At 49.2% G+C, this 288,358-nt stretch overlaps 2 protein-coding genes across 4 annotated transcripts in view; both read right to left on the reverse strand.

Moving 5' to 3' along the window:
• Positions 1-8,125: 8,125 nt before the first annotated feature.
• LOC139250600 (uncharacterized) lies at positions 8,126-150,592 on the reverse strand. 3 transcript variants are annotated; one of them, XM_070872999.1, is made up of 8 exons: positions 150,538-150,592; positions 79,883-80,236; positions 53,533-53,877; positions 46,206-46,553; positions 44,261-44,405; positions 36,559-36,602; positions 16,088-16,131; positions 8,127-9,110 (listed from the first exon to the last, which is right to left on the reverse strand). In XM_070872999.1, the coding sequence occupies exons 1-8, from the start codon at positions 150,545-150,547 to the stop codon at positions 8,994-8,996; spliced, it is 1,407 nt and encodes a 468-aa protein (XP_070729100.1). In that variant the 5' UTR covers positions 150,548-150,592; the 3' UTR covers positions 8,127-8,993. The 3 variants fall into 3 exon arrangements, with proteins under 3 accessions (XP_070729101.1, XP_070729100.1, XP_070729099.1); XM_070872998.1 differs by lacking the exon at positions 150,538-150,592 and adding an exon at positions 92,151-92,322 and having other exon boundaries at positions 8,128-9,110; XM_070873000.1 differs by lacking the exons at positions 44,261-44,405; positions 150,538-150,592 and adding an exon at positions 92,151-92,322 and having other exon boundaries at positions 8,126-9,110.
• A 126,580-nt stretch (positions 150,593-277,172) lies between these two features.
• LOC139250599 (uncharacterized) overlaps positions 277,173-288,358 on the reverse strand; it is a 33,202-nt gene continuing 22,016 nt past the window's right edge. The window contains exons 4-5 of the mRNA XM_070872996.1: positions 285,077-285,120; positions 277,173-277,883 (exon numbers count right to left, since the gene is read on the reverse strand). Coding sequence (XP_070729097.1) covers positions 277,767-277,883; positions 285,077-285,120 — 161 coding nt within the window. The 3' untranslated portion in view covers positions 277,173-277,766. The remainder of the gene's footprint in view (positions 277,884-285,076; positions 285,121-288,358) is intronic.

The raw sequence follows: 288,358 nt of genomic DNA on the forward strand, positions 1-288,358 counted from the left end.
ACTCACCGGAATTCCCCCAGCTGAGCTGCTCATGAAAAGGGTGCTTAAAATAAGCCTCTCTCTTGTCCACCCTGATCATCCAAATGGCTCACTGGCACGGTCACAGCCAAAGAGGGGAGTAGGGTGTTTCAGGTCAAACTGACCAATGGACAAACACACAGAAAACACTTGGACCAAATCAAATTGCGGTTCACCAACAGCTACGTACAACCTGAAGAGGACACCACCAACTGTGACCCTCCAACATACACACACAAGTGGCAACTGACATCACAGTTGACCACAAAACCGAACTCATCATCCCCAGCCGCCCGGCAAGGCCGGCTGCCCAACAGCCCAGTGATGAACTGACCAACCCACCCACACCAGCATTGGTACCGAGACGATCGACAAGGGAGCGTAAAGCCCCAGATAATCTCACCTTGTAAATAAGTGTAGTGTTGACTTCATGGGGGAGTGATGTTATGTATTTAACCCTTTGTAATCTGCATCACACCTGACCACCAGAGGCCCACCTGTTGGAGTCCCAAGGGATCCCAGCATCCCTTGGGATCACAGTATATAAGCAGGCCTCCCACGAGGTACCTGTACTCTGGAATCTTAATAAAGGAGCGAAGGTCACACTTGCTCATTACACTCAGTACTCAGTCTGACCATTTATTATGAGTGTAACACTGGCCATTTTTCCACAGTGAGGATTTGGAAAAGTTACATTAAAATATTAGAATTTTACAAAAATGAAGTGTGTTGACAGACGGTTAACGATGGACTGAGATGGAAAGTGACTAACATGCTAATTGGGCTGGATGTTGAAATCGTTTCCCCAAAGCCTGATCAATAAGACATTGCTTGTCCTGTCTCAGTATCTACTCCCTGCTGCTGCTGGGCTTCACTGACAGCCCTTCCCTGCCACTTGTTTTTCTGAAGCTGTTCCTGGGGTTGCTGATGTCATTGGTCAGGCCACATCGATTTTATTACATTTACAGAAATCACTTACAGCATGTTCAGGTGTTTTGCTAAAATAATTCGACAGTGCTCTTTATGTGGTGCAGAGATTCACAGCCAATCAGTATTTTGCATTTTTAACACAAAATACAAACAATGAGGAAAGCAGAATACAAACAGCGACGAGCACAATTGTCAGGGTGCAGACTGTGGCACTGCTTCACAGTGAGTGATGTGAGGGGGTCTCACCCATTGTGGTGTGGACCACACTATCTACAACACTAAGGGGCTGAAATTGGCCCTTTCTATAAGGCTTCTGGCCATGTGAAAGTGTCGGCCACGGGTCGGTGCGGAATGGCACCGAGTCTCTGCAGAGGGGCCACCATTTTAAAAATTGTTCTTCCTCGAGTTTGGAGCGGTGTAGGGGACGGTTCCGCCTGTTTTCCTGCCGCGGCGTGCACCCGCTGACCCCTTACCGACCGGCAGTGACCCCTTCCCGGAATTACCCCTCGGGAGCAGCCCCACCGCCGATCGGTGCCCCAACAGCTTTTGCTGTCGGTACATTCTCTGTGACTTGGCCACACAGCTGCCCTTAAAGGGGAGGTGGCACTGCCCGCGATGCAATCTTATTTTTTTGTCGGCCCGACCCGGCAATTGGGTGTCAAGCCACTGGCCCGGCCAAAACCCTCCCTGGTGGCCCAGTGTTTGCACTAAAGTGGCTGCAGAGTTCGCGGGCCCTCCCCTTTAACTGATGGGGGAGGGACATTGTGACACGCCAGCGCGATGACATCATCAGCACGGCACTGAAGGCTTGCAGCATCGGTCACTCTGCCCCGCCCCCATTCCACCCCCTCCAGTGATGGTCACTTCGCTCCGCCCCCCCCAGTGATGGTCACTCCTCCTTGCTTCCACTCCGTCCCTCCAGTGATGGTCACTCCTCCCTGCCCCCACTCAGCCTCTCCAGTGATGGTCACTCCTCTCTGCCCCCACTCCACCCCTCCAATGACGGTCACTCCTCCCTGCCCCCACTCCATCCCTCTAGTGATGGTCACTCCTCCCTGCCCCCACTCCGCCCCGCTAGTGATGGTCACTCCTCCCTGCCCCCACTCCGCCCCTCCAGTGATGGTCACTCCTCCCTGCCCCCACTCCGCCCCTCCAGTGATGGTCACTCCTCCATGCCCCCACTCCATCCCTCGAGTGATGGTCACTCCTCCCTGCTCCCACTCCACCCCTCCAGTGATGGTCACTCCTCCCCGCCCCTCCAGTGATGGTCACTCCCCCCTGCCCCCACTCCGCCCCTCCAGTGATGGTCACTCTTCCCTGCCCCCACTCCGCCCCGCTAGTGACGGTCACTCCTCCCTGCCCCCAATCCGCCCCTCCAGTGATGGTCACTCTTCCCTGCCCCCACTCCGCCCCGCTAGTGATGGTCACTCCTCCCCGCCCCCACTCCCACCCTCCAGTGATGGTCACTCCTCCCCGCCCCTCCAGTGATGGTCACTCCTCCCTGCCCCCACTCCGCCCCTCCAGCGACGGTCACTCCTCCCTGCCCCCACTCCACCCCTCCAGTGATGGTCACTCCCCCCTGCCCCCACTCTGCCCCTCCAGTGATGGTCACTCCTCCCTGCCCCCACTCCGCCCCGCTAGTGATGGTCACTCCCCCCTGCCCCCACTCCACCCCTCCAGTGATGGTCACTCCTCCCTGCCCCCACTCTGCCCCTCCAGTGATGGTCACTCCACCCTGCCCCCACTCCGCCCCGCTAGTGATGCCCACTGTGCCCTGATGATGAGGCCACTTGAGCCCCACTCCAAAAGACGGCACCAAGTGCTGAATTTCTCCGGTTTACCCGCCCCGTCCATTGGGGCAGCCAGAACACATTGAAAACAGGACAAGAAAGAAAAGAAAGGCTTATTGGGTTTGGATGAAGACAACTCTTCAGCCCACTTGGACTCATCCCTCCGGAACACCAGCCCTCATGTCCCATCCAGCTGTTCCTTAAATGAATCCAGTGGCCTGGGAAAACATTCCAGCTGTTACATAAGAACATTAGAAATAGGAGCAGGAGTCGGCCATTCGGCCCCTCGAGCCTGCTCCGCCATTTAATGTCATGGCTGATCTGATCATGGGCTCAGCTCCATTTCCCCGCCCGCTCCCCATAACCCTTTATATTCCTTTATCGCTCAAAAATCTGTCTATCTCCACCTTAAATATATTCAATAACCCAGCCTCCACAGCTCTCTGGGGCAGAGAATTCCACAGATTTATAACCCTCTGAGAGAAGATCACCTTCTGTGTGAAGAAGCCGATCCCAATGTCTGTCCTAAGGTTACCCTCTTTTCCTGGTGTATCTGAAAGTGTTGTTCCGATGTTTATGCAGCTCCTCTAATGGCCTCAGGATGTTCCAAACTGCTTTACAGCCAATGAAGTAGTTTTGAAGTGTAGTCACTGTTGTAATGTAGGAAACATAGCAGCCAATTTACACACAGGAAGCTCCCACACACAATAATATGATAATGACCAGATAATCTTTTTAGTGATGTTGGTTGAGGGATAAATATTGGCCAGGATACCGTGGATAACTCTCCTGCTCTTCGAAATAGTGCCATGGGACTGTTTACATACAACGGCCTTATGGTGAGAGATTGTGTAGAATGGGCCGATACTCTCTGGAGTTTAGAAGAATGAGAAATGATCTCATTAAAACATAAAAGACTTTGAAGGGGATTAACAGGGCAGATGCTGAGAGGTTGTTTCCCGTGGCTGGAGAGTGTGGAAGTTGGGTCATTGAATATATTTAAGACAGAGATCGACAGTTTCTTCACCGATAAGGGAAGAAGGGGTTATGGGAAGCGGGCGGGGAAGTGGAGCCGAGTCCATGATCAGATCAGCCATGATCTTATTCAATGGCGGAGCAGGCTCGAGGGGCCGACTCCTGCTCCTATTTCTTATGTTCTTAAGAGGACAGACGGGGCCTCCGTTTAACATCTCATCCAAAAGACAGCACCTCTGACAGTGCAGCACTCCCACAGTACTGGGAGTGCCAGCCTCCATTATGTGCTCAAGTCTCTGGAGTGGGGCTTGAACCCACAACCTGCTGACACAGAGGCGAGAGAGCTGCCCATTGATCCACGGCTGACACTGGAAATGTGTCTGATTTGAGGTCGCTCTTTGGAAGCCGATGAGCTGAGCTATCCTTACACTCATTATTTTAACTTTTATTTGCCATTTGATAAATGCATCGCTTTAAGCTTTTTATTGTAAATTTAAATAACCTTTCTCCCAGATGCTTTAAACCAGTCTCTGATTGGCTCAAATCCTGCATCAATTTAATGTTTTATTTATTCCGGACACTAAACATCAGCCCATTGAAGTGACCAGATATCGCTATTTGGCAAAACTCAGGTCATTTCTCTCTCCGTTAACACAAGACCTGGGCGATGTGGATATAGCAATTCATTACCGTAAAGCCAATTGAATCACAACCAGACTCGTGCTCCCAGATTCTAGTCAAGAAGCATGTTATTGCTCACTGGCACAGTTAGAGAACATTCAATTTTATTTATTCAATTTTAGTAACAGTGAATCACCCCTGATGGTTTGGTGGGAAAGTGCACTGTGTGGTACTGAAGCAAACAGACCAGGGAGATCCCAGTGGTGTATGTGGGTCTCACTATCTATCCTGAGACAGGGTCCCAGTGGTGTGTGTGGGTCTCTCTATCCTGAGACAGGGTCCCAGTGGTGTATGTGGGTCTCACTATCTATCCTGAGACAGGGTCCCAGTGGTGTGTGTGGGTCTCACTATCTATCCTGAGACAGGGTCCCAGTGGTGTGTGTGGGTCTCACTATCTATCCTGAGACAGGGTCCCAGTGGTGTGTATGGGTCTCTCTATCTATCCTGAGACAGGGTCCCAGTGGTGTGTGTGGGTCTCACTATCTATCCTGAAACAGGGTCCCAGTGGTGTGTGTGGGTCTCTCTATCTATCCTGAGACAGGGTCCCAGTGGTGTGTGTGGGTCTCACTATCTATCCTGAGACAGGGTCCCAGTGGTGTGTGTGGGTCTCACTATCTATCCTGAGACAGGGTCCCAGTGGTGTGTGTGGGTCTCTCTATCTATCCTGAGACAGGGTCCCAGTGGTATGTGTGGGTCTCACTATCTATCCTGAGACAGGGTCCCAGTGGTGTGTGTGGGTCTCACTATCTATCCTGAGACAGGGTCCCAGTGGTGTGTGTGGGTCTCTCTATCCTGAGACAGGGTCCCAGTGGTGTGTGTGGGTCTCACTATCTATCCTGAGATAGGGTCCCCCAGTGGTGTGTGTGGGTCTCTCTATCCTGAAACAGGGTCCCAGTGGTGTGTGTGGGTCTCTCTATCTATCCTGAGACAGGGTCCCAGTGGTGTGTGTGGGTCTCACTATCTATCCTGAGACAGGGTCCCAGTGCTGTATGTGTGTCTCACTATCTATCCTGAGACAGGGTCCCAGTGGTGTGTGTGGGTCTCACTATCTATCCTGAGACAGGGTCCCAGTGGTGTGTGTGGGTCCCACTATCTATCCTGAGACAGGGTCCCAGTGGTGTGTGTGGGTCTCTCTATCTATCCTGAGACAGGGTCCCAGTGGTGTGTGTGGGTCTCACTATCTATCCTGAGACAGGGTCCCAGTGGTTTGTGTGGGTCTCACTATCTATCCTGAGACAGGGTCCCAGTGGTGTGTGTGGGTCCCACTATCTATCCTGAGACAGGGTCCCCCAGTGGTGTGTGTGGGTCTCTCTATCCTGAAACAGGGTCCCAGTGGTGTGTGTGGGTCTCTCTCTCTATCCTGAGACAGGGTCCCAGTGGTGTGTGTGGGTCTCACTATCTATCCTGAGACAGGGTCCCCCAGTGGTGTGTGTGGGTCTCTCTATCCTGAAACAGGGTCCCAGTGGTGTGTGTGGGTCTCTCTATCTATCCTGAGACAGGGTCCCAGTGGTGTGTGTGGGTCTCACTATCTATCCTGAGACAGGGTCCCAGTGCTGTATGTGTGTCTCACTATCTATCCTGAGACAGGGTCCCAGTGGTGTGTGTGGGTCTCACTATCTATCCTGAGACAGGGTCCCAGTGGTGTGTGTGGGTCCCACTATCTATCCTGAGACAGGGTCCCAGTGGTGTGTGTGGGTCTCTCTATCTATCCTGAGACAGGGTCCCAGTGGTATGTGTGGGTCTCACTATCTATCCTGAGACAGGGTCCCAGTGGTTTGTGTGGGTCTCACTATCTATCCTGAGACAGGGTCCCAGTGGTGTGTGTGGGTCCCACTATCTATCCTGAGACAGGGTCCCAGTGGTGTGTGTGGGTCTCACTATCTATCCTGAGACAGGGTCCCAGTGGCGTGTGTGGGTCTCTCTATCTATCCTGAGACAGGGTCCCAGTGGTGTGTGTGGGTCTCTCTATCTATCCTGAGACAGAGTCCCAGTGGTGTGTGTGGGTCTCTCTATCCTGAGACAGGGTCCCAGTGGTGTATGTGGGTCTCACTATCTATCCTGAGACAGGGTCCCAGTGGTGTATGTGGGTCTCACTATCTATCCTGAGACAGGGTCCCAGTGGTGTGTGTGGGTCTCACTATCCTGAGACAGGGTCCCAGTGGTGTGTGTGGGTCTCACTATCTATCCTGAGACAGGGTCCCAGTGGTGTGTGTGGGTCCCACTATCTATCCTGAGACAGGGTCCCAGTGGTGTGTGTGGGTCTCACTATCTATCCTGAGACAGGGTCCCAGTGGTGTGTGTGGGTCTCACTATCTATCCTGAGACAGGGTCCCAGTGGTGTATGTGGGTCCCTCTATCTATCCTGAGACAGGGTCCCAGTGGTGTGTGTGGGTCCCACTATCTATCCTGAGACAGGGTCCCAGTGGTGTGTGTGGGTCTCACTATCTATCCTGAGACAGGGTCCCAGTGGTGTGTGTGCATCTCACTATCTATCCTGAGACAGGGTCCCAGTGGTGTATGTGGGTCTCACTATCTATCCTGAGACAGGGTCCCAGTGGTGTATGTGGGTCTCACTATCTATCCTGAGACAGGGTCCCAGTGGTGTGTGTGGGTCTCACTATCCTGAGACAGGGTCCCAGTGGTGTGTGTGGGTCTCACTATCTATCCTGAGACAGGGTCCCAGTGGTGTGTGTGGGTCCCACTATCTATCCTGAGACAGGGTCCCAGTGGTGTGTGTGGGTCTCACTATCTATCCTGAGACAGGGTCCCAGTGGTGTGTGTGGGTCTCACTATCTATCCTGAGACAGGGTCCCAGTGGTGTGTGTGGGTCTCACTATCTATCCTGAGACAGGGTCCCAGTGGTGTGTGTGGGTCTCACTATCTATCCTGAGACAGGGTCCCAGTGGTGTATGTGGGTCCCACTATCTATCCTGAGACAGGGTCCCAGTGGTGTGTGTGGGTCCCACTATCTATCCTGAGACAGGGTCCCAGTGGTGTGTGTGGGTCTCACTATCTATCCTGAGACAGGGTCCCAGTGGTGTGTGTGGGTCTCACTATCTATCCTGAGACAGGGTCCCAGTGGTGTGTGTGGGTCTCACTATCTATCCTGAGACAGGGTCCCAGTGGTGTGTGTGGGTCCCACTATCTATCCTGAGACAGGGTCCCAGTGGTGTGTGTGGGTCTCACTATCTATCCTGAGACAGGGTCCCAGTGGTGTGTGTGGGTCTCACTATCTATCCTGAGACAGGGTCCCAGTGGTGTGTGTGGGTCTCACTATCTATCCTGAGACAGGGTCCCAGTGGTGTGTGTGGGTCTCACTATCTATCCTGAGACAGGGTCCCAGTGGTGTATGTGGGTCCCACTATCTATCCTGAGACAGGGTCCCAGTGGTGTGTGTGGGTCCCACTATCTATCCTGAGACAGGGTCCCAGTGGTGTGTGTGGGTCTCACTATCTATCCTGAGACAGGGTCCCAGTGGTGTGTGTGGGTCTCACTATCTATCCTGAGACAGGGTCCCAGTGGTGTATGTGGGTCTCACTATCTATCCTGAGACAGGGTCCCAGTGGTGTATGTGGGTCTCACTATCTATCCTGAGACAGGGTCCCAGTGGTGTGTGTGGGTCTCACTATCCTGAGACAGGGTCCCAGTGGTGTATGTGGGTCCCACTATCTATCCTGAGACAGGGTCCCAGTGGTGTGTGTGGGTCTCACTATCTATCCTGAGACAGGGTCCCAGTGGTGTGTGTGGGTCTCACTATCTATCCTGAGACAGGGTCCCAGTGGTGTGTGTGGGTCTCACTATCTATCCTGAGACAGGGTCCCAGTGGTGTGTGTGGGTCTCACTATCTATCCTGAGACAGGGTCCCAGTGGTGTGTGTGGGTCTCTCTATCTATCCTGAGACAGGGTCCCAGTGGTGTGTGTGGGTCTCACTATCTATCCTGAGACAGGGTCCCAGTGGTGTGTGTGGGTCTCACTATCTATCCTGAGATAGGGTCCCAGTGGTGTGTGTGGGTCTCTCTATCCTGAGACAGGGTCCCAGTGGAAACGCATACATTTACCTCAGTGTAGCTGAGTCAGGGAGCGGGTGAGGATTCCTGTTTCTAACCACAACCTATTTTCCCCTGACAGAAAGTGTGGGCAGTGAGTGAGGATAGAATGATGCCCCAAAGGCTCACGTGTGAAGAATGGTCACCTGGGGCGAGGGAGGGATGGGCCCCGGGACCTATGGGACTTCAGTCCGACAGGGCTCTGCACCTTTGGTGAGGAAATTCGACAATAATTATTGAGCAGAAATACCAATAAACCCCAGTGAACACCTCTCTACCACTCTTTCCTCCTTTAAGACGCTCCTTAAAACCTACCTCTTTAACCAAGCTTTTGGTCATCTGCCGCAATTTCTTCTAATGTGGCTCAGTGTCAAATTTATCTGTTTTGTCTTATCACGCGCTGGGAAGTGCCTGGGACGTTTTACTACGTTAAAGGTGCTATATAAATAAAAGCTGTTGTTGTTGTTGAGGTCCTGTGGGATCGGAGGTACCGGCCACAAACACTGTCCTTCACCAAACCACTTGTAGGTGCTAAAGAATGTATTCCCAGTCACTATGGGCGTTTGATGGCAGCATATTCGGTTGTCTCCTCACTGATTATTAATGTCGGGCCCACGGTTTTCTGTCGCAGGAACTGAGTATCGGCGTAATACAGCTCTCCTTCCTCCGACTGAAACACAGTGACATACATAAATACACAGATTACCACACGGAAACAGGCCTCTCCCCCAACCCACGCACTTACTTAAAGCACAAACCCATCAACCCACATCAGAGGCAGAGCCGGGATCCCCTCTCATTTATACATAAGCTGAGGTTCCGTCAGTGTCCTGCTAAAGGCACTGGCCCTCAGTAACGTTCCTGGGGCCTCTGGTACCTGGCCTCAGTGGCCTTTGCTCACGTCTGACCCTCGACATTAACTCGAGGCGGGAGTAGTGAGAACTGGGGGCTGGGACGTACGGCAGACCATCAGGCCCTTCACACCGTGAGGCCCGGGAGACTCTAACTCTCAGGCCTGCTCTGCACAGGCCCCGTCGCTGTCCTGCCCAAACATGGCGGGAGGGTGAGCTGGCAGGCGGGAGGGGGGGAGGGGATTACTGGCGGGAGGGAGGGGAGGGGGGGGGGGGGATTACTGGCGGGAGGGGGATTACTGGCGGGAGGGGGATTACTGGCGGAGGGTGGGGGGGGGGGAAAGGGGGGGAGGGGGATTACTGGCGGGAGGGAGGGAGGGAGGGGGATTATTGGCGGAGGGAGGGAGGGAGAAGGATTACTGGTGGAGGGATGGAGGAAGGGGGATTACTGGCGGAGGGAGGGAGGGGGGAGGGGGATTATTGGTGGAGGGAGGGAGGGGAATCACTGGCGGAGGGAGTGAGGGAGGGAGATTATTGGCGGAGGGAGGGAGGGAGGGAGATTACTGGCGGAAGGAGGGAGAGGGATTACTGGCGGAGGGAGGGGGAGGGGGATTACTGGTGGAGGGAGGTAGGCAGGGGGATTACTGGCGGAGGGAGGGGGAGGGGGATTATTGGTGGAGGGAGGGAGGGGAATCACTGGCGGAGGGAGGGAGGGAGGGAGATTACTGGCGGAGGGAGGGAGGGAGATTACTGGCGGAAGGAGGGAGAGGGATTACTGGCGGAGGGAGGGGGAGGGGGATTACTGGTGGAGGGAGGTAGGCAGGGGGATTACTGGCGGAGGGAGGGAGGGGGAGGGAGATTATTGGCGGAGGGAGGGGGAGGGGGATTACTGGCGGAGGGAGGGAGGGGGGAGGGGGATTACTGGCGGAGGGAGGGAGGGGGGAGCGGGATTACTGGCGGAGGGATGGAGGGAGGGTGATTACTGACAGGAGGGAGGGAGGGAGGGAGTGGGATTACTGGCGGAGGGAGGGAGGGAGTGAGATTACTGGCGGTGCAAGGGAGGGAGCGGGATTAGTGGCGGAGGGAGGGAGGGGGGGAGGGGGATTACTGGCAGAGGGAGGGAGGGGGAATACTGGCAGAGGGAGGGAGGGGGATTACTGGCGGAGGGAGAGAGGGAGGGAGCGGGATTACTGGTGGAGGGAGGGAGGGGGATTATTGGTGGAGGGAAGGAGAGGGATTATTGGCAGAGGGAGGGAGGGGGGGGATTATTGGCGGAGAGAGGGAGGGAGGGAGGGAGATTACTGGCGGAGGGAGGGGGAGGGGGATTATTGGCGGAGGGAGGGGGAGGGTGATTACTGGCGGAGGGAGGGAGGGGGAGGGGGATTACTGGCGGAGGGATGGAGGGAGGGTGATTACTGGCAGGAGGGAGTGAGGGAGGGAGCGGGATTACTGGCGGAGGGAGGAAGAGGGGAGGGGGATAACTGGCGGAGGGAGAGAGGGGGAATACTGACAGAGGGAGGGGAGGGAGGGGGATTACTGGAAGAGGGAGGGAGGGAGGGAGCGGGATTACTGGCGGAGGGAGGGAGGGAGGGGGATTACTGGCAGAGGGAGGGAGGGAGGGAGGGGGATTACTGGCAGGAGGGAGGAAGGGAGTGGGATTACTGGAAGAGGGAGGGAGGAGGGGAGGGGGATTGCTGCCGGAGCGGGGGAGGGGGATTACTGGCAGAGGGAGGGAGGGAGGGGGATTACTGGCGGAGGGAGGGAGATTACTGGCAGAGGGAGGGAGGGAGATTACTGGCGGAATGGGGGAGGGGGATTATTGGCGGTGCGGGGGGGAGGGAAATTACTGGCGGAGGGAGGGAGGGAGGGGGATTACTGGCGGAGGGAGGGAGATTACTGGCAGAGGGAGGGAGGGAGATTACTGGCGGAGGGATGGAGGGGAGGGGGATTACTGGCAGAGGGAGAGAGGGAGGGGGTTTACTGGCAGAGGGAGGGAGGGGGATTACTGCCGGAGGTAGGGGGGGAGGGGGATTACTGGCAGAGGGAGGGAGGGAGGGGGTTTATTGGCAGAGGGAGGGAGAATACTGGCAGGAGGAAGGGAGGGAGGGGGATTACTGGTGGAGAGAGGGAGGGAGGGGGTTTACGGAGGGAGGGAGGGAGGGGGTTTATGGAGGGAGGGAGGGAGGGGGTATACGGAGGGAGGGAGGGAGGGGGATTACTGGCGGAGGGAGGGAGGTAGGGAGATTACTGGCGGAGGGAGGGAGCGGGGAGGGAGATTACTGGTGGAGGGAGGGAGGGAGGGGGATTACTGGCGGAGGGAGGGAGGGAGGGGGATTACTGGCGGAGGGAGGGAGAGAGGGGGATTACTGGCAGAAGGAGGGGGAGGGGGATTACTGGCGGAGGGAGGGAGGGAGATTACTGGCGGAAGGAGGGGGATTATTGGCGGAGGGAGGGAGAGAGGGGGATTACTGGTGGAGGGAAGGAGGGAGGGAGGGGGATGACTCGCGGAGAGAGGGAGGGGGATTACTGGCGGAGGGACGAGGGGAGGGGGATTACTGGCGGAGAGAGGGTGGAGGGACCTTCCTGTTCCTCCAGCCCCACAAGTCAAATTTATAGCAAGTCCCTTTCTCACTTTAAACCCTTGATTAAATCATCCCTCAACCTTCGAAACCCCAGACAATACAAGCCAAGTTCATGCAACATATCCTCATAATTGCACTGTGACAAAGCACTCAGACCGGTTCCTGCTCTTTTAAAGCTTCCTGTCCGAGGCCTCACTGCAACACGCACAGACTCTGGCTGCTGTCTGTCACTGGCACTGAGCCACACACACACACACACTCCCCCCACACACACACACAAACACTCTCCACAAACACATACACATACACTCCCCACCCACCCACACACACACTCCCCACCCTCACACACACTCACCACCCTCACACACACTCACCACCCACACACACACTCACCACCCACACACACACTCACCACCCACACACACACTCCCCACACACACACACTCCCCACCCACACACACACACACTCCCCACCCACACACACACAAACACCCTCCCCACCCACACACACACACACACACCCCACCCACACACACACCCCACCCACACACACACACACAAACACCCTCCCCACCCACACACACACACACACACTCACACTCCCCACACACACACACACACACACACACACTCACCTTCCCCACCCACACACACACGCACACTCCCCCCCCCACACATACACACACACACTCCCCCCACACACACACATTCCCCACACACACGCACACACATAAGAACATAAGAACATAAGAATTAGGAACAGGAGTAGGCCATCTAGCCCCTCGAGCCTGCTCCGCCATTCAACAAGATCATGGCTGAGCCAGATCGAGCCAGTTCTATCTCCATGCTAATACATTTCCTCTGACTCCGCGTACCTTTATCTTCTGCAGTCACCTTTTGTGTGGCACCTTATCGAATGCCTTTTGGAAATCTAAATATACCACAACCATCGGTACACCTTTATCCACCATGCTCGTTATATCCTCAAAGAATTCCAGTAAATTAGTTAAACATGATTTCCCCTTCATGAATCCATGCTGTGTCTGCTTGATTGCACTATTCCTATCTAGATGTCCCGCTATTTCTTCCTTAATGATAGTTTCAAGCATTTTTCCCACTACAGATGTTAAACTAATCGGCCTATAGTTTCCTGCCTTTTGTCTGCCCCCTTTTTTAATAAGAGGCGTTACATTAGCTGTTTTCCAATCCGCTGGTACCTCCCCAGAGTCCAGAGAATTTTGGTAGATTATAACGAATGCATCTGCTATAACTTCCGACATCTCTTTTAATACCCTGGGATGCATTTCATCAGGACCAGGGGACTTGTCTACCTTGAGTCCCATTAGCCTGTCCAGCACTACCCCCCTAGTGTTAGTGATTGTCTCAAGGTCCTCCCTTCCCACATTCCCGTGACCAGCAATTTTTGGCATAGTTTTTGTGTCTTCCACTGTGAAGACCGAAACAAAATAATTGTTTAAGGTCTCAGCTATTTCCACATTTCCCATTATTAAATCCCCCTTTTCATCTTCTAAGGGACCAACATTTACTTTAGTCACTCTTTTCCGTTTTATATATCGGTAAAAGCTTTTACTATCTGTTTTTATGTTTTGCGCAAGTTTACCTTCGTAATCTATCTTTCCTTTCTTTATTGCTTTCTTCGTTATTCTTTGCTGTCGTTTAATATTTTCCCAATCTTCTAGTTTCCCACTAACCTTGGCCACCTTATACGCATTGGTGGCCAAGGTTAGTGGGAAACTAGTAGATTGGAAAACACACAAAGGGTTTCACAGAGACAATCCCTTTGAACAAAACCCAGCCTCGTGTCGGGTGCCCACACACACCGATAATCTGCGGCACCTGCTCCTGACCCTTCCAGCAGCTCACCGTCCCTCTGCCTGCACAATAAGGTGCGACTTAACAGGAGAGAGGAGGCCGGGACAGGAGGGCCCACAGACACAACCCCGAGAGCCTTTGGAGGGGAGCCGCTTGGAAATGATTGTGCCTGGGAGCAGAGGGATTGGGACAGGCTGAAGCCGGAGGCTTCGCCCTCACTCAGGGACAGGAGCACCTTACGTTATCCCTTCTCTCCCTGCTGACATCCTGACCCACCATCACCCAGGGTCCAGTCACACCCAGCGGGCTCAGAGTATTCCCACCGCAGTAATAGTCACAATGTCATTGGGACCCCGATTGCCATTTCGGGTGGGAGCGGGCAGGAGCCTGGGCTGTGCTCACACCGACCCGACCCGACCCACGGGCCATGGAACGACAGATTTAAATGAGGCCGGTGGCTCACAATCGCAGGGAGGAGGGGGAACTCGGCACCACTGGAACAGTCACCTGACCATCGCTCCCCCAGTCAGTCAGCTGACCATCACTCCCCCAGTCAGTCACCTGACCATCGCTCCCCCAGTCAGTCACCTGACCATCACTCCCCCAGTCAGTCACCTGACCATCACTCCCCCAGTCGGTCACCTGACCATCACTCCCCCAGTCAGTCAGCTGACCATCACTCCCCCAGTCAGTCACCTGACCATCGCTCCCCCAGTCAGTCACATGACCATCACTCCCCCAGTCAGTCACCTGACCATCACTCCCCCAGTCGGTCACCTGACCATCACTCCCCCAGTCAGTCACCTGACCATCACTCCCCCAGTCAGTCACCTGACCATCACTCCCTCAGTCAGTCACCTGACCATCACTCCCTCAGTCGGTCATCTGACCACTAGTCCCCGGCCCGGGAGTCAAACTAGACCCCAACCTGTGAAAGTCACGTGAGTTCAGGATCAGGCTGGGCCTATTATTAGGGAGGGTCGCTGAGCACTTGGACAATATGAGCTGGTCAGAGAGAGCCAGCATGGATTTGTAAAGCAGAACTCATGTCTAACAAACTTAGTTGAATTTTTTGAGGTGGTAGCTAAGGTGCTCGATAAGGGAGAGTCTGTAGATGTTGTTTATATGGACCCAGGCATTGAAAAAGCTTCCACTTTCGAACGGCTGGAGCTGGTCAGTGACATTATCAGAGTCGCCTAGTGACCCAGATGACAGGCTTTGCTACAGCAGGAAATTCAATATTAGTTTTTATAAATGACAACGAATTCAATGCTTGTTCAGAGTCACACGATCACACTGATGAATTTCTGTTTCCGTGAACAAGGTATGGCAATTCGACCTTATGGCTTTAAAGGGATGCACCACGTGTTACTCAGCTCCACCCGAGCTCCACCTGAGATAGATCAGAATATCTTTAAATGGCGAGAAGCTAGGAACTGTGGAGGAGCGAGAGATTTAAGGGTCCATGCACAGAAATCATAAAACCCAGGGGACTGGTACAAACAATAATTACAAAGGCTGATGGAATGTTGGCCTTTATCTCAGGGGAGCTGGAATACAAAGGGCGGAAGTTATTCTACACTTGGATAAAACTCTGGTTACAACACATCAGGGGCACTGCGTTCAGTTCTAGGCACCGCAGCCCAGGAAGGATATTGGCCTCGGAGGGGGTGCAGTGGAGATTCACCAGAATGATTCGGGGACTAAAAGGGTTAGATTATGAGGACAGGTTGCACTGACCAGGCTTGTATACCCGAGTATAGAAGATTAAGGGGTGATGGAATTCAGGTGTTTAAGATGATCCGAGGAATTGATAGGGAAGGTACTGTGGGAAACTATTTCCTCTGGATGGTGGAGTCCGGACATGACCTTAACATTAGAGCTCGGCCGTTCAGGGTGAAATCAGGAAACACTTCTTCACACAGAGGGCAGTGGGAATCTGGAACTTACCCAAAAAAGCTGAGGCTGGGGGGGTCAATTAAACATTTCAAAACTGAGATTGATAGATTTTCGTTGGGCAAGGGTATTAAGGGTTACGGAACCAAGGCGGGTAGCTGGAGTTGAGATACAGATCAGCCCTGGTCTAATTGAATGGCGGAACAGTTCGAGGGGCTGAATGGCCTGCTCCTGTTCCTATGTTCCCTCACTCACTGCCATGGTTACTGGTACTGTCCAAGCTACACATGATAAACAGTTGCTTGGTGTGATATCGGGAGGGGCTGTTGCCATTTGTAAACTGTTTCCCAGCAAGAGTCAGCTCCTTCAGAAGAACATTGGTCATAAGTAAAAGAAACACACTATAACGTCCAGGGCTGGAGAGGAAGTGATGAGGTGTATTTAACAGCAGGATATCGGTATAAAAGCTGTTGCTCAGTACTCACCACAGTCGAGGTTGCGGCTGCCTGTTTATTAGTCTGGGTTGCAGCTGAAATATAAGAACCTGTGTGAGTTTATTATAGCTGCCACATGTATGACTGATAATCACAGTGAAACCAGTGTGGTCAAATACTCTTCGACTGTATCCCACTCAGCAACCTGCAGCAAACCATGCAGCACACATGTGGTGATAAGCCACACACTCTGTCAGTGCTCTACACTGTACACCACGGGAGTCAGGTGTGGCTCAGTGGGTAGCACTCTCACCTCGGGGTCAGAAGATGGTGGGTTCAAGCCCCACTCCAGGGACTTGAGCCCATAATCCAGGCTGTCACTCCAGGCTGGACTGGTGCACATTCCCCTGAATGATCCTGTACTTGTGGTCTGACACACCCTGTACAATGATGGATAGAAGCCTTTGCTATAGATGCCCACCTTGGGATAGTCATTATGGGTCTTGTTGGCTGTGTATGTGCCATCGATGAGACTCTGCACTTTACAGAAGCTGCAACAGGTAAAAGTGCTGTGCCCACTCGAGCTGTTGCCTCCTTTCAATGGACAAAGTGACGAAGGTGTTTCCCCTGCAAACCTCGGCTCCCGGGGCCTGCTTGCGGCATCAGCGGACTGAAGTAATACTAATGTTACAAATGTCTCCAGTGGTGGCTTGAAAGGATCTGAACAAAAGCTCAATGTTGTGATGTTCACCCACAATGGCCATGTCTGTCCCTGTGCTCGGCCCACTCTGGATTCCTGGCTTCAGTACGTGGCATAACTCTGTCACAGACTGCTTCGTGAGTGGAGACAGAAAAGACGGGTCTCCTCAGGTATGGCCAAGTAGGTGTGAAAGTGTAGTAGCTGGGCAGAGTCAGAGTGGGTGCCAGACTCGAGATATAAGCACATCTGTGCTTTTTCTCTCTGTGACACCCTCCACCTCCTCGATCTCCAGGCCAGCCGCTGACAGACCCAATGCAACGTCCATGTTTATCACCAAAATGGCCCAAGCCAAAGTCATCACCAGCATTCTGTGTGACTGTGTCCATGCTGCATTCTCCCTCCTCGGCCTCTATGCAGCCTTTGACACAGTCGACCCACACAATCATCGTCCAACATCTCTCCTCCAGCTCAGTGCTTCCACTTATCTGCATCAATGGCTTCTCTTCTCAAACCTCCCCCAAAGCTGGATCCTTGGCCCCCTCCTTTCTCACATCTACATGTTACTCCTCGGCAACATTACCCAGACGTTGTACCTCACTACCACTTCGCTCGAGCCCTCCTTGGTCTCTAAATTGTCAGACTGCTTGTCCCACATCCAGCTCTGGATGAGCAGAAATTTTATCCAATTGAATATTGTTTTCGGTCCCCGCCACAAATTCCGTTCCCCCCTCTCCTCTCCCCCTCCTCTCCCTCCCTCCTCTCACCCCCTTCCTGACCCCTCTCCCCCTCCCTCCCCCTCTCCCTTCCCCCTCTCTCCCTCCCCTTCCCCATCCCTCTCCCCCCTCCCGCACTCCCCCTCCTCTTCCCCCCTCCATTCCTCTCCACAATTCCTGTCTGAGGCTGAACCAGACTGTCATGTATTCAACTATCATTGTAACCCATATATAAGCTGACCCAAGTTGTACACCTTGAGAACATTGACCACAAAGGAGTGAACTTGTGGGAGACACTCCTAACCTGGACTTTCAGGTATAAAAGGGGAAGCTCCACCCACCTTCATCACTTGAGGTCTTGGTAATAAAGGTAACTGGTCACAGAATGACCTTCTCTCAATTATGTGCATTTATACTGTAGAGTAAAGATATATCATTGGTGACGAGAAACTGGGATTTAAACCACGCGAGCATGGCCACTAGCAGCACAGAAGAGAGGTACTGTGTTGGTGATGATTGGGACGACTTTATTGAGAGACTACAGCAAAGTTTTGTCACTAAAGAATGGTTGGGACAGGATTCGGTCGACAAACGCAGGGCTCACCTCCTGACGGTTTGTGGATCCAGAACGTACTCCCTGATGAAGGACGTTCTAGCGCCAGAGAAGCCGGCGGACAAGACGTTCGAAGAGCTCAGTAACTTAATCGGGGAACACCTTAAACCGGCAAGCAGCATGCACATGGCGAGACACCGGTTTTACATGCACCGGCGGCGAGAATGGCAAAGCGTTCCAGACTTCATGGCAGACCTCCGGCGACTGGCGAGCCTATGTAAGTTCCCAGATGCATGCAGAGCGGAGATGCTGCGAGACTTTTTTATTGAGGGCATCGGGCACGCTGGGGTTTTCAGGAAACTGATTGAGACCAAAGACTTGACCTTGGAAGCGGCAGCTCTGATAGCCCAGACATTTATCTCAGGGGAGGAAAAGACAGGAATGATGTATGACAAAAATCTTGGCTCAAATGCGGCAAACGACCAGGGAATCAACATTGTTAACGCGGCACACAGTTCTCCAGGCAGACAGGAGCAATCGGACATGCCCGAGCATGTAGTCGAACCCAAAGGGGGCATTCAACAGAGACAATGGCTAGTTAACGGCAATTCATGCCATCGCAATGGACAATGCGGCCAGTAATGGGGCCATCAACACCTGTTAATGGTGCGCTTAAGGACAGTTGCAGAGACAGTCAGAGACGATCGACTGGTAATGGACCTTTTGTTTTCAACAACGGGGCCTCCAGCTCATGTTGGAGGTGTGGAGGCAAACACCCAGCCAGAGCTTGCAGGTATCAGCAATATACCTGCAGAAACTGCAACGTCAGCGGTCACTTGGCGCATATGTGCAGGAAGCCTGCAGCCAGGTTGATGTACGAGGAGGACGGGCCCAATGTAAGCCCTACGAGGCCAAATGAATACTGGGGTAAATCGCTGGAAGCTGAAGTTCAGCGAGTTCATGTGGAGCACATATACAGTTCATATACCAGGACGCCACCGATAATGATGAAAGTGCTCCTCAATGGCATCCCAGTATTAATGGAGCTAGACACGGGGTATCAAACAGTTCGAAAGGTTGTGGGTGTCCAAGGGCAGGAGGCCAAAATTATTGCCGATTGACGCACAGCTACGGACATATACAAAGGAGATCATTCCGGTGCTCGGCAGCGCCACGGTAGTCGTGACCCACAAAGATTTGGAGAACAGGTTGCCATTCTGGATTGTCCCGGGGGACGGTCCCGCACTACTGGGGAGGAGTTGGCTTGCTGTCATGAACTTGAAATGGGGCGATGTCAATGCAATATCTTCTGTGGAGCGAGTATCATGCTCACAGGTCCTGGACAAATTTGACTCATTATTTCAACCCGGAATCGACACTTTCATGGGGGCCAATGTCGTGATTCACATAAACCCGGACGCCAGGCCAGTACACCACAAGAGCGGTGCCGTACATGATGCGGGAAAAGATAGAACGCGAATTGGACCGCCTGCTGAGGGAAGGCATCATCTCACCAGTTGAATTCAGTGACTGGGCGAGCCCGATCGTGCCGGTGCTCAAGACGGATGGGTCGGTCAGGATATGTGGCGATTACAAGGCCACCATCAATCGGGTATCACTCCAAGACTAATACCCGCTACCGAGAGCGGAGGACCTCTTTGCGACGCTATCCGGTGGCAAACTTTTTTCAAAATTGGATCTGACCTCAGCTTACATGACCCAGGAGCTGGCGAGTAAGTTGAAGAAACTGACCACCATCACGACACACAAGGGGTTGTTTGAGTATAACAGATGTCCGTTCTGGATTCATTCGGCCGCCGCGATCTTTCAGCGAAATATGGAAAGCCTCCTCAAGTCGATTCCAGGGACGGTGGTTTTTCAGGACGACATCCTCATCACGGGTCGCAATACTGAAGAACACCTCCACAACCTGGAGGAGGTGCTACGCAGACTGGACCGGGTAGGGCTGTGACTGAAAAAGGCGAAGTGCGCCTTCTTAGCTCCAGAAGTAGAATTCCTGGGGAGGAGGGTAGCAGCTGACGGGGATCAGACCTACTGCGTCCAAAACAGAAGCAATCCAGAGAGCACCCAGACCCCGTAACACGACGGAGCTGCGTTCGTTCCTGGGGCTCCTGAACTATTTTGGTAACTTTCTTCTCAAATTGAGCACGCTGCTAGAGCCACTACATGTGCTCCTACGCAAAGGTCGCGATTGGGTCTGGGGGGACAGCCAGGAAAGGGCTTTTGATGGAGCACAACAAATTGCGTGCTCTAACAAACTGTTAACGTTATATGACCCGTGTAAGAAACTTGTTTTAACGTGCGATGCGTCGTCCTATGGAGTCGGGTGTGTGTTGCAGCATGTGAATGCCCAATGGGCAGTTACAGCCAGTAGCTTATGCCTCCAGAAGTCTGTCCCAGGCAGAAAGAGGCTACGGGATGGTAGAAAAGGAAGCGCTCGCATGTGTATATGCAGTAAAAAAAAATGCACCAGTACCTGTTTGGCAGCAAATTTGAGCTGAAGACAGATCACAAACCACCAATGTCCCTTTTGGTCGACAACAAGGCCATAAATGCGAATGCATCGGCCCGCATACAGAGGTGGGCACTCACGTTAGCCACCAATGACTACACAATTCGGCACAGACCGGGCACTGAAAACTGCGCCGATGCACTGAGCAGGCTCTCACTAGCCACCACTGAGGGGACAACTGAGCATGATGCTGAGATGGTCATGGCTGTTGAAGCTTTCGAAAGCGAAGGCTCACCTGTGACAGCCCGTCAGATCAAAGTCTGGACAAATAAAGACCCGCTATTGTCCTTAGTTAAGAAATGTGTCCTGAATGGGGACTGGGCAGCCACGTACAGGACATGCCCTGAGGAATTTAAACCGTTTGATAGGCGCAAGGATGAACTCTCGATTCAGGCTGATTGCCTACTGTGGGGAAACCAAGTAGTCATGCCCCAGAAGGGCAGAGAGGTGTTTATCAGAGAACTTCACAATGAGCACCCAGGCATTGTCATGATGAAGGCAATTGCCAGGTCACACGTTTGGTGGCCAGGAATCGATGCAGACCTGGAACTTTGTGTTCGCAAGTGCAACAGGTGTGCTCAGCTGGGCAATGCACCCAGGGAAGCCCCCCTTAGCCCCTGGTCCTGGCCCGCCAAGCCATGGTCATGCATCCATGTGGACTACGCAGGTCCTTTCATGGGAAAAATGTTTTTGGTTGTCGTAGACGCCTACTTCAAATGGATTGAGTGTGCCATTTTAAATTCAAGCACATCCTCTGCCACGGTAGAAAGTCTACGGGCAATGTTCGCCGCCCATGGTCTACCGGATGTCTTGGTCAGCAACAATGGCCCGTGCTTCACAAGCACTGAATTCCAGGACTTCATGGCAGGCAATGGAATTAACCATGTCAGAACGGCACTGTTCAAGCCGGCCTCAAACAGCCAGGCGGAACGAGCAGTGCAGATAATCAAACAGGGGATGCTCAGAATCCAAGGGGGTTCCCTACAAAGCCGCTTGTCATGCCTCCTGTTGGCCAATAGATCCCGACCACACTCGCTCCACCCGCAGAGCTGCTAATGAAAAGGACGCTCAAAACCAGGTTATCCCTTATACACCCCACCATGAAAGAAATTGTTGAGAGCAGGCGTCAGTTACAATGTGACTACCATGACAGGAATGTGAGGGCGCGATGTATTGATGTCAATGACCCTGTTTTTGTCCTTGATTACGGTGCAGGGCCCAAATGGCTCGCAGGCACTGTGATTGCCCAAGAGGGGATTAGGGTTTTGGTAGTTAAACTTACCAATGGACAAATCTGCCGCAAACACGTGCATCAAACTAAAAGGAGCTTCAGCAACCTCATAGAAGAAGCAGAGGAAGAACATGACGTAGAGTTTACTCCACCACAGGTGACCGAACACCGGAACCAAGTGGAGGAGAGCCCAGTCACTGTGGGCAGTCCGGACAGGCCTGAGGCACCGCAAACAGCAGACACTCAGGCCAGCGCCCAACAACCGGAGCCCCAACTCAGGTGCTCTACAGGGGAGCGTTAACCACCAGAGAGACTTAATCTGTGATCCCAACAAGACTGTGAGGGGGTGGTGATGTCATGTATTCAACTATCATTGTAACCCATGTATAAGCTGACCTAAGTTGTACACCTTGAGAACATTGACCACAAGGGGGTGAACTTACGGGAGACGCTCCTAACCTGGACTTTCAGGTATAAAAGGGGAAGATCCGCCCACCTTCATCACTTGAGGCTTGGTAATAAAGGTAACTGGTCACAGAGTGACCTTCTCTCAAGTATGGGCCTCGTGTGCAATTATACTGTATAGTAAGGACATATCACAGACTGTTCGCAACCTTGGTGTCATATTTGGCCCTGAAATGAGCTTTCGACCACATATCCACAGCATAACTAACACCGCCTATTTCCATCTCCGTAACATCACCCATCTCCACTCTTGCCTCAGCTTATCTGCTGCTGAAGCCCTCATCCATGCCTTTGTTACCTCTAGGCTTGACTATTCCAACGCACTCCTGGCTGGCCTCCCACATTATACTGTACGTAAACGAGAGGTGATCCAAAACTTGACTGCCCGTGTCCTAACTCGCAACAAGTACCCCCCTCACACACACACACTCTCCCTCATATACACACACTCTCTCTCTCACACACACTCTCCCTCTCACACACACACTCTCCCCCTCACACACACACACACTCTCCCCCTCACACACACACACTCTCCCCCTCACACACACACACACTCTCCCCCTCACACACACACACACACTCTCCCCCTCACACACACACACTCTCCCCCTCACACACACACACACACTCTCCCCCTCACACACACACACTCTCCCCCTCACACACACACACTCACTCTCCCCCTCACACACACACACACACACACACACACACTCTCCCCCTCACACACACACACACTCTCCCCCTCTCACACACACACACACACACACACACACACACTCTCCCCCTCACACACACACACACTCTCCCCCTCTCACACACACACACACACACTCTCCCCCTCACACACTCACTCTCCCCCTCACACACACACACACACACTCTCCCCCTCACACACACACACTCTCCCCCTCACACACTCACTCTCCCCCTCACACACACACACACACACACTCTCCCCCTCACACACACACACACACACTCTCCCCCTCACACACACACTCTCCCCCTCACACACACACACACACACACACTCTCCCCCTCACCCCTGTGCTCACTGACCTACATTGGCTTCCGGTTAATCATGGCCCCGATTTCAAAATTCTAATCCTTATTTTCAAATCCCTCCATAGCCTCATCTCTCCCTCTATCTGTCAAACGTCCCGTGGTTGCATGGATATGAAATTGGCTAAGTGACAGGAAAAAGAGCGCATCAGAGAGTCATAGGGGGACACAATGCCCCCCGCACGCACCCCGTTTTTTACCATCGGTATGTCACGTGTCACCACAACTGTCCCCTTCAACTTCAGTCCACAGGGGCACCAGGGAGGGTCTCGACCGGGCCAGCGGCCCCCATGCTGCCTGTTGGTGGCCCGGCCGAACCCGCGGTATAACTGTCGGGCTGACCTGGCAGTCGGCCGACAAGAAAAACATGGCGGCAGCGGCAGTGGGTCCTCCCCTTTAAGGGAAGCTGCACGGCCGCTGCAAAAGGCCACAGCCTCACCGGGCCACCGGGAAAAGGTTGTTTTGGCACCGCCGAGTGGGCCGAAGATTTTCCCAGGGGAATGTCGCTATCGGGGGGTTGGATCGGCAGTGTGCACGGTGATGATGTGTTTAACACCGATCGGCAGCAGAGGGGTGGTAAGGGTGGGATCGGGGCACCGCCGGGAAAACTCGGGAGAGCAATTGGGCTAGCAGCAGCCATTCCAGCAAAAGTCCCCGGCCACTCCACTCCGCAGTGGGGCCGCTGATTTACGGTGGTAACAGGCCTTCAGGAGAGGGGCGAATTTCAGCCCCATAGAATCATCAAAATTTACAGCACAGAAGGAGGCCATTCGGCCCATCGTGTTGGCGATGGCCGACAAAGAGCTATCAGCCTAATCCCACTTTCCAGCTCTAGGTCCGTAGCCCTGTAGGTTACAGCACTTCAAGTGTACATCCAAGTACTTTTTAAATGTGGTGAGGGTTTCTGCATCGCCCGCCCTTTCAGGCAGTGAGTTCCAGACCTGTTATGTATGCAATAAAGGTTCAAGCTGAGTATTGTTTTACTAAGCAAGGTCCAACCTTGGCTCTGCTTTATTTAGGCCCAAAGTGCCTGACTCGCAAAATGGCTGGCCTTTTATACCTGAGCAGCACCATGAGCGTGCTGCTCAGTGTCCTCCAATAGTGACAATAGAATGTACATACATGACAATACCCACCTCTGAGATCTTATCACAGACTTTCACAGGTTGAGACGGTCCGATGCTTTGTGCTTCCAGGTTGACCGTCTCAGTTCAATTCCAGCCTTGGGTGAGTGTGCGGGGTCTGTTGTGGCTGATGGCTGGATGACTGACTTGTTGGGGGTGGCAGTGGCCATGTCAGGAATTGCAAGTCCATTTTTATTGAACATGTCTGTGATGGAAATTCCAGGTTCACTGATGCCCCTTGAACCCACTGAAGACTGCTGGTAGGTTGGTTGGTCGTCGATGGTTTCTTCGTCCGACTGCTCTGGCTCATCTGTGTGCCTCAGCTTTGTCTGATCCATGTGGTTCCTGCAAGTTTGCCCATTCTTGAGCTTAATAACAAATACTCTGTTGCCCTCCTTGGCCATGAGCGTGCCAGCGATCCATTTGGGACCTTGACCATAGTTCAACACATATACAGGATCATTAACAGAAATCTCGCGTGACACAGTTGCGCGATCGTGGTAACCTTGTTGACTTTGTCTTCTGTATTCAACATGATTATTTAAATCCAGGTGTACCAGAGATAGCTTGGTCTTAAGACCTCTTTTCATCATGAGTTCAGCAGGCGAGACCCCTGTGAGTGTGTGGGGTCTTGTCCTGTAACCAGCAGTATGCAGGACAAGCGGGTCTGCAGTGACCCTTAGGTTACTCTCCTCATGCTTTGCTTGATAATTTGTACTCCATGTTCAGCTTGCCCGTTGGACACAAGCTTGAACGGTGCTGACTTTACATGTTTTATGCTGTTAAGTTTCACAAACTCCTGAAACTCATGACTGGTGAAACACGACCCATTGTTGCTCACCACTATGTCAGGCAGACCACGTGTCGCGAACATGACATTGAGATCCTCTATGGTTTCCGTGGACGTGCTGGATGACATGATTATGCATTCTATCCACTTCGAATAAGTGTCCAACACCACTAAAAACATCTTGCCCAAAGGGACCTACAAGATCTACATGGATCCTGGACCAAGGTTTGGATGGCCATGACCACAGACTCAGCGGCGATTCCGCTGGTGCTTTGCTGAGCAGCATGCAGATGTTGCACTGATGCATGCATGCTTCCAGCTCAGAATCAATTCCTGGCCACTATACGTGGGACCTGGCGATGGCCTTCATCATCACTATACCAGGATGTGTGCTGTGTAACTCACGCACGAACTTCTCTCTCCCTTTTTTGGGCATTACAACACGATTGCCTCACAATATGTAATCTGCTTGAATAGACAGTTCGTCCTTGCGATGAATGTATGGTTTGGCCTCCTCGCACATTTGCTTAGGTATGGCAGACCAATCCCCTTTGAGGATGCAACCCTTTACCACCAATAAAATTGGGAAATGGCTGTTCCAGGTCTTAACTTGTTGAGCCGTGACAGGGGTTCCTTCACTCTCAAAAGCATCCATGATTAACATTAGATCCGCCGGTTGTGGCGTTTCCACCTCCGGTGTGGGCAACGGCAACCGGCTCAAAGCATCGGCACAATTCTCTGTGCCAGGTCTGGGGTGAATGATATAATCATAGGCAGATAATGTCAGCGCCCACCTTTGGATGCAGGATGAAGCATTGGTATTGATATCTTTGCTCTCGGAAAACAACGAAATGGGCGGCTTGTGATCGATCTCTAATTCGAACCTCAGACCAAACAGGTATTGATGCATCTTTTTAACACTGTACAACACGCTAAAGCTTCTTTTTCCACCATGCCGTAGGCTCTTTTTGCTTTGGACAAACTTTTGGATGCATATGCGACAGGTTGAAGTATCCCCGACTCATTGGCTTGTTGGAGTACGCAACCAATTCCATATGACGATGCGTCACAGGCCAAAACTAAATGCTTACATGGGTCATAATGTACCAGCAGCTTGTTTGAGCAAAGCAGATTGGTGGCTTTCTCACAAGCTCTGTCTTGCGATGTGCCCCACACCCAGTTGTTGCCTTTTCTCAATAGCATGTGCAGTGGTTCTAGTACTGTGCTCAATTTAGGTGGGAAGTTACCAAAGTAGTTGAGTAGGCCCAGGAACAAATGCAGCTCCATCACATTCTGCGACTTGGGTACATTCTTGATGGCCTTGGTTTTCACGTCAGTAGGTCTGATGCCATCAACAGCGATTTTCCTCCCGAGGAATTCGACCTCCAGTGTCATGAAGACGCACTTCGAGCATTTCAGTCTGAGTACCACTCTATCCAAATGCAATAGAACCTCTTCCAGGTTGTTCAGATGTTCCTTGGAGTCACGACTGGTGATCAGGATGTCATCTTGGAACACGACGGTTCTGGGAACGGACTTCAGTAGACTTTCCATATTCCTCTAGAATGTTGCTGCAGCCGAGTGAATTCCAAACGGGCACCTGTGGTAAATAAACAGTCCTTTGTGCGTGTTAATGCACCTAAGTCTCTTCGGTGTCTCAACCAACTCCTGCATCATACCGGCCGACGTCAAGTCCAGTTTTGTGAACAACTTCCCTCCAGCTAGCATCGCAAACAAGTCATCAGCCTTTGGTAACGGGTACTGATCTTGTTTCAAAACCCTGTTGATCGCAGCCTTGTAGTCTCCACAGATTCTGACTGTGACATCACTTTTCAGCACAGGAACAATGGGGCTGGCCCATTCATTAAATTTGACCGGTGATATGATCCCTTCACGCCGGAGTCTGTCCAGTTCAATTTCGACCTTCTCCCTCATCAGATACGGCACTGCCCGAGCTTTATGATGGACAGGTATTGCATCTGAGTCCAGGTGGATCTGCACCTTGGCTCCTGTGAAGTTGCCGATACCCGGTTCAAACAGTGAGGGGAACTAGCTCAATACTTGATCACATGTATCTTCCTCCGATGACAACGCCTTTATGTCGTTCCAGTCGCATCTGATTTTCTCCAACCAGCTCCTGCCGAGCAGCGTTGGGCCATTGCCTGGAACAATCCACAGCGGTATCTCGTGAAGCGCACCATTATATGACACATTAATTTGTGCACTGCCAATCACCTTTATCAGTTCTTTGTACGTGTGCAGCTTGGTGTTAACAGGGCTCAGCTTGGGCCTCACAGTCTTAGTATCTCACAGCTTATTACATGCCCTCTCGTTCATGATCGTTTGACTCGCCCCCGTGTCCAGTTCCATCGATACCGGTATCCCATTAAACTTCACATTAATCAACATTGGTTTACTCTTGGTTATGAAAGAGTACAGTCCATACACTTCCTCCTCTGGCATCTCGGGTTGTGTATCCGGATCAGCGCTAGTCTGACTCTCATCCTCCACATGGTGTGTCGCAGCTCACTTGCTCATCTGCGGACACTTGCGCTGGAGATGCCCCACTCTCAGACAGCCTTTGCAACTATATTGCTTAAATCGGCACTGCTGGTGCCGATGATTTCCCCCACAACGCTAACACGGAGAAGTCGGATAAATTCCCGCTGGCGGACTTAGGGCAGCCACAGGTTTCGTGAACGCAGCCAGATAGGCCCTGCCATGTGCCGCTCTGCCGAACACCGAATCAATCGTATTTACAGTACTTGAGGAGGTTTCGTTCTTCACCGCTATTTGCTTCAGACTCCTGTCCATCATCGACTGCGTCGGCGGCACTCGGGAGCAGCGTCGGAGGTGCGTGGAGAGGCCTATAAAAGGCACAGCAGGGAGTCCGGGGCCCAGCGTCGAGGAGGTGCGTGGAGAGGCCTATAAAAGGCACAGCAGGGAGTCCGGGGCCCAGCGTCGGAGGTGCGTGGAGAGGCCTATAAAAGGCACAGCAGGGAGTCCGGGGCCCAGCGTCGAGGAGGTGCGTGGAGAGGCCTATAAAAGGCACAGCAGGGAGTCCGGGGCCCAGCGTCGAGGAGGTGCGTGGAGAGGCCTATAAAAGGCACAGCAGGGAGTCCGGGGCCAGCGTCGAGGAGGTGCGTGGAGAGGCCTATAAAAGGCACAGCAGGGAGTCCGGGGCCCAGCGTCGAGGAGGTGCGTGGAGAGGCCTATAAAAGGCACAGCAGGGAGTCCGGGGCCCAGCGTCGAGGAGGTGCGTGGAGAGGCCTATAAAAGGCACAGCAGGGAGTCCGGGGCCCAGCGTCGAGGAGGTGTGTGGTGAGGCCTATAAAAGGCACAGCAGGGAGTCCGGGGCCCAGCGTCGAGGAGGTGCGTGGAGAGGCCTATAAAAGGCACAGCAGGGGGTCCGGGGCCCAGCGTCGAGGAGGTGCGTGGAGAGGCCTATGAAAGGCACAGCAGGGAGTCCGGGGCCCAGCGTCGAGGAGGTGCGTGGAGAGGCCTATAAAAGGCACAGCAGGGAGTCCGGGGCCCAGCGTCGAGGAGGTGCGTGGAGAGGCCTATAAAAGGCACAGCAGGGAGTCCGGGGCCCAGCGTCGAGGAGGTGCGTGGAGAGGCCTATAAAAGGCATGACTTGTGCAGCTACAGGGAGAAGGCAAAAAAGAAGTAGAAAGAAATCAAAAGGTGACGTCACAGCCAAGAGGGTAAGTGAATGGCTGGTGATTGGTGAGTAGTTTTTCTTTTTTCTCTTCTATATCAGTGAGTAACTTTTAACATTGTTGTTGCCAATTTAAGTGTATCTAAGGGTTAAGTCATGGCAGGAGAGCTCGGTCGGGTGTTATGCTCCTCCTGTACCATGTGGGAACTCAGGGACGACACCAGTGTCCCTGACGACTATATTTGCAGGAAGTGTGTCCACCTCAAGCTCCTGACGGTCCGCGTTGCGGAGTTGGAGCTGAGGGTGGATTCACTCTGGAGCATCCACGATGCTGAGAATGACATGAGTATCACGTGTAGCGAGTTGGTCTTACCGCAGGGAAAGGGTCCACAGCCAGATAGGGAATGGAAGACCAACAGGAAGAGCAGTGCAAGGAAGGTAGTGCAGGAGTCCCCTGTGGTCATCCCCCTGCAAAACAGATACACTGCTTTGGGTACTGTTGAGGGGGATGACTCATCAGGGGAGGGCAGCAGCAGCCAAGTTCATGGCACCATGGCTGGCTCTGCTGCACAGGAGGGCAGGAAAAAGAGTGGGAGAGCGATAGTGATAGGGGATTCAATGGTGAGGGGAATAGATAGGCGTTTCTGCAGCCGCAACCGAGACTCCAGGATGGTATGTTGCCTCCCTGGTGCAAGGGTCAAGGATGTCTCGGAGCGGGTGCAGGACATTCTAAAAAGGGAGGGAGAACAGCCAGTTGTCGTGGTGCACATTGGTACCAACGACATAGGTAAAAAAAGGGATGAGGTCCTACGAAACGAATTTAAGGAGCTAGGAGCTAAATTAAAAAGTAGGACCTCAAAAGTAGTAATCTCGGGATTGCTACCAGTGCCACGTGATAGTCAGAGTAGGAATCGCAGGATAGCGCAGATGAATACGTGGCCTGAGCAGTGGTGCAACAGGGAGGGATTCAAATTCCTGGGGCATTGGAACCGGTTCTGGGGGAGGTGGGACCAGTACAAATCGGACGGTCTGCACCTGGGCAGGACCGGAACCAATGTCCTAGGGGGAGTGTTTGCTCGTGCTGTTGGGGAGGATTTAAACTGATATGGCAGGGGGATGGGAACCAATGCAGGGAGACAGAGGGAAACAAAAAGGAGGCAAAAGCAAAAGACAGAAAGGAGATGAGGAAAAGTGGAGGGCAGAGAAACCCAAGGCAAAGAACAAAAAGGGCCACTGTACAGCAAAATTCTAAAAGGACAAAGGGTGTTAAAAGAACAAGCCTGAAGGCTTTGTGTCTTAATGCAAGGAGTATCCGCAATAAAGTGGATGAATTAACTGTGCAAATAGATGTTAACAAATATGATGTGATTGGGATTACGGAGACGTGGCTCCAGGATGATCAGGGCTGGGAACTCAACATCCAGGGGTATTCAACATTCAGGAAAGATAGAATAAAAGGAAAAGGAGGTGGGGTAGCATTGCTGGTTAAGGAGCAAATTAAGGCAATAGTTCGGAAGGACATTAGCTTGGATGATGTGGAATCTATATGGGTAGAGCTGCAGAATACCAAAGGACAAAAAACGTTAGTGGGAGTTGTGTACAGACCTCCAAACAGTAGTAGTAATGTTCGGGAGGGCATTAAACATGAAATTAGGGGTGCGTGCAATAAAGGTGCAGCAGTTATAATGGGTGACATAAATATGCACATAGATTGGGTTAACCAAACTGGAAGCAATACGGTAGAGGAGGATTTCCTGGAGTGCATAAGGGATGGTTTCTTAGACCAATATGTCAAGGAACCAACTAGGGGGGAGGCCATCTTAGACTGGGTGTTGTGTAATAAGAGAGGATTAATTAGCAATCTCGTTGTGCGAGGCCCCTTGGGGAAGAGTGACCATAATATGGTGGAATTCTGCATTGGGATGGAGAATGAAACAGTTAATTCAGAGACCATGGTCCAGAACTTAAAGAAGGGTAACTTTGAAGGTATGAGGCGTGAATTGGCTAGGATAGATTGGCGAATGATACTGAAGGGGTTGACTGTGGATGGGCACTGGCAGACATTTAGAGACCGCATGGATGAACTACAACAATTGTACATTCCTGTCTGTCGTAAAAATAAAAAAAGGAAGGTGGCTCAACCGTGGCTATGAAGGGAAATCAGGGATAGCATTAAAGCCAAGGAAGTGGCATACAAATTGGCCAAAAATAGCAGCGAACCCGGGGACTGGGAGAGATTCCCGGGATGACGGGACTGACCTATCAAGAAAGACTGGATCAACTGGGCTTGTATTCACTGGAGTTCAGAAGAATGAGAGGGGACCTCATAGAAACATTTAAAATTCTGATGGGTTCAGACAGGTTAGATGCAGGAAGAATGTTCCCAATGTTGGGGAAGTCCAGAACCAGGGGACACAGTCTAAGGATAAGGGGTAAGCCATTTAGGACCGAGATGAGGAGAAACTTCTTCACCCAGAGAGTGGTGAACCTGTGGAATTATCTACCACAGAAAGTTGTTGAGGCCAATTCACTAAATATATTCAAAAAGGAGTTAGATGAGGTCCTTACTACTAGGGGGATCAAGGGGTATGGCGAGAAAGCAGGAATGGGGTACTGAAGTTGCATGTTCAGCCATGAACTCATTGAATGGCGGTGCAGGCTAGAAGGGCCGAATGGCCTACTCCTGCACCTATTTTCTATGTTTCTATGTTTCTATGTTTCTATGTTTCTAACTCAGCAGAGGAGGACAAAGGGTTTGATTAGGGCAGGGAAAATGGAGTACGAGAAGAAGCTTGCAGGGAACATTAAGACGGATTGCAAAAGTTTCTATAGATATGTAAAGAGAAAAAGGTTAGTAAAGACAAATGTAGGTCCCCTGCAGTCAGAATCAGGGGAAGTCATAACGGGGAACAAAGAAATGGCGGACCAATTGAACAAGTACTTTGGTTCGGTATTCACTGAGGAGGACACAAACAACCTTCCGGATATAAAAGGGGTCGGAGGGTCTAGTAAGGAGGAGGAACTGAGGGAAATCCTTATTAGTCGGGAAATTGTGTTGGGGAAATTGATGGGATTGAAGGCCGATAAATCCCCAGGGCCTGATGGACTGCATCCCAGAGTACTTAAGGAGGTGGCCTTGCAAATAGTGGATGCATTGACAGTCATTTTCCAACATTCCATTGACTCTGGATCAGTTCCTATGGAGTGGAGGGTAGCCAATGTAACCCCACTTTTTAAAAAAGGAGGGAGAGAGAAAACGGAATTACAGACCGGTCAGCCTGACATCGGTAGTGGGTAAAATGATGGAATCAATTATTAAGGATGTCATAGAAGTGCATTTGGAAAGAGGTAATATGATAGGTCCAAGTCAGCATGGATTTGTGAAAGGGAAATCATGCTTGACAAATCTTCTGGAATTTTTTGAGGATGTTTCCAGTAGAGTGGACAAGGGAGAACCAGTTGATGTGGTATATTTGGACTTTCAGAAGGCTTTCGACAAGGTCCCACACAAGAGATTAATGTGCAAAGTTAAAGCACATGGGATTGGGGGTAGTGTGCTGACATGGATTGAGAACTGGTTGTCAGACAGGAAGCAAAGAGTAGGAGTAAATGGGGACTTTTCAGAATGGCAGGCAGTGACTAGTGGGGTACCGCAAGGTTCTGTGCTGGGGCCCCAGCTGTTTACACTGTACATTAATGATTTAGACGAGGGGATTAAATGTAGTATCTCCAAATTTGCGGATGACACTAAGTTGGGTGGCAGTGTGAGCTGCAAGGAGGATTCTATGAGGCTGCAGAGCGACTTGGATAGGTTAGGTGAGTGGGCAAATGCATGGCAGATGAAGTATAATGTGGATAAATGTGAGGTTATCCACTTTGGTGGTAAAAACAGAGAGACAGACTATTATCTGAATGGTGACTAATTAGGAAAAGTGCAAAGACACCTGGGTGTCATGGTACATCAGTCATTGAAGGTTGGCATGCAGGTACAGCAGGCGGTTAAGAAAGCAAATGGCATGTTGGCCTTCATAGCGAGGGGATTTGAGTACAAGGGCAGGGAGGTGTTGCTACAATTGTACAGGGCCTTGGTGAGGCCACACCTGGAGTATTGTGTACAGTTTTGGTCTCCTAACCTGAGGAAGGACATTCTTGCTATTGAGGGAGTGCAGCGAAGGTTCACCAGACTGATTCCCGGGATGGCGGGACTGACCTATCAAGAAAGACTGGATCAACTGGGCTTGTATTCACTGGAGTTCAGAAGAATGAGAGGGGACCTCATAGAAACGTTTAAAATTCTGACGGGGTTAGACAGGTTAGATGCAGGAAGAATGTTCCCAATGTTGGGGAAGTCCAGAACCAGGGGACACAGTCTAAGGATAAGGGGGAAGCCATTTAGGACCGAGATGAGGAGGAATTTCTTCACCCAGAGAGTGGTGAACCTGTGGAATTCTCTACCACAGAAAGTTGTTGAGGCCAATTCACTAAATATATTCAAAAAGGAGTTAGATGAAGTCCTTACTACTAGGGGAATCAAGGGGTATGGTGAGAAAGCAGGAATGGGGTACTGAAGTTGCATGTTCAGCCATGAACTCATTGAATGGCGGTGCAGGCTAGAAGGGCCGAATGGCCTACTCCTGCACCTATTTTCTATGTTTCTATGATACATGATTGAGCGATCTGGATGGCCCTTTTTAAATCCAACTCCTCCACCGCCAGAAGTTTGTGCAGGATCACCTCGTGGTTGATACTGAGAACAAAGAAGTCCCGCAGCATGTCTGCCAACACCGTCCTGAACTTACACAGTCCCGCTAGACGTCTCAGGTCAGCAACGAATTCCGCCGTGCTCTGGCCCTCCGATCGAACGTGTGTATAAAACCTGTATCTCGAGATGATGATGCTGTCGTCTGGCTTGAGGTGCTCCCGTACCAATGTACGCAACTCCTCGTACGTTTTCTCTGTTGGATCACTAGGCATGAGTAGATTCTTTATCAGACCACAGATCTTCTAGGTGCCGATCTGCATCGTTGACCCACTTCATTTTGTTGGCCATGAAGTACTGGTTCAAATGGCTCACAAAGTCTGCCCAATCTTCTCCCTCCACGACTCGCTCTAAAAATCCAATCGTGTTCATTTTGCAAACAAAGGTTCTTGTATTCTCGTCGCCAAATGTAATGTATGGAATAAAGGTTCAAGCTGAGTACTGTTTAACTAAGCAAGGTACAACCTTGGCTCTGTCTTATTTAGGCTCAAAGTGCCTGACTCTCAAAATGGCTGGCCTTTTATACCTGAGCAGCACCATGAGCGTGCTGCTCAGTGGTCTCCAACAATGACGCCATCTGGTGGCTACAAACAGAATGACTTGGACGTGGGTGCACAGGGCACAATTTCAAAATGTACAGATGACACAATATCTGGAAGTACAGTGAACAGTGAGGAGGATAGTGACAGACCAGGAAGACATACACAGGCTGGTGAAATGGGCGGACAGGTCGCTGATTAAATTTAACACAGAAAAGTGTGAAGTGATACATTTTGATCGGAAGAATGAGGAGAGGAAATATAAACTAAAGGGTACAATCCTGAAGTGGGTGCATGAACAGAGAGACCTGGGGGTACATGAGCACAAATCGTTGAAGGTGGCAGGATGAGAAAGTGGTTAAAAAAGTATTTGGCATCCTGGGCTTCATAAATAGAGGCATAGAGTACAAAAGCAGGGAAGTTATTATGAACCTTTATAAAACACTGGTTCGGCCTCAACTGGAGTATTGTGTCCAATTCTGGGCACCGCACTTTAGGAAGGATGTGAAGGCCTTAGAGAGGGTGCAGAAAATATTTACAAGAATGGTTCCAGGGATGAGGGACTTCAGTTACATGGACAGACTGGAGAAACTGGGGTTGTTCTCCTTGGAGCAGAGAAGATTGAGAGGAGATCTGAGAGAGGTGATCAAAATCATGAGGGGTCCAGACAGAGTAGATAGAGAGAAACTGTTCCCATTGGTGGAAGGGTCGGGAACCAGAGGTCACAGATTTAAGGTGATTGTCAGAAGAACCAATGAGGTAAAACCTTTTGACGCAGCGAGTGGTTATGATCTGGAATGCAGTGCCTGAAAGCTTGGTGGAGGCAGATTCAATCGTAGCTTTCAGAAGGGAATAGGTCAGTACCCGAAGGGAACAGGTTTACAGAGCTACGGGGAGAGGGCGGGAGAGAGGGACTCACTGAAGTGCTCTTACAGAGAGCCAGTACGGGCTCGACGGGCCGAATGGCCTCCCTCTGTGCTGTAACCATTCTAGGATTCTATTCTATGGTTCTAATTAAATAAATCTGGAATAAAAATCTAGTATCAGTTATGGTGACCATGAAACTACCAGATTCTGGTTCCCCAATGTCCTTTGGGGAATGAAATCTGGCCGATATGTGACTCCAGACCACAGCAATGTGGTTGAGTTCTAACTGCCCTCTGACATGACCGAGCAAGACACACAGTTGTAACAAACTGCGACCAAGAAATATACTCACTGTGGGAGTAGCATCACCTCACGGGCTGCACCTTCCCAAGGGCAATAAATGCTCTTTGTGAACGATTAAAAAATCATCGGCCATCTCTGGCCACCTGCTGCAGACACTCTCACCCTGACTTTATCACTTTAAGACTCGACTATTGCAGTGCTTTCCTGGTTGGCCTCACATACTCCGCCGAACATAAACTTTAGCTCATCCATAACTCTGCTTGCCTATCCTACACTGCAGCACTTCCCACACACACACACTCCCCACACACATACACCCCATACACATACATACACTCCCCACACACACACACTCCCCACGCGCGTGCACACTCCCCAAACATACATTCCCCCCCAGGCACACACTCACACTCCCCGCACACACACACACACTCCCCGCACACACACACACTCCCCGCACACACACACACTCCCCGCACACACACACACTCACACCATACACACACACACACTCCCCACACGCGTGCACACTCCCCAAACATACACTCCCCCCCCGACACACACACACACACCCACACACACAGTGTCGCTCCCCACACACACTGCGTCGCTCCCCAAGTGTACTACATCATGAGTCCGGTTTGTGTGGTATAAATGCAGCATTAAATGTTTACATATGAAGTAGCTTGACCCTGTGTCCGTTGCTTCACCTGGGAGCAGTGAGCTGCAACACATCTACACAGCACCAACTCCAAGGTTAACGTTCCAATGGGGGTAACTGAACTCTGTCTGCTCACCAGTGGGAGTGGGTTTGAAATCGGCCGCGGCTGGAGGGATGGAGATTGTGTCTGTGTGTCCGTCTCCACGTGGCTCTTACAGACCTCAGTACAACACATCCCTCACTGGACACTAAACATCAACATTGCTGAGAGAGGCGGCAAGAATTGAAGTAGAAATTGTTCCAGTGGTGAGCTCTGTTCCAAGTCTGAGGGTGAGGCACATTAGTGATGCCCGACAGAGGGAGCTTTACTCCACAGCTGACTCTCCTATATCTTCACCAGCTTGATGCAGCTATTGAGTGCTTGAAATGGGAAAGTATTCCATTTTTCAGAGATAACAATAAGTAGAAGATTCATCCGATTGATTTTTAGAAACATCACAAAACAATAAACATTATTCGGACTAATCAGCGGAATGAGTAATGAATTGGGTTTCTTACCACTGACTGTTGCATACACCGTGTTAAACTCTCCAGCGGGGGGCCTAGGGAGATGGTGCAGAAACAGAAAGTCAATGATTCATTTACAGCATAAATATCAGTGAATGTTTCTGTACAACAACTTCACACTGGCACTGCTGTGAGCATAAATATCAGTGAATGTTTCTGTACAACTTCACACTGGCACTGCTGTGAGCATAAATATCAGTGAATGTCTCTGTACAACTTCACACTGGCACTGCTGTGAGCAGGAAAGAGCACAGAAGCTTCAAAGAACGTCTCTCTCTTAAAATGAAATTCTGCACAAGTCATGACCGTTTGGTTGATGTTCGATCGACTCCTGATTGAAGTGGGTTATGTTTGTCTCCTATACATAACAACAACAACTTGTATTTATATAGTGCCTTTAACGTAGTGAATGTCCCAAGGTGCTTCACAGGAGTATTATTTGAGATAAAGAATTTGACACTGAGCCACATAAGTAGAAATTGGTGCAGGTGATCAAAAGCTTGTTCAAAGAGTTAGGTTTTAAGGAGCGTCTTGAAGGAGGAAGGAGAGGTAGAGAGGCGGAGAGGTCTAGGCAGGGAGTTCCAGAGCTTGGGGCCCAGGCAACAGAAGGTCAGCGAGCACAGGGGTGATGAGTGAGCAGGACTTGGTGCGAGTTCGGACACGGGCTGCCGAGTTTTGGATCACCTCTAGTTTACGTCGGGTATAATATGGGAGGTCAGCCAGGAGTGCTTTGGAATAGTCAAGTCTAGAGGTAACAAAGGCATGGATGAGGGTTTCAGCAGCGGATGAGCTGAGGCAAGGGCGGAGATGGGTGATGTTACGGAGGTGGAAATAGGCGGTTGTAGTTATGCTGTGGCTATGTGGTCGAAAGCTCATTTAAGGGTCAAAAATGACACCAAGATTGTGAACAGTCTGGTTCAACCTCAGGCAGAAGTTGGAGAGAGGGATGGAGTCAGTGGCTAGGGAACGGAGTTTGTGGCAGGGACCGAAAACAATGAACATAAAAACATAAGAAATAGGAGCAGGAGTAGGCCATACAACCCCTCGAGCCTGCTCCGCCATTTAATATGATCATGGCTGATCCGATCATGGACTCAGGTCCACTTCCCTGTCCGTTCCCCATAACCCCTTATGCCCTTATCAGTTAAGAAACTGTCTATCTCTGTCTTAAATATATTCAATGCCCCAGCTTCCACAGCTCTCTGAGGCAGCGAATTCCACAGATTTAAAACCCTCTGAGGGAAGAAATTCCTCCTCATCTCAGTTTTAAATGGGCGGTCCCTTATACTAAGATTATGCCTCCTAGTTCTCGTCTCCTGTATCAGTGGAAACATCCTCTCTGCATCCACCTTGTCATAGAAAAACATAGAAACATAGAAAATAGGTACAAGAGTAGGCCATTCGGCCCTTCGAGCCTGCACCACCATTCAATGAGTTCATGGCTGAACATGCAACTCCAGCACCCCATTCCTGCTTTCTCGCCATACCCCTTGATCCCCCTAGTAGTAAGGACTACATCTAACTCCTTTTTGAATATATTTAGTGAATTGGCCTCAACAACTTTCTGTGGTAGAGAATTCCACAGGTTCACCACTCTCTGGGTGAAGAAGTTTCTCCTCATCTCGGTCCTAAATGGCTTACCCCTTATCCTTAGACTGTGGCTTACCCCTTATCCTTAGACTATGCCTAAGAAAGGCAGAGAGAAATTTGTACATGATCTACATAGCACTCATCCCGGTATTGTCATGATGAAAGCCATTGCCAGGTCTCATGTATGATGACCTGGAATTGACTCTGATCTGGAATCATGTGTGCATCAGTGCAACACTTGCATGCAGCTAATTAAAGCATCAGCGAAATTGCCGCTGAGTCTGTGGTTGTGGCCATCTAAACCACGGTCCAGGATCCACATTGACTTTGCAGGTCTCTTCCTGGGAAAGATGTTTTTAGTTGTGGTGGATGCATATTCCAAGTGGATATAGTGTATAATCATGTCATCCAGTACATCCACAGCTACCATTGAAACATAGCAACATAGAAAATAGGTGCAGGAGTAGGCCATTCGGCCCCTCGAGCCCGTACTGCCATTCAACGAGTTCATGGCCGAACATGCAACTCCAGCACCCCACTCCCGCTCCCCCGCCACACCCCCCAATCCTCCCAGTAGCGAGGACCACATCTAACTCCTTCCCGAACACATTTAGTAAATTGGCCTCAACAACTTTCCGTGGTAGAGAATTCCACAGGTCCACCACCCCCCGGGCGAAGAAGTTTCCCCCCCATCTCGGCCCCAAATGGCCCACCCCCATCCCTAGACCGTGACCCCCGGTCCCAGACCCCACTAACACCAGGAACATCCCTCCCGCATCCAACCTGTCCAAACCCGCCAGAACCCGAAACATTTCCATGAGATCCCCTCTCACTCCTCCGAACTCCAGCGAATACAAGCCCAGTCGATCCAGCTCCCCCCCCTCACCCAGACACGTCAGTCCCACCATCCCGGGAATCAATCCGGTGAACCCTCGCTGTACCCTCTCAACAGCAAGAGTGTCCCCCCTCAAGTCAGGAGACCAAAACTGCACACAACACTCCAGGCACAGCCTCACCAGGGCCCTGCACAACCGCAGCAACACCTCCCCACCCCTGCACTCAAATCCCCCCGCCATGAAGGCCAACACGCCACCCGCCCTCCCAACCGCCTGCCGTATCTGCATGCCAACCCCCAGTGACCGATGTCCCACGACACCCAGGTCTCGTTGCACCTCCCCTTTTCCTAATCTGTCACCATTCAGATAATAGTCTGTCTCTCTGTTTTTACCACCAAAGTGGATAACCTCACATTTATCCACATTATACTTCATCTGCCATGCATTTGCCCACTTACCTAACCTATCCAAGTTCGCAGCAGCCTACCAAACTGTGCTCCAGCAAATTGTTGGGGATGTTGAGGTGCTGCCCCGGGGGAGTGGCACTGGGTCAGTGGAGCAGGAACCTGCTGTCCTTTCTCAGAATGACAGCTATCCTGATCCCACCACTGCCACTCCGCCATTGCACTTGTCGCTGGCCGTCATCCAGCCAGCCCAGACTGCTGCTGCCCAGCCTGAGGTGGTGGAGTCTACAGCCGAGCCTTCCAGGCCCAGAGCTGGTCGAGGGTGTCCTGCAAGGCCTTCTGTAGTATCTGGCCCTGACACGCAGCAGTCTTCCACCAGCCGTGCCTCAGCGGAGGAACGCTAGACTAGTTAAAGCAAAAAGGGGATAGAAGGAAATGCACAAGGGTGATTAGTAAATATATTATGTTGTTCTGATATAAATTTGGATTGGAATTTTTAATCTTTGCTGTTGTCTCTCATTTCAGTTTTGGGGCTTTGGAATGGAAGGGAAAATGGATGTGGTCATGGGGACGTCCAAAGGAACCGGGAAGTGGGATGGAACTCTGATGAGACGGTCACGGATCTCAGAATCTTATACGTATTGAAACGATCACCTCTCATTCTTCTGAATGCCAATGAGTAGAGGCCCAACCTGTGATGCAGACAGTTTCCATCTGACAGTGCAGAATTAGGTATTAGCAGGCAATAGGCTGGGCCGCTGTGGTAGTTGAGTTAGTGCAGAGGTCTATGTTGGTAAGGGTGTATTGGGCCAGTGTATTTTGTAGATGGGGTCAGGACTAGAAAAGCATTGGTGCATCTTGGAGATGAATGATCCCGGTGACTGCGTGCATCATGTTGTGTCTTTGATCCCGCTTGTCACAATGATGTCAGGAACCAGAGCTCAGAGGATAGCCTTTGTCTTTCAGGAGCCATGATCCCAGTCTGCCTTCTCCTTGAAAGAGTTTAGGCACAGTGGATGGTCTTAAAATGGAGGGATCAGAACATTCACCGTATGATGAGCTGGTCACTGAACTGCACATTGAGGGGGTTAGAAACCCCCGGAGTTCAGGAAGACCGTGGTGTAATGTGTAGGGTCCAAGGTGGGCACGGATACCAACAACAATGTCTTGGACTTTGGCGAATCCTGTGATGTGGAATAATTCCAATGCAGTGCATCACAACAAATAAAACAAAACTGCACTTTAAAAAATACAATCACCAGCCGCAGCTCTCAAATCCCACGTCCATCATCAAAAACGCTGCTGTGGAAAAGCCAGAAGCCCTTTGCGTACCGACCTGCTGAAAGCACTGGCTCACTTTATGTGGGTGAGCAGAGCACAATGGACATTGCTCCTGGGAAAACTGGGGAATGCTGCTAGCCACCATTAGCATTCATTTCCACAGATTACAAGATGTAAAATGGGCTCCTGCACATTTTCTACACGTGCGTTAGAGCGGTCTAACAGGATTCCCCGCACTATTTCCTGGCCCAGGTGCCATTCCGTTATGACCCACTGACTGGGAAGTATGGCACCAGATATTCCCAGAGTTACCAGGGGAAGAGTGACCATAATATGGTGGAATTCTGCATTGGGATGGAGAATGAAACAGTTAATTCAGAGACCATGGTCCAGAACTTAAAGAAGGCTAACTTTGAAGGTATGAGGCGTGAATTGGCTGGGATGGATTGGCGAATGATACTTAAGGGGTTGACTGTGGATGGGCAATGGCAGACATTTAGAGACTTTTGGATGAACTACAACAATTGTACATTCCTGTCTGGCATAAAAATAAAAAAGGGAAGGTGGCTCAACCGTGGCTATCAAGGGAAATCAGGGATAGTATTAAAGCCAAGGAAGTGGCATACAAATTGGCCAGAAATAGCAGTGAACCTGGGGACTGGGAGAAATTTAGAACTCAGCAGAGGAGGACAAAGGGTTTGATTAGGGCAGGGAAAATGGAGTATGAGAAGAAGCTTGCAGGGAACATTAAGACGGATTGCAAAAGTTTCTATAGATATGTAAAGAGAAAAAGGTTAGTAAAGACAAACGTAGGTCCTCTGCAGTCAGAATCAGGGGAAGTCATAACGGGAAACAAAGAAATGGCGGACCAATTGAACAAGTACTTTGGTTCGGTATTCACGAAGGAGGACACGAACAACCTTCCGGTTATAAAAGGGGTCGGGGGGTCTAGTAAGGAGGAGGAACTGAGGGAAATCCTTATTAGCCGGGAAATTGTGTTGGGGAAATTGATGGGATTGAAGGCCGATAAATCCCCAGGGCCTGATGGACTGCATCCCAGAGTACTTAAGGAGGTGGCCTTGGAAATAGTGGATGCGTTGACAGTCATTTTCCAACATTCCATTGACTCTGGATCAGTTCCTATGGAGTGGAGGGTAGCCAATGTAACCCCACTTTTTAAAAAAGGAGGGAGAGAGAAAACAGGGAATTATACACCGGTCAGCCTGACATCGGTAGTGGGTAAAATGATGGAATCAATTATTAAGGATGTCATAGCAGTGCATTTGGAAAGAGGTGACATGATAGGTCCAAGTCAGCATGGATTTGTGAAAGAGAAATCATGCTTGACAAATCTTCTGGAATTTTTTGAGGATGTTTCCAGTAGAGTGGATAAGGGAGAACCAGTTGATGTGGTATATTTGGACTTTCAGAAGGCGTTCGACAAGGTCCCACACAAGAGATTGATGTGCAAAGTTAGAGCACATGGGATTGGGGGTAGTGTACTGACATGGATTGAGAACTGGTTGTCAGACAGGAAGCAAAGAGTAGGAGTAAATGGGTACTTTTCAGAATGGCAGGTAGTGACTAGTGGGGTACCGCAAGGTTCTGTGCTGGGGCCCCAGCTGTTTACACTGTACATTAATGATTTAGATGAGGGGATTAAATGTAGTATCTCCAAATTTGCGGATGACACTAAGTTGGGTGGCAGTGTGAGCTGTGAGGAGGATGCTGTGAGGCTGCAGAGCGACTTGGATAGGTTAGGTGAGTGGGCAAATGCATGGCAGATGAAGTATAATGTGGATAAATGTGAGGTTATCCACTTTGGTGGTAAAAACAGAGAGACAGACTATTATCTGAATGGTGACAGATTAGGAAAAGGGGAGGTGCAAAGAGACCTGGGTGTCATGGTACATCAGTCATTGAAGGTTGGCATGCAGGTGCAGCAGGCGGTTAAGAAAGCAAATGGCATGTTGGCCTTCATAGCAAGGGGATTTGAGTACAGGGGCAGGGAGGTGTTGCTACAGTTGTACAGGGCATTGGTGAGGCCACACCTGGAGTATTGTGTACAGTTTTGGTCTCCTAACCTGAGGAGGGGACCTCATAGAAACATATAAAATTCTTTGTTCCCCGTTATGACTTCCCCTGATTCTGACTGCAGAGGACCTACGTTTGTCTTTACTAACCTTTTTCTCTTTACATATCTATAGAAACTTTTGCAATCCGTCTTAATGTTCCCTGCAAGCTTCTTCTCATACTCCATTTTCCCTGCCCTAATCAAACCCTTTGTCCTCCTCTGCTGAGTTCTAAATTTCTCCCAGTCCCCAGGTTCACTGCTATTTCTGGCCAATTTGTATGCCACTTCCTTGGCTTTAATACTATTGAGGGAGTGCAGCGAAGGTTCACCAGACTGATTCCCGGGATGGCGGGACTGACCTATCAAGAAAGACTGGATCAACTGGGCTTGTATTCACTGGAGTTCAGAAGAATGAGAGAGGACCTCATAGAAACATATAAAATTCTGACGGGGTTAGACAGGTTAGATGCAGGAAGAATGTTCCCAATGTTGGGGAAGTCCAGAACCAGAGGTCACAGTCTAAGGATAAGGGGTAAGCCATTTAGGACCGAGATGCGGAGGAACTTCTTCACCCAGAGAGTGGTGAACCTGTGGAATTCTCTACCACAGAAAGTTGTTGAGGCCAATTCACTAAATATATTCAAAAAGGAGTTAGATGAGGTCCTTACTACTAGGGGGATCAAGGGGTATGGCGAGAAAGCAGGAATGGGGTACTGAAGTTGAATGTTCAGCCATGAACTCATTGAATGGCGGTGCAGGCTAGAAGGGCCGAATGGCCTACTCCTGCACCTATTTTCTATGTTTCTGTGAGGGGGTCTGTGTTACAAGGATAGGCTAGAGCGACTGGGATGGAATTTTCTTCAAACAGGAAGATTGAGGGAGGATTTGATCGAGATGTTCAAAGTGATAAAAGGAGTAGATGAGTTACAGACAGACAGAAGCTTTACATTGGCAGTTATATGGAAGACACAAGGCCGTGAGCACATGGACCCCCGGCTGAGCGCACAGCCTGAAGTAGCGCTCCCACCCTGGAAAATTCCAGCCGTAAAATTTCAAAGGTGCAGAAGGAGGGAAGGGCAGAGAGAGAAAACACAACAACAAGAGCACGGGACAGAGATACAGAAGGACAATAAGAGAAAGGGAGGCAAAGGTTGAGATACAGTCACATGGAGAAAACAGGTGGGACAATGAGAGTGTGTGGCAGCGAGAGAGAGAGAGAGAGAGAGAGAGAGAGCGGGCGATACAGATGGACAGAGAGAGGCAGAAGGAGAAGGAGAGAAACACTGAAAGAGAGGGTGTAAAACACAAAACTCCTTTAATCACCTGAGAAATTGCAGTGTATTTTATAACTGGGTGATTTAATGCTGTTTATGTTTGCATTTATTTATCCGTACAGCAAGAGAAAACCCTCAGTCCCCAGCTAGTCTGCCCCCATTCTTGGGCTGATTCCATCCCCTGCACCAATCAATATCAGACTGAAATGAGACAGGAAATGAAATTGTATTTACCCTTCCGCTTTTAATCTGCTTTGAAAACATGCCCATTTTTTCACGTAGAATACTGCGGCTATGAAGATGCAGAGTAAGGCGGCTAATACCAGGGCACAGACTGCAATGCTGATGATGATATTCAGAGACCACTTTTCAGATAACTCTGTAAAATATCAAAAGGTGACGTATAGTTCAATAGCAGTAAGGTGAATCGAGTAAAGACTCGGATTCCTGTCCTTCAGAAAACCAGGTTTAATATAAGCACAACCGAAACAGGCAACTCTCCCTCGGTATAACATTAAAACCAGGTTTAATATAAGCACAACCGAGACAGGCAACTCCCCCTCGGTATAACATTAAAACCAGGTTTAATATAAGCACAACCGAGACAGGCAGCTCTCCCTCGGTATAACATTAAAACCAGGTTTAATATAAGCACAACCGAGACAGGCAGCTCTCCCTCGGTATAACATTAAAACCAGGTTTAATAATAAGCACAACCGTTAAGTTCCCTCAGTAACCTTTTCCTGCTTTCTCTCCATACCCCTTGATCTCTTTAGCCGTAAAGGCCATATCTAACTCCCTCTTGAATATATCCAATGAACTGGCATCAACAACTCTCTTTGGCACGGAATTCCACAGGTTAACTACTCTCTGAGTGAAGAAGTTTCTCTTCATCTCAGTCCTAAATGGCCTACCCCTTATCCTAAGATTATGTCCCCTGGTTCTGGACTTCCCCAACATCGAGAACATTCTTCCCACATCTAACCTGTCCAGTCCCGTCAGAATCTTATACGTCTCTATGAGATCCCCTCTCATCCTTCTAAACTCCAGTGAATTAAGGCCCAGTTGATCCAGTTTCTCCTCATATGTCAGTCCAGCCATCCCTGGAATCAGTCTGGTGAACCTTCGCTGCACTCCCTCAATAGCAAGAATGTCCTTCCTCAGATTAGGAGACCAAAACTGAACACAATATTCCAGGTGATGCCTCACCAAGGCCCTGTACAACTGCAGTAAGACCTCCCTGCTCCTATACTCAAATCCTCTAGCTATGCACTTGGACTGGGGTAAGGTACTTTGGCTGGGGGAGGGATGTACTTGGTCTGGGGTAAGGTACTTTGACTGGGGGAGGGATATACCTGGACTGGGGTAAGGTACTTTGGCTGGGGGAGGGATATACCTGGACTGGGGTAAGGTACTTTGACTGGGGGAGGTATATACTTGGACTGGGGTAAGGTACTTTGGCTGGGGGAGGGATATACCTGGACTGGGGTAAGGTACTTTGGCTGGGGGAGGGATATACTTGGTCTGGGGTAAGGTACTTTGACTGGGGGAGGGATATACTTGGACTGGGGTAAGGTACTTTGGCTGGGGGAGGGATATACCTGGACTGGGGTCAGGCCCTTGCTGTCTTCTGGGGAGCTCTGTCCTCTGTCGCTTCAGGAAGTCAAAGTGGATCGAATTACAATTTGCAAAGTCAGTGAGACCTTGGGATGGGCGGTTCCAGTTACACATTCCAGTGAAACTTCAGGGTGTGGCTTATCCTCCACAAGGACCAATCATTGACAAAGAGTGGAGCATGGCGGCCATTTTTGCAGTACAAATAAGTGTGCCCATTTCTTTTCCCATGTCTGTTTTCCCCTCTCCCTTCTCTTTTGTTCTGAGTGGCCCACACCCAAAATGTCAACTCCTCCGTTTTCTCCACAAAAAACAGACTGGCCGAGACATTCCGTATGTTCTGTTGTTGTTCCAGAGTTTTGATCCATTCTTACATCGCCACTATTCAACTCTGGCATTTCGCACATCACTAACAACATTCCCACTCTCTGTTCCACAGCACGACAGTAACGACTGTGTCTGACGGTATATTTCCACTGGTCCACCCCACTGTGTGAAGGTTACACATGTTCCCAGTAAGGAGCTGTTACTGTGACCCTGCCAGTGTGAGCTAACATTGACTTACCGGTTACATTGAGCTGGGTCCCTGCTCCATAGATGTAGCTCCACACACTGCAGCTGTAGGCAGCAGTATCACTAAGGGACACATTCATGATGGTCAGAATGTAACTGTTACTGGTGATGTTCCTGGAAGGCAGAAAACGGTCGTGGAAACCCCAGGACTTGGTAATGGTGCCATTCACAAACTGGCTCATCACCCACTCGCTGTTGTTCCCGGGTCGCTGGCAGTGCCAGTGGACATCAGCGTCACTCACACTGGCATTGTACATGGCACATTGTAACTGCACGGTTTCACCCTCTGGGACCTTGCTGACTGTTGGATGCTGAACAAGGACCGGATCAGCCAATGGATCTGTACATGGGAAATATATGGAGCTTAACACAAAGAAATATATTTCTCCAGCTTTCAAAGTTTAACAATTTATAACATTTGGAGTTAGAAGGTTATGGGTTCATGTCCCACTCCAGAGACTTCAGCACATATCTAGACATTCCAGTGCAGTATGGAGTGCAGTAGGCTGACACTCCCAGTGCAGTGCTGAGGGAGCGCTGCACTGTCCGAGGAGCCAGCTTTTGAATGAGTTGTTAAACCGAGGCCCCGTCTGCTCTCTCAAGTGGATGTAAAAGATCCCACGGCACTATTTTGAAGAAGAGCAGGGAAGTTATCCCCAGTGCCCTGGCCATTATCACATTGCTGTTTGTGGGAGCTTGCTGTGTGCAAAGTGGCTGCCATGTTTCCTACATTACAACAGTGTCTACATTTCAACAAGTACTTCATTGGCTGTAAAGTGCTTTGGGACATCATGAGGTCATGAAAAGCACTGTAGAAATTCAAATCTTTCTTTCTCAGAGTCACAATGTCGTGGGTTCAAGTCCCACTCCAGAGATCCCAGCACATATCTAGACACTCCAGTGCAGTATGGAGGGTGTGCTGCACTGTTGGAGGTGCTGTTATTGAAATGAGATGTCAAACCAAGATTGGCATCTCAGTTGGATGTAAAAGATCTCACGGCATTATTCGAAGATTAGCAGGGGAGTTCTCCCAGTGTCCAGGCCAACATTTATACCTAAAACACATGATCTGGCTATTTATTTAATCGCTGTTTGTGGGACCTTGTGTGTTTCCTAAATTACAACAGAGACTACACTTCACATGTACTTCATTGGCTTATGTAAAGTGCTTTGGGACATCCCGAGACTGAAAGGCACTATAGAAGTGCAGGTTCTTTCTCTTAGTGTCTATCCCTGATGCCTCCAAAAGGCCAATGGAAGGCTGGGACCAGGCATATCCGGGTCCAGGAATAATTTGCAGCCCTCCCATGCACTCCAGGCAGAGTTATAGCAGCAGAGTGGCCGAGAGCTGTGGATAAGAACATAAGAAGTTACGGACATTGGAACAGGTTCTGGGGGAGGTGGGACCAGTACAAACCAGGCGGTCTGCACATAGGCAGGACCGGAACCAATGTCCTGGGGGGAGTGTTTGCTCGTGCTGTTGGGGAGGAGTTAAACTAATATGGCGGGGGATGGGAACCAATGCAGGGAGACAGAGGGAAACAAAAAGGAGACAAAAGCAAAAGACAGAAAGGAGATGAGTAAAAGTGGAGGGCAGAGAAATTCAAGGCAAAAAACAAAAAGGGCCACTGAATATAAAGGGGCTGGAGGAAGGGTCAAAACTAAAAATCATGCTTTAAAAACTAGTCTTAAAACAGTCTACCTAAAAGCACGCAGCATTCGAAATAAAGTAAATGAGTTGACGGCACAAATCATTACAAATGGGTATGATTTGGTGGCCAATACAGAAATGTGGTTGCAAGACCAAGACTGGGAATTAAACATACAGGGGTATCTGACGATTCGGAAAGATAGACAAGAAGGGAAAGGAGGTGGGGTAGCTCTGTTAATAAAGGATGATATCAGGGCAGTTGTGAGAGACGATATTGGCTCTGATGAACAAAATGTTGAATCATTGTGGGTGGAGATTAGAGATAGTAAGGGGAAAAAGTCACTTATAGGCCCCCAAATAATAACTTCACGGTGGGGCAGGCAATAATCAAGGGAATAATGGAGGCATGTGAAAAAGGAATGGCAGTAATCATGGGGGATTTTAACCTACTGATCGATTGGTTAAATCAAATCGCACGGGGTAGCCTGGAGGAGGAATTCATAGAATGCATATGGGATTGTTTCTGAGAACAGTATGATACAGAACCTACAAGGGAGCAAGCTATCTTAGATCTGGTCCTGTGTAATGAGACAGGAATAATAAATGATCTCCTCGTAAAAGATCCTCGCGGAACGAGTGATCACAGTATGATTGAATTTGTAATACAGATTGAGGGTGAGGAAGTAGTGTCTCAAACGAGCGTACTATGCTTAAACAAAGGGGACTACAGTGGGATGAGGGCAGAGTTGGCTAAAGTAGACTGGAAACACAGACTAAATGGTGGCACAATTGAGGAACAGTGGAGGACTTTTAAGGAGCTCTTTCATAGTGCTCAACAAAAATATGTTCCAGTGAAAAAGAAGGGCGGTAAGAGAAGGGATAACCAGCCGTGGATAACCAAGGAAATAAAGGAGAGTATCAAATTAAAAACCAATGCGTATAAGGTGGCCAAGGTTAGTGGGAAACTAGAAGATTGGGAAAATTTTAAACGACAGCAAAGAATGACTAAGAAAGCAATAAAGAAAGGAAAGATAGATTACGAAGGTAAACTTGCGCAAAACATAAAAACGGATAGTAAAAGCTTTTACAGATATATAAAACGGAAAAGAGTGACAAAAGTAAATGCTGGTCCCTTAGAAGATGAGAAGGGGGATTTAATAATGGGAAATGTGGAAATGGCTGAGACTTTAAATAATTATTTTGCTTCGGTCTTCACAGTGGAAGACACAAAAACCATGCCAAAAATTGCTGGTCACGGGAATGTGGGAAGGGAGGCCTTGAGACAATCACTATCACGAGGGGGGTAGTGCTGGACAGGCTAATGGGACTCAAGGTAGACAAGTCCCCTGGTCCTGATGAAATGCATCCCAGGGTATTAAAAGAGATGGCGGAAGTTATAGCAGATGCATTCGTTATAATCTACCAAAATTCTCTGGACTCTGGGGAGGTACCAGCGGATTGGAAAGCAGCTAATGTAACGCCTCTGTTTAAAAAAGGGGGCAGACAAAAGGCAGGTAACTATAGGCCGGTTAGTTTAACATCTGTAGTGGGGAAAATGCTTGAAACTATCATTAAGGAAGAAATAGCGGGACATCTAGATAGGAATAGTGCAATCAAGCAGACACAACATGGATTCATGAAGGGGAAATCATGTTTAACTAATTTACTGGAATTCTTTGAGGATATAACGAGCATGGTGGATAGAGGTGTACCGATGGATGTGGTGTATTTAGATTTTCAAAAGGCATTCGATAAGGTGCAACACAAAAGGTTACTGTAGAAGATAAAGGTACGCGGAGTGAGATGAAATGTATGAGCATGGATCGAGAATTGGCTGGCTAACAGAAAGCAGAGAGTCGAGATAAATGGGTCCTTTTCAGGTTGGAAATCGATGTTAGTGGTGTGCCACAGGGATCGGTGCTGGGACCACAACTGTTTACAATATACATAGATGACCTGGAAGAGAGGACAGAGTGTAGTGCAACAAAATTTGCAGATGACACAAAGATTAGTGGGAAAGCGGTTGTGTAGAGGACACAGAGAGGCTGCAAAGAGATTTAGATAGGTTAAGCGAATGGGCTAAGCTTTGGCAGATGGAATACAATGTCGGAAAGTGTGAGGTCATCCACCTTGGGAACAAAAACAGTAAAAGGGAATATTATTTGAATGGGGAGAAATTACAACATGCTGTTAGGCAGAGGGACCTGGGGGTCCTGTGCATGGATCCCAAAAAGTTAGTTTGCAGGTGCAGCAGGTAATCAGGAAGGCGAATGGAATGTTGGCCTTCATTGCGAGAGGGATGGAGTACAAAAGCAGGGAGGTCCTTCTGCAACTGTATAGGGTATTGGTGAGGCCGCACCTGGAGTACTGCGTGCAGTTTTGGTCACCTTACTAAAGGAAGGATTTACTAGCTTGAAGCGGGTGCAGAGACGATTCACTCGGCTGATTCCGGAGATGAGGGAGTTACCTTATGATGATAGATTGAGTAGACTGGGTCTTTACTCGTTGGAGTTCAGAAGGATGAGGGGTGATCTTATTAGAAACATTTAAAATAATGAAAGGGATAGACAAGATAGAGGCAGAGAGGTTCGGGGAGACTAGAACTAGGGGGCACAGCCTCAAAATACGGGGGAGCAAATTTAAAACCGAGTTGAGAAGGAATTTCTTCTCCCAAGGGTTGTGAATCTGTGGAATTCTCTGCCCAAGGAAGCAGTTGAGGCTAGCTCATTGAATGTATTCAAGTCACAGATGGATAGATTTTTAACCAATAAGGGAATTAAGGGTTATGGGGAGCGGGCAGGTAAGTGGAGCTGAGTCCACGGCCAGATCAGCCATGATCTTGTTGAATGGCGGAGCAGGCTCGAGGGGCTAGATGGCCTACTCCTGTTCCTAATTCTTATGTTCTTCTGTTCTTATGTAGGAGGAGGAGTAGGCCATTTGGCTCCTCGAGCCTGCTCCGCCATTCAATAAGATCATGGCTAATCCGATCATGGACTCAGCTCCACTTTCCTGCCCATCTCCGGAATCAACCTGGTGAACCTTCTCAGAACAGCCTCCAATGCAAGTCTATCCTTCCGTAAATACGGAGACTAAAACTGCACGCAGTACTCCAGGTGTGGCCTCACCATACCCTGTGTAGAAGTGTGATGATAGAATTAGATTAGTTCTCACTGGAGCAGGGATATTTCATTGAGAGAGGACATGAAGCAGGTTTTTTAAATGCTGAAAATAGACTGGGGTATAGAGGGCATAATTTCAAAGTTTGCAGATGAGGAGGAAAGCAGCAGCCTCCAGGAGGACTGGTGAAATGAGCAGATACATGGCAGATGCAATTTAATGCAGAGAAGTGTGAAGTGATGCATTTTGGAAGGAAAAATGAGGAACGGTAATATGAACTAAATGGTGCAATTATAAAGTGGGTGCAGGAACAGGGAGCCCTGGAGGTTCACATACAAATCTTCATAGTGGCAGGACAAGTTGATGAGGCTTTAAAAGAGCTAAAAAACCCTGGGTTTATAAATCGAGGTGTAGAGTACAAAAGCAAGGAAGTGATGCTAAACCTCCATACATCACTGGTTAGACCTCAGCTGGACTATTGTGTCCAATTCTGGGCACCACACTTTAGGAACAATGTCAAGGCCTTGGTGAGGGTGCAGAGGAGATTTACTAGAATGAGACCAGAGATGAGGGACTTCAGTTATGTGGAGAGACTGAAGAAGTTAGGATTGTTCTCCTTAGAGCAGTGAAGTCACAGGGGGATTTAATCGAGGCGTTCAAAATTCTGAGGGGTTTTGCTGGAGTAAATGAGGATGAAATGTTTCCAGTGTGGGGAGGATCAGTAACCAGAGCACACAGATTGACGATAATTAACAAAAGTACCAGGGGGGAGGGGGGAAAGAGATGAGAATTCCTTTTTACGCAGCGAGTTGCTGTGATCTGGAATGCGCTGCCTGAAAGGGCGGTGGAAGATTCAATAGTAACTTTCAAAATGGAATTGGATAAATATTTGAAAAGGAATAAAATTGCAGGGCTGTGGGGAAAGAGCAGGGGCAGTGGGAACAATTGGATCGTTCTTTCAAAGAGCCAGCACGGGCACGATGGGCCGAATGGCCTCTTTCTGTGCTGTAAGATTTATATAAAAGCTTGGATAATACAAGTGTAAACTTTATCAAAGTTTGATTCAAACAGAAGGAAGTCGGAGCATAAAACTGGTCAATGGGACTGTGGAGCGAGAACAGCTTGTATTGTGAGACAGCAAGTACCTAAAATATACAGCGCATGGTGTTTGTCTCAATGTTATACCAGTGATGGTCATCCCTGCCCTACTTCAATAACTGCACTTGGTGCGAGGGGGAACACATCCTCTGCCCAGAACATCGCAAATCCAGCCAAACAATTTTTATAGAATTAACCACAAATCATTATTTCAGGTGAATTTACAAAGAATGAACAAATCCTGTCGGGAGCGGAAAGGAGCAGCATAAAAATCAACTTAGGAATTAAATCGAGGGTAAGGGAGGGATATGTGGGTGGGGGAGGGGAGGGGATGTGCGGAGACATGGGGATGTGGGTGGGGGAGGGGGGATGTGGGTGGGGGAGGAGACGTGGGGGAGGGGGGATGTGGGTGGGGGAGGGGGGAAGTGGGTTGGGGAGGGGACGTGGGGGAGCAGGATGTGGGTGGGGGAGAGGGGGCGTTGGTGGGGGAGGGGACGTGAGGGAGGGGGAGGGGACGTGGGGGAGGGGGAGGGGACGTGGGGGAGGGGACGTGGGGGAGGGGGAAGGGACGTGGGGAGGGGGAGGGGTGATGTGGTTGGGGGGGGACGTGGGGGAGGGGTGATGTGGGTGGGGGACGACGTGGGGGAGGGGTGATGTGGGTGGGGGAGAGGACGTGGGGGAGGGGGAGGGGTGATGTGTGTGGGGGAGGGGACGTGGGGGAGGGGGGTGATTGGATGGGGGAGGGGACGTGGGGGAGGGGGAGGGGTGATGTGGGTGGGGGGGACGTGGGGGAGGGGGAGGGGTGATGTGGTGGGGGGGATGTGGGGGAGGGGGAGATCAGCACAGCCCGGGTTCAGCTTTCCCGATGTGAAACTTTGAATGGGCCGCGCCGCCCGTTAAAGGGACCACGCATCAAAAAGCAAATGCAGGGTAACACTGATGGGGATATGTGTGGGTGTGAATGGTAACTTGGGCAAGGAGTCAGGGCCTGTGGACTGGACCATCACGAGGAGAAAATAGGTGCAGATAAATGTGAGAAATTATTGCAAAACTATCTGCTGCTGAGTTGCACTGTGACGGATTACTGGCACTTCAACGTTTAGTAATGTTGAATTTTAAAAGAATCAAATCGCCTTAGAATTCCTAATCCCTGTCAGTGTAAGTGAAATCACACTTTAGGCGAAACAATATATTTCCATCAAGTTTGGGAAGCTCCTGTGTTCTATTGAGAAGTGAAGTGTGTATAAGAGGGATCCCACAATGCCGTGCTCCCAGTGAGAAGCTACAGTCCCATGGAATGTGGGTCAGATATAGGGCCACAACATCACAGCCCCAATTCTCCAGTCCATGCTCCCAGTGTGTGTGTGCCTCTCGACTGGGAGTGTATTGTTGTAAAATTACCCTCTCTGTAGTAATGCTATTATGAATAAAACCAAATGTAACTTATACTTACTGGTTACATTGAGCTGGGTTCCGTTCCCGCTGATATCGCCCCACACTTTACAGTAATAGGCGGCAGTGTCACTGGGCTGCACGTCTGTGACTGTCAGAATGAAGCTGTTATTGGAGGTGTCTCTGGAAGGCTGGAGACGGTCAGTGGAACCTGGGCTCCCTCGTGTGCTGCCACTTGCCTCATGTGTTAAAACCCACTCCATATCTTGCCCCGGTAGTTGCCGGTACCAGTGGACATCGGTGTCACTCACTCTGGCGTTCCGCATGGTGCACTGTAACCTCGCCGTGTGACCCTCTGTGACACGTTCCAGGCTCGGAGACTGGGTCAGGACAGGGACAACTGCACCTTTAATGGGAAAATATCAATCACTTAAAAACCGGTCTGAAGGTTGATAAATGTCTGAAATGTTTCAATGAAAACTGCAGGCAGCTCACCTGAGCTTCAGTAAATTCTAAACAACTGATCATTATATGGCCTGATATGAAAAGCTCCAGGATTTCTTTGCTTCATGCATACAGCTGCCTCTGCCACTTCCTCCACAACCTCCCCGAGTCTTCCTCCCTGATCCCCATCACTGCAGATTCTCCCCAATCTCCCTCCCATGCCTTCTCTTCACTTATTTCCCAAATGATGCTCACACCCTGGCCAAGTGATTTCTTCTCCATACACCTCCTGACTCCTCTTTATCCCTTACTGTCATGTGTCTGACATGTTACTGCTTACACTATTACAAGGTGTGCCACCAGAGGTCACCGCAATGGGAGACTTGCAGGTTCCCTGTACAGGTGTGCCTGACCTTGTATAAAAGGCAGATCACCAGGTGTGATCCTCACTCTGGAGTTACCAATAAAGGACTAAGGTCACTACAGTTCAAGTACAACACATTGCCTCATGCAATCATTGTCAGCGTATCTAAAGACAACAATTGGCGACGAGATTAGGAACCTTCACGTGAAAATGGCTACCCTTGGTACATTGCAGCAGTTTGCCGATGCTGATGATTGGGATGTCTTTGTGGAGAGGCTCGATCATTTCTTCACAGCAAAGACCTGGCAGGAGAAACCCGGCCACACTGGCTGATAAGTGCAGAGCTATCCTGCTAACCAGTTGTGGGCCCATCATCTATGACCTCGTCAGGGACTTGCTGGCACCAGCGAAGACAACGACCAAGACGTACAAGGAGCTTGTAACGCTGATCCAAGAGCAACTGAAGCCCAAGGAGAGCATCCTCACAGCCAGACACTGGTTCAGCACCCACCGACGGCCAAGAAATTGCAAAATATGCTGCAGACCTCAGGAGGCTGGTGGCACCGTGTGATTTTGGCGACCACATCACTGAAGCGCTGCGAGACATTTTTGTCATTGGAATCGGCCATGAGAGCCTTCTTCATTAGCTACTGTCTGCGGATACCACAGTCACACTGCAGAAGGCCATCTCTGTGAGCCAGACATTCATGACCTCGACCTGCGTTTCTAGGCAGATGGCCCATCCTCAGGACTCAAACCCTGCAAGTACTATGCACAGAGTGGCGTCTTTTAGAGGCTGGACTGTAGAACGTGAACCTTCTCAGGGAAGAGAGAACAGACCCCTGAGGCCCTTAACTCAGAGTTCGCCGAGGGGCACTAACCGAGTAGCTCCATTCTGGCGTTGTGGAGGGAATCACAGGGCTCACCAGTGCCGTTTTAAAGACTGTGTGTAAAGGCTGCAGCACAAAGGGCCACCTCAAGCGAATGTGTAAGAGAAATATGACTCACTGTGTCGATGAAGAGTCTGCAGATGGCCATGAATCCAGCGTAGATTATGAAACGATAGGCAGAGAGGCAGCTCAGCCCCATGATGAGGTATATAGCACGTTTACCTACACCACCGAAGGTTCCCCATTGAGGATGGAAGTCGAGATAGATGGTGTTCCAGTCTTCATGGAAGTGGACACAGGGGCGAGCCAGTCAGTAATGAATCAAGAAACCTTTGAGAGGTTATGGGACAATCAGGCTGAATGAACCAAGTTGGTCCTGGTTCAGGCAAAGCTGCGCACCTGCACCGATGAACTTATCCCAGTTGTTGGTACTGCGAATGTAAAGGTACTCCATGATGGCGTGGTGCACAAGTTACCTCTGTGGATTGTTGCAGGTGATGCACCAATGCTACTCGGAAGAAGGTGGATGGAGAAGATCCATTGCAAGTGGGAGGACTTCATCCCTCCAGCAATCGACATCCTCCGCGCTCGGAGGCACAGCAAGCCCTCACTTGAGGGTGGACCCGGCATCAGCAAGCAGACCAGCACAGCACCCGAGGCACAGACCGCTCAGCACGTGGAGATGATCCAGCTGAGACAACCCAAACACACCTTCCAGGCTCCAGTGGCAGGACTCCGGAGGAAGAAAATTGGATCCGAAGGCGACTTCCCAGCTTCGGTGGCAGATCCCGGGGAGAAGAGGATCACCGCAGTCGACATCGTGGATGGAGGGAAGATGGCGCCTAAACCACGAGGTGATGCACTGAAGAAAAAGATGGCGACGGCCAGACGACGAGGTGCTGCGCTGATGGAGCAACACGTGGCACCAGAGAAGAGGATTGGGGTAAAGATGGCAAAGCTCTCTTAAAGGAGGCCTGCAACCCACCACACTTAAAGGGACTGTTTCACATTTTCAAACAATGTAAAGTCAACGGTGAGCCAGATGTAAGATGTGAAATTGATGATCAGCGTTGTGTACATGCAATAAACAAAGAAAAGGTGCGTGATCACGATCGGAGCTACAAGTTATTTATAATGAGTAATGAAACGTTGTGCGATGTAGGATTTCAACTGCACTCAACCAATGCAGTGGGCAGACACCAATCGGGAGCACACAGGTCCAGTGAGCTACCCAATGTAGTAGCCTGCGTCCCTGGGGCCAGAGTTGTGCACCATGGCGTGTCACCTCAAATGTAATGCAAACTTGTTTTTCTGGACTTGAATGTATATGAATGCAATGAACCTCCAGCATAATCTATATGTGGGGGGAGAGAATGGAGTGGTCATGGACACACACACAAACAGTAACCACCAGCACTCTACTGCCAACGAAACACCAACCACTCACCCAAAATAGAAACGACCCGCCAAGGGTCAACCAGATAGAGCTAAGCCCAGAGCACAGTCAATGCAGAGGCGATTTGCACTAAAGGCTTGGGGGAGAGCGATGTCATGTACCCTACATGGTTACTGCTTGCACTATTACAAGGTGTGCCACCAGAGGGCACTGCAGTGGGAGACTTGTAGGTTACCTGTACAGGTGTGCCTGGCCCAGTATAAAAGGCAGGCCACCAGGTGTAATCCTCACGCTGGAGTTATCAATAAAGGACTAAGGTCACTACAGTTCAAGTACAACACACTGCCTCGTGGAGTCATTATCAGAGCATCGAAAAAGACATAACATTTACTGTGTAGCTCACACTACTAGTGACTTTCCTCAAACATTCAAAACCAGTCATCAATCCCCTCCTCAAACAAGCCACCCACCCGCCTGTCCTCTCTGCCTGCTGACCCATCTTCACCTAAACTCCAAGCCCAACCCTCTCAATGCTGCCTGTTCCAATCTGTCCAGTCCAATTCCAGCTCACAGCATTGAAGTGGCCCTGCCCAAGGTCACACCTGATACCCTACAACACTGACATCCTTATCCATGCTCCTGTCACCTCTGGTCTTGATGGCTCCAATGCTCTCATTGCTGGCCTCACATCCTCAGTGAACTCGACTGATTTGTCCAAAATACAGTCGCTCATATCCTGTCCCACAGGAAATCCTCCTCACTGTCATCGTACAGAGGCTCCCTGTCCCTCAATGCACTAAATATAAACTCTTGTCCTCAGCTTCAAATCTCTGACTGGCCTTGTCCCACCTCCAACCTTCTGTAACCTCCTCCAGGCCGATAACCCCGGCACTCTTTGCTTCTTTAACTGTGCATTCACTCCCCCTTCCCCTCCCCCCATTGGTGGAAAAGCCTTTCATTGCCTCAGCCCGACTCCCTCGAGCTCCCTCGCTAAACCCCTCTGTAATGCATTTACTTCTTGGGTTCTTTGCTTTAAGAATTCATAGCAACACATTGCTATCAAGAACTAGTTGGTTTATTAACAAAGGTTTAACAATCCCACTACACATTACCAGTTCATCCACGAGGCTCACAACTGCATACCTCATCGTGGATGACCTGGGCCCAACTGATTGGGGTTTTATTGAGTCTTGTCAACATCACATGACTGGCTAAGCCACTCACAATGCAACAGTTCTACACTATTTTAAGTAGAAACTTTAAATCAAGTTCCTGGAACAGCTCCACAATTATTTTTGTGAACCTATAAATCAAGTGACCCTTGTTAACGGGGGATACTAAAAGCGGCAAATTAAACAAATTAACTTTTAAACTTTAATGATCAAATTAAAATTTGGTTGCTCGGGGTGATGATACACTCCAGTTCCTTTGGTGTCCACCTCTTGTGGAAGGCCGTGAGCGTATCGGTGGACACTGCGTGCTCCATCTCCAGGGACACCCTGGCTCGGATGTAACCGCGGAAGAGAGGCAGGCAGTCAGGCTGAACGACCCCGTCGACCGCCCGCTGCCTGGACATGCTGATGGACTCCATGGCCATGCCCAGGAGCAGTCCTATGAGGAGGCCCTCCGACCTGCCCGCTCCCCTCTGCACAAGGTGCCCAAAGATCAGGAGTGTAGGACTGAAGTGCAACCAGAATTTGAGGAGCAGCCCCTTCAAATATTGGAACAGGGCCTGCAACCTCACACACTCAATATAAATATGGAACACGGACTCTTCCAGACCGCAGAAATTACAGGCGGCCTGGGAGTCCGTGAACTGACTTAAAAATCGATTGCACGGGACTGCTCCGTGCAACACCCTCCTGGCCAAATCCCCAATAAATAAAGGGAGGACTCCTGCATAGAGTGCACTCCATTGGGGACCCCCGCCTCATCCGGACGGGAAGATGGTGCACCATTGCATGTCCAGACGGCAGACGAGGATGGCAAGGTAGAGAGTGTGCAGGAGCAGCCCATACAGGAAACCCCTCCGCGCAGAACTGAAAGGCACGGAGGGGATTTCCCAGAAGAGGCTCAAATTGTGAGGCGCCGGCTCCTGAAGGAGGTTTCGGGACTTGGTGCCGATGAGGAATTCCGTCCGGACGGGGGTCAGTTTGGACGGGATCGCCCCTCGTGCTTGAGCATCCTCGACACACCTAACGGAGTCAGGGCCCAGTGCCGTTTTTAGCGACTCGATGGCATTGGCCACATGCCAGACCAGGATAGGTGCCGTGCCAGCTCTTCAGGCACCATCCAGCACGCTCCTCGCCATCGAGCAGGTCCCTGACCCTGGTCACCTCGCCAGACACAGCCCTCTCGTCCGCCTGCCACCGAAAACCGCGGTGGTGGAGGTACAGATTCCTGAGCAGCGGCTCCCAAAGGACAGCCGCCACTCCAGACGGGGGAGAGCTGCGCTTGGTGGCGACTCTGTTCCAGACCCTGATGAGTTCCTGGTAAAAGGTGGGCAGCCCCCACATGGTGGTCCTGACACCCCCCAGGCTCACAAACAGGAACTGCGTATCATAATTGAGGCTGTACTGCTGGCGGAAGAAATACATCGCCAGCACACACCACCTAGGAGGGGGCTCAACATACAGCTATCTCTGCAGGGTCTGAAGATGGAAAGTCGCGTGCTGGGTGCTGATGCACACCAATGCCTGCCCTCCTTCAGCAGGAGACTCAGAACCGCAGCAGAGAACCAGTGCTTCCTGTTGTTCCAGAAGAAGTCCACCAGTTTTTTCTGCATCTTGGTGACAAATGCAGGGGGAGGGGTCAAAGTGACCAGCCAGTACCACAGCATAGCGGCCACCAGCTGGTTTATGACTAGCGCTCGACCCCTGTAGGACAGCACTCGGAGCAGTCCTGTCCAGTGCCCTCGGCAAGTGGCAATTTGGCCTCCAGCTCTTGCCAGTTCGCCGGCCAGGCTTCCTCGGCAAGGCTAAGGTAGACTCCCAGATAGAGGAGATGGGTCGTGCTCCTCTGAGCTCCTCCGGCAGGGAGTCCACCTGCCACTCACCCACCAGGAGTCCGGAACATTTCTCTCAGTTGATCCTGGCGGAGGATGCGGCCGAGTAAATCTCCTGGCACTCACGCATCCTCCGCAGTTCAATGGGATCCTCGACCATGAGGAGCAGATCATCGGCGTAAGCCGAGAGGACGACCTCCACGTCCGACCCTTGCAGAGCCAATCCCGTCAACCTCTTCCGCAAGAGGCGCAGGAAAGGCTCCACTCATATGGCATATAACTGGCTGGACATGGGGCATCCCTGGCGCACACCTATCCCAAAGCGAAGGGGTGCCGTCAAAGATCCATTAACCTTAATCAGACACTCCGCGGCCACATACAAAAGTCAGATCCAGGCAACGAAATGCGTCCTGAACCTGACAGTGTGCATAGTTCCGAACAGATACTCGTGATCCATCCTGTCGAACGCCTTCTCCTGTCGAGGGAAAGGAAGGCGATCGACAGACCAGCCTCCTGGGAATGGTGGACCAGGTCCCGGACCAGATAGATGTTATCGTGGATTGCCCGGCCCGGGACCGTGCAGGACTGGTCGGGTGGATCATGTGGTCTAGCACGGCCCCAAGGCGAGCAGACACAGCCCTGGCAAAAATGTTGCAATCCGTCCTGAGCAGGGAGACCGGGCGCCAGTTCTCAAGTAGGCGGAGATCGCCCTTCATAGGCCGCAGGACGATGACTGCCCTGCGCCAAGAGAGGGGCATCTCCCCGGTCGCCGGACTTTCCCCCAGGACCCGCACGTAGTCGGCCCCAAGGATGCCCTGTGGAATTCCACGGTCAGCCCATCCAGCCCCAGGGACTTTCCCCTCGAGAGCTGGTCGAGGGCACCGGTCAGCTCCGCCAGGCCCAGCAGATCATCCAGATTCTCGGCACCATCCAGCCCGACCTTCGGCAGGTCCTCCCACAAAACTCTACACGCTTCTTCGCTGGACGGATCCGGGGAGAACAGAGCCCTGCAATAGTCTCAGGCCCTGTGGCTGATGCCCTCCGGATCTGAGACCAGAGATCCGTCGTCGGCCAGCAGCGTGAAGAGCTGCTTACGGACCCCGTCTTTTTTCCAGCGAGTAGAAGGGGGAGCCGCGGTCCAGCTCCCGGAGGAACAAGATACGTGACCTCACGAATGTGCCTCGGGACCCGATGAGCTGCAGGTCCTTCAGCGCGGCCTTCTTCGCTTTGTACACGGTCCACAGGGCCGGGTCCTCCACGACTTGACCGAGATGGGACTCCAGGTCGAGCATCTCCTTCTCCAGGCGCCCCACCCTGGCCTCCCGCCTCTTGGTCGACCCCTTCGCGTACTCTTGACAGAAGAGACGGAAGTGAGCCTTGCCCACGTCCCACCATAACCTCAAGGAGGGGAACCCCCCTGCTTCCTTCTCCAGTCGGACCAGAACCGATGGAACAAATCCTGGAACCGCTTGTCCCCCAGCAGCAGGTTGTTAAAATGCCAGTACGCGGACCCCACCCGCACACGGAGCGAAGCAAGCTCCGCCCACATCAGGTGGTGGTCCGAGCACGGCACCGGCCGCATGGAAGCTGCCGGAACTCAGGAGACGTACGCCCGGGAAATGTACAAGCAGTCGATTCTGGACCTTCCTCTTCCAGGCCTCACCCAAGTGAAGGTGCTGGAGTCGGGATGGAGATTTCGCCAGACGTCCACCAAGTCGAAGGACCCGACCAGATCCCTCAACGTTTCTATCACCGCCAAGCTCTGCAAGGCACCGGAGTGGTCCCTCGCCTCGAGGGTGCAATTAAAATCCCGCCCCGAGGACAATGCAGTCGCCGACGTTGACGGAGCCTAGAAGAGTGGACACTTCTTCTCGGAAACGCACTTGCTCACTAAATGGAGCGGCACGTCCCCCAGGCGAACCATGACATGGAGCAAGCGGCCTGGCACAGGCTTCTCGACCCACAAGATCTCCGGCTGAAAATGTGGGGCCAGCAAGATAGCCACCCCACAAGAAGTGGCAGTGAGGTGGCTCATGCGAACCTCTCCTTGCCATTCCAGGAGTCACGTGGCCCCATCTCCCGGCACGGTGTGGGTTTCTTGCAGGAAGCACACCAGATATTTCCCCTCCCGAAGGAGCGAAAAATTATTAAATTCTCAGCGTGCCTCTCTGCCGCCATTGATGTTGAGGCTGGCTACGGTTATCTTCATGACAAGAGCATCGTGCAATCTCTAAATAACGTACTGTGGGGAGGGACGGAGTCATGAGATGACCTCCACTCCCTCAGCAACCCAGTGAGGAACGTTCTGAGCCGGTGCAGCTGAAGATGACTTTTTTTGGTCAGGTCCTGTCCGCGCCCATGGTTCTGACGGCGGACGGACCTGATGAGCAGCACCGACTTGGACCATTGGTCCAGGGACAGGTGGGCTCTATTGCGGTGACCCTGGCATTGCACCAAAAATCCCGGAGTTCCTTGGCAGGAATGAGGGTGGACTCAGCGGCGGGCACGAGGAGATCCATTGCCTCACTGCCGATGGACTCCAAATCCTCTCCCGCGTCCACCACCGAGTCCCCGTCCTCCTCCGGGAGGTTGCCACCAGCGGCCAGTCCGTCGACCGCACAGGGTACGGTGAACGGCCCGGCCGCACCATCCGGCCCTACCTCTGTCACAATCCTATCCCCAGGATCATTGGCAGAGCAGTCCCCCCTGGGCTCTTCCTGGAATACTGGGTCGGGAAGTGGCAGCGGACGGGGGTCCCCCTCCGCCCCAGGCACCGGGGAGCACGGAGAGACCGGGCCGAAGAACTGCTCCAGGTTCTCCAAGTACCCCGGCTCCAACATCAGGGACAGAGATTGGTGTTCCTCACCCTCCCCACCACCACCCTCTGACCCAGTGGGCGGGGGTTCTTGTGATACTCTTCTGCCGGGTCGGGCAGATCCCGGGGGATGCTGATGTTTGACTGGGCGAGCTCGGACTCTTCGGCCTTGCCCGCCTCAGTCCCCAGGACACTCGATCCTGCGGCGATACTTTCTTTTTGCTGCACGGCGGCCTCCGCAACAGACAGTTCTTCTTCCCCATCCCCAGGAGGCTCAGGCTAGACAGCCTTGGCTGTCTCACCCCCCTGAGGGACAGACTCCCCCCGCCTTCGGCACACGTTGGGAGCACTGGTGGGGGACGCGGGACCCTCACCAGGCACCAACTTAGAAACATAGAAACATAGAAAATAGGTGCAGGAGTAGGCCATTCAGCCCTTCTGGCCTGCACCGCCATTCAATGAGTTCATGGCTGAACATTCAACTTCAGTACCCACTTCCTGCTTTCACGCCATACCCCTTGATCCCCCGAGTAGTAAGGACTTCATCTAACTCCCTTTTGAATATATTTAGTGAATTGGCCTCAACTACTTTCTGTGGTCGAGAATTCCACAGGTTCACCACTCTCTGGGTGAAGAAGTTTCTCCTTATCTCGGTCCTAAATGGCTTACCCCTTATCCTTAGACTGTGACCCCTGGTTCTGGACTTCCCCAACATTGGGAACATTCTTCCTGCATCCAACCTGTCCAAACCCGTCAGAATTTTAAACGTTTCTATGAGGTCCCCTCTCACTCTTCTGAACTCCAGTGAATACAAGCCCAGTTGATCCAGTCTTTCTTGATAGGTCAGTCCCACCATCCCGGGAATCAGTCTGGTGAATCTTCGCTGCACTCCCTCAATAGCAAGAATGTCCTTCCTCAAGTTAGGAGACCAAAACTGTACACAATACTCCAGGTGTGGCCTCACCAAGGCCCTGTACAACTGTAGCAACACCTCCCTGCCCCTGTACTCAAATCCCCTCGCTATGAAGGCCAACATGCCATTTGCTTTCTTAACCGCCTGCTGTACCTGCATGCCAACCTTCAATGACTGATGTACCATGACACCCAGGTCTCGTTGCACCTTCCCTTTTCCTAATCTGTCACCATTCAGATAATAGTCTGTCTCTCTGTTTTTACCACCAAAGTGGATAACCTCACATTTATCCACATTATACTTCATCTGCCACGCATTTGCCCACTCACCTAACCTATCCAAGTCACTCTGTAGCCTCATAGCATCCTCCTCGCAGCTCACACTGCCACCCAACTTAGTGTCATCCGCAAATTTGGAGATACTACATTTAATCCCCTCGTCTAAATCATTAATGTACAATGTAAACAGCTGGGGCCCCAGCACAGAACCCTGCGGTACCCCACTAGTCACTGCCTGCCATTCCGAAAAGTACCCATTTACTCCTACTCTTTGCTTCCTGTCTGACAACCAGTTCTCAATCCACGTCAGCACACTACCCCCAATCCCATGTGCTTTAACTTTGCACATTAATCTCCTGTGTGGGACCTTGTCGAAAGCCTTCTGAAAGTCCAAATATACCACATCAACTGGTACTACTTTGTCCACTTTATTGGAAACAGCCTCAAAAAATTCCAGAAGATTTGTCAAGCATGATCTCCCTTTCACAAATCCATGCTGACTTGGACCTATCATGTCACCATTTTCCAAATGCGCTGCTATGACATCCTTAATAATTGATTCCATCATTTTACCCACTACTGAGGTCAGGCTGACCGGTCTATAATTCCCTGCTTTCTCTCTCCCTCCTTTTTTAAAAAGTGGGGTTACATTGGCTACCCTCCACTCGATAGGAACTGATCCAGAGTCAATGGAATGTTGGAAAATGACTGTCAATGCATCCGCTATTTCCAAGGCCACCTCCTTAAGTACTCTGGGATGCAGTCCATCAGGCCCTGGGGATTTATCGGCCTTCAATCCCATCAATTTTCCCAACACAATTTCCCGACTAATAAAGAATTCCCTCAGTTCCTCCTCCTTAATAGACCCTCTGACCACTTTTATATCCAGAAGGTTGTTTGTGTCCTCCCTAGTGAATACTGAACCAAAGTACTTGTTCAATTGGTCTGCCATTTCTTTGTTCCCAGTTATGACTTCCCCTGATTCTGACTGCAGGGGACCTACGTTTGTCTTTACTAACCTTTTTCTCTTTACATACCTATAGAAACTTTTGCAATCCGCCTTAATGTTCCCTGCAAGCTTCTTCTCGTACTCCATTTTCCCTGCCCTAATCAAACCCTTTGTCCTCCTCTGCTGAGTTCTAAATTTCTCCCAGTCCCCAGGTTCGCTGCTATTTCTGGCCAATTTGTATGCCATTTCCGTGGCTTTAATACTATCCCTGATTTCCCTAGATAGCCACGGTTGAGCCACCTTCCCTTTTTTATTTTTACGCCAGACAGGAATGTAGAATTGTTGTAATTCATCCATGCGGTCTCTAAATGTCTGCCATTGCCCATCCACAGTCAACCCCTTAAGTATCATTAGCCAATCTATCTTAGCCAATTCATGCCTCATACCTTCAAAGTTCTCCACGGAGGGATCTTGGTCCTCCTCCCTTTCCGTGGAGCGGTGCCTCCTTTTCTGTCTGGAGGGACGCGGAAGCTGGGAGACCTCCATATCTGCCGAGGCCTCTGCCTCCACTCCCTCCTTCCGGGTTTCTTGCCCGCGCCCGACCACAGGTGGCAAAATCTCCGCAGATGTGGGTATGGTCAAGGGCTTGGGCACAGAATGCCCCGCGCTCGCCGGTGGTAAGTTGGGGCTAGCGCAGTGATAGGGCTGTTTAGCCCACTGAGGGGACTCGGCTGAAGGTGTTTGTCTTTCCCTCCAACCTGCCAGAGGCCGAGATGGCATTGGCCCCCGACGATGCCCGCGCATCTTTGGTTCCTAACACACAGACGGTAACGGGGGGAGGACTGGCGGCGGCACCAGCCGAGGCCACTTTAGGTGTTTTGGCGGCCTTGGAGGCGGGGCAGTTCACTGCGGACATGCCCCACCTCTCTACAGGCATGGCACCACACGCTGTCCAGAAGAAGCGGTAGGCTGTCCCCTCGTGGACCACATTGAATGCACCTTCTGTTACCTCCTCCCGGACCAGCTGAACAAAAAGCTGGCGCCGGACGGAGAACACAAGGGAGGCTGGCCTCCCTGAAGCCGAGCGGGATCGGCATTATCCCCGCCCTCATCTCCACCAGTTGACGTAGGTGGGGGAGGAGGAGCTCACCGGGAACAAAGGGCGGAACGTTGGAGATGACAATTCTCTGTGCGGTGGTCTCGAGTCCCACCCACCGTGAGCCCCTTATTCAGGGCCAGGGACACTCCCTGCTCTGACCCCAGGAAGAACATAGTCTTCATGTGCATTTTTGAGGTGGCGAGAATGGCCAAGTGGCTGACTACCCCAGCCATTGCCCTCACGCACTCCACAATCGTCATGTTGGGGTGGGTGTAGCTCTAGACCCCATTCTTTTTGGTCAATAATGTAAAAGGTGGCAGGGCAGCAGTGACCACCATGTGCGCATGTTTTTGCTGGCCCCGCCACCGGCGAAGGTGGACTCGCCATATCAGGGTCCCTTTAAAGGCCACACCCACCCCAATGTCACAGGCCTTCAGGGCCTCTTTAATTGAGCAGCGGGAGCTCTTAATTAGGCACACCTCTCCCCTGCTTCTTTAACAATTGGGGAGGGGCCTCTTTCTCTCTGCTGGGTAGTTTTAATTAATAATAGTAATTGCAATTGAGAGTAGGAAAGAGGGGCCTGAGAGAGAGAGAGAGAGAGAGAGAGAGAGAGAGAGAGAGAGTGAGGGGTGGGAAAGAGGGAAGCTGTGAGGGCAGGGTCACCCCTCAGTGTTGGGTGGGTGCTGGCAGGGGTGCACTCTCCGAAGGTAAACAAAGTCTTTATCGATGGTCTTCGGGTGGGGGAAGAAGATGTCTTCACCCAGGATAGCTGGAACTACCCAGGTACCATCCTCCACCAGGTCTTAATGATGTTAATTAAGGGAGTTAATTACCCAGGCAGCTCGAGCTGTCCTGGGCCAGGCAATGGGGAGAGGGGTGTTTTAGTGGTGTGTGGGGCTTAGTTATTCACAAGAACCCCACACCCTTACACACACACAAACCCCCACAATGTTCCGGCCTAAATGGTCTCTCCTCCCCCCACCTACAAACTGAAGTATTTTTTGGAGAGTGCAGCCACCTGTCGGTGTTGTAAATGGCTCTGCCTCCTTTCACACAGATGTTGTTACAGTTTGTAGTTTGTTCTCTTCCCCTCTCTCCAACTCTGTCGCAGGGGTGTTGAAGCTAGCAGCTCTTGGTCCTCCTCCCTCTCAAGGTGTTAATCCAGCAGGCCTCTTCCTCCTCTCCGAGAGACTCTGGTGGCAGGCAGACAGATAGTTGTAGCAGCTCCTTCTCCACAGGCTCCCAACTCACAAATGGCTGAAACACTCCCATAAATATATTAGCAACTATTTTATAGAAAACAATCAAGTGCCCCCTGATTAAAGGTGGGGGGACACTCCAAAACCTTTATGGTGCCCCCTGTGGTTTTTTTCCTGAGGGCACCAAAACACAAATTATACAATTGCCCCCTGGCTAAAAGGGAGGGGGCACTAAAACCGACAAACTTAAACAAATTAAACTTTGGACATTAAGATCAAATTAAAATTTGGTTGCCGGGGGTGATGATGCACTCCAGTCCCTCCGGCACCCATCGACAACAGCTATACAAACCTGCTCACAGGTTCATACATTACATAACAACATAAGAAATAGGAGCAGGAGTAGGCCATACGGCCCCTCGAGCCTGCTCCGCCATTTAATACGATCATGGCTGATCCGATCATGGACTCAGATCCACTTCCCTGCCCGCTCCCCATAACCCCTTATTCCCTTATCGGTAAAGAAACTGTCTATCTCTGTCGTAAATTTATTCAATGTCCCGGCTTCCACAGCTCTCTGAGGCAGCAAATTCCACAGATTTACAACCCTCTGAGAAAAGAAATTCCTCCTCATCTCAGTTTTAAATGGGCGGCCCCTTATTCTAAGATTATGCCCCCTTGTTCTACTCTCACTTATCAGTGGAAACATCCTCTCCGCATCCACTTTGTCAAGCCCTCTCATAGTCTTATACGTTTTGATAAGATCACCTCTCATTCTTCTGAATTCCAATGAGTAGCGACCCAACCTTCTCATCCTTTCCTCATAAGTCAACCTACTCATCTCTGGAATCAACCTAGTGAACCTTCTCTGAACTGCCTCCAAAGCAAGTATATCCTTTCGTAAATATGGAAACCAAAACTGCACGCAGTATTCCAGGTGTGGCTTCAGCAATACCCTGTATAACTGTAGCAAGACGTCCCTGCTTCTATACTCCATCCCCTTTGCTATAAAGACCAAGATTCCATTGGCCTTCCTGATCACTTGCTGTACCTGCATTCTACCTTTTGTGTTTCATGCACAAGTACCCCCAGGTCCCGCTGTACTGCAGCACTTTGCAATTTTTCTCCATTTAAATAATAACTTGCTCTTTGATTTCTTTCTGCCAAAGTGCATGACCTCACGCTTTCTAACATTATACTCCATCTGCCAAATTTTTACCCACTCACTTAGCCTGTCGACATCCTTTTGCAGATTTTTGTGTCCTCCTCACACATTGCCTTTCCTCCCATCTTTGTATCGTCAGCAAACTTGGCTCCGTTACACTCGGTCCTTTCTTCCAAGTCATTAATATAGATTATAAATAGTTGGGGTCCCAGCATTGATCCCTGCGGAACCCCACTAGTTACTGATTGCCAACCTGAGAATGAATCATTTATCCCGACTCTCTGTTTTCTGTTAGTTCGCCAATCCTCGATCCATGCTAATATATTACCCCCAACCCAGTGAACTTTGATCTTGTACAGTATCCTTTTACGTGGCACCTTGTCAAATGCCTTCTGGAAGTCCAAATACACCACATCCATTGGTTCCCCTTTATCCACCCTGTTCGTTGCATCCTCAAAGAATTCCAGCAAATTTGTCAAACATGACTTCCCCTTCATAAATCCATGCTGACTCTGCCTGACCAAATTATGCTTTTCTAAATGTCCTGCTACTGCTTCTTTAATAATGGACACCAACATTTTCCCAACCACAGATGTTAGGATAACTGGTCTATAGTTTCCTGCTTTTTGTCTGCCTCCTTTTTTAAATGGGGGCATTACATTTGCAGTTTTCGAATCTGCTGGGAGCTCCCCAGAATCCAGGGAATTTTGGTAAATTATAACCAATGCATCCACTATCCCTGGCGCTACCTCTCTTAAGACCCCAGGATGCAAGCCATCAGTTCCAGGGGATTTATCCGCCTTTAGTCCCATTATCTTACTGAGTATCACCTCCTTCGTGATTGTGATTGTGTTAAGTTTCTCTCCCCATATAGCCCCTTGTCGATCCACTATTGGGATATTGTTAGTCTGACTAAAAATATTTGTTCTATAAAAATACCGTAAAGACTGACTAAAAATATTTGTTCAGAGTTTTCGCCATCTCCATGTTCCCCATTATTAATTCCCCGGTCTCGTCCTCGAAGGACCAACATTTACTTTAGCCACTCTTTTCCTTTTTATATTCCTATAGAAACTCTTGTTTTCTGTTTTTATATTTCGTGCTTGTTTACTTTCATGGTCTATCTTCCCTTTTATTAATCATTTTTTTAGTCATTCTTTGCTGGCTTTTAAAAGCTTCCCAATCATCTTGCCTCACATTAGTTTTGGCCACTTTGTATGCCCTTGTTTTTAATTGGATACCGTCTTTATTTTTTTAGTTAGCCACGGATGGCTGTAGAAACATAGAAACATAGAAAATAGGTGCAGGAGTAGGCCATTCGGCCCTTCGAGCCTGCACCGCCATTCAATGATTTCATGGCTGAACATGCAACTTCAGTACCCCATTCCTGCTTTCTCGCCATACCCTTTGATCCCCCCTAGTAGTAAGGACTACATCTAACTCCTTTTTGAATATATTTAATGAATTGCTCTCAACAACTTTCTGTGGTAGAGAATTCCACAGGTTCACCACTCTCTGGGTGAAGAAGTTTCTCCTCATCTCGGTCCGAAATGGCTTACCCCTTATCCTTAGACTGTGACCCCTGGTTCTGGACTTCCCCAACATTGGGAACATTCTTCCTGCATCTAACCTGTCTAAACCCGTCAGAATTTTAAACGTTTCTATGAGATCCCCTCTCATTATTCTGAACTCCAGTGAATACAAGACCAGTTGATCCAGTCTTTCTTGATATGTCAAACCCACCATCCCGGGAATCAGTCTGGTGAATCTTCGCTGCACTCCCTCAATAGCAAGAATGTCCTTCCTCAAGTTAGGAGATCAAAACTGTACATAATACTCCAGGTGTGGCCTCACCAAGGCCCTGTACAACTGTAGCAACACCTCCCTGCCCCTGTACTCAAATCCCCTTGCTATGAAGGCCAACATGCCATTTGCCTTCTTAACCGCCTGCTGCACCTGCATGCCAACCTTCAATGACTGATGTACCATGACACCCAGGTCTCGTTGCACCTCCCCTTTTCCTAATCTGTCACCATTCAGATAATAGTCTGTCTCTCTGTTTTTACCACCAAAGTGGATAACCTCACATTTATCCACATTATACTTCATCTGCCATGCATTTGCCCACTCACCTAACCTATCCAAGTCGCTCTGCAGCCTCACAGCATCCTCCTCGCAGCTCGCACTGCCATCCAACTTAGTGTCATCCGCAAATTTGGAGATACTACATTTAATCCCCTCGTCTAAATCATTAATGTACAGTGTAAACAGCTGGGGCCCCAGCACAGAACCTTGCGGTACTCCACTAGTCACTGCCTGCCATTCTGAAAAGTACCCATTTACTCCTACTCTTTGTTTCCTGTCTGACAACCAGTTCTCAATCCATGTCAGCACACTACCCCCAATCCCATGTGCTTTAACTTTGCACATTAATCTCTTGTGTGGGACCTTGTCCAAAGCCTTCTGAAAGTCCAAACACACCACATCAACTGGTTCTCCCTTGTCCACTCTACTGGAAACATCCTCAAAAAATTCCAGAAGATTTGTCAAGCATGATTTCCCTTTCACAAATCCATGCTGACTTGGACTTATCATGTCACCTCTTTCCAAATGTGCTGCTATGACATCCTTAATAATGGATTCCATCATTTTACCCACTACCGATGTCAGGCTGACCGGTCTATAATTCCCTGTTTTCCCTCTCCCTCCTTTTTTAAAAAGTGGGGTTACATTGGCTACCCTCCACTCCATAGGAACTGATCCAGAGTCTATGGAATGTTGGAAAATGACTGTCAATGCATCCGCTATTTCCAAGGCCACCTCCTTAAGTACTCTGGAATGCAGACCATCAGGCCCTGGGGATTTATCGGCCTTCAATCCCATCAATTTCCCCAACACAATTTCCCGACTAATTAGGATTTTCCTCAGTTCCTCCTTCTTACTGGACCCTCTGACCCCTTTTATATCCGGAAGGTTGTTTGTGTCCTCCTTCGTGAATACCGAACCAAAGTACTTGTTCAATTGGTCTGCCATTTCTTTGTTCCCAGTTATGACTTCCCCTGATTCTGACTGCAGGGGACCTACGTTTGTCTTTACTACCCTTTTTCTCTTTACATATCTATAGAAGCTTTTGCAGTCCATTTTAATGTTCCCTGCAAGCTTCCTCTCGTACTCTATTTTCCCTGCCCTAATCAAACGCTTTTCCTTTCTTTTACACCCTTTCCTCCTCACTGGAATATATTTTTCTTGAGAGCTGTGGAATATCTCCTTAAATGTACGTCACTGTTCATCAACCGTTCTACACTTTAATCTATTTTCCCAATTCACTTTAGCCAACTCTGCCCTCATACCTTTGTCGTCTCCTTTAATTAAGCTTAGTACGCTGGTTTAAGATCCAACTTTCTCACCCTCCATCTGAATTTGAAATTAAACATGTTATGATCACTCATTCCAAGGGGATCCTTTACTAGGAGATTGTTTATTAATCCTGTCTCATTACACAGGACCAGATCTAAGATCGCCTGCCTCCTGATTGGTTCCATCGGCGAGAGGCGACAGTCCGGGGTGCGTGGGGGCCTACAAAAGGCCGCAAGACAAGGAGTCAGACAGTGTCTGCGAGAGGAGACAGTCCGGGGTGTGTGGAGAGACCTACAAAAGGCCATGAGACAAGGAGTCAGACAGTGTCTGCGAGAGGAGACAGTCTGGGGTGTGTGGAGGCCTACAAAAGGCCACGAGACAAGGAGTCGCACAGTGTCTGCGAGAGGAGACAGTCCGGGGTGTGTGGAGAGACCTACAAAAGGCCATGAGACAAGGAGTCAGACAGTGTCTGCGAGAGGATACAGTCCGGGGTGTGTGGAGAGACCTACAAAAGGCCACGAGACAAGGAGTCGGGCAGTGTCTGCGAGAGGCGACAGTCCGGGGTGTGTGGAGAGACCTACAAAAGGCCACGAGACAAGGAGTCGGGCAGTGTCTGCGAGAGGCGACAGTCCGGGGTGTGTGGAGAGACCTACAAAAGGCCATGAGACAAGGAGTCGGGCAGTGTCTGCGAGAGGCTTGTGCAGCTACAGGGAGAGAGCAAAAAAGTAGTAAGAAATAGAAAGGTGACGTCACAGCCAAGGGGGTAAGTGATTGGCTGGTGACTGGTAAGTAGTTTTTCTTTTTTCTCTTCGAGATCAGTGAGTAACTTTTAGCATTGTTGTTGCCAATTTAAGTTAATCTAAGGGTTTAGTCATGGTAGGAGAGCTCGGACACGTGATATGCTCCTCTTGTACTATGTGGGAACTCAGGAACACTTCCCGTGTCCCTGACGACTACGTGTGCGGGAAGTGTATCCGCCTCCAGCTCCTGACGTACCGCGTTGCAGAATTGGAGCTGAGGGTGGATTCACTCTGGAGCATCCACGATGCTGAGAATGACGTGAATAACACGTTTAGTGAGTTGGTCTTACCGCAGGTAAAGGGTCCACAGACATATAGGGAATGGAAGACCAGCAGGAAGAGCAGTGCAAGGAAGGTAGTGCAGGGATCCCCTGCGGTCATCCCCCTGCAAAACAGATACATCGCTTTGAGTACTGTTGAGGGGGATGACTCATCAGGGGAGGGCAGCAGCAGCCAAGTTCATGGCACCGTGGCTGGCTCTGCTGCATAGAAGAGCAGGAAAAAGATTGGGAGAGCGATAGTGATAGGGGATTCAATTGTAAGGGGAATAGATAGGCGTTTCTGCGGCTGCAAGCGAGACTCCAGGATGGTATGTTGCCTCCCTGGTGCAAGGGTCAAGGATGTCTCGGAGCGGGTGCAGGACATTCTGAAAAGGGAGGGCGAACAGCCAGTTGTCGTGGTGCACATTGGGACCAACGATATAGGTAAAAAAAAGGGATGAGGTCCGACGAGACGAATTTAAGGAGCTCGGAGCTAAATTAAAAAGTAGGACCTCAAAAGTAGTAATCGCGGGATTGCTACCAGTGCTAGTCAGAGTAGGAATCGCAGGATAGCTCAGATGAATACGTGGCTTGAGCCGTGGTGCAGCAGGGAGGGATTCAAATTCCTGGGGCATTGGAACCGGTTCTGGGGGAGGTGGGACCAGTACAAACCGGACGGTCTGCACCTGGGCAGGACTGGAACCAATGTCCCAGGAAGAGTGTTTGCGAGTGCTGTTGGGGAGGAGTTAAACTAATATGGCAGGGGGATGGGAACCAATGCAGGGAGACAAAGGGAAACAAAATGGAGACAGAAGCAAAAGACAGAAAGGAGATGAGTAAAAGTGGAGTGCAGAGAAACCCAAGGCAAAAAACAAAAAGGACCACTTTACAGCAAAATTCTAAAGAGTCTAAGTGGGTTAAAAAGGCAAGCCTGAAGGATCTGTGCCTCAATGTGAGGAGTATTCGGAATTAGGTGGACGAATTAACTGTGCAGATAGCAGTTAACGGATACGATGTGGTTGGCTCCAGGATGACCAAGGCTGGGAACTCAACATCCAAGGGTATTCAACATTTAGGAAGGATAGACAGAAAGGAAAAGGAGGCGGGGTAACGTTGCTGGTTAAAGAGGAAATTACTGCAATTGTAAGGAAAGACATTAGCTTGGATGATGTGGAATCGGTATGGGTGGAGCTACGGAGTACCAAGGGGCAGAAAACGCTAGTGGGAGTTGTGTACAGACCTCCAAACAGTAGTAGTGATGTTGGGGAGGGCATCAAACAGGAAATTAGGGGTGCATGCAATAAAGGTGCAGCAGTTATCATGCGTGACTTCAATATGCATATAGATTGAGCTAAGCAAACTGGAAACAATACGGTGAAGGAGAATTTCCTGGAGTGCAGAAGGAATGGTTTTCTAGACCAATATGTCGAGGAACCAACTAGGGGGGAGGCCATCTTAGACTGGGTGTTGTGTAATTAGAGAGGATTAATTAGCAATCTCGTTGTGCGAGGTTCTTTGGGGAAGAGTGACCATAACATGGTGGAATTCTACATTAGGATGGAGAATGAAATAGTTAATTCAGAGACCATGGTCCAGAACTTAAAGAAGGGTAACTTTGAAGGTATGAGGCGTGAATTGGCTAGAATAGATTGGCGAATGATACTGAAGGGGTTGACAGTGGATGGGCAATGGCAAACATTTAGAGACCACATGGACGAACTACAACAATTGTACATCCCTGTCTGGTGAAAAAATAAAAAAGGGAAGGTGGCTCAACTGTGGCTATCAAGGGAAATCAGGGATAGTATTAAAGCCAAGGAAGTGGCATACAAATTGACCAGAAATAGCAGCGACTCCGGGGACTGGGAGAAATTTAGAACTCAGCAGAGGAGGACAAAGGGTTTGATTAGGGCAGGGAAAATGGAGTACGAGAAGAAGCTTGCAGGGAACATTAAAATGGACTGCAAAAGCTTCTATAGATATGTAAAGAGAAAAAGGTTAGGAAAGACAAACGCAGGTCCCCTGCAGTCAGAATCAGGGGAAGTCATAACTGGGAACAAAGAAATGGCGGACCAATTGAACAAGTACTTGGGTTCGGTATTCACTAAGGAGGACACAAACAACCTTCCGGATATAAAAGGGGTCAGAGAGTCTCATAAGAAGGAGGAACTGAGGGAAATCCTAATTAGTCAGGAAATTGTGTTAGGGAAACTGATGGGATTGAAGGCCGATAAATCCCCAGGGCCTGATGATCTGCATCCCAGAATACTTAAGGAGGTGGCCTTGGAAATAGTGGATGCATTGACAGTCATTTTCCAACATTCTATAGACTCTGGATCAGTTCCTATGGAGTGGAGGGTAGCCAATGTAACCCCACTTTTTAAAAAAGGAGGGAAGAGAGAAAACAGGGAATTATAGACCGGTCAGCCTGACATCGGTAGTGGGGAATTTGTTGGAATCAATTATTAAGGATGTCATAGCAGCACATTTGGAAAGAGGTGACATGATAGGTCCAAGTCAGCATGGATTTGTGAAAGGGAAATCATGCTTGACAAATCTTCTGGAATTTTTTGAGGATGTTTCCAGTAGAGTGGACAACTAGTTAATGTGGTGTATTTGGACTTTCAGAAGGCTTTCGAGAAAGTCCCACAAAAGAGATTAGTGTGCAAAGTTAAAGCACATGGGATTGGGGGTAGTGTGCTGACATGGATTGAGAACTGGTTGTCAGACAGGAAGCAAAGAGTAGGAGTAAATGGGTACTTTTCAGAATGGCAGGCAGTGACTAGTGGGGTACCGCAAGGTTCTGTGCTGGGGCCCCAGCTGTTTACATTGTACATTAATTATTTAGACAAGGGGATTAAATGTAGTATCTCCAAATTTGCGGATGACACTAAGTTGGGTGGCAGTGTGAGCTGCGAGGAGGATGCTATGAGACTGCAGAGTGACTTGGATAGGTTCGGTAAGCGGGCAAATGCATGGCAGATGAAGTATAAAGTGGATAAATGTGAAGTTATCCATTTTGGTGGTAAAAACAGAGAGACAGACTATTATTTGAATGGTGACAGATTAGGAAAAGGGGAGGTGCAACGAGACCTGGGTGTCATAGTACATCAGTCATTAAAGGTTGGCATGCAGGTACAGCAGGCGGTTAAGAAAGCAAATGGCATGTTGGCCTTCCTAGCGAGGGGATTTGAGTACAGGGGCAGGGAGGTATTGCTACAGTTGTACAGGGCCTTGGTGAGGCCACACCTGGAGTATTGTGCACAGTTTTGATCTCCTAACTTGAGGAAGGACATTCTTGCTATTGAGGGAGTGCAGCGAAGATTCACCAGACTGATTCCTGGGATGGCGGGAGTGACATATCAAGAAAGACTGGATCAACTGGGCTTGTATTCACTGGAGGTCAGAAGAATGAGAGAGGATCTCGTAGAAATATTGAAAATTCTGACGGGTTTAGACAGGTTAGATGCAGGAAGAATGTTCCCAAGAATGTTGGGGAAGTCCAGAACCAGGGGTCACAGTCTAAGGATAAGGGGTAAACCATTTAGGACCGAGATGAGGAGAAACCTCTTCACCCAGAGAGTGGTGAACCTGTGGAATTCTCTACCACAGGAAGTTGTTGAGGCCAATTCGCTGAATATATTCAAAAAGGAGTTAGATGTAGTCCTTACTACTAGGGGGATCAAGGGGTATGGCGAGAAAGCAGGAATGGGGTACTGAAGTTGCATGTTCAGCCATGAACTCATTGAATGGCGCTGCATGCTCGAAGGGCTGAATGGCCTACTCCTGCACCTATTTTCTATGTTTCTATTGCAGACTGCTCAATGAACCCTCCAACTCTCCACTTCTCTCTCCAACTTTAGAAACCGTTACAAAAACCCATCATTTTGACCAGCATTTCCGACACTTCTACCAATTTCTTCCTTGACGGCTTGGTGCCTGTCGCCCTAGTTCCATTGTTGTGAAGCACTTTGAGACAATTATGTGAAAGGAGCTTTGTAAATGCAAGTGTTTGTTGTCTTCCACCTGCACTGCCTTTATGTCGATCTAATTCCCACTGAAATCACTGTCACACTGACTCAATGTCAGACTGGAGGGGCGGTGCTCCGCAGCAAGTGCACAAGCAGCGCGGGATGGGGCAGGCGGTCCGGGTGCAACAGATGCAGCCGGAGAAGACATCTGAAATATTTTCAGGTTGTGTTGAAAGCCTGCGTGGATTCATTATACCCTGAGAAATATGTAAATAGATGTCACTCAGTCCCATGGTGAATCCCCACGTGTCCTCACTTGGTGCCTTTTGCTTGCCCGTTTATAATGGACACTTGTGGTCTTCCCAGCTGCTCACCGCAGAATGTCCACTCGAAGCTGGGACAGAGGGACCGATTTTGGAAAGTTGTTTTTTTCCCCTCCATCTCCTGTACCGCTGTTTCTGCATCGTTGTCCGTGCAATAGTTCTTTTCTGATGTTTCCTTTTTGCACAGCCCTCCAGCCACTGTATTGTTGCTGTCAAGCTGTGAATCTCCTCTCTAACCATACTGCTCTGCACGGAGGCTCACTGGGCCTTGCCAGTGGCTCCTGTGGATTTGGAGGTGGAAGAGGAGTTCAGGGAGGGGGCAGAATGAGTGATGGACTTGTACCTCAGGTGCCTGGCAGCCACTCGGAATTGGCCCTGGCACACCGAGTTGGCCAAGTCCGTGGAGACCTGCATTTGCCCCTTCTGCCACACATGAAAGTCTGTGACACAGTTGGACCTGTTATATTCTTGGGTCTCTTGCTCTGGATCCTTCAGCTTCTAAAGTTTTAGATTCATAGGCGAATCCCCTCGGCCCCAGCAACATCTTCAATGGCTCTGATATACATAGAAGTTACAACATGTGTCACCTGCCCTAATATCTCCTCATGTGGCTCGGTGTCAAATGTTGTCTGATAACGCTCCTGTGAAGCTCCTTGAGACATTTTACTATGTTAAAGGCGCTGTATAAATACAAGTTGTTGTAGCTTGGGGAGGACAGAGCCAGATCAGTAATTCACTCATGTTGGTCCTCTCACCAGCTGCCGCAAGCCCAGTCTGGCAGCAATGTCCCTCAGGACTCGGCCAGCTTGGTCAGTGCTGGTACTCCCGAGTCTTGGTGATGGACACTGAAGCTGCCTAGCCAGAATACATTCTGTGCCCTTGCTACCCTCAGTCCTTTCTCCAAGTGGTGCTTATACAAAGTGTGCACTTGCCTTTCGAAGTGGTACCTGGCATTGGACACGAGGAAACAATTTATTTGCATAGACTTTTTTGAGAAGGCAAAAAAGATAATTTCAGGAGACCAGAGCTCTGCCAGGAATCTCGCTGCCAGATAGTCGGAAAATCGTGGGCGGCATCTGCTGAACCTTCCATATATTGTCCCAGTGGGCGAGGCTTCCAACATTACTCCTTTACAGTCACACTATAGTCGTACATCGATGTGTTTGTTTAAATCATAAATTGTTAGTTCACAGACCTCAGGCTTCCTACCAGGTTGGCCATGTTCTCTCTCTGGGTCACACCCTCCCAAACCGTCAACAGTCTGTTTGTATTGGGTACATTCCAGACCCACTGCAGTCTGTGTGTGTTGGACACATTCCAGACACACTACAGTCTGTGTGTATTGGGTACATTCCAGACCCACTGCAGTCTGTGTGTATTGGGTACATTCCAGATCCACAACAGTCTGTGTGTATTGGGGACATTCCAGACCCACTACAGTCTGTGTGTATTGGGTACATTCCAGACCCACTACAGTCTGTGTGTATTGGGTACATTCCAGACCCACTACAGTCTGTGTGTATTGGGTACATTCCTGACCAACTACAGTCTGTGTGTATTGGGTACATTCCAGAACCACTACAGTATGTGTGTATTGGGTACATTCCAGACCCACTACAGTCTGTGTGTATTGGGTACATTCCAGACCCACTACAGTCTGTGTGTATTGGGTACATTCCTGACCAACTACAGTCTGTGTGTATTGGGTACATTCCAGAACCACTACAGTATGTGTGTATTGGGTACATTCCAGACCCACTACAGTCTGTGTGTATTGGGTACATTCCAGACCCACTACAGTCTGTGTGTATTGGATACATTCCAGACCCACTACAGTCTGTGTGTATTGTGTACATTTCAGACCCACTACAGTCTGTGTGTATCAGGTACATTCCAGACCCACTACAGGCTGTGTATATTGGATACATTCCAGTCCCACTACAGTCTGTGCGTATTGGGTTCATTGCAGACCCACTACAGTCTGCGTGTATTGGGTACATTCCAGACCCACTACAGTCTGTGTGTACTGGGTACATTCCAGACCCACTGCAGTCTGTGTGTATTGGGTACATTCCAGACCCACTACAGTCTGTGTGTATTGGACACATTCTAGACCCACTACAGTCTGTGTGTATTGTGCACATTCCAGACCCACTACAGTCTGTGTGTATTGGGTACATTCCAGGCCCACTACAGTCTGTGTGTATTGGACACATTCCAGACCCACTACAGTCTGTGTGTATTGTGCACATTCCAGACCCACTAGTCTGTGTGTATTGTGCACATTCCAGACCCGCTACAGTCTGTGTATTGGACACATTCCAGACCCACTACAGTCTGTGTATTGTGCACATTCCAGACCCACTACAGTCTGTGTGTATTGGGTACATTCCAGGCCCACTACAGTCTGTGTGTATTGGACACATTCCAGACCCACTACAGTCTGTGTGTATTGTGCACATTCCAGACCCACTAGTCTGTGTGTATTGTGCACATTCCAGACCCACTACAGTCTGTGTGTATTGGACACATTCCAGACCCACTACAGTCTGTGTGTATTGTGCACATTCCAGACCCACTACAGTCTGTGTGTATTGTGCACATTCCAGACCCACTACAGTCTGTGTGTATTGGGTACATTCCGGGCCCACGGACGAGTTTCTCACGGGACTCTATTATTAAATATTTTCTGGCTTTCAACTCCAACACGAGACGCACTACTTTGCCGCCCAGCCATTCTGAAAGCGGATTGCACATTCCTGAATTACATTAACAGGCTGAAGGATGGTGTATTGCAGCTTGGAAAGGGTCGAGGGCTCATTTGTTTGCATTGATGAGTGCAGATTTAGTCACTCAGAGATGCATTGTTTTATATATATATACCCTGTCAATATCCTGATTTAACCAGGTATGTCACCATTATTCCTATTACTGCACTTTTCCCTCAACATGTATTTTCCCGTTGAATCCTGTGTGTGAGGTTTTGTCCCAACATGTGCTCACTTGAACAAATTAAAAACAAATGGAGTTTGTCCCAGATTTCACCCTCCATTCTGTACTTAGAATTTCCACTCAGTGTTGTTACTGTAAAAGTGACAACGTTGTATAACATTTACTTACACATGAGATGTTGGTATTGTAACATTATTCGATATCAAACCAATATAATGTAAAATATACTTACTGGTTACATTCAGCCGGTTTCCATTTCCATAGATTGATCCCCAAATACCACAGATATAGACCGCGCTGTCTCTGCGCTCCACGCCTCTGATGGTCAGAATGTAGCTGTTACTGGCAACATCTCTGGAAAGCTGAAACCGCTCAGAGAAACCGCGTGATCGGTAAATCCTGCCACCTACATAATGAGTAAATATTTTGTGTTTCCTATCCTGTGAGAGGAACCAGTGTACAGTATATTTATCCACACGGTCATTCACATTGCTGCTCTCCAGGGTACACCGAAACTGCACCGTCCCACCCTCGGGCACCGTCACAACTTCTGGGGACTGGATAAGAACCGGACTTGCCTTTAGACCTGTGAATAGTAAATAACTGATGATCAGAACAGATGAGGAACAACATAAAGTAATAAGTTGAAACCGAAGTGATTATAAAATCTCCTGTGTGTTTGCGAATGGATATTGGTCTGAAATCCCACTCCTCTGTTTCCTGCGGGCGCTCGACAGAAAATGGTAAAAAAGATGTGCACCTACCTTTTCCTGCTGCGCCCACCAGAGATCCCGGTCCTGAGGCCTACTCTCCCTGCACATCGGAGCGTGTGTCTGTCAGGACGGATGTATGTTGGAGCTGGAGTGACATGGCACAGGGCAGCCAATCCAGGTCAAGTATTTTCTCATTCATAATAATGGGAACTCGGTCAGTAGGAGTTCTCATTATGATTGAGAAACACTCCCCCCCAACATCCAAACACAAGTAAAAAATAGAAAAAACACATCACATATTTAAGATTAATTTAAATTAAAGTTAATAAATGTCTTCGAAAAAAATATTATTTTTCAAATTTTTTTTTAAAAGATTTTTCATTATGGTTTAAAATAAACTTCCCTTAGTGGACAGTGTTTTTAACATTAAAATGTGCTTTTTAAATGTTATTGTTACATGTTTTTGTATGTTTCAAAGCTGGTTTTCTGCACATGCGCATTGCACACCGAAAACCGGCTTTTGTGATGCCTTCCCCGGTCCGTACACACTCCGTACAGACTCAGGGAGGCCGGGTATCTGCCCCAATGTGTATTATCAGTAATTTGTAGCCGAGTTGTTCAAACATATCCTGAGCTTAGCTGTCCCACATTGCCCTGTACTGACCAACAATCCCAGTGTGAACAGGCAGCCCAAAAACACACACACTGCAACTGAACTCAGAACTCCTGCTGTGGATATGTTCTTTGCTGCCTTTACCACGGAGGTTGGTACAACAAGGATCAGAAAATCAGGTAAAAAGCTGCCAGTTTTAGTAATATTTTGCGATACCCAACACAAGATTCTGATGTAGGTTCAGATACAGAAGGCTCTCAGTTCACTTCATCTCATCCTTCCAGAATTCCAATACTACCATCGTCCCATTGCAGCGTCCAGCGGTTTGTAAACCTGTCCCGTGTTCTGGCCTCGCCTGGGAACCTGTTCCAGCTTTTGATCACCGTCTTCAAATAACTGAGTCCTGAACTTGGCCTTTACAATCCTGACTGTGCCCTCCTGCCCTGGTTATATCTGAAAGTATTGTTCTGGGTTTGCTTTACCTACCCCACAACACGTGCTGTCCTTCCCCTGGGGCACGGGTACCTCCTATTGTTTATTTCCAATATTTTTATTCATTTATTCGTGGGCATCGCCGGCAAGGCCAGCATTTATTGCCCATCCCTAATTGCCTTAGAGAAGGAGGTGGTGAGCCACCTTATACAACTGAGAGCAAGTGCTCTACTCGGAACTCCGACACGGCAAGGGAGCCCCAGGTGGGCAGAGGAAACGTTTCAAGGACACCCTCAAAGCCTCCCTGATAAAATGCAACATCCCCACTGGCACCTGGGAATCCCTGGCCCAAAGACCGCCCTAAGTGGAGGAAGAGCATCCGGGAGGGCGTTGAGCACCTCGAGTCTCGTCGCCGAGAGCGTGCAGAAACCAAGCGCAGGTAGCAGAAGGAGAGTGCGGCAAACCAGTCCCATCCACCCTTTCCTTCAACCACAGTGTGTCCCACCTGTGACAGAGACTGTAATTCCTGTATTAGACTGTTCAGTCACCTGAGAACTCACTTCTCGAGTGGAAGCAAGTCTTCCTCGATTCCAAGGGACTGCCTATGATGATGATGACAACTGAGTGGCTTTTTAGACCATTTCAGAGGGCAGTTAAGGGTCAACCACATTGCACTGGGTCTGGAGTCACATATAGGCCAGACTGGGCAAAGGCGGCAGATTTCCTTCCCTAAAGGCCATTAATGAACCAGATGGGTTTTTATGACAATCCGGTGGTTTCATGGTCACCATTACTGACACTGGCTTTTTATTCCAGATTTATTTATTCACTGAATTTAAATTCCCCAGCGGCCGTGGTGGGATTTGAACTCATGTCTCTGGATCATTAATCCAGGCCTCTGGATTACTCATCCAATGATATAACCACTATGCTACCGTTCCCGATATATACGGCACCTTTCATTTATTCTTACTGAACACCATTCATCATTAATCAGCCCAGCTGGGAAGCTTGTTGAGCTCTCTTTGTGAGATCTTGGCTGCGTCCACTGAATCCACCCCCCCCACCCCCCGAGTCCACCCCCCCCGTCCCCGCTCAATCCACACTCCCCCCACCCCCCGAGTCCACCCCCCCCGTCCCCGCTCAATCCACACTCCCCCCACCCCCCGAGTCCACCCCCTCCGTCCCCGCTCAATCCACACTCCCCCCCCCACCCCCCGAGTCCACCTCCCCCCAACCCCCGAGTCCACCCCCCCCCACCCCCCGAGTCCACTCTCCCCCACCCCCTGAGTCCACCCCCCCCGCCCCCGCTCAATCCACACTCCCCCCCACCCCCCGAGTCCACCCCCCCGTCCCCGCTCAATCCACCCCCCCTCCCACCCCCCGAGTCCACCTCCCCTGTCCCCGCTCAATCCACACCCCCCCCCACCCCCCGAGTCCACCTCCCCCGTCCCCGCTCAATCCACACACTCCCCCCACCCCCCGAGTCCACACTCCCACCCCCCGAGTCCACCCCCCCCACCCCGAGTCCACCTCCCCCCGTCCCCGCTCAATCCACACTCCCCCCCCCCCCCCCCCCCCCCCGAGTCCACCTCCCCCCACCCCCGCTCAATCCACACACTCCCCCCACCCCCCGAGTCCACCTCCCCCCACCCCCCGCTCAATCCACACTCTCCCCCCACCCCCTGAGTCCACCCCCCCCGTCCCCGCTCAATCCACACTCTTCCCCCCACCCCCCCCGAGTCCACCGCCCCCCACCCCCGCTCAATCCACACACTCCCCCCCACCCCGAGTCCACCGCCCCCCACCCCCGCTCAATCCACACTCCCCCCCCCCCCACCCTGAGTCCACCTCCCCGTCCCCGCTCAATCCACACTCTCCCCCCACCCCCCGAGTCCACCTCCCCCCACCCCCACTCAATCCACACTCCCCCCCACCCTGAGTCCACCGCCCCCCACCCCCGCTCAATCCACAAACTCCCCCCCACCCCCTGAGTCCACCTCCCCCCCGCCCCCGCTCAATCCACACTCTCCCCCCCTCCGCGAATCCACAGTTCCTCCCCCCCGACCCCTGCTGAATCCACAGTCCCACCCCCCCATCCAAGGCAAGTCAAAAAATCTTTGTGCGGCCACAAATCCCCCTTGCCCCAAACTCCAACCCACTTCCCCCATTTACCTGGAAATTGTCGGGCCGCCAGGGGCCACCGGATCTTCATCTCCAGCAGACACTCTGTGCCCTCTTCCCAGCCTGGAGTGGGCGGCAGTCTTTATACAGACCCGGGAGGTGCAGACATCACTCCCCAAGACCCACTCTGGGTTAAAATCGACCGGTGGTATTTATACAGACCCGGGAGGTGCAGAGATCACTCCCCAAGACCCACTCTGGGGTAAAATCGACCGGCAGTATTTATACAAGGCCCGGGAGATGCAGAGACCACTCCCCAAGACCCACTCTGGGTTAAAATCGACCGACAGTATTTATACAGACCCGGGAGGTGCAGAGATCACTCCCCAAGACCCACTCCGGGTTAAAATCGACCGACAGTATTTATACAAGGCCCAGGAGGTGCAGAGATCACTCCCCAAGACCCACTCTGGGTTAAAATCGACCGGCGGTATTTATACAAGGCCCAGGAGGTGCAGAGAGACCACTCCCCAAGACCCACTAGGGTTAAAATCGACCGGCAGTATTTATACAGATCCGGGAGGTGCAGAGAGACCACTCCCCAAGACCCACTCCGGGTTAAAGACCCCAGAGAATGACCTGTGAAGTGCTCCGGTGGGGATCTGGAAAAGGTTAAAGGGCAGAAGTGATGCGTGCAGAAGACAAAAGGAGGCCTAATGGGAGAAATAAAATAAATAAAAGACTTATATGAAACGCAGAGTGTGAGTCGAATGAGAAGAGTGAAACACTGGTCTTGCTGCTGTTTAACCTGTGGTCAAATCTGATTTTTAATTTGTTCTGAAAACCTGAGCGATATAGTAAATACAGTTTCAGCAGGAGATCTTTCCATTCCCAATACAATAAATGTGTTATTTAAAGAGAGAATCCCTTCACAGCACAGGGATGTACAACAGTGACTCCCTTCAGTAGGTACCATTGGCTCACTCCATTCCCCCCGAACGTGGCAGCTAACAAACTCCCATTGGAACAGCTATTTCAATTGCTCACTATCTGCAATTTATCTTTTCAAAGTTCCATTATATGTGTCTTCCCTTGTCCACCGCCCCTCCCTTAGTTCCACATTGGCAGCCACTTGACCAATTAGAATGATGGTTTCTGAATCAGGGTCAATCCTCCAATCCATTTGTCTCAATCCTTCCCTCATCTCTTTAAATTTAGCAACTATAAAGTTGTAAACCTGGCTCCTGGTCTTTGGTATAATTGGGTCTCAGATAGAAACATATACATGATGCAGCCATTCGGCCCATGGTACCTGTGCTGGCCCATTGCAAGAGCTATTCAATTAATCCCATCCCCTGCTCTCTCCCCATAGCCCTGCAGAATTTTCCTTTTCAAGTATTTATCCAATTTCCTTCTGAAAGTTGTTATTGAATCTGGTTCCACCGCCCTTTCAGGCAGTGCACTCCAGATCATAACAAAGGGGAGGGGTACTGATGGGGGCAAGGTGGTTCATGGTCAAACATGACAGCCCCCTACCACGCCACTCACTGCTTCCCCACTGCCCCATACCATGCTACTCACTGCCTTCCCCACTGCCCCATACCATGCTACTCACTGCTTCCCCACTGCCCCATACCATGCTACTCACTGCTTCCCCACTGCCCCATACCATGCTACTCACTGCCTTCCCCACTGCCCCATACCATGCTACTCACTGCTTCCCCACTGCCCCATACCATGCTGCTCACTGCCTTCCCCACTGCTCCATACCATGCTACTCACTGCTTCCCCACTGCCCCATACCATGCTACTCAATGCTTCCCCACTGCCCCATACCATGCTACTCACTGCCTTCCCCACTGCCCCATACCATGCTACTCACTGCCTTCCCCACTGCCCCATACCAAGCTACTCACTGCCTTCCCCACAGCCCCATACCATGCTACTCACTGCCTTCCCCACAGCCCCATACCATGCTACTCACTGCCTTCTCCACTCTCCATACCATGCTACTCACTGCTTCCCCACTGCCCCATACCATGCTACTCACTGCTTCCCCACTGCCCCATACCATTCTACTCACTGCTTCCCCACTGCCCCATACCATGCTACTCACTGCTTCCCCACTGCCCCATACCATGCTACTCACTGCTTCCCCACTGCCCCATACCATGCTACTCACTGCTTCCCCACTGCCCCATACCATGCTACTCACTGCTTCCCCACTGCCCCATAGCATGCTACTCACTGCTTCCCCACTGCCCCATACTATGCTACTCACTGCCTTCCCCACTGCCCCATACCATGCTACTCACTGCCTTCCTCACTGCCCCATACCATGCTACTCACTGCCTTCCCCACTGCTCCATACCATGCTACTCACTGCCTTCCCCACTGCCCCATACCATGCTACTCACTGCCTGCCGTCAGGGAAGGAGGGGATGGTGAAAACGGTCGGGGGAGGGGGAGGGGAAGTGAACACGGTCGGGGGAGGGGGAGTGAACACGGTTGGGGGAGGGGGAGGGGGAGGGGGTGAACACGGTTGGGGGAGGGGGAGGGGGTGAACACTGTCAGGGGAGGGGGAGGGGGTGAACACTGTCAGGGGAGGGGGTGAACACGGTCGGGGGAGGGGGAGAACACGGTCGGGGGAGGGGAGGGGGTGAACACGGTCGGGGGAGGGGGAGCAGGTGAACACAGCCGGTGGAGGGGGTGAACACGTTCGGGGGAGGGGTGAACACGGTCGGGGGAGGGGTGAACACGGTCGGGAGAGGGGGAAGTGATGAACATGGTCGGAGGAGGGGGAGGTGTGAACACGGTCGGGGGAGGGGTGAACACGGTCGGGGGAGGGGGTGAACTCTGGAGGGGGAGGGGGAGGGGGTGAACTCTGGAGGGGGAGTGGGTGAACACGGTCGGGGGAGGGGATGAACAACGGGAGGGGGAAGGGGTGATCACGGTCGGGGGAGGGGGTGAACACGGTCGGGGAAGGGGGAGGGGATGAACATGGTCGGGGGAGAACACGGTCGGGGGATGGGTTGGGGAAGGGGGTGAACACGGTCAGGGGAGGGGGAGGGGATGAACACGGTCGGGGGAGGGGAAGGGGGTGAACACGGTCGGGGGAGGGGGTGAACACGGTCGGGGGAGGGGGAGGGGTGAACACGGTCGGGGGAGGGGGTGAACACGGTTGGGGGAGGGGAAGGGGGTGAACACGGTCGGAGGAGGGGGAGGGGATGAACACTGTCGGGGGAGGGGAGAACACGGTCGGGGGAGGGGGAGGGGAGGGGATGAATACGGTCGGGGGTCCTCCAGCCCTTCAACCCTCCGGGAACTCTGCACTCTAATTCTGGCCTCTTGTGCATCCCCCACTTCCTTCGCCCCACCATTCTGGTGGCCGTGCCTTCAGCTGTCTGGGCCCGAAGCTGTGGCATTCCCTCCCTAAACCTCTCCGCCTCTACTTCCTTTTGGTCACTCCTTAAACCCGACCTCTTCACCTGGCTTAATATCTGTTTATGTGGCTCGGTGTCAAATTGTGTCTGATACCGTTCCTGAGAAGCACCTTGTGAGGGTTTATTACGTTAAAGGCACTATAAATACAAGTTGTTCTCATTGAATGGGTCGGGCTGCAGCCCACAATTGGATTTGTGCAGCCACAAACACACTCGGCAAACAGTGAGGGGGAGCCCGGCTTCTCCAAGTATTGGCGGACCGGATTAAACACACGGAGAACTGCAAAGCCCAAATTCTGGTTCGAAAACGAATGGAGTTGTGAGCATCAGTGAATAAATGGGAGCAGTGGCAATACCAACAAATCAGTAAGTTAGTGGGACAGTGAGAACTGAACCAACTCCAGAGCCATGGACACACGGAAATCAATTCCTGAAGCAGCAGGCACATCAGCAGATGAATGGATTAACAGCAACATTGGTGAATTGAGAGAGAATGGGCTAGCAACAAATCAATAAAGGAAGGGAGCAGCTGGCACTGGTGAACTAATATCCCTTCTTACCTTTGCTGCCACTGCTTCCTGCCCCCGAGGCTGTTAACCCACTTTCACTGGTTCACCAGCGGTTTACGTTTCAAAGCACTGTGACCCATCCTCGTGTATTTGCTGACTACAAGGCAAGTTCAAAACACTAAAGGTGGTTTCAGCTAAGAAAGAGGCTTTTACTTTGCTACGGCACTTAGACAGTTAATATATATTTGTATAATATAATCAGTTTATGGTCTTTCAAAAATTCCTGCTTAAAATTCACTGGTGGCTGAATTTTAATATAGATTGCTGTATAGATAGAGACACATAAATAGGTGTATCCCACTCAATGATATTCACAAACACCCCATACAAGTAAAACACATTCAAAAATATTCCAATTTGTCTTTCTTGGATCCAAAATGGATGACCTCACACTTCCCTGTAATAAACCCCACCTACCATAGTTTTGCCCACTCACTGAGTGGATATCTGAACGGAATATATGGAATTAAGGACAGTAAGGTAAACGGGATATATGTAACATAAAATAAGCCATGGATGAATAGCTGGGAGAATGTCAGATTGCAAATAGTGCAACATCAGCATAGCTAACAGTCTGTCTCAAGGTTTCAAGTCACTAATCCTGCCAATAACATCTAATTGTAACATGAAATACATCTGCAGAATTGCAAGGTCTCAGTTAATAGTCACACCATTAGATTGAAACATTTAGAGGCAATGCTTGAGCTTTCAAGAAGAACATCTCATATAGATTGACAAATGAGTGGCTGAGTTAGACTGTCAATCCATTTGTATTTTGTTATCTGATTTCAAAACTGTATAACTGTTAACGCTTTACGATGTAACTTCACCTATCCGTAGGGAGTGTGTACGCTCTATCCAGAGAGTATATCTTCTGTCTGATAGGTCTTACTGGCCGGTAATAAAGACTGCTTTGTTCAACGCACAAGAGGTATTCGACTCAGTAATTTTACTGAACCAGATTGAGGTAAAAGAATCCAGGAATTTACAACTGAGTCTGTCTATGTACCTTTGTAACTTCCTGTTCCCATCTGCACAACTTCCTGTGTCTCCTAACTCAGTGCCATCTTGGATGTGTAACTCAATCCCTCCATCCAAATCACTAATAAATATGGTGAAGAGCTGAGTCCCGATCCCTGGGAAACACCACTTGTCACCTCCTGCTAATCAGAGTACTTGTCACTGTCTCCTATCTCTCAACCAATGACCAACACATGTCACTGAGTCCCCTTCAATTCCATGTCTTCTCATGTTTCATAATCTGTCAGGAACCTGATCTTTCTGGAAGTTCATGCAGACCATATCCATAGACACTCCCCTATCCACCATGTGAGTGAGCTCCGAAACACATTCAGCTCGATGAACCAGACATGACCTAGTCTTCACAATCCGTGCTGGCTCTCTTTGATCAGCTCAGACTTGTCCACGTGCTCGGTCACTCTGTCCCTGGTGATCTATTCCAGCAACTTCCCCACAACTGACATTAAACTGACATGTCAGAAGTTACTTGGGGGCCAAGTTTTGGCCTGAGTTGCTCCTGTTTTTTTGGAGCAACTGGTTTAGAATAGAGTATCTTAGAAATTGCAATTCTCGGCATTTAGTTTGCTCCAGTTCTAGTCAGTTGGAACAGTTTCAGTTTGGAACAGATTTTTATTTTCAAAAGGGTGTGTGTCCGGCCACTTACGCCCGTTTTGAAAGTTTAGGCAGTGAAAACATACTCCAAACTAACTTAGAATGGAGTAAATGTAGATTTTTGTACGCTCAGAAAAACCTTGTCGACACTTAGAAAATCAGGCGTAGGTTACAAATCAGGCGTAGGGAATGGCAGGGGTTTAAAGGGAAGTTTACAAACATTAAACACTTCAGTTTTACAAATAAAGAGCCATCATCAATGATAAATGATAAATACATCAATAAATCAACCAATAAATCAATCATTTTTTTTTTAAATTAAAAAATCAATAAATAAAACATTTTCTACTTACCGACTGCAGCACCGGGAGTCCTCTAACAGCGTGCTGGGACTCCCCCCACCCCAGTGTGTCTCTATCTCTCTGTCTGTGTGTCTCTCACTCTCTGTCTGTCAGTGTCTGTGTTTCTGACAGTGAGGGTGGGGGGGGGGAAGAGGGGGAGGAGGGGGATGGGGAGGAGGAGGGGGCGAGAGGGGGGCGGCAGGGAGAAGGGAGGGGAGGGGGGGAGAGGGTGAGAGGGAGGAGAGGGGAGGGGGGAGGAGAGCAGAGGGAGGAGAGGGGAGGGGAGGGAGGAGAGAGGAGGGGAGTGGAGAGAAGGGAGGGAGAGAAGGGAGGGGGAGAGAGGGGGAGGGGGGAGGGAGGGAGAGAAGGGAGGGGGGAGGGAGGGAGAGAAGGGAGGGGGGAGGGAGGGAGTGAAGGGAGGGGGGAGGGAAGGAGAGAAGGGAGCGAAGGGAGGGGGAGCGGGAGGGAGGGAAGGGAGAAAGGAGAGAAAAGGAGAGGGAGGCTGAACAGGGAGGCTGAATGGGCCGGGCCCAAGACTTCGGGCTGGGCCTGTTTTTAGCACCGGGTTTACAGGTAGGTGCCGTCGGGTGCAGGGTCCATGGACCGGGATCCGGTGGGGGTCGGGATTGTGGGTCGGGGGGGGGAATGGGTGCGGAGGTCGGGGGGGGGGGGGGGAGAGGTGAGGGTCAGGGGGTGGGGGGGGGGTCGGGTCGGGTGCGGGGGGTGGGGGAGCGGGAGTTGAGTCGGGGGTGGGGAGGTGAGGGTCGGGGGGTGGGGGGGGTTGGGTCGGGTCGGGAGGAAGCAAGAGCTGGGCGTGGGAGGTGCAGCCTTATCCACGCAGCCCCAGTGAGGCTATTCGGCCAGGGCTCGGGGCTGTGTGCTTCAGGCCCCTCCCACACAGTTTTGGGCACCTGGAGCTACTGCACATGCGCGCCCACTGTAGTGCGCATGTGCAGAGGTCCCAGCACTGTTTTCAGCGCAGGCACCTGGCTCCGCCCCCCACAGCTCGTGATGCGCCGCACCCAGCTCCAGAGGACCTGCTGAGAGCCGGAGAATAGGTAAGTTTTTTTTAAGGCACACTTTGTGGCGCGAAAAACGGGCGTCCAGTCGGGGCGTGGCCCGAAACTTGGGCCCTTGCATTCTGCCTCCACCTTCTTAAAATATGGAGCACCATTTGCAATTTTCCAGACCAAGGACATAATTCCTGATTCTAGAGAACTCTGGAAAACAATGACAAACACATCTACAATTTCCTCACTGGTTTCTTTTAATATCCGGGGTGGTAACCAGTAGGTCCTGGAGATCTGTCTCTCTTCAGTCACAATATTTACACAGTGACATTTTTTACATGCATTAACTCCAGTAAGTTCTTCTAAATGGATGCAAAGTTTCCATTGCCCAAGTCTGCCGTGCCCTTATTATCTATTATAGTCTCGCCTGTATCTGTCTTTATTGGGCCCACATTCCCCTTCAGCTGCTCCCTTTCTCCAAATAAACTGAAACACCCATCAGTGCCTTTGTCACCTCGAGACTTGACTATTCCAACACACTCCTAGCCGGCCTCCACATTCAACCCTACGTAAACTAGAGGTGATCCAAAACTCGGCTGTCCGTGTCCGAACTCGCACCAAGTCCCACTCACCCATCACCCCTGAGCTCGCTGACCGACATTAGCTTCCAGTTAAGCAATGCCTCGATTTCAAAATTCTCATCCTTGTTTTCAAATCCCTCCATGGCCTTGCCCCTCCCTATCTCTGTAATCTCCTCCAGCCCCACAACCCCCGCCCCCCCCGCCCGCCCGAGATATCTGCGCTCCTCTAATTCTGCCCTCTTGCCCATCCCTGATTATAATCGCTCCACCATTGGTGGCCGTGCCTTCTGTTGCCTGGACCCCAAGCTCTGGAACTCCCTGCCTTAAACCTCTCTACCTCTCTTTCCTCCTTCAAGACAATCCTTAAAACATACCTCTTTGACCAAGCTTTTGATCACCTGCACTAATTTCTGCTTATGCAGCTTGGTGTCAAATTTTATCTCTCATAATACTCCTGTGAAGCCCCTTGGGAAGTTTCACTAGATTAAAGGTGCTATATAAATACCAGTTGTTGTTGTTGATAACTTCTGCTGTTTGCTTTGATAATCTTCACCAGTTTTTTCTGTATTCCTTTATGCAGCTCTTACTTTCTTTGTATCCCTTTGTTGCTTTATTTCCACGTTGCCTTGCATTTGTGTCAGCCTTTGCTTTTAGTATAATACTGTCTCTTACCTCACAGGAGGGGCCAGCCTACTGATAGCTCACCCAACGCCTGTTCTTCACAAGTGAATCTGAACAATACATCGTGGATGGCTTCTCAGCCTGGAAGAGCAGTTGATCCTATTGGTCTCCACACCCCAGCAGTCACACACACAGACCAGGAGTGGGATAACTGGGCAGTGTGGCTCAGTGTCACATCTTACCGGGTATTTGTCCACTGAACCATGAGAAATCCCAACATATCTCAATTTTTAAACATAAATATCTGACTGCAAAATACCCGACTCACACCACCCGGCCACAATCCCGAAATCAAACTCAGAAATGTGATCATATGAAACCAAACCCAGGTTGGATGCCCCCACTCTGGGCATTTACTTACCCACTGCGACACAGAGGGTCAGAGTCACGGCTGTGAGCCTCGGGCCAAACATTTCAAATTAATTATTTTTAAAAGATGAAATTCCTGTTCATTCACACACTGTATAATATGCTACCGTCGATGTTTCAGAGATAGCTGATTGTCACTGAACTTCCTTACAGGGTTCTCACAGCTCAAGTACAAACCACATAAAGAGGAACAAATAACAAGAGCAAGTGGGCCGTCCTCTAGAAAAACATATTCACACAAAGAAAGACTTGCATTTATATAGCGCCTTTCACGAGCACCAGACGTCTCAAAGCGCTTTACAACCACTGTAGTACTTTTGGAGTGTAGTCACTGTTGTAATGTGGGAAACGGGGCAGCCAATTTGTGCACAGCAAGCTCCCACAAACAGCAATGTGATAATGACCAGATAATTTGTTTTTGTTGTTGATTGAGGGATAAATATTGGCGAGGACACGGGGATAACTCCCCTGCTCTTCTTTGAAATGGTGCCATAGGAGCTTTTACATCCACCTGAGAGCAGACAGTGTCTCGGTTTATCTCAGCCATGATGGTATTAAATGGCGGAGCAGGCTCGAGGGGCCGTATGGCCGACTCCTGCTCCTATTTCTTATGTTCTTATATAATGTCCCTTCGACAGTCTTCCTGCTATCGTGGTTTCTCCAACAGTGCCGCTCCCTTCGGCCTCAGCTCCACCACTGACCCTTGCTCCCCGTTTCTTCTCTCTCTGGGACAATGGTGCGTCTTCACCTATCTTGCTCCCTTTTGGCTTCTTTGTCTCCCCACTCGTTGTCCTGCTGCCCCTTTAAGACTCCTGCCTCTTGCACCCTCTCCTTGTCTTGCCCCCTCCTGCTCCCCAGGATATCTGACTCCCCGCCTTTCTTTGGAGTACTTACACTTACCCCGTTCCCACCTCCGCTCTCCCCACAGACACCCGATTCCTTAGGGTGAGCTGAGCCGTATTATGGCTCGACTCTGCCCTTGACCAATGCTGCCCCCCGCTGTCTTTGTCCTTTTCCACCACACTTGGTATGTTTTCCACCATCTCCGTCCTGTTCTCTGCTCCACAATTTTCTGCCTCTTCTTGTGCTCTTTTCTCATTCCGTTCGCCAGCAGTGTCCTCCGCCTGCTCTGCTCCTCCAGCCACTCCACTCACACCTCCTGCTCATTCTCCCATCTCCTCGTCACTCGAGGGGCTTCCTTCTGCCTCACACTCAGAGGGTGGGGCCTTTGTGACACACCCCACAGCTCTCTGCCTTGCAACTCCAAGTAATGTGTCCAGATTCACCGCAGTTATAGCAGTACAGGTCTGGACAGCTTCTTCCAAGCTGGTCGTGTCCGAGACAATAACAGCAAATCTTCACCTGGTTATCATGCAGTACCCGGAAGTACTGCAGTCCTTCCATTGTCTCAAATTTCATGTTGCAGGGTAATGACATCATCCGCTCTGGGAAGCACATCTTTACATAACGGGTTCCACCTGCTTCCCGCGTTCCTGGAGAGTATCTCCTCTTTATTGCCGAGTAAATTTTAATGTCCCACGACTCCAACTTTTTTATTAGCACATGGTCCTCAATATAAACTGTCAGGTTTAAGAATGAGACCACCACCTCTTCAGAGTACAGCAGAGATACATCCAAGAACTTATCACCAACCTTCAAACTCAGTAAAAGTCTTCCCACCTCCTCTCAGCCACTGACCGTCACCTCGAACCCAACATTGGGCTTTGGTCAGCAGGCAAAGCAGCTTCTCTCACCGCAGTCCTCATGTACTGCCTGGATAATGTCCCAAGCTCGTATCTCCTTATCCTCGCACTGCACCACCACCGTGTTTTCTTTTCCCAATCTCCTGGGGTCCCGGCCCAAATCTTTGGGTCTTTTATTCTCCCTTCCCCCAACATTTTCTCCCCTGATTAAATGCATCCTGGGAACATTGTTCCCTGAGGGGCCCAGCACTCCGGGTCCCTCAGCAGACATCTGGCTGCTGTTTATGGGCCAAAAAGGCCCCAAAACTGGAAAAACATATCCCCAAAACTCAACAGCAACTTTTTACAAACTCACTCCAACCCCCAGCATTAATCAAACAACCAGCAGTCCCTGCTCACTCCTGGCCCCTCCCACCGAGAGAGTGCTACCCACTGAGCCACGGCTGATGGTAATTCGAGTGGGAGGAGCTTGTGTGGTGTATCAACACCGGCGCGGACCCATTGGGCCTCAGGGCCTGTGTGCGTTGTAGATTATGTATAATTCATCCCTAATCCTTCCTACATTCTTAACATTACCACTTATTATAGGATATCAGGTCAGCATTTACAGGAAATACCATGGTTGGGCATTTTCCTGTTGTGGTACGGCTTCTAAAAATAATTCGACCAGTTTTAGCAGAAGAGGTTGTTCATGGCCCGGTTTTGGATGCCAATCACGTGTATGAAGGACCAAAATCTGTTCCTGTTACGGAAGTGTCATTAAGGAGGCAGTGTAAATAAAACCGCTGCAGATTATTTATGGATTGACCATTTTTGAAAGAGCGGCTTTGTTTGTGGGTTTGATGACGTGTGTACATACACTTCAAACTGGGGATAACACCCACCCCTGCTGATGGTCACTTGGGCTGTGCACAGTGACATTTAAGGCAGCCAGTACAATCAGTCTGGTTACAAATGTCACAAATAAGAGAGGACAAGAACAAATGATTTTGAGAGTTCCTCCTTGTTACTGTGTTTTCACAATTTTACTGGAGAGGAAATTGTGAGCTTGTGATCTGGGAACACTTAGACGCCTTCTTCCACTTCTGTAATATCGCCCGTCTCTGCCCCTGCCCATCTGCGACTGAAACCCTCACCCATGCTCTTGTTCCCTACAGACACAACTATTCCAACACTCTCCTGGCCGGCCTCACATCTTCCACCCTCCATAAACTTGAACTCATCCAAAACTCTGCTGCCCTTAGCCTAACTCGCACTAGTCCCATTCATCCATCACCCCCTGTGCTCGCTGACCAACATTAGCTCCCAGTCACCAACACCTCAAATTTAAAATTCTCATCCTTGTGTTTAAATCTCTCCGTGGCCTCGCCCATCCCTTCCTCTGTAAACTCCTACAACTCTATAACCCTCTGAGACTTCTACGTTCCTCCAAATTTGGCCTCTTGTGCATCCCTCATTCTCTTCCCCCAACCATTGGTTCAGCCGTCTAGGCCCGAATCTTCCTTCCCAAATCTCTTCACTTCTCCACCTCTCTCTCCTCAAGATGCTGCTTACAGCCGACCTCTTTGACCAAGTGTTTGATCACCTGCCTTCTTTAGTGGCTCGATGTCAACTCTTGTCTGATTACACTCCTGTGAAGCACATTGGAACATTTTTCTAAATGAAGGCGCTATATAAATGCAAGTTGTTGTTATCTCAGTTTCCAAATTCCAGATATACATTTTTGACAGAGAATCACAATTTATAGGGAGAGAGAGACAGATACAAAGATAAAGAATAGGCTGGATCAGCCTCGGCCATATCACTCAAAATTCCACTGTTGTGCAGCTACAACACTCAAAGCTCGACACTATCCCAGATTAAACAACGACTCCCTCCACCACCGACACACTGTGTCTGCAGTGAGCACTAACTCACTATCCCAGATTAACCAACGACTCCCTCCACCACCGACACACCGTGTCTGCAGTGAGCACTAACTCACTCTCCCAGATTAAACAACGACTCCCTCTACCACCGACACACCGTGTCTGCAGTGAGCACTAACTCACTATCCCAGATTAAACAACGACTCCCTCCACCACCGACACACCGTGTCTGCAGTGAGCACTAACTCACTCTCCCAGATTAAACAACGACTCCCTCCACCACCGACACACCGTGTCTGCAGTGAGCACTAACTCACTATCCCAGATTAAACAACGACTCCCTCCACCACCGACACACCGTGTCTGCAGTGAGCACTAACTCACTATCCCAGATTAAACAACTACTCCCTCCACCACCGACACACCGTGTCTGCAGTGAACATTTACTACTGCATGGACTGCAGCATCTGACCAAGGCTTCTTCGGCAGCATTTCCGAATCCCACGACCTCCACCATCTAGAAGGACATTGGAACACCACCACATCCAATTTCTCCAGTCACACACCATCCTGACTTCGATGTATATTCATTGTTGCTGGGTCACAATCCAGGAACTCCCTCCCTAAAAGCACGGTGGGAGTACCTTGAAAAGCAACAACTTGCATTTACATAGCACCATTAATGTAGTAAAATGTCCCAAGGTGCTTCACAGGAGCATTATCAACATTTGACACCGAACCACATGAGGAGATATTAGGACAGGTGACCAAAAGCTTGGTCAAACAGGTAGGTTTCAATGAGCGTCTCAGAGGAGGAGAGAGAGGTAGTGAGGCGGAGGGGTTTAGGGAGGATATTCCGGAGTTTAGGGCCTAGGCACACAGACTACTTCGGTCCAACAAGGCAGCCCACCACGACCTTCTCAAGGGCAGCTGGGGATGGGCAGTAAATGCAGGGCTTGGCCGCGACACACACATTGCAAAGAATGATTTAAAAAAGCTTCAGGTGGTACAGCAGGGGAGAAAGAGGGAATATGAGGTGAGGATGCCAGCCACTGGGGATGCCTGCCCTGCAAACACCACTGATAGATTTTCTCCTTACATCAGGGAACCCAGCGACCCAAAGTACAAGGCCTCATGGCAACAGCCTGGCTCCAAGCACTGGTATCTGCGAGACTACATCATTGTTTGTGTGAGGGACCACAAGGACGTGTGCATCACCCGCGCCATGACAGGACTGACAACTGCTGGACGGACAATGTAGCCCCAAAACAACGGCAGCAACAGAAATTGATGCTGGAGTACTCAAAGACCCTGCTAAGAAAGCTCCATTCAGCCAGCATCTCACAACCAACCTGACGACTTCCAGTGAACCGGAGACGCAGAGTGTCCACTGTAGTCTGTGTGCCTAGGCCCTAAACTCTGGAATATCCTCCCTAAACCCCTCCGCCTCAAGGCCTCCATAATTAGCACCTGTGAAGAGACACTCGGTCACTCCACCAGGAAACACCAAGACTGGTTCGATGAGTACGACCAGGAGGTCCAGGAGCTAATAAGTCGCAAACGCAAGGCATTCTTGAACTGCAAAGAGCATCATAACTCGAGAACAAGAAAGCAGCTCTATCAACGTCTGAAGGTTGATGTCCAAAATAAAACTCGTGACCGAATGAACAAATGGTGGGTGGAAAAAGCGCAGGAGATCCAGCAAGTAGCCCACAACCACGACATGCGTGGATTCTTTAGCGCAGTCAAGACCACCTATGGCCCAAGCACCCAAGGTCCAACCCACTTGTGGGCCAAGAACGGAGACATATTCATTAAGGACAGAGAGGCAGTCAGTGCCCGCTGGAAGGAACAATTCGAAGATCTCCTTAACCAAGAATCTGTCTTTGACATGAATGTCCTCGACTTCATTCTGCAGCATGCTACCCACCATCACCTCAGCACAACCCCAGCCCGGCATGAGGTTGAAAAGGCCATGCGACAACTGAAGAACAACAAGGTCTCAGGACCAGATGGAATCCCCGCTGAAGCACTATAGCATGGTGGAAAAGCACGAATCCATGAACTCATTTCTCTTATTTGGAAGGAGGAGAGCATGCCTGGAGCTCTCAGATGCTGTAATCGTGACCATCTTCAAAAAAGGTGACAAGTCCGATTGTGGTAATTACAGAGGAGTTTCCCTGCTGTGAGCCACAGGGAAAGTCATCGCAAGTATCCTCTTCAATCGCTTTCTCCCAGTGGCTGAAGAGCCTCTCCCAGAGTCACAATGCGATTCCGGCCACGAAGGGGCACAATAGACATGATCTTCACCACGCGTCAAGTTCAAGAGAAATGCAGGGAGCAGCATCAACCTCTGTACATGGCCTTCTTTGACCTCACAAAGGCCTTCAACACTGTCAACCGTGAGAGATTATGGAGTATCCTCCTCAAATTCATCAGCCCTCAAATGTTTGTCACCATCCTCTGCCAGCTTCACGATGACACGCAAGCCGTGACCAATGGATCCACCACAGACCCAATGCACATGTGGACCGGAGTCAAGCAAGGCTGTGTCATTGCACCAACGCTCTTCTCCATCTTCCTTGCTACAATGCTCCATCTCACCCTCAATAAGCTCCCTGCTGGAGTGGAACTAATCTACAGAACAAACGGGAAACTGTTCAAACTCCGTCGCCTCCATGTTCATCCAACCTCTGTCATTGAATTACAGTACGTAGACGACGCTTGCATTTGCGCATACACGGAGGTCGAAATCCAAACCATCGACTACACCTTCACCGAAGTGTACGAGAGTATGAGCCTTGCTCTAAACACCCGTAAGACAAAGGTCCTCGACCAAGCTGCCTCCGCCACACTGTACTAACCCCCGATTATCAAGATCCATGACAAGGCCTTGGACAACGTGGACCATTTTCCATACCTCGGGAGCCCACTGTCAACAAGGGCAGACATCGATGATGAAGTCCAACACCGCCTTCAGTGTGCCAGTGCAGCCTTCGATCGCCTGAGGAAGAGAGTGCTTGAAGACCAGGACCTCAAACCTGGCACCAAGCTCATGGTCTACCCGCACTCCTATATGCTTCAGAGATATGGACTATGTACAGCAGGCACCTCAAAGCACTGGAGAAGTACCACACCAACACTGCCTGCGCAAGATCCTGCAAATCCATTGGCAGTCTAGGTGCACCAATGTCAGTGTTCTCGCTCAGGCCAACATCCCCAGCATCGAAGTATTGACCACACTCGATCAGCTTCGACGGACAGGCCACATTGTCCACATGCCCGACACTAGACTCTCAAAACAAGTGCTCTGCTCAGAGCTCCGACACGGCATGCGAGTCCCAAATGGGCAGAGGAAACTCTTCAAGGACACCCTCAAAGCCTCCTTGAAAAAGTGCAACATCCCCACCGACACCTGGGAATCCCTGGCCCAAGACAGCACAAAATGGAGAAGCATCCGGGAAGGTGCCGAACACCTCGAGCCTCTTCGCCGGGAGCACGCGGAAGCCAAGCGCAAACAGCGGAAGGAGCGCACGACAATCCAAGCACCGTACCCAGCCATCACTCCAACCACCGTCTGCCCCACCTGTGACAGAGACTGTAGGACCCGCATTGGACTCATCATTCATTTGAGAACTCATTAGTGTGGAAGCAAGTCATTCTCGACTCCGAGGGACTGCTGAAGAAGTTTCAAGGCAATACACGTGTCCTTGCCATCTCATGTAGCCTTGCGACTCCCATCGTCTCAATCACAGAAAGGACCATTTCTGACCACTTCTTTGCATCGCTCTCCCCCCACATCCTGCTCCCTCCCCACCCCCAAACCTACTTCCTTTTGTGTCTGCCTTAGAAAAAAAACTTTCGTAACTCACAACTGCAAGTCCAAAATCCCAACAGTCCAGCCTTTGGCCCTCCATTCACCACGACATTTCTGCAGTCACCGATCTGCTCCACAACAACCTCGCCACCACCTTTGGTGCCCTAGTCCCTAATAAAACCAGTACTGTCTCTCACCCTGGCCGTTCCCATGGTACAGCCCTCATCCTCACTCCCTTAAGTACAAGGTACGCAGACTTGAACGGGTAAAGCGGACAACTGGTTTCACCATTCACCACCAGATCTGGCTGGACCACATAAACAACTATCGGGTCCTGCTCTGGTCTGCCAAAATCGCTCACTATTCCAGAATCATTTTGCAATGTAAAGATAAACCCTCCAGCTTCTTTTCTCTACTGTTAACCGTCTTCTTAAACCCCTCTCTCCTGTCTCCTCCACCCTCACCTCCAACAACAAGTGTGAGGAGCTCATGAACGTCTTTGTCTCTAAGATTGTGACCATCCATTCAGCTGCCCCTGCCACTTCCCTCCCTACCCCTAGCCCACCAGGATCCTCCCTGGCCCAGCCCTCTAATTGTTCTCTGATCTTCCCTCGTGCCCCCTCCGACCCAATCTAGTCCACATAAGCCACATGCTGCCCCATCAAACCCATTCCCACTAAACTGCTGACCACACAACTTCCTTTTCTGGATCCCATGTTAGCTGACATTGTTAGTGGTTCTCTCTCCTCGGGTACTGTCACCCTCTCCATCAAATCTGTCACCATCACCCCTCTCAAAAATTAAATCCTTGTCCCCTCCGTCCTTGTAAAGTGCCAGCCCATCTCCAACCTCCATTTCCTCTCCAGAGTCCTTGAACATGTTGTCGCCTCCCAAATCAGTGCCCATCTTTCCTGGAACTCCATACTGAATCCCTCCAATCAGGTCTTCACCCCTGCCACAGAACCAAAATGGCTATCAAAGTCACAAATGAAATCCGATGTGACTGTGACAAAGGTAACCTATCGCTCTTTGTCCTCCTTGACTTGTCTGCAGCCTTTGACATGGTTCACCACTCCATCCTTCTCCAATACCTCTCCACCATCGTCCAGCTGGGTGGGACTGCACTCGCCTGGTTCCATTCTTATCTATCTGATCGTAGCCAGAGAATCACCTGCAATGGCTTCTCTTCCTGCTCCTGCAATGTTACCTCTGGTGTCCCCTAATGATCTATCCTTGGCCCCCTTCTATTTTTCATCTACATGCTGCCTTTTGGCAAAAACACAGCATCAGTTTCCACATGTATGCTAACAACATCCAGCTCTACCTCACGACACGTGTCTCGACCCCTCCACTCTCTCTAAATGATCACACTGCTTGTCCGATCCTGTACTGGATGAACAGAGATTTTCTCCAATTAAATATTGAGAAGCCCGAAGCCATTGTCTTCGGTCCCTGCCACAAACTCCATTCCATCGCCACTGATTCCATCCCTCTCCCCAACCTCTGTCTGAGGTTGAACCAGACGGTTCGCAACCTTGCTGTCGTATTTGACCCTGAAATGAGCTTCCGACCAAATATCCGCGCCAAAACTAAGACCACCTATTTCCACATCGTAACATCGCCCGTCTCTGCCCCAGCCTCAGCTCATTTGCTGCTGAAACCCTCATCTATGTCTTTGTTACCTCTAGACTTGACTATTCCAACGTACTCCTGCCTGGCCTTCCATATTCAACACTATGTGAATTTGAGGTCATCCAAAACTTTGCTGTCCTAACTCGCTCAATCTAGTTAATCTATCACCCTTGTGCTCTCTGACCTATATTGGCTATCATTTAAGCAATGCCCCAATTTTAAAATTCTCATCCTTCTTATCAAATCCCTGCATGACCTTGTCCCTCCCTATCTCTGTAATCTCCTTCAGCCTCACAACTGCCCCCCCCAACACTGCAGCTCCCCCCGCCACGCCCCCAACCCGAGATGTCTGCGCTCCTCTAATTCTGCCCTGTTGAGCTTCCCTGATTTTAATTGCTGAACCACTGGCGGCCGTGCCTTCAGCTTCCATGGCCCTAAGCTCTGGAATTCTCTCCCTATACCTCTCTGCCTCTCCGGCCTCCTTTAAAATGCTCCTTAAATCCTACCTCTTTGACCAAGAGTGCAGGCAGAGAAGTGGGTGACCACCAGACGTAGTAAGTGTGCTAGGCATGAGTCCATCTCGCTTTCAAACCAATATTTAATTCTGAGTATCGGTAAGGACGAAGGCACCAAGCTGGCTCAGCTGCACAGGGGGGAGGGACGAAGAACAGAAAACTCCGAGTGATGGAGGATTCTATAGTTAGGGGAACAGACAGGCGTTTCTGTGGCCGGAGACGTGACTCCCGAATGGTTTTATGCCTCCCTGGTGCCAGGGTCAAGGGTAGGGCCTCAAAGGTAGTTATCTCCGGGTTACTATCAGTGCCACGTGCTAATGAGTGCAAGTATAGAAGGATAGAGAGGATGAACACGTGCTGGAAAATTGGTGCAGGAGGGAGGGCTTTAAAGTCGAGGCATTGGGACTGCTTCTGGGGAGATGGGACCTGTACAAACCGGACGGGTTGCACCTCAACAGCGCCGGGACCAATAACCTCGCAGAGAGTTTTGCTGGTGTAGTTGGGGAGAGCTGAAGCTCGCTTGGCAGGGGGATGGGAACCTGAGAACAAATTCAAAAGGGAAGGAAGTAAAGCAGAAGTTGGATAGCAAGAACCTACAAAGCGAATCTGTAAAACAGAGGAAACAGGGCTTAGTATGTAGTAAGCAAGGAGATCTTCCTGTGCTGAATGGTATATACTTTAATGCAAGGAGTATAGCGAATAAGGCGGATGAGATAAGAGCGTAGATAGACACTTGGGAGTATGACATTATAGCCATTACAGAAACATTGCTGAAAGAGGGGCAGGTTTGGAAATGTAATAATCCTGGCTACAGGATATTTAGACAAGATAGAGAAGGGGGTAAAAAGGGGGGGGGGGGGCGGGGTGGGTTGCAGTACAAATTAAAGTAACTATTACAGCGGTAAGGAGGGATGATATGTTAGAGGGATCATTAACTGAGGCCATATGGGTCGAATTGAAAAATAAAAAAGGGGCGATCACACAGCTGGGAGTGTATTATAGACCTCCAAACAGTGGGGGGGAGATAGAGGAGCAAATATGTAGGCTGTGAAGTCTAAAAACCATAGGGTAGTAATAGTAGGGGATTTTAACGATGGAAATATTGATTGGGACAAATTTAGTGTGAAGGGTATAGAGGGTGCGGAATTCTTGAAATGCATTGAAGAGAATGTTTTAGTCAGTATGCAACAAGCCCAACACGAGAGGGGGCAGGCTTGGATTTGGTTTTGGGGAATGAAGCTGGGCAAGATGAAGGGGTATTAGTGGGGGAGCATTTGGGTGCTAGTGACCATAATTCAGTCAGATTCAAGTTGGTTATGGATAAGGACAAGAATAGGCCTGAAATAAAAGTTACTAATTGGGAAAAAGCTAATTTTGCTAAGTTAAGGAGTGATGTGTCTATAGTGGACTGGAAACAGCTACTTGTGGGTAACTCGGTGCCGGAATAGTGGGAGGCATTCAAGGAGGAGATCCGAAAGGTTCAGGCCAAACATGTGTCCTAACAGAAAAATGCTGGGAAAAATAATTCTCGAGCCCCCTGGATGTCTAGGGACTTACAGGGGAGGATTAAGAAAAAAAGGGACGCTTATGTCACATATCAATGGCTAAATACTTTAGAGGAATATAGAAAGATAAGAGGTAAAATTAAAAAGGATATTAGGAATGCTAAGAGAGAGCACGAGAAATTCTTGGCCAGTAAAATTAAGGAAAACCCTAAGATGTTCTATAAATATATTAAGAGTAAGAGGGTAACTAAGGAAAGGGTATTAGAGACCATGAGGGTAATCTCTGTGAGGAGGCAGAAGATGTTGGTAGGGTTCTTAACGAATACTTGCCATCTGTTTCCTCAAAGGCAAGTGGTAATGCAGATACTGCTATCGAGGAGGAGTGTGATATTCTGGATGAATATAGTGAGAGAGGAAGTATTTAGGGGTTTAGCAGCTTTGAAAGTAGATAAGTCCCCAGGCCCAAATGAAATGCATCTCAGGGTGTTGAGTGAAGTAAAAGAGGAAATAGCAGAGGCCTTGGCCATCATTTTCCAGTCCTCTTTGGATATGGGCCAGAAGATTGGAGGACTGCTAATGTAGTACCCTTGTTTAAGGAGGGAGAAAGTGATAGGCCGAGTAATTACAGGCCAGTCAGCCTAACGTCAGTGGTGGGAAAATTATTGGAGAAAATCCTGAAAGACAGGATAAATCTGCATTTGGATAGGCAAGGATTAATTAGGGACAGTCAGCACGGATTTGTTAAGGGAAGGTCGTGTTTGACTAACCTGATTGAATTTTTTGAGGAGGTAACCAAGAGGGTCGATGAGGGTAGTGCGTAAGATTAGCAAGGCTTTTGATAAGGTCCCGCATGGTAGACTGGTCATGAAGGTTAAAGGCCATGGGATCCAAGGCAAAGTGTCAAGTTGGATCCAAAATTGGCTTGGAGGTAGGAAGCAAAGGGTAATGATTGATGGATGTTCTTGTGACTGGAAGGATATTTGTAGTGGGGTTCCGCAGGGCTCAGTACTGGGTCCCTTGCTTTTTGTGGTACAAATCAACGATTTAGATTTGAATATTGGAAGTATGATTAAGAAGTTTGCAGACAACACTAAAATTAGCTGTGTGGTTGATAATGAAGAGGAAAGTCATTGGCTGCAGGAGGATATCAATCTACGGGTCAGGTAGGCAGAGCAGTGGCAAATGGAATTTAATTCAGAGAAGTGTGAGGTGATGCACTTTGGGAGGGCTAATAAGCAAAGGGTATACACATTAAGCGGTAGGCCACTTAATAATGTAGATGGGCAAAGGGACCTTGGAGTGCTTGTCCACAGATCCCTGAAAGTAGGTCAGGTGAATAAGGTGGTTAAGAAGGCATACAGAATGCTTGCCTTTATTGGCCAAGGCATAGAATATAAGAGCAGGGAGGTTATGTTTAATTGTATAATGCTTTGGTTAGGCCACAGCTGGAGTACTGCATGCAGTTCTGGTCGCCGTATTATAAGAAGAACGTGATTGTACGAGAGAGGTTGCAGAGGAGATTTGCTAGGATGCTGCCTGGAATGGAGAATCTCAGTTATGAGAACAGATTGGATAGGCTGGGTTTGTTCTAATTGGAACAGAGGAGGTTGAGGGGAGACCTCATCGAGGTGTACAAAATATTGAGGGGCTGGAGATAGTAGATAGTAAGGGTCTATTTCCATTGATGGAGGGGGCTAATACGAGGGGGCAGAGGTTTAAGGTGGTTGGTGGAAGATTTAGAGGGGATTTGTGGGAGGGTTCTTCTTTACACAGAGGGTTGTGGGGATCTGGAACTCGATGCCTGGAAGAGTGGTGGATGCAGAAACCCTCACCACTTTTAAGAGATGGTTGGATGGGCACTTAAATTGCTGTAACCTGCAGGGTTACGGACCAAGAGCTGGGATTAGACTAGATGACCTTTTGTTGGTCGGCGCAGATATAATGGTCAGTACTGCAGGGAATACAAATGGCCAGGGTGATGTCCTGGACTAGTTTCGATCGCCTGGATGGGTCGGAGAGGAATTTTCCCAGATTTTTTCTCCCTTAATTGGCCTGGGTTTTTATCTGGATTTTGCCTCTCCCAGGAGATCACATGGCTCCAGTTGGGGTGGAGTGTCGATGTTTTTAGTATAAGGGGTGTTGCAGTACTGTGTGGCGGACTGGTTGGACTGGGTGCTCTTTGTCTTTCCGTTATTGTTCATGGGTTTGTATGTAACCTTTAGGCTGCTGACGAAGGGCCGTGTGGCTCTTTGTCGTCTGCTGCAGACACGATGGGACGGAATGTCCTCCTTCTGCGCTGTAAATTTCTGTTTCTAAGCTTTTCTGTGGTTCAGTTGAAATTGTGCTTTATAATGCTCCTGTGAAGCATCATGGAACGTTGTACCCTGTTGAAGGTGCTATATAGATACCAGTTGTTCTTGTTGTTAACTTACATTAAGTGGTTTTGCTGCATCAAATATTGAGGTTTTTGTAAAGTTTAATTTTTTCTGACATTTACTTGCATCAGTGAAATGAAAAATAAAAAGCTTCTGCTGAATAATGTGTGAGAAACTTGTTCACAACGACATAAAGATCAAGCTTGAGAGCTAAGCACATAAACCACAGACTTTACACAGTGCTTCCTTTGGCCCCTGCTCATTTCTCAGCCTATTTCCTCAACTCAGGCCCACGTTTGATTCTGCAAACCATATTAGGTTAAAATGTGAAGGCTGAGACAGCGATTGGCACGTCTCCCATGGGCATGTTATTCTGATAGTAAAATAGGAGCGAGGTGCAATTGACAAAAATAATCAGTTTCAATGAACAAAAGTTTCAAATTCAGGAACAGTCATACCCATCCTTCGCTTTGAAGCCCAGACTGATATTAAGCAAATATTATAAAGGTGCCGCTGACCATTGAATGAAACTGTCACTCACAGCCTGGTTCAAAGGTACCCATTTTCACCCCCTCTCCCCACATGAGGAATTATCTTCATAGTAAATGATCTACTACACTTAGAGACCCAGGGATAATCTTGAAGTGGAGCATTCATCGGGCAGGTGATGGGCGGAGAGATCCTAAAATAGTGAGTATACTTTCTACCCTTGTAAGAGACCTTCCTCAGGCTGCAGTGGAACACTGTGTCAGTTTTGGTCTCCTCACATGGTGGGTGATTTTGAGGCTTTGAAAAGGGTGCAGAGGAGAGCCACTTGACTAGTTCCCAGTTTAAAGTTTCCTAGTTATCAAGGTAGGCTAAACGAGCTGGGACTCTACATATTGGAGAAGACTTAGGGCTGATCTTATCAAGGTTTATAAGATAATGAAGGGAATTGATTATGTTCGAGTTGACAGTTTGTTCCAATTACAAAGGTTAGGGAGGACCAGGGGTCACGATGTGAAATTTTGTAAGGCCAGATCGAGGTTAGATGTTAGGAGGTGGTTCTTTGCCCAGGGAACAGCGGACGGACCCTGGCCTTCATAGCTAGGGGATTTGAGTATTTGAGCAGGGAGGTCTTACTGCAGTTGTACAGGACCTTGGTGAGGCCTCACCTGGAATATTGTGTTCAGTTTTGGTCTCCGAATCTGAGGAAGGGCGTTCTTGCTATTTAGGGAGTTTAGCGAAGGTTCATCAGACTAATTCCTGGGATGGCAGGACTGACGTATGAGAAAAGACTGGATCAACTGGGCCTTTATACATTGGGGTTTAGAAGGATGAGAGGGAATCTCATAGAAACAGACGGGACAGGTTAGATGCAGGTAGAATGTTCCCGATGTAGGAGAAGTCCAGAACCAGGGGACACAGTTTTAGGATAAGGGGTAGGCCAATTAGGACTGAGATGAGGAGAAACTTCTTCACTCAGAGTTGTTAACCTGTGGAATTCCCTGCCGTAGAGAGTTGTTGATGCCCGTTCATTGGATATATTCAAGAGGGAGTTAGATATGGCCCTTATGGCTAAGAAGATCAAGGGATATGGAGAGAAAGCAGGAAAGGGGTACTGAGGGAATGATCAGCCATTGAATGGTGGAGCAGGCTCGAAGGGCCGAATGGCCTACTCCTGCGCCTATTTTCTATGTTTCTACCCTGGAACAGACTGCTGGCTCATGCGATGGACACGGATTCAGTGAATTTCTTCAAGCGAGAGCTGAACCTGTTTCTGGTTGGGGTGGAGATCACCTCATACAATAGGTAGGTACTGCAAGAAATTATCAGGGCCAGCGTGATCTCCCGGATTAGTTTCGATCACCTGGGGGCAGGGGGCGGAGAGGAATTTCCCGCATTTTTCCCTCATTTGGCCTGGGTTTCTTTCTGTTTTTTCATCTCTCCCAGGAAATCACATGGTTTTGAGTGGGGTGGAGTGTATATATTGTAGTACACAAGGTATCACAATTGTGTGGGACAGGCTGGATGGAGCAGGAGGTCTTTTCCTGTCCGTCATTATTCGAGATCTCTGCGTTCCTCTAATTCTGCCCTCTTGAGCATCCCCGATTATAATCACTCAACCATTGGTGGCCATGCCTTCTGTTGCCTGGGCCCTAAGCTCTCGAACTCCCTGTCTAAACCTCTCTGCCTCTCTTTCCTCCTTCAAGACAATCCTTAAAACCTACCTCTTTGAACAAGCTTTTGATCACCTGCGCTAATTTCTCCTTATGTGGCTTGGTGTCAATTTTTATTGTCTCATAATACTCCTGTGAAGCACCTTGGGATGTTTCACTGTGTTAAAGGTGCTATAGAAATACCAGTTGTTGTTGTTGTTGAGGTAGGCTGTAAGAAGCCGGATTCATTTTCAGGGTCAGGCCTCATTTACATGGAACCACCAAGCTGAAGGCACGTTATAATTAATCATATGGTAGCTCGCCATTTTGGGAGGGAGGGGTTCGAAATCTGGGGAGTCAAGTTAGCAGAAAAGTATTAAGGGGGAGGAGTAGGTTGATCAGTCTTTTTGGAGTCTTTTGGGAGGTGCAGGAAGAATAAATATTGTTGCAGATGTTGGTGCTGGACTCCTCCCACTTGTCCATCCTCTCAACCACATGCGTGGAAACTGTCTCCACCAGCTGCTCACGAGACTGATGCTCCCAAATCATTGGCCTGGGAGGACTGTTGTTTCTTCTCCTGCCATGGTGGAACGGTACTGATCCTCTCTTCCACTCCTCGGTCTTCATTCTCACTAGTGGTTCGCCTGGTGATAACCCTTCTCACTGTCCAGTGCCTCACTAATGGGCGTATCAGTGCTGATGCTCGGACAGGTAAGATGCCAGGATGGAATTAGTGAGGATGCAACATGGAAGCAGCTGGACATAGGGGCAAAGGTGGCATGTGGGCCCAAGCAGAGGTGCCATCGTTACCGTTAATGTGAGCTTCCCCTTCTGCCCCTTTGTGCTGGGTGCCCATTTGAAGTATTTCTTCACTCATTTCCCTCAAGATCCTGAGATGGAAACCATCCACCTACCTTAAGTTTAAGTTGTGTGTTGTGTCCAATCTCTGTGAATAATAACCCCCACCTCTGCTGGTTCTACATCTCAATAACCACCTCCTCTATGAAAGCTGAGACAAAGGCCTTATGTCATATCTTTTTCATTCCCACCCTCCCACGACTACCTTTGTCTCCCCTATCTCTCAGTAGCCCTGACTACCTGCTCACTACCCAATATGCTTGTTGAAGCCTTTTTATTTCCTTTATGTTTTTATTGCTAGTTAACTCTGTTACTCTCTTATTTATCCTTTTGTAGCTGTCCTGTATTCATTATATTGGTTCGTAAACCTTGCATCACTTTCTTTCATCAGCTTGGCTTCCCTGGAACCACATTTTGAAGATTGGAAGATGTAAAAGGTACTGTTGACAATGGGTAGAAACACTCAGTTCCTCTGGTGGGAGCAGGAGCTGGGAAAATAACTGCAGTTAAGGAGTTAGACCAGAATTCGGAATTTGCTTCCAAGCTGCCTTACGCACAACCCAATTATTGTATTATCCTTTTCATTTAGTATCACTGAAGTCTTGTCAGCCTGTTTGCTTTGATATCTGTCCCTCCTCCCTCTACGTACCACCTGATGATTTGTCACAAGTAACTGGTGTCACCAAGTAACATCTGCTTATCTGATAGATTATAGTGTCTGATAGATTAGTGGCTGCAGGGGCACGCTTTCCAGTTGGAATGATCTGTAAAATGTTCCTGGTTTTCACTCTGACCCTCTGCTCTTCTGTGGGTAGGTACTTGTTCCAGTTTGGTTCGGAAGTAGTGAATGTTTGCTTCAGTATGTTCGACTTTTGATGGGTTCTGTTACTGATTGCGAAACCGTGTCCTGTTAGACATACATATTCTGCAGTGATCTAGCAATGTGCTGAATTTATTAATATCCAATTTCAACGTGTGTGCCTCAGAAGAGGAAGCAGCATTATTATATTGGCAGATTCCATTCAGCGTGCATTTACACCAACTTCTGGTGTGAGACGGGAGCTGGAGTTTGGCTTTAAGTATGACTTGGCTCCTGGCTGCCCGTTTAGGAAAGAGCACTGTACCTGTCTGCGTAACAATAACTTGCATTTATATAGCACCTTTAACAGGATATCCAAATGGCGCTCTGGATTAATGTCGGACTTTGACTCTCACTGCACCTCACTCCAGAGTGGAGTTAAATCCTGACACTGGATTTGCAATGGAACTTTAGCTATGCACCAACGTTAAACTTGCGGTGCAAACATTGCCGTGACTGTGTGATCACATCTCTGAGGCTGTGGAAAAAAGGCTTCATTGGACATTATTACTGCCCCACACTCTCACTCTCACTTTAAACACTGAGTGGGTGAAACCTGTGCCTTCATTTCAAGTACAGCTTGAACCTCCCTTAAAAACAGATAGCAAGAGTTTCTATAGGTATATAAACAGGAAGAGTGGCTAAAGTAAATATTGGTCCCTTAGAGGACGCGACCGGGGAATTAGTAATGGGGAACATGGAGATGGCAGAAACTCTGAACAAATATTTTGTATCAGTCTTTACAGTAGAGGACACTAACAATATCCCAACAGTGGATAGTCAAGGGGCAATGGAGGGGGGAGGGGCGAAGAACTTAACACAATCACAATGGAGGTGGTACTCAGTAAGATAATGGGTCTGAAGGCAGATAAATCCCCATGACATGATGGCTTGCATCCTAAGCTCTTAAGAGAAGTAGCGGCAGGGATAGTAGATGCACTGGTTGTAATATACCAACATTCCCTGGATTCTGGGGAAGTCCCAGCAGATTGGAAAACTGCAAATGTAACGCCCCTATTTAAAAAAAGAGGCAGACAAAAAGCGGGAAACTATAGACCAGTTAGCCTAACATCTGTGGTTGGGAAAATGTTGGAGTCCATTATTAAAGAAGTAGTAGTCGGACATTTGGAAAAGCATAATTCGGTCAGGCAGTCAGCATGGATTATGAAGGGGAAGTCATGTTTGACAAATTTGCTGGAATTCTTTGAGGATGCAACAAACAGGATGGATAAAGGGGAACCAGTGGATGTGGTGTATTTGGACTTCCAGAAGGCAAGGTGCCACATAAAAGGTTACTGCACAAGATAAAAGTTACGGGGTTGGGGGTAATATATTAGCATGGGTAGAGGATTGGCTAACAAACAGAAAACAGAGAGTCAGGATAAATGGTTCATTCTCGGGTTGGCAATCAGTAACTAGTGGGGTGCCACAGGGATCAGTGCCGGGACCCCAAATATTTACAATCTATATTAACGACTTGGAAGAAGGGACTGAGTGTCACGTTGCCAAGTTTGCTGACGATACAAAGATGGGACGAAAAGCAATGGGTGAGGAGGACACAAAAAATCTGCAAAAGAACGTAGACAGGCTAAGTGAGTGGGTAAAAATTTGGCAGATGGAGTATAATGTTGGAAAGTGTGAGGTCACGTACTTTGGCAGAAAAAAATCAAAGAGCAAGTTATTATTTAAATGGTGAAAGATTGCAAAGTGCTACAGTACAGCAAGTGATCAGGAAGGCCAATGTAATCTTGGTTTTTATTGCAAAGGGGATGGAGTATAAAAGTAGGGAAGTCTTGCTACAGTTATACAGGATATTGGTGAGGCCACACCTGGAATATTTACGAAAGGATATACTTGCTTTGGCGGCAGTTCAGAGAAGGTTCACAAGGTTGATTCCGGAGATGAGGGGGTTAACCGATGTGGAAGGGTTGAGTAGGTTGGGTCTCTACTCATTGGAATTGAGAGGTGATCTTATCGAAATGTATAAGATGATGAGGGGGCTTGACAAGGTGGATACAGAGAGAATGTTTCCACTGATAGGGGAGACTAGAACTAGGGGGCATAATCTTAAAATAAGGGGCCGTTTTAAAAGTGAGATGAGGAAAAATTTATTTCCTCAGAGGGTTGTAAAACTGTGGAATTCACTGCCTCAGAGAGCTATTGAAGCTGGGACACTGAATAAATTTACGATAGAGATAAACAGTTTTTGAACCGATAAGGGAATAAGGGGTTATGGGGAACGGGCAGGGAAGTGGATCTGAGACCATGATCGGATCAGCCAACATCGTATTAAATGGCAGAGCAGGCTTGAGGTGCCGTATGGCCTACTCCTGCTCCTATTTATGATGTTATTATGTTCTTATCCAGAACTCCCATATCCAGAGCCACCCCTCGTCCAGAACCATTCCCGGCCACCGGTGGCACATGCTCAGAAGTCCTACATGAACAAATTGAAGTCCTTCCTCGCTGCCAACTCCAGCAATCGTTGGCCTGACCCCGCGATCCACCCCCCCCCCGCCCCATGATCTCTCTGCCGCACTCCCAGCCCCAAGCCAGCCAGCCCTGATATCCCCTTGCTCAGTACCTGTACCATCCAATTTAACATGACCACCCCTCATCTGGAAAAATCCCTTATGCAGAACAGGCCAGGTTTCCAGGGTTCTGGATAAGGGAGGTTCAACATGTACAGAAAACCCTGTCAGCGACTCAAAAGCACAACACTGCGGATGCTGGAAATCGGAAATCAAAACAGAAAATGCTGGAAATACTCAGCAGGTCAGAACTGACGAAGGACCATCAACCTGAAACGTTAACTCTGTTTCTCTCTCCGTAGATGCTCTGACCTGCTGAATGTTTCCAGCATTTTCTGATTTTATTCCTGCCAGTAGCCCTCAGAGGATTCACATGCATAACAACAACTTGCACCTGTAACATAGTAAAACATCCCAAGACACTTCACAGGAGCATTATCAAACAAAATGTGACACTGCGCTTGGTCAAAGTAGTAGGTTTTAATGAGGAGAGAGAGGTCGAGCGGCGGAGAGGTTTAGGGAGGGAATTCTAGTGCTTAGGGGCGAGGCAGCTGAAGGCATGGCCGCCAATGTTGGAGCGATTGAAATCGAGGTTGCACAAGAGGCCAGAATTGGAGGAGCGCTGAGATCTCGGAGGGTTGTAGGGCTGGTGGAATTCAGGGAGGGATGAGGGATTTGAAAACAAGGATGAGAATTTTTGAGGCATTAACAGACCAGGAGCCAATTTAGGTCACGAGCACAAGGGTAAAGTCTAGAGGTAACAAAGGCATGGATGGGAGGTTTCAACAACAGATAAGCTGAGGCAGGGGCAGAGTCTGACCATGTTACAGAGGTTGAAGTTGACGATCTTGGTGATGGTGCGGATATGTGGTCAGAAGCTCATCTCGGGGTCAAGTGCGACACCAAGGTTGCGAGCGGTCTGGTCCAGCCTCAGACAGTTGCCAGGAGAGGGATGGAGTCGGTGGTTAGGGAAGAGAAGCAGTTGCAGGTGATTCTCGGGCTACGACTGGACTTTATAATCGGCTTATAAAGTATAGGCACTGTAGGAAGGTGGTGTTCAATGGGCATCTTGCTGGATAGTGTTAGAGCAGCCTGCTAAACCTTCTGGGTCTGTTGTGGTCGATGGTGTCAGTCCTTTGAGTGTTCAAACATCTGGAGAAATAACTGCTGCTGCTGTAACTCTGACAGCCAGTTCACCACTTCAGGACAACATTTCTATTCTTCCATTTTAACTGGTTCTCCAGTGGCCGATAGGGGCTGAAACTCTCACTGCACCATGTGTGATGGAGTGCCCCTTGTCTCAGGATGACCAGCACTTGCTTTGCTCCTTTATATTCTCCAAACCGATTCAATCCAGTCCACCGAAGGTAGCTCAGCTCCGGCACACTTTTATTGTTCGATGAAACTCAAGACTGGTCACAAATCTGCAATATTGAGTTTAAATAAACCCTTCCTGTTTCTGTAATCAGGGACATGGGTGAACACTTATTGGCACCATCCACTTCCCATGGTCCTCGGGCCCGAAAACCTCTGGAGAGGATGGAGAGTTTTCCCACAGTACATAAATGTGTCAAAAAAACAATTTCCTCGCTCTTTTTTAGCACAATAATGGTGCAAGTGCTGAGGATTGCGAGAAAATTCAAGGCCCATGTCAACATTTTATATCGAAAAAACCCAACATTTCACTGTCATGATTTGTTAACCAATCCAATTACTCATAATACTTTTTTTTTTTTACAATGGTGCAGATTTTGCGGGAGGAATCACGGTGTGTTCAAACAGGTCCTAGATCCCCTGTCGAGGGCACCGTGCTGTTTTTACTCTCTGATTATCGCAAGTTACAGTGCAAAAGCCCACAGAGAGTCTTAGGCCTAAAAATCTGTTCTAATATTAGCGCCGGGCGATGTTTACCGTGTCCAAACGGGATATTCACTAGTAGCGCCCCAAGAGGGGAGTGGAGCACTTAGGGAAGCGTTCTACGCTACTTTGAGGGCTCTAGGGGTGGTAGCACTGCATGGATAATGAAGGTCTGGTGCTCGGAAACCTGAAAAATGACAGAAAGGTGAAGGGAGCGTTGGAAACACCGGCAGCAGTATGTGCGACCTCACAGAATCACGGCAATGTTAAAAGATTTTACAACTGACCAGCCACAGGCTCCTGCTCTATAACATCGCCCCAGGAGCTTCCATGGAACACCCGCTCTCCCTGTCGGTGACAGTGCCAGGCGCTACGGCAGGCGAAAGGAGTGAAGTTCAGGATCGTGGCACTAACGTGGCGTTGTACACCCATGACGTCACCAAGTGGGTGGTGCTAGAGTGCACGGCGTTAACTGATAGCGCCGCTGCTAAACCACCACTGAGGTTCACGGCAGGCACCGACAGTGCGGCACTCGGGCAGCAAGTGCTTAGCGGCTAGAAGGCAGTAGAGCAGGGGAGCGATGGGGGAAATGATAACCAGAGTGTGACAGGAAGGGACAGAATTTATAAACATAAGTGTATCAGAAAGTGAGGTCAAAGCAGGGAAAATAGTAAAAGACAAAATCAAAAGCACTTTATATGAATGCACGCAGCATTTGTAACAAGACAGATGAATTGACGGCACAAATAGATAGAAATGGGTACGATCTGATAACCATTACAGAGCCATGGTTGCAAGGTGACCAAGGCTGGGAACTGAAAATTCAGGGATTTTTGACAATTCGGAAGGATGGACAGAGTGGAAAAGGAGGTGGGGTAGCTCTGTTAATAAAGGATGGGATCAGTGCAGTAATGAGAAATGATATTGGCTCAGAAGATCAAGATGTAGAATCAGTTTGGGTGGAGATCAGAAATAATGTGAAGAAGTCACAGGTGGGCATAGTCTATAGACCCCCTAACAGAAGCTACACTGTTGGACAGAGTATAAATCAAGCAGTATTGGAATCTTGTAAGAAAGTTACGGCAATAATCATGGGCGATTTTAATCTATATATTGATTGGACAAATCAAATTGGCCAAGATAGCCTTGAGGAAGAATTCATCGAGTGTATCTGGAATGGTTTCCTTGAACAGTACATTGTGGAAACAACCAGGGAGCAGGCTATCTTAGATCTGGTACTGTGTAAACATAAGAAACATAAGAAATAGGAGCAGGAGTAGGCCAAAGGGCCCCTCGAGCCTGGTCCGCCATTCAATAAGATCATGGCTGATCTGATTATTGGCTCAGCTCAACTTTCCTGCCCGCTCCCCATAACCCCTTTACTCCCTTATCACTCAAAAATCTGTCGATCTCCGCCTTAAATATATTCAATGACCCAGTCTCCACAGCTCTCTGGGGCAGAGAATTCCACAGATTTACAACTAACTGGGAGAAGAAATTCCTCCTCATCTCAGTTTAGAATGGGCGATCCCTTATTCTAAAACTATACCCCCTAGTTCTAGATTCCCTCACAAGTGGAAGTATCCTCTCTGCATTTACCTTGTCGAGCCCACTCATTATCTTCCATGTCTCAATAAGAACCCCTCTCATTCTTCTGAACTTCAATGTGTATAGGCCCAACCTACTCAACCTTTCCTTATAAATCAACCCCTTCATCTCAGGAATCAACCGAGTGAACCTTCTCTGAACTACCTCCAATGCAAGTATATGTTTCAATGATACGGGTTATGGGGAGTGGGCGGAGAAGTGGAGCTGAGCACAAGATCAGATCAGCCATGATCTTATTAATTGATGGAGCAGTCTCGAGGGGCCAAATGGCCTACTCCTGCTCCTAATGTTATGTTCTAGCGCCCCCCCCTTGGGCACTAACGGGTGGTGCTAAGCAAACAACTGTTTAGTCCCAAGTGTAATATGGTGTAAAGTGTTAGTGTAATGAACAGTGAGCGCCGTTCATTCTCCGCTGACCACTGACTGACCAATAATAATTGCAATTTATTCCCCGGTAACTGAAAGTTCGAATGTCCGAAATAAAGTTTAAAGCAGAATATAAAATTCTAAATATGAAGACCCTCTCACAGTAACATGATTAAATGTATCTATTGAATTGTCTTTTACTGTCTTCCCTAAAGCCTATACTTGAAAGCTTCGCCTTGTCTCAAGAGTTGGGACTGCTCCTCAACAGGTCGACAGTTTCTAACCACATTCTGGCAATGGCATTCTCAGCATGTGCAGCTGCAAAATTGTCCAGCGTGCAATAATGTACAAGATCACCAGCCAGAATATTCCAGCTATAACACTCCCATATACAATTCCCCCCTTCCTGTTCAACACTGTTAGTGTACGTCATTAAATACAGAGCAACCAGGCAACTGGTGGGCAAAAGCAAGCTGGTCATTAATTCACATCAGGCAGTAGGAGAGGTTGGACGTTTAGCAAGAGTGAGTTCTCTCGGAGAAGGACATCATTTAGACTGAGTACTTTATACTGTGGGATTATTGAGCAATGCAGGGGGTGTGAAAGGGAGAAATGTGCTTCTTGATGAGAAAGCATTTGCTTTGGATGGGCTATTTACAGTGCGGCACTATTTGGTCATGCAGTTAAATATTAAACATCGAATGATTAATTCTCTTGCAAAGAATTATATTAAATGCAGGAGATGTCGTCAAATGCTGAGATTGTGTTTTGTTTTTGGTTTATCGACTGCCAGTCGTGGCTCAGTGGGCAGCACTCCCGCCTGAGTCAGAAGGTTAGAACATAAGAACGTAAGAAATAGGAGCAGGAATAGGCCATACAGCCCCTCGAGCCTGCTCCGCCATTTAATACGATCATGGCTGATCCGATCATGGACTCAGGTCCACTTCCCTGCCCACTCCCCATAACCCCTTATTCCCTTGTCGGTTAAGAAACTGTCTATCTCTGTTTTAAATTTAATCAGCTCCCACAGCTCTCTGAGGCAGCAAAGTCCACAGATTTACTACCCTCAGAGAAGAAATTCCTCCTCATGGGCAGCCCCTTATTCTAAGATTATACCCCCTAGTTCTAGTCGCGCCTATCAGTGGAAACATCCTCTCTGCATCCACATTGTCAAGCCCCCTCATAATCTTACACGTTTTGATAAGATCACCTCTCATTCTTCTGAATTCCAATGAGTAGAGGCCCAATCTACTCAACCTTTCCTCATAAGTCAACCCGCTCATCTCCGGAATCAACCTCGTGAACTGCCTGCAAAGCAAGTATATCTTTTCTTAAATATGGAAGGGCTTAAACCTGGGCCTCATAATCTTATATGTTTCGATAAGATCACCTCTCATTCTTCTGAATTACAATGAGTAGAAGCCCAATCTACTCAACCTTTCATAGAAATAATAGGTGCAAGAGCAGGCCATTCGGCCCTTCGAGCCTGCACCACCATTCAATATGATCATAGCTGATCATGCAACTTCAGTACCCACATCCTGCTTTCTCTCCATACCTCTAATCCCTTTAGCCATAAGGGCCACATCTAACTCCCTTTTGAATGTATCTAATGAACTGGACTCAACAACTTTCTGTGGTAGAGAATTCCATAGGTTCACAATTCTCTGGGTGAAAAAGTTTCTCATCTCAGCCCTATATGGCTTACCCCTTATCCTTCGACTGTGAGCCCAGGTTCTGGACTTCCCCAACATCGGGAACATTCTTCCTGCATCATCAGAATTTTATATGCTTCTATGAGATCCCTTTTCATTCTTCTAAATTCCAGTGAATATAAGCCTTGTCGATCCAGTCTTTCTTCATATGTCAGTCCTGCCATCCCAGGGATCTGCCTGATGAACCTTCGCTGCACTCCCTCAATAGCAAGAATGTCCTTCCTCAGATTAGGTGACAAAATCTGCACACAATACTCAAGGTGTGGTCTCACCAAGGCCCTGTACAACTGCAGCAAGACCTCCCTGCCCCTATGCTCAAATCCTCTTGCTATGGAGGCCAACATGCCATTTGCTTTCTTAACTGCCTGCTGTACCTGCATGCCTACTTTCAATGACTGATGTACCATGACACCCAGATCTCGTTGCATCTCCCATTTTACTAATTGGTTACTATTCAGATAATAATCTGTCTTCCTGTTTTTGCCACCAAAGTGGATAACCTCACACTTATCCACATTATACTGCATCTGCCATGCATCTGCCCACTCACCTAACCTATCCAAGTCACCCTGCAGCCTCTTAGCATCCTCCTCACAGCTCACACTGCCACCCAGCTTAGTGTCATCTGCAAACTTGGAGATATTACATTCAATTCCATCGTCTAAATTATTAATATATATTGTAAATAGCTGGTGTCCCAGGACAGAACCTTGCGGTACCCCACTAGTTACTGCCTGCCATTCTGAAAAGGACCCGTTTATTCCTTCTCTTTGCTTTCTGTCTGCCAACCAGTTCTCTATCCACATCAATATATTACCCCCAATCCCATGTGCCTTAATTTTGCACATTAATCTCTTGTGTGGGACCTTGTCAAAAGCCTTTTGAAAGTCCAAATACACCACATCCACTGGTTCTCCCTTATCCACTCTACTAGTTACATCCTTAAAAAATGAAGAAAGATTTGTTCAGCATGATTTCCCTTTCATAAATCCATGCTGACTTGGACCGATCCTGTCACTGCTTTCCAAATGTGCTGCTATTACATCTTTAATAATCGATTCCAGCATTTTCCCCACTACCGATGTCAGGCTAACTGGTCTATAATTCCCTGTTTTCTCTCTCACTCTTTTCTTAAAAAGTGGGGTTAAATTAGCTATGCTCCAATCCATAGGAACTGATCCAGAGTCCATGGAATGTTGGAAAATGATCACCAATGCATCTACTATTTCTAGCGCCACTTCCTTAAGTACTCTGGGATGAAGACGATCAGGCCCTGGGGATTTATCAGCCTTTAGTCCCTTCAATTTCCCCAATACCATTTCCCGACTAATAAGGATTTCCCCCAATTCCTCCTTCTCGCGAGACCCTCGGTCCCCTAGTATTTGAGAGATTATTTGTGTCTTTCTTAGTGAAGACGGAACCAACGTATTTTGTTCAATTGGTCTGCCATTTCCTTGTTCCCTATTATGAATTCACCTGATTCTGAATGCAAGGGACCTACATTAGTCTTCACTAATCTTTTTCTCTTCACATATCTATAGAAGCTTTTGCAGTCAGTTTTTATGTTCCCTGCAAGCTTATTCTTATACTCTCTTTCCCCTCTCCTAATTAAACCCTTAGTCTTCCTCTGCTGAATTTTAAATTTCTCCCAGTCCTCAGGTTTGCTGCTTTTTCTGGCCAATTTATATGCCTCTTCCTTGGATTTAACACTATCTCTAATTTCCCTCATTAGCCACGGTTGAGCCACCTTCCCCGTTTTATTTTTACGCCACACAGGGATGTACAATTGTTGTAGTTCATCCATGTGATCTTTAATTGTTTGCCATTGCCTATCCACCATCAACCATTTAAGTATCATTCGCCAGTCTATCCTAGCCAATTCACATCTCATACCATCGAAGTTACCTTTCTTTAATTTCAGGACTCGAGTCTCTGAATTAACTCTGTAACTCTCCATCTTAATGAATAATTCTACCATATTATGGTCACTCTTCCCCAAGGGGCCTTACACGACAAGATTGCTAATTAATCCTCTCTCATTACACAAGATCCAATCTAGGATGGCCTGCTCTCTCGTTGGTTCCTCGACATATTGGTCGAGACATAAGTCATACCCCTCATCTCCGGAATCAATCAAGTGAACCTTCTGTGAACTGCCTCCAAAGCAAGTATATCCTTTCTTAAATACGGAAACCAAAACTGCATGCAGTATTCTAGGTGTGGCCTCACCAATACCCTGTATAACTGTAGCACGACTTCCCTGCTTTTATACTCCATCCCCTTTACAATAAAGGCCAAGATTCCATTGGCCTTCCTGATCACTTGATGTACCAGCATACTATCCTTTTGTGGTTCATGCACCAGGACCCCCAGGTCCCGCTGTACTTTGCAATTTTTCTCCATTTAAATAATAACTTGCTCTTCAATTTTTTTTGCCAACGTACGTAACCTCACACTTTCCAACATCATACTCCATCTGCCAAATCTCCCCCAGGATCTGCTCGACCTGGTAGAGAATTTTAATAAAGCAACCCCGACCGCTGGTGGCGGGGAGGGGGAAGGCCCCCTATCTCCATCTCTGATGTTGGAGAAACTGGAGATGGTTTTCTCCCCGGTTTCCCCATACACCCCGGTGCCTGGGGCGGAGGGGACCCCGATCCGCCTCCTGGTCTGGCACCCCTGGAAGAGCCTCGGGAAGACTCCTCCTCCGTCGATCCTGGGGGTGGGATCGGGACAAAGGGAGGGCCGACTGGTGCAGCCGGGCCATTCGTCGTACCGTGTGGTCGACGGGCTGGCTGCTAGCGGTGACCTCCCGGAGGAGGACGGGTGCTCATTGGTGGGCGCGAAAGAGGATTTAGATTCCATCGCCAGTGAGGCGCTCGATGTCCTTGTGCCCTCCGCTGAGTCCCCCCTCATTCCTGTCGAGGAACTCCAGGATTTTATGGCAGAATGCCAGTGTCACTGTAATAAGTTCGAACTGGCTGTGGACAAATGGTCCGAGCCGGCGCTGTTCATCAGGTCCGTCCGCGCCGCCATCAAAATCATTGCCGTGGACAAGGCCGCGACCCAAATAGACAGTCAGGAGTTGTGCCGGTCTCAGACGTTCCTCATTGGACTGCTGAGGGAGTGGAGGTCAACCTATGACTCCTCTCCCTCTCCACAGGAAGGTTAAGCAGAGGTTGCACTATATTCTTGTCATTAAGATAACCACAGCCAGCCTCAACATCAACGGCAGCAGAGAGGCACGCCAGAGTTCATAACTTTTTGCTCCTAAAGGAGATGAAATATGCAGTGTGCTTCCTGCAAGAAACCCACACCGTTCCGGGAGACGAGGCCACGTGACTCCTGGAATGGCAAGGAGAGGTCCGCATGAGCCACCTCACTGCCACTTCTTGTGGGGCGGCTATCTTGCTAGCTCCACATTTTCAGCCGGAGATTTTGGGGGTCAAGGAGCCTGTGCCAGGCCGCTTGCTCCATGTCACTGTTTGCCTGGGGGATGTGCCGCTCCATTTAGTGAACGTGTACTCCCTCAGCCCGGTGTCGCGGGTAGGATTTTAATTGCATCCTCGAGGTGAGGGACCGCTCTCGTGCCCTGCAGAGCTTGGCGGCGATGCAGAAGTTGAGGGACCTGGTCGGGTCCTTCGACTTGGTGGACGTCTGGCGAAAGCTCCATCCCAACTCCAGTGCCTTTATTTGGGTGAGGCCTGGAAGAGGAAGGTCCAGAATCGACCGCCTGTACATTTCCCAGGCGTACATTTCCTGCGTTCCAGCGGCTTCCATGCGGCCGGTGCCGTGCCCGGACCACCACCTGGTGTAGGTGGAGATTGCTTCGCTCTGCACGTGGGTGGGGTCCGCGTACTGGCATTTTAACAACCTGCTGCTGGAGGACAAGCGGTGCCAGGATTCGTTCCGTCGGTTCTGGTCCAACAGGAGAAGGAAGCAGGGGGGCTTCCCCTTCTTGAGGTTGTGGTGAGACGTGGAGAAGACTGACGTCCGTCTCTTCTGTCAAGAGTACGCGAAGGAGTCGACCAAGAGGCAGGAGGTCAGGGTGGAGCACCTGGAGAAGGAGGTGCACGACCTGGGTCCTGTCTCGGTCAAGTTGTCGAGGACTCGACCCTGCAGACGGTGTACGAAGTGAAGAAGGCTGCGCTGAAGGACCTGCAGCTCGTCGGGTCCCGAGGCGCGTTAGTGAGGTCGCGGATCCAGTTCCTTCTGCACCTGGACCACGGCACCCCCTTCTACTGTGTATCCATTAACACCATGTTGACGTCATAGAGCTCATCAATGTCAATTCAAGCCATATGTGTGCAAGGACTGTGGAACAAAGGGGCATCTCCTATGAATGTGCAAATGACCTGTGACTCACCATGTGGCAGAGTCAGGAGAGGACGACCGATCCAGTGAGGATCACGCTGAACGAGGAGAGGAAACGCAACCTGAGGGTGAAGAGGAAGTATACGGGATACACACCTTCAACACCAAAAGCCCTCCGATAATGTTAAAAGTTGAACTCAATGACACTCGAGTCTCCATGGAATGGGGGGGCGAGTCAATCAATTATGAGCCAGAAGGCATTCGAGAGGCTTGGGGCAACAAAACACAACGACCCAAGCTGATCCAGGTTCAGGCAAAGCTGTGCACCTACACCAAGGAACTGATACCAGTTATTGGTAGTGCGGACATAAGACTATCCCATGAGGGAGCGGTGCACGGTTTAGCACTGTGGATTGTTCCAGGTGATGGGCCAACTCTTGGTAGGTGGATGGGGAAGATTCGATGGAACTGGGAAGACCGCTGCATACTTTCTCCGGCGATCGATGTCTCCCTTGCTCAAAGGCTGACCAAAGCCCCACCTTCAGCTGAACCAGGCATCAAAGTGCAGATCCATTTGCAGATCCCAGAGGCACAGGACGCTCATCACGACCATGAGGAGATGAAGATCAACCGAGCAGCAGTACAGGCACGATACCCACCACCCGAAGCCGATGATCTTTTCACGACGATGGAAGAGGCTCCAGGTCGACCAAGCAGAGTGGGACTCCGGCCGAAACGATCCGAAAGCGTCCTTCCGACGCCAGAGGCAAAATCCCTGGGGAGGAAGATCACGGCAGTCAGCATCACGGACACGGACGAGAGTATGTCCAGACCACGGGACGGGGGAGCGTCCAGACCACGGGACGGGGGAGCGTCCAGACCACGGGACGTCGCCGCTACGAAACAGAGAATGTGTTGCCCAGCAAGGAAGACAACTGGGTTTGGGGCAAAGGTAAAGGGGTGGCTGCTGAGGCCAGGAACCCACTATGTTCCAATAAGTTGTTTGCACTGTGTAACCCATGTGAGCGTTCTTTCGCGGCCAATGATGTACTATCATATGGGGTCGGGGGTATCTTACAACAAGCCAAAGTAGCGGGCGAACACCAACTGGTCATATATGTATCTGACAAAGTATTTATAACAAGTGAGGTGTTACCACACGGAGTCGGGCGTGTTGTGCAGCAAGCCAAAGTAGCAGGCGAGCCCCAACCTGTTGTACATGTATCCAATAAGTTGACCAAGGCTGTAGCCTGGGCTCACGGGACAAAAGAGATGTACCAAAGAGTGTCCCAATATGTGCTCGAGTCAGACAAGCTGCCTATCCCACAGTTTTGGGAGAGCAGAGGCACCATTAAGGATGTGTTGTTTCGAGAATGTCTAACACTGTAACATGATCCGCCACGGACCAGGCACTGAGAATGGCGCCAATGCCCTCAGTTAGCTACAGTTGCCCAACATCGGAGTGGAAACACCGCAGTCTGCAGACCTACTCGTTGTTGTGGAAGTGCTAGAAAGTGAGGGGTCAACTGTAACGGCCACCCAGTTTAGGACCTGGACCAGTCAGGATCCCACATTACCGCCCGCCAATGGTGAACCGCTAGATGGGATGTCGCAGCTTATCCGTCGCAAAGACGAAAGGCTCATCCCATCAGATTGCCTCCTATGGGGCAACCCTGCAACATTGCAAAGAAAGGCAGGGAGGCTACACACAGTCGGTGGTCCGGGGCCTCCATATCATGGCCCAGGATCCACAGGGACCACGCGGCCTCCCGCCACTACTGAAAGTCTCAAGGCCGTATCGACCATCCTGGGCTTGCCAGACCTTAGGGTCAGCGAAAATAGTCCGGAGCAGGCAGCCCAAATCACAAAGCCAAGCACCACACGTGTCACGGTAGACTCCCTACAGACCCGGCTATCCCGGGTGCTACGCAGTCACCAGACAGAAGCACTCAGAACCGAGCCTTCCATATAGTATCAGCAGAGAATGCACCATGATCAGAATAAATGATGTAGACCATGTTCAGAGCCCCAGATAGGCCGCTAGCACTGTATTAGCCAAAGAGGGGAATGGAGTGTGTGTGATGAAAATGGAGCATTTGATTGTGAAACCATGTACTGGGCAAACGCAGAAAGCATTTGGACCAGACCAAACTGCGAACTACAGATAACCAGGAACCACTGTGAAAGACCTGGCCCCCAGCGATCCACTAACACAATCGACCTCACCGTCAACCACGAGAATGAACCCACCATGCCAGGACTTCAACTCAGGCAATCGACCCGGGGACGCAGGGCGCCAGATCGCCTCAACTTGTACATAAGACTTTGGAGGGGGCGGGGGGGGGGGGGGGGGGGAGTGATGTTATATATGTATGTAAACCTCACCGATATGTAACACTTGTCACTAGGGGGCACACCTGTGGGAGACCCAAGGGTCACCTGTGCACCCTGGGCAAGCAGGTATAAAAGGTGACTCACCATGCTGCTTCTCCACTCTGGAGTCTGAATCAAGAGACCAAGGTCACAACAGTTTGAGCTTGGATTTATTCTGAACATAACAGTGATTATATCTTGTGGTTCCTCATCAGTTCTGATCATCAGTTATTTACTATTCACAGGTCTAAAGGCAAGTCCGGTTCTTACCCAGTCCCCAGAAGTTGTGACGGTGCCCGAGGGTGGGACGGTGCAGTTTCGGTGTACCCTGGAGAGCAGCAATGTGAATGACCGTGTGGATAAATATACTGTACACTGGTACCTCTCACAGGATAGGAAACACATAATATTTTCTCATTATGTAGGTGGCAGGATTTACCGATCACGCGGTTTCTCTGAGCGGTTTCAGCTCTCCAGAGATGTTGCCAGTAACAGCTACATTCTGACCATCAGAGGCGTGGAGCGCAGAGACAGCGCGGTCTATATCTGTGGTATTTGGGGAACAATCTATGGAAAAGGAACCCGGCTGAATGTAACCAGTAAGTACTTTCTATATTATATTGTTTTTCGACCTAATGTTACCGTACAAATATCTTGTTTAAATGTTATACAAACTGTTCCTTTTACAGTAACAACACTGAGTTTTAACTACAGAATGGAGGGTGAAATCTGGGTCAAACTCAATTTGTTTTTAACAGAACAAATAATTGTGAGCACATGGTGGGACAAAATCTCACACACAGGATTCAACGGTAAAATACATGTTGAGGGAAAAGTGCAGTAATAGGAATAATTTAGAGAGCTCGAAACCATGAAATCGACCCTGATATTAACCCCCTGCCACCCCCACGCTGTGCGGGAGAGCATCGGAGGGGTGGGTGTTAGTGTTAATTATGGGAAAATTGTCCCCAACATGCCCAAGTCCTCCAGATAGCGCACTCTCTCCTTTCCCTTCCCGATCATGGCCTATCTCACCTTCCTCACCCAATCAGGCCTCTCTGTCTCTCTCTCCCCTACCCGATCGTGACCTCTCTCTCTCCCCTACCCGATCGTGACCTCTCTCTCTCCCCCACCCGATCGTGACCTCTCTCTCTCCCCCACCCGATCGTGACCCCTCTCTCTCTCTCTCCCCCAGCCCGATCATGACCTCTCTCTCTCTCTCTCTCCCCCACCCGATCGTGGCCTCTCTCTCTCTCTCCCTGCTCGATCGTGACCTCTCTCTCTCTCTCCCCCAGCCCGATCATGACCTCTCCCTCTCTCTCTCTCTCTCTCTCCCCCACCCGATCGTGACCCCTCTCTCTCTCTCTCCCCCAGCCCGATCATGACCTCTCTCTCTCTCTCTCCCCCACCCGATCGTGGCCTCTCTCTCTCTCTCCCTGCTCGATCGTGGCCTCTCTCTCTCTCTCTCCCCGCCCGATCATGTCCTCTCTCTCTCTCTCTCTCTCTCTCTCTCCCTGCCCGATCGTGGCCTTTCTCTCTCTCTCTCCCCGCCCGATCATGGCCTCTCTCTCTCTCTCTCTCTCTCTCTCTCTCTCCCCGCCCGATCATGGCCTCTCTCTCTCTCTCTCTCTCTCTCTCTCTCTCTCTCTCTCTCTCCCCGCCCGATCGTGGCCTCTCTCTCTCTCTCTCTCTCCCCGCCCGATCATGGCCTCTCTCTCTCTCTCCCCGCCCGATCGTGGCCTCTCTCTCTCTCTCCCCGCCCGATCGTGGCCTCTCTCTCTCTCTCCCCGCCCGATCGTGGCCTCTCTCTCTCTCTCTCTCTCTCTCTCTCTCTCCCCGCCCGATCGTGGCCTCTCTCTCTCTCTCTCTCTCTCTCTCCCTGCCCGATCGTGGCCTTTCTCTCTCTCTCTCTCTCTCTCTCTCTCTCCCCGCCCGATCGTGGCCTCTCTCTCTCTCCCTGCCCGATCGTGGCCTTTCTCTCTCTCTCTCTCTCTCTCTCTCTCCCCGCCCGATCGTGGCCTCTCTCTCTCTCCCTGCCCGATCGTGGCCTTTCTCTCTCTCTCTCTCTCTCTCTCTCTCCCCGCCCGATCGTGGCCTCTCTCTCTCTCTCTCTCTCTCTCTCCCCGCCCGATCGTGGCCCCTCTCTCTCTCTCTCCCCGCCCGATCGTGGCCCCTCTCTCTCTCTCTCCCCGCCCGATCGTGGCCTCTCTCTCTCTCTCCCCCCGCCCGATCGTGGCCTCTCTCTCTCCCCCCGCCCGATCGTGGCCTCTCTCTCTCTCTCTCTCTCTCTCTCCCCGCCCGATCATGGCCTCTCTCTCTCTCCCCCCGCCCGATCGTGGCCTTTCTCTCCCCCCCCGCCGATCGTATCCAGTCCCTCTGTCACTTTCTCCCCCACCCCTCCAGATTGTGGCCTCTCTCTCTCTCTCTCTCTCTCTCCCCGATCGTGGCCTTTCTCTCTCCCCCCGCCGATCGTATCCAGTCCCTCTGTCTCTTTCTCCCCCACCCCTCCAGATTGTGGCCTCTCTCTCTCTAATCTATCTAGGCATAGGGCCAGCAAGTAAATAAAGTAAACAGCTTGCATTTATATAGTGCTTGTCATGATCTCAGGATATCCCAAAGCGGTTTACAGCCAATGAAGTACTTTTGACGTGTAGTCACTGTTGTAATGTCGGAAACACAGCAGCCAAGTTGTGCACAGCAAGCTCCCAGTTTTAGTTGCTGCAGAAATGATGTTATCCAGTTGCTCAGACTCCAAACATCACATTAAGAAATTGATTCATTGGATTAATGGGTGATTTTTATACTAAAATCAATAAGCCAAAATATTCAATGAACTTCCTTTTTTACCAATATTTCTGCAGCAGGACTTGTTGTCATTAAAGAGTTCCAGTTAATGCACCGTCTAAATGTAGGTGTTTCATACAATACTCTCAGGATTTTCTCCGTCAAATTAACCCTTTGTCTGCTGCTCCTGTTGTATTCCTTCTGTAATATTATAATACACGTGAATGAGAGATAAAACCACCCCAACTATTCACAACATCTATCCATAATCCATTAACTATCATAAATCTGTGTGCACTTCTTGGCTGCACAAATTCACTTTCATGTTTTTGTCACACTTTTGGGGAGGGAGATTTTAAGTTTCCTGACTGGGCGGAAATCAGACGGGAGTGGATCAGCCTCCTATTTAAACCCACCCTCTACTGGCTCACTGGTCTTTACCGTCTCCCCCGCTCCCTCTCTCCCTACTCTCAGTCTCTCCTCCCTTTCTGCTCTCTGTCTCCTCGACTCTCTCTGTGCACTGCCTCCTCTACTCTATCCTCCGCTCCCTCTCTACCCCTCAGCGCCCTCTCTCTGCTCCCAATACGGGTACAGTAGTGGAGTGTCGTGGTTATGTTACTAGACGAGTAATTGAGAGTCCCGCACTAATAATCCAGAGAACGTGGGTTCAAATCTCACCCTGGCAGTGAGAGAATTTCAAATCATATTAAAAATAAACACAAAGAAAAAAAACCTGGTAGTGAAAACCTGTTCCCAATAAATCCCTCATTCTCCCACCATCAACATCCCGGGGCTCACTACTGACCACGATCACTACTGGACCAGCCATTATCCACAGTGTGGCTGCAGGAGCAACAGAACCGGTTTATATTTCTGTCCTACGCTGGTATTTATTGTGGAATTCCCACCCACACTTCTTCCACTGAATTTATACTGAAGTGATTTCCAAAATAAGACAGTGATGGTCACCATCTTTAGTGAAGCCGACACCCACCCAACCCTTGGTGAACTCAGGAGCCCGCTTTAGGGACAAGTACATCTCTTGGCAGCAGCGCAGTAAAGTTTGCGCCCAGGAACAGTTTGCATCTCAGTCAGCAAATTTCAGCAGCTGGCTGGGCCCCGAGTGTGGGGCGGAGAGCTAATGGAGGCGTTGCCCACCTCTTTTAGGGCACTTGGCTGGCTGAGAATGCGAAAATCCCGAGCTGAACAGCCGGCCTAGGAGCACTGTGCGAGGGGCCTGGGGGAAAAAATACTGAAAAAAACCCCACCAAAACATTGCCAATAAATAACTCACGTCACCACAACATAAATTACAAAACAAATTCAATAAAAACCAACCACACTTACCCGAGGTGGACATGACTTACCTCACTGCAGCCGCTACAGGTCGGACTGCCCGCTTGCACAGGCGGTCCCAGCATGGCGCTCTACTGAGTGCTACAGATCTGGCGGGAGCCATAAACAACCAGGGGCGTTGCACACCGGCTCGCCTCTTCCAGGCGGTAATGCTCCACACCCTGAAACCCCCGGCGAGGCACTGGAACCTGGCTGTCCAACCGGAGAGCTTACCGTCACCAATTCCGCACCTCCAGGGCGAAAACAGAGGCGACAAGCCGAAAATCCAGCCCAATGTTTTTACAGTGCATTACAACCCTCCCCTACAAGTTCAGCACAAGCCTGACAGTCTCCAGCACCAGGAAGGCTATCCCAACTTGCATTGATTCACCGGTTTGTACTCAGAATAACGAATCCAAGATGGCAGGCTCAACAGCTCAGTCACAGTAACAGCCGAGACAGCCACAAAGTTGGCAGCATTAAAACCCGCGAGGTGCTACGGTGCAACCGAGCACGAGTCAACAGCACCTCCCACAGCGAGCCGGAGGGTGAGTGATGTGAGGGGGTTGGGGTCTCCAGTTCCAGGCCCAGTGTTGGCACTGCTGGAATACCACAAACTGAACGTTTCCAGGTTTGCAAATTTCACTCAAATTGCAAGTATTAAAGGAACATTTTCAAATATTGGATCTATGAGTGCCCTTCCTTCTATGTCCATCTCCTGGCTCGCCTCACACATTCTGTCCTTCGTAAGCTTGAGGTCATCCAAAACTCGGCCGATGGTGTCCTAACTCGCACCAAGTCCCACCCACCCATCACCCCTGTGCTCGTTGACCTACATTGGCTCCCGGTTAAGCAACGCCTCGATTTTACAATTCTCATCCTGGTTTTCAAATCCCTCCATGGCTGCGCCCTCTCTATCTCTGTAATCTCCTCCAGCCCTACAAACCCCCGAGATGTCTGAGCTCCTCTAATTCTGTCCTCCTGAGCATCCCTGATTATAATCGCTCCACCATTGGTGGCCATGCCTTCTGTTGCCTGACCCCAAGCTCTGGAACTCCCTGCCTAAACCTCTCCACCTCTCCTTCTTCCTTTAAGATGTTCCTTAAAACCTACCTCTTTAACCACCTGCCCTAGTTTCTCCTTCTGTGGCTCGGTTAATTTTTTTGTCTAATAACATTCCTGTGAAGTGCCTTGGGACCTTTTACTGCATTAAAGGCGCTATATAAATACCAGTTGTTGTTCCCTCCCCAGGTCTCCCTTTACCAGTTTCCATGATAGAATCAGACAGCACCGAAGGACACCATTCGGCCCATTGTAACTGTGCCAGCCGGTGGATGAAAAGAAAAAGAACTTGCTCTTCTATTGGTGAACTTGTTCAAATAAAAGGCAGGGTTCACAGCACAGGTTTTCCACAATTTGGATCGGAATCAGTAACAGACTAACCGCACTGCTCCAGGATTGCAATCTTTGATCTCCGTCTAACTTGTACTGCCTGGACTGTCCCTTTAAATATCGGGAACATTTTGTAACCTTCAGACCGGTTTTTAAGTGATTGATATTTTTCCCATTAAAGGTGCAGTTGTCCCTGTCCTGACCCAGTCTCCGAGCCTGGAACGTGTCACAGAGGGTCACACGGCGCGGTTACAGTGCACCATGTGGAACGCCAGCGTGAGCAACACCGATGTCCACTGGTACCGGCAACTCCTGGGGCAAGATATGGAGTGGGTTTTAACACGAGGCAAGTGGCAGCACACGAGGGAGCCCAGGTTCCACTGACCGTCTCCAGCCTTCCAGAGACACCTCCAATAACAGCTTCATTCTGACAGTCACAGATGTGCAGCCCAGTGACACTGCCGCCTATTACTGTAAAGTGTGGGGCGATATCAGCGGGAGCGGAACCCAGCTCAATGTAACCAGTAAGTATAAGTTACATTGTAATAATATTATATCTGCGTCTGACATCACCTTGTGGTTCAGGGCTGGTAAAGGTCCAATATTTGATGGCAAATACCTTATTCTGTAAGTCCGGTCCCTAACATGTCCCTCTCACTTTCACAGATCCTAACGTGCAAATGGATGAAGACCTGACGATTGTCTGGATCAGTATGGGGGCTGTGCTGGGACTTACTCTCATTGCTGGAGCTGCTCTTGTCTTCTGTATCAGACAGGCACGGTTCGGGAGACTGCAATCCTGTATGTTTAAATAAATATTTCACGGTAACTCTACCACATCTGGATCAGCTGCCCATAGTCATTGAAGGGATAAGAACAGAAAATACTGGAAACACTCAGCAGATCAGGCAGCAACTGTGGAGCGAGAAAGAGAGTTAACGTTTCAGGGTGATGACCTTGTGTCAGAACTGGAAGGGGTTAGGGATGAACAGCTTTTAAGCAAGTACACAGCCAGGGAAAGATGGGCATTCATAGGTGCTGTCTGAGTATTTCCAGCGTTTTCTGTTTTTATTTCAGATTTCCAGTATCCGCAGTATTTTTCTATTGTTTGAGTCATTGAAGGGCAAGAGTGTCAGCGAATTAAAGAGGGAGCTGGGTCGATTATTTTGGTTAAAGAAGTGTTATGGGCTATGGACGACACAGTACAGTTTGGGTTTGTGAGAACTTTGGGACCACCCAATGGCCTTTCCCCAACCTCCATGTTTCCGTGTTCCTATCTACACTCGGTGTTGGTGACATTCTGTGATTTCCTTTACAGCCCCGTCTGTCCACACTGCCACTACATTGCCAGCACCCAATTATGAAAACATCTCTCTTCCCGGACGCACACAAGTGAGTCGAGTTGGTCGGCCCAGTGCCAGTCTTTTGTTAATGTTCCTGGAGTATTTAAAGTAATATGGCCGAGAAATTCGATGACGTTGGGTCCATTTTACAGGCATAAAACGGGCACCTAAGTGTCCAGTGCAGTGGTCAAGCAGCACGTGTATATTGCATGTTGGGTGTGCACCGCCCGCCATATTGGTATAGGCATCAAAAGAGGCGTCCAAGGCCCACGTCTGAAACAGCCATTAGTCCTTTGCATTTGCAAATCAGGGGCCCAGTGCCTGGTTGATGCTTCCTTTACCAAATTGGTTTGCCTGAACACAGCTGGCACCAGGCCGGCTGCATTCAAGAAAACCAGGTCTTCCTGCAGCCTAACCAGCGCCCCTCAATGGAGCCGCTGGAGGCCACCAGCAAAAGGGAAGTTTAAAATAAATACTTACATGAATGTGGAGCCGACAGGTGCAGGAGTGCCCCCGCACCTGTCTAGATTTCCCCCCCTCTCCCGGGCACAACCCCTTCTCCCGAGACCTATACCTGATGCAGTAACCACAAATTCAAATACTCTTCAACGCCATGCTGCCTGGGGAGATCCGAGCAGGTGTCTGCAGCTCGTCGGTTTGGTGTAAATGAGAAGCCCGATATTGGGTGAGCTTTGGGCCTGTCCGTTCCAGCACAGAGATCGTTCTCTAGACTTGAATGTGGAGGCTCAGTCGTTGAGTATGTTCAAGACAGAGATCGATAGATTTTTGGATATTAAGGCAATCGAGGGATATGGGGATAGTGCGGGAAAGTGGAGTCGAGGTAGAAGATCAGCAATGATCTTACTGAATGGCGGAGCAGGCTCGAGGGGCCAAATGGCCGACTCCTGTACCTAATTCTTATGTTCTTATGTTGAACACACAACCTTCTGATTCAGAGATGAGAGTGCTACCAACTGAGCCAAGACAGACACCTTAGATTGTTGAGAGACACTAAAGTACCAAATATGCTGTTGCCTAAAGTGACCTATCTGGATTTCTTGCTTTCCTTTTTTCAGTTTTCCCAGAAGCCCAAGGAGTTGAGATCTGCCAACAGAGAAGCATGTACCTCCAGAAAATACCAAACTAGACGCTTCATTTCAGGACAAAGCAAGACTGAACAAGTGCTTGAGAAACACCAGCATTGCCGAGAACTGAAGGATCAGCAACTTCAACCAACACAATGGACTCACCAGCATCAGTCGGCACCAAGAGGTCACCAGCACCAATCATCACTGAGGCGCTTTTTACCCTTTAAGAATTTAGCACCACCAACAAGACTTTATTGGCACCGACTGGTTCTGAACTCTATGCAAACCAAAGACAGATTAAACCTCATCTCTCCAAGAAGGTAACTATCAGGCCGGTAACATAGGACTCCCTTCATACAGAGAACTCCCAATTCCCACCACTGTAGTGGTCCAAATACACAGAACCATTTGTTGGGAACGTGGCCCACATCTCAATATACAAGCTCTGCAGATCCTGACCTGAGTAGAGCCCTTCCTCTTCATCCTGCATAGAACACTTCTGCTGGCTTGAGGTTTCTCATGTCCACATCCCTTTGGACCATAATATCAACACCTTAGCCTAAAAGGAGGCCCAATGAAGCCCTTCTACAGTACGCTAGTTGAAGACTCAATCGCTGGGTTTTTCCAATTAAAGTCACAGAATGGTTAAAGCGCAGAAGGAGGCCATTCGGCCTGTTGAGCCTGTGCTGGCTCTCTGGAAGAGCACTTAAGCACGTCCCACACAGCCACCCGTTCCCTGTAGCCCTGCAATTTATTTTCCTTCAGGTACTTATCCAATTCCCTTTTGAAAGCCACAATTGAATCTGCCTCCACCCCCCTTTCAGTCAGCGCATTCCAAATCCCAACCACTCGCTGCGTAAAAAAGTTTTCCCTCATATCGCCTTTGGTTCTTTTGCCAATCACCTTAAATCTGTGTCCTCTGGTTCTCAGCGCTCCCGCCAATGGGAACAGTTTCTCTCTATCTATTCTGTCCGGACCCCCATGATTTTGAACACCTCTATCAACTGTCCTCTCAACCTTCTCTGCTCTAAGGAGAACAACCCCAGCTTCTCCAGTCGAGCGAAGTAACTAAAGTCTCTCATCCCTGGAATGTTTCTGGTAAATCTTTTCTGCACCCTCTCTAAGGCCTTCACATCCTTCCTAAAGTGCAGTGCCCAGAATTGGCCTGTTTCGATGTTTTTTTACCGCAGTTGCGGTTGAGGTCGACTCGTTCAGGAAATTCTGCTCTTAGTTTTTTTTTGTTTCCATCCAGAAGTCGGTCATAATGGGGGCGGTGACTACACCTGAGGGATAAAGACATAATGGGAGTGGTGACAACAACTGAGGGGCAAAGACATAATGGGGTCAGTGACTGCACCTGAGGGGCAAAGACATAATGGGGTCGGTGACTACGCCTGAGGGGTAAAGACATAATGGGGTCAGTGACTGCACCTGAGGGGCAAAGACATAATGGGGTCAGTGACTACACCTGAGGGGCAAAGACATAATGGGGTCAGTGACTACACCTGAGGGGCAAAGACATAATGGGGTCAGTGACTACACCTGAGGGGCAAAGACATAATGGGGTCAGTGACAACACCTGAGGGGCAAAGACATAATGGAGGCGGTGACTACACCTGAGGGGCAAAGACATAATGGGGTCAGTGACTACACCTGAGGGGCAAAGACATAATGGGGTCAGTGACTACACCTGAGGGGCAAAGACATAATGGGGTCAGTGACTGCACCTGAGGGGCAAAGACATAATGGGGTCAGTGACTACACCTGAGGGGCAAAGACATAATGGGGGCGGTGACTGCACCTGAGGGGCAAAGACATAATGGGGGCGGTGACAACAACTGAGGGGTAAAGACATAATGGGGTCAGTGACTACACCTGAGGGGCAAAGACATAATGGGGGCGGTGACTGCACCTGAGGGGCAAAGACATAATGGGGGCGGTGACTACACCTGAGGGGCAAAGACATAATGGAGGCGGTGACTACACCTGAGGGGCAAAGACATAATGGGGTCGGTGACAACAACTGAGGGGCGCAAGTTGGGGGCGGTGCGTATTCACCGCCGCGATGGTATTATCGCAGCGCCACATCACCACAGCTCTCCCCTTCACTTAAAGGGGAGATCTCTGCATTTTTAAACTTTGGTTGAGGGTTTCGGCGAGGCCAACCGCCTGCCACCCAAGAGGGAGTTGGCGGCCCGGCCGAACCCAGGGGCATAATTGTCGGGTCAACCTGGCGGTCGGCCAACAAAAAAAAACATGGCGGCAGTGCGTCCTCCCCTTTAAGGGAAGCCACACCGGCACTGCAGAAGGCCACAGCCTCACTGGACCACTGCAAAAAGGTTGTTTTGGCACCGCCGGGTGGGCCAAAGAGAATGTCGCCGTCGTGGGGTTAGATCGGCGGTGCACACGGTGATGATGTGCTTAACACCGATCAGCAACAGAGGAACGGTAAGGGCAGGATCGGGGCACCACCGGGAAAACTTGGGAGGGCAACTGGGTTAGCTGCCAAAAGTCAATGGCCACTCCACTCCGCAGCGTGGCCAGCGATTTGCGGTGGTGATGGGCCTTAAAGGGGCAATTTCAGTCCCTATGCCTCTATTTATGAAGCCCAGGATGCCATATGCTTTTAACCACTTTTTCAACCTGCCCGACCACCTTCAACAATCTGTGCACATATGCCTCCAGGTCTCTTTGTTCATACACTCCTTTTAGGATTGTACCCTTTAGTTTATATCGCCTCTCCTCGTTCTTCCTACCAAAATGCATCACTTTGCACTTTTCTGCATTAAATTTCATTTGCCACGTGTCCGCCCATTCCACCAGCCTGTCTATGTCCTCTTGAAGTCTATCTCTATCATCCTCGCAGTTCACTATACTTCCTAGTTTTACGCCATCTGCAAATTGTGAAATTGTACCTTGTACACCCAAGTCCAAGTCATAAGTATATATCAAGAAAAGCAGTGGTCCTAATACCAACCCCTGGGGAACACCACCGTAGACCTTCCTCCAGTCCGATAAACAACCGTTCACCACTTTTGCGGAATGTTGCCATGTTTTCGGCACAGCGGGACCTGTGCCACGACAAGAAGGCACCCATGACCCTCGCCCATTTTTTAGTCACAGGATTATTTGCAGTTTCCAGGTGTGTGCTCCCAGAGGGGGAGCAGAGATTGGCTGTGGAAGTTCCTGATGGACTTGCCCAGCATCGCACAATCAATAGCCTCTGTGCTGCCTGTTAAAAGTTGTACAAAGGTACATTTTAAAAACAAGGCACAGAATCGAACACAATCAAATGATGGGCTTTTGTAATTGAAATGACTTCTCCACCACCCTTAACAACCCTACACATACCGGGGCAAGTAGTTAACCCTGGCACCTAGTGTCACCATGGGGCAAGTGAGAAACAAATAGATCAGGTGGTGTAATTGAGTCATTTGCATATTATAAGATGGCCCCAGATATGGGTGGACATAGTATGTGTCCACACCTCTGGTGGGCACGTTTGGCAGTGATGGGTATAAAATGGGAGCCGGCAGAAAACTTCCACGTTTAAGTCAATTCAAGTTACACTTGGGAGTTAGTGTGACTTAAAGCATAAAATCCAGATCCCAGCAGAGAAATTCACTGCAGGTGAGAAAACTAAGCCTCTGGCCCCTCAGACCAGGTAGACAGGCACACTACACCAATGAATTTATCACAAGAGTCTACTTAAGTTAGGATGGCGTGTCACCAGCAGCATTGGCAGCTTTTGTTCATCAAAGTGCCAGGAAGCTCAAGGCAGTCGCTAAAACAGAGCAGGACAGTTTTAGCAAGTCCGTTTCTGCCCGCATTAAAGATTAAAACCAGGTGGCCATGTGCAGCTGAAGGTAGTGGACCTTGACTCAACAGTATGGTTTTCTGCGTATTTCTCCATTGACTGCAATGGCGCTGTTTAAGAAGAGGTAGGTAAAGGGGATAAGGGAATGGAGTTTCTACAATGTGTACAGGACTCCTTTCTAACCCAATATATAAAGAGCCCAACAAGGGACCATTCGCTATTGGATCTAGTAATGAACCAGAGCAGATAAGAGAAGTAAAAGTAAGGGAGCATCTAGGCAATAGTGACCATAATATAATACGCTTTATGATAATTGAGAAGGACATAAGTATGACGACTACCAGGGTAATAGACTGAAGAAAAGCTGATTTTGAAGGGCTGAGAATAGAACTTGGGAGAATAAAATGGGCAACAATATTGGGGAAAAAATGATGTAGATAAACAATGGGAAGCATTTAAAATGATCAACAGAATGCAGGGACAATATATTCCGCTAAAAGGAAAGAACAAACTAAACACTAATGGGACTCCATGGATGAATAAAGCCATGAGGTAACAATTGAGGGTAAGGAAAGAGGCGTACATTAAGTACATAGACAGCAGGAGAGTGTATGATAAAGGAGAATAGGAAAAGATTAGGTGAGAAGGCAAAGAGGAACTATGAAATTAAATGATCAAGGAACATAAAACAACATAGTAAAATATTTTACAGGCACATCAACAAAAAAAGGAAACACAAAAGCAAAATACTGCAGATGCTGGAATCTGGAATAAAGGCAGAAAATGCTGGAAATCTCAGCGGGTCAGGCAGCATCTGACATATAATAATAAAAGGAAGGTTGGGATGGGAATAGAGCCATTAAGGGGTGGATGAGATAATACCACCAGTAATGACAGAGAGATGGCAGAAATATTCAATCATTATTTTGCTTCAATATTTACCAGGAAGCTGGAACAGGTGCACATGACATCGGATAACGAGATTAGTAATAAGGGCCCCAAGTTTCCACACGCTACAAAACGGGCGCCCCTCCGAGCTGGGCGCCCGTTTTTTGCACCAAAAATGGCGCCTGAAGAAAAACGCGCGATTCTAGAGCGCCCTGCAGCTCCATGGCAGCTTGTTGCGGTGCCCAGGGGGGCGGAGCCTACCACTCGCGCCGATTTTTGAAGTGGGAGGGGGCGGGTACCATTTAAATTAGTTTTTTTCATGCCGGCAACCCTGCGCGTGCGCATTGGAGTGTTCGCGCACGCGCAGTGTGAAGGAAACATTGGCACTCGGCCATTTTTGTAGTTCTTTGTAGCTGTTTAATTTTTGAACATTTTTTAATAAAAGCACATCGCCCTTATATGATCAGCACTGAGGCTTCCTGCAGCCTTCTCACTGCCTCCTTCCCCCCCCGCCCGGCGTCGGCTGCCTCCCACCCCCGCTGCGGTCGGTCGGTCGGGCCCTCACTCCCTCCCTCCCTTCCCCCCGCCCGCCGTCGGGAACGGCTGCCTCCTCCCTGCCTCCCGTTCGCGGGAACGACGCCACACCGCTGAGCTGACTGTAAGGCTTCCACCTGAAGTGGAAGGCTGCTTGCTGACTGCTTACTGCCCGACTGCCCCGCCCTCCCTCCCGTTCGCGGGAACGACGCCACACCGCTGAGCTGACTGTAAGGCTTCCACCTCAAGTGGAAGGCTGCTTGCTGCCTGCTTACTGCCCCTCCCTCCCTCCCGTTCGCGGGAACGACGCCACACCGCTGAGCTGACTGAAGCTGCCTGAATCACTTTCACACAGGTAGGCAGGCTAGAAGGGCTGAATGGCCTACTCCTGCACCTATTTTCTATGTTTCTATGTTCTCCCTTGTCCACTCTACTGGAAACATCCTCAAAAAATTCCAGAAGATTTGTCAAGAATGATTTTCCTTTCACAAATCCATGCTGACTTGGACCCATCATGTCACCTCTTTCCAAATGTGCTGCTATGACATCCTTAATAATGGATTCCATCATTTTACCCACTACCGATGTCAGGCTGACCGGTCTATAATTCGCTGTTTTCTCTCTCCCTCCTTTTTTAAAAAGTGGGGTGACATTGGCTACCCTCCACTCCATAGGAACTGATCCAGAGTCTATGGAATGTTGGAAAATGACTGTCCTTGTAGCAGTAGTGGAGTCACAGCGGTATTAAAACAAAATACCGCTATGACCAAAAATGGAATTTTCAGCCCTTAGGGTATTGCATACAGTTCTGGTCGTCATATTATAACAAGGAAATAAAGAAGCACTGGAGGGGGTGCAGAGAAGGTTTACAAGGATGATACCAGAAATGCAAGTGTATACCTATCAAGAAAGAATGAACAGGCTGGGTCTCTTTTCTCTTCAAAAACTTCGGCTGAGGGGTAGTTTCATAGAGGGCTTTAAATTTATGAACGGTTTTGATTGAGTGGATAGAGAATGTTTCCACTTGTGGGTAAGAACATAACTAGAGGCCATCAATATAAGATAGTCATCAAGAAATCCAATAAGGAATTCAAAAGAAACTTCTTTACCGAGAGAATGGTGAGAATGTGGAACTCGCTACCACAGGGAGTGGTTGAAACGAATAGTATCGATGCATTTAAGGGGAGGCTAGACAAGCATATGAGGGAGAAGGGAATAGAGGGTAATATTGATAAATTTAGATGAGGAAAGACGGGAGGAAGCTCGAGTGGAGCATAAACGCTGGCATGGACTGGTTGGGCCAAATGGTCTGTTTCTGTGCCATATATTCAATGTAATCCTATGTCATGTCTTTTATGGGGGCAACATCAGCAGCTATCACAACTGCCCTTGGACAGGGTTTATTTTGAGCAGGTAGAACACATGCTGTTTTAAGTGAAACAAGCAGAATATACTTGCTTTGTAGGTGAAAAAGCAGGATCCATTTTAAAAGCCTCTCTCACAGACTGGGGCTCAGCTGCAGGCTTATTACACCCTGCATCGGGCACCAAGCTCTACAGCATCTGCTATATTCGCAGTGACGTTCAGGCCCAAGGATCAGGTGCATGTGAGCCACCTCAGGCTTCAGAGGAGTGATGGAGCAGATATTGCCATCCCACCTATGGCCCTCGGAGAAAGCTGCCTGTACCAATCTGTAGCCATGTGGAGAAGTAGCACGGCAAATATCAGAGAGAGTTACTCTCCTCATTTCAGAAGCATGTGTATCAGATTAGATCACACCACCCATTGCAGAGTTCTCCGATGAGACAGACATCTCATTAATGGAATTTAGAAGAATGAGAGGGGATCTCTTAGAAACAGATAAAATTCTGACGGGATTGGACAGGTTAGATGCAAGAAGAATGTTCTCGATGTTAGGGAAGTCCAGAACCAGGGGACACAGTCTAAAGATAAGGGGTAAGCCATTTAGGACCGAGATGAGGAGAAACTTCTTCACTCAGAGAGTTGTGGGCATGTGGAATTCTCTGCCACAGAAAGTTGTTGGGGCCAGTTCGTTAGATATATTCAAAAGGGAGTTAGATGTGGCCCTCTCGGCTAAAGGGATCAAGGGGTATGGAGAAAAAGCAGGAATGGGGTACTGAAATGCATGATCAGCCATGATCATATTGAATGGTGGTGCAGGCTCGAAGGGCCGAATGGCCTACTCCTAAATCTATTTTCCATGTTTCTACGACAAGCTACATGGACTCATATTTAATGGATACAGTCTGCATCCTCCATCTGATTCCAACCATTTGTTTTAAATTACAGAAATCAAGTGATCTTCAAGTGGATTCCAACTCGATATACATGGTAACTATATTATCAAATATAGTTATTCAAACTAAGTTAGTGATTGATACCAATATAGAAATTCATATCAATATAGTGAGTTAAGCCAAATCAAACCAATCTTTCAGAATAAAATGTTAATGGATTGCATCTACCTTTTGTTTTAGAATTTTGATCCACAGTCTTAAGTCAGTGCACAAAACAGCCCCGTCAACAATCAAACCTGGAAAAGCTGTTGGTCCAAATGGTGTTTACCCCAAATTCTTAAAAGCACTGGGACCCAAAGCAAAGATATAGTTGACCTCCTTCTCTGAGGTACTGGCAACCGGTAAAATTCCACCAGTTTGGAGGGAGACTAAATTAATTGCCCTCCTGAAGCAGGGGAAGAACACTTGTGAATCCTCCAGCTACTGCCCGATCTCCTTCCTCTGTACTAGTTATAAAGTGCTGGAGAGGCTGTCCATCACCGAAGTGACCCTTACCAGTTATTTAGAGAGGATGGAGGCTTACTTCCACCGATGGCAACTTCAGACAAATCAAGAGACTGACACCTCGACATTCCACCTCAACACCCATCAAGAAAACCAAGCTTTGAAAGTCTCATTTTGCGGCACTGAAGTAAACCATGCCCAAAACCCTCCTATTTAGGAGTCAAGCTTGATCGCATTCGGTCAGTAATTACATAAATAAATAAAATCTGGAATAAAAAGCTAATGTCAGGAATGGTCACCATGAAACTCCATGATTGTCTTAAAAACCCATGTGGTTCACTAATGTCCTTTAGGGAAGGAAATCTGCCGTCCTTATATATGTCTGGCCTATATGTGACTCCAGTCCCACAGCAATGTGGTTGACTCTTAATTGGCCTCTTAAAAAAGGCTCAGCAAGCCACTCAGTTGTAACAAACCACTTCAGAAAACAATAAGAATAATAAAACCGGCAGCATCGACCTCAGCACCAGCTTCAGACTCGACAAAGGATTACCCAGCCCAGTCAACCCAGCAAAGTCCCTCTCACTAACATCTGGGAACTTGTGCCAAAATTGGGAGAGCTGTCCCACAGACTAGTCAAGCAACAACCTCACATAGTCCTACTTACAGAATCAAATCTTCCAGCCAATGTCCCAGACTCCTCCATCACCATCTCTGGGTATGTCCTGTCCCACCGGCAGGATAGACCCACCTGAAGTGATGGCACAGTGGTATACAGTTGGGAGGGAGTGGCCCTGGGAGTCGTCAACATTAACTAAGGACCTCGTGAAGTCTCATGGCTTCAGGTCACGTATGGGCAAGGAATTCTGCTGATTACCACCTACTGCCCTCCCTCAGCTGATGATCAGTACTCCTCCATGTTGAACACCATTTGGAAGAAGCACTGAGAGCAGCAAGGGCACAGAATGTACTCTGGGTGGGGAACTCCAATGTCCATCACCAAGAGTGGCTCGGTAGCACCACTACTGACCGAGCTGTCCCAGTCCTGAAGGATATAAAATTATTTAAATGGGGAGAGATTACAAAATGCTGCGGTACAGAGGGATCTGCGGGTCCTTGTACATGAAACACAAAAGGTTACCATGCAGGTACAGCAAATAATTAGGAAGGCAAATGGAATGTTGGCCCTTATTGCAAAGGGAATGGACTATAACAGTAAGGAAGTCCTGCTACAACTGTACAAGGCGTTGGTAAAACCACACCTGGAGTACTGCTTACAGTTTTGCTCTCCTTATTTAAGGAAGGATATACTTGCATTGGAGGCAGTTCAGAGAAGGTTCACGAGATTGATTCCTGAGATGAAGGAGTTGTCATATAAAGAAAGGTTGAGCAGGTTGGGCTGAGAGAGTGGGGATGGGGTGAGAGCACAAATGAGGGAAATAGAACGGACACAGTTGAGGGCCATGTTAACCATAGTAGAGGGGTATCTGTGGTTGAGGAAAAAGGAAGAAATATTGGATCCAAAAAAATCTCAGATGCAGGAAGCAAAGTGTAATAATGGTCAATGGGTGTTTTTGTGACGGGAAGGCTGTTTCCAGTGGAGCAGCGCAGGGCTCAGTACTAGGTCCCTTGCCTATATGTCAATGATTTGGAATTTAATGTAGGGGGTATGATTAAGAAGTTTGTTGATGATACAAAAATTGACTGTGGTTGATAAAGAAGAAAGTTGTAGACTACAGGACGATATAAATGAACTGGTCAGGTGGGCAGAAAAGTGGCAAATGGAATTCAATCCGGAGAAGCGTGAGGTAATGCATGAGGATGGCTAACAAGGCAAGGGAATACACAATAAATGGTAGGACATAGAGGTGTCGAGGAAGAGGGGCCTTGGAATGCATGTCCACAGATCACTGAAGGTAGCAGGGCAGGTGGATAAGGTGGTTATGAAGGCACACGGAATACTTGCCTTTATTAGCCAAGGCATAGAATATAAGAGCAGGGAGGCTATGCTTGAACTATATAAAACACTAGTTAGGCCATAGCTGGAGTACTGCATGCCGTTCAGGTCACCATATTACAGGGAAGATGTGATTGCACTAAAGAGGGTTCAGAGGAGATACAGGAGTTGCCTGGACTGTATAACCACAATCCCTTGGGAGCACCTGTATATAAGGAGGCATCATAGGGTGGAGAGGCACTCCGAGATCTGTAATAAAGGATTACGGTCACACTTACTTTGAACTTGCAGCATCTAGTCTGACTTTTTATTCAAGAGATAACAGATACGGTGGCAAGTACTGCAGGGAATCGAATATGGCCAGGGTGATCTCCTGGACTAGTTTTGATTGCCTAGATGGGTCGGAGAGGAATTTTCCCAGATTTTTTTCCCCCAATTGGCCTGAGTTATCTGGTTTTTGCCTCTCCCAGGAGATCACATGGCTCCGGTTGGGGTGGTGTGTAGAATGTTTTGGTGCAAGGGGTGTTGCGATTGTGTGGGGGCGGACTGGTTGGGCTGGGTGCTCTTTACCTTTCCGCCATATTCGTTGGTTTATCTGGAACCTTCAGGGCTACTGACCGAGGGCCATGTAGCTCTTGTCAGCCGGCACGAGAATGATCGGTCGAAATGGCCTCCTTCTGCATTGTAGATTTCTATGTTTCTATGTAAAAGAGCAATGGCTTGTCAACAGGTTTGTTTGGCTGTTTAGAAATGCATCTGTGTCCAGGAAAGATCTAGGAGAAAGCTCTGCCCACCTGGGGTTCGCTTGCCATGTAGGAGTTCAGAGTAGAGCGCTCTATTTGAAAGTCTTTTGTCGGGCATGCGGACAATGTGGCCTGGCCAACGGAGTTGGTCGAGTGTGGTCAGTGCTTCAATGTTGGGGATGTTGGCCTGATTGAGGATACGGACGTTGGTGCTTCTGTACTCCCAGGAGATTTGAGGATCTTGCGGAGGCATCGCTGGTGGTATTTCTCTAGCAAAGTGAGGTGTGTACGGTATATGAGCCATACAGGAGGGTGGGTATCGCATCCTTTGTCGTCGAACTACAGTACGTGGATGACGCTTGTGCTGTGCACATTCAGAGGCTGAACTCCAAGTCATCGTCAACATCATCAACAAGGAGTACAAAAGCATTGGTCTTACACTAAACATCCGTAAGACAAAGGTCTTCCACCAACCTGACCCCGCCACACAGCACTGGCCCCCAGTCATCAAGATCCACAGCGCAGCCCTGGAGAACATGGTCCACTTTCCATACGTCGGGAGCTTATTATCAGCAACAGCAGACATCGACGAGGAGGTTCAACCTCTAGTGCAGCCTTCGGAAGAGAGTGTTCGAAGATCAGGCCCTCAAATCTGGTACCAAGTTTATGGTCGAGTGATAGTTATTATTACAAGTCTCCCCCCACCCCACCCCACCCCACCCCCACCCCACCCCACAATAGCTCGATTATCAATTATTGGGATGTTTTTAGTGTCCTCTACCGTGAAGTCCGATACAAAATATTTGTCCAAAGACTCTGCCATTTCCGTTTCCCATTATTAATTCCCCAGTCTCATTCTCTAAGGGACCAACATTTACTTTAGCTACTCGTTTCCTTTTGATATAACTGTAGAAACTCTGACAGTATGTGGTTATATTTCTTGCTAGTTTATTCTCATTCTATCTTCTCCGTCTTTATCCCTCTGTTCTAGAAAAAACATAGAAAATAGGTGCAGGACAAGGCCATTCGGCCCTTCTAGCCTGTACCGCCATTCAATGAGTTCATGGCTGAACATGCAACTTCAGTACCCCCTTCCTGCTTTCTCGCCATACCCCTTGATCCCCCAAGTAGTAAGGACTTCATCCAACTCCTTTTTGAATACATTCAGCAAATTGGCCTCAACAACTTTCTGTGGAAGGCAATTCCACAGGTTCACCACTCTCTGGGTGAAGAAGTTTCTCCTCATCTCGGTCCTAAATGGCTTACCCCTTATCCTTAGACTGTGACCCCTGGTTCTGGACTTCCCCAACATTGGGAACATTCTTCCTGCATCTAACCTGTCTAAACCCATCAGAATTTTAAACGTTTCTATGAGATCCCCTCTCATTCTTCTGAACTCCAGTGAATACAAGCCCAGTTGATCCAGTCTTTCTTGATAGGTCAGTCCCGCCATCCCGGGAATCAGTCTGGTGAACCTTCGCTGCAATCCCTCAATAGCAAGAATGTCTTTCCTCAGGTTAGGAGACCAAAACTGTACACAATACTCCAGGTGTGGCCTCACCAAGGCCCTGTACAACTGTAGTAACACCTCCCTGCCCCTGTACTCAAATCCTCTTGCTATGAAGGCCAACATGCCATTTGCTTTCTTAACCGCCTGCTGTACCTGCATGCCAACCTTCAATGACTGGTGTACCATGACACCCAGGTCTCGTTGCACCTCCCCTTTTCCTAATCTGTCACCATTCAGATAATAGTCTGCCTCTCTGTTTTTACCACAAAAGTGGATAACCTCACATTTATCCACATTATACTTCATCTGCCATGCATTTGCCCACTCACCTAACCTTTCCAAGTCACTCTGCAGCCTCATAGCATCCTCCTCGCAGCTCACACTGCCACCCAACTTAGTGTCATCCCAAATTTGGAGATGCTACATTTAATCCCCTCATCTAAATCATTAATGTACAATGTAAACAGCTGGGGCCCCAGCACGGAACCTTGCGGTACCCCACTAGTCACTGCCTGCCATTCTGAAAAGTCCTCATTTACTCCTACTCTTTGCTTCCTGTCTGACAACCAGTTCTCAATCCATGTCAGCACACTACCCCCAATCCCATGTGCTTTAACTTTGCACATTAATCTCTTGTGTGGGACCTTGTCGAAAGCCTTCTGAAAGTCCAAATATACCACATCAACTGGTTCTCCCTTGTCCACTCTACTGGAAACATCCTCAAAAAATTCCAGAAGATTTGTCAAGCATGATTTCCCTTTCACAAATCCATGCTGACTTGGACCTATCATGTCACCTCTTTCCAAATGCGCTGCTATGACATCCTTAATAATTGAAGTCAGGCTGACCGGTCTAAAATTCCCTGTTTTCTCTCTCCCTCCTTTTTTAAAAAGTGGGGTTACATTGGCTACCCTCCACTCGATAGGAACTGATCCAGAGTCTATGGAATGTTGGAAAATGACTGTCAATGCGTCCGCTATTTCCGAGGCCATCTCCTTTCGTACTCTGGGATGCAGTCCATCAGGCCCTGGGGATTTATCGGTCTTCAATCCCATCAATTTCCCCAACACAATTTCCCACCTAATAAGGATTTCCCTCAGTTCCTCCTTCTTACTAGACCCTCTGACCCCTTTTATATCCGGAAGGTTGTTTGTGTCCGCCTTAGTGAATACCGAACCAAAGTACTTGTTCAATTGGTCTGCCATTTCTTTGTTCCCCGTCATGACTTCCCCTGATTCTGACTGCAGGGGACCTACGCTTGTCTTTGCTAACCTTTTTCTTTTTACATATCTATTGAAACTTTTGCAGTCCGTCTTAATGTTCCCTGCAAGCTTCTTCTCGTACTCCATTTTCCCTTCCCCAATCAAACCCTTTGTCCTCCTCTGCTGAGTTCTAAATTTCTCCCAGTCCCCAGGTTCACTGCTATTTCTGGCCAATTTGTATGCCACTTCCTTGGCTTTAATACTATCCTTGATTTCCCTTGATAGCCACGGTTGAGCCACCTTCCCTTTTTTATTTTTACGCCAGTCAGGAATGTACAATTGTTGCAATTCATCCATGCGGTCTCTAAATGTCTGCCATTGCCCATCTGCTTTCTGCAGCACTTGCCAATTTTTCTCCATTTAAATTATAATTTGCTTTTTAAAAAAAAATTCTGCCGAAGTGAATAACCTCACACTTTCCCACATTATACTCCATCTGCCAAATTTTTGCCCACTCAGCCTGTCTACATCCCTTTGCAGATGTTTTGTGTCCTCCTCACAATTTGCTTTCCCACCCATGTTTGTATCATCAGCAAACGTGGCTACATTGGATTGGTCCCTTCATCCAAATCATTAATATAGATTGTAAATAGTTGAGGCCCAGCATCAATCCCTGCGGCACCCCACTAGTTACTGTTCACCAACCGGAAAATGACCCATTAATCCCGACTCTCTGTTTTCTATTAGTTAGCTAATTCTCTATCCATACTAATATATTATCCCCAACCCTGTGAACTTTTATCTTGTGCAGTTATCTTTTATGTGGCACCTTATCGAATGCCTTCTGGAAATTCAAATACACCACATCCATGGTTCCCCCTTAGCCACCCTGCACGTTACATCCTTAAAGAACTCCAGCAAATTTGTCAAACATGATTTCCCTTTCATGAAACCATACTGACTCTGCTTAATTGAATTATGCTTTTCAAAATGTCCTGCTACTGCTTCCTTAATAATGGACACCAGCATTTTTCCAACGACAGATGTTAGGCTAACTGGTCTATAGTTTCCTGCTTTCTGTCTGCCTCCTTTTTTAAAGAGGGGCGTGACATTTGCAGTTTTCCAGCCTCTGGGACCTCCCCAGAATCCAGGGAATTTTGGTTAAAATACAACCAATGCATCCACTATCTCTGCAGTCACTTATTTTGAGACTCTAGGATGCAAGTCATCGGGTGCAGGGGACTTGTCCACCTTTCGTCCCATTATTTTACTGAGTACTTCCTCATTAGTGATAGTGATTATTGGGATATCAGGAGGAACTTAAAACAGTGGATAATCAAGGGGTTGTTTTTGTCTTCTACCATGAAGTATACGGTACTGCACTTGCTTCTGTGCACAGTCAGAGGCTGAACTCGAAGCCATGGTCAACACCTTTACCGAGGCGTATGACAGCATGGGCCTTACACTAAACATCCGTAAGACAAAGGTCCTCCACCAACCTGACCCCATCACATAGCACTGCCCCCCACGGTCATCAAAATCCACAGCGCAGCCTTGGATAACGTGGACAATTTTCCTTACCTCGGGAGCCTATCAGCAAGGGCAGACATCGATGACGAGGTCCAGCTCCGTCTCCAGTGCACGAGCGCAGCTTTCAGTCGTCTGCGGAAGAGATTGTTTGAAGACCAGGACCTCAAAATTGTTACCAAGCTTATGGTCTATAGGGTAGTAGTGATACCCACCCTCCTACATGGCTCGGAGACGTGGACCATATACAGCTGGTTATATATGTAAACTTGTATTTACTCTGTACAGCCACCAGAGGGCTCATCCCCTGGAGTCCCAAGGATCCCATAATCCCTTGGGAGCACAGGTATTTAAGGAGGCCTCACAGGTTGGAGAGGCACTCTGGAGACCTGCAATAAGACACTAAGGTCACACTTTACTTTGAGCTCAGTGTTCAGACTGACTCTTTCTCCATACATAACAACTGGCGACGAGATACAGATAGTGAACCCAAAGATGCAGAGAACAGTGGGCATCCTGCAGAAATTCTCGGAGAGAGATGATTGGGAAACTTTTGTGGAGCAACTCGACCAATACTTCGTGGCCAACGAGCTATATGGGGAAGAGAATGCTGCCAAACAAAGGGCAATCCTCCTCCCCGTCTGTGGGGCACCAACGCATGGCCACATGAAGAATCTGCTCACTCCAGCAAAACCCACGGAGAAATCGTACGACAATTTATGCACACTGGTCCGAGAGCATTTGAACCCGAAGGAAAGCGTTCTGATGGCGAGGTACCGGTTCTACACCGACAGAAGGTCTGAAGGCAGGAAGTGGCGAGTTATGTTGCCGAGCTAAGACGCCTTGCAGGACATTGCGAATTTGAAGACATTTGGAGCACATGCTCACGAGACTTTTTCGTACTTGGCATTGCCATGAAACCATACTTCGCAAACTTTTGACTGTAGAGACGCCAACCTTGAATATCTATACAAGCAGACTGCTTTCTGTGGGGCAATCGAGTAGTGGTCCCCAAGAAGGACAGAGACACCTTCATCAATGAACTCCACAGTACCCACCCAGGCATCGTAATGATGAAAGCGATAGCTAGACCCCACGTGTGATGGCCCGGTATCGATGCGGACTTAAGAGTCCTGCGTTCACAGATGTAATACATTCTCGCAGTTAAGCAATGTAGCCTGGGATTGGCCGCTAAGTTTATGGTCTTGGCCCTCCAAACCGTGGTCTAGGGTACACGTTGCCTACGCAGGCCCATTCGAGTAAAATGTTCTTTGTGGTTGTAGACTCGTACTCCAAGTGGATTGAATGTGAGATAATGTCGGCTAGCACATTCGCTGCCACTACTGAAAGCCTGCGGGACATGTTTGCCACACACGGCCTACCCGATGTCCTGGTGAGCGACAACGGGCCATGTTTTACCAGTGCTGAGTTCAAAGAATTCATGACCCGCAACGGGATCAAACATGTCACATCTGCCCCGTTTAAACCAGCGTCCAGGCAGAGAAAGCAATGCAAACCATCAAGCAGGATTTGAAGAGGGTCACTGAAGGCTCACTGCAGACTCGCCTATCCTGAATCCTGCTTAGCTACCGCACGAGACCCTACTCGCTCACTGGGATCCCACTTGCTGAACTACTCATGAAAAGAGCACTTTAGACAAGTCTCTCGTTAGTTCACCCTGACCTACATGAACAGGTAGAGAGCAGGTGGCTTCAACAAAGTGCATACCATGATAACGTTACACATTTGCGCTAGATTGAAATCAATGATCCTATATTTGTATTAAATTATGGACAAGGTCCCAAGTGGCTTCCCGGCACTGTCGTGGCCAAAGAGGAGAGCAGGGTGTTTCAGGTCAAACTTTCAAATGGACTCATTCACCGGAAACACTTGGACCAAATCAAACTCAGATTCACGGAATACCTTGAACAACCCACCTTGGACCCTACCTTTTTTGATCCCCCAACATACACACCAGTGGCAACCGACACCACGGTTGACCACGAAGCAGAACCCATCATCCACAGCAGCCCTGCAGGGCCCAACACACCAGGCAGTCCAGCAAGGCCAGTTGCACAGCAGCTCAGCGAGGGCCCAGCAAATGATTCAACAACACCAGCTTTCACACCAAGGGGATCAACCAGGGCAAGAAGGGCCCCAGATCGACTCACATTGTAAATAGTTACACTATTGACTTTGGGTGGAATATTGTTATATATGTGGACTTGTATTTACTCTGTACAGCCACCAGAGGGCTCATCCCCTTGAGTCCCAAGCGATCCCATAATCCCTTGGGAGCACAGGTATTTAAGGAGGCTTCACAGTTGGAGAGGCATTCTGGAAACCGGCAATAAAAGATTAAAGTCACACTTTACTTTGAGCGCAGTCTGACTCTTTTGCCGTACATAACACAGCGGACACCTCAAAGCGCTGGAGAAATACCACCAGTGCTGCCTCCGCAAGATCCTGCAAATCCCCTGGGAGGACAGAGGCACCGTCAGTGTTCTCGATCAGGCCAACATCGAAGCACTGACCACACTCGACCAGCTCCGTTGAGCGGGCCACACTGTGCGCACGTCTGACACAAGACTCCCAAAGCAAGCGCTCTACTCGGAATTGCTACACGGCAAGCGAGCCCCAGGTGGGCAGAGGAAATGTTTCCAGGACACCCTCAAAGCCTCCCTGATAAAGTGCGACATCCCCACTGACACCTGGGAGTCCCTGGCCAAAGACCAGCCGAAGTGGAGGAAGAGCATCCGGGAGGGCGCTGAGCACCTCGAGTCCCGTCGCCGAGAGCGTGCAGAAACCAAGCGCAAGCAGCGGAAGGAGCGTGCGGCAAACCAGTCCCAGCCACCCTTTCCTCCAACCACTGTGTGTCCCACCTGTGGCACAGACTGTCATTCCCCAATTGGACGGTTCCGTCACCTGACAACTCAGTGTTAGAGTGGAAGCAAGTGTCCCCCGATCCCGAGGGACTGCCTGTGATGGTGATGATGTGTTGTATACACGCGCTGTCTCCTGTTACCGTCCATGGTCCACAGGTGGCTCAATGTCACTTCACTTCCCCACATTGTTGTCACAGCTCGAATACAAGCGATCATATTGGGATGTGGGTTGAAAGGATTGGCCCCACGTTCTCAGCCAGGACTGTGAGCCTGTGTGCTGCAGGAGGGAAGATGGAGTTGTCCCGGGAACTATTGGCATTGGCCGCAGTTACTGCCCTGACTGGGGAGTGTTGGAGGGAGTTTATCCCCGCCCCGCTCACTGCCTCCTCCAGCCCACTGCCGCCACACACTGCCCCCCCCCCCGCACCACCTCGGCCCCTGGAGCCCACTCCCCCCTAACCCCATCCATCCATCCCCCGCCCGGGTCCGCCCCCCGCTCACTGCAGGCCGGCCCCGGCCCCGGCCCCGGCCCCCAGCCTCTCCCCGCCCGCCCGGGCCCGGGCTCAGCCTCCGCTCACCGGCCGCCATCGCCTCCAACCGCGGCGCCGCTCCGCTGTTCCCGCCTCATCCACTCGCCATTCTGATTGGTCCCCAGCGCCGCGCGGGGCGGGGCCGGTGGGCGGGGCCCCCGCGCGGGGCGGGGACGGTTGGGCGCGCGGGAAGTTTGAACCGGATGACCCAAATATACAAACAAACCATTTGTGGTCAATCACAGCATGAGAAGGAATAGAAGCGGGAAATCAAATCAATGAGTTGTGTGCAGCAACAATCCTGAAAGGAAGTGTGAGCTTGGACAGATAAACAAGGGCAAGGAGCAGCTTTAAATACGGCCAAAAGATAAAGTCTGTCAATGCTGGGAGTGTGGGGCTTACTGAGGGAATGAGAAACAATGGTGGCACGGATTTAACAGCACTGACAAACCTGGCTGGGAATTGTGCAGGAGTGCAACATAAACATCAGATTGCAATGTTTTCAGGAGGGGCAGAACAGGAGCAAGAGTGCAAGACAGGGTGAAGGAGGGAATAGATTCTGCAGGGAGCTGATGTGCACAAAAAATAAGTTCAGACAAAAAAAGACAACAGCAGAAAAGAACCGAGATACAAGGAAAGTTGCGGGGGACCTCTCTACTCTTTACACCTTTTAGGCTCTCCCTAAAACCTACCTCTTTGACCGAGCTTGTGGAGCGCCTTGGGACGTTTTACATTAAAGGCACTATATAAATACAAGTTGTTGTTGTTAAGGAGCATCTTGAAGGAGGAACGAGATAGAGAGGGGGAGAGGTTTAGGCAGGGAGTTCCAGAGCTTGGGTCCAGGCAACAGAAGGCACGGCCACCAATGGTGGAGCGATTATAATCCGGGATGCTCAGGAGGGCAGAATTAGAGGAGCGCAGACATCTCGAGGGGTTGTGGGGCTGGAGGAGATTACAGAGATAGGGAGGGGCGAGGCCGTGGAGGGATTTGAAAACAAGGATGAGAAGTTTGAAATTGAGGTATTGCTAAACTGGGAGCCAATGTAGGTCAGCGAGCACAGGGGTGATGGGTGAGTGGGACTTGGTGTGAGTTAGGACACGGGCTGCTGAGTTTTGGTTGACCTCAAGTTTACGTTGCCAATGGAGATGATAAATAGGAGGGGGCCAAGGATAGATTCTTGGGGGGAGGGAACCAGAGTTAACGGTGCAGGAGTAGGAAGAGAAGCTATTCTCTGGCAACGGTTAGATAGAAAAGATTGAAACCAGGTGAATGCAGTCCCACCCAGCTGGTCAACGGTGGAGAGGGTTTGGAGGATGGAATGGTCAACCATGTCAAAGTCTGCAGACAAGTCAAGAAGAACAACACAAAGACATTACGGTTACAATGTACAACGTCACAGGAGATTGGCTAATTTTTAAAAAGAACCTTGTCTTGTGCAATGAGGATTGGGCGGATTGTACACTGGGTGTCAGCTCACAACAGCAGTTTTACACAAGTTGAAAATCTTACGTATTTGATTCAATGTATATTTTAACGTATGTGTTGATGTTAGATGAAGAAACCAGATGTGAATTGGTTTGCCTGGGCCTATCATAGCTACTGCTGACTGCACATCTTAATTTGTCGTTTTTTGAGCTTCGTGTTTTTCATTCCTGCTTGTTACCTGCTGATTCTCACGTTCTCCACCTGTGCAGTTGTGATCTGTTGGTGGTTGATGAATATGAAATTTAATCCTATCGGCTGGGAGAAATTTGCATATGAGAAGGTGTGACAGCCAAAGTGTGACACAGGAAATGTGACAGCCAAACAGGAAATGCATCCTGTGCACCATTTTTAATAGGTTGCCAGTGGATGTCCTGTGTTACTCACAATAAGTCAGAGAATGCTCTGTTTTATGGAGCAATGTACATGAACCTTTCGTTAACTTCAATTACTTATTCATTTTAAAGTGGCTTTTCTCCCTACGACTGACGGTAGTTTCAAGCTGGTGACCATGTAGATAGCAAATGCCCTGGTTACTGGTCATTTATTTCAGTCTAGTTTTAAATAGTATCCATGAGCTGAGCATTGAGAGATTGTACAGGGAGGTGCCACAGTAACCAACAGGAAGCTTACTTCATTGTAGAAAGAGACAGAACATGGGCATTTTAAAACAGGTCACTTATTAACGTTGGGTGGGGCCGAAATTGCCCCTTCCGATAAAGCCTCTTGCTGCCTGAAAGCAGCGGCTATGGGGCGGCGCGGAATGGCCGCGGACTCACGGCGGACTGGCCGATGTTCGTGGCATTGCCCTCAAAGGTTTTTGCTGCATTGTGAAGATCCGCCCCGCTCCAGCAGATGCGTCGTTAACGATGTCATCCGAGCGCGCACCGCATCGGACCCGCCCCGGAAGGTAAATTCATTCAAAAAGTCTTCCAGCCGCCTGTCGATGCCAACGACAGTTTTTTGACCTCCAGCAGCCTTTAAAGGCGCATTGCATGTAGCAGCATTCTGCACTGACCCTCCCACACCAGATATTGGGCGAAATGGAGAGAAGGCAGGGTGCACAGGAGGCAGATGCTTGCCAGCAGCAGGCTGCAGAGGGTGAGGAGCAGCAAGAGCATGAAGGAGAAGGCAATGAGGCAGCTGCCATCGGAAGACGTGAATATAGACATGGCAGGGAGAAGGCCCTATCGTCCAAGGGTGTACAGACAGCAGTTCTCATACATGGACCTGACGGATGACCAGTGTCTCCGGAGACTTCGATTCCTGTGCAATCTCCTGCAGCCAGACCTCCAGCCTCGAACAAAGTTGAGGACAGCGCTGACCGTTGCATCCAAGGTGACCATAGCACTCCATTTCTATGCGACTTGATCATTCCAAGCTGCTACAGTAGACATCTCGAACATTTCACATTTCACCGCGCGTAGCTCCATCATTAAGTGACAGATGCTCTCTATAAGAGAAGGAGGGACTAGTTATCCTTCCCGATGAGCAGGGACAAACAGTTGGTGTGGAGACCGGATTCGGGAGGTGTGTGGGCTTCCCCAGGGTTCAGGGTGCCATTGACTGACTGCACCCACGTCGCAATGAGGGCGCCACAGAACAATCCCGAGATCTTCAGAAACTGCAAGGGATTCCACTCCCTCAATGTGCAGCTGGTGTGTGACACCCCACCACAAAATCATGGCAGCTGATGCCTGGTATCCTGGCAGCAGCCTCGTTGCTTTCATCCAGCGCCAGAGCGGTGCGCCTGACGTGTTTGTTGGACCAAGCCAAGGTTGCGGCTGGGTCCTTGGAGACAAGGGCTACCCACTGTGCACTTGGCTGCTGACTCCCCTTCACAACCCCAGGACTGCTGTGCAGCAAGCCGGCAATGACTCTCATTCAGCCACCAGCTGCTTCATTGAGCAGTGCATCAGAATCCTTAAACAGAGGTTCCATTGCCTGGATCACTCTTCCAGTACTCGCCTGAGCGGGTCTCCCTATTCGTGGTCGTCTGATGCATGCTTCATAACCTGGCAATCATGAGGGCACAACCATTGGAGGACGAGGCACCAGTATCAGCTGAGGAGGAGGACCAGGAGGAGGAGGACCAGTACCAGGAGGAGTAGGAGGTGCAGGAGGAGGACCAGGATGCGGGTCGCTGGCCAAGCTGGAGGCAGCGTCGTCATCCAAACCCTGCAAGGGAAGTGCAAAACCGTCTCATTGTTGCTCGTTTCTGATGAGTTCATGCGCACTTCACCCTTCACCTGTGCATCCCCATGGCCAACCCAATGAGCCCTTTCACACATCATTACCCACAGTGAAATGAGACACCTGCACAGATATTGAAACACAAAATAAAGATTTATTACACAAGAAAGAATGGTGCAAAAAAACATACACCATCAATTATCATCCTTGTGCATTTGCTTATTCTTACGCAAACCTATTCTTGAACTATGCCCCAGTGTCTCGCCTGTGGCTGCATCATGCGTCTGGGAAGGCTGCTGTGTTTCAGGTGTAGAAGCTGCAGATGTTCTTCTAGGACGTCCTCGACCAGCTCTTTCCCTGGAAGTGCCAGCTGCAGACTGCACCGCATCCTCCTCGGTGCATTCAGTCGGGATTGGCTGGGGCGATTCCATGCTTGATGGCAATGGCGGAATGAGAGGTCTCAGCTCAGGACTACTGAGAAAGCACATCAGAATCCTGGTCCGAGGAGCCTGCTCCACTCCCCCGGGGCAGCACCTCACCATCCCCACCAATCAGCTGGAGCACAGGTCAGTGGTGTGGCACGACACCGGAAGTTCCCCGTGGACCGTGGTGGACCCAGCCGCGATGGCAACAGTCAGATCTCGCTTGGCATTCAGCTGAGACTGCATGAGAGCAGATACAGTCTCGATGTCACCAGAGACTACAGCAGTAAGATGCTCCGTAAGACAGCAGCATGAGCCTGGAGCAGCTGAGGGAGAGTTAAACATCAGCGTCTCCGGGACAACGGAGGCAGCGCGAGCCTGGTGCACCTGTTCGGCATGTGGCGTGGGTAATGGTGGCGGCCACTCTGACTTCTCCCACAATCCTTCGAGAAGCTAAAATGGAGCAGGGCCCCAGCATGTTTCATCCCATTCCCTCATCACACCTCAGATCTCCCACCACCTCTCCTGAAGGCACTGCTCAGTGCCGAGCTTACAGCTCACACCCCACTATAGACAATTAGGCCCATACAGTAGTGCCTGGTCTCCAATCGTCTCAGACCCCCTTGCCACTGGACCAAGACCTTGCTCTGCTAAGCCCATGTGGTAGCCGGTGTTCGGTGGCCACCCCACCGTAAAAAAACTCACGCACATGTATCTTCCACCCTTCAAATGAAGTTTGGGACTTGGAACGTCCGGCCCCTCATGGACAACCCCAACAGCGACAGACTGGAATGCCGCACCGCCATCGATGCCCGGGAACTTAGAGGCTTCGATATCGACAGTGCCGCCCGAAGCAGATCCAGTGAGTAGGGGAAGGCCAGATCAAAGAACAAGGTGGAGGTTACACCTTCTTCTGGGAAGGCAAATGGTACAGGGCTGTAGTGATACCCGCCCTCCTATATGCTCAGGAGACGTGGACCATATACAGTAGAGACCTCAAATCGCTGGAGAAATACCACCAACGATGTCTCCGCAAGATCCTGCAAATCTCCTGGGAGGACAGACGCACCAACATCAGTGTTGTCAATCAGGCCAGCATCGAAACACTGACCACATTCGACCAGCTCCATTGGGCAGGCCACATTGTCCGCATGTCCGACACAAGACTCCCAAAGCAAGCGTTGTACTCTGAACTCCGACACAGCAAGCGAGCCCCAGGTGGGCAGAGGAAACATTTCAAGGGCACCCTCAAAGCCTCCTTGATAAAGTGCAACATCCCCACTGACACCTGGGAATCCCTGGGCAAAGATTGCCTTAAGTGGAGGAAGAGCATCCGGAAGGGCGCTGAGCACCTCGAGTCTCGTCACCGAGAGTGTGCAGAAAACAAGCGCAGGCAGCGGAAGGAGCGTGCGGCAAACCAGTCCCACCCACCCTTTCCTTCAATGTCTGTCTGTCCCACCTGTGACAGAGACTGTAATTCCCCTATTGGACTGTTCAGTCACCTGAGAACTCACTTCTAGAGTGGAAGCAAGTCTTCCTCGATTTTGAGGGACTGCCTATGATGATGATATTGCCTGTTTTGAACAAAATTAAAAACAGTTATCTGCAGTAATCTAGTGTAAAATGTGACAATTCAGACATTGAGTTTATCCCGGGCATATCTGAGCCATACAGCCATAACTACACTAAATCTAACTGAATTATGATCACTAACACCAAAATGCTCTCCCACTGATACCCCTACCATCTGTCCAGCATCATTCCATAAAACTAAGACCAGAACCGCCCCTCTCTTGTTGGGCTTGCTACGACTGACTAAAAACGTTCTGCTGAATGCATTTTATGAATTCTGCACCCTCTGTACGTTTTACACTGATTCTATCCCAGTTCATGTTAGGGTAGTTGAAATCCCCTATTGTTTTTGCACTTCTCAAAAATGTGCTTATATTTGCTCTTGTATCTTCCTCTGACGATTTGGGGGTCTATAGTACACTCCCAGCAGTGTGATTGCCCCTTTTTTGTTCTTCAGTTCAACCCATAAGGCCTCATTTGATGATCTTTCTAACGTATTATCCCTCCTCACAGCTGTAATTGTTTCCAATATTGCGAGTACCCCTTCCATTTTTTATCCCCCTCTCTATCTCGTCTGAAAATCCTGTAACCAGGAATGTTTTGCTGCCATTCGTGGCAAGTAGAATCAGGGACAACCCAAAGATGTTTTATAAATACATTAAGAGCATGAGGATAACTAGAAAAGGAGTGGGGCCTATTAGATACCATAAAGTAAATCTGTGTGTGGAGGCAGAAGATGTGGGTATGATTCTTAATGAATATTTTGCATCTGTTTTCACAAAAGAGAGGAGCGATGAAGACTTTGCAATGAAGGAGGAGGAGTGTGAAATATTAGATGAGATAGACATTGTGAGAAAGGAAGTATTAAGGGGCTTAACAACTTTGAAAGGGGATAAATCCCCAGGCCCGGATGAAATGTATCCCTGTTAAGAGAAGCAAAAGAAGAAATAGCAGAGGCTCTGACCATCATTTTCCAATCCTCTCTGGCTACAGGTGTGGTACCAGAGGACTGGAGGATTGCTGATGTTGTACCTTTGTTTAAAAAGGGAGAAATGGATAGACCAAGTAATTACAGGCCAGTCAGTCTTAACTCAGTGTTGGGAAAAATCCTGAGGGACATGATAAATCTTCATTTGGAAAGACAGGGATTAATCAAGGATAGTCAGCACGGATTGGTTAAGGGAAGGTCATGTCTGACTTACTTGATTGAATTTTTTGAGGAGGTAACGAGGAGGGTCAAAGAGGACAGAGTGTATGATGTAGTGTATATGGATTTTAGCAAAGTTTTTGATAAGATCCCACATGACAGACTGGTCACGAAAGTAAAAGCCCATGGGATCCAGGGCAAAGTGGCAAGTTGGATCCAAAATTGGCTCATAGGCAGGAAGCAATGGGTAATGGTTGATGGGTGTTTTTGTGCCTGGAAGGCTGTATCCAGTAGGGGTCCGCAGGGCTCAGTGCTGGGTCCCTTGCTTTTTGTGGTATATATCAATGACTTGGTCTTGAATGTTGGGGGTATGATTAAGAGGTTTGTAGATGACACTAAAATAGGCTGTGTGGTTGATAATGAAGAAGCAAGCTGCGGATTGCAAGGCGATATCAATGTACTGGTCAGGCGGTTGGAACAGTGGAAAATGGATTCAATCCGGATAAGTGTGAGGTAATGCATTTGGGGAGGTCTAACAAGGCAAGGGAATACACAGTAACTGGTACGACACTGAAAAGTGTAGAGGAACAAAGGGACCTTGGAATGCAGGTCCACAGATCCCTAAAGGTAGTAGGCCAGGTAGATAAGGTGGTTAAGAAGACAGAGAGAATATTTGCCCTTGTTAGTCGAGGCATGGAATACAAGAGCTAGGAGGTTATGCTTGAACTGTAAAAGCACAGGTTAGGCCGCAGCTGGAGTACTGTGTGCAGTTCTGTCACCCCATTACAGGAAAGGAGGGTAGCTAATGTTACAATACTTTTTACAAAAGGAGAGAGAGAGAGAAAACGGGTAATTATAGACCAGTTAGCCTGACATCAGTAGTGGGGAAAATTTTGAATCAATTATTAAAGATGAAATAGCAGCGCATTTGGAAAGTAGTGACAGGATCGGGCCAAGTCAGCATTGATTTATGAAAGGGAAATCATACTTGACAAATCTTCTGGAATTTTTTGAGGATGTAACTAGTAGAGTGGAGAAGGGAGAACCAGTGGATGTGGTGTATTTGGACTTTCAAAAGGCTTTTGACAAGGTCCCATACAAGAGATTGGTGTGCAAAATTAGAGCAAATGGTATTGGGATAATGTATTAACGTGGATAGAGAACTGGTTGGCAGACATAAAGCAGAGAGTCGGGTTAAACGGATCCTTTTCTGAATGGCAGGCAGTGACTAGTGGGGTGCCGCAGGGCTCAGTGCTGGGACCCCAGCTATTTACAATATATATAAATGATTTACATGAAGGAATTGAGAGTAATATCTTCAAGTTTGCAGATGACACTAAGCTGGGTAGCGGTGTGAGCTGTGAGGAGCATGCTAAGAGGCTGCAGGGTGACTTGGACAGGTTAGGTGAGTGGGAAAATGCATGGCAGATGCAGTATAATGTGGATAAATGTGAGGTTAGCCACTTTGGTGGCAAAAACATGAAGGCAGAATATTATCTGAATGGCGGCAGATTAGGAAAAGGTGCAACGAGACTTGGGTGTCATGGTACATCAGTCATTGAAAGTTGGCATGCAGGTACAGCAGGTGGTGAAGAAGGCAAATGACATGTTGGCTTTCATAGCGAGGGGATTTGAGTATAGGAGCAGGGAGGTCTTACTGCAGTTGTACAGGGCCTTGGTGAGGCCTCACCTAGAATATTGTGTTCAGTTTTGGTCTCCTAATCTGAGGAAGGATGTTCTTGCTATTGAGGGAGTGGAGCGAAGGTTCACCAGACTGATTCCTGGGATGGCAGGACTGACATGAGGAGAGACTGGATCGACTGGGCCTCTATTCACTGGAGTTTAGAAGGATGAGAGGAGATCTCATAGAAACATATAAAATTCTGACGGGACTGGACAGGTTAGATGCAGGAAGAATGTTCCCGATGCTGGGAGAGTCCAGAACCAGGGGTCACAGTAAGGATAAGGGGTAAGCCATTTAGGACCGAGATGAGGAGAAATCTGTTCACTCAGAGAGTTGTTAACCTGTGGAATTCTCTACCACACAGAATTGTTGATGCCAGTTCGTTAGATATATTCAAGAGGGAGTTGGCCCTTACGGCTAAAGGGATCAAGGGATATGGAGAGAAAGCAGGAAAGGGGTACTGAGGTGAATGATCAGCCATGATCTTTTTGAATGGTGATGCAGGCTGGAAGGGCCAAGTGGCCTACTCCTGCACCTATTTTCTATGTTTCTATGAAAGATGTGATTGCACTGGAAAGGGTGCAGAGGAGATTTACAAGAATGTTGCCTGGGCTGGAGAATTTTGGCTTTGAGGAAAAATTGGAGATGCTGGGTCTGTTTTCTTTGGAACAGAGGAGGCTGAGGGGAGACCTGATTGAGGTGTATAAAATTATGAAGGACCTAGATAGAATAGATAGGAAGGACCTGTTTCCCTTTGCAGAGGGGTTAACAACCAGGGGACATAGATTTAAAGTAATTGGGAGGAGGTTTAGAGGAGATATTAGGGGAAATGTCTTTACCCAGAGGGTAGTGGGAATCTGAAACTTTCTGCCTGAAAGGGTGGTAGAGGCAGGAACCCTCACCACATTTAAAAATACTTGGATGTGCACTTAAAGTGCCGTAACCTACAGGGCTACGTTCCAAGAGCTGGAAAGTGGGGTTAGGCTGGATAGCTCTTGGTCGGCCGGTGCGGACACGATGGGCCAAAATAACCTCCTTCCATGCTGTAAATTTCTATGATTCTATACGTAGCTTTCCCTTGATTATTATGGTCTGTTTTCCCAGAATTAATGTGACATAGCTCTTGTTGGAAAACATCAGAGCCAATAATTTACTTAACCCTTGAAACCAATGGAAAATGTTGAATCAGAAAATGAAATGTGCTGGCTACTTTTAACCTGGTTACAATACTCAGTGTGAACAAAGGAGAGGATTTATGTGTGTGCGGCTGTGGGTGTTAATGATTTAGTAAAAGCTGTTCATCACCACACAACATTCAATCCATCACCGTACTGGGCTACTGATGGCCCGTTACCACACTGGGCTCATTGCTCTCGGTCTATTCCAGGCAGTGTTGCTGCTATGGATCCATTTTAGGTGAAGGTTTCCCACAGTTTCACCATTTATACAAAAAGTGACAGATATCACACGCTTTGCCTCTACCCTTGTCAGTGTGAGAGAAACATACCTTTAAGCTCACTGTATATGGACTGATCCGATTCCTTCATTGCCTGACAGGGAACAGAGCAATGATAGTAACATAGAAAACAGGTGCAGGAGTAGGCCATTCGGCCCTTCGAGCCTGCACCACCATTCAATAAGATCTTGGCTGATCATTCACCTCAGTGCCCCTTTCCTGCTTTCTCTCCATATCCCTTGACCCCTTTAGCAGTTAGGGCCATATCTAACTCCCTCTTGAATATATCTAACGAACTGGCATCAACAACTCTCTGTGGCAGAGAATTCCACAGGTTAACAACTCTCTGAGTGAAGAAGTTTCTCCTCATCTCGGTCCTAAATGGCTTACCCCTTATCCTTAGACTGTGACCCCTGGTTCTGGACTTCCCCAACATTGGGAACATTCTTCCTGCATCTAACCTGACTAGTCCCGTCAGAATTTTATATGTCTCTATGAGATTCTCCCTTCATTCTTCTGGATCCCGGGAATCAGTCTGGTGACCCTTCGCTGCACTTCCTCAATAGCAAGCATGTCCTTCCTCAAATTAGGAGACCAAAACTGCACACAATACTCAAGGTGTGGTCTCACCAAGGTCCTGTACAACTGCAGCAAGACCTCCCTGCTCCTATACTCAAATCCCCTTGCTATGAAGACCAGCATGCCATTTGCTTTCTTTGCTGTCTGCTGTACCTGCTTGCCTAACTTCAAAGACTGATGTACCATGAGACCCAGGTCTCGTTGTACCTCCTCTTTTACTAATCTGTCACCATTCAGATAATAATCTACCTTCCTGTTTTTGCCACCAAAGTGGATAACCTCACATTTATCCACATTATACTACATTTGCCCATTCACCTAACCTGTCCAAGTCCCCTGCAGCCTCTTAGCATCCTCTTCGCAGCTCGCTCTGCCACCCATCTTAGTGTCATCTGCAAACTTGGAGATATTACATTCAATTCCTTCGTCTAAATCATTAATGTATATTGTAAATAGCTGGGGTCCCAGCATTGAACCCTGCAGCACCCCACTAGTCACTGCCTGCCATTCTGAAAAGGACCCGTTTATTCCCACTCTTTGCATCCTGTCTGCCAACTATTTCTCTATCCACGTCAATACATTACCCCCAATACCATGTGCCTTAATTTTGCACACTAATCTATTGTGTGGGACATTGTCAAAAGCCTTTTGAAAGTCCAAATACATCACATCCACTTATTCTCCCTTATCCACTCTACTAGTTACATCCTCAAGAAGCTCTAGAAGATTTGTCAAACTTGATTTCCCGTTCATAAATCCATGCTGACTTAGACCGATCCTGTCACTGCTTTCCAAATGTGCTGCTATTTCATCTTTAATAATTGATTCCAACATTTTCCCCACCACCGATGTCAGGCTAACTAGTCGAAAATTCCCTGTTTTCTCTCCCTCCTTCTTTAAAAAGTGGTGTTACATTAGCTACCCTCCAATCCATAGCAACTGAATCAGAGTCCATGGAATGTTGGAAAATGACCACCAATGCATCTTCTATTTCTAAAGCCACTTCCTTAAGTACTCTGGAGTGCAGACAATCAGGACCTGGGGATTTATTGGCCTTCAATCCCTTCAATTTCCCTAACACCATTTCCTGACTAATAAGGATTTTCCTCAGTTCCCCCTTCTCGCTAGACCCTCGGTCCCATAGTATTTTCGGGAGGTTATTTGTGTCTTCCTCAGTGAAGACAGAAACAAAGTATTTTTTCAATTGGTCTGCCATTTCCTTGTTCCCCATTATGGATTCCCCTGATTCTGACTGCAAGAGACCTACATTAGTCTTCACTAATATTTTTCTCTTCACATATCTGTAGATGCTTTTGCAGTCAGTTTTTATGTTCCCTGCAAGCTTACTCTCATACCCTATTTTCCCCCTCCTAATTAAACCCTTAGTCCTCCTCTGCTGAATATTAAATTTCTCCCAGTCCTCAGGTTTGCTGCTTTTTCTGGCCAATTTATATGCCTCTTCCTTGGATTTAACACTTTCCCTAATTTCCCTTGTTAGCCACGGCTGAGCCACCTTCCCTTTATTTTTACGCCACACTGGGATGTACAATTGTTGTAGTTCATCCATGTGATCTTTAAATGTCTGCCATTGCCTATCCACCATCAACCCTTTAAGTATCAGTCGCCAGTCTATCCCAGTCAATTCATGTCTCATACCGTCGAAGTTTCCTTTCTTTAAGTTCAGGACCCTAGTCTCTGAATTAACTGTGTCACTCTCCATCTTAATGAAGAATTCTACCATATTATGGTCACTCTTCCCCAAGGGGCCTCACACGACTAGATTGCTAATTAATCCTCTCTCATTACACAAAATCCAGTCTAGGATGGCCTGCTCTCTCGTTGGTTCCTCGACATATTGTTCTCGAAAACCGTCCCTTGTACACTCCAGGAAATCCTCCTCCACAGTATTGCTACCAGTTTGGTTAGCCCAATCAATATGAAGATTAAATTCACCCATGATAACTGCTGTAACCTTATTGCACGCGTCCCTAATTTCCTGTTTGATGCCATCCCCAACCCCCATACTACTGTTTGATGGCCTGTACACAACTCCCACGAACGTTTTCTGCCCTTTGGTTCTTCGCAGCTCTACCATATAGATTCCACATCATCCACGTTAATGTCCTTCCTTACGATTGCGTTAATCTCCTCTTTAACCAGTAACGCTACCCCACCTCCTTTTCCTTCCTGTCTATCCTTCCTGAATATTGAATACCCCTGGATATTGAGTTCCCAGCCTTGGTCAGCCTGGAGTATGTCTCCGTAATCCCAATTACATCATATCCATTAATATCTATCTGCGCAGTTAATTCGTCCACCTTATTGCATTAAGTTTACCAGCGGTTTTTGTGATATTAATCAGATACTGATCAATAAATCCATGTGTAAGAGGTTATTCCTTCTATTCAGGTTAATATAATGTGAACTGTATTTACTGGTTACATTGAGCTGGGTTCCGCTCCCGCTGATATCGCTCCACACTTTACAGTAATAGGCGGCAGTGTCACTGGGCTGCACGTCTGTGACTGTCAGAATGAAGCTGTTATTGGAGGTGTCTCTGGAAGGCTGGAGACGGTCAGTGGAACCTGGGCTCCCTCGTGTGCTGCCACTTGCCTCATGTGTTAAAACCCACTCCGTATCTGGCCCCGGTAGTTGCCGGTACCAGTGGACATCGGTGTCACTCACTCTGGCGTTCCACATGGTGCACTGTAACCGCGTCGTGTGACCCTCTGTGACACGTTCCAGGCTCGGAGACTGGGTCAGGACAGGGACAACTGCACCTTTAATGGGAAAATATCAATCACTTAAAAACCGGTCTGAAGGTTACAAAGTGTCCCCGGTATTTAAAGGGCCAGTCCAGGCAGTACAAGTTAGACGGAGATCAAAGATTGCAATCCTGGAGCAGTGCGGTTAGTCAGTTACTGATTCCGATCCAAAATGTGGAAAACCTGTGTTGTGAACCCTGTCTTTTATTTGAACAAGTTCACCAATAGAAGAGAAGGTTCTTTTTCTTTTCATTCACCGGCTGGCGTTGGCACGGGTACAATGGGCCGAATCAGTGTCCTTCGGTGCTGTCTGATTCTATCATGGAAGCTGGTAAAGGGAGACCTGGGGAGGGAACAACAACTGGTATTGATATAGCGCCTTTAATGCAGTAAAAGGTCCCAAGGTGCTTCACAGGAGTGTTATTAGACAAAAGATGGTTTCTTCAAGCTGCGAGGAACCATCAGCGGAAGGTCGGGGCTTTAAAAGGAGGAGCAGCATGGCGGCATACCACTGCAAGGTACAGCGCGAGCCAGTCAGGGAGGGCAACGACTGTGAAGAGGGCGACTGGAATGGACATCCTCATAATGCAGGTCGGTGATTGGAGCGTGGGCAGGTACAGCAGGAGCGATGAGGTCGGTGCGAAGTAGTGGCGAGGGATTGCAGACCAACGTGATCGGGGCCCAGGAGAGGCATGAGTTCGGGGACCAGAAGAGGCGAGGGCCCAGGGGCACACGGGCCAGCCCACACTGCAATATGTGTGCAGTAGATCCGTGCAGCAGAGCTGGTTTCCAGTCGTCAAGGTTAATCCTTGCCACTGGACCAAGACCTAGCTCTGTCAAGCCCGTGTGGTGGTTGGTGTGCAACGGCCACCACACGTTAAAAAAATCCACACTCTGGCATCATCCATCCTTCAATCTGCAGTTCGGGACTTGGAATAGCCAGTCCTTCATTGAAACACATGTGAACTCATCCCTTTTTGGTGGAAGCAAGTCATACTCGACTGCCGAAGAGAAGATAAGACAAAAAATTTGATACCAAGACACATGACACAAATGGTCAAAGAAGTAGGTTTTAAGGGGCGTCTTACAGGAGAAAAGAGAGTCGAGAGGATTAGCAAGGAATTCCAGAGCATAGGGAGCTGGAGGCACGGCCGCCAATGGTTGAGTAATTATAGTCGGGGGTGCTGAACAGGCCAGAATTAGTGGAGCGCAGACATCTCTTTGGCGGGGGGTCATGGGGCTGGAGGAGATTACAGAGAGTGTGAAGGTCGAGGCCATGGAGGGATTTGAAAACCAGGATGAGCATTTTTAAAATCGAGGCGTTGCTTAACCGGGAGCCAATGTAGGTCAGCGATCACAGGGGAGATGGGTTTACAGGACTTGGAAAGTTTACAGCACACAAGCGACCTATTCGGTCCATCGCTATCCAGCCTAATCCCACTTTCCAGCTCTTGGTCCATAGCCTTGTATGTTACGGCATTTCAAGTGCATATCCAAGTACTTTTTAAATGTGGTGAAGGTTTCTGTCTCTACCACCCTGTCAGGCAGTGAGGGGATAAGGGGTTATGGGGAGCGGGTGGGGAAGTGGAGCTGAGTCCATAATCAGATCAGCCATGATCTTATTGAATGGCGGAGCAGGCTCGAGGGGCCATATGGCCTACACCTGTTCCTATTTCTTATGTTCTTATAGACCCCCACCACCCTCTGGGTGAAAAAAATTCTCCTCAAATCCCCTCTAAACCTCGTACCAATTACTTTAAATCTATGCCCCCTGGTTGGTGACCCCTCTGCTGATGGAAATAGGTCATTCCTATCCACTCTATCTCAGCCCCACATAATTTTATACACCTCAATTAGGTCTCTCCTCAGCCTCCTATGTTCCAAAGAAAACAACCCCAGCCTATCCAATCATTCATTATGGCTAAAATTCTCCAGTCCAGGCAAAATCCTCGTAAATCTCCTCTATACCCTCTCTAGTGCAATCACATCTTTTCCTGTAATGTGGTGACCAGAACTGCAGACAGTACTCTAGCTGTGGCTTAGCTAGTGTTTTATACCATTCAAGCATAACCTCCCGGCTCTTATATTCTATGCCTTGGCTAATAAAGGCAAGTATCCCGTATGCCTTCTTATCCACCTTATCTACCTGTCCTGCTACCTTCAGGGATCTGTAGACACAAGAACATAAGACATTTGAGCCGTTGTAGGCCATATGGCCCCTCGAGCCTGCTCCACCATTCAATAAGATCATGGCTGATCTGATCTTGGCCTCCACTCCACTTTCCTTCCTGTTCCCCATAACCCTTGACTCCCATATAGTTCAAGAATCTGTCTATCTCAGCCTTGAATATCTTCAATGACAGCCTCCACATCTCTCTGGGGTAGAGAATTCCAAAGATTCATGACCCTCAGTGAAGAAATTACTCCTCATATCCGTCTTAAATGGACGATCCCTTATTCTGAAACTATGTGCCCTAGTTCTAGATTCCCCCATGAGGAGAAACATCCTCTCAGCATCTGCCCTGTCAAGCCCCCTCAGAATCTTATATGTTTCAATAAGATCACCTCTCATTCTTCTAAAGTCCAAAGAGTACAGGCCCAACCTGCTCAACCTTTCCTCATAACATGCCTTCATCCCAGTAATCAACCAAGTGAACCTTCTCTGAACTGCCTCCAATACAACTATATCCCTCCTTAAATAAGGAGACCAAAATAGCACGCAGTACTCCAAGTTTGGTCTCACCAATGCCCTGTACAGTTGCTGCAAGACTTCCCTACATTTATACTCCATCCCCCTTGCCATAAAGGCCAACATTCCATTTGCCCTCCTAATTACTTGCTACTTGAATGTTAACTTTTTGTGTTACAAGTACAAGGACCCCCAGATCCCCCCGTACCACAGAATTCTGTAGTCTCTCTCCATTCAAATAATATTTTGCTTTTCTGTTCTTCCTATCAAATTGGATAACCTTACATTTTCCCACATTATACTCCATCTGCCAAATGTTTTCCCACTCAGTTAACCTATCTATATCCCTTTGCAGACTCTGAGTCCTCCTCACAACTTGATTTCCCACCTATCATTGTATTGTCGGCAAATTTGGCTGTAATACTCTGTCCCTTCACCCAAGTCATTAATATAGATTAAAATAGATTGTAAATAGTTGAGGCTCCAGCACTGATCGCTGTGGCACCCCACTAGTTACAGTTTGCCAACCTGAAAATGGCCCATTTATCTCGACTCTCTATTTTCTGTTAGTTAGTTAATCCTCTACATGCTTATGTATTACCCCCCAACACCATGAGCTCTTATCTTGTGTAATAACCTTTTATGTCGCATCTTATCGAATGCCTTTTCGAAATCCAAGTACACAATATCCACTGGTTCTCCTTTACACACCCTGCTTGTTACATCCTCAAAGAACAATAATAAATTTGTCAAAAATGATTTCCCTTTCATAAAACCATGTTGAATCTGCTTGATTGTATTATTATTTTTGTATTAATTCTTGGGAGTCACGAGACACCAGAGGGCACCGTCGTCAGAGGTCATCAGGCTGTATGCATGTGGCATGTGTGCTTGGTCACCTGTATATAAGCTGGGTGTCTTTGTCACGGTGACACTCTTGGGCTGGAATAAAGATGGATCAAGTTGCACCTGAGTGAGTTTCCAGTAACCAGACTCTTGCGTCATTACAATTGGCGACGAGGTAATTTAAGAACCTTCGCATGCACAATGAGCACTGTTGGAATCCTGGAGAGATTCGTGGAGGGCGAGGATTGGGTGGATTTTGTCGGCCGCCTGGATCAATATTTTGTGGCCAATGGCATGGAGGCAGAGGCCTACGCAGTTAAGTGCAGGGCAGTTCTCCTCACCGTTCGTGGTCTGAAAATTTACGGCTTCATGAAGAATCTTCTCTCGTCTGTACATCCGGTGGAAAAGGTACGAGGAATTGTGTACATTGGTGGGTAACCATCTGAAACCAAAAGAGGGGATCATCATATCACACTACCGTTTCTACACACATGTTCATGCTGAGAGCCAGGACGTGTTGGGATTTGTCGCCGACCTGTGACGTCTTGCTGAGCCGTGTAAGTTCGGGAACAAACAGTAGTAACAAGGTTGGGGATGGCATCAAACAGAAAATTAGGGATGTGTGCAATAAGGGTACAGCAGTTATCATGGGTGGCTTTAATCTGCATATTGATTGGGCTAACCAAACTGGTAGCAATACTGTGGAGGAGGATTTCCTGGAGTGTATAAGGGATGGTTTTCGAGACCAATATGTCGAGGAACCAACTAGAGAGCAGGCCATCCTAGGCTGTGTAACGAGAGAGGATTAATTAGCAATCTAGTCGTGTGAGGCCCCTTGGGGAAGAGTGACCATAATATGGTAGAATTCTTCATTAAGATGGAGAGTGACACAGTTAATTCAGAGACTAGGGTCCTGAACTTAAAGAAAGGAAACTTCGACGGTATGAGACGTGAATTGGCTAGGATAGACTGGCGACTGATACTTAAAGGGTTGATGGTGGATAGGCAATGGCAGACATTTAAAGATCACATGGATGAACTACAACAATTGTACATCCCTGTGTGGCATAATAATAAAAAAAGGGAAGGTGGCTCAACCGTGGCTAACAAAGGAAATTTGGGAAAGTGTTAAATCCAAGGAAGAGCTATATAAATTGGCCAGAAAAAGCAGCAAACCTGAGGACTGGGAGAAATTTAGAATTCAGCAGAGAAGGGCCAAGGGTTTAATTAGGAGGGGGAAACTAGAGTATGAGAGTAAGCTTGCAGGGAACATAAACCCTGCAAAAACTTCTACAGATATGTGAAGAGAAAAATATTAATGAAGACTAATGTAGCTCCCTTGCAGTCAGAATCAGGGGAATTCATAATGGGGAACAAGGAAATGGCAGACCAATTGAACAAATACTTTTGTTCTGTCTTCACTAAGGAAGACACAAATAACCTCCCGAAAATACTAGGGGACCGAGGGTCTAGCGAGAAGAGGGAACTGAAGGAAATCCTTAATAGTCAGGAAATGGTGTTAGGGAAATTGAAGGGCCTGAAGGCCGATAAATCCCCAGGGTCTGATAGTCTGCACCCCAGAGTACTTAAGGAAGTGGCCCTAGAAATAGTAGATGCATTGGTGGTCATTATCCAACATTCCATGCACTCTGGTTCAGTTCCTATGGATTGGAGGGTAGCTAATACAACGCCACTTTTTTAAAAAGGAGGGAGAGAGAAAACAGGGAATTATAGACCGGTTAGCCTGACATCGGTAGTGGGGAAAATGCTGGAATCAATTATTAAAGATGTAATAGCAGCGCATTTGGAAAGAGGTGACAGGATCGGTCCAAGTCAGCATGGATTTATGAAAGGGAAATCAAGCTTGACAAATCTTTGAGAGTTTTTTGAGGATGTAACTTGTAGATTGGATAAGGGAGAACCAGTGGATGTGGTGTATTTGGATTTTCAAAAGGCTTTTGACACGAAATTATTGTGCAAAATTAAGGCACATGCTATCGGGGGTAATGTATTGGCATGGATAGCGAACTGGTTGGCAGACAGGAAGCAAAGAGTGGGAATAAACGGGTCCTTTTCAGAATGGTAGGTAGTGACTAGTGGGTGCCGCAGGGTTCAGTGCTATGGCCCCAGCTATTTTCAATATACGTTAATGATTTAGACGAAGGAATTGAATGTAATATCTCCAAGTTTGCAGATGACAGGAAGTTGGGTGGCAGTGCGAGCTGTGAGGAGGATGCTAAGACGCTGCAGGGGGACTTGGACAGGTTTGGTGAATGGGCAAATGCAGTATAATGTGGATATGTGTGAGGTTATCCACTTTGGTGGCAAAAACAGGAAGGCAGATTATTATCTGAATGGTGACAGATTAGTAAAAGGGGAGGTGCATCGAGACCTGGGTGTCGTGGTACATCAGTCATTGAAGGTAGGCATGCAGGTACAGCAGGCAGTAAAGAAATCAAATGGCATGCTGGCCTTCATAATGAGGGTATTTGAGTATAGGAGCAGGGAGGTCTTACTTCAGACCACACCTTGAGTATTGTGTGCAGTTTTGGTCTCCTAATCTGAGGAAGGACACCCTTGCCACTGAGGGAATGCAGCGAAGGTTCACCAGACTGATTCCCGGAATGGCAGGACTGACATATGAAGAAAGACTGGATCAACTAGGCTTATATTCACTGGAATTTAGAAGAATGAGTGGGGATCTCAGAGAAGCAGATAAAACTCTGATGGGATTGGACAGGTTAGATGCTGGAAGAATGTTCCCGATGTTGGGGAAGTCCAGAACCAGGGTCACAGTCTAAGGATGAGGGGTAAGCCATTTAAGACCAACATGAAGGAAACTTCTTCACTCAGAGAATTGTGAACCTGTGGAGTTCTCTACCGCAGTAGTTGAGGACAGTTCGTCAGATATATTCAAATGGGAGTTAAATGTGGCCCTTACGACTAAAGGAATCAAGGTGTATGGAGAGAAAGCAGGAATGGGGTACTGAAGTTGCATGATCAGCCATGATCATATTGAATGGGGGTGCAGGCTCGAAGGGCCGAATGGCCTACTCCTGCACCTACTTTCTATGTTTCTAAGACATGCGGCGTGATGTCTCAGTGATAGACATCAGCCATGATGCGATGCTCAGGAAGCTGTTGGCTGCAGATACGCTGGATTTGAAAAAGGCCATCGCGACTGCCCAGGTATGCATGACAACAGATGAGAATTTGAGGCAGATATCATCGACGAGTTGGAGTTCCATGGCAAGTACTGTACACAAGATGGCGTTGTCTTCGGGCAGAATTGCTTCCCCGAAACCTGCCGCTGCTCAGAGTCCGCCAACTGGTTCGATCCAGATTTCACCCTGTTGGTGATGTGGGGGCAATTATCGGCCTCATCAGTGTCGGTTTATGCAATGGATGTTTAAAAGTGGGGCACCTTCACAGGGTGTGTCCACAACGGAGCAAGCGTGGTGCGACTCACCACGTGGTGGATGAGGATCAGTTCAGTGATGGCCCGGATACACAACCCGAGGAGGAAGTGAATGGACTGTATTCGTTCCTGAGCAAGAGCCAGCCGAATAGTGGTTAATGTGAAGCTGCATGGCGTGCGTGTATCAATGGAGCTGGACACGGGTGTGAGCCAGTCGATAATGAGCCAAAGGACATTCGACAAGCTGTGGGACACTAAGGCTGCGAAACCAAAGCTGAGTCCAGTCAATGCCAGGTTGTGTACTTGCACTAAGGAACTCATACCTGTGCTCGGCAATGCAGCAATCGAGGTGTCATATGATGGTGTGATTCACGAGCTACCATTATGGATCATCCCAGGTCATTATCCAACGCTGTTCGGCAGGAATTCACTCGAGAAAATCAAGCTGAATTGGAATGATGTCAAGATGTTGTCCTGGGTAGATGATACTTAGTGTGCTCAAGTATTGAAAAAGTTTCCTTCTTTGTTTGAACCGGGCATTGGTAATTTTACAGATTCACCTGGACTCGAATGCAAGGCCTGCCTATCACAAAGCTCGGTCTGTTCCGTACATGATGAGGGAGAAGGTTGAAATCGAGCTTGACAGACTCCAGCATGAAGGGATCATATCACCGGTCAAGTTTAACGAGTGGGCCAGTCCCATTGTTCCTGTGTTGAAGAGTGATGGCATTGTCAGGATTTGTGGAGACAACAAGATTATGATTAACCGATTTTCAAAACAGGATCAGTATCCATTACTAAGGGCTGGTGACCTGTTCGCCATGCTAGCTGGTGGAAAGTCGTTCATGAAACTGGACCTGACGTCGGCCTATATGACCCAGGAACTTGTCGCCACTTCGAAGAAACTCACCTGCATCAACACCCATAAAGGACTGTTCGTCTACAACAGGTGTCCTTTTGGGATTTGTTCAGTTGCAGCCATATTTCAGAGGACTGTGGAGAGTTTACTGAAGTCCGTTCCTAGGAAAGATGGTTTTTGTCGTAGTAGATGCATATTTCGTCTTCCAGCACGTCCACAGCTGGAACATTGAGAGCCTTCATATCATATTTGCTACTCATGGTTTGCCTGACATTGTTGTGAGCGACAATGGATCTTGCTTCTCAAGTCTTGAGTTCCTGGAGTTCATGAAACTCAATGACATCAGACATGTGAGATCAGCTCCTTCAAGCCTACTTCTAATGGTCAAGCAGAGCGTGCCATTCAAATGATCAAGCAAAGTATGAAACATGTAACTCAGGGCTCACTGCAGAGACGGTTGACATGTATATTGCTCAGTTACAGGTCAAGACTTCATACACTTACTGGGGTTCCTCCTGCTGAACTACTGATGGAGAAATCTCAAGACCAGGCTTTCACTTCATCCTGATTTGAATGATCATGTTGAAAACAGACGTCAAAGTCAGCAATGGTGTCATGATCGTGTTGCCATGTCACGTGACATTTCGGTCAACGATCCAGTTTATGTACTGAACTATGGTCAAGATCCAAAGTGGATCACCGGTACTGTTACAGCCAAGGAGGGTAACAGAGTGTTAATTGTCATGCTCAAGAATGGGCAAACATACAGGAAACACCTTGACCAGGTTAAACTGCGGCACACGGATGAACTGGAACCGAGTGAGGAAGATGCAGTCAGTGACCAATCAGCCATTGTTGACTCATCAGAGGACTCTGCTGACATTACTGACTCTGGACCTTCAGTCTCTGATGTGGTCATGACCACTCCCATCAGCTCAGCTACTCAGCCCTCAGTCTCAACGGACTCAGAATGCTCGCCCAGAGCCAAAGTTGAACTGAGACGATCAACTCGTGAGAGGAAAGCCCCAGACCATCTTAATTTGTAAAAAAAAAACTTGTTAAGATTTTAAAAGGGAAATGTTGTTATGTATTAATACTTGAGGGTCACCAGACACCAAAGGGCGCCACGGTCAGAGGTCATTGGGCTGTACACATGTGGCATATGTGTTTGGTCACCTGTATATAAGCTGGGTATCTTTGTCACGCTGGCACTCTTGGGCTGGAATAAAGAAGGATCAGGTTGCACCTGAGTGAGTTTACAGTAATCAGACTTGAGTCATTTCAATTTTCTAAATGTCCTGCTACTACTTCCTTAATAATAGATTTCAGCATTTTCTCAATGACAGATGTTAGTCTCACTGACCTATAATTTCCTGCTATCTGTCTCCCTCCTTTCTTAAAGAGGGGTGTTCCATTTGCAGTTTTCCAATCCTTGGGACCTTTCCAGAATCTAGGGAATTTTGAAACATTACAACCAATGCATCCACTATCTCTGCAGTCACTTCTTTTAAGACCCAAGGATGCAGGCCATCAGGTCCAGGGGACTTGTCAGTCTTTAGTCCCATTAGTTTGCCTATTACTTTTTCTGTAGTGATGATAATTGTTTTTATTTCCTCCCGACCCTTTGCCCTTGATTTTCTATTAGTAGGATGCTTTTCATGTCTTCTACCGTAAAGACAGATACAAGTATTTGTTCAAAGTCTCTGCCATTTCCTTGTTTCCCATTATTATTTCCCCAGTCTCACCCTCTAAGGGACCAATATTTACTTCAGCTACTCCCTTCCTTTTTATATACGTGGCGTGGTGACCCCGACCAGCGAGGAAATACCAGCAGCAGGTCGGGGCCATAAAAGGCGAGCAGCGAGCGACCCTGGGAGCAGCGTGGCGACATGCCACTTCAGGGAGCAGTGCGAGCTGGTGCAAGAGGGCAACAGCAGTGCAGCGGGCAACTGGATTGGACATCACCAAGGTCCAGGTCGGTGATTGGAACGTGGGCAGGTACAGCAGCAGCGGCGAGTTTGGGACACAGGAGCGGTGAGTTATCGTGGAGCGATGTGATCGAGGCCCAGGAGAGGCGTGAGTTCGGGGCCCAGCAGAGGCGAGGGTCCTGGAGCAGCAACTTCTTCACTCAGAGAATTGTTAACCTGTGGAATCCTCGACCGCAGAAAGCTGTTGAGGCCAGTTCATTAGATATATTCAAAAGGGAGTTAGATATGGCCCTTACGGCCGAAATGGCTTTCCCCTTATTCTTAGAGAGTGACTGGTTCTGGAACTCCCCAGCAATGGGAACATTCTTTCTGCCTCTAACCTGTCCAATCCCGTCAGAATTTTATATGTTTCTATGAGATCCCCTCTCATTCTTCTAAACTCCAGTGGATACAAGCCCAGTTGATCCAGTCTCTCCTCATAGGTCAATAAGGGGTATGGAGAGAAAGCAGGAAAGGGGTACTGAGGTTGAATGATCAGCCATGATCTTGTTGAATGTCGGTGCAGGCTCGAAGGGCCGAATGGCCTGCTCCTGCACCTAATTTCTATGTTTCTATGTTTCTACGTTTAACATGTAGTTCGGGACCAGGAATATCAGGTCTTTCATTGAAACACCTGTGAACTCATCCTTTTATAGTGTGGAAGTGGGTCATCCTCGATACGAGGGACCGCCTAAGAGAGATATACTTGTAGAAGCTCTTACCGTCTGTTTTTATATTATTTGCTAGTTTACTCTCATAATCTATTTTCTCCTTCTTTATTCATTTTTTAGTTATCCTTTGGTGGTTTCTAACATTTTGCCAATCTTCTAGCCGACCACTAATCTTTGCAACATATTTGCCTTTTCTTTCAAATTGAAACCATCCTTAACTTCCTTAGTTAGCCACGGATGGTTCATCCTTCTCATTGAGTCTTTCTCAATGGAATATATCTTTGTTGAGAATTATGAAATATCTCCTTAAATGTGTGCCACTGCTTATCTACTGTCATACCTTTTAATCTAATTTCCCACTCCACATTAACCAATTCTGACTTCATACCTTTGTAATTGCCTTTATTTAGGCTTAAGATATAGTTTCAGATCCAAGTTTCTCACCCTCAAACTGAATGTGAAATTTTATCATGTTATGCTCACTCTTCCCGAGAGGATCCTTTACTATGATGCAATCAATTAATCCTGTCTCATTGCACCTTACCAGATCTAAAATAGCTTGTTCCCTGGTTGGTTCTACAATGTATGGTTCTAAGAAACTGTCACGAATACACCCTATGAACTAGTTGTCACAGCTACCTTTGCCAATTTGATTTGTTGAATCTATATGAAGATTAAAGTTGCCCACGATTATTGCAGTACCTCTCTTACAAGCCCCATTATTTCTTAATTTATACTCTGTCCTGCACTCCAAGGTCCCTCTGTTCCTCTACACTTCTCATTGTCCTACCATTTATTGTATATTCCCTTGCCTTGTTAGCCCTTCCCAAATGCATTACCTCACACTTCTCCGGATTGAATTCCATTTGCCACTGTTCTGCCCACGTGACCAGTACATTGATATCTTTCCTACAGTCTACAGCTTTCTTCTTCATTATCATCCATACAAAAATGGTAGTATCATCTACAAACTTCTTAATCATACCCCATATATTCAAGTCTAAATCATTGATATATACCACAAAAAGCAAGGGAACTTGTACTGAGCCCTGTGGAACCCCACTGGAAATAGCCTTGCAGACACAAAAGCACCCATCGACCATTACCCTTTGCTTCCTTCCTCCAAGCCAATTTTGGATCCAACTTGTCACTTTGCCTTGTATTTCATGGGCTTTACCCTTCATGACCAGTCTACCATGTGGGACCTTATCAAAAGCCTTGGTAAAATCCATATATACTACATTGTACGCACTATCCTCATCAAACCTCCTTGTTACCTCCTCATAAATTCAGTCAAGTTAGTCAGACACTATCTTCCCTTAAAAAATCCATGTTGACTGTCCTGTGTATTTCGAAATGAAGATTTATCCTGTCCCTCAGAATGTTTTCCCATAATTCTCCCACCACCGACGTTAGGCTGATAGGCCTGCAATTCTCGGTCTATCCCTTTCTCATTTTTTAAACAACAGTATAATGGGCAGGGGGAGAGAGAGAGAGAGAGAGACAGTGAACAGGCGGGGAGAAAGAGAGAGGCCACGATTGGGCAGGTGAGAGAGAAAGGCCACGATCGGGCAGGGAGAGGGGGAGAGAGAGAGAGAGAGAGAGGCCACGATCGGGCGAGGGAGAGAGAGAGGCCACGATCGGGCGAGGGAGAGAGAGAGGCCACGATCGGGCGAGGGAGAGAGAGAGGCCACGATCGGGCAGGGAGAGAGAGAGAGAGAGAGAGAGAGGCCACGATCGGGCGAGGGAGAGAGAGAGGCCACGATCGGGCGAGGGAGAGAGAGAGGCCACGATCGGGCGAGGGGGAGAGAGAGGTCATGATTGGGCGAGGGAGAGGGGGAGAGAGAGAAAGAGAGAGGCCACAATTGGGTGGGGGGTGGTGCGGGAAGGGAGGGAGAGAGAGGGCATGATTGGGGGAGGGGAAGGGAAAGGAGAGAGTGCGCTATCTGGAGGACTTGGGCATGTTGGGGACAATTTTCCCATAATTAACACTAACACCCACCCCTCCGATGCTCTCCTGCACTGCGTGGGGGTGGCAGAGGGTGGCAGGGGGTTAATATCAGGGTCGATTTCATGGCTTAGAGGCTCTCTAAATTATTCCTATTACTGCACTTTTCCCTCAACATGTATTTTACCGTTGAATCCTGTGTGTGAGATTTTGTCCCACCATGTGCTCACAATTATTTGTTCTGTTAAAAACAAATTGAGTTTGGCCCAGATTTCACCCTCCATTCTGTAGTTAAAACTCAGTGTTACTGTAAAAGGAACAGCTTGTATAACATTTAAACAAGTTGCTTGTACATAACATTATTAGGTATAAAACCAATATAACATAGAAGGTACTTACTGGTTGCTTTCAGCCGGGTTCCATTTCCATAGATTGTTCCCCAAAATACCACAGATATAGACAGCGCTATCTCTGCGCTGCACGCCTCTGATGGTCAGAATGTAGCTGTTACTGGCATCATCTCTGGAGAGCTGAAACCGCTCAGAGAAACTGTGTGATCGGTAAATCCTGCCACCTACATAATGAGAAAATATTTTGTGTTTCCTATCCTGTGAGAGGTACCAGTGTACAGTATATTTATCCACATTCACATTGCTGCTCTCCAGGGTACACCGAAACTTCACCATCCCACCCTCGGGCACCGTCACAACTTCTGGGGACTGGATAAGAACCGGACTTGCCTTTAGACCTGTGAATAGTAAATAACTGATGATCAGAACAGATGAGGAACAACAAAAAGTAATAACTTGAAATGGAAGTGGCGATGAGGTCACGACGCGTGTGTGTAACCCCGCTCTACCCTTCACTTAAGGTGAGAGCATTCAGCATTCAGAAACATCGGTCCACTGGGCCACCAGGGAGGGGCCAGGCCACTGACCCTGTTGCCGGCCCGGCTGAACCCGGGGCAATAATTGGCCGGCCGATCGGGAAGTCGGCCGGCAAAAATAAAAACATGGTGGCCGCGGCAGTGGGCCCTCCCCTTGAAGGGCCGCCACGCTGTCGTGCTGCACACAGGCAGAACAAGGTGCACCAACAGAAAAAGCTGTCGGGGGCACCATGCAGCGGCTCGTGGATTTTTTAAAGTAACTTTGGGGCAGATTGCAATGGAGGTGCGGGATAGCTGCGGTGCGTGCTTTGATGACGCGCTTGTGGCTGAATTTGGGTCGGGGTGGCCAATGGACTGCAACATGGCGGCCACTTGATTTCACCACGTGGCCGTCGCAAAACGGCGGTAACCGGCCTTATACGGACCCTGAATTTCAGCTCGTTGTTTTAAACATATCCTGAGCTTAGCTCTTTAACATCACACTGGACTGGCCAACAGTGTCAGCCTAGCTTCTTGTGCTCAAGTCTCTGGAGAGGGACTTGACCTGAGCCATGGCTGACACACAGCAGGGAGGGGTCGAGGGGGTGGAACATTGGGTTGGAGGCAGGCCTGAAGGGCAAAAGGTGTGCTGGTGTTGGGTGGGTATCAACAGGGCTCCGCGTGAGCGACAGGGCGAGCTCGGCCAGGAGCAGTGCAGCTTCCTCCAGTTAGAGGCCGACCACAAAGCCCCAGGCAGAAAATCATCACAGAGCAGTTTAGTCAGGGGGTGGGCCATTTTATTGGGAGGTTAAAATATTCCTGCATTTTTCTATCAGTTACGTTTTAACTTGTGTTGTTTACCTGTGTGTAACCAGAGGGCTCAGGGGAACATGTTTTGCAAAAGTATTTTGAGTGGTTTGATTGGTTCACCTACCGTTCTTTTCTGTTGCTGGATCTCGTGTCCTGTGTGCTGTAGTTATGAAGTTCTGATTGGTTGTATCTGAAAGGATTTTTAAAAAGAGGTGTGATTTGATTGCTTCAGATTGTGTCATGTCCTGAATCACCGACCCCGATATTAACGCAGAGACGGGAACAGAGCGCGTGGGGCGGGAACATAAGAACATAAGAACATAAGAACATAAGAATTAGGAATAGCAGTAGGCCATCTAGCCCCTCGAGCCTGCTCCGCCATTCAATAAGATCATGGCTGATCTGGCCGTGGACTCAGCTCCACTTACCCGCCCGCTCCCCGTAACCCTTAATTCCCTTATTGGTTAAAAATCTATCTATCTGTGACTTGAATACATTCAGTGAGCTAGCCTCAACTGCTTCCTTGGGCAGAGAATTCCACAGATTCACAACCCTCTGGGAGAAGAAATTCCTTCTCAACTCGGTTTTAAATTGGCTCACCCGTATTTTGAGGCTGTGCCCCCTAGTTCTAGTCTCCCCCACCAGTGGAAACAACCTCTCTGCCTCTATCTTGTCTATCCCTTTCATTATTTTAAATGTTTCGATAAGATCACCCATCATCCTTCTGAACTCCAAGGAGTAAAGACCCAGTCTACTCAATCTATCATCATAAGGTAACTCTCTCATCTCCGGAATCAGCCAAGTGAATCATCTCTGTACCCCCTCCAAAGCCAGTGACCAAAACTTCACGCAGTACTCCAGGTGTGGCCTTACCAATACCCTATACAGTTGCAGCAGGACCTCCCTGATTTTGTACTCCATCCCTCTCGCAATGAAGGCCAACATTCCATTCACCTTCCTGATTACCTGCTGCACATGCAAACTAACTTTTTGGGATTCATGCACAAGGACCCCCAGGTCCCTCTGCACCTCAGCATGTTGTAATTTCTCCCCATTCAAATAATATTCCCTTTTACTGTTTTTTTTTCCCAAGGTGGATGACCTCACACTTTCCGACATTGTATTCCATCTGCCAAACCTTAGCCCATTCGCTTAACCTATCCAAATCTCTTTGCAGCCTCTCTGTGTCCTCCACCCAACCCGCTTTCCCACTAATCTTTGTGTCATCTGCAAATTTTGTTACACTACACTCTGTCCCCTCTTCCAGGTCATCTATGTATATTGTAAACAGTTGTGGTCCCAGCACCGATCCCTGTGGCACACCACTAACCACCGATTTCCAACCCCAAAAGGACCCATTTATCCCGACTCTCTGCTTTGTGTGAGCCAGCCAATTCTATATCCATGCTAATACATTTCCTCTGACTCCGCGTTCCTCTATCTTCTGCAGTAACCTTTTGTGTGGCACCTTATCGAATGCCTTTTGGAAATCTAAATACACCACATCCATCGGTACACCTCTATCCAACATGCTCGTTATATCCTCAAAGAATTCCAGTAAATTAGTTAAACATGATTTCCCCTTCATGAATCCATGTTGTGTCTGCTTGATTGCACTATTCCTATCTAGATGTCTCGCTATTTCTTCCTTAATGATAGTTTCAAGCATTTTCCCCACTACAGATGTTAAACTAACCAGCCTATAGTTACCTGCCTTTTGTCTGCCCCCTTTTTTAATAAGAGGCATTACATTAGCTGCTTTCCAATCCGCTGGTACCTCCCCAGAGTCCAGAGAATTTTGGTAGATTATAACGAATGTATCTGCTATAATTCCGCCATCTCTTTTAATACCCTGGGATGCATTTCATCAGGAGAAGGGGACTTGTCTACCTTGAGTCCCATTAGCCTGTCCAGCACTACCCCCCTAGTGATCATGATTGTCTCAAGGTCCTCCCTTCCCACATTCCTGTGACCAGCAATTTTTGGCATTGTTTTTGTGTCTTCCACTGTGAAGACCGAAGCAAAATAATTGTTTAAGGTCTCAGCCATTTCCACATTTCCCATTATTAAATCCCCCTTCTCATCTTCTAAGGGACCAACATTTACTTTAGTCACTCTTTTCCGTTTTATATATCTGTAAAAGCTTTTACTGTCTGTTTTTATGTTTTGCACAAGTTTACCTTCGTAATCTATCTTTCCTTTCTTTATTGTTTTTTAGTCATGCTTTGCTGTTGTTAAAAATTTTCCCAATCTTCTAGTTTCCCACTAACCTTGGCCACCTTATACGCATTGGTCTTTGATTTGATACTCTCCTTTATTTCCTCGGTTATCCACGGCTTGTTATCCCTTCTCTTACCGCCCTTCTTTTTCACTGGAATATATTTTTGTTGCGCACTATGAAAGAGCTCCTTAAAAGTCCTCCACTGTTCCTCAATTGTGCCACCGTTTAGTCTGTGTTTCCAGTCTACTTTAGCCAACTCTGCCCTCATCCCACTGTAGTCCCCTTTGTTTAAGCATAGTACGCTTGTATCTGGGATATAACGGGCGACGGTCCCGGAGCATCGCCAGACCAGGAAATCTGGCTGATTTTAACTGCCGGGCCTCATTTGAATATAGCTCCCGGGTTCATCATCTTCTCTGTGCATCGGTGGAAGTGACGCAGACCCGCGTGATGCAATTTTCCGGCTCCAATTCCAAGGTTCAGCTCAGCACGGAAATGGAGGAAAAGGTTCGCGCTTTCTACACAGAGGACTGAAGAAGAGGAACTGTGAGAGGCTGCGGAAAGTGGGAAGGTTGCCGCTATGCCCCCGTTTCACAGAAGCTTCCCCTGATGTTCTGCTGGGCGCTGTCAGAGCCAGGAGGGACGGGCTAGTTCCCACCGGCAGGAAAAGGAAAGCTGCTGTCACAGCTCAAGGTGTGAGTAGAGGCGGCAGAAGTCAGGAGCAGGAGTGTGACCAGGAGGTTGTGGATTCAGTGCTGTTAATGGTTCAATGACTTGACTAGGTCAGGGAAGGTCAGTCGATGGCTATCTGCACCCGAATCCTCCAATGCACCCTCGCACACCTCCTCTCATCCTCACTCCCTTCACAAGCTCATCACCCTCTTCCTCACTCCACCACTGTCAGTAACCGCAATTCTCATCTCATCTGACCTAAATCACCTCCACCCACTCTCATTACACATCCTGAGGTGGCACCGTGACCATGTTCCTCAAAGGCATGCCATTCCCACTCCTTATGCATCTGCCTGATTCTCACCTTCACCATATGCAGTGCATCCATCGGATGCCACTCACAGGGCTGCAGGATGAAGAGAGCGCAGAATGCCAGGGAAAGGGCCAGGACCAGAGGAGGGCTGCAGGAAATTGTTAAGAGGAGGCGCTGGTGATCCGTGGCATCTCAAGCACTGTGAGCATTGGAGATGGAGAGGTTGGTGGAGCAGGGCGACTGCTTTAATCTTTCATACCTGCACCTCCCACAAAGCAACATCACCCACAGTGGGCTTCACAACATCATCACCTGATCAAGTGCTTCATGGGCATATCAACAATTACAAAGTACCATCTCCAAATATTATCTCTTCCTTCTCGCCCCAGTGCCATTACATGAAGAACCCGAGCCACTGCCCAGGGAGGATGAAGATTCCTCGAGGACTTTATACCTGCGGAGGATGTACCATCACAGGATACATGCATTGCAGGCACCAGTGCAGATACCAGCACCTCGGTGATTCTCACTGCACAAATCAACATGAGCAGAGTGGTGGTGAGAATGCATACTGAACATGGATATTAAATGTATACAGACATTTAAGTCGAGAAGTTGAGAACGTGGGAATTATATATGGACAGTATAAGCTAACAAAGAATTCATGACATCTCAGACTCGAGACTGCAAAATGTTACAACACTAACACATATTGAAACAAAACCCACAGCTTGCAGAAAAAACTCAAGGTCTTATTAAATCATGTTATTAACCTGAAACATTAACAGAAGGTCTTTGTTTAAAATCAGACCATACTTAGGTCAGCTTATGAGTGGACAAAGGGAAAGAGGGATCAAAAGGGATAGGCTGAACTAGGATGTCACTCTAGCCCTATCTTGTTATCTTTTACCGAAAATGTATAACCTTCGTCCCTTTACAATGTAACGTCACTTTGTCCGTAGGACGTGAGTGCGATCTATCAGAGTTGCATTCCTTCTGTCTGATAAGGTCCCCAATCGGGATTTGCTTTTTAAATAAAAGCTTGCTTTGTTTAAAGCACAATCGGTATTCGACTCAGTGATTTCACTGAACCAGATTGAGGGAAAAGAATCCAGAAATCAACATTTGGTGTCAGAAGTGGGATCTCAATGGACGACTGCCGAAAACTTGCGAATTAAGAGCCAGACTAGCCTTGGACGAGACGAGGAGAAAGTGGCCACTGGAGTAAGTATACTTTCAATACTGCTCCAGTTTCCCCCGGTTTCAAAAGTCTGAGGAAAGTTTAGCCACTCGCTGGTTCTCAGGTAGTGTCTGAACGAGATCCAGGACAATCTGGTGAATACCTTTCAAACTTAGAATAGGGATAGAGATAGGGAAATTGCGTGGTGACGCAAACCAAGCGGCGACTTGGAAAGATAGGTTAGAATAGGTAAGTCTGCCTGGGTTCGAGGCCCAGAGCTTGCCTGGGTTCGAGGCCCAGTGTCTGTGTGGGTTCGAGGCCCAAGTAAAACCGCGCGGCAACGCGGAGAGAGAGAGAGAATCGCGCGAACCGCGTAGGGAAACGCGGAGGTTAGGGAATTACGTAAAATTAAGCCGCGGGACTACGCGGGACTGTGTAAATTTTAAATTGTACCTACACCAGGTACGGCGTCAATCTTGTACATCACTTGGTCCGCCTAGACTCTGGGTAAGATAACTGAAACCACCACGGGGCGACGTGGAGACAATCAGGACTAATTAGGACCCTGATCCAACGTGCGGCGACACAGGATGGGTAATTTAGATAAAACTACAAATTCCCTGAAAGGTCATGGATCCAAAAATAGAGCCGGCCAAAACAATTAATAGGAAAGAAGAGAGACTCTTGTGAACGTCTGTTTTAAATGAGAAATGCTTATGTGATTTTTACTGTGGAAAAGAAAGCCGGGGAGTTGTGGTTTGTTTTAGCTCCACCCACTTTTTCAAACAAAATGAAAGTTTTTTTAACCCTTCGTAGTGTTGTCCGGTATGTGGGAAGTTTAAGAGTGTGAGCCTTATTGAATTACGTATATTCGGATGATAAGTTACGGAGCCAGGAAATGCACAAAGGATAGGTTTGTTGAGTAAAAAAAGAAAAAAATACATGGTCCCGGTGGTTAAAAAAGGATTTGACATGCTCACTTACTTGTCGAAAGAAAACATGCAATGATTGATTACATTACAAAGTTTGAATCGGGATTTTGAGATATTCAGAGAAGGCACAGCAAAACAACTGAGATGGATTCAAAAGGATTCAAAAAAAATATATGATATTAAATCTGCAGTTTAGAAGAAATAGTATAACACGACCTTGAGGCTGGAACAATTGAGATAACGAAAAGCAGTCCACAGCCTACGTGCCAGACTTCCCTCTAGTTGTGGAAAAGATGAAAAAAAAGACGTAACGTACTAAATAGGTGCTGAAAAAAAAATGTTCTGAGATTTTAAATTATGAGAAAAGTTCTATTGCAGTCTAAAAAAAAATGCATCACTCCTGCCGAGTTGGCAGAAAAACTCCATTAAATTAGGGCTTTCATTGACAGAAGGAGGACATATTAAAAACTGTAGACGTCTTAAAGAAAGAGTGCATGCACGAGAAATGTACTCAGAGTTCCACTGGGACCTCTGAGAAAGGTATCGATAGACTACGTAGTTAAAATGGTTGGCTTTGCATTGACCGAGGCTGATGACGAAATTGAATTTCAGTAAACAAATAGTTATTAAAAATGTGTGGTCTCGTTTTAAATCAATTAAAAAAATATCTTTGTGGTGAGTACTTGAATAAGAAGTTAAAAAATATTGGAGTTTAATCAAATGCTGCCTTTCCTGATGAAAAGATTTTTTTTCAGATGGTTACGCGAAGTCACGTAATGACATCAGGTCTTCTTACAAACCTGTAAAGGAGTTAATCCTTTCCATTGACAGCCGTTTCATACTGAACATTATCAATTTGGATTTCTTAATAGAAAAAAGACTCACCTAACAGAGGAATGGTGCGATAGTCAGAATAAAAATAAAAACAGAACTAGCTTATGTAATAATACTTGCCTGATACAATAAAGAAATAGATACTCAAACAAAACAAATTGAAGAGTTAAAAGGCTAAGATAAATAAGCTGAAAGGGATCCACAAACCCAACTTAACCCTGACCTCCGATTTCACGGAGTGACCTCGACATGCATGGATATAATGCAGAATCAAGGGACCTGTGGGCCCTGGTAAAGCCAACCCTGAGCCCAACTGAGCATGCCCGATTTCTAACTCACCTAGGACGTGCTACTCATGATGCATTGTTGGTTGCTCACCCTAACGATGTCCAGGATCGCCTAAACACTAATGCTCTCACCACGACCCTTCAGAAGCCCATCAGTATGGCCGCAGTATTAGAAACTAAACCCAAACGAGAAGAAACTGCCGATGAATTCATGGAAAGATTTATTGAAATATACGGAAGTCAATCAGGAGATAATGCCTTCAGGGCAGGAGAGGATTCTCCTCAATTCTGCGCTATCCTACTTCAGTGCCTGCCCTATTCGGTTGCTCACGCTCTCCGGACAAATAATATGAATTGGGCAGATAACAGTAAAGCCCAGATGGAAGGGCGGTTAAATATTATTGGCAAGAAAAGAAAAGAGAGAGTGGGGGGAGGTGCGCCCCCAACCCGGGTCAAGACTGAATACGTGACTTGAAAGGAAGAGCCGCCTCGGGGGAAGGACCAAAACCCGACCCAAGGGGATACCAGATGGAACCGCAGTGTTGCGTGCAGGGTTGGTGGATAAACAGGGATACGGTTATATCAAACACCCAAATGGCCCGAGCCCTGCTAATTACGGACTGCCCTACGGGGCCTGGTATGGAAAGAGGTTGGGGCTGGGAGATGGATGCTTTATTTGTGGGCAAGAAGGACATTGGAATAGAAATTGTCCCTCCCGTCAGCACGAAAAAGGAAGAGGAGGAAGAGGAGTGGGGCAAGGGGGGAGAGGACGGGGATCTTGCACTAACTTCTCCCAGAACAACCCCTTTGGCCAACCATCCCCTGATTATTCGTATTGACTACGTAGCTTGGTTGTGCAGGGACCCTCCCCGGTTGATGAACCGATGATATTGTTAAAAATTCGGAATGAGTGGCAACCCTTCTTGATAGATACGGGAGCCTTCATTTCTTCTGTACAATCAAAGCTGAAACTCCCCGCCTTCACTGAAACACAGGGACTGTCAGGATTTCTGGGACAAGTCTCTACATTCCCGATGTCAGAACCGGTTAAAATGGGTTACCAGGAAGAATCGGTGGAACGTCGATTTGTTATCACAACCAATCTGGATTGTAACTTGATGGTTAGAGACCTCCTCTGCAAATTCCAGTTGCATTTGGAGTGTGGAGATGATGGGATTATTGTAAAACAAGGAACCCTTAAGCGGCAGTATTATACCACTAGAACCCCTCAGTGGTGGTCTCTGGACCTGCCGCAGGCACCCTATCACGTGACCCTAGCATACGATCCCAGTGGAAAGAATCAGGACCTGCAGAACTTTTATCAGGATCACGAAGAGGAAGTGAAGGAAATTCTATTAAGGGCTAGAGTGACTGGACCGGAAGGGAAGGCAGATTTTGTGGAAATGGACAGCCCCCAACGGTGGCACCACATATTACTCGTGAAGTATTACCTCCCCACCACGCTAAAGATTTGGGAGTTATGGTGCGCTGGGCTATAGACGAGGCTGACCCTACCAGCCGGGATGTGCAAATTGTAAAACATGGCCGAACAGTCCAATTCCACGGGGACCCCGAGAAGGTCTTAACGACTCTGCAGCATCATACTGGCTCTGACATACCTGACTATGTGGATCCTCATGTGTGGGCAGAGGACCCCTCCCAAGTGTGTTATACTCCCATTGATCCGATTGAGATCCCAGTGCAGGGCAATGTGGACTGGCCCTCTATCCGACAGTACCCACTGAAATCACAGGCAATATCGAGTATCCACCGAGCTCTGGAGGCTTGCCGAGTCGAACCAATTTGCCAGTTTCCAGTCCCTAGCACGGCTAAACAAATGCGACAGATGTTGGGGATGATCAATTACTGCAGATCCTGGATCCCTAATGTTGCCCTGATGACTAAGCACCTCACCCCGTATACAAATAAGGAAGGCAGCTTTGAAATAGAAACCGCAGACGTCCAAACCTTTAAGGAACTAAAGACAGCCCTGCTGCAAGCTCCGGCTTTGGTCCGGCCCCTCTATGACCTTTCAACTGTATTGTACAATCCTGAAAGACTGTGCTACCGTTGTCTTAACACCTCTCACTCCGTAGCTGCCCTCCTGGGCCAGCTGCAGACTCAACACCTTAACATGGCCAGGCAAAGCAGATATGAGATCTACCTACTAAATAACCCAAGCTGACCTTTCGGCACTGTACTGCAATTAATCCGGCCTGTTTTCTTACTGAGCCGCCCCAAGATGAGGAAGAACCCAGTCATGATTGTTTATCTTTAATTCAAGAGGCCACATCAGTCAGGGGAGATTTAGTTGATGTACCAATGGAAGATCCAGACTGTATTATGTATGTTGACGGAAGTTCTTCTATTAGTCCAGAAGGTACACGAATCTCAGGATACGCCATAGTAAACCAGGAGAATCAGGTCTTGAAATCTACCGCCTTTGAAACCGCCTATTCTGCCCAACAAGCTGAACTATTCACCCTCACCCGAGCCTGTATCTTGGCCAAAGACCTCAAAGTCAATATCTATACCGACTCTAGGTATGCCTTTGGGGTGGCCCATGATTTCGGACAATTATGGAAAAATAGGGGATTCCTAACCTCACAGGGGAATGAGATATTCCATAAGCAACTAGTATCTGATTTGTTGCAAGCCCTCTTGCTCCCCAAGCACATTGCCGTTGTTAAATGTACCGCCCACACCACCGGAAAATCCCCGGTTGATATCGGGAACCACTGTGCTGACAAAGAAGCTAAACAGGCCTCTCGTGACCAACAGGTGGTAGTGCCCAAAATGATGAGTCAGACTAAAAAATCCTGCGAAGGATAAGTTAGCCTCGGAAAAACCAATGCCAACCATCCAAGATGTTATTAAAGCACAGGAGGACGCTCCTGAAAAAGAAAAACTGTTGTGGAAAAATTATGGATGTACTTATGACAATGTTTCTAAACTCTGGACCACTCCCGCGGAACAGACTTGCATGTCTGATGAGTTGGCTCTATGGGTTATTGAATGTATGCATTTTTGCTACTCATTGTGGAGCAAGGACCACGAGTGACACACTTTTGGCTACTTGGTGGCATCCTAGACTCCAGGCGCTCGCCCAGAACATCAGTAGTCGTTGCCTGGTTTGCCAGCAACATAATCCAGGGAAGGGAGTCCCCTGTGATTGGGGTAAAATGCCCCTACCCGAAGGTCCCTTTGAGACATTTCAGTTGGACTACATTGAGTTGCAAAAAGTTCAGTGTTACAAATATGTGTTAGTAATAGTAGATGTGTTTAGCAGGTGGATTGAAGCCTACCCTACCCTGGACAATAAGGCTCAAACTGTTGTTAAGGTGTTAATGAGGGAAATTGTTCCTAGATATGGTATCTCAGCTCGACTGATGACCACCTATGTTCTTTCTCTGACTCAGGCTCTGCGACTAGCTCACAACCAGGTTCGAGAGGCTCACCTCGACCTCCCAGTTTTACCCAAATCGTCCCTCATGGTACCTGGGAAGTATGTCCTGATTAAGAAGTGGATTCGGAAGGGATTGGAGCCACAATGGGAGGGACCTTTTCAGGTGTTATTCACTACCCCCACTGCAGCCAAGGTTGAGGGGAGAAGTGCCTGGGTTCACCTGCACCACTGCAAGCTCACCACCCCCTAACAAACCTATTTTACTGGTTATTCTAACTCCTGTTTCTGTTCCAGACTTCCTCTTCTCCATAGCTGAACAAGGCCGTTGACATCCTAATTGTAACGTGGACCAGTTTGAACTTTTACCCGTAGTGATAGACAGCCAGCTACACCGACGGTGACCTAAGAAGAGAGACGGGAGAACCGAACTCTTTTAATCAGCAAAATAATTGGACTATTTATCTGAATCCTGAGCCATAAGATGAAACTGTGTCTGTATGCCACAGTCTGTATAATATGACAGTTTCGGCGCATGGGAGGGGAGACAGAGAAGAGAGCTCCATGTAAACACCTTTTTGTACATGTCTTATGTTTATGCGCAAAATGGGAACTTTTCTTGATGCTGGGTGTGCTCACATATCCCTATACATTCCAAAGGGGGTATTCCTTTACGCCCCGTTCCACTGACCCTAACTGAGACTGTCAAGTGGCTTCTGAGCCAGACTAGCATGAGCGGAGGGGGACCATGCAAATACGAGAGAGGAAAGGCGGGTCAAAAGAGGGATCACAGAGATCAGGAGGCGTATTATACCGTTACCACATGAACGACCACGGGAAGGTCACCAAGTGGGAGAGTGCTGGAGACCCCATTAGTCAGATGTCCCAGGGATAGTACCAACCAACCTACGACTGTGGAAAGGAACCCCCATTCTTAGCTCTGACCAATACCTCGGGGATTGGGAGGCCAACCGGAGACATATGTCGAACCCGAAATGACACCAGTAACAAGGGACATATCATAGGGTACAGCAAATGCCCACACAATCTCAACATCACCACAGGTGTACGAGTCACCATCCTCTCTCACCTTCCGAATAAAACAGGTGGAGGTTTGTGGGCCCAGTCCTGGGACCCGGAAGCAATATATCAGAAAGCAGCTTTTAACGGCACGTATTTCGTGTGCGGTCATAAGGCATATCCTTGGTTGCCCAGGCGATGGACAGGGTCCTGTTATCTGGGATATGTGGTGCCATTTGTGCGGCAAGTACGTACCCTGGTGGAAGCACATGCCTCCAGCCGATACAAGCGAGCCATCACCCCCGTCGACAAGTTCTTTGGGGTCATGATGTTCCCAATCAGGATAGGACGTCTCACGGATGAAGTACAGAACCTAGAGACGATATTGGAACAGATAGCTAACAATACTGCTGAAGCTCTGGAGGGCATCATAGCTGAAATGGTAGCAATAAGGATCGTAGCATTACAAAACCGAATGGCCCTCGATTACCTGTTAGCTGAGAAAGGGGGAACGTGTGCCCTGATAGGATCTGAATGTTGCACTTACATTCCCGATAGTTCAGAAAACATAACCAATCTCGCTGATCACATAAGAAGGGAGGTGAAGAAGTTATCCACACCAGCAGAAGGATCTAACTGGTTTGATGGGCTATCAGATGGATCTTGGAGATCCTATCTAATGCATGGGGCAATTATTCTCATCGTAGTAATAATTACCTGTTGTTTGATTGTTGATTGCCTTAACTTTTGTTGTAAAGCAATGATGGCAAGGTTAGCAAACCCGCTTGTGGTCAAGGGCTCCCGAGTTATGATCCAACGAACTAAAGAACTAATCGACACTAACAACAATATGATTCAGGAAATAGAGTGTGAACGGATGAATGCAATACTCCTAGAATGATCCTAAGTGTTAGCATGGAATGATAAAAGGGGGAAATGTGAATGTTTAAAAATGTATAAAGTCGAGAAGTTGATAACGTGGGAATTATATATGGACAGTATAAGCTAACAAAGAATTCATGGTGGAATAGCCATGACATCTCAGACTCGAGACTGCAAAATGTTACAACACTAACACATATTGAAACAAAACCCACAGCTTGCAGAAAAACCTCAAGGTCTTATTAAATCATGTTATTAACCTGAAACCTGAAACATTAACAGAAGGTCTTTGTTTAAAATCAGACCATACTTAGGTCGGCTTATGAGTGGACAAAGGGAAAGAGGGATCAAAAGGGATAGGCTGAACTAGGATGTCACTCTAGCCCTATCTTGTTATCTTTTACCGAAAATGTATAACCGTCGTCCCTTTACAATGTCACGTCACTTTGTCCGTAGGAAGTGAGTGCGTTCTATCAGAGTTGCATTCCTTCTGTCTGATAAGGTCCCCGATCGGGATTTGCTTTTTAAATAAAAGCTTGCTCTGTTTAAAGCACAATCGGTATTTGACTCAGTGATTTCACTGAACCAGATTGAGGGAAAAGAATCCAGAAATCAACACACGTATCATACTCGAGGGCACACAGGTGGACAGGCTGTGCCTGTCCTAGTCACGGTTTTGGTTGGGAGGGGGCAGATGGGATTTCCGTACCAATGGCGGTGGCTCCTTTCCAGGGCCATCTAACATGGCTCGGAGCGCAGTTAAAAAGGTCTTAAACGAGTGGGGAGGGACTGGCTTTTCTGTCCCGGTCTTTTGGGCAGGGGCTGGAGAATTCTTTCCTGCGCTATTCTTCCAAGGATTTCTACAATCCTTTCTCCAGTGCCCACTCTTTCCACACCCAAAGCAGGTACGTTTTGTATCGGAGGGGTTGCCCCCTTGTGGTGCCATTCCCTCTTGTCTTGGTTAGGTCAGATTTCGTGAACCCTTCCCTTTTGTGGGGGCTCTTCTGTCCCTCTGCCGTTTCTGTAAGCTAGGGTCAGCTGCCTAAGCACTCTCTATTCTGTGGCTTGGGGGTCTCTGGGGTCGAACCAGGCCTCAGCCTTGGTTCTTATTCTGGGTAAACTGTTAGATACTAGGCTTCGGAGCCAGTGGGCTAACTTGTCCGGGTTGAGGTCCCCTCCACAGGCCACAGTCGGTCTGCGAAAGCCTGTGGGGTTTCCCCTGTGAGCTGCACCGTTTACTCTGGAGAAGGGACTCACTTCATGCAGCCCAGAGCTTCTAAAATGTCTTTCTGGATGGCAGCAAGTGTTTTCTGTCCTCTTTTGCTCTCAGTAGAGAGGGACTGGTACAGTTTGCTGTCGAGAGATAGGAGAAGCATCTTTGCCATCTCGGCCTCATCGCACCCATTAATATCCCCTGCCTGTTCCACCTCCACAAAGTGAACTGAGGGGTCTCCCTTTGGAGTGAGCTTTCCCAGGTGGCTTATCATAGCCCTAAGCTGGTGGGCTGTGTGGGGGACCTCAAACTGACTTTCCAGGGTCCTGGACCCCCGGCAAGGGTGGGCGGGCCAAACCTCTGTTGCCGGACCGGGCACATTGGCCCTGGTTCTGGCTCTTCCTGTTCTGGCTCGCCTCCCTCTCCTCCCTGCTGCCAGACCGAGCTGAAACTCGGTGCCACAGGTGCTGGTGGTTCACTATCCCTGTTCACCCTGCAACTCGTTCGCCCCTCCTGCTGCTTCACCGGTGTAGTCACCGGTGCTACAGGTAGTGGCCAGGTCGTTTCTTCCTTCTCTTCCAGGTTTACCTGGGGCGTACCCGGGCTTATTAAACATACCATGCCTTTTGCTTTGGACAGAGCAAGGGTTAAACTCTTGATTTGCTGCTGGCAGGGACTGTGGTCTCCCGATTCAAACCCATTAGTGCTCGCTACTTTATACGCTGCTTGCACATCTTTTAAATTTTCCTGGAGCTCTTTTACTTGTAGGGTGAGGCGAGTGCTTTCCTCCCTCAGTGACTTTTCATTACTTTTGGCCTCGGTAACCTGAAATTGAAAATAGTCCTGACTGTTCTTAAACCTTTCCATTAGCTGGGTCTTTTCCTGTTTTAGCTTACGGAGTTCTTCTGCAATAGCCCTTTCCTGATAGTTCTCTGCACATTCCCATAACTCTGCCTGTAGTGTCTCATTGGTTTTATCCAGGAGTTGGACCTGTCGCTGCAGACAGACCAATCAGATTGCCTTCTCTACTGATTCTTTGTGATCCTTGCTTGCTGTCCACTGGGCTGCAGCGTCGGCTGGACGCTCAGCGCACAACAGACCAAGCACCCATTCCTTAGTGACATTCACTTTCTTGTACACATAGGAGGAAATCCTCTCTTCCATCTTGGTTCTTTCCCCCAAACCAGCACTCTCCGCATCACAGCCCTTGTACCAGAGTCCTGCCGCGGTCGCCATTTTGTAAGGGGTGGTCCCGGGCTTCAGGTTCACCTCTGACCGACTTGAGTGGTTCGAATGGCTCCCACTCCCTTGGGTTCTACACTCTGGGTTTATTTGGGGAATGTGACAAAATGCAAAGTACAACTGGTTTGGTGCAAAGAACTTTGACTTTATTACAGACAAGAAAGTACAAGGTCAGCCTTATAATCACTGTAATAAAGAACAATATATTACACATTCATAGAAACATAGAAACATAGAAAATAGGTGCAGGAGCAGGCCATTCAGCCCTTCTAGCCTGCACCGCCATTCAATGAGTTCATGGCTGAACATGAAACTTCAGTACCCCCTTCCTGCTTTCTCGCCATACCCCTTGATCCCCCAAGTAGTAAGGACTTCATCTAACTCCCTTTTGAATATATTTAGTGAATTGGCCTCAACTACTTTCTGTGGTCGAGAATTCCACAGGTTCACCACTCTCTGGGTGAAGAAGTTTCTCCTCATCTCGGTCCTAAATGGCTTACCCCTTATCCTCAGACTGTGACCCCTGGTTCTGGACTTCCCCAACATTGGGAACATTCTTCCTGCATCTAACCTGTCTAAACCCGTCAGAATTTTAAACGTTTCTATGAGGTCCCCTCTCATTCTTCTGAACTCCAGTGAATACAAGCCCAGTTGATCCAGTCTTTCTTGATAGGTCAGTCCCACCATCCCGGGAATCAGTCTGGTGAATCTTCGCTGCACTCCCTCAATAGCAAGAATGTCCTTCCTCAAGTTAGGAGACCAAAACTGTACACAATACTCCAGGTGTGGCCTCACCAAGGCCCTGTACAACTGTAGCAACACCTCCCTGCCCCTGTACTCAAATCCCCTCGCTATGAAGGCCAACATGCCATTTGCTTTCTTAACCGCCTGCTGTACCTGCATGCTAACCTTCAATGACTGATGTACCATGACACCCAGGTCTCGTTGCACCTTCCCTTTTCCTAATCTGTCACCATTCAGATAATAGTCTGTCTCTCTGTTTTTACCACCAAAGTGGATAACCTCACATTTATCCACATTATACTTCATCTGCCATGCATTTTCCCACTCACCTAACCTATCCAAGTCACTCTGCAGCCTCATAGCATCCTCCTCGCAGCTCACACTGCCACCCAACTTAGTGTCATCCGCAAATTTGGAGATACTAAATTTAATCCCCTCGTCTAAATCATTAATGTATAATGTAAACAGCTGGGGCCCCAGCACAGAACCTTGCGGTACCCCACTAGTCACTGCCTGCCATTCTGAAAAATACCCATTTACTCCTACTCTTTGCTTCCTGTCTGACAACCAGTTCTCAATCCATGTCAGCACACTACCCCCAATCCCATGTGCTTTAACTTTGCATATTAATCTCTTGTGTGGGACCTTGTCGAAAGCCTTCTGAAAATCCAAATATACCACATCAACTGGTTCTCCTTTGTCCACTTTACTGGAAACATCCTCAAAAAATTCCAGAAGATTTGTCAAGCATGATTTCCCTTTCACAAATCCATGCTGACTTGGACCTATCATGTCACCATTTTCCAAATGCGCTGCTATGACATCCTTAATAATTGATTCCATCATTTTACCCACTACTGAGGTCAGGCTGACCGGTCTATAATTCCGTTTTCTCTCTCCCTCCTTTTTTAAAAAGTGGGGTTACATTGGCTACCCTCCACTCGATAGGAACTGATCCAGAGTCAATGGAATGTTGGAAAATGACTGTCAATGCATCCGTTATTTCCAAGGCCACCTCCTTAAGTACTCTGGGATGCAGTCCATCAGGCCCTGGGGATTTATCGGCCTTCAATCCCATCAATTTCCCCAACACAATTTCCCGACTAATAAAGATTTCCCTCAGTTCCTCCTCCTTACTAGACCCTCTGATCCCTTTTATATCCGGAAGGTTGTTTGTGTCCTCGTTAGTGAATACCGAACCAAAGTACTTGTTCAATTGGTCTGCATTTCTTTGTTCCCCGTTCTGACTTCCCCTGATTCTGACTGCAGGGGACCTACGTTTGTCTTTACTAACCTTTTCTCTTTACATACCGATAGAAACTTTTGCAATCCGCCTTAATGTTCCCTGCAAGTTTCTTCTCGTACTCAATTTTCCCTGCCCTAATCAAACCCTTTGTCCTCCTCTGCTGAGTTCTAAATTTCTCCCAGTCCCCGGGTTCACTGTTATTTCTGGCCAATTTGTATGCCACTTCCTTGGCTTTAATACTACCCCTGATTTCCCTAGATAGCCACGGTTGAGCCACCTTCCCTTTTTTATTTTTACGCCAGACAGGAATGTACAATTGTTGTAGTTCATCCATGCGGTCTCTAAATGTCTGCCATTGCCCATCCACAGTCAACCCCTTAAGTATCATTCGCCAATCTATCCTAGCCAATTCACGCCTCATACCTTCAAAGTTACCCTTCTTTAAGTTCTGGACCATGGTCTCTGAATTAACTGTTTCATTCTCCATCCTAATGCAGAATTCCCCAAGGGGCCTCGCACAATGAGATTGCTAATTAATCCTCTCTCATTACACAACACCCAGTCTAAGATGGCCTCTCCCTTAGTTGGTTCCTCGACATATTGGTCTAGAAAACCATCCCTTATGCACTCCAGGAAATCCTCCTCCACCGTATTGCTTCCAGTTTGGCTCGCCCAATCTATGTGCATATTAAAGTCAACTATTATAACTGCTACACCTTTATTGCACGCACCCCTAATTTCCTGTTTGATGCCCTCCCCAACATCACTACTACTGTTTGGAGGTCTGTACACAACTCCCACTAACGTTTTTTGCCCTTTGGTGTTCTGCAGCTCTACCCATATAGATTCCACATCATCCAAGCTAATGTCTTTCCTAACTATTGCATTAATCTCCTCTTTAACCAGCAATGCTACCCCACCTCCTTTTCCTTTTATTCTATCCTACCTGAATGTTGAATACCCCTGGATGTTGAGTTCCCAGCCCTGATCATCCTGGAGCCACGTCTCCGTAATCCCAATCACATCATATTTGTGAACGTCTATTTGCACAGTTAATTCATCCAACTTATTGCGGATACTCCTTGCATTAAGACACAAAGCCTTCAGGCTTGTTTTTTTAACACCCTTTGTCCTTTTAGAATTTTGCTGTACAGTGGCCCTTTTTGTTCTTTGCCTTGGGTTTCTCTGCCCTCCACTTTTCCTCATCTCCTTTCTGTCTTTTGCTTTTGCCTCCTTTTTGTCTCCCTCTGTCTCCCTGCATTGGTTCCCATCCCCCTGCCATATTAGTTAACTTCTCTCCAACAGCACTAGCAAACACTCCCCCTAGGACATTGGTTCCGGTCCTGCCCAGGTGCAGACCATCCGGTTTGTACTGGTCCCACCTCCCCCAGAACCGGTTCTAATGCCCCAGGAATTTGAATCCCTCCCTGCTGCACCACTGCTCAAGCCACGTATTCATCTGCGCTATCCTGCGATTCCTACTCTGACTAGCACGTGGCACTGGTAGCAATCCCGAGATTACTACTTTTGAGGTCCTACTTTTTAATTTAGCTCCTAGCTCCTTAAATTCGTTTCGTAGGACCTCATCCCTTTTTTTACCTATGTCGTTGGTACCAATGTGCACCACGACAACTGGCTGTTCTCCCTCCCATTTCAGAATGTCCATTCAAAGATGGTTACAGTAAAAATTACACCTCCCACCTCCTAGTACCTAAGCCTAGCTAGCTTAGACTCCAGGGCAGGCAGGGACTATGCTTACCAATCCTTTCTGGTCAGTTAGCGGTAGTTCACGATTTTGGTGTTCGTTGAGTTCTGTAGGTTCTGCTTGTCATACCCCGAACATCGGAGAGGACTTCTTACTGCACAATCTTCAGTTGGGCTGAGTCCGCTGATGTGGAAAGGCACGTTTTGGATTTGTGGGGTAAGTATCATTTCTATCATTAGAAGTAGGTTTTTACAGTACTTTAGGTAATGTTTTATCCATTGGTAGCTCAGGAACAGCTTGTAGAGTGGAAACTTTCGATTCTTCGGTTTCTTTCCGTTGGAGTTTTGTTTTGAGTTTGGTCGATCTCGGTGGCTTTTATTGGTACCACGTTGGCTGCGGTCAGTTGCTGCCATGATGGTGATCTTCTTCCTTCCCTTTTGGACTTCAGGACTTCGAGGCTGGAGAAGTTAGTTTTCAACTGTTGCGTTGCTCTCTCTCCCTTCTTGATGGCACAGTCGTAGTATGGTATACACGCATAGCATACTCAGTGTCTCCTGAGGTAGTAGCAACCTAGCCTCTGTTAAAACAGGGGCCAGTTATATGGTTTGAGCTGTCCTAATCTTCATGCCAAATAAGTCCAGAATTCTTTGTTTGAATTTGGCAGGCTTGACATTACTTTGTAATATTTTGGCGGGCTCGTTAAAAGTTTGCATGTCTTGGGTGGGTTGCTCTTCGAAATCTGTTTCCTGATGGAAAATATTGGCTTGGTAATCGAAATGTCCTTTTGTGCTTGGTTTTTGCATACAGGCTGTAGTGGGCCCTTTTGTTTTTATGCGTGCCGAAGATGGCTTTTCTCAATTCGGTTGGATTGCTGGCCATCTCTGAGTTAGTGTTGTAATATTAATGTCTCTTCTGGAGAAGGGTTTTCGAATATCTATTTCTCCAGACACTTTACGTTAGCCCCAACACCCAGACAGTTCCAATAATCAAGTTGGCTCCTTCAGTTCTTTGAGGCCTGCCCACAGACTTGAATTTGTCTTGTAAAAGTCCAAAATTCGATTAAAGTACGTGGTTTCTTCCATAAGCACTTTAGGATTTCAACTTTCCGGTAGATAGTCCCAAATTAAATTTCCTTTCCAATGAGCCCAAACAGTGGCCGGGGGAGGGGGGGTGGTGGGGCGGGGGAGGGGGGGGGCGGTTTCCAGTGAATTTTGACCTTTCACCCCACTGGTCACTGCCTGCCATTCTAAAAAGGACCCGTTTATCCCGACTCTCTGCTTCCTGTCTGCCAACCAGTTCTCTATCCACGTCAATACATTACCCCCAATACCACGTGCTTTAATTTTGTACACCAATCTCTTGTGTGGGACCTTGTCAAAAGCCTTTTGCAAGTCCAAATATTTTCTCTGAACGTAGATGTTATAACCATGCATCCATTGTGGATACAAACCGTATTAGCATGTAACATTAGAATTTATTGTCTTTCCGTAATAGTACCTAGTCAATTAGTTTATGCCATGCAGAGGAAGATATCCACGAATCAGGCGGACCAGAGGCACACCGGAGGAGGCCCTGCTGATATACAGACCCTGACTGACTTGGCAGAATGTGCTGCAGCACTAGTGGGCAGTCACAGTCGCTCTGCCACCCGCGGTGGTGCAGGTCCCGTTGTTGTACAGCGTGACTAATGTGTAAAGCAGTGGTAAACCAGAGTCATTTAAAGTCATTTAATGGCATTTCATTATAATATAATAATAATGCCATGTTGTGCATGCAGCTTCTGTAGTACTCTCAGTTAAAGAACATAAGAACATAAGAAATAGGAGCAGGAGTGGGCCATACGGCCCCTCGAGCCTGCTCTGCCATTCAATACGATCATGGCTGATCTGATCATGGACTCAGCTCCACTTCCCTTCTCGCTCCCCATAAACCTTTACTCCCTTATCGCTCAAAAGTCTGTCTATCTCTGCCTTAAATATATTCAATGACCCAGCCTCCACAGCTCTCTGAGGCATAGATGTACAACCATAATGATGTAATCATATGTAACGTCTCTTGTTCACATTTATTGCAGTAATGTTGCTCCTCGTACATATGCCAGCACAGCGCAAGCATTCTCATGTCTACCCTTCTGTTCCAATAACCTCAATGATGATTTGCAGGTCCCGAGACTCTCGAGGTGCGAAGGGAGGCCCCTCCACGGACGCCTGTGCCATTGCAGGTGGTCATCACCACGGGTCCAGAGGAGACTACTGAGGAGGAGGAAGATGACCAATTGTCACCTGTTGTACCTGCGGCCACGTCTTCATGGGCGGATGAAGTAGCGGGGCCAAGCGGCTTGCAGCAGGCCACTCCAAGGTGTACAGTGCCCACGCTGACCCCACGGAGGTTGATTCGGCGAGATAGGCATGCACTGCGACAGGCAGATCCTACTGAGGACCTGGTGACACTGTCCTGGGACAGTGTCCATATCGGTCGACAGCTCCTCCAGGCGATTGGTGGGTTGACCGGAAACACTGCCGCAATGTCCACATGAATATCGGAGGGCATGGAGCGGATAGTTTTGGTGGTCCCATCTGCAATTGTTGTCCTCTCCTGACAGCTAGGTTCTACAACATGCAGCACACCACAATAAGCTCCGCGACCTGCTCAGGGTGGTATTGCAGGTTACCTCCTGAGTGGTCCAGGCATCTGAAGCGCTGTTTAAGCACTCCAATTGTCTTTCTAACGACATTGCATGTCGCTATATGGCTTTCATTGTAGCACTTCTCGGCTTCCGTCTGGGCCTTACGCAGGGGGGTCATGAGCCAGCTGGCAAGATCATATCCTTTATCCCCCAGCATCCAACCGTGACCTTGTGGCTGACTCTTAAACAGGTCAGAGACAGTGATCCCATGCAAGATGTGTGCATCATGGATGCTGCCTGGATAATTGCATTTATTGCCAGGATTATTTGCTTGTGGTTGACAACGAGCTGCACGTTCAGGGAGTGGAATCCTTTTCGCTTCCAAAGTACCTCTACATCCTGAAAAGGTGCTCGCAGGGCGATGTGCGTACAGTCTATTGCTCCCTGCACCTTGAGAAAGTTGTCTATTTGCGAGAAACCCAAAGCCCTCTCAATCTGTGCCTTCCTGGTCATAGGGAAGTTTATAAAGTCCATCCTGAGTGCGTAAAGGGCTTCAGTCACCTGTCGAATGGAGCAGTGTGTGTCGGGCGTGCTGATAGCTTCCGCAAATGTCGCCAGCTGAGGTTTGAAAGGAGCCCGATGCGTAGAAGGAAAGTGGCGCAGTAACCTTAACCTCAACAGGCAGTGCAGTCCTGATGGTGCTGGTAGACTGCAGATCTCCCTTGATGAGCTGGCATAAGTTGGGTGGCAGTGTGAGCTGCGAGGAGGATGCTGTGAGGCTGCAGAGCGACTTGGATAGGTTAGGTGAGTGGGCAAATGCATGGCAGATGAAGTATAATGTGGATAAATGTGAGGTTATCCACTTTGGTGGTAAAAACAGAGAGACAGACTATTATCTGAATGGTGACAGATTAGGAAAAGGGGAGGTGCAAAGAGACCTGGGTGTCATGGTACATCAGTCATTGAAGGTTGGCATGCAGGTGCAGCAGGCGGTTAAGAAAGCAAATGGCATGTTGGCCTTCATAGCAAGGGGATTTGAGTACAGGGGCAGGGAGGTGTTGCTACAGTTGTACAGGGCATTGGTGAGGCCACACCTGGAGTATTGTGTACAGTTTTGGTCTCCTAACCTGAGGAAGGACATTCTTGCTATTGAGGGAGTGCAGCGGAGGTTCACCAGACTGATTCCCGGGATGGCGGGACTGACCTATCAAGAAAGACTGGATCAACTGGGCTTGTATTCACTGGAGTTCAGAAGAATGAGAGGGGACCTCATAGAAACATTTAAAATTCTGACGGGGTTAGACAGGTTAGATGCAGGAAGAATGTTCCCAATGTTGGGGAAGTCCAGAACCAGAGGTCACAGTCTAAGGATAAGGGGTAAGCCATTTAGGACCGAGATGCGGAGGAACTTCTTCACCCAGAGAGTGGTGAACCTGTGGAATTCTCTACCACAGAAAGTAGTTGAGGCCAATTCACTAAATATATTCAAAAAGGAGTTAGATGAAGTCCTTACTACTAGGGGAATCAAGGGGTATGGCGAGAAAGCAGGAATGGGGTACTGAAGTTGAATGTTCAGCCATAAACTCATTGAATGGCGGTGCAGGCTAGAAGGGCCGAATGGCCTACTCCTGCACCTATTTTCTATGTTTCTATGTTTCTATATGTTTCTATCTCACTGATGTCCTCCTTTCGGAAGCGCAGCCTCCTAACGCACATGTTATCGGACAAGTTCAGCTATGATCACTTTTCCCTGTAAATGCGTTGGGTGTAAGGTCTCCTCCTCTGCACCAGTCTGCCAACTCTTTGATTGGACACATAATGCTCTTCAATATACCTTCTCCCATCGTCAGTCTGCAGCATGTGATTAGTGACCAATACTGGCTGAGAAATTACAGGCCCATCACTATCAATCACTAGAAATGCCCTTCATTTGTCCTCAACAGATACAAATGTGATTAGATGATTGGCAAGGGTCAAAAAGGCCCTTAAAATCACTCAGAGATTGATTCTCCTCACAAACACTTGAAGCAGCCTTTCAGTACAGATCCTCCGACTGTCGAAAAGGCGTCGGTACTGCCGAGTACTGCCGAGTATTGCCGAGTATTGCCGAGTACTGCCGAGTACTGCCGAGTATTGCCGAGTGCTGCCGAGTACTGCCGCGTATTGCCGAGTGCTGCCGAGTATTGCCGAGTATTGCAGAGTACTGCCGAGTATTGCCGAGTATTGCCGAGTGCTGCCGAGTACTGCCGAGTACTGCCGAGTATTGCCGAGTGCTGCCGAGTACTGCCGAGTACTGCCGAGTATTGCCGAGTGCTGCCGAGTATTGCCGAGTACTGCCGAGTATTGCCGAGTATTGCCGAGTATTGCCGAGTACTGCCGAGTATTGCCGAGTACTGCCGAGTACTGCCGAGCATTGCCGAGTATTGCCGAGTATTGCCGAGTACTGCCGAGTATTGCCGAGTACTGCCGAGTACTTCCGAGTACTGCCGAGTATTTCCGAGTACTGCCGAGTATTGCCGAGTATTGCCGAGTACTGCCGAGTACTGCCGAGTATTGCCGAGTATTGCCGAGTGTTGCCGAGTGCTGCCGAGTATTGCCGAGTACTGCCGAGTATTGCCGAGTACTGCCGAGTATTGCCGAGTACTGCAGAGTATTGCAGAGTACTGCCGAGTATTGCCGAGTATTGCCGAGTACTGCCGAGTATTGCCGAGTACTGCCGAGTACTGCCGAGTATTGCCGAGTATTGCCGAGTACTGCCGAGTACTGCCGAGTATTGCCGAGTATTGCCGAGTACTGCCGAGTACTGCCGAGTACTGCAGAGTACTGCCGAGTATTGCCGAGTATTGCCGAGTATTGCCGAGTATTGCCGAGTATTGCCGAGTACTGCCGAGTATTGCCGAGTACTGCCGAGTACTGCCGAGTATTGCCGAGTATTGCCGAGTATTGGCGAGTATTTCCGAGTACTGCCGAGTACTGCCGAGTATTGCCGAGTATTGCCGAGTACTGCCGAGTACTGCCGAGTATTGCCGAGTATTGCCGAGTGTTGCCGAGTGCTGCCGAGTATTGCCGAGTACTGCCGAGTATTGCCGAGTACTGCCGAGTATTGCCGAGTACTGCAGAGTATTGCAGAGTACTGCCGAGTACTGCCGAGTATTGCCGAGTATTGCCGAGTATTGCCGAGTACTGCCGAGTATTGCCGAGTACTGCCGAGTACTGCCGAGTACTGCCGAATATTGCCGAGTATTGCCGAGTACTGCCGAGTATTGCCGAGTATTGCCGAGTATTGCCGAGTATTGCCGAGTATTGCAGAGTACTGCCGAGTATTGCCGAGTATTGCCGAGTATTGCCGAGTACTGCCGAGTACTGCCGAGTACTGCCGAGTATTGCCGAGTATTGCCGAGTACTGCCGAGTACTGCCGAGTATTGCCGAGTATTGCCGAGTATTGCCGAGTATTGCCGAGTACTGCCGAGTACTGCCGAGTACTGCAGAGTACTGCCGAGTATTGCCGAGTATTGCCAAGTATTGCCGAGTACTGCCGAGTATTGCCGAGTACTGCCGAGTAATGCAGAGTACTGCCGAGTACTGTCGAGTATTGCCGAGTATTGCCGAGTATTGCCGAGTACTGCCGAGTATTGCCGAGTATTGCCGAGTACTGCCGAGTATTGCCGAGTATTGCAGAGTACTGCCGAGTATTGCCGAGTATTGCCGAGTACTGCCGAGTACTGCCGAGTACTGCCGAGTATTGCCGAGTATTGCCGAGTATTGCCGAGTACTGCCGAGTACTGCCGAGTACTGCAGAGTACTGCCGAGTATTGCCGAGTATTGCCAAGTATTGCCGAGTACTGCCGAGTATTGCCGAGTACTGCCGAGTAATGCAGAGTACTGCCGAGTACTGTCGAGTATTGCCGAGTATTGCCGAGTATTGCCGAGTACTGCCGAGTATTGCCGAGTATTGCCGAGTACTGCCGAGTATTGCCGAGTATTGCAGAGTACTGCCGAGTATTGCCGAGTATTGCCGAGTATTGCCGAGTATTGCCGAGTATTGCCGAGTACTGCCGAGTATTGCAGAGTACTGCCGAGTATTGTCGAGTATTGCCGAGTATTGCCGAGTATTGCCGAGTACTGCCGAGTATTGCCGAGTACTGCCGAGTATTGCCGAGTACTGCCGAGTATTGCCGAGTATTGCCGAGTATTGCCGAGTATTGCCGAGTACTGCCGAGTATTGCCGAGTACTGCCGAGTATTGCAGAGTACTGCCGAGTATTGCCGAGTACTGCCGAGTACTGCCGAGTATTGCCGAGTACTGCCGAGTACTGCCGAGTATTGCCGAGTATTGCCGAGTACTGCCGAGTATTGCAGAGTACTGCCGAGTATTGCCGAGTACTGCCGAGTACTGCCGAGTATTGCCGAGTACTGCCGAGTATTGCAGAGTACTGCCGAGTACTGCCGAGTATTGCCGAGTACTGCCGAGTATTGCAGAGTACTGCCGAGTACTGCCGAGTACTGCCGAGTATTGCCGAGTACTGCCGAGTACTGCCGAGTATTGCCGAGTACTGCCGAGTATTGCAGAGTATTGCCGAGTACTGCCGAGTATTGCAGAGTATTGCCGAGCACTGCCGAGTACTGCCGAGTATTGCCGAGTACTGCCGAGTATTGCAGAGTACTGCCGAGTACTGCCGAGTATTGCCGAGTACGGCCGAGTATTGCAGAGTACTGCCGAGTACTGCCGAGTACTGCCGAGTATTGCCGAGTACTGCCGAGTATTGCAGAGTACTGCCGAGTATTGCCGAGTACTGCCGAGTATTGCCGAGTACTGCCGAGTATTGCAGAGTACTGCCGAGTATTGCCGAGTATTGCCGAGTATTGCAGAGTACTGCCGAGTATTGCCGAGTATTGCCAAGTATTGCAGAGTACTGCCGAGTATTGCTGAGTACTGCCGAGTACTGCCGAGTATTGCCGAGTATTGCCGAGTACTGCCAAGTATTGCAGAGTACTGCCGAGTATTGCTGAGTACTGCCGAGTATTGCCGAGTATTGCCGAGTACTGCCGAGTATTGCAGAGTACTGCCGAGTATTGCCGAGTACTGCCGAGTATTGCAGAGTACTGCCGAGTACTGCCGAGTACTGCCGAGTACTGCCGAGTATTGCCGAGTACTGCCGAGTATTGCAGAGTACTGCCGAGTATTGCCGAGTACTGCCGAGTATTGCCGAGTACTGCCGAGTACTGCCGAGTATTGCAGAGTACTGCCGAGTATTGCCGAGTACTGCCAAGTATTGCAGAGTACTGCCGAGTATTGCTGAGTACTGCCGAGTATTGCCGAGTATTGCCGAGTACTGCCGAGTATTGCAGAGTACTGCCGAGTATTGCCGAGTACTGCCGAGTATTGCAGAGTACTGCCGAGTACTGCCGAGTACTGCCGAGTCCTGCCGAGTACTGCCGAGTATTGCCAAGTACTGCCGATGACTGCCGAGTATTGCCGAGTACTGCCGACTACTGCCGAGTATTGCCGAGTATTTACGAGTACTGCCGAGTATTGCCGAGTACTGCCGAGTACTGCCGAGTATTGCCGAGTACTGCCGAGTATTTCCGAGTACTGCCGAGTATTGCCGAGTACTGCCGAGTATTGCCGAGTACTGCCAAGTATTTCCGAGTACTGCCGAGTACTGCCGAGTACTGCCAAGTATTTCCGAGTACTGCCGAGTCTTGCCGAGTACTGCCGAGTATTTCCAAGTACTGCCGAGTATTGCCGAGTACTGCCGAGTATTGCCGAGTACTGCCGAGTATTGCCGAGTATTGCCGAGTACTGCCGAATACTGCCGAGGACTGCCGAGTAGCACCGACTTAAGGTCAGGTGAGTGCAGCTTTTTTTCAGCGACTTTTTCGACCAGCGACCATTTCGGCGAAGTGTGGGCAAAATGCCGGAAGTTGCGGTGGCGATAAATGGGCGATAATCGGGCACAAGTTTCCAGTTTCAGCACTATTCTCGGCCTGGCACGCAGATGACTTCATATATTTTTTAAACTTAAGCCGGGCGATGCAGCACATTCATGTGTGCCAAAAGTTTGGCCGGCGATAAATGGGCGATAATCGGGTGCTAGTTTCCACTTTCTGGCAAAAATGGGCAATAGCCTGTATCTCAGCATTAAATGGGCGATAAATGGGTGATAAATGGGCGATAAATGGGTGATAAATGGGCGATAAATGGGCGATAAATGGGCGATAAATGGGCAATAAATGGGTGATAAATGGGCGATAAATGGGTGATAAATGGGCGATCAATAGGCGTAAATGGGCTATAAGTGGGCGATAAATGGGGGATAAATTGGGCGATGATGTGCCGAAAGTCTAGTCCCATAGATTCTAGAACGGTTCCCTTGGACTGGAATGTTGCTAATGTTACGCCACTATTTACGAAAGGAAGGAGAGAGAAAACGGGGAACTACAGACCAGTTTGCCTGACATCAGTAGTAGGGAAAATGCTCGAATCTATTATTAAGGGCACTGAGAAAATAATAATAGGATTGGGCAGAGTCAACATCGATTTATGAAAGGGAAAACGTGTTTGACAAATCTGTTTTGAGTTTTTTGAGGTGGTAACTAGCAGAATAGATCGGGGGAATCAGTGAATGTGGTCTAGTTTGGATATTCAGAAGGCATTCGATAAGGTGCCACACCAGAGATTATTAAACAAAGGAGGGTTGATGGGATTAGGGGTAATATACTAGCATGGATTGAGGATTGGTTAAAGGGTTGGGAAAATGTTGTTAAAGAATCAGTAGCAGGACATTTGGAAAAACATAATGCAGTCAGGCAGAGTCAGCATGGATTTATGAAGGGGAAGTCATGTTTGACAAATTTGCTGGAATTCTTTGAGGATCTAATGAACAGGGTGGATAAAGGGGAACCTGTGGATGTGGTGTATTTGGATTTCCAGAAGACATTTGACAAGGTGCCACATAAAAGGTTACTGCACAAGATAAAAGTTAACGGGGTTGGGGGTGATATATTAGCATGGATAGAGGATTGACTAACTAACAGAAAACAGAGAGTCGGAATAAATGGTTCATTCTCTGGTTGGCAATCAGTAACTAGTGGGGTGCTGCAGGGATCAGTGCTGGGACCCCACCTATTTACAATCTATATTAATGACTTGGAAGAAGGGACCGAGTGTAACGTAGCCAAGTTTGCGAGCGAAACAAAGATGGGAGGAAAAGCAATGAGTGAGGAGGACAAAAAAAATCTGCAAAAGGACATAGACAGGCTAAGTGAGTGGGCAAACATTTGGCAGATGGAGTATAATGTTGGAAAGTGTGAGGTCATGCACTTTGGCAGAAAAAAAATCAAAGAGCAAGTTATTATTTAAATGGAGAAAGATTGCAAAGTGCCGCAGTACAGTGAGACCTGGGGGTCCTGGTGCATGAAATACAAAAGGATAGTATGCAGGTACAGCAAGTGATCAGGAAGGTCAATGGAATCTTGGCCTTTATTGCAAAGGGGATGGAGTATAAAAGCAGGGAAGTCTTGCTACAGTTATACAGGGTATTGGTGAGGCCACACCTGGAGTACTGCGTGCAGTTTTGCTTTCCATATTTACGAAAGGATGTACTTGCTTTGGAGGCAGTTCAGAGAAGGATCACTAGGTTGATTCCGGAGATGAGGGGGCTGACTTATGAGGAAAGGCTGAGGAGGTTAGGCCTCTATTCATTGGAATTCAGAAGAATGAGAGGGGATCTTATCGAAGCGTTTAAGATTATGAGGGGGCTTGACAAGGTGGATGCAGAGAGGATGTTTCTGCTGATGGGGGAGACTAGAACTAGGGGGCATGATCTTAGAATAAGGGGCCGCCCATTTAAAAATGAGATGAGGAGGAATTTCTTCTCTCAGAGGGTTGTAAATCTTTGGAATTCACTGCCTCAGTCTGCTTTTGGATGCTGGATCATTTAATGGATTTGACAGAAAGCGACAGTTTTTAACTGATAAGGGGTTAAGGGGTTATGGGGAGTGGGCAGGGAAGTGGATCTGAGTCCATGATCCGATCAGCCATGATCGTATTAAATAGCGGAGCAACTCGAGGGGCCTTATGGCCTACTCCTGCTCCTATTTCTTATGTTCTTATGTTCTTATGACTGCTGCACCACCGTTGCTCTGAGCGTCCAGCACTCCAAACCCAAGAAACACAAAAGCTGTCTCAGAAGGACATTGGAGTGCTAGAGTCATCCTCCACCCAGAAATGTGGGCATGGAGAAGGCAAACAAGTTTATCATTGTCCATCGCCCGAGCAGTACATTTGGATGCGGTCAGCAATTCCATACAATACATTTGGATGCTGGGTTATAACCAAGTGTAAAGCTGTTATTGTATTCTAGTGCATCTAGTCATTTTAATCTCAAGCCCAGGGGTTTTTGACCAACACAGTTACATCAAGGTAACTGGACGGGTCAAACCGTGACATCACAGGGCAAGCCTGACCCTACCCTGTGCATCACAGTGAGATCAGGCATCACAATAGGTTTGTAACCTGAGGCTACCTGAGACATAAGCAGTTTCAGTGAAGGAAAGCACTGACTGAGACTAACTGGCTGATATCTCTAGCAGTGAATGTGGCCGGATACAATATCTCACCATTTTTGCTTTTTGAAGAGAACACGATGAAAACATCATCAACCAGCAGATTAGAGAGAAGGTTGTGAGCTTTGAAAGGTTGGGATTAACCTATTGATCTTGTATCATCATTTGTGAAAGTCAGAATGAGCAACATAACGAGTTTAATAGATACAGTAATACTGGTGCACAGTAGCTTGTTAGAACAGTACATTTTGTTGTTATTCGATCTTCTTTGGGGTTGTTAATAGTTAGTCTGGAGCCTGTTGCCTGCTCACAGATGGTTACTGAGTCCCACTCTCAGCTCCCTCACTAACCAGACTCTCCCAGCCCTTGCGTTTGGTGCTCACTCCATGTTCTGTAAATGTAGACAACTACTTATCATTGATAGATCTCCTGGGGCATTGCTCGGGACAGTCTGCAGGGTGAGTAACAGTCACACATGTAACTGGGCCCCACTGAGAGAAGGGGGCACGGAGAAGGCAAACAATCCCATCACTGCCCATTGCCCGCACACCCGACTCTCTGGGTCATAACCAAGTGCAAAGCGGTTATTGTATTCCAGCACATCCAACCTAAGGCCCAAGGCTTTTTGGCCAAACACCGTTGTATCAAAGTGAGGCCCTTTCACTGGACGGGTCAAACTGTGACATCACAGGGCAAGCCTGACCCTACCCTGTGCATCACGTGATCACTGACATCACGATAGGTTTGTAAACAGGGGCAACATGAGGCAGAAGAGGTTGCACTAGCAGTTTCAGTGAAGGAAAGGGAGCTGTACTGACTGACTAACTGGCTGATTTCTCGAGGAGTGAATGTGGCCGGCTAGAAGATCTGGTGAAGGGAGCGTGAACAATGGAATCATCACTAACCAGCTGACAGTCGGAAGGGTGTTGCTATGGAAGGTTTGTTTATTCCAGCTCGAACTAGGAGGCATAATCTTAGAATAAGGGGCCGCCCATTTAAAACTGAGATGAGGAGGAATTACTTCTCTCAGAGGGTTGTAAACCTGTAGAATTCACAGACTCAGAGTGCTTTGGATGCTGGGCCATTGAATGGATTTAAGACAGAGATCGACTGTTTCTTAACTGATAAGGGGTTAAGGGGTTATGGGGAGCGGGCAGGGAAATGGACCTGAGTCCATGATCGTATTAAATGGTGGAGCAGGCTCGAGGGGCCGAATGGCCTGCTCCTGCTCCTATTTCTTATGTTCTTATGTTCTTATGACTGCTGCACCACCATTGATCTGAGCGTCCAGCACTCCAAACCCAAGAAACACAAACGCTGTTTCAGAAGGACATTGGAGTGCTAGAGTTATCCTCCACCCAGAGATGTGGGCACGGAGAAGGCAAACAAGTTTATCATTGTCCATCGCCCGAGCACCCACATCTCTGGGTCATAACCAAGTGTAAAGCTATTATCGCATTCTAGTGCATCTAGACCTTGTAATCTAAAGCCCAGGGTTTTTTGGCCAAACGCAGTTACATCAAGGTGAAGACCTTTCACTGGACGGGTCAAACTGTGACATCACAGGGCAAGCCTGACCCTACCTTGTGCATCACGTGATCACTGACATCACAATAGGTTTGTAAACAGGGGCAACATGAGGCAGAGAGGCTGCACAAGCAGTTTCAGTGAAGGAAAGGGAGCTGTACTGAATGTGACTAACTGGCTGATTTCTCTAGGAGTGAATGTGGCCGGCTAGAAGACCTGGTGAAGGGAGTGTGAACAATGGAATCATCGCTATCCAGCTGACAATCGGAAGGGTGTTGCTGTGGAAGGTTTGTTTCTTCCAGCTAGAACTAGGAGGCATAATCTTAGATTAAGGGCCGCCCATTTAAAACTGAGATGAGGAGGAATTTCTTCTTTCAGAGGGTTGTAAACCTGTGGAATTCACAGACTCAGAGTGCTTTGGATGCTGGGTCATTGGATGGATTTAAGGCAGAGATAGAGAGTTTCTTAACTGATAAGGGAATAAGGGGTTATGGGGAGCGGGCAGGGAAGTGGACCTGATCGGATCAGCCATGATCGTATTAAATAGCGGAGCAGGCTCGAGGTGCCGAATGGCCTACTCCTGCTCCTATTTCTTATGTTCTTATGTTCTTATGACTGCTGCACCACCATTGATCTGAGTGTCCAGCACTCCAAGAAACACAAACGCTGTTTCAGAAGGACATAGGAGTGCGAGAATCATCCTCCACCCAGAGATGTGGGCACGGAGAAGGCAAACTAGTTTATCATTGCCTATCGCCCGAGCACCCTCTTCTTGAGGTCATTTTTTTAATATTTCAAAATAGAAACATAGAAACATAGACACATGGAAAATAGGTGCAGGAGTAGGCCATTCGGCCCTTCTAGCCTACACCGCCATTCAATGAGTTCATGGCTGAACATGCAACTTCAGTACTCCATTCCTGCTTTCTTGCCATACCCCTTGATCCCCCTAGTAGTAAGGACTACATCTAACTCCTTTTTGAAAATATTTAGTGAATTGGCCTCAACAACTTTCTGTGATAGAGAATTCCACAGGTTCACCACTCTCTGAGTGAAGAAGTTTCTCCTCATCTCGGTCCTAAATGGCTTACCACTTATCCTTAGACTTCCCCAACATTGGGAACATTCTTCCTGCATCTAACCTGTCTAAATCCGTCAGAATTTTAAACGTTTCGATGAGAACCCCTCTCATTCTTCTGAACTCCAGTGAATACAAGCCCAGTTGATCCAGTCTTTCTTGAAATGTCAGTCCCGCCAACACGGGAATCAGTCTGGTGAACTTTCGCTGCACTCCCTCAATAGCAGGAATGTCCTTCCGCAAGTTAGGGACCAAAACTATACACAATACTCCAGGTGTGGCCTCACCAAGGCCCTGTACAACTGTAGTAACACCTCGTTGTCCCTGTACTTTGAGGATATAACGTGCATGGTGGATAGAGGTATACCGATGGATGTGGTGTATTTAGATTTCCAAATGGCATTCGATAAGGTGCCACACAAAAGGTTACTGCAGAAGATAAAGGTACGCGGAGTCACAGGAAATGTATTAGCATGGATAGAGATTTGGCTGGCTAACAGAAAGCAGAGAGTCGGGATAAATGGGTCCTTTTTGGGTTGGAAATCGGTGGTTAGTGGTGTGCCACAGGGATCGGTGCTGGGACCACAACTGTTTACAATATACATAGATGACCTAGAAGAGGGGACAGAGTGTAGTGTAACAAAATTTGCAGATGACACAAAGACGAGTGGGAAAGCGGGTTGTGTAGAGGACACAGAGAGGCTGCAAAGAGATTTAGATAGGTTAAGCGAATGGGCTAAGGTTTGGCAGATGGAATACAATGTCGGAATATGTGAGGTCATCCACCTTGGAATAAAAAACAGTAAAAGGGAATATTATTTGAATGGGGAGAAATTACAACATGCTGCGGTGCAGAGGGACCCTGAGGGTCCTTGTGCATGAAACTCTCTTTGGGTAAACAATTAGTTCAAGTGCCCCCTGAATACAGGGGTGGGATAGAGCCTCCAGTCTTCCATCCAAGTACTAACAAGGCCTGACTTTGCTTAGCTTTCAAGATCAGATGAGAGCAGGCATTTTCAGACTAGTGTGGTCGTAGGCCTAAATCTGCCTTTGGTGGCACTCGAACTCTCAACTTTTGAATGTTTTACAAACATCCTGATTCGAAGTCCAATGCGCTATCCATTGCGCCACGAGAGGGATGGAGTACAAAAGCAGGGAGGTCCTTCTGCAACTGTACAGGGTATTGGTGAGGCCGCACCTGGAGTACTGCGTGCAGTTTTGGTCACCTTACTTAAGGAAGGATATACTAGCTTTGGAGGGGGTACAGAGATGATTCACTAGGCTGATTCCGGAGGGGGTTACCTGATGATGATAGATTGAGTCAACTGGGTCTTTACTCATTGGAGTTCAGAAGGATGAGGGGTGATCTTATGGAAACATTTAAAATAATGAAAGGGATAGACAAGATAGAGGCAGAGAGGTTGTTTCCACTGGTCGGGGAGACTAGAACTAGGGGGCACAGCCTCAAAATACAGGGGAGCCAATTTAAAACCGAGTTGAGAAGGAATTTCTTCTCCCAGAGGGTTGTGAATCTGTGGAATTCTCTGCCCAAGGAAGCAACTGAGGCTAGCTCATTGAATGTATTCAAAGCACAGATAGATAGATTTTTAGCCAATAAGGGAATTAAGGGTTACGGGGAGCGGGCGGGTAAGTGGAGCTGAGTCCACGGCCAGATCAGCCATGATCTTGTTTAATGGCGGAGCAGGCTCGAGGGGCTAGATGGCCTACTCCTGTTCCTAATTCTTATGTTCTTATGTACTCAAATCCCCTCGCTATGAAGGCCAACATGCCATTTGCTTTCTCAACCGCCTGCTGTACCTGCATGCCAACCTTCAATGACTGATGTACCATGACACCCAGGTCTCGTTGCACCTCCCCTTTTCCGAATCTGTCACCATTCAGATAATAGTCTGTCTCTCTGTTTTTACCACCAAAGTGGATAACCTCATATTTCTATACTTTATTCATATAAAAATTTGCACGGTACATTGGAAGGCATTTCTGTACATTTGGATGCAGTCAGCAATTCCATACAATACATTTGGATGCTGACGACAGTTCCGTCAATACATTTGCTTGCTGGGTCATAATCAGGTGTAAAGCTGTTGTTGAATTCTCGTGCATCCAGTCATTTTAATCTCAAGCCCAGGGGTTTTTGACCAACACAGTTACATCAAGGTAACTGGACGGGTCAAACTGTGACATCACAGGGCAAGCCTGACCCTACCCTGTGCATCACAGTGAGATGAGGCATCACAATAGGTTTGTCACCTGGGGCTACCTGAGACACAAGCAGTTTCAGTGAAGGAAAGCACTGACTGAGACTAACTGGCTGATCTCTCTAGCAGTGAATGTGACCGGATACAATATCTCACCATTTTAATTTTATGAAGAGAACACGATGAAAACATCATCAACCAGCAGATTAGAGAGAAGGTTGTGAGCTTTGAAAGGTTGGGATTAACCTATTGATCTTGTATTATCATTTGTGAAAGTCAGAATGAGCAACATAACGAGTTTAATAGATACAGTAATACTGGTGCACAGTAGCTTGTTGGAATAGTTCATTTTGTTGTGATTCGATCTTCTTTGGGGTTGTTAATAGTTAGTCTGGGGCCTGTAGCCTGCTCACAGATGGTTACTGAGTCCCACTCTCAGCTCCCTCACTGACCAGCCCCTCCCAGCCCTTGTGTTTGGTGCTCACTCCGTGTTCTGTAAATGTAGACAACTACTTATCATTGGTAGACCTCCCGGGGCATTGCTCGGGACGGTCTGCAGGGTGAGCAACAGTCACACATGTAACTGGGCCCCACTGAGAGAAGGGGGCACGGAGAAGGCAAACAATCCCATCACTGCCCATTGCCCGCACACCCGACTCTCTGGGTCATAACCAAGTGCAAAGCGGTTATTGTATTCCAGCACATCCAACCGAAGGCCCCAGGCTTTTTGGCCAAACACCGTTGCATCAAAGTGAGGCCCTTTCACTGGACGGGTCAAACTGTGACATCACAGGGCAAGCCTGACCCTACCCTGTGCATCACGTGATCACTGACATCACGATAGGTTTGTAAACAGGGGCAACATGCGGCAGAAGAGGCTGCACAATCAGTTTCAGGAAAGAAAAGGGAGCTGTACTGACTGTGACTAACTGGCTGATCTCTCTAGGAGTGAATGTGGCCGGCTAGAAGACCTGGTGAAGGGAGCGTGAACAATGGAATCATCACTAACCAGCTGACAGTCGGAAGCGTGTTGCTGTGGAAGATTTGTTTATTCCAGCTAGAACTGGGAGGCATAATCTTAGAATAAGGGCCGCCCATTTAAAACTGAGATGAGGAGGAATTTCTTCTCTCAGAGGGTTGTAAACCTGTGGAATTCACTGCCTCAGAGTGCTTTGGATGCTGGGTCATTGAATGGATTTAAGGCAGAGATAGAGAATTTCTTAACTGGTAAGGGATTAAGGGGTTATGGGGAGCGGGCAGGGAAGTGGACCTGAGTCCATGATCGGATCAGCCATGATCGTATTAAATAGTGGAGCAGGCTCGAGGGGCCGAATGGCCTACTCCTGCTCCTATTTCTTATGTTCTTATGTTCTTATGTTCTTATGACTGCTGCACCACCATTGATCTGAGCGTCCAGCACTCCAAACCCAAGAAACACAAACGCTGTTTCAGAAGGACATTGGAGTGCTAGAGTCATCCTCCACCCAGAGATGTGGGCACGGAGAAGGCAAACAAGTTTATCATTGTCCATCGCCCGAGCACCCTTATCTCTGGGACATAACCAAGTGTAAAGCTGTTATTGCATTCTAGCGCATCTTGTCCTTGTAATCTAAATCCCAGGGGATTCTGGCCAAACGCAGTTACATCAAGGTGAGGCCCTTTCACTGGACGGGTCAAACTGTGACATCACAGGGCAAGCCTGACTCTACCCGGTGCATCATGTGATCACTGACAGCACGATAGGTTTGTAAACAGGGGCAACATGAGGCAGAAGAGGCTGCACAAGCAGTTTCAGTGAAGGAAAGGGAGCTGTACTGACTGTGACTAACTGGCTGATTTCTCTAGGAGTGAATGTGGCCGGCTAGAAGACCTGGTGAAGGGAGTGTGAACAATGGAATCATCACTAACCAGCTGACAGTCGGAAGGGTGTTGCTGTGGAAGGTTTGTTTATTCCAGCTAGAACTGGGAGGCATAATCTTAGAATAAGGGCCGCCCACTTAAAACTGAGATGAGAAGGAATTTCTTCTCTCAGAGGGTTGTAAATCTGTGGAATTCACAGACTCAGAGTGCTTTGGATGCTGGGACAGTGAATGGATTTAAGACAGAGATAGACTGTTTCTTAACTGATAAGGGATTAAGGGGTTATGGGGAGCGGGCAGGGAAATGGACCTGAGTCCATGATCGTATTAAATGGCAGAGCAGGCTCGAGGGGCTGAATGGTCTACTCCTGCTCCTATTTCCTATGTTCTTATGTTCTTATGACTGCTGCACCATCATTGATCTGAGCGTCCAGCACGCCAAACCCAAGAAACACAAAAGCTGTTTCAGAAGGACATTGGAGTGCTAGAGTCATCCTCCACCCAGAGATGTGGGCACGGAGAAGGCAAACTAGTTTATCATTGTCCATCGCCCGAGCACCCACTTCTCCGGGTCATAACCAAGTGTAAAGCTGTTATTGCATTCCAGCGCATCTAGTCCTTGTAATCTAAAGCCCAGTGGATTCTGGCCAAACGCAGTTACATCAAGGTGAGGTTCTTTGACTGGATGGGTCAAACTGTGACATCACAGGGCAAGCCTGACTCTACCCGGTGCATCACGTGATCACTGACATCACGATAGGTTTGTAAACATGGGCAACATGAGGCAGAAGAGGTTGCACAAGCAGTTTCAGTGAAGGAAAGGGAGCTGTACTGACTGTGACTAACTGGCTGATCTCTCTAGGAGTGAATGTGGCCGGCTAGAAGACCTGGTGAAGGGAGCGTGAACAATGGAATCATCACTAACCAGCTGACAGTCAGAAGGGTGATGCTGTAGAAGGTTTGTTTAATCCAGCTTGTATAATTTCCTGTGAAAGTCAGAGTGTGTAACAGTATAACCCACTGCAGTGACCATGCAGACATCAATGTTCAAACCCTGGGAACTGAAACCAGATCAGTACTCGCTCGTTGTTCTGATCAACTGGGATAATCTGTGGGACAAGGAGTCGATGGGAAACTCTTGTCCCAGCTGTTACTGGTGCCCTCTGACCTTGTCAATCCCTGGGTCCTTGTCAAGACTTGCTCCCAGGTCAGCTGGCTCAGGTACTGCCACCAATAGCCCTCCGATTGTCAGAGAAGTTCCTTGTCCCAATGATCCTGGTTCACCTGATGGCATTGCCGCCATTCTGGACCATCTCTCGGATTCTGAAGAAGGTGTAAATTCCCCAACTCCACAACCTTTAATACTCAGGTGGCAGCAGAATCTGTGGCCAGTGACATTACATGGAAAGAAACACGTTGATAGTTTTGCCCCCAGAATCTGCATTAAACATTTACAGCTTCAATGGTTTACTGTACAATGCTCGTTCTAAAGTACCTGTCGTTGTCTTGTTGTGATCCAGTGATTTAAAAACAAATCTGTCATTTGTTCTTCTGCTAGAGGTACACGGTTGGCGTCAGGATGAGAGAGAGAAAATGGGCGGTTTCATCAAAGTACCTCCAGACTAAAGTTGTGAGTAACAAAACCACAAAGACAAGTGGATCAGACACACAAGAGAGAGCACATCGTGACAGAAATCAAATCAATGCCAGCAGAGAAACCACAGGAGCGGGCGGTGTAACTGAAATTATCCTGATGCCCTCCCTCTGTGTCCCATCCATTTCTCAGTACCAACTCCACACCTTTCAATTTGTGTTTCATTTAACGGCCAGTATCCCCCCTTCCCCAGAGACCCATCTAGTCCTCATGTCCCTGCACCGGCAACAAGCACCAACCCTGCTCCAACTCCAGGCTCAGTTCGGCAATGCTTGGGGTGAACTGCACTGGCACTGGGTAAAGCCCAGTCTGTGCCATCATCTCCAACCAGTGCCATCCAGGGGTCCACCTCGGGACTTAACAGGAAAGTCTCAAGCATGGACGCTCTGGTTGTTGCCCCGAGACTTCCCAGAATTCAGAGGGAGCCCTCCCCTGGCACCAGCTGGCTCGGAGGAGTCCGTGACTGCTGGTACCAGGATCTCTCCCAATTCCTATGGGGCATCGAGGTTCCAAGGGCTCTCACTCCAAGGGAGGATATGTGTGCCCCAGTGGTACCTCCCCCACGAGGCGGGGGCTCATGTCTGCAGGGTCTAACTCAATCGGCCTTTGTATTCATGAGCCTGTAACTAATCGCTTCCGAAGGCAGGAAGCCTCCAGGTAGCTTCCTCGGGCTGAACCGGCAGGAAGGCTGATCGTGAGGCCCTCATCTCTGTTCCCAGAGCCTCACTATCAACCTTCCCTGTCTCTTCAGCCCGAGGCAGCTTCCCAGAGCCATCCCACCTTCGGATGCCAAGCTGGGAGCCTGAGTCGGACCAGCACCTCCAGTCTTTTGGGCTTTTTCATGTATTTAACACAAGGGTGACGAATCTGAAACTGTGGGTTCCAGAAGTCCCTTCACTTGGGGGTTTGTGTCTTTACTTGGGGTTTACTCAGGCTGTTGCTGTATTCATCCGACCAATTTCCAGGGCACTTCGGGTGGACTGCTGCAGCAGAACCTTCATCGTTCCCAGAATTGATGGCATGAATCGCAGAATTGATGGAACGAATCCCAAAACCGCTCACCCTCAAGCAGCAGGTTTTAAAAATGCCAATGCGCAGACCCTACACCCATTCACGGAGCGGAGCGAGCTCTGCCCACACCAGGTGGTGCTCCGAGCATGGCTCCAGCTGTATGGAAGCCGCCAGAATGTGGGTGACGTAAGCCCGGGAAATGTAAAGATACTTGTTTCTAAACCTTCCTCCTCTCGATGTTGTAGCCCACCCCATCTATAGGCCCCTTCCACTCACCATCACCAATCCTTTCTTATATTTAAGGAGGGAGATGAAACATGTCCAGGGAACTATAGATCAGTCAGCTTAACATTAGTCGTAGGAAAAATAATGCAATCCCTACTAAAGGAGAAAATAAAAGCACATCTAGAAACCAAAAATATAATAATGGATAGCAGCCTGGATTTCAAAAGGAAATGTCTTGCTTGACCAGCCTCATTGAAAAGGTAACAGAGAGAGTAGATAAGGGCAATGCAGTAGATGTCATTTATCTAGATTTTCAAAAAGCCTTCAATGAGGTACCACAAAATAGACTAAAATATAAGGTCAGAGAAGGTGGAGTCAGGAGACAAGTAACAGAATGGATAGCTAGCTGGCCTCATGACAGAAAGCAGAGAGGAGGGGTAAAGGGTAGCTATTGACAGTGGCAGAATGTGGGGAGTGGTGTTCTACAAGGATCAGTGCTGGGACCAATGTTGTTCACAATTTATATTAATGATTTAGACTTTGGAATCAAAGACACAATTTCTAAATTTGCCGATGACACTAAATTGGAGGGTAGTCAATACTGAGGAGGACCGCAACAAATTATAAAGGAGGACATTAATAAACTTGCAGAATGGGCATCTACTTGGCAAATTAATTTCAAACAGAAAAATGTGAGGTGGGAAGAATAAGGAGGTCACTTATTGTTTGGATCGTGCGAGTCTGGGTGGGGTCGAGGAACAAAGGGATCTCGGAGTACAAATACACCAATTGATGAAAGTTGTGACACAGACTAACAAGGCCATAAAATAAGCAAACCAGGCACTGGGGTTTATTTCTAGAGGGACAGAATTGAAAAGTAGCGAAGCTATGCTAAACTTGTATCAAACCTTGGTTAGACCACACTTGGAGCACTGCGTACAATTCTGGTCACCATATTACAGATAGGATATAGAAGCACTGGAGCGGGTGCAGAGAAGACTTACAAGGATGATATTGAAATGCGAGGGTAAACCTATCAGAAAGTGATGAACAGGCTGGGTCTCTTTTTGCTTGATAAAAGAAGGCTGAGGGGTAACCAATAGAGATCTTTAAAATGATGAAAGGTTTTGATCGAGTAGTTACAGAGAGAATGTTTTCACTCGAGGACATCAATATAAGATAGTCACCTACAAATCAATTAGGAATTCAGAAGAAACTTCTTTACCCAGAGAATAGTGAGATGTGGAGTAGTTGAGGCAAATAGTATCGATGTATTTAAGGGGAGGCTAGATGAGATATGTGTACGCACTAGGTCCGTGCAGCAGAGCTGGTTTCTAATCGTCTTGGTCAACCCTTGCCATTGGACCAAGACCTCGCTCTGTCAAGCCCATGTGGTGGCTGGTGTGCAACGGCCACCAGATTTTAAAAACATCCAAGCACAGGCATCTTCCAACCTTGAGGATGTAGTTCGGGGTCTTCATTGAAACACCTGTGAACTCATCCTTTTTTAGCGTGGAAGCAAGTCATCCTCATTTCGAGGGACTGCCTATGATGATTGATTGAGAAGTATAGAAGGGAGAAGTGAATCGAGGGTTATCCTGATAGTTAGATGAGTGGAGACAGGGGGAGGCTCGAGTGGAGTATAAACGCCAGCATGGACTGGTTTAGCCGAATGGCCTGTTTCTGTGCTGTATTCCTATGTAATCATTCACCTCCATTAGCCTTTACAAGGCTTTATCCGGACCGCAATGTCCTTTGCACCATGATCGCCTATCATTCCAGATTAGGACCTGGAATGCAGGGAGGTAACCTTGGATACCTGTTCCAGCTCCACCTCCCCAAGCAGTGATCAGCAGCCTCGGGTGTGAATGGTACAATAGGACATTGTAGACTTTCAGACTCGGTGAGGGGCAAGTCAGCATGTCTACACTCAGACTGTATGACAGTAGTCCGGTATTTCTACAGTCTGGGACCCCCTCCTGGGTCCCTCTGTCAAGTTGACGTGTTGCTTCCCATTGGTGCTTGAATGACGGGGTGACACTCTTGCTGCCACATTTGTCCTGGGTGGAGGTCATCATCATAGGCAGTCCCTCGGAATAGAGGAAGACTTGCTTCCACTCCTCAAGTGAGTTATTTGGTGGCTGAATAGTCCAATACGAGAGCCACAGACTCTGTCACAGGTGGGACAGATAGTTGTTGAGGGTAAGGGAGGGTGGGACTGGTTTGCCGCATGCTCTTTCCGCCGTCTGTGCTTGATTTCCGCACGCTCTCGGCGTTGAGACTCGAAGTGTTCAACACCCTTCCGATGCACTTTCTCCACTTAGGACGGACTTTGGCCAGGGACTCCGAGGTGTCAGTCATGATGTCGCACTTTATCAGTGAGGCTATGAGGGTGTCCTTGCAATGGTTCCGCTTCCCACCTTTGGCTCATTTGCCGTGAAGGAGCTCAGCATCGATCACTTGCCTTGGGAGTCTCGTGTCTGACATGCGAACTTTGTGGCCTGCCCAGCCAAGCTGACCGAGTGTGGTCAGTGCTTCAATGCTGGGGATGTTAGCCTGGATGAGGACGCTAATGTTGGTGTGCCTGTCCTCCGAGGGGATTTGTAGGATCTTGCGGAGACATCGTTGGTGATATATCTCCAGCGAATTGAGGTGTCTTCTGTACATCGTCCATGCCCCTAAGCCATACAGGAGGTTGGGTATTACTACAGCCCTGTAGACCTTGAGCTTGGTGCTAGATTTGAGGGCCTGGTCTTTGAACAGTTTTTTTCTCAGGCAGCCGAGGGTTGCACTGGCTCACTGGAGGGAGTGTTGTATCTCTGCATCACTGTCTGCTTTTGTTGACAAGAGGCTCTCGAGGTATGGGAAATGATGCACGTTGTTGAGGGCCGTGGATCTTGATGACTGGGGGCAGTGCTGTGCGGTGAGGACAGGCTGGTGGAGGAACTTTATCTTACGGATGTTTAGCGTAAGGCCCATGCTTTCGTATGCCTCAGTAAATACGTCGACTCTATTCTGGAGTTCAGCCTCAGAATGTGCGCACAGGAGGCCAGGCTCCACCTCACAGTCAACAAGCTCCCCGCTGGAGTGGAACTAAACTACAGAACCAGTGGGAAGCTGTTTAACCCACGCTGCCTCCAGGCCAGGACCAAGATCACCCCAACCTCTGTCGTTGAGCTACAGTACGCGGATGCCGCCTGCATCTGCACACATTCTGAGGCTGAACTTCAGGTTACAGTCGATGTATTTACTGAGGCATACGAAAGCATGGGCCCTACGCTAAATATCCATAAGACAAAGGTCCTCCACCAGCCTGTCCTTGCCACAAAGCACTGCCCCGAGTCATCAAGATCCACGGCGCGGCCCTCAACAACGTGGACCATGTCCCTTACCTCAGGAACCTCTTATCAACAAAAGCAGACAGTGATGCGGAGATTCAACACCGCCTCCAGTGCGCCAGTGCAGCCTTCGGCCACCTGAGGAAAAGAGTGTTTGAAGACCAGGCCCTCAAATCTATCAGTAAGCTCATGGTCTACAGGGCTGTAGTAATATCCACCCTCCTGTATGGCTCAGGGGCATGGACGATGTACAGAAGTGACCTCAATTCGCTGGAGATATATCATCAACAATGTCTCCGCAAGATCCTTCATATCCTGTGGGAGGACAGACGCACCAACATCAGTGTCCTTGCCTAGGCTAACATCCCCAGCTTGGGCAGGTCACTTAGTTCGCATGCCAGACACGATGCTCCCAAAGCAAGCGCTCTATGTGGCGCACCTTCATGGCAACGAGCCAAAGGTGGGCAGTGGAAACGTTACAAGGACACCCTCAAAGCCTCCCTGGTGAAGTGTGACATCACCACCGACACCTGGGAGACCCTGTCCGAAGACCGTCCTAGGTGGCGAAAGTGCATTCGGGAGGGTGTTGAGTTCTTCGAATCTCAACGCTGCGAGTGTGAAGAGGTCAGGTGCAGGCAGCGGAAGGGGCGTGTGGTAAATCAGTGCCACCCCACCCTTTCCACGACGAATGTCTGTCCCACCTGTGACAGGGTCTGTGGTTCTCGTGTTGGACTGTTCAGCCACTAAAGAACTCACTTTAGTAGTGGAAGCAAGTCTTCCTCGATTCCGAGAGACTGCCTATGATGATTGATTGAGATAAGCATTTCAGGGAGAAGTGAACAGAGAGTTATCCTGATCATTAAATGAGGGGAGACAGTGGGGAGGCTCGAGTGGACCATAAACGCTAGCATGGACTGGTTGAGCCGAATGGCCTGTTTCTGTGCTGTAATCGATGTAATCATTTACCTCCATAAGACTTTACAATGCTTTATCCAGACCGTAATGTCCTTTGTACCATCTAGTCCATCATTCCCGATTCGGACCTGGAATGCAGGGCAGTAACCTTCGAAACCCGTTCCAGCTCCACGTCCCCAAACAGTGATCAGCAGCCTCGGGATGTGAATGGTCCAATAGGACAGTGTAGACTTTCAGTCTCAGTGCCGGGCAAGTCAGCATGTCTGCGGACAGACTGTATGACAGTAGTCCGGTATTTCTACAGTCTGGGACCCCCTCCTGGGTCCCTTTGTCAAGTTGACGTGTTACTTCCCATTGGTGCTTGAACGACGGGGTGACATTCTTGCTGCCACATTTGGCCGGGGTGGACATCATCATCATAGGCAGTCCCTCGGAATAGAGGAAGACTTGCTTCCACTCCTGAAGTGAGTACTTTGGTGGCTGAGTAGTCCAATAAGAGAGCCTTTGACTCTGTCACAGGTGGGACAGATAGTCGTTGAGGGGAAGGCTGGGTGGGACTGGTTTGCCACATGCTCTTTCCGCTGTCTGCGCTTGATTTCCGCACGCTCTTGGCGTTGAGACTCGAGGTGCTCATCACCCTCCCGATGCACTTTCTTCACTTAGGGCGGTCTTTGGCCAGGGACTCTCGGTGTCAGTGATGGTGTCGCACTCTATCAGGGAGGCTTTGAGGGTGTCATTGCACCATTTCCGCTGCTCACCTTTGGCTCATTTGCCGTGAAGGAGCTCTGCATAGTTCACTTGCTTCAGGAATCTCGTGTCTGACATGCGAACTATGTGGCCTGCCCAGCGAAGCTGACCGAGTGTGGTCGGTGCTTCAGTGCTGGGAATGATAGCCTGGACGTGGTCGCTAATGTTGGTGCGTCTGTCCTCCGAGGGGATTAGTAGGATCTTACAAAGACATCGTTGGTGCTATATCTCCAGCGAATTGAAGTGCCTTCTGTACATGGTCCATGCCCCTGAGCCATACAGGAGGGTATTACTACAGCCCTATAGAGCATGAGCTTGGTGGTAGATAAAGGTCCTCCACAAGCCTGTCCTTGCCGCAAAGCACTGTCCCCCAGTCATCAAGTTCCATGGCGTGGCCCCCGACAACCTGGACCATTTCCCTTACCTCAGGAGCCTCTTATCAACAAAAGCAGATGTTGATGCGGAGATTCAACACCGCCTCCAGTGCGCCAGTACAGCCTTCGGCCACCTGAGGAAAAGAGTGTTCGAAGTCCAGGCCCTGAAATCTACCACTAAGCTCATGGTCTACATGGCTGTAGTAATACCCGCCCTCCTGTATGGGTCAGGGGCATCGACGATGTAGAGAAGACACCTCAAGTCACTGGAGATATATCATAAATGATGTCTCCGCAAGATCCTTCATATCCCGTGGGAGGACAGACGCACCAACATCAGTGTCCTTGCCTAGGCTAACATCCCCAGCTTGGGCAGGTCACTTAGTTCGCATGCCAGACACGATGCTCCCAAAGCAAGCGCTCTATGCAGCACACCTTCATGGCAAACGAGCCAAAGGTGGGCAGTGGAGACGTTACAAGGACACCCTCAAAGCCTCCCTGGTGAAGTGAGACATCACCACCGACACCTGGGAGACCCTGGCCGAAGACCGCCTTAGGTGGAGAAAGTGCATTCGGGAGGGTGTTGAGTTCTTCGAATCTCAACGCTGCGAGTGTGAAGAGGTCAGGTGCAGGCAGCGGAAGGGGCGTGTGGTAAATCAGTGCCACCCTACCCTTTCCACGACGAATGTCTGTCCCACCTGTGACAGGGTCTGTGGTTCTCGTGTTGGACTGTTCAGCCACTAAAGAACTCACTTTAGTAGTGGAAGCAAGTCTTCCTCGATTCCGAGAGACTGCCTCTGATGATTGATTGGTCACTTTTCCCTGAAATGCTTATCTCAGAGGGTTATCCTGATAGTTAAATGAGGGGAGACAGGGGGGAGGCTCGAGTGGACCATAAACGCTAGCATGGACTGGTTGAGCCGAATGGCCTGTTTCTGTGCTGTAATCGATGTAATCATTCACCTCCATAAGACTTTACAATGCTTTATTTAGACCGTAATGTCCTTTGTACCATCTAGTCCATCATTCCCGATTCGGACCTGGAATGCAGGGCAGTAACCTTCGAAACCCGTTCCAGCTCCACGTCCCCAAACAGTGATCAGCAGCCTCGGGATGTGAATGGTCCAATAGGACAGTGTAGACTTTCAGTCTCAGTGCCGGGCAAGTCAGCATGTCTACAGACAGACTGTATGACAATAGTCTGGTATTTCTACAGTCTGGGACTCCCTTCTGGGTCCCTCTGTCAAGTTGACGTGTTACTTCCCATTGGTGCTTGAACAACGGGGTGACACTCTTGCTGCCACATTTGGCCAGGGTGGACATCATCATCATAGGCAGTCCCTTGGAATAGAGGAAGACTTGCTTCCACTCCTGAAGTGAGTACTTTGGTGGCTGAGTAGTCCAATAAGAGAGCCTTTGACTCTGTCACAGGTGGGACAGATAGTCGTTGAGGGGAAGGCTGGGTGGGACTGGTTTGCCACATGCTCTTTCCGCTGTCTGCGCTTGATTTCCGCACGCTCTTGGCGTTGAGACTCGAGGTGCTCATCACCCTCCCGATGCACTTTCTTCACTTAAGACGGTCTTTGGCCAGGGACTCTCGGTGTCAGTGATGGTGACGCACTCTATCAGGGAGGCTTTGAGGGTGTCATTGCACCGTTTCCGCTGCTCACCTTTGGCTCATTTGTCGTGAAGGAGCTCCGCATAGTTCACTTGCTGAAGGAATCTCGTGTCTGACATGCGAACTATGTGGCCTGCCCAGCGAAGCTGACCGAGTGTGGTCGGTGCTTCAGTGCTGGGAATGATAGCCTGGACGTGGTCGCTAATGTTGGTGCGCCTGTCCTCCGAGGGGATTAGTAGGATCTTGCGAAGACATCGTTGGTGCTATATTTCCAGCGAATTGAAGTGCCTTCTGTACATGGTCCATGCCCGAGCCATACAGGAGGGTATTACTACAGCCCTATAGAGCATGAGCTTGGTGGTAGATAAAGGTCCTCCACCAGCCTGTCCTTGCCGCAAAGCACTGTCCCCCAGTCATCAAGTTCCATGGCGTGGCCCCCGACAACCTGGACCATTTCCCTTACCTCAGGAGCCTCTTATCAACAAAAGCAGATGTTGATGCGGAGATTCAACACCGCCTCCAGTGCGCCAGTGCAGCCTTCGGCCACCTGAGGAAAAGAGTGTTCGAAGTCCAGGCCCTGAAATCTACCACTAAGCTCATGGTCTACATGGCTGTAGTAATACCCGCCCTCCTGTATGGCTCAGGGGCAGCGACGATGTAGAGAAGACACCTCAAGTCGCTGGAGATATATCATAAATGATGTCTCCGCAAGATTCTTCGTATCCCGTGGAAGGACAGACGCACCAACATCAGTGTCCTTGCCTAGGCTAACATCCCCAGCTTGGGCAGGTCACTTAGTTCGCATGCCAGACACGATGCTCCCAAAGCAAGCGCTCTATGTGGCGCACCTTCATGGCAAACGAGCCAAAGGTGGGCAGTGGAGACGTTACAAGGACACCCTCAAAGCCTCCCTGGTGAAGTGTGACATCATCACCGACACCTGGGAGACCCTGGCCGAAGACCGCCTTAGGTGGAGAAAGTGCATTCGGGAGGGTGTTGAGTTCTTCGAATCTCAACGCTGCGAGTGTGAAGAGGTCAGGTGCAGGCAGCGGAAGGGGCGTGTGGTAAATCAGTGCCACCCCACCCTTTCCACGACGAATGTCTGTCCCACCTGTGACAGGGTCTGTGGTTCTCGTGTTGGACTGTTCAGCCACTAAAGAACTCACTTTAGTAGTGGAAGCAAGTCTTCCTCGATTCTGAGAGACTGCCTATGATGATTGATTGAGATAAGCATTTCAGGAAGAAGTAAATAGAGGGTTATCCTGATCGTTAGATGAGGGGAGTCAGTGGGGAGGCTCGAGTGGACCATAAACGCTAGCATGGACTGGTTGAGCCGAATGGCCTGTTTCTGTGCTGTAATCGATGTAGTCATTCACCTCCATAAGACTTTACAATGCTTTATCCAGACCGTAACGTCCTTTGTACCATCCAGTCCATCATTCCCGATTAGGACCTGGAATGCAGGGCAGTAACCTTCGAAACCCGTTCCAGCTCCACGTCCCCAAACAGTGATCAGCAGCCTCGAGATGTGAATGGTCCAATAGGACAGTGTACACTTTCAGTCTCAGTGCCGGGCAAGTCAGCATGTCTACAGACAGACTGTATGACAGTGGTCCGGTATTTCTACAGTCTGGGACCCCCTCCTGGGTCCCTCTGTCAAGTTGACGTGTTACTTCCCATTGGTGCTTGAACGACGGGGTGACACTCTTGCTGCCACATTTGGCCAGGGTGGACATCATCATCATAGGCAGTCCCTCGGAATAGAGGAAGACTTGCTTCCACTCCTGAAATGAGTACTTTTGTGGCTGAGTAGTCCAATAAGAGAGCCACTGCCTCTGTCACAGGTGGGACAGATAGTCGTTGAGGGGAAGACTGGGTGGGACTGGTTTGCCACATGCTCTTTCCGCTGTCTGCGCTTGATTTCCGCACGCTCTTGGCGTTGAGACTCGAGGTGCTCATCACCCTCCCGATGCACTTTCTTCACTTAGGGCGGTCTTTGGCCAGGGACTCTCGGTGTCAGTGATGGTGTCGCACTCTATCAGGGAGGCTTTGAGGGTGTCATTGCACCGTTTCCGCTGCTCACCTTTGGCTCATTTGCCGTGAAGGAGCTCCGCATAGTTCACTTGCTGAAGGAATCTCGTGACTGACATGCGAACTATGTGGCCTGCCCAGCGAAGCTGACCGAGTGTGGTCAGTGCTTCAGTGCTGGAAATGATAGCCTGGACGTGGTCGCAAATGTTGGTGCGTCTGTCCTCCGAGGGGATTTGTACGATCTTACAAAGACATCGTTGGTGCTATATCTCCAGCGAATTGAGGTGTCTTCTGTACATCGTCCATGCCCCTGAGCCATACAGGAGGGTATTACTACAGCCCTATAGAGCATGAGCTTGGTGGTAGATAAAGGTCCTCCACCAGCCTGTCCTTGGCGCAAAGCACTGTCCCCCAGTCATCAAGTTCCATGGCGTGGCCCCCGACAACCTGGACCATTTCCCTTACCTCAGGAGCCTCTTATCAACAAAAGCAGATGTTGATGCGGAGATTCAACACCGCCTCCAGTGCGCCAGTGCAGCCTTCGGCCACCTGAGGAAAAGAGTGTTCGAAGTCCAGGCCCTGAAATCTACCACTAAGCTCATGGTCTACATGGCTGTAGTAATACCCGCCCTCCTGTATGGCTCCGGGGCATGGACGATGTACAGAAAATACCTCAAGTCACAGGAGATATATCATCAATGATGTCTCCGCAAGATTCTTCATATCCTGTGGGAGGACAGACGCACCAACATCAGTGTCCTTGCCCAGGCCAACATCCCCAGCTTGGGCAGGTCACTTAGTTCGCATGCCAGACACGATGCTCCCAAAGCAAGCGCTCTATGCGGCACACCTTCATGGCAAATGAGCCAAAGGTGGGCAGTGGAGACGTTACAAGGACACCCTCAAAGCCTCCCTGGTGAAGTGAGACATCATCACCGACACCTGGGAGACCCTGGCTGAAGACCGTCTAGGTGGCGAAAGTGCATTCGGGAGGGTGTTGAGTTCTTCGAATCTCAACGCTGCGAGTGTGAAGAGGTCAGGTGCAGGCAGCGGAAGGGGCGTGTGGTAAATCAGTACCACCCCACCCTTTCCACGACGAATGTCTGTCCCACCTGTGACAGGGTCTGTGGTTCTCGTGTTGGACTGTTCAGCCACTAAAGAACTCACTTTAGTAGTGGAAGCAAGTCTTCCTCGATTCCGAGAGACTGCCTATGATGATTGATTGGTCACTTTTCCCTGAAATGCTTATCTCAGAGAGTTATCCTGATAGTTAAATGAGGGGAGACAGGGGGGAGGCTCGAGTGGACCATAAACGCTAGCATGGACTGGTTGAGCCGAATGGCCTGTTTCTGTGCTGTAATCGATGTAATCATTCACCTCCATAAGACTTTACAATGCTTTATCCAGACCGTAATGTCCTTTGTACCATCTAGTCCATCATTCCCGATTAGGACCTGGAATGCAGGGCAGTAACCTTCGAAACCCGTTCCAGCTCCACGTCCCCAAACAGTGATCAGCAGCCTCGGGATGTGAATGGTCCAATAGGACAGTGTACACTTTCAGTCTCAGTGCCGGGCAAGTCAGCATGTCTACAGACAGACTGTATGACAGTAGTCCGGTATTTCTACAGTCTGGGACCCCCTCCTGGGTCCCTCTGTCAAGTTGACGTGTTACTTCCCATTGGTGCTTGAACAACGGGTTGACACTCTTGCTGCCACATTTGACCAGGGTGGACATCATCATCATAGGCAGTCCCTCGGAATAGAGGAAGACGTTCGTCCACTCCTGAAATGAGTACTTTGCTGGCTGAGTAGTCCAATAAGAGAGCCACTGCCTCTGTCACAGGTGGGACAGATAGTCGTTGAGGGGAAGGCTGGGTGGGACTGGTTCGCCACATGCTCTTTCCGCTGTCTGCGCTTGATTTCCGCACGCTCTTGGCGTTGAGACTCGAGGTGCTCATCACCCTCCCGATGCACTTTCTTCACTTAGGGCGGTCTTTGGCCAGGGACTCTCGGTGTCAGTGATGATGTCGCACTCTATCAGGGAGGCTTTGAGGGTGTCATTGCACCGTTTCCGCTGCTCACCTTTGGCTCATTTGTTGTGAAGGAGCTCCGCATAGTTCACTTGCTGAAGGAATCTCGTGTCTGACATACGAACTATGTGGCCTGCCCAGCGAAGCTGACCGAGTGTGGTCAGTGCTTCAGTGCTGGGAATGATAGCCTGGACATGGACGCTAATGTTGGTGCGCCTGTCCTCCGAGGGGGATTAGTAGGATCTTGCGAAGACATCGTTGGTGCTATATTTCCAGCGAATTGAAGTGCTTTCTGTCCCCTGAGCCATACAGGAGGGTATCACTACAGCCCTATAGAGCATGAGCTTGGTGGTAGATAAAGGTCCTCCACCAGCCTGTCCTTGCTGCAAAGCACTGTCCCCCAGTCATCAAGTTCCATGGCGTGGTCCCTGACAACCTGGACCATTTCCCTTACCTCAGGAGCCTCTTATCAACAAAAGCAGATGTTGATGTGGAGATTCAACACCGCCTCCAGTGCGCCAGTGCAGCCTTCGGCCACCTGAGGAAAAGAGTGTTCGAAGTCCAGGCCTTGAAATCTACCACTAAGCTCATGGTCTACATGGCTGTAGTAATACCCGCCCTCCTGTATGGCTCCGGGGCATGGACGATGTACAGAAGACACCTCAAGTCGCTGGAGATATATCACCAACAATGTCTCCGCAAGATCCTTCATATCCAGTGGGAGGACAGACGCACCAACATCAGTGTCCTTGCCCAGGCCAACATCCCCAGCATTGAAGCACTGACCACACTCGATCAGCTTCGCTGGGCAGGCCACTTAGTTTGCATGGCAGACACGAGACTCCCAAAGCAAGCGCTCTATGCGGCGCTCCTTCATGGTAAATGAGCCAAAGGTGGGCAGCGGAAACGTTACAAAGACACCCTCAGAGCCTCCCTGGTGAAGTGTGACATCACCACTGACACCTGGGAGATCCTGGCTGAAGGCCACCTTAGGTGGAGAAAGTGCATTCGGGAGGGTGTTGAGTTCTTCGAATCTCAACGCTGCGAGTGTGAAGAGGTCAGGTGCAGGCAGCGGAAGGGGCGTGTGGTAAATCAGTGCCACCCCCCTTCCCTCAACGAATGTCTGTCCCACCTGTGACAGGGTCTGTGGCTCTCGTGTTGGACTGTTCAGCCACTAAAGAACTCACTTTAGTAGTGGAAGCAAGTCTTCCTCGATTCCGAGGAACTACCTATGATGATGATTATGGGGCCTTGGAAGTTTGGAATGTAGTTGGTCTTGACTGCGATGAAGAATCCTCGCATATCATGGCTATCGGCCAGCTGCTGTATCTCCTGTGCTTTCTCCATCCACCACCTTTTTGTTAGGTCCCGGGTTTTTTGTTGGACCTCAGCCTTGAGCCGTCTGTAATGTTACTTTGCTGCTCCCATGTTGGGTTGTTGTTTGAGGCTCAGAAATGCTCTGCTCTTGCGATCTATTAGTTCTTGGATCACCTGATCATTCTCATCAAACCAGTCCTGGTGTTTTCTGGTTGAGTGACCAAGTGGTCACAGGCACTGGTTATGGAGGCCTGGAGGGCAGACCAAGCACTGTGGGCATTCAGTATCTCAGGGTTATCAAGGCATGCCAGGTTAGCTGTGAGGTGCTGGCTGTATAGGTCCATCTTTGCTGGGTCTTTAAGTGCCCCTGCATTGACTTTTTTGTGGCACTGCTTCTGCTGTCCCCTTCGCTTTGGGGCTTTTAAATGTCGATGATGGATCGGATTAGGCGCTGGTCCGTCCAGCAGTCGTCAGCTCCTGTCATGGCGCGGGTGATGTGCACATACTTGCAATCACTGGCTCGGATGATGACAGTTGAGCAGGTGCCAGTGTTTGGAGCGAGGGTGTTGCCACGATACCTTGTATTTGTCCCTCTGGCGGAACAGGATGTTGGTGATGAGAAGTTCATGTTCTGGACATTTTGTCAGGAGTAGGGTACCGCTGGCTTTCTCTATCCCCTCGCTGCCAATCCCAGAGGGCTGTGTCTTTGCTGACCCTGGCGTGAAGTCACCTCGGAGGATCAGTTTGTCGCCCGCGGGGACACGGGACAGGGATATTTCGAGGTTGGAATAAAAACCCTCTTTGGTCTCATCCGTTGCATCGAGTGTAGGGGCCTACGCAATGATGACCGTGGTGCATCGGTTCCGGGATAGGGTGAGTCGAAGAGTCATGAGGCGTTCGTTAACCCCACAGGGGGAGTCTTTGAGGTGGCCGACCAGCTCACCTTTGATGGCGAAACCGACTCTGTGAAGGCGGCGTTCTTCCTCTGGTTTTCCGTTCCAGAAAAGGTGTAACCTCCACCTTGTTCCTTGAGCTGGGCTTCCTCTGCCCGCCGGGTCTCGCTTAGGATGGCTATGTCGATGTCAAAGCGCCTAAGTTCCTGGGCGACTATGGCGGTGAGGCGTTCTGGCCTGTCGCTGTTGGAGTTCTCCATGAGGGTCCTGACGTTTCAGGTCCCGAACTTCATGTTAACAAAGTGAAAGATGCCTGTGTGTGAGTTCTTTTAATGTGGGGTGGTCGTTGCACACGGGCTTAGCTGAGCAAGGTCTTGGTCCAGTGGCAAAGGGGTCCCAGACGACTGGCGACCAGGCACTGCTGTATGAGCCGAATTGCCGACAGCGAGATGTTGGCGGCAAGCTCGGTGCTGAGTAGTGCCCTTGATTGTAGGTGTCCCGAGGCTTGGTTGGGGGCAGGCATTAGGAAGGTCAGTTGTCCGCTGGAGTTCCGAGGGATGTTTTAAAAAGTTTCTTCCAAAGTTTAAAAAATAAGTTTTCCAAAATTATGTAAAACTTTCTCCAGAGGTTTTAAACTAATTTCTCCAAGTTGTTTAAAAGTTTAAAAGTTTTCCCAAATTGTTTTAAAAGTTTCTCAAGTTGATTAAAAGTTTAAAAGTTTATTAAAAGCTTCTTAAAAGTTTAAGATGTAAGTCAGTAGTAGGTTACTCCCTTGGCACTGCTCCATGGGCAGTGCCAGCCCTCTGCAGCTGCACAAAGCCCTGGGCAGACCACACCCGGAGTACTGCGGGGAAGTAGCGGCCCAGTCGTCCCCAAAGGGGGCCCGAATGCCCGGACTCCACCGGGGACAGGCCCAGACGTCACTGGGGAGAGGCCTGGATGCCACTGGGGGCCCGAGCGCAAGCTGGGTGTATTGAGCAGTAGTTTTGGGTAGTTCCGGCCCTGGAGTCCCTTCGGTCGGGGTCGACAATACTACAGTCAGCACAGTCAGTCGCTCTGTGGTTCACCCTGACAAGTGAATGATCCACACTGAGATAGTCCAGAATATCTTCAGCACTTTGAGGCTTACCATCGATGGACTTGCTCGTATCACCGGACAATCGCCAATCTGCTCGAGGACCTCAGGCAGTCAGGCGGAGGCTGGACAGTCTTTCGTTCTTTAGTTTCTAGATTCTGTTGCTCATGGGTTGCCTGATCTCCAGGATGCTACAGAAAATTGCAGCAGATGGTGATTCTGGTTAACCCTTTCCTTGCCTCACAAACCGTGTTTCTCATACACCCGCGTGTTGAATATTGCCGGTCTGACTTCAGAAGCTCACAGGAGTCATTTCCAGATTAAAGACAAGCCTACTTTTTTTTAGGGAATCGTTATTTTTCATTCCAACATGCTCCACATACTGTTGGACACTGACCAACTGGTAATCAGGGTGAGAAGGGTGGGCCCTGTAAGGGAACAGACTCTCCAACTCCCAGGACAAATTGATCAAAGTCAGTGTTATTCACGGACACCAGTGCCAGATCGAAACAGCAAACTGCATCAGCAGGATCTGGATTTGGATCTTGCCAGCTTCTGATTGGTAGCCTGGCTGTTGAGATGGCATGCCCATCAGAGTAGGGTGTACCCATGGGTAATAATCACTTTATCACGTCTGTCTGGTCACTTAAGCCTCCTTTCTCATCCTCCTCGTCTACTTGGATGGTTGCCAGCAGTGCGTGGAGAATGCCCAAATGAAGATCAGCTCCTTTGTAAGCTGTTCCCTTGTAAGCTCCTCTTCATTCTTCAAGTGACGGCATTTTCAAGCTACCTGGTTGTCTCTTGTGTCTTTTGGGGAGGGAAGTGAATGGATTCTCCTCATTCTGGGTTGTCTTTGGGTGTCAACAAACTGAGTTCTGGAGTGTGCTAAAAGTTAACACAGCATGGGAGCCGCGTAAATTGTGCCGATGCACCCCGATAATTAGGTCCCCATCCCCAACCGCCTCACCCCCCTTGAACCCTCCCATTTGGCCCATTAATGTTTAGGAGCTGATGTTTCATCCATTCATTGCTGCTGGCTCTGTAACTCAATTCCAATCCACTGAGCATGGCAGGGCCCAAAGGAATGGCAAATGAAAGGGGTCACAGTTAGCGCTTTCAAAAACAGATTGGCGACAGTGTTTGTGCAAGCCGGAATGACATCAAAGTGAAAACTCGGGACAAGCCGCTGACGGGTTTCAAGTCATCATCGAATGTTGTCTGCTGGTACAGAGCATCTCAGTTGTGTGGGACAGGCTGGATGGAGCAGCGGGTCTTTTCCTGTCCTCATTTATGTTTCAAGTCACGTTATTTCAACAACTAAAATGTGAGAAGTTTAACATCGGGAAATAAAGGTGCAATGAAGATTAACGAACTTACTCTGTGTTTCCTGATTTACATAAGAACATAAGAACATAAGAATTAGGAACAGGAATAGGCCCTCGAGCCTGCTCCGCCATTCAACAAGATCATGGCTGATCTGGCCGTGGACTCAGCTCCACTTACCCGCCCGCTCCCCGTAACCCTTAATTCCCTTATTGGTTAAAAATCTATCTCTCTGTGATTTGAATACATTCAATGAGCTAGCCTCAACTGCTTCCTTGGGCAGAGAATTCCAAGATTCACAACCCTATGGGAGAAGAAATTCCCTCTCAAATCGGTTTTAAATTGGCTCCCCCATATTTTGAGGCTGTGCCCCCTAGTTCTAGTCTCCCCGACCAGTGGAAACAACCTCTCTGCCTCTATCTTATCTATCCCTTTCATTATTTTAAATGTTTCCATAAGATCACCCCTCGTCCTTCTGAACTCCAACGAGTAAAGACCCAGTCTACTCAATCTATCTTCATAAGGTAACCCCCTCATCTCCGGAATCAGCCTAGTGAATCGTCTCTGTACCCCGCTCCAAAGCTAGTATATCCTTCCTTAAGTAAGATGACCAAAACTGCACACATTACTCCAGGTGCGGCCTCACCAATACCCTGCACAGTTGCAGCAGGACCTCCCTGCTTTTGTACTCCATCCCTCTTGCAATGAAGGCCAACATTCCATTCGCCTTCCTGATTACCTGCTGCACCTGCAAATTAACTTTTTGTGATTCATGCACAAGGACCCCCAGGTCCCTCTGCACTGCAGCATGTTGCAAGTTCTCCCCATTCAAATAATTTTTTCCAAGGTGGATGACCTCACACTTTCCTACATTGTATTCCATCTGCCAAACCTTAGCCCATTCGCTTAACCTATCTAAATCTCGATGCAGCCTCTCTGTGTCCTCTACACAACTCGCTTTCCCACTCATCTTTGTGTCATCTGCAAATTTTGTTACACTGCACTCTGTCCCCTCTTCCAGGTCATCTATGTATATTGTAAACAGTTGTGGTCCCAGCACCGATCCCTGTGGCACACCACTAACCACCGATTTCCAACCCAAAAAGGACCCATTTATCCCGATTCTCTGCTTTCTGTTAACCAGCCAATTCTCTCTCCATGCTAATACATTTCCTCTGACTCCGCGTACCTTTATCTTCTGCAGTAAGCTTTTGTGTGGCAACTTATCAAATGCCTTTTGGAAATCTAAATACACCACATCCATCGGTACACCTTTATCCACCATGCTCGTTATATCCTCAAAGAATTCCAGTAAATTAGTTAAACATGATTTCCCCTTCATGAATCCATGCTGCGTTTGCTTGATTGCACTATTCCTATCTCGATTTCCCGCTATTTCTTTCTTAATGATAGCTTCAAGCATTTTCCCCACTACAGATGTTAAACTAACTGGCCTATAGTTACCTGCCTTTTGTCTGCCCCCTTTTTTAATAAGAGGCATTACATTAGCTGCTCTCCAATCCGCTGGTACCTCCCCAGAGTCCAGAGAATTTTGGGAGATTATAACGAATGCATCTGCTATAACTTCCGCCATCTCTTTTAATACCCTGAGATGCATTTCATCAGGACATGGGGACTTGTCTACCTTGAGTCCCATTAGCCTGTCCAGCACTAACCCCTAGTGTTAGTGATTGTCTCGAGGTGCTCCCTTCCCACATTCCCATGACCAGCAATTTTTGGCATGGTTTTTGTGTCTTCCACTGTGAAGACCGAAGCAAAATAATTGTTTAAGGTCTCAGCCATTTCCACATTTCCCATTATTAAATCCCCCTTCTCATCTTCTAAGGCACCAACATTTACTTTAGTCACTCTTTTCCGTTTTATATATCGGTAAAAGCTTTTACTACCTGTTTTTATGTTTTGCGCAAGTTTACTTTCGTAATCTATCTTTCCTTTCTTTACACCTTTGTGCACAGATCATAGCAAGGAACAAAGGGGGAGGGTTGAGTTCTTCGATGGGGAGTTTTTGCAGACTGTGGATTGTCCTTGGGCTGAGCTACTGACTGGGTGAACTCTCTGAGCCACACACCAGGCAGGGCCCAGAGACAATCCTCAGTCTGCACATACAAACCTACAAAAGGACCATCAGTAGATAAAGACTCTCAGACAGCATAACCTCGCCTGCTCCTGTCCCACCTCCAGTAACGCTATCTCTTGGAACAAACAAAGGAATGTGGCCAATTCAGGAAAGAAACCTCTGGGAAATTGCTCTACAACTCCCTGAGGCTCCAGGGAGAGCATTGCTGCTCCAGTAACATCACAATCTAAAGTGGCCTCTCACTCCCCGTAACTGCCAATGTCCGCTCAGAAACTTTTCAACTTCCCCTGCAAAATAAATGAGTGTAGTGCCCCAACACTCACCCTCTGTTACTCACCACATGTTGCACACGTTTGCTCCAGAGGGTGATGACTCTGTGACAAGCCATGGACTCATACAGCACGGAAGGAGGCCATTCAGCCCATTATGTCTATGCTGGACCTTTGCACGAGCCACACAAAAGTCCCATTCCCCTGCTCCCTCCCCACAGTCCCACAAATGGCTCCTAACCACCCGCTGCCCTCCCAGCACACATCTAATTCTCTCCTTGTTCCCTTCCCACAGCCCTGCAAGTGGCTCCCACACCCCCTGCCCTCTCAGCTGGAAGTGGTTTCCCTTCGGTGTTTTCGAAGCATCCCCACTTTACAATAGTTCTAACGCTGGGAATTATTACTGTACCGAACAGATGGATGAGTCAGGGATGGGTACCTTGGTCCGAGTACTGGCAATGCTTTTATTAAAGTTAAAACACACACTTGCACCCAGTACAAACACACCCTGGTAGTGTAATAAAAACAAACGCAGTACAACACACAGTCTGGCCTGTCTAAACCTACTGCGAAGTACCCACGTCTAAAACACCTCCCCTGAAAATCCCTAAGATATTGGTTGGGAGAACGCACGATACCCCCTCACACCGTGACTGTGATCTTAAAAGATGTGTGTGCAGAAATGATGCTCACCGATTCGCTGGCTTACTCACTGCTTCTTCCGATGAAAAGGTGTCTCTTCTGGTTTCTTCTCTCCATCCCACATGGAGGGTTGGATTCTTGTCGCGGCGAAACAGCGATGCGAGAGAGAGAGAGTGACCACACGGCCTCTTTTATATCCCAGTACTGTCTGTCCTTTCAGGCTGAATAAAGTTTGTTTCAAGGCAAGACTTCCTGTGGGTGTGTCTTCTGCTTTTAGCTCAATAAAGTTTCTCCCTTTGTTTCGAGGTTTCCTGTTTTTCCAGTGATGGGTTTTGCTTCTGAGCAGTGTGGGGCTTAATGGCTTTCTATTGTTCTGGTATCTCATCCAGGTAATGGCTCCATCACTGATCAGTTCACTTGACCAGTTCACATTGCTTAAGAAAACACAGTCCATTTGCTCATCATCTGCAATAAATTGCCTTAGTGTGGCCATTGTCTTCCCAGAACCCCTGCCCATCATTCTAAGTCCATCATAGCCGCACCTGGGCCCCTTCCAGCTTTTTCTGCGGTGAGAAAAACATTAAAACGCAAATCCTTGGGGATTAAAACGCAATGTCCAGATCCTTGGGGATTCGTTGCTTACAGTCCTTACAGTCTCCCCTATGATATTTCAAGAGTCTTCGAGAACATATCAACGTCCGCTGGTGAGCAAGCCTCGTGGTTCCCAACCAATCCTATCCCTTTTTACTTTTAAAACACCCCGAATATACATCCCTGAAATACAACCGTGCATCGCACTGTTACCATGGAGATACAGAACGTTACATTCACGGTTCGTTAACTGCAGCCTCCCATCGACTCCGGAGCATCTGACTTCTCTTTTTACAAGAAATACACAACAGGTATATCACAATCAAACACTGTACAATGACGAGAGCATGTGAGCATATCTGGATCCACGGAGGAACCTCCACACTTATACCAAGGTCCCACCAGGACGGGGCATTTATCCCTTTAATTCTTTCCCCTGTGTCCCGGTTCGTCTGTTCCAGCGTGAAATAATGTTTTTGGGGTTAGCTCGATGACCTTTAATAACGTTGTTAGGTGTCCCGGCTCAAAAGGAATCTGATACCTGAACTGGGTAATGTACTGTTGCAGGTTCGGGATCGTGTTGTTTACCGTAATGTGTACCGTGGATGGTTCTGGGATCGGAATAATACCTTCCTGTGCCACTTGAACTTCGGCGTGGGGTTTGAAGCAGAAAGTGCTGTCATTGCCGGACACCAAGTGTCCCGGTGCATTCGATACCGGTCCACACTCGTGGTTACACAGTATGTCCCGTCGCCCACATGTGCTACCTGAGGTGGGACGTGGCTCTAGGCCCTCACCTCCATGGGGCAATTGATGAGCTCGTGCCTCTTGGATTCAAACCCACACTCTGGCCGATCGAATGCGTTCAAATGCTGGGGACACAATATGACGTGTGCACCCCTGCTCTGGCACCCCTTGTGGTCAGTGCCAGTCATGGCGTGCTCCCACTTTATAACAAATGGTGGGACAGCATGATACCGCATGTGCACCCCATCCCGTACGCCCCCAATGTTCTCCACCCTGTATACCGGCGCTGGTTGTGATGTCCCACCCATTACCGGCGTACACAACACTATCCCCATGATTGAGTGGTTGGACCGACCACAATCCACTGGGACTGATAGGCTTCAGAGGCTAGACACAGCTGACACGGGCTCATCGAATTACTGTACGGGCTGAGTGCTGCGAGGTGCTGGTTGCTGATCCATGGCGGGATGTGACCTTGCTGGAGGTCCTCTAAATTACTGCACCCCTCGCTCAGCAACCAGGCACCGTACAACATGCACACTTCGTTTCGTGCTGCCTGCACCGAGGTATTCCTGTCCTCCAGTATTAATACATTTACAGTCTTTGCATGTGTCTCCAGCTCTGCGATAACCTTTAAATGGACAGTCATTGCCTGGTCCTCCTCTAACTCTGACCCTCCCACCGCATTCCCTTCCCCAGGATTTTCCACAGCTGGTCCTTGAAACCACTGATCTGCAGCTGCACGGTGTCCATGCTGTTGACCAGAGATGTACCCGCGCTAAACGCAGTAGTGACCTCATTGAGCACCCCTCGCCTCTGCCTCCCCGGACTAACGTTATCCCTCACTCCCATAGCGTACAATCTATCCCGACTCACATCCCCGTAACTGAGTTCAAAGAACTGGCGGAACATTTCTCCAATGAGCACCTCATACAGCTGCTCAGTTTCTTTTAGACACCACTCAGGCAGATGTACCGCGGTTAGGTTTAACATGACCGATGCCACTGTGTAATGCAGCCCCTGGAATAAAACCTTTCTGGTCAGGACTAAAACTAAACCATTCCCTGGGCCTGGTGTGGTGGTGGGACACTAACTTCTGTCATTACCGCGTGAAAGTTCGTGATCCGTTAGTCGTCGCCAATTTGTTATGTTCAGAATCAATTCACAGGACTATATCGCAAGTGCAAACCGTTGTGATCTTGGTCTCTTTATTCAGACTCCAGAGTGAGGAAGCAGCATGGTGAGTCACCTTTTATACCCGCTTGCCCCAGGTGCACAGGTGATCCTTAGGTCTCCCACAGGTGTGCCCCCTAGTGGCAAGTCTTACATTTTGACAAGGTTTACATCCATACATAATATCGGCGAAGAGATTCGAAGTGCTGAGTGCCTTCCCGGATGCTCTTCCTCCACTTTGGGCAGTCTTGGGCCAAGGATTCCCAGGTGTTGGTGGGGATGTTACACTTTATCAAGGAGGCTTTGAGGGTGTCCTTGAAGTATTTCCTTTGCCCACCTGGGGCTCGCTTGCCGTGTCGAAGCTCCGCATAGAGCGCTTGATTTGGGAGTCTCGTGTCGGGCATGCGGACCATGTGGCCCGCCCAATGGGGCTGATCGAGCGTGGTCAGTGCTTCGATGCTTGGGATGTTGGCCTGAGCGAGAACACTGACATTGGTGCGTCTATCCTGCCAATGGATTTGCAGAATCTTGCGGAGGCAGCTTTGGTGGTACTTCTCCAGTGTTTTGAGGTGCCTACTGCACATAGTCCATGTCTCTGAGCCATACAGGAGGGCGGGTATCACCACTGCCCTGTAGACCATACGCTTGGTGCCGGGTTTGAGGTCATGGTCTTCAAACACTCTCTTCCTCAGGTAACTAAAGGAGGCTGCACTGGCACACCTTGTCAGTGATGTAAGAACATAATAAATCGGAGCAGGAGTAGGCCACCTGGACCCTCGAGCCTGCTCCGCCATTTAATAAGATCATGCTGATATGATCATGGAATCAGTTCCACTTCCCTGCCCCCTCCACATAAACCTTTATTCACTCAAAACTCTGTGGCAGAGATTTCCACAGATTTACAACCCTCTGAGAGAAGAAATTACTCCTCATTTCAGTTTTAAATGGGCGGCCCCTAATTCTGAGATTATGTCGCCTAGTTTTAGTTTCCCCCATCAGCGTAAATATCCTCTCTGCATCCACCTTGTCAAACCCCCTCATTATCTTATAAGTTTCAATAAGATCACCTCTCATTCTTCTGAACTCCAATGTGTATAGGCTCAACCTACTCAACCTAGCCTCAGAAGTCAATCCCCTTCATCTCCGGAATCAACCTAGTGAAACTTCTCTGAACAGCCTCCAATGCAAGTATATCCTTCCTTAAATACGGAGACCAAAACTGCACGCAGTACTCCAGGTGTGGCCTCTCTAATACCCTGTACAGTTGTAGCAGGACTTCTCTGCTTTTATACTCTATCCCCCTTGCAATAAAGGCCAACATTCCATTTGCCTTCCTGATTACTTGCTGTACCTACATACTAACTTTTTGTGTTTCATGCACAAGGACCCCCAGGTCCCTCTGTACTACAGCACTTTGCAATGCTTCTCCATTTAAATTATAATTTGCTTTTCTATTTTTTTTGCCAAAGTGGATAACCTCACAGTTTCTCACATTATACTCCATCTGCCAAATGTTTGTCCACTCACTTAGCCTGTCTATATTCCTTTGCAGATTTTTTGTGTCCTCCTCACACTTTGCTTTCCCACCCATCTTTGTATCATCAGCAAACTTGTCTACATTACACTCGGTCCCTTCATCCAAGTCGTTAATATAGATTGTAAATAGTTGAGGACCCAGCACCGATCCCTGCGGCACCCCACTAGTCACTGTTTGCCAACCAGAGAATGACCCATTTATCGCGACTCTTTGTTTTCTGTTAGTTAGCCATTCATCTATCCATGCTAATATATTACCCCCAACCCCGTGAACTTTTATCTTGTGCAGTAACCTTTTATGTGGCACTTTACCGAATGCCTTCTGGAAATCCAAATACACCACATCCACTGATTCCCCCTTATCCACCCTACTCATTACTGTAAGGGCTGGTCTCGGGGGCCAGGTTCACCTCTGACCTTCTGAGCGCTTCGAATCGCTCCCACTCCCTTGGATTCTCGACTCTGGATTTATTTGGGGAATGTGATAAAGTGCAAGAGACAACTGGCTTGGTACAAAATAACTTTGATTTTATTAAAGACAAGAAAATACAATGTCAAACTTATAATTACTCTAATAAAGAACAGTACATCACACATTCAAAGGGGTTACAGTGAATAATACACCTCCCACCTCCCAATACCTAACACTGTAGGGGAGGATGAAAACCCCTCATTTTACCCAGAAGGAAAAGGGCTGTGGGATCTGTCTGTGCTGCAGCAGGCCAGTGTCCTGGAAGGAACAGGGAACCCAGAACCAGATGTGGATTGAAACCGATACGGTTTGGCCTTGGCAGGGCAGTGATTGGATGGGGGAGGACACTGGAGGGCCAATGGTGGGACAGAGTCAGCCCGAAGCAAGGGACTCCAAGCCAATGGGAGCGCCCTTGCTCGAAAACTCGGGACTGACTCATCACCGATACCGGGCTATTGTCTCCCCCACGTTTACACTATGCAGGGATATTATGCAGGCCTTAAGAAAACTAGGGAACCCAAAACAAACCGAGGGCCTACACAATGGCTACAGGAGGCCCACACCCTGCCAACCCAATTAACACCTACTCAACCCTTGATTAGGTTAACATCAGGGATGGCCAGTGGAAAACCCCCGAGAAATCCAACACTGCTGCATTTTTCAAAAATCACAAGCCCACCAATGGGAAGGATTTATTTCAGCACGAAAGTCTGGCCATAAGAAGGGGTTTCTGCCCTGACAAGTTGTTCCGTTCTCGTGTTCCAGCAAGCAGTCAGCCTTTCGACACAGAAGGAAGACCAGTGTCAGAAGACACTGAAGACAGAAGAAGCAAACCACCATCCCGAGACGGCATCAGTTCAGCCTCCTTTCACGACTGGGGACTGAACCTTTTCTTTTCCACAAGGATTTTCCCCTGAGAGCTGGTCTCAGGTAGATCCACAGCAACAACAAGACGCAACAACAACCAAGTTTCCAAGAAAATCACAACCGAAAAAGTAACTTCAAGCTCCTGAAGATAGCAAAAGGAGAACCCCGAAACCGTGTTTTGACCTGGAAAGACTGTAAAGGCTGTGGTGAGTATAATCTCTGGTCCCCAGAACTCCCAACTCAGTTAGGTCAGGAAGGTGGGAGGTTGGGCATTGCACTGCTGTTAAACTCGTGTAAAAATTTCCGTTGTGTCCGTTTAGTGAGATTTAGGGGGATTGTTTTGTTGGTGTATTGCTGTTTGTTGAGATACACCTTGTCAAATAAATTGGAAGCTTAAAGTTCTTCTTGGAATCGCCTCGTCTCAGTTCTGTTGTATTACATCTCCTGATTGTGAGTCTTGTGTCAGAACAGTGTAAGGGTAGACAGGAGCGCCTCGAAAACACTCAACTCTATGCCACAGGCTAGGGAAGAAAGGGGTTAGGAGTGTTTGACACTCACAGGTGCCTCACAGGCTAGTCATAAGCTGTGGGGATGCACGAGTCTCAAAACCCCCTTCATAAGCTGTGGACACAGTCTCTCGGGGGTGCTCTTGCAGCACCCAGGGTACCTCACAGGCCAGGCATAAGCTGTGAGGGCAGAAGCCCAGAGAGAGACACCCAAGGCACAACAACACTCCCCGAGAACCCCTTACAGAACATGGTGACCGCGGCAGGACATAAGCATACAGGAGATGTTAATATAACAGATGAGGTGATAAGAGAGGAAACTAAAATGGAGGAGAGAATTTCCTCATACATTTTTGGCAAGGTGAACCTCACCAAACCTTGGGTGCAAGCCCTCACTCGGGCAGAGCGCCCAGTGGATGCTGCTGCTCAGTGGACAGCAGGGAAGGACCACAACCACAGGGTGGAAAAGGCCATCTGGCTTATCTGCTTCACCCGCCAAGTCCGAAAGCTCGATCAGCGGGTGAAGGACTTGGAACAGAGTCTTCAGAAATCAGAGGAGCTCTCTGCTATCCGGGCTGTGGTTGGGGACAACCTGCTGGCCGAATTAGCTGAGGAGCAGCAAAGGAAGAGGCAGTTGGAGGAGACCTTCCGAAATAACGGGACTATCTTCAGTGTCAGGTCACTGAGGCCAAGGGTAGTGAGGGGTCCCTCCGGGAACAGAACTCTCGGTACACCCAGAAAATTTGGGAACTAGAGAATAAATTAAAAGATGTACAGGCAGCTTATAAAGTGGCCAGTAGCAGTGAGTTTCAAAAGGCAGATCACGGTCCCTGCCAGGAGAGGATTAAAACTCTCACCCACGCTCTATCCCAGGCAAAGGGGATGGTCGCCCTGATAGGACCCGGAGGGTCCACAGGGGACAAAGGAGAGTATTGGGGGGTAGAGGAGAATCCAAAGGCAAGAGACGCCCGACCACCTCCTGAGGCACCGGTGGTTTGTCCGGTGGGGTACCAGGAGGGGCGGGGCACGCAGGTAGTAGCATACCCAGGGCTGGGGACAGGACCAATGTGTCCCGCTCGGCAGCGGGGATGTGAGGCTCCAGCCGAGGGTCAGTTAAGGGCTGGATCAGGCGACCAGGCACTGTCTGCTGCACCGGGTTTGGTGGGACAGCCGGAGGTAGAGGGACCAGCGCAGAAAGATCCTGAACCAGGGCGGATGTGCCCGGTCAGGCTGCGCAAATACGGTCCTCCACAGGGAGGTGGCCAAGGTCAGGGAGCGCTGGAGAGCGACTTTATTATTCCCCATGGAGTTCAATCACTCAGGGCCATGGTGGCCCATTTGGCCAAACTCACTCGCAGCGGGGACCCGTCTATCCACTTCATGGAGGTGATGCAGGCCGGGGAAATTAATGGGTGTGACGAGGAAGAGACAGCCAAGCTGCTGCTCTTCTCTCTGGACAGCAAATTGTACCAGGCCCTACCGGCAGAATGCCGGAGAGGACAGCGTACATTTACTGAGGGCCAGAGGGCCGTCCTTGAGGCTATGGGCTTCGATGACGGCAGTCCTTTCGAATGGGTCGAAAGGACAAGGCAGCTCGCAGGGGAAACCCCGCAGGCGTTTGCGGACAGGCTGTGGGTGGTATACCACGCAGCCTGTGGGGAGCTCCTCGACCGGGCGAATCTTTCCGCGGTACAGACTGGCCGCTGGCTGAGGATGTTGGTGGCAAACTGCTTGCCCCGGCTCAAGGCCAGGGCAGAACTGTGGTTCGATTCCCGGGGCCCCAACCTCACCGAGGAAGCAGTGGTCAGGCAACTGGCACTGGTCCAACGGAATGGAGGAGGGGAGGAGGAGAAAACCTCCAAAGGTCGGGTAAATGAAGTAAAACCCAACTCGATTCCCAAAAAGGAATGGCACCAGGAGGGTGGCCGCTCGTCTGATAAGGAGGGAGTGTGCTACGGGTGCGGGAAAGCTGGGCATTTTAAAAGGGATTGCAGGAGCCCAGTAAAGAGATATGGGGGGAGAAGTCCTTCAGGAGCCGCCCAGAGTGGGGGAAGTGGAGCGAGCTCCTCACCATCCCTTGACGAGATAGTAGCTGCAGTGAGGACAGCGCTGGAGGGGACTGGGAAGGTAGCCACGGCAACAGGCAGGGAAGCACCAGCAACCCTGCCAGTACAGAGGCCGTGACTAGCCCAGACCCAGCCTGTATACCTGTGCCCACTAGAATACACCCCTGGGGACGACCCTGGGTCAAGATGGAGGTTGAGGGTGTATTAGGTACTTACCTTTTGGACACTGGTACTTCCAGCACGATAGTCCATTCGGAGGACCCCGCAACCTCACCTCTATCAAACGGGGTGCCGTATCAACGAGTTGGGTTCACAGGTAATGAGAAGGCTGGGTTTTTCTCAGTCCCGCTCGCAGTTCATTTAGGAGCACTCCAAACACAATGGAAGTGCGTCCTGATGAACTGGGAGCAGGTGGGAAAAGGGATCTGATCGGGGAAATCCCTGCATCTGCAACCACGTTCACAGTGTTGGACATATCCAACGGGTTCTGGTCTATCCCTGTACGGAGGGAAGACCAGTACAAGTTTGCCTTCACCTTCCGGGAACAGCAGTATACATGGAGCTGCCTCCCACAGGGCTTTCATAATAGTCCCAGCATCTTTCACCAATGCATGGCGAACTGCTTAAAAGGCTTCAGCCAACCACACCAGCTGGTCCAGTATGTGGACGACCTGTTGTTGTTCACAGACAGCAGTGAGGAACACGGTCCACTGCTGGCTGAACTGCTGGTTTTACTGAAGGAGGGGGGTTTTAAAGTTAACCCCAAGAAAGCCCAGATAGGTCTAGGAGAAGTAAAATTCCTGGGCCTGACGATAAGGGCAGGAGAAAGGGCCATTGATGAGGCTAGAAGAAAGGCAGTGCAGGAACTCCCTGTCCCTAGGGATGTGTCGGGGGTAAGGTCTTTCCTGGGAATCACTGGCTACTGTCGGGACTTCATCGAGGACTATGCAGCCACTGCTGCCCCTCTGCTCAGACTCCTACATGAGGGGGTCGAGTGGGAATGGGACAAGGGCTGTGAGGCAGCATTTGTCCGTCTTAAGAGAGACCTGCAGGTAGCACCAGCCCTCGGGGCAATTGATGGGGGTGAGGAATTCTTCCTGGAGGTGGCAGTCAGTGGTGACAGCTTAAGTGCAGTGTTGCTCCAGGAGTGAAACGGTCAGCTGAGACCAGTGGTGTACTCCTCCAGGGTCCTCACGGAGGTAGAAAAGGGATACTCCAATTGTGAGAGGCACTTGCTTGCCACCCACTGGGCAGTAAAGAGAGCTCAGATCTTTACCGGAATATCCCCCATTACACTCCTCACCCATCATACCCCGACGCAGATGCTGTTGGACGGGAGGATTAAGGACGGGACAGTGAGCAGTGCTAGAATCACTCGCTGGACCCTCCTCCTCTCCCAAATGACTTTAAAGGTTAAGGGCCTCTGCGAGCCCAGGCTCGCAGCAAATTTAATCTATCCAGGGCAGCCGCATAGATGCTCTGTAGAGGGGGTATGGGACATCAACTTTGGATTTCGGGCAGGGATACACCCCACAGGCCGCGAGATCTACGTTGATGGCTCCAGTTCAGTGTCCGCGGGTACAAGACTCACGGGCTGCGGAGTTTGGGGTCCCAAGGCAGGGATTGCCTTGGCTCTTAAACTCCCATGCACCCTGAGCGCCCAGCAGGCGGAACTCTCGGCGGTGATGTTTGTGGTCACACACCCCGAGGAATTCCCTACCCCATACACGATTTGCTCGGACAGCATGTTCACTTGCAATTCATGTACAGAGTATCTGGCGATTTGGTCACGCCGGGGGTACACCTCTGTGGCTGGGAAGCCCCTTGTGACCAAACCCCTGCTAGAAAAGATCGTGGCTGCAGTGGGAGAAACCGGGGATGTATATATCCATAAGGTAAAGGCCCACTCCAAAACTGAGCCACGGGGGGAAGGTAACCAGCAGGCAGACCTGCTGGCAAGGGAAGGTACTCGCACAGGTCGTCCATGGGACCCATACGAGGCAGGCAGGATAGCAGCAGCAAGAAGCAAGCCAGGGACACAAGGGAGCGTAGGGGCGGCTGCGGCCCCGGACCTTAAAGTAGTCCAGATGCAGGATCCGATCCTGAAGGCTGCCTTGGCTGCTATCAGAAAGGGGGAAAAGGCTGAGGGACCATACAGTGCTGCAGATATTGCTGTGCGGGAAGGCATGTTGTTTAAAGGGGACAAATGGGTAGTGCCGCCACAACACCGGAGGGAATTCCTTCAGCTGGCCCATGAGGGTCCAGGTGCGGGACACCCTGGGCCGGAATCTACCTGGCAACGGGTAGAAAAGGCAGGGTGGTGGCCAGACCTCCGGGAAGACGTCCGTGACTTCTGTGCGGGCTGTCTGGTTTGTGCTGCAAACAACCCGGACCCCCAGAAAAGGAAGGTGTCTATGGGACACGTCAGGCGGGTAGAGGGACCATGGCAGTCGATCCAGATCGACTATATCGGACCCCTACCAGCTGCCCAGGGAGGTTATAAATACTGCCTCGTCCTGGTGGATGTGTTTTCCAAGTGGGTGGAAGCCTTCCCTTGCCGAACAGCTACCGCGGTGGGGACTGTGAAAATCCTGGTGAGGGAGGTGTTCTCTCGGTGGGGTCTACCTCAAATCGTGGAGTCCGACCGAGGAAGCCACTTCACCGGCCAGGTGATGCAGGCCACCCTAAAGGTGCTGGGGATAAGAGCCAAATGGCATGTCGCCTGCAACCCTCAGTCCTCAGGCCCCGTAGAACGCCTGAACCGGACCCTAAAGGAAAGGCTGTGCAAGGAGACGGGAGACTCACCGAACAAGTGGGTGGAGGTCTTACCGTTGGTCCTCATGGGAATCCGGGCCAGTCAGTCAAAGAGCACAGGGTACTCACCCCATGAGCTGATGACGGGCCGGATCATGAGGACCCCAGTGCATGTGTTGGCGCCGGTTCTCACCGAAGGGCAGCTCCGAGAGGTGAACCGGGACCGCTTCGTCAGGAATCTGTTCGAACAGCTTCACCAGATTCACTGGCAGGCGGCCAACAACATGGGTAAACAGCACCGTGCCAATCGGCTGCTGCTGGAACCCCGCAGTCACCATGATTGGGAGGTGGGCGACCAGGTGATGGTGAGCAGCTTCGCCCGGGTCGGGGTATTTGAACCACTGTATATGGGACCATACAGCATCGTCGACAAGGCCAGCCCTGTGGTCTATGTGGTTCGACTGCCTCGCCGGGTGAAGTGGTATCACATTAATCAGTGTCAATTGTTTGACCCCAAAAGAGGTAAAAAACAGAGGGGACGAGCAAGGGAAGGGAATCAGGCACTGGGGGAAGAACAGGCCCCGGTGGATTTGGAGGCTCCGGAGGAGGCAGCGGGCCCCGAAGCTCTACAGCCGGGGCTGGTTCACTGCTCCAGTAAGGCTATCCCACCACTGGGTAGAGGTTCCTAGCCCACTAACAGAAGTAGGGAGAAAGGCTCTACCATTAGCAAGGTCAGAGGGGAAGCTGAACCTCCCATGGTGGATCAGCTGGGGCTAGCCCAAGAGGTGGAGGAGATGGCATTGCAGTCCATAACGTGGGACTCTGCACCGACAGTAAGGAGGAGTGACAGAGTGCCTCAGCCCAGGGCACCGTGGTCCCCTGTTTACTTAGCTCCCCGCCCCAGACCGAGAAGGTGAAAGACAACAGGGAGGGTGCTCTGTTGCACTAGCGAGGGTCTCCCACCGATTATCCGGGGCTCGGGAGGGCCTTGGAGGGCAGCACAAGACTCATTAAGGGGGACCATACGAGCCCCTCAGCGGAGGACATCCTGGTCCCCAGGGTACGGTCAGCCGAGTGGTCGACGACGCCTGTACAGTGACAGGATATAGCCTGGCCACCCGGGGACGGGTGGCGGTGTGTATATTTTCCCTTCCTGTTTTGTTACTTTGTGTTGTGAGTATATGTGTTTAGGTAAGGCAGTAACGGTTGAGTACAGCATTTTATGTTTGGAACATGTTAAGTGGGCCGAGCCTGGAGAGGTCTCTCAAGGCAAGGCCATGTTCTTCTTGCCTTTCAGATGTCAACACCTCCCTACTGGACGTTAGTGATGCTGGTATCGCTAAGGATCTGCACCGGGCACCGAGGGGACACCGAGGACTCCCTAGTTTTCGGATGCTCCGGGGGCAGAGCGCCGACAGTGACCACAGGAGAAGGGACTCCGGCGGCGGATGGCCGGGTCACCTACTCCCACGAGGGGAGATGGCCTGGGTGGTTGGGATCGAACTCCACCAAGTACTCCAACCATAAGGACTTTACCTACGGAGAGGCCTCCATCCCCTGCCCGGAGATCACTGTGGCCACTTCCAGAGTGAGAGTGACAGAAGGCAGGAAGGTGTGCCTAACTTGCCAAGGGGACATACCTCTGGGACGGTGGTGGTGGCTCAGAAAGCTCAAGAGGGACGTGGGAGACCGACACTCGGACTGGGAACGTCTGGATAATGATAATACGGGTGCCCGACAACAACCAGGGGGCCGGGGAATGGTTTAGTGTTGGTCCCTACCGAGAAACTACTTTATCAGGGGGTACACTACGCGGTGGCATCAGTGGTGCTAAATCTGACAGAAGTCCGTCTACCTACGTGGTGTCCCCGGGAAACCGGGCTGTTATACCAGGCTCTGCTGCGGGAGATGTTCCGGAAGTTCTATGAACTGGACTTCGGGGATGTCAGTGTGACAGACTTGTATAAACAGTGAGATAGGGCCGAACCGGGCAGGCAGAGGTGTAGCACTTTAAATGACATTTTCACGGGGTTTAACACCGGGGCGTCCGCCATAAACAGTTTGGATAACATGCAGCTGGCCCTCCAGACAAATGGGTTAAAGAATCAGCTACGCAAAGTCCTGGGGGACGAGAATACCGGAGTGAGATCCGCGCTCCACGAAGAGGTGGCAATGACAGTTCACTTAAAGGAGATTATCTCTCAATTGGAGGCACAGGCCAGGGCTGTAAACGCCTTGATTCGGGAGGATAGAAACGCCTCCGATCAAGCCGCCCAAAATGAGGTGTGCGTGCTCTATGGGGCCTGGTCGCTGGGAGAGGGACGGAGTAACCTCGAGGATCTGAGACAGGGACAGGTCCCCTCCTGGATCAGCAACCAGCACTTAGCAGCACTGCACCCTTATGATAATGTTTTGAGTCCTTGCCAACTTCGTGTAGCGTCGGAAGCCTACCCGGTACCGGTGGACTGTGGAAAGTCAAACCATACCACCATGGGTGTGGTGGTCAGGATGCCCGTGATGGGGGCGTCCCCACGACCAGCACCCCTGTACTGAGTGGAGAATGTGGGAGTCATTCGTGGAGGGGTGCATGTTCGATTCCAAGAGGTCCCACCTTATGTCACAATGTGGGAGCACACTGTGACAGGTACAGACCTCTCGGGTTGTCGGAGCAGGGGAACACAGGTAATCCTGTGCCCCCAGCACTTGAACGCTTTTGCAAGGCCACAATGTGGGTTCAGCACTGCTGGGGCAGAGCCTATCAATTGCACAATGGAGGTAATGGCCCCTAACCACATGCCTCCACAGGCAGCATATGTAGGCGGTGGGACATATTGTGTCACCACAAGTGCCCAACGGTCTGAAGACGGACCGGGAAGGTGGTGTCCAATTCCGTACAGCAGCTTTTGCTTTAAACCCAGGCACCCACTAGCCCCTTCACCCTCTCCTCAGGATCTGTGAGCTGCACATTTTGCGAGTCGCCCCCACCAGTGGCTTGTTGGGCGGCACGGTTGTGCATCACCTTGGCCTGTAAAGCAACGAAGTGTCGGTAAGTTTCCAGAGGCCTCAGCAATGAGTGCAAGTGTGGGTCCATTACATGCAGCTGTGACTGTTAGATGCAAGGCATCTTGGGGATGTGCAAGGCCCCTTGGGGAAGAGTGACCATAATATGGTCAATTTTTTCATTAAGGTGGAGAGTGACACAGTTAATTCAGAGACTAGGGTCCTGAAATGAAAGAAAGGTAACTTTGATGGTATGAGACGTGAATTAGCGAGGACAGACTGGTAAATAATACTGAAAGGGTTGATGGTGGATAGGCAATGGCAGACATTTAAAGATCACATTGATGAACTTCAGCAACTGTACATCTCTGTCTGGGGTAAAAATAAAACGGGGAAGGTGGCTCAACCGTGGCTAACAAGGGAAATTAGGGATAGTGTTAAATCCAATGAAGAGGCATATAAATTGGCCAGAAAAAGCAGCAAACCTGAGGACTGGGAGAAACTTAGAATTCAGCAGAGGAGGACAAAGGGCTTAATTCGGAGGGGGAAAATAGAGTATGAGAGTAAGCTTGCAGGGAACATAAAAACTGACTGCAAATGTTATGAATGTAAATACCATGTCTAACCACCAGAGGGGTTATCCCCTGGAGTTCCAAAGGATCCCACAATCCCTTGGGAGCAGCTGTATATAAGGAGGCCTCCCAGTCTGGAGAGGCACTTTGAGATCTGTAATAAAGGACTATGGTCATACCTTACATTGAGCTTGCAGTATCTAGTCTGATTCTTTATTCAACACATAACAACTGGCGACGAGATACAGATGACGAACCCCACTGCAACAATGCAGAGAACTGTGGGCATCCTGGAGAAATTTTCGGAGGGAGATGATTGGGAAACCTTCGTGGAGTGACTCAACCAATAATTTGTGGCAATGAGCTGGATGGAGAAGTGAACGCTGCCAAACAGAAGGACGATCCTCCTCACCGTTTGGGGAGCATCAATGTATGGCCTCATGAAAAACCTGCTCGCTACAGCGAAACCCACAGACAAGTCGTACGATGAGTTGTGCACACTGGTCCGGGAGCATCTAAACCCGAAGGAAAGCGTTCTGATGGCCAGGTATCGGTTCTACACGTACAAGAGGTCTGAAGGCCAGGAAGTGGCGAGCTATGTCGCCGAGCTAAGGCGCCTTGCAGGACATTGCGAATTTGAAGGACACTTGGAGCACATGCTCGGGGACTTCTTTGTACTTGGCATTGGCCATGAGGTAATATTTCGCAAATTTTTTGTAGAGACGCCATGCTTGAAGAAAGCCATAGCGATAGCCCAGGCATTTATCGCCACCAGTGACAATACTAAACAAATTTCTCAGCACACGAGTGCTGCTGCAAGTAATGTGAACAAAGTAACGTTGTTTTCCAATTGAAATGTACAGGGCAGGACTTACACGCCTGCAGCTGCACGTCCACAGATGACTCAGAGTCCACCATCAAGGGTGGTGAATACAAGGCTATTAACACCTTGTTGGCGCTGCGGGGGTGATCATCGTTTCCATTCATGCCGCTTGAAAGGGTACGTTTGCAAGGGCTGTGGAACAATGGGACACCTCCAACGCATGTGCAGGCGAGCTGCAAACCCTGCTAATCCTGCAAACCTCCATGTAGCAGAGGAGGACAGATCCACGGCGAATCAGAGCCTCAGACCGAGGAGGCAGAGTTATATGGGGTGCACACATTTACCACAAAGTGTCCCCCGATAATGCTGAAGGTTGAATTAAATGGACTCCCGGTGTCCATGGAGCTGGACACGGGCGCGAGCCAGTCCATAATGAGCAAAAAGACTTTCGATAAATTGTGGTGCAGCAAGGCCTCAAGGCCAGTCCTGACTCGCATTCGTACTAAACTGAGAACGTACACAAAGGAACCGATTCCCGTAATTGGCAGTGCTACCGTAAAGGTTTCCTATGAAGGAGCGGTGCATGAGTTACCACTCTGGGTGGTACCTGGCGATGGCCCCACGCTGTTTGGCAGGAGCTGGCTGGGTAAGATACACTGGGATGACGTCCAAGCACTTTCGTCCGTCGACGACATCGCATGTGCCCAGGTCCTAAACAAGTTCCCCTCACTGCTCGAACCGGGCATCGGGAAGTTCCAAGGAACAAAAGTGCAGATCCATTTGATTCCAGGGGCGTGACCCATCCATCACAAGGTGAGAGCGATACCTTACATGATGAGAGAGCGGGTGGAGATCGAGTTGGACAGGCTGCAACAAGAGGGCATCATTTCGCCGATCGAATTCAATGAGTGGGCCAGTCCGATTGTTCCAGTCCTCAAGGGAGACGGCACCGTCAGAATCTGTGGTGATTACAAAGTAACGATCAATTGTTTCTCCCTGCAGGATCAATACCCGCTACCAAAGGCAGACGACCTATTTGCGACGCTGGCGGGTGGGAAAACGTTCATGAAGCTGGACTTGACCTCGGCCTACATGATGCAGGAGCTGGAGGAATCATCGAAAGGCCTCACCTGTATCAACACCCACAAAGGTCTCCTTATTTACAACAGTTGCCCGTTTCGGATTCGATCAGCTGCAGCGATATTGCGGAGGAACATGGAAAGCTTGCTGAAGTCGGTCCCGTGCACCGTGGTCTTCCAGGATGACATCTTGGTTACAGGTCGGGACACCGTCGAGCACCTGCAGAACCTGGAGGAGGTTGTTAATCGGCTTAATTGTGTGGGGCTCAGGCTAAAACGCTCAAAGTGAGTTTTCCTGGCGCCTGAAGTGAAGTTCCTGGAGAGAAGAATCGCGGCGGATGGCATCAGGCCCACCGATTCGAAGACGGAGGCAATCAAGAACGCAACAAGACCACAGAACGTGACGGAGCTGCAGTTGTTTTCGGGACTCCTGAACTAATTTGGTAACTTCTTACCGGGCCTTAGCACATTGTTAGAACCCCTGCACTCGTTACTGCGTAAAGGAGATGAATGGATATGGGGTAACAGTCAAGAAAATGCCTTTGAGAAAGCTAGGAAGCTGTTATGTTCAAACAAATTGCTTGTGTTGTACGATCCATGTAAGCGTTTGGTACTAGCATGTGATGCGTCGTCGTACGGGGTAGGGTGTGTATTGCAACAAGCTAATGAATTTGGGAAATTGCAACCAGTTGCTTATGCATCCTGAAGTATGTCTAAGGCTGAGAGGGCCTACAGTATGATCAAAAAAGAAGCGTTAGCATGTGTTTACGGGGTAAAGAAAATGCATCAATATCTGTTCGGGCTGAAATTCGAAATGGAAAACGAGCATAAGCTGCTTATATCCCTCTTTTCTGGAAGTAAAGGGATGAATACGAATGCATCGTCCCGCATCCAGAGATGGGCGCTCAGGTTGTTCGCATACAACTACACCATCCGCCACAGGCCAGGCACAGAAAACTGTGCCGATGCTCTCAGTAGGCTGCCATTGCCCACCACAGGGGTGGAGATGGCACAGCCCGCAGATTTAGTTATGGTAATGGAAGCATTCGAGAGTGAGCAATCACCTGTTACCACCCGACAGGTTAGAACCTGGATGAGCCAGGACCCCTTACTGTCCTTAGTAAAAAACTGTGTGCTCCACGGGAGTTGGTCTAGTGTCCCGTTAGAGATGCAGGAAGAAATAAAGCCGTACCAGCGGTGCAAAGATGAAATGTATATACAGGCAGACTGCCTCCTATGGCGTAATCGGGCAGTGGTGGCAAAAAAGGGCAGGGACACTTTCATTAGTGATCTCCACAGCACCCACCCAGGCATCGTAATGATGAAAGCGATAGCCAGATCCCACATGTGGTGGCCCAGGATCGATGCAGACTTAAAGTCCTGTGTGCACAAATGTAATACATGTTCCCAGTTAAGCAATGCACCCAGGGAGGCGTCACTAAGTTTATGATCCTGGCCCTCCAAGGATCTAGGGTCTATGTCGGCTAGGGAGACCCATCCTTGGGAGAATGTTTTTAGTGGTTGCAGATGCATACTCCAAATGGATTGAATGTGTGATAATGTCGGCAAGCACGTCCGCTGCCAGCATTGAAAGTCTACGGGCCATGTTTGCCAGGCCCGGCCTGCCTGACGTCCTTGTGTGTGACAATGGGCCATGCTTTACCAGTGCCGAATTCAAGGAGTTCATGACCCACAATGGGATCAAACATGTCACATCTGCCCCTTTAAACCAGCGTCCTACGGTCAGGCAGAACGAGCAGTTCAAACAATCAAGCAGAGCTTGAAAAGGGTAACTGAAGGCTCACTGCAGACCGAGTCCTGCTTAGTTACCGCATAAGACCCAATTTGCTCACTGGGGTTCCTCCCGCTGAACTGCTCATGAAAAGGGCACTTAAGACAAGACTCTCATTAGTCCACCCTGATCTGCAGAAACAGGTAGAGAGCAGGCGGCTTCAACAGAATACATATCATGATCGTGCAAATGTGTCACGCAAAATTGAAATAAATGATCCTGTATTTGAGTTGAACTATGGACAAGGTCGCAAGTGGCTTGCTGGCATTGTTTTGGCTAAAGAGGGGAGTATGGTGTTTGTGGTCAAACTCGCAAATGCAATCACCTGCAGAAAACATTTGGACCAAACCAAACTCAGATTTACGGACTATCCAGAACAACACACAATAGACTCTACTTTTTTCGACCCTGCAACACACAAGTGGCAACCAACCCAGCGGTTGACCACGAAGCAGAACCCATCACCCACAGCAGCCCAGCAGGACTCACCACCCCCAGTAGCCCAGCAAGGCCAGTTGCGCAACAGCCCAGCGATGGCCCAGCAAATGACCTACCAACACCAGCATTTGCACCGAAACAATCAACCAGGGAAAGGAGGGCCCCAGATCAACTCACATTGTAAATAGTTACACTATTGACTTTGGCGGGGGGTGGGGGGAGTGTTCCTATGTATGTAAACCTGTAAATACCATGTCTAACCACCAGAGGGCTTATCCCCTGGAGTCCCAAGGGAACCCACAATATAAGGAGACCTCCCAGGCTGGAGAGGCACTCTGAGATCTGTAATAAAGGACTATGGTCACACCTTACTTTGAGTTTGCAGTATCTAGTCTGACTCTTAATTCAAGACATAACAGTAAACGCTTCTATAGATAGGTGAAGAGAAAAAGATTAGTGAAGACAAATGTAGATCCCTTGCAGTCAGAATCAGGTGAATTTATAATGGGGAACAAAGAAATGGCAGACCAATTGAACAAATACTTTGGTTCTGTCTTCACTAAGGAAGATACAAATAACCTTCCGGAAATACTGGGGGACCGAGGGTCTTGCGAGATGGAGGAACTGAAGGAAATCTTTATTCGTCAGGAAATTGTGTTACGGAAATTGATGGGATTGCAGGCCGATAAATCCCTAGGGCCTGATAGTCTGCATGCGAGAGTACTTAAGAAGTGGCCCTAGAAATAGTGGATGCATTGGTGGTCATTTTCCAACATTCTATAGACTCTGGATCAGTTCCTATGGATTGGAGGGTAGCTAATGTAACCCCACTTTTTAAAAAAGGAGGGAGAGAGAAAACAGGGAATTATAGATCGGTTAGCCTGACATCAGTAGTGGGGAAAATGTTGGAATTAATTATTAAAGATGGAATAGCAGCGCATCTGGAAAGCAGTGACAGGATCCATTTCAGCATGGATTTATGAAAGGGAAATCATGCTTGACAAATCTTCTAGAATTTTTTGAGGATGTAACTAGTAGAGTGGACACAGAAAAACCAGTGGATGTGGTGTATTTGGACTTTCAAAAGGCCTTTGACAAGGTCCCACACAAGAGATTAGTGCACAAAATTAAAGCACATGGTATTGGGGGTAATGTATTGACGTGGATAGAGAACTGGTTGGCAGACAGGAAGCAAAGAGTAGGAATAAACGGGTCCTTTTCCGAATGGCAGGCGGGATACTGCAGGGTTCAGTGCTGGGACCCCAGCTATTTACAATATACATTAATGATTTAGACAAAGGAATTGAAGGTAATATCTCCAAATTTACAGATGACACTAAGCTGGATGGCAGTGTGAGCTGTGAGAAGGATTCTAAGAAGCTGCAGGGTGACATGGACAGGTTAGGTGAGTGGGCAAATACATGGCAGATGCAGTATAATGTGGATAAATGTGAGGTTATCCACTTTGGGGGCAAAAACAGGAAAGCAGAATATTATCTGAATGGTGACAGATTAGGAAAAGGGGAGGTGCAACGACACCTGGGTGTCATGGTACATCAGTCATTGAAAGTTGGCATGCAGGTACAGAAGGCAAATGGCATGTTGGCCTTCATAGCCAGAGGATTTGAGTATTATGTACAGTTTTGGTCTCCTAATTTAAGGAAGGATATTCTTGCTATTGAGGGAGTGCAGCAAAGGTTCACCAAACTGATTCCCGGGATGGCAGGACTGACATATGATGAAAGACTGAATCGACTTGGCTTATATTCACTGGAATTTAGAAGAATGAGAGGGGATCTCATAAAACATTTAAAATTCTGACAGGACTGGACAGGTTAGATGCAGGAAGAATGTTCCCGATGTTGGGGAAGTCCAGAACCAGGGGTCACAGTCTAAGGATAAGGGGTAAGCCATTTAGGACCGAGATGAGGAGAAACTTCTTCACCCAGAGAGTGGTGAACCTGTGAAATTCTCTACCGCAGAAAGTTGTTGAGGCCAATTCACTGAATATATTCAAAAGGGAGTTAGATGTGACCCTTACGGCTAAAGGGATCAAGGGGTATGGAGAGAAAGCAGGAATGGGGTACTGAAGTTGCATGTTCAGCTATGATCCTATTGAATGGTGGTGCAGGCTCGAAGGGGTGAATGGCCTACTCCTGCACCTATTTTCTATGTTTCTGTGTTTCTATCATCCATTGTGAGTGTGCACACATACAGGCCAGCAATCAACAGGCACTTCAGCTCCTGTATCGTGTTGGTGAGAAACAAGTTAAGGTGAAAGAGAGTGTGGCAGATGTAATGTGAGGAGTTAGGGGAACATGTTCTCAATTTCATCACTCGAGTAAGGTCGGTTAGCCTTTTCCTGCATTGGTTGGGGGTCCGCTGGTGAATGGAGGTCCCCTGAAACCTCCTCCGCAATCTCCTCCAGGCTTCGGTGAAGACGCTCCGAGTTGCTCTCCCACCACTTTCAGGGAAGAGTAGCCGCCTCCTTCCCTCCACAACTTCCATTCGAGTCTCCAGCTCTGTGTCGCTGAAGCGGCTGGCCCTCCTCAAACCTCCCCTTGCAGCCATCGCCTCAGATGTAAGTCAGAACGGACTGAAGACACAGCTGCAAAACCTGCCCTTTATGGTTAGCATCAAAGGGCAGGGAGGGGAATGTCGCGATCCAAACACCACTCCGCTGCCACACCGCTGAAAGCAGCCCTTACCACCAGGCATTACCACTCCGCTCCGTTTCGGGCCCGAAAAAGACCAATTTCCCTCCTAACACCACCCCATCCATCTCGAGGTAAGGGACACTCAAATGCAGTGCATGTGACCCGTTTCGGGCAGAGGGAAATTTTGGCCCCTTGGTTTCCCAATATCTCCAGAAGTTTTTTGTGTCTTCTACCGTGAAGATAGCGACAAAGTATTTGTTTAATGTCCCTGCCATGTCCTTATTCCCCATTATAAGTTCTCCTCTAAGGGACCCACGTTTACTTTTGTTACTCCCTTCCTTTTTACATCCCTACAGAAACTTTTACAATCGGTTTTTACATCCGACAGAAACTTTTACAATCGGTTTTTATGTCTCTTGCTATTTTACTCTCACATTCTTTTTCTCTCTCTTGATCAATTTCTTGGTCATCCTTTGCTGAATTCTAAAATCTTCCCAATCCTCAGTCTTACTGCTCCTTTTGCCAACATTATAAGCCTCTTCATTTAATCTAATAACCTAATAGAAAATAGAAACATAGAAAATAGGTGCAAGAGCAGGCCATTCAGCCCTTCTAGCCTGCACCGCCATTTAATGAGTTCATGGCTGAACATGAAACTTCAGTACCCCCTTCCTGCTTTCTCGCCATACCCCTTGATCCCCCGAGTATTAAGGACTTCATCTAATTCCCTTTTGAATATATTTAGTGAATTGGCCTCAACAACTTCCTGTGGTAGAGAATTCCACAGGTTCACCACTCTCTGGGTGAAGAAGTCTCTCCTCATCTCGGTCCTAAATGGCTTACCCCTTATCCTTAGACTGTGACCCCTGCTTCTGGACTTCCCCAACATCGGGAACATTCTTCCTGCATCTAACCTGTCTAAACCCGTCAGAATTTTAAACGTTTCTATGAGGTCCCCTCTCATTCTTCTGAACTCCAGTGAATACAAGCCCAGTTGATCCAGTCTTTCTTGATAGGTCAGTCCCACCATCCCGGGAATCAGTCTGGTGAATCTTCGCTGCACTCCCTCAATAGCAAGAATGTCCTTCCTCAAGTTAGGAGACCAAAACTGTACACAATACTCCAGGTGTGGCCTCACCAAGGCCCTGTACAACTGCAGCAACACCTCCCTGCCCCTGTACTCAAATTCCCTCGCTATGAAGGCCAACATGCCATTTGCTTTCTTAACCGCCTGCCGTACCTGCATGCCAACCTTCAATGACTGATGTACCATGACACCCAGGTCTCGTTGCACCTTCCCTTTTCCTAATCTGTCACCATTCAGATAATAGTCTGTCTCTCTGTTTTTACCACCAAAGTGGATAACCTCACATTTATCCACATTATACTTCATCTGCCATGCATTTGCCCACTCACCTAACCTATCCAAGTCACTCTGCAGCCTCATAGCATCCTCCTCGCAGCTCACACTGCCACCCAACTATCTTTATCTTCTTTTGTTCGCACCGATTGGATCATTTTTCCCGTGGGGTTTTTATTCCTTAAGCGAATGTATATTTATTGTGAAATATAACAGTTTTCTTTAAATGTTTGCTTAGCTATTGATATCTTTTAATCTAGTTTCTTTTAATGCAGTTTCCCAACCTACCTTAGCCAATGGGCCTCTCATACCCACGTAGTTTGCTTTGTTCAGATTGAAGACCCTGGTTTTAGATGTGACTAAGTCACTCTCAAACGCAACATAAAATTCTGTCATACTATAAAGATTTGCATTTATATAGCCTTTCATGACCACCAGACAATGAAGTATTTTTTGAAATGTAGTCATTATTGTAATGTGGGAAATGCAGCAGCCAATTTGCACACAGCAAGCTCCCACAAATAGCAATGTGATAATGACCAGCTAATCTGTTTTTTTGTTCAGTTGATTGAGGGATAAATATTGGGCAGGACACCAGGAACAACTTCCCTACTCTTCTTCAAAATAGTGCCATGGGATCTTTTACATCCACCTGAGTGCAGATGGGGCCTCAGTTTAACGTCTCATCCGAAAGATGGCACCTGCGACAGCAGTGAACTGGAGTGTCAGCCTAGATTTATGTGCTCAAGTGCCATGGAGTAGGGCTTGAACTCAGAACTTTCTGACCCACTGAGCCACAGCTGACACTATGGACATTATGATGAAAAAGGCCCCTTTACTACAAGGTTATTAATGAACCCTCTCTCATTGCACAGTACTAGATCTAAAATAGCCTGTTCTCTCATTGGTTCCTCGACATACTGATCTGGAAAACTATCTTAAGTACTTTCCATGAACACGTCCCTCTGTCCTCACCAAACATGCACTTTCCAGCAGGTGTCGCTGGTTAGCACAGGATAATTAAAGATAATCCAGGATAATTAAAGCAGTTACCACAAGTACTCTGGCTGAGATCACTTCATTCAACATGGAGCAAGGATCCAAAGTGAGACCCTTTTCACGTGAAGCCACATCAAAGAGCCACTGGAGCTTTGGGAAGAAACACATTCTGAAATGTGTATGTGAGTGGGAAGGAGGGTCTCAAGTCTACGAAGCAACGTTGGTTTGGAGTTGCGCTCTTCAGGATAAACTGACATGGGGTCAGGGGTTACGATGCAGCTCGTGTGGAGGATAAGTTCTCCTCCAATTTGCACACCATCCTGACTTGGAAATATATCGCTGTTCCTTCATCGTCGCTGGGTCAAAATCCTGGAACTCCCTCGGGAACAGCACTGTGGGAGAACCTTCACCACACGGACTGCAGCGGTGCAAGAAGGCAGCTCACCACCACCATCTCCAGGGCAATTTGGGATGGGCAATAAATGCTGGCCTTGCCAGCGACGCCCACATCGCAGAACAAAAATAATCCCTTTTTTCATTTAATCACTCCTGCCTCCCACCCTATCATAGACCTCTCCTTTTGTTCTTTCCTCCACTCCCTCTTTCCCTGCCTCTGGACTTGTCTAAAACCTGTTACATCTCTAACTTTTTCCAGTTCAGATGAAAGGCCAACAAGCTGAAACATTAACTCTGTTTCTCTCTCCACGGATCCTGCCCGACCTGCTGAGTATTTCCCAGTGTTTTCTGTTTTATTTCAGATTTCCAGCATCCAATATTTTGCTTTGGTTAAAAAAGCATACGAGATCCTGGGCTTTATAAATAGAGGCATAGAGTACAAAAGCCAGGAAGTTATGCTGAACATATATAAATCACTAGTCCGGCCCCAGCTGGAGTACTGTGTCCAAATCTGGGCACCAGACTTTAGGAAGGACGTGAAGGCTTTGGAGACTGATTGCGAGGTGGATACAGATTCAATAGTAACCTTCAAAAGGGAATTGGATAAATACTTGGAGAACAAATTTCAGGGACATGGGGAAAGAGCGGGAGTGCGACTAACTGGATTACTCTTCGAAAGCACCAGCACAGCCTGAATGGCCTCTTTCTCGGCTGTACTACTCCAGGATTCTATTTAGAATTATAGATTTGAAATAATTGGTAAAAGAGCCAGAAGTGAGATGAGGAGAATTATTTTTACACAGGAGTTGTGACCTGACCTGCACGGCCTGAAAGGGAGGTGGAAGCAGATTCAATAACTTTCTGAAGGGAGTTGGATAAATACTTAATGGGGAAAATACAGGGCTATGGGGAAAGAGCAGGAGAGGGGGACTAATTGGATAGCTCTATCAAAGAGCCAGCACAGGCACGGTGGGCCGAATGGTCTCCTTCTGTGCCGTACGGTTCGATGATTTAACGTGTTCCCTACTTTATCAGTTTCCTGTCACATTGTCACGTCTCTTCACTTCATTATTTTACTTCTCAGAAGTCTCACTTTTGCAGATATATTTACTCTATTGATGTGTCTGTAGATTGGGGAGAGAGGGTGTCTGTTGCTGTGGGTTTTTAATGTAAAAGGCTCGGAATGGTTTGTCTAAACAGACTCTCCCTCCTCCGAACTGAGACCTGAGCCCTTACTCTCAGGCAGCCCAGTTAACCACAAGCACGGTCGGTTACTGGAGAACACGTGATACCTACTACATTAGGGTGTAAATATCACACTAGGCCTCGTGCAGAGGCTAAACCACTGATCACATTTATGTACAATTAAAAATTATTCACAAAAGCAAAATCCCACAAGCAGAATACTAAATAGAGCAATAGTTATAGAATGATTTGACAGCAAAGAATGAGGCTTTGAGGCTGATTTTAATCCTTCCCGCCCAGTGAAACTGGGCAGGTGGACAGTTAAGGCATAGAAACATAGACATAGAAAATAGGTGCAGGAGTAGGCCTTTCGGCCCTTCGGGCCTGCACCACCATTCAATAAGATCATGGCTGATCATTCCCTCAGTACCCCTTTCCTGCTTTCTCTCCATACCCCTTGATCCCCTGAGCCGTAAGGCCATATCTAACTCCGTCTTGAATATATCCAATGAACTGGCATCAACAACTCTCTGCAGCAGGGAATTCCACAGGGTAACAACTCTCTGAGTGAAGAAGTTTCTCCTCATCTCAGTCCCAAATAGCCTACCCCTTATCCTAAGACTGTGTTCCCTGGTTCTGGGCTTCCCCAACATCGGGAACATTCGTCCCGTCCTGTCAGAATCTTATACATTTCTATGAGATCCCCTCTCATCCTTCTAAACTCCAGTATATAAAGGCCCAGTTGATCCAGTCTCTCCTCATATGTCAGTCCAGCCATCCCTGGAATCAGTCTGGTGAACCTTCGCTGCACTCCCTCAATAGCAAGAACGTCCTTCTTCAGATTAGGAGACCAAAACTGAACACAATATTCCAGGTGAGGCCTCACCAAGGCCCTGTACAACTGCAGAAAGACCTCCCTGCTCCTATACTCAAATCCCCCAGCTATGAAGGGCAACATACCATTTGCCTTCTTCACTGCCTGCTATACCTGTATGCCAACTTTCATTGATTGGTGAACCATGACATCCAGGTCTCGTTGTACCTCCCCTTTTCCTAATCCGCCGCCATTCAGATAATATTCTGTCTTCGCGTTTTTGCCCCCAAAGTAGATAAACTCATATTTATCCACATTATACTGCATCTGCTATGCATTTGCCCACTCACCTAACCTGTCCAAGTTACCCTGCAGCCTCTTAAGAGTCCCCCTCACAGTTCACACCGCCACCCAGTTTAGTGTCATCTGCAAACTTAGAGATTTTACACTCAATTCCTTCATGTAAATCATTGATGTATATTGTAAAGAGCTGGGGTTCCAGCACTGAGCCCTGCGGCACTCCACCAGTCACTGCCTCCCATTCTGAGAAGGACCCATTTATCCCGACTCTGCTTTCTGTCTGCCAACCAGGTCTCTATCCACGTCAGTATATTACCCTCAATACCATGATCTTTGATTTTGCACACCAATGTCTTGTGTGGGACCTTGTCAAGAATCTTTTGAAAGTCCAAATACACCACATCCACTGGTTCTCCCTTGTCCACTCTACCAGTTACATCCTCAAAAAATTCCAGAAGATTTGTCAAGCAAGATTTCCCTTTCATAAATCCATGCTGACTTGGACCGATCCTGTCACTGCTTTCCAAATGCGTTGCTATTTCATCCTTAATAATTGATTCCACTACTGATGTCAGGCTAAACGGTCTATAATTACCCATTTCTCTCTCCCTCCCTTTTTAAAAAGTGGTGTTACATTTGCTACCCTCCAGTCCATAGGAACTGATCCAGAGTCGATAGACTGTTGGAAAATGATCACCAATGCATCCACTATTTCTAGGGCCACTTCCTTAAGTACTCTGGGATGCAGACTACCAGGCTCCGGGGATTTATCGGCCTTCAATCCCATCAATTTCCCTAACACAATTTCCAGCCTAATAAGGATATCCTTCAGTTCCTCCTTCTCACTAGACCCTCGGTCCCCAAGTACTTCTGGAAGGTTATTTGTGTCTTACTTCGTGAAGACAGAATCAAAGTATTTGTTCATTGGTCTGTCATTTCTTTATTCCCCATTATAAATTCACTCGAATCCGACTGCAAGGGACCTACGTTTGTCTTCACTAATCTTTTTCTCTTCACATATCTATAGAAGCTTTTGCAGTCAGTTTTTATCTTCCCAGCAAGCTTCCTCTCGTACTCTATTTTCCCCCTCTTACTTAAACCCTTTGTCCTCCGCTGCTGAATTCTAAATTTCTCCCAGTCCTCAGGTTTGCTGCTTTTTCTGGCCAGTTTATATGCCTCTACCTTGGATTTAACACGATCCTTAATTTCCCTTGTTAGCCACGGTTGAGCTACCTTCCCCATTTTATTTTTACTCCAGACACGGATGTACAATTGCTGAAGTTCATCCATGTGATCTTTAAATGTTTGCCATTGCCTATCCACCGTCAATCCTTTAAGTATCCTTCGCCAGTCTATTCTAGCCGATTCACGCTTCAAACCATCGGGATCGGATGGAATCCCTGCTGAAGCACTGAAGTATGGCGGAGAGGTACTACCGGCGCGAATACATGACCTCATCTCTCTCATCTGGAGGGAGGAGAACATGCCGGGAGATCTCAGGGATGCAGTGATTATGACCATCTTTAAAAAAGAGGACAAGTCCGACTGCGGCAACCAGAGGAATCTCTCTGCTATCAGCCACTGGGAAAGTCGTCACTGGAGTCCTCCTCAATCGCTTTCTCCCTGTGGTCGAAGAACTCCTCCCGCAGTCACAGTTCGGATTTCCTCACCTGCGGGGCACAACGGACATGATTTTTGCAGTGCGACAGTTGCAGGGAACAGCAGCAGCCCTTATACATGACCTTCTTCAATCTTACAAAGGCCTTTCGCACTGTCAGCCGTGAGGGTCTATGGAGCATCCTCCTCCGTTTCGGATGCCCCCAAAAATTCATCAACATCCTCCGCCGGCTCCACAAAGACATGCAGGCTGTGATCCTTACCAATGGATCCATTACAGACCCAATCCACGTCCGGACTGGGGTCAAACAGGGCTGCGTCATCGCCCCAACCCTTTTCTCAATCTTCCTCGCTGCCATGCTCCACCTCACAGTCAACAAGCTCCCCGCTGAGTGGAACTAAACTACAGAACCAGTGGGAACCTGTTCAACTTTCGCTGTCTCCAGGCCAGGTCCAAGATCATCCCAACCTCTGTCGTCGAGCTACAGTCTGCGGACGACGCCTGCGTCTGCGCACATACAGAGGCTGAACTCCAGAACATAGTCGACGTATTTACTGAGGCGTACAAAAGCATGGGCCTTACGCTAAACATCCGTAAGACAAAGGTCCTCCACCAGACTAGATACAGCAAGCTAAAAGTAAGGTGTGACCATAGTCCTTTACTACAGGTCTCAGAGTGCCTCTCCAACCTGTGAGGCCCCCTTATATACAGCTGCTCCCAAGGGATTGTGGGACCCCTTGGGACTCCAGGGGATAAGCCCTCTGGTGGTTAGACATAGTATTTACAGGTTTACATACATAACCCCCACCCCCGCCCACCAAAAGTTAATAGTGCAACTATTTACAATCTGAGTCGATCTGGGGCCTTCCTTTCCCTGGTTGATCGTCTTGGTGCAAATGCTGGTTTTGGTGAGTCCTTTGTTGGGCCCTCGCTGGCCTTGCAGGGCTGCTGGAGGTGGCGAGTCCTGCTGGGCTGCTGCTGGTGATGGGTTCTGCATCGTGGTCACCCGCTGTGTCGGTTGCTACTTGTGTGTGTTTGGAGGGTCGAAAAAGGTAGAGTCTATTGTGGGTTGTTCTGGATAGTCCGTGAATCTGAGTTTGGTTTGGTCCAAGTGTTTCCTGCAGGTGAGTCCATTTGAGAGTTTGACCACAAACACCCTACTCCCCTCTTTGGCCAAAACAATGCCAGGGAGCCACTTGGGACCTTGTCCATAGTTCAACACAAATACAGGATCATTTATCTCAATTTCACAGGAGACATTTGTGCGATCATGATATGTATTCTGTTGAAGCTGCCTGCTCTCTACCTGTTCATATAGATCAGGGTGTACTAACGAGAGCCTTGTCTTAAGTGCCCTTTTCATGAGCAGTTCAGCGGGAGGGAACCCAGTGAGTGAGTGGGGTCTTGTGCGGTAACTAAGCAGGACTCGGGATAAGCGAGTCTGCAATGAGCCTCCAGTTACCCTTTTCAAGCTCAGCTTGATTGTTTGAACTGCTCGTTCTGCCTGACCGTTGGGCGCTGGTTTAAACGGGGCAGATGTGACATGTTTGATCCCATTGCGGGTCATGAACTTCTTGAACTTGGCACTGGGAAACATGGCCCATTGTCACTTACAAGGACATCAGGCAGGCCATGTGTGGCAAACATGGCCCGTAGACTTTCAATGCTGGCAGCGGACGTGCTTGCCGACATTATCACACATTCAATCCATTTGGAGTACGCATTGACAACCACTAAGAACATTTTTCCCAAGAATGGGCCTGCATAGTCGACATGGACTCTGGACCACGGTTTGGAGGGCCAGGACCATAAACTTAATGGCGCCTCCCTGGGTGCATTGCTTAACTGGGAACATATATTACATTTGTGCATGCTGGTCTCTAAGTCTGCATCGATCCTGGGCCACCACACGTGGGATCTGGCTATCGCTTTCATCATTACGATGCCTGGGTGGGTGCTGTGGAGATCACTAATGAAAGTGTCCCTGCCCTTTTTTGTCACCACTACCCGATTACCCCATAGAAGGCAGTCTGCCTGTGTAGACATTTTATCTCTGCGCCGCTGGTACGGCTTTATTTCTTCCTGCATCTCTAACAGGACACTAGACCAACTCTCGTGGAGCACACAGTTTTTTACTAAGGACAGTAAGGGATCCTGGCTCGTCCAGGTTCTAATCTGTCGGGCGGTAACAAGTGATTGCTCACTCTCGAATGCTTCCATTACCATGACTAAATCTGCGGGCTGTGTCATCTCCACCCCTGTGGTGGGCAATGGCAGCCTACTGAGAGCATCGGCACAGTTTTCTGTGCCTGGCCTGTGGCGGATGGTGTAGTTGTATGCGGACAACGTGAGCGCCCATCTCTGGATGCGGGACGATGCTTTCGTATTTATCCCCTTGCTTTTAGAAAAGAGGGATATAAGCAGCTTATGGTCGGTGTCAGATTCAAGTTTGAGCCGGAACAGATATTGATGCATTTTCTTTACCCCTTAAACACATGCTAACGTTTCTTTTTCGATCATATTGTAGGCCCTCTTGGGCTTAGACAGACTCCTGGATGCATAAGCAACCAGTTGCAATTTCCCAAATTCATTAGCTTGTTGCAATACACACCCTACCCCGTACGACGACGCATCACATGCGAGTACCAAACGCTTACATGGATCGTACAACACAAGCAATTTGTTTGAACATAACAGCTTCCTAGCTTTCTCAAAAGGCATTTTCTTGGCTTTTACCCCATACCCATTAATCTCCTTTACGCAGTAAAGAGTGCAGGGGTTCTAACAATGTGCAAAGACCCAGTAAGAAGTTACCAAAATAGTTCAGGAGTCTCAGAAATGAGCGCAGCTCCGTCACGTTCTGTGGTCTCGTTGCGTTCTCGATTGCCTCCGTCTTCGAATCGGTGGGCCTGATGCCATCCGCCGTGATTCTTCTCCTCAGGATCTCTACTTCAGGCGCCAGGAAAACGCACTTCGAGCGTTTTAGCCTGAGCCCCACACGATTAAGCTGACTAAGAACCTCCTCCAGGTTCTGCAGGTGCTCGATGGTGTCCCGACCTGTAACCAAGATGTCGTCCTGGAAGACCACGGTGCGCGGGACTGACTTCAGCAAGCTTTCCATGTTCCTCTGGAATATCGCCACGGCTGATCGAATCCCAAATGAGCATCTGTTGTAACTAAAGAGACCTTTGTGCGTGTTGATGCAGGTGAGGCCTTTCGATGCAGGAGGCCTCCAGCTCCTGCATCATGTAGGCCGAGGTCAAGTCCAGCTTCGTGAACGTTTTTCCTCCCGCCAGCGTCGCAAATAGGTCATCTGCCTTCAGTAGTGAGTATTGATCCTGCAGTGAGAAACGATTGATAGTTACTTTGTAATCACCACAGATTCTGACGGTGCCGTCTCCCTTGAGGACAGGAACAGTCGGACTGGCCCACTCATTGAATTCGATCGGCGAGATGATGCCCTCTCGTTGCAGCCTGTCCAGTTCGATCTCCACCCTCTCTCTTATCACGTAAGGTACCGCTCTCACCTTGTGATGGATGGGTCGTGCCCCGGAATCAAATGGATCTGCACTTTTGTTCCTTGGAACTTCCCTATGCCTGGTTCGAACAGCGAGGGGAACTTGTTTAGGACCTGGGCACATGAGATGTCATCGACGGATGAAAGCGCTCGGACGTCGTCCCAGTTCCAGCGTATCTTCCCCAGCCAGCTCCTGCCGAACAGCGTGGGGCCATCGCCCGGTACCATCCAGAATGATAACTCGTGCACCGCTCCATCGTAGGAAACCTTTCCGGTAGCACTGCCGATTACAGGAATCAGTGCCTCGAGGCCTTGCTGCACCACAACTTATCGAAAGTCTTTTTGCTCATTATGGACTGGCTTGCACCAGTGTCCAGTTCCATGGACACCCGGAGTCCATTTAATTCAACCTTCAGCATTATCAGGGGACACTTTGTGGTAAATGTGTGCACCCCATATACCTCTGCCTCCTCGTTCTGAGGCTCTGGTTCATCGTGGTCCACCGTGGATCTGTCATCCTCTGCAACATGGTGGCTTGCAGGATTAGCAGGGTTTGCAGCTTGCCTGCACATGCGTTGGAGGTACCCATTGTTCCACATCCCTTGGAAACGTACCCTTTGAAGCATGAATGGAAACGATGATCACCCTCGCAGCGCCAACAAGGTGTTAATGGCCTTGCATTCATCACCCTTGATGGTGGACTCAGTCATCTGCGGTCATGCAGTTGCAGGCGTGTAAGTCCAGCCCTGTACATTTCGATTCAAAAACAATGTTACCTTGTTCACAGTACTTGCAGCAGCACTCGTGTGCTGAGAAATGTGTTTGGTATTGTCACTGGTGGCGATAAATGCCTGGGCTATCACGATGGCTTTACTCAAGGTTGGGGTCTCTACAGTTAAAAGTTTGTGAAGTATTACTTCATGGCCAATGCCAAGTACAAAGAAGTCCCTGAACATGTGCTCCAAGTGTCCTTCAAATTTGGAATGTCCTGCAAGGCGCCTTAGCTCGGCGACTTAGCTCGCCACTTCCTGGCCTTCAGATCACTTGTACGTGTAGAACCGATACCTCGCCATCAGAACGCTTTCCTACCGGTTTAGATGCTCCCGGACCAGTGTGCACAATTCATCGTACGACTTCTCTGTGGGTTTCGCTGGAGCGAGCAGATTTTTCATGAGGCCGTACGTTGGTGCCCCGCAAACGGTGAGGAGGATCGCCCTTCGTTTGGTAGTGTTCGCTTCTCCTTCCAGCTCGTTGGCCACGAAGTATTGGTCGAGTCGCTCCACGGAGGTTTCCCAATCATCTCCCTCCGAAAATTTCTCCAGGATGCCCACGGTTCTTTGCATTGTTGCGATGGGGTTCGCCGTTTGTATCTCGTCGCCAGTTGTTACGTCTTGAATAAAGAGTCAGACTCGATACTGCAAGCTCAAAGTAAGCTGTGACCATAGTCCTTTGTTACGATCTCAGAGTGCCTCTCCAATCTGTGAGGCCTCCTTCTATACAGGTGCTCCCAAGGGATTGTGGGATCCCTTAGGACTCCAGGGGATAAGCCCTCTGGTGGTTAGACATGGTATTTACAGGTTTATACCTCCTACATGCGCTACTGCACAAGGGAGACGACTGGGTATGGGGTAATTCACAAGAGGCTGCCTTTAAGAAAGCCAGAAACTTATTGTGTTCTAACAAACTGCTTGTCCTGTATAACCCATGTAAATGATTGGTGTTAGCTTGCGATGTGTCGTCATACAGGGTCAGGTGTGTGTTACAACAAGCTAATGAATCGGGAATTTTGCAACCATTTGCGTATGCATCGAGGAGTTTGTCCAAGGCCGAAAGGGCCTACAGCATGGTTGAAAAAGAGGCTCTGGGGTGCATTTAAGGGGTAAAAAAAAATGCACCAGTACTTATTGGCCTCAAGTTCGAGCTTGAAACTGACCACAAGCTGCTCATATCGCTATTCTCGGACAGCAAAGGGATTAATATCAATGCCTCTGCCCGCATCCAAAGATGGGCGCTCACGCTGTCGGCATACAACTATGTAATCTGCCACAGACCGGGCACAGAGAACTGCGCGGGTGCTCTCAGTCGGCTACCATTGCCCACCACCGGGGTGGAAATGGCACAGCCAGCGGATTTGCTCATGGTCATGGTCATGACGAGAAGTCCCCCGTTATGGCGCCCCAGATCAGGACCTGGAACATCCAGGATCCTTTACTGTCCTTGGTAAAAAACTGTGTCCTCCATGGGAGCTGGTCCAGTGTCCCAGTGGAGCTGTCCCTGTAGGCAGACTGCCTTTTGAGGGGCAATTGTGTAGTCTTGCCCAAGAAAGGCAGAGACACATTTATTTGCGAACTGCTAAACACCCACCCAGGCATCGTAATGATGAAAGCCATAGACAGATCCCACGTGTGGTGGCCCGGTATCGACTCAGATTTAGAGTATGCGTGCGCCAGTGCAACACTTGCTCTCAGCTGAGCAATGCACCCAGAGAGGCACCGCTAAGTTTGTGGTCATGGCCCTCCAAACCGTGGTCGAGGATCCATGTAGACTATGCGGGCCCATTCCTCGGCAAAATGTTTTTGGTTGTCGTAGACGCTTACTCAAAATGGATTGTGCAGTAATGTCTGTAAGCACATCCACGGCCACCATTGAAAGCCTACGAGCTATGTTTGCCACGCACGGCCTGCCTGATGTCCTAGTCAGCGACAATGGGCCGTGCTTCACCAGTGCTGAATTCAAGGAATTCATGACCCGTAATGGGATCAAACATGTCACACCTGCCCCGTTCTCGCCCACATCCAATGGCCAGGCAGAACGGGCAGTTCAGACCATCAAGCAAAGCTTGAAACACGTGTCAGAAGGCTCCCTGCAGACCCGGTTATCCCGAGTACTGCTCAGCTATGGCACCAGACCCCACTCACTCACCGGAATTCCCCCAGCTGAGCTGCTCATGAAAAGGGTGCTTAAAATAAGCCTCTCTCTTGTCCACCCTGATCATCCAAATGGCTCACTGGCACGGTCACAGCCAAAGAGGGGAGTAGGGTGTTTCAGGTCAAACTGACCAATGGACAAACACACAGAAAACACTTGGACCAAATCAAATTGCGGTTCACCAACAGGTATGTACAACCTGAAGAGGACACCACCAACTGTGACCCTCCAACACACACACACAAGTGGCAACTGACATCACAGTTGACCACAAAACCGAACTCATCATCCCCAGCCGCCCGGCAAGGCCGGCTGCCCAACAGCCCAGTGATGAACTGAACAACCCACCCACACCAGCATTGGTACCGAGACGATCGACAAGGGAGCGTAAAGCCCCAGATAATCTCACCTTGTAAATAAGTGTAGTGTTGACTTCATGGGGGAGTGATGTTATGTATTTAACCCTTTGTAATCTGCATCACACCTGACCACCAGAGGCCCACCTGTTGGAGTCCCAAGGGATCCCAGCATCCCTTGGGATCACAGTATATAAGCAGGCCTCCCACGAGGTACCTGTACTCTGGAATCTTAATAAAGGAGCGAAGGTCACACTTGCTCATTACACTCAGTACTCAGTTTGACCATTTATTATGAGTGTAACACTGGCCATTTTTCCACAGTGAGGATTTGGAAAAGTTACATTAAAATATTAGAATTTTACAAAAATGAAGTGTGTTGACAGACGGTTAACGATGGACTGAGATGGAAAGTGACTAACATGCTAATTGGGCTGGATGTTGAAATCGTTTCCCCAAAGCCTGATCAATAAGACATTGCTTGTCCTGTCTCAGTATCTACTCCCTGCTGCTGCTGGGCTTCACTGACAGCCCTTCCCTGCCACTTGTTTTTCTGAAGCTGTTCCTGGGGTTGCTGATGTCATTGGTCAGGCCACATCGATTTTATTGCATTTACAGAAATCACTTACAGCATGTTCAGGTGTTTTGCTAAAATAATTCGACAGTGCTCTTTATGTGGTGCAGAGATTCACAGCCAATCAGTATTTTGCATTTTTAACACAAAATACAAACAATGAGGAAAGCAGAATACAAACAGCGACGAGCACAATTGTCAGGGTGCAGACTGTGGCACTGCTTCACAGTGAGTGATGTGAGGGGGTCTCACCCATTGTGGTGTGGACCACACTATCTACAACACTAAGGGGCTGAAATTGGCCCTTTCTATAAGGCTTCTGGCCATGTGAAAGTGTCGGCCACGGGTCGGTGCGGAATGGCACCGAGTCTCTGCAGAGGGGCCACCATTTTAAAAATTGTTCTTCCTCGAGTTTGGAGCGGTGTAGGGGACGGTTCCGCCTGTTTTCCTGCCGCGGCGTGCACCCGCTGACCCCTTACCGACCGGCAGTGAACCCTTCCCGGAATTACCCCTCGGGAGCAGCCCCACCGCCGATCGGTGCCCCAACAGCTTTTGCTGTCGGTACATTCTCTGTGACTTGGCCACACAGCTGCCCTTAAAGGGGAGGTGGCACTGCCCGCGATGCAATCTTATTTTTTTGTCAGCCCGACCCGGCAATTGGGTGTCAAGCCACTGGCCCGGCCAAAACCCTCCCTGGTGGCCCAGTGTTTGCACTAAAGTGGCTGCAGAGTTCGCGGGCCCTCCCCTTTAACTGATGGGGGAGGGACATTGTGACACGCCAGCGCGATGACATCATCAGCACGGCGCTGAAGCCTTGCAGCGTCGGTCACTCTGCCCCACCCCCACTCCACCCCGCCAGTGATGGTCACTCCTCCCCGCCAGTGATGGTCACTCCTCCCCGCCAGTGATGGTCACTCCGTCCCGCTAGTGATGGTCACTCCGCCCTGCCCCCACTCCGCCCCGCCAGTGATGGTCACTCCTCCCCGCCAGTGATGGTCACTCCGCCCTGCCAGTGATGGTCACTCCTCCCCGCCAGTGATGGTCACTCCTCCCCACCAGTGATGGTCACTCCTCCCCACCAGTGATGGTCACTCCTCCCCACCAGTGATGGTCACTCCTACCTTGGGGGTAATATATTAGTATGGATAGAGGATTGGCTAATGAACAGAAAACAGAGAGTTGGGATAAATGGTTCAGTCTCGGGTTGGCAATCAGTAATTAATGGGGTGCTGTAGGGTTCAGTGCTGGGACCCCAACTATTTACAATCTAGTTTAACGACTTGGAAGAAGGGACTGAGTGTAACGTAGCCAAGTTTGCTGATGATACAAAGATGGGAGGAAAAGCAATGTGTGAGGAGGACACAAAAAATCTGCAAAAGGACATAGACAGGCTAAGTGAGTGGGCAAACATTTGGCAGATGGATTATAATGTTGGAAAGTGTGAGGTCATGCACTTTGGCAGAAAAAAAATCAAAGAGCAAGTTCTTATTTAAATGGAGTAAGATTGCGAAGTGCTGCAGTACAGCGGGACCTGGGGGAACTTGTGCATGAAATACAAAAGGATAGTATGTAGGTACAGCAAGTGATCAGGAACGCCAATGTAATCTTGGCCTTTATTGCAAAAGGGATGGAGCATAAAAGCAGGGAAGTCTTGCAACAGTTATACAGGGTATTGGTGAGGCCACACCTAGAATATTGCGTGCAGTTTTGGTTTCCATATTTACGAACGGTTATACTTGCTTTGGAGGAAATTTAGAGAAGGTTCACTTGGTTGATTCCGGAGGTGAGGGGGTTGACTTATGAGCAAAGGTTGAGTAGGTTGGGCCTCTACTCATTGGAATTCAGAGGTGATCTTATCGAAACGTATAAGATTATGAGGGGGCTTGACAAAGTGTGGATGTTTCTACTGATAGGGGAGACTAGAACGAGAGGGCATGATAGTAGAATAAGGGGCCGCGCATTTAAAACTGAGATGAGAAATTTCTTCTCTGAGGGTTGTGAATCTGTGGAATTCGCTGCCTCAGAGAGCTGTGGAAGCTGGGACATTGAATAAATTTAAGACCATGATCGGATCAGCCATGATCGTATTAAATGGCAGAGCAGGCTCGAGGGGCCGTATGGCCAACTCCTGCTCCTATTTCTTATGTTCCCTGCCCCCACTCCGCCCCGCTAGTGATGGTCACTCCTCCCTGCCCCCACTCCGCCCCTCTAGTGATGGTCACTCCTCCCTGCCCCCACTCCGCCCCTCTAGTGATGGTCACTCCTCCCTGCCCCCACTCCGCCCCTCTAGTGATGGTCACTCCTCCCTGCCCCCACTCCGCCCCTCCAGTGATGGTCACTCCTCCTTGCTTCCACTCCGTCCCTCCAGTGATGGTCACTCCTCCCTGCCCCCACTCCGCCCCGCTAGTGATGGTCACTCCTCCCTGCCCCCACTCCATCCCTCTAGTGATGGTCACTCCTCCCTGCTCCCACTCCGCCCCTCCAGTGATGGTCACTCCTCCCCGCCCCTCCAGTGATGGTCACTCCCCCCTGCCCCCACTCCGCCCCGCTAGTGATGGTCACTCCTCCCTGCCCCCACTCCGCCCCTCCAGTGATGGTCACTCTTCCCTGCCCCCACTCCGCCCCGCTAGTGATGGTCACTCCTCCCCGCCCCCACTCCCACCCTCCAGTGACGGTCACTCCTCCCTGCCCCCACTCCGCCCCTCCAGCGACGGTCACTCCTCCCTGCCCCCACTCCACCCCTCCAGTGATGGTCACTCCCCCCTGCCCCCACTCTGCCCCTCCAGTGATGGTCACTCCTCCCTGCCCCCACTCCGCCCCTCCAGTGATGGTCACTCCTCCCTGCCCCCACTCCACCCCTCCAGTGATGGTCACTCCTCCCTGCCCCCACTCTGCCCCTCCAGTGATGGTCACTCCACCCTGCCCCCACTCCGCCCCGCTAGTGATGGTCACTCCCCCCTGCCCCCACTCCGCCCCGCTAGTGATGGTCACTCCTCCCTGCCCCCACTCCGCCCCGCTAGTGATGGTCACTCCTCCCTGCCCCCACTCTGCCCCTCCAGTGATGGTCACTCCACCCTGCCCCCACTCCGCCCCGCTAGTGATGCCCACTGTGCCCCGATGATGAGGCCACTTGAGCCCCACTCCAAAAGACGGCACCAAGTGCTGAATTTCTCCGGTTTACCCGCCCCGTCCATTGGGGCAGCCAGAACACATTGAAAACAGGACAAGAAAGAAAAGAAAGGCTTATTGGGTTTGGATGAAGACAACTCTTCAGCCCACTTGGACTCATCCCTCCGGAACACCAGCCCTCATGTCTCATCCAGCTGTTCCTTAAATGAATCCAGTGGCCTGGGAAAACATTCCAGCTGTTACATAAGAACATTAGAAATAGGAACAGGAGTCGGCCATTCGGCCCCTCGAGCCTGCTCCGCCATTTAATATCATGGCTGATCTGATCATGGGCTCAGCTCCACTTCCCCGCCCGCTCCCCATAACCCTTTATATTCCTTTATCGCTCAAAAATCTGTCTATCTCCACCTTAAATATATTCAATAACCCAGCCTCCACAGCTCTCTGGGGCAGAGAATTCCACAGATTTATAACCCTCTGAGAGAAGATCACCTTCTGTGTGAAGAAGCCGATCCCAATGTCTGTCCTAAGGTTCTCCTCTTTTCCTGGTGTGTCTGAAAGTATTGTTCCGGTGTTTATACAGCTCCTCTCATGGCCTCAGGAAGTTCCAAACTGCTTTACAGCCAATGAAGTAGTTTTGAAGTGTAGTCACTGTTGTAATGTAGGAAACATAGCAGCCAATTTACACACAGGAAGCTCCCACACACAACAATATGATAATGACCAGATAATCTTTTTAGTGATGTTGGTTGAGGAATAAATATTGGCCAGGACACCGTGGATAACTCTCCTGCTCTTCGAAATAGTGCCATGGGACTGTTTACATACAACGGCCTTATGGTGAGAGATTGTGTAGAATGAGCCGATACTCTCTGGTGTTTAGAAGAATGAGAAATGATCTCATTGAAACATAAAAGACTTTGAAGGGGATTAACAGGGCAGATGCTGAGAGGTTGTTTCCCGTGGCTGGAGAGTGTGGAAGTTGGGTCATTGAATATATTTAAGACAGAGATCGACAGTTTCTTCACCGATAAGGGAAGAAGGGGTTATGGGAAGCGGGCGGGGAAGTGGAGCCGAGTCCATGATCAGATCAGCCATGATCTTATTCAATGGCGGAGCAGGCTCGAGGGGCCTACTCCTGCTCCTATTTCTTATGTTCTTAAGAGGACAGACTCCGTTTAACATCTCATCCAAAAGACAGCACCTCTGACAGTGCAGCACTCCCACAGTACTGGGAGTGCCAGCCTCCATTATGTGCTCAAGTCTCTGGAGTGGGGCTTGAACCCACAACCTGCTGACACAGAGGCGAGAGAGCTGCCCATTGATCCACGGCTGACACTGGAAATGTGTCTGATTTGAGGTCGCTCTTTGGAAGCCGATGAGCTGAGCTATCCTTACACTCATTATTTTAACTTTTATTTGCCATTTGATAAATGCATCGCTTTAAGCTTTTTATTGTAAATTTAAATAACCTTTCTCCCAGATGCTTTAAACCAGTCTCTGATTGGCTCAAATCCTGCATCAAATTAATGTTTTATTTATTCCGGACACTAAACATCAGCCCATTGAAGTGACCAGATATCGCTATTTGGCAAAACTCAGGTCATTTCTCTCTCCGTGAACACAAGACCTGGGCGATGTGGATATAGCAATTCATTACCGTAAAGCCAATTGAATCACAACCAGACTCGTGCTCCCAGATTCTAGTCAAGAAGCATGTTATTGCTCACTGGCACAGTTAGAGAACATTCAATTTTATTTATTCAATTTTAGTAACAGAGAATCACCCCTGATGGTTTGGTGGGAAAGTGCACTGTGTGGTACTGAGGCAAACAGACCAGGGAGATCCCAGTGGTGTATGTGGGTCTCACTATCTATCCTGAGACAGGGTCCCAGTGGTGTGTGTGGGTCTCTCTATCCTGAGACAGGGTCCCAGTGGTGTATGTGGGTCTCACTATCTATCCTGAGACAAGGTCCCAGTGGTGTATGTGGGTCTCTCTATCTATCCTGAGACAGGGTCCCAGTGGTGTGTGTGGGTCTCACTATCTATCCTGAGACAGGGTCCCAGTGGTGTATGTGGGTCTCACTATCCTGAGACAGGGTCCCAGTGGTGTGTGTGGGTCTCACTATCTATCCTGAGACAAGGTCCCAGTGGTGTATGTGGGTCTCTCTATCTATCCTGAGACAGGGTCCCAGTGGTGTGTGTGGGTCTCACTATCTATCCTGAGACAGGGTCCCAGTGGTGTATGTGGGTCTCACTATCCTGAGACAGGGTCCCAGTGGTGTATGTGGGTCTCACTATCTATCCTGAGACAAGGTCCCAGTGGTGTATGTGGGTCTCTCTATCTATCCTGAGACAGGGTCCCAGTGGTGTGTGTGGGTCTCACTATCTATCCTGAGACAGGGTCCCAGTGGTGTATGTGGGTCTCTCTATCTATCCTGAGACAGGGTCCCAGTGGTGTATGTGGGTCTCACTATCTATCCTGAGACAGGGTCCCAGTGGTGTGTGTGGGTCTCACTATCTATCCTGAGACAGGGTCCCAGTGGTGTGTGTGGGTCCCACAATCTATCCTGAGACAGGGTCCCAGTGGTGTGTGTGGGTCTCTCTATCTATCCTGAGACAGGGTCCCAGTGGTGTGTGTGGGTCTCACTATCTATCCTGAGACAGGGTCCCAGTGGTGTGTGTGGGTCTCTCTATCTATCCTGAGACAGGGTCCCAGTGGTGTGTGGGTCTCTCTATCCTGAGACAGGGTCCCAGTGGTGTGTGTGGGTCTCTCTATCCTGAGACAGGGTCCCAGTGGTGTGTGGGTCTCTCTATCTATCCTGAGACAGGGTCCCAGTGGTGTGTGTGGGTCTCACTATCTATCCTGAGACAGGGTCCCAGTGGTGTGTGTGGGTCTCACTATCTATCCTGAGACAGGGTCCCAGTGGTGTATGTGGGTCCCACTATCTATCCTGAGACAGGGTCCCAGTGGTGTGTGTGGGTCTCACTATCTATCCTGAGACAGGGTCCCAGTGGTGTATGTGGGTCTCACTATCTATCCTGAGACAGGGTCCCAGTGGTGTATGTGGGTCTCTCTATCTATCCTGAGACAGGGTCCCAGTGGTGTGTGTGGGTCTCACTATCTATCCTGAGACAGGGTCCCAGTGGTGTGTGTGGGTCTCACTATCTATCCTGAGACAGGGTCCCAGTGGTGTGTGTGGGTCTCTCTCTCTATCCTGAGACAGGGTCCCAGTGGTGTGTGTGGGTCTCTCTATCTATCCTGAGACAGGGTCCCAGTGGTGTGTGTGGGTCTCTCTATCTATCCTGAGACAGGGTCCCAGTGGTGTGTGTGGGTCTCACTATCTATCCTGAGACAGGGTCCCAGTGGTGTGTGTGGGTCTCACTATCTATCCTGAGACAGGGTCCCAGTGGTGTATGTGGGTCTCACTATCTATCCTGAGACAGGGTCCCAGTGGTGTGTGTGGGTCTCACTATCTATCCTGAGACAGGGTCCCAGTGGTGTGTGTGGGTCTCACTATCTATCCTGAGACAGGGTCCCAGTGGTGTGTGTGGGTCCCACTATCTATCCTGAGACAGGGTCCCAGTGGTGTGTGTGGATCTCTCTATCTATCCTGAGACAGGGTCCCAGTGGTGTGTGTGGGTCTCACTATCTATCCTGAGACAGGGTCCCAGTGGTGTGTGTGGGTCTCTCTATCCTGAGATAGGATCCCAGTGGTGTGTGTGGGTCCCACTATCTATCCTGAGACAGGGTCCCAGTGGAAACACATACATTTACCTCAGTGTAGCTGAGTCAGGGAGCGGGTGAGGATTCCTGTTTCTAACCACAACCTAGTGACCCCTGACAGAAAGTGTGGGCAGTGAGTGAGGATAGAATGATGCCCCAAAGGCTCACGTGTGAAGAATGGTCACTTGGGGCGAGGGAGGGATGGGCCCCGGGACCTATGGGACTTCAGTCCGACAGGGCTCTGCACCTTTGGGTGAGGAAATTCGACAATAATTATTGAGCAGAAATACCAATAAACCCCAGTGAACGCCTCTCTACCTCTCTTTCCTCCTTTAAGACGCTCCTTAAAACCTACCTCTTTAACCAAGCTTTTGGTCATCTGCCGCAATTTCTTCTAATGTGGCTCAATGTCAAATTTATCTGTTTTGTCTTATCACGCGCTCGGAAGTACCTGGGACGTTTTACTACGTTAAAGGTGCTATATAAATAAAAGCTGTTGTTGTTGTTGAGGTCCTGTGGGATCGGAGGTACCGGCCACAAACACTGTCCTTCACCAAACCACTTGTAGGTGCTAAAGAATGTATTCCCAGTCACTATGGGCGTTTGATGGCAGCATATTCGGTTGTCTCCTCACTGATTATTAATGTCGGGCCCACGGTTTTCTGTCGCAGGAACTGAATATCGGCGTAATACAGCTCTCCTTCCTCCGACTGAAACACAGTGACATACATAAATACACAGATTACCACACGGAAACAGGCCTCTCCCCCAACCCACGCACTTACTTAAAGCACAAACCCATCAACCCACATCAGAGGCAGAGCCGGGATCCCCTCTCATTTATACATAAGCTGAGGTTCCGTCAGTGTCCTGCTAAAGGCACTGGCCCTCAGTAACGTTCCTGGGGCCTCTGGTACCTGGTCTCAGTGGCCTTTGCTCACGTCTGACCCTCGACATTAACTCGAGGCGGGAGTAGTGAGAGCTGGGGGCTGGGCCGTACGGCAGACCATCAGGCCCTTCACACCGTGAGGCCCGGGAGATTCTAACTCTCAGGCCTGCTCTGCACAGGCCCCATCGCTGTCCTGCCCAAACACGGCGGGAGGGTGAGCTGGCAGGCGGGAGGGGGGGAGGGGATTACTGGCGGGAGGGAGGGGAGGGGGGGGGGAATTACTGGCGGGAGGGGGGGAGGGGGATTACTGGCAGGAGGGGGATTACTGGTGGGAGGGGGATTACTGGCGGAGGGTGGGGGGGGGAAAGGGGGGGAGGGGGATTACTGGCGGAGGAAGGGAGGGAAGTGGATTACTGGCGGGAGTGGAGGGAGGGAGCGGGATTACTGGCGGGAGGGAGGGAGGGAGGGGGATTATTGGCGGAGGGAGGGAGGGAGAGGGATTACTGGTGGAGGGATGGAGGAAGGGGGATTACTGGCGGAGGGAGGGAGGGGGGAGGGGGATTATTGGTGGAGGGAGGGAGGGGAATCACTGGCGGAGGGAGGGAGGGAGGGAGATTACTGGCGGAGGGAGGGAGGGAGATTACTGGCGGAAGGAGGGAGAGGGATTACTGGCGGAGGGAGGGGGAGGGGGATTACTGGTGGAGGGAGGTAGGCAGGGGGATTACTGGCGGAGGGAGGGAGGGGGAGGGAGATTATTGGCGGAGGGAGGAGGAGGGGGATTACTGGCGGAGGGAGGGAGGGGGAGGGGCATTACTGGCGGAGGGAGGGAGGGGGAGCGGGATTACTGGCGGAGGGATGGAGGGAGGGTGATTACTGACAGGAGGGAGGGAGGGAGGGAGTGAGATTACTGGCGGTGCAAGGGAGGGAGCGGGATTAGTGGCGGAGGGAGGGAGGGGGGGAGGGGGATTACTGGCAGAGGGAGGGAGGGGGAATACTGGCAGAGGGAGGGAGGGGGATTACTGGCGGAGGGAGAGAGGGAGGGAGCGGGATTACTGGTGGAGGGAGGGAGGGGGATTATTGGTGGAGGGAAGGAGAGGGATTATTGGCAGAGGGAGGGAGGGGGGGGATTATTGGCGGAGAGAGGGATGGAGGGAGGGAGATTACTGGCGGAGGGAGGGGGATTACTGGCGGAGGGAGGGGGAGGGGGATTATTGGCGGAGGGAGGGGGAGGGTGATTACTGGCGGAGGGAGGGAGGGGGAGGGGGATTACTGGCGGAGGGATGGAGGGAGGGTGATTACTGGCAGGAGGGAGTGAGGGAGGGAGCGGGATTACTGGCGGAGGGAGGAAGGGGGAGGGGGATTACTGGCAGGAGGGAGGGAGGGGGGGAGGGGGATTACTGGTGGAGGGAGGAAGGGAGTGGGATTACTGGCGGAGGGAGGGAGGGGGGAGGGGATTACTGGCGGAGGGAGGGAGGGGGGGAGGGGGATTACTGGCGGAGGGAGGGAGGGGGAATACTGACAGAGGGAGGGGAGGGAGGGGGATTACTGGCAGAGGGAGGGAGGGAGGGTGATTACTGGCGGAGGGAGGGAGAATACTGGCAGGAGGAAGGGAGGGAGTCGGATTACTGGCGGAGAGAGGGAGAGAGGGGGTTTACGGAGGGAGGGAGGGAGGGAGGGGGGATTACTGGCGGAGGGAGGGAGGTAGGGAGATTACTGGCGGAGGGAGGGAGCGGGGAGGGAGATTACTGGTGGAGGGAGGGAGGGAGGGGGATTATTGGCGGAGGGAGGGAGGGAGAGGGATTACTGGTGGAGGGAAGGAGGGAGGGAGGGGGATGACTGGCGGAGGGAGGGAGGGGGATTACTGGTGGAGGGAGGGAGATTACTGGCAGAGGGAGGGAGGGAGATTATTGGCGGAATGGGGGAGGGGGGTTATTGGCGGAGCGGGGTGAGGGAAATTACTGGCGGAGGGAGGGAGGGGGATTACTGGCGGAGGGAGGGAGATTACTGGCAGAGGGAGGGAGGGAGATTACTGGCGGAGGGATGGGGGGAGGGGGATTACTGGCAGAGGGAGAGAGGGAGGGGGTTTACTGGCAGAGGGAGGGAGGGGGATTACTGCCGGAGGGAGGGGGGGAGGGGGATTACTGGCAGAGGGAGGGAGGGAGGGGGTTTACTGGCAGAGGGAGGGAGAATACTGGCAGGAGGAAGGGAGGGAGGGGGATTACTGGCGGAGAGAGGGAGGGAGGGGGTTTACGGAGGGAGGGAGGGAGGGGGTTTATGGAGGGAGGGAGGGAGGGGGTATACGGAGGGAGGGAGGGAGGGAGGGGGGATTACTGGCGGAGGGAGGGAGGTAGGGAGATTACTGGCGGAGGGAGGGAGCGGGGAGGGAGATTACTGGTGGAGGGAGGGAGGGAGGGGGATTACTGGCGGAGGGAGGGAGGGAGGGGGATTACTGGCGGAGGGAGGGAGGGAGGGGGATTACTGGCGGAGGGAGGGAGAGAGGGGGATTACTGGCGGAAGGAGGGGGAGGGGGATTACTGGCGGAAGGAGGGAGGGAGGGAGATTACTGGCGGAGGGAGGGGGATTATTGGCGGAGGGAGGGAGAGAGGGAGATTACTGGTGGAGGGAAGGACAGAGGGAGGGGGATGACTCGCGGAGGGAGGGAGGGGGATTACTGGTGGAGGGAGGAGGGGAGAGGGATTACTGCCGGAGCGGGGGAGGGGGATTACTGGCACAGGGAGGGAGGGAGATTACTGGCGGAACGGGGGGAGGGAGATTACTGGCGGAGGGACGAGGGAAGGGGGATTACTGGCGGAGAGAGGGTGGAGGGACCTTCCTGTTCCTCCAGCCCCACAAGTCAAATTTATAGCAAGTCCCTTTCTCACTTTAAACCCTTGATTAAATCATCCCCCAACCTTCGAAACCCCAGACAATACAAGCCAAGTTCATGCAACATATCCTCATAATTGCACTGTGACAAAGCACTCAGACCGGTTCCTGCTCTTTTAAAGCTTCCTGTCCGAGGCCTCACTGCAACATGCACAGACTCTGGCTGCTGTCTGTCACTGGCACTGAGCCACACACACACACTCTCCACAAACACATACACATACACTCCCCACCCACCCACACACACACTCCCCACCCACACACACACTCCCCACCCACACACACACACTCCCCACCCACACACACACACACACTCCCCACACACACTCCCAACCGACACACATACACACTCCCCACCCACACACACACTCCCCACCCACACACACACACTCCCCACCCACACACACACACACACTCCCCACACACACTCCCAACCGACACACATACACACTCCCCACCCACACACACACTCCCCACCCACACACACACACTCCCCACCCACACACACACACACACTCCCCACACACACTCCCAACCGACACACATACACACTCCCCACCCACACACACACAAACACCCTCCCCACCCACACACACACACACACCCTCCCCACCCACACACACACCCTCCCCACCCACACACACACCCTCCCCACCCACCCACACACACACACACTCCCCACACACACACACACACACACACTTCCCACCCACACACACACACACACACCTTCCCCACCCACACACACACTCCCCACCCACACACACACGCACACTCCCCCCCCCCACACATACACACACACACTCCCCCCACACACACACATTCCCCACACACACATAAGAACATAAGAACATAAGAATTAGGAACAGGAGTAGGCCATCTAGCCCCTCGAGCCTGCTCCGCCATTCAACAAGATCATGGCTGAGCCAGATTGAGCCAGTTCTATCTCCATGCTAATACATTTCCTCTGACTCCGCGTACCTTTATCTTCTGCAGTCACCTTTTGTGTGGCACCTTATCGAATGCCTTTTGGAAATCTAAATACACCACATCCATCGGTACACCTCTATCCACCATGCTCGTTATATCCTCAAAGAATTCCAGTAAATTAGTTAAACATGATTTCCCCTTCATGAATCCATGCTGCGTCTGCTTGATTGCACTATTCCTACCTAGATGTCCCGCTATTTCTTCCTTAATGATAGTTTCAAGCATTTTTCCCACTACAGATGTTAAACTAATCGGCCTATAGTTTCCTGCCTTTTGTCTGCCCCCTTTTTTAAACAGAGGCGTTACATTAGCTGTTTTCCAATCCGCTGGTACCTCCCCAGAGTCCAGAGAATTTTGGTAGATTATAACGAATGCATCTGCTATAACTTCCGCCATCTCTTTTAATACCCTGGGATGCATTTCATCAGGACCAGGGGACTTGTCTACCTTGAGTCCCATTAGCCTGTCCAGCACTACCCCTCTAGTGATAGTGATTGTATCAAGGTCCTCCCTTCCCACATTCCCGTGACCAGCAATTTTTGGCATAGTTTTTGTGTCTTCCACTGTGAAGACCAAAACAAAATAATTGTTTAAGGTCTCAGCCATTTCCACATTTCCCATTATTAAATCCCCCTTCTCATCTTCTAAGGGACCAACATTTACTTTAGTCACTCTTTTCCGTTTTATATATCGGTAAAAGCTTTTACTATCTGTTTTTATGTTTTGCGCAAGTTTACCTTCGTAATCTATCTTTCCTTTCTTTATTGCTTTCTTCGTTATTCTTTGCTGTCGTTTAATATTTTCCCAATCTTCTAGTTTCCCACTAACCTTGGCCACCTTATACGCATTGGTGGCCAAGGTTAGTGGGAAACTAGTAGATTGGGAAACACACAAAGGGTTTCACAGAGACAATCCCTTTGAACAAAACCCAGCCTCGTGTCGGGTGCCCACACACACCGATAATCTGCGGCACCTGCTCCTGACCCTTCCAGCAGCTCACCGGCCCTCTGCCTGCACAATAAGTTGCGACTTAACAGGAGAGAGGAGGCCGGGACAGGAGGGCCCACAGACACAACCCCGAGAGCCTTTGGAGGGGAGCCGCTTGGAAATGATTGTGCCTGGGAGCAGAGGGATTGGGACAGGCTGAAGCCGGAGGCCTCGCCCTCACTCAGGGACAGGAGCACCTTACGTTATCCCTTCTCTCCCTACTGACATCCTGACCCACCATCACCCAGGGTCCAGTCACACCCAGCGGGCTCAGAGTATTCCCACCGCAGTAATAGTCACAATGCCATTGGGACCCCGATTGCCATTTCGGGTGGGAGCGGGCAGGAGCCTGGGCTGTGCTCACACCGACCCGACCCGACCCACGGGCCATGGAACGACAGATTTAAATGAGGCCGGTGGCTCACAATCGCAGGGAGGAGGGGGAGCTCGGCACCACTGGAACGGTCACCTGACCATCGCTCCCCCAGTCAGTCACCTGACCATCACTCCCCCAGTCAGTCACCTGACCATCCCCCCCCCCCCCCCAGTCAGTCACCTGACCATCGCTCCCCCAGTCAGTCACCTGACCATCACTCCCTCAGTCAGTCACCTGACCATCACTCCCTCAGTCAGTCACCTGACCATCACTCCCTCAGTCGGTCATCTGACCACTAGTCCCCGGCCCGGGAGTCAAACTAGACTCCAACCTGTGAAAGTCACGTGAGTTCAGGATCAGGCTGGGCCTATTATTAGGGAAGGTCGCTGAGCACTTGGACAATATGAGCTGGTCAGAGAGAGCCAGCATGGATTTGTAAAGCAGAACTCATGTCTAACAAACTTAGTTGAATTTTTTGAGGTGGTAGCTAAGGTGCTTGATAAGGGAGAGTCTGTAGATGTTGTTTATATGGACCCAGGCATTGAAAAAGCTTCCACTTTCGAACGGCTGGAGCTGGTCAGTGACATTATCAGAGTCGCCTAGTGACCCAGATGACAGGCTTTGCTACAGCAGGAAATTCAATATTAGTTTTTGTAAATGACAACGAATTCAATGCTTGTTCAGAGTCACACGATCACACTGATGAATTTCTGTTTCCGTGAACAAGGTATGGCAATTCGACCTTATGGCTTTAAAGGGATGCACCACGTGTTACTCAACTCCACCCGAGCTCCACCTGAGATAGATCAGAATATCTTTAAATGGCGAGAAGCTAGGAACTGTGGAGGAGCGAGAGATTTAAGGGTCCATGCACAGAAATCATAAAACCCAGGGGACTGGTACAAACAATAATTACAAAGGCTGATGGAATGTTGGCCTTTATCTCAGGGGAGCTGGAATACAAAGGGCGGAAGTTATTCTACACTTGGATAAAACTCTGGTTACAACACATCAGGGGCACTGCATTCAGTTCTAGGCACCGCAGCCCAGGAAGGATATTGGCCTCGGAGGGGGTGCAGTGGAGATTCACCAGAATGATTCGGGAACTAAAAGGGTTAGATTATGAGGACAGGTTGCACTGCCCAGGCTTGTATTCCCGAGTATAGAAGATTAAGGGGTGATGGAATTCAGGTGTTTAAGATGATCCGAGGAATTGATACTGTGGGAAACTATTTCCTCTGAATGGTGGAGTCCGGACATGACCTTAACATTAGAGCTCAGCCGTTCAGGGTGAAATCAGGAAACACTTCTTCACACAGAGGGCAGTGGGAATCTGGAACTTACCCAAAAAAGCTGAGGCTGGGGGGGTCAATTAAACATTTCAAAACTGAGATGGATAGATTTTCGTTAGGCAAGGGTATTAAGGGTTACGGAACCAAGGCGGGTAGCTGGAGTTGAGATACAGATCAGCCCTGGTCTAATTGAATGGCGGAACAGTTCGAGGGGCTGAATGGCCTGCTCCTGTTCCTATGTTCCCTCACTCACTGCCATGGTTACTGGTACTGTCCAAGCTACACATGATAAACAGTTGCTTGGTGTGATATCGGGAGGGGCTGTTGCCATTTGTAAACCGTTTCCCAGCAAGAGTCAGCTCCTTCAGAAGAACACTGGTCATAAGTAAAAGAAACACACTATAACGTCCAGGGCTGGAGAGGAAGTGATGAGGTGTATTTAACAGCAGGATATCGGTATAAAAGCTGTTGCTCAGTACTCACCACAGTCGAGGATGCGGCTGCCTGTTTATTAGTCTGGGTTGCAGCTGAAATATAAGAACCTGTGTGAGTTTATTATAGCTGCCACATGTATGACTGATAATCACAGTGAAACCAGTGTGGTCAAATACTCTTCGACTGTATCCCACTCAGCAACCTGCAGCAAACCATGCAGCATACATGTGGTGATAAGCCACACACTCTGTCAGTGCTCTACACTGTACACCACGGGAGTCAGGTGTGACTCAGTGGGTAGCACTCTCACCTCGGGGTCAGAAGATGGTGGGTTCAAGCCCCACTCCAGGGACTTGAGCCCATAATCCAGGCTGTCACTCCAGGCTGGACTGGTGCACATTCCCCTGAATGATCCTGTACTTGTGGTCTGACACCACCTGTACAATGATGGATAGAAGCCTTTGCTATAGATGCCCACCTTGGGATAGTCATTATGGGTCTTGTTGGCTGTGTATGTGCCATCGATGAGACCCTGCACTTTACAGAAGCTGCAACAGGTAAAAGTGCTGTGCCCACTCGAGCTGTTGTCTCCTTTCAATGGACAAAGTGACGAAGGTGTTTCCCCTGCAAACCTCGGCTCCCGGGGCCTGCTTGCGGCATCAGCGGACTGAAGTAATACTAATGTTACAAATGTCTCCAGTGGTGGCTTGAAAGGATCTGATTGAACAAAAGCTCAAAGTTGTGATGTTCACCCACAATGGCCATGTCTGTCCCTGTGCTCGGCCCACTCTGGATTCCTGGCTTCAGCACGTGGCATAACTCTGTCACAGACTGCTTCGTGAGTGGAGACAGAAAAGACGGGTCTCCTCAGGTATGGCCAAGTAGGTGTGAAAGTGTAGTAGCTGGGCAGAGTCAGAGTGGGTGCCAGACTCGAGATATAAGCACATCTGTGCTTTTCCTCTCTGTGACACCCTCCACCTCCTCGATCTCCAGGCCAGCCGCTGACAGACCCAATGCAACGTCCATGTTTATCACCAAAATGGCCCGAGCCAAAGTCATCACCAGCATTCTGTGTGACTGTGTCCATGCTGCATTCTCCCTCCTCGGCCTCTATGCAGCCTTTGACACAGTCGACCCACACAATCATCGTCCAACATCTCTCCTCCAGCTCAGTGCTTCCACTTATCTGCATCAATGGCTTCTCTTCTCAAACCTCCCCCAAAGCTGGATCCTTGGCCCCTCCTTTCTCACATCTACATGTTACTCCTCGGCAACATTACCCAGACGTTGTACCTCACTATTTCCACCTCCGTAACATCACTCGTCTCCACCCTTGCCTCAGCTCATCTGCTGCAGAAGCCCTCATCCATGCCTTTGTTACCTCTAGACTTGACTATTCCAACGCACTCCTGGCTGGCCTCCCACATTCTACCTTACGTAGAGGTAATCGAAAACTTGGCTGCCTGTGTCCTAACTCGCACCAAGTCCCGCTCACCCATCACCCCTGTGCTCGCTGACCTACATTGGCTTCCAGTTAAACAAGACCTCGACTTAAAAATGCTAATCCTTATTTTCAAATCCCTCCATAGCCTCGCCCCTCGCTCTATCTGTCGAACACCCCACAGTTGCATGGATATGAAATTGGCTAAGTGACAGGAAAAGGAGAGTGTCATAGAGTCATAGGGGCACACAATGCCCCCCGCACGCATCCCGTTTCGATATTTTTTACCACAGCTGCAGTTCGGGTTGACTCTTTCGGGAAATTACGCTCTGTGTTTTTTCTTGTTTCTATCCGGAAGTCGATCATAATGGGGCCGATGACTACACCGGAGCGGCAAAAACGTGGCGGTGACAGCAACTGAGGGGCGGATGTTGGGGGCGGTGCATATTCACCGCCGCGATGACATCATCACGCCACGCGTCACCGCAACTGTCCCCTTCAACTTCAGTCCACAGGGGCACCAGGGAGGGTCTCGACCGGGCCAGCGGCCCCCATGCTGCCTGTTGGTGGCCCGGCCGAACCCGCGGTATAATTGTCGGGCTGACCTGGCAGTCGGCCGACAAGAAAAACATGGCGGCAGCGGCAGTGGGTCCTCCCCTTTAAGGGAAGCTGCACGGCCGCTGCAAAAGGCCACAGCCTCACCGGGCCACCGGGAAAAGGTTGTTTTGGCACCGCCGAGTGGGCCGAAGATTTTCCCAGGGGAATGTCGCTATCGGGGGGTTGGATCGGCAGTGTGCACGGTGATGATGTGTTTAACACCGATCGGCAGCAGAGGGGTGGTAAGGGTGGGATCGGGGCACCGCCGGGAAAACTCGGGAGAGCAATTGGGCTAGCAGCAGCCATTCCAGCAAAAGTCCCCGGCCACTCCACTCCGCAGTGGGGCCGCTGATTTACGGTGGTAACAGGCCTTCAGGAGAGGGGCGAATTTCAGCCCCATAGAATCATCAAAATTTACAGCACAGAAGGAGGCCATTCGGCCCATCGTGTTGGCGATGGCCGACAAAGAGCTATCAGCCTAATCCCACTTTCCAGCTCTAGGTCCGTAGCCCTGTAGGTTACAGCACTTCAAGTGTACATCCAAGTACTTTTTAAATGTGGTGAGGGTTTCTGCATCGCCCGCCCTTTCAGGCCGTGAGTTCCAGACCCCCACCACCCTCTGGGTGAACAAATTTCCCCTCAAGTCCCCTCTAAACCTCCGACCAATGACTTTAAAGCGATGTCCCCTGGTTATTGACCCCTCTTGCTAATGGAAATAGGTCCTTTCTATCCACTCTATCTAGGTCCCTCATAATTTTATCCACACCGATAAGGTGTCCCCACAGTCTCCTCTGTTCCAAAGGAAACAACCGCAGTAAATCCAATCTTTCCCCATTGAACGGTTGTTTATCGGACTGGAGGAAGGTATACAGTGGTGTTCCCCAGGGGACGAGACTAGGACCAGTGCTTTTCTTGATATATACTAATGACTTGGACTTGGGGGTGAAGGGCACAATTTCAAAATGTACAGATGACACAATATCTGGAAGTACAGTGAACAGTGAGGAGGATAGTGACAGACCAGGAAGACATAGACAGGCTGGTGAAATGGGCGGACAGGTGGCTGATTAAATTTAACACAGAAAAGTGTGAAGTGATACATTTTGATCAGAAGAATGAGGAGAGGAAATATAAACTAAAGGGTACAATCCTGAAGTGGGTGCATGAACAGAGAGATCTGGGGGTACATGAGCACAAATCGTTGAAGGTGGCAGGATGAGAAAGTGGTTAAAAAAGTATTTGGCATCCTGGGCTTCATAAATAGAGGCATAGAGTACAAAAGCAGGGAAGTT

The sequence above is a fragment of the Pristiophorus japonicus genome, unplaced genomic scaffold (assembly GCF_044704955.1).
Source record: "Pristiophorus japonicus isolate sPriJap1 unplaced genomic scaffold, sPriJap1.hap1 HAP1_SCAFFOLD_399, whole genome shotgun sequence".
Lineage (NCBI taxonomy): Eukaryota > Metazoa > Chordata > Chondrichthyes > Pristiophoridae > Pristiophorus > Pristiophorus japonicus.

Excerpts from the sequence above, each read along its gene's own strand:
- LOC139250600 (XM_070872998.1), bottom strand. The coding sequence starts at position 92,202 with ATGTTTGGCCCGAGGCTCACAGCCGTGACTCTGACCCTCTGTGTCGCA. Across the intron at positions 46,554-53,532 it reads AACCCAGCTCAATGTAACCA|ATCCATTGGCTGATCCGGTC; the intron begins GTAAGTATAAGT and ends TCCCATGTACAG. Across the intron at positions 36,603-44,260 it reads AGCAGATTAAAAGCGGAAGG|GCCCCCCGCTGGAGAGTTTA; the intron begins GTAAATACAATT and ends CCATCTCCCTAG.